General features: G+C 38.4%; 5 protein-coding genes across 9 annotated transcripts in view; 3 read left to right on the forward strand and 2 right to left on the reverse strand.

The window, feature by feature from the left end:
- Positions 1-37,393, reverse strand: part of ATL1 (atlastin GTPase 1) — a 74,831-nt gene extending 37,438 nt beyond the window's left edge. For both annotated transcript variants that reach the window (XM_040226775.1, XM_040226773.1), the window contains exons 1-5: positions 37,138-37,393; positions 9,914-10,161; positions 7,765-7,899; positions 7,226-7,330; positions 1,732-1,782 (exon numbers count right to left, since the gene is read on the reverse strand). In XM_040226775.1, coding sequence (XP_040082709.1) covers positions 1,732-1,782; positions 7,226-7,330; positions 7,765-7,899; positions 9,914-10,161; positions 37,138-37,171 — 573 coding nt within the window. In that variant the 5' untranslated portion in view covers positions 37,172-37,393. The remainder of the gene's footprint in view (positions 1-1,731; positions 1,783-7,225; positions 7,331-7,764; positions 7,900-9,913; positions 10,162-37,137) is intronic.
- An 11,814-nt stretch (positions 37,394-49,207) lies between these two features.
- MAP4K5 (mitogen-activated protein kinase kinase kinase kinase 5) lies at positions 49,208-164,028 on the forward strand. Of its 3 annotated transcripts, none has more exons than XM_040226777.1 (33): positions 49,208-49,403; positions 49,659-49,875; positions 74,540-74,597; positions 97,186-97,276; positions 97,730-97,794; positions 99,946-100,001; positions 104,464-104,511; positions 104,895-104,937; positions 105,326-105,398; positions 107,247-107,378; positions 109,308-109,370; positions 111,350-111,431; positions 112,417-112,533; positions 120,395-120,473; positions 131,031-131,089; positions 132,292-132,359; positions 133,859-133,901; positions 134,515-134,725; positions 135,580-135,677; positions 135,843-135,884; positions 136,752-136,836; positions 139,351-139,430; positions 139,729-139,789; positions 142,931-142,933; positions 143,017-143,131; positions 143,543-143,601; positions 144,659-144,762; positions 146,486-146,663; positions 149,541-149,609; positions 152,533-152,625; positions 155,216-155,286; positions 159,617-159,672; positions 162,384-164,028. In XM_040226777.1, exons 2-33 carry the CDS (start codon positions 49,768-49,770, stop codon positions 162,469-162,471), a joined length of 2,598 nt encoding a protein of 865 aa, XP_040082711.1. In that variant the 5' UTR covers positions 49,208-49,403; positions 49,659-49,767; the 3' UTR covers positions 162,472-164,028. The 3 variants fall into 3 exon arrangements, with proteins under 3 accessions (XP_040082711.1, XP_040082714.1, XP_040082712.1); XM_040226780.1 differs by having other exon boundaries at positions 49,269-49,403; positions 134,515-134,668; XM_040226778.1 differs by lacking the exon at positions 49,208-49,403 and adding an exon at positions 49,413-49,452.
- A 26,389-nt stretch (positions 164,029-190,417) lies between these two features.
- CDKL1 (cyclin dependent kinase like 1) lies at positions 190,418-244,129 on the forward strand. The gene is made up of 10 exons (XM_040226781.1): positions 190,418-190,745; positions 191,298-191,571; positions 216,662-216,783; positions 230,072-230,144; positions 232,578-232,668; positions 233,223-233,423; positions 236,058-236,140; positions 239,261-239,317; positions 240,468-240,623; positions 242,295-244,129. Exons 2-10 carry the CDS (start codon positions 191,404-191,406, stop codon positions 242,400-242,402), a joined length of 1,059 nt encoding a protein of 352 aa, XP_040082715.1. The 5' UTR covers positions 190,418-190,745; positions 191,298-191,403; the 3' UTR covers positions 242,403-244,129.
- A 316-nt stretch (positions 244,130-244,445) lies between these two features.
- On the reverse strand, positions 244,446-255,168 carry DMAC2L (distal membrane arm assembly component 2 like). Its single transcript, XM_040226782.1, has 5 exons — positions 255,076-255,168; positions 249,189-249,300; positions 248,090-248,298; positions 247,351-247,522; positions 244,446-245,583 (listed from the first exon to the last, which is right to left on the reverse strand). The coding sequence occupies exons 2-5, from the start codon at positions 249,293-249,295 to the stop codon at positions 245,469-245,471; spliced, it is 603 nt and encodes a 200-aa protein (XP_040082716.1). The 5' UTR covers positions 249,296-249,300; positions 255,076-255,168; the 3' UTR covers positions 244,446-245,468.
- A 65-nt stretch (positions 255,169-255,233) lies between these two features.
- Positions 255,234-288,358, forward strand: part of L2HGDH (L-2-hydroxyglutarate dehydrogenase) — a 50,504-nt gene continuing 17,379 nt past the window's right edge. Inside the window, exons 1-6 of one of the 2 annotated variants that reach the window (XM_040226791.1) lie at positions 255,234-255,448; positions 260,678-260,793; positions 261,792-261,943; positions 272,908-273,039; positions 282,452-282,614; positions 283,854-283,888. In XM_040226791.1, coding sequence (XP_040082725.1) covers positions 255,312-255,448; positions 260,678-260,793; positions 261,792-261,943; positions 272,908-273,039; positions 282,452-282,614; positions 283,854-283,888 — 735 coding nt within the window. In that variant the 5' untranslated portion in view covers positions 255,234-255,311. The remainder of the gene's footprint in view (positions 255,449-260,677; positions 260,794-261,791; positions 261,944-272,907; positions 273,040-282,451; positions 282,615-283,853; positions 283,889-288,358) is intronic. The other variant, XM_040226792.1, reaches the window with a different exon arrangement.

Below are 288,358 nucleotides of genomic sequence, written 5' to 3' on the forward strand. Positions count from 1 at the left end.
AGGAAATGCCACTTCATCACACAAGAGTAGCAAGCTTCAGAGGCATCTCAGAGTTGGGGAAAGGTGCTGACACAGAGGACTTCCCTCCTTTGGCCTTTTAGAATTGCCCCCAAAGAACTACATTGCCTCTCCTGTGAAAACTGTGGGAATCTAGAAAGCAAATGATAGTAACTAGGTATCTGATTATAGTAATTAAATGAAAGTCTGGAATATTATGTTTAAAAGCTGGTCTGGGGATCAGAATCATTACTCATTTTCATCAGAATCATATACTAACGTAATTTGAACTCACAATCTTTTCTGAGAAAAGATGAGGTGATGTCATTTACAGGAAAAATTTTTAAATGATCTCGAAAAGAGATTGATTACTTACTCAATATCACAGTCCAAAATCAGTCCTTTTTTAGAAATCTCAAACAGGTACTGGACAGTGCCATGTCATTAACTGGCTAGGTTATGACACACACCTAAAGAAGCAGTTGTACCCACTCAAAGAAACATCTAACAATTATTCAGCGTATCGTCTATTTTTCATAATTGATCAGTGTGATGTACCAGAAACATATTTGGGAGTAACGCTAGATGTGAACTCCAAATAATAGTTCCAGCCTCACAGATCACCCTGTGCTATTATCCTTTGTTATCTGTTAGGGCCCTTATTGCCAAGATAATACATTAAAAGCAAAATTTTCTGTAAAATAAGCAGAGGGAAACTAGCAGAGAAACAATAGGTTTTTCTATTAGTATGTAGCTATTAATAACATGAATTGAAAGAGAGTAGGGTGTGTGACAGAGAAGGCAATGGCACCCCACTCCAGTACTCTTGCCTGGAAAATCCCATGGACAGAGGAGCCTGGAAGGCTGCAGTCCATGGGGTCGCTGAGGGTTGGACACAACTGAGTGACTTCACTTTCACTTTTCACTTTCATACACTGGAGAAGGAAATGGCAACCCACTCTTGCCTGGAGAATCCCAGGGACGGGGGAGCCTCGTGGGCTGCCATCTATGGGGTCGCACAGAGTCGGACACGACTGAAGTGACTTAGCAGTAGTAGTAGTAGTAGAGAGTGTGACAGAGATGAGAACTACCTTTAGGAAATATCTCATCTTCTACTAATTTGAGATTTAAATGCTGCCTGGAGAGTGGAAGAAACACCAAGTCCAATCAGATGATGAGATTTCTATTCCCACTCTGTCACTAACTGGCCACTCATTCTTTTTCAGAAACAATTTCTCATTCATAAAATATTAAGGGTAAGTTAGGTGTCACTGAGGTTTCTTTCAGATCTGAAATAGAATTCTATGAGTTACCATCAGATGTTCACCCATAGCTATAAAGTGGTCTACAGGAAAAAAATCTGGCATATAACTGATATTATACTAACAATTATTAAATCCTTGACCATAAGACTTCAACTTCACATTTTGGGCCATTTTTAAACCAAAGGTTCTTTTTCTACTCTAACGTGCCATATATTTTCCCATATACAGGGTCGACAAGCAAGTAGCTTTACTGAAACAAAGGACTTTGAAAACTGAACTAGAAAGAACATAAGCATACAGGGTTAGAACAAGAAACCTGGAAATGTGACAACTTCCATTTGGTTATGTTTTTAAATCTTTCCGACTGTTACCTTTTCCAAATACAAGAAGGCCTGACAAAATCTTAAAGTTCTGCTATCCATGCCCAAAAGATTACCAGATATATAAAAGAGACTATAAATATTGTTACCTGAAGGTGCTGAAGATCATCCTCTTGGACATTTTGAGATAAATTATAAACCTTGATTAAGAAATAAAATCAAAATGTGAAAACAATTAGCAACAAACTAAGCACTTATTTTGCTATTCTCTATTTTTGAAATATCAATTATCATAAAATCAAACTCTCTCATGTATATTCTTCTATAATGACATTTGTAAGACCTTGAGAGAGAAGTAAAGAAAGCCTGAGAGACAGTTAACAATGCATTAATACAATGATCATAAAACTGTTCCAGAAATATAATAGCCACCTGTTTTGGAATCAGAATGTTAAAATTATTTTATGAACCTAATTTATCAATTAGTATTAAAAATAATCATTCTTATAAGCTTACCAAAATAACAGCAATCTGGATCTTAATAACCCATATATAAAATTTTGTCTTGAAAAATTATATTGGCTTCTTTACAATCAATTATTTAAGTCTATAGAAAATTTCATCACAAGGAAGTTCTGAATATGTTGCTTACATCCTCAGACACATGCTTTATTGCTTCATGAACAGATTAAAGTAAAACTCTTTTTTTTTTCCTGAGAAAGAGGATAAATATCAGTAACTTCAAAGAAAAGTTAATGATGTTTGTTTATGTACTGATACAAACAGTATACTTTGTGTACTTTTTTCAATAACAGATTACTTCTCAGATAATAATAGTCACTGTGAGTCTGAGTGAACTCCGGGAGTTGGTGATGGACAGGGAGGCCTGGCATGCTGCGATTCATGGGGTCGCAAAGAGTCGGACACGACTGAGCGACTGAACTGAACTGAAGGACTTAGATTTTTCAATGAAAATATTTAATGTCTACAGGAAAAATAAATAATAATTATTTAAAAGGCAAAAATAATCTGCTTTTAATTGACTTGTTAGAAGTTAGATATTAAGTCAGTATTTTAAAGGCTAATTAAATTAAGAAGTATATTTTTAAAAGTTAGTCAATCTTACAGCTACCTCAGTGAATAGATCATTCAGACAGAGAATCAACAAGGAAACATCAGACTTAACAACACACTAGATCACACTGACTGAACAGATACATAAAGATCATTCCGTCAAAAAGCAGCAGAATATACACACTTCACAAGTGAACATGAACCATTCTCAAGGACATGTCAGGTCACAAAACAAATCTTAATAAATTTAAAGAATGAAATCATATCAAAGCAGCTTCTCCAGCCACAAGGGTATGAGACTAGAAATCATTCACAAGAAAAAAAATGGGGGAAAAAAACAGGAAAATGTGGAGATTAAATAATGTGCTACTGAATAACCAATGGATCATGAAAGAAATAAAAGGAGAAATTTTAAAATATCTAAAGATAAATGTGAGCAGAAATACTACGTATCAAAATCCATGAGATGTAGCAAAAATGCTTCTGAGAAGGAAGTTCATAGCAATACGGCCTACCTCAAAAACAAGAAAGTTTCCAAACAATCTAATTTTATACCTGAAGAGACTAGAAAAAAAGAACAAAGCCCAAAGTGTGTAGAAGGAAGGAAATAATAAAGATGAGAGCAGAAATAAAGAAAATAGAGATTAAAAACAATAAAAATATCAATGTAACTAAAAGCTAGTTGAAAAGATAAATAAAATCAACAAGTCATTAGCTAGACTCACCAAGAGAAAAAGAAAGAGGGCTCAAATAAAATCAGAAATGAAAGAGGAGAAATTACAACTGATATCACAGAAATACAAAAGATTATAAGAGACGACGATGAACAATTATATGTCAACAAATTGGATGACCTAGAAGAAATGGATAAATTTCTAGAAACATGCAATCTCCCAAGATTGAATCATTAAAAAAGAAAAATCTGAATAAACTGATTACTAAAGAGACTGAAACAGGAACCAAAAAGCTCCAAACAAACATAAACCCAGGACCAGATGGCTTCAATGGCAAATTCTATAAAACATTCAAAGAAGATTTAATATCTATCTTTCTAAAAACATTCCAAAAAAATTTTAAAATCCATTTTATGAAGCCAGCATTATCCTGATATCAAAACCAGAGAAGGACACCACAAAAAAAAAAAAAAGAAAGAAAACTACGCCAATTCCCTGATGAATACAGATGCAAAAATCCTCAGCAAAATATCAGCAAACTGAATCCAACAATACATTAAAAGAGTAAACAAACCACAATGAGATACTACCTCCTACCTGTTAAAGTGGCTATTATTGAAAAGATAAGGAAGAATTACATGTTAGAAAGGATGTGGAGAAAAGGGAACCTTCATATACTGTTAGCAGGATTGTAAATTTGTGCAGCCACTAGGGAAAACTGTATGGAGATTCTTAAAAAAGTTAAGAACAGAACTACCATATGACCCAGCAATTCCACATTTGAGTATTTATCTGAAGAACATGGAAATACTATTCAAAAAGATATATGCACCCTTATGTTCAATATATCACTATTTACAGCAGCCAAGATACAGAAAGTCCTTATGTGTCCAACAATGGATGAATGGATAAAGAAGATGTAACACACACACACACACACACACACTGGATAAAAGAAGAAAGTCCAACCTTTGTGACAACATGGATGGACTTTGATGATATTAAGCTTAAGTGAAATGGGTCAGATGGATAAAAACAAATATCATGCTATTTTACTCACGTGGAATAAGTGAACAAATAAAAATGAACTCACAGAGATCAGATTACTGGTTACCTATGGACAAGACAGGTGAAGGCTGGGCAAAATGGATAAAAAGGGGTAACTATGTGGTGATCGATGGAAACTAGACTTCTGGTGCGATCACTGTACACAGAAGGTGGACTATAATTTATCATACACCTGAAACTTATACTTTTTAAAAAAAAAACTAGTCAATCATAGGTTATAATCATGACTTTCATTTTAAAGTTCTTTATAAAAAAATTCAGCCTTCCTTCTATTCATCTTTTCGTTGTCCTAGCTACACATTACACCCTGGTTGCCTGTTCACTAGGTCCATTCTCCCTAAAGGCTTATGATCTCAGCTTTGATTTACTCATCCTAACCACTCTGCCTTTCCTACCCTTTAAAATTATTTTACCTTTCTTTAATGGTCTGTTTCTTGGTCACTTTCTCTTCTTGTTCTTTCTAGTGAATAGAAAATATCTAAAAATTGTCTTAAAATGTTTATGCTGTGTGTTCTACGATCATAGTAAAAGCCTTAAGGGCTTTCAGGACAATTCATAAAGTGTACAATAACTTCAAAAACAATACTTAAAAAAGAGAGTGACAAAAGGAGAGAAAGACACCTACTTTCCTAAATGTACCTTGTGTGTTAGTTGCTTCATCATGTCCAACTCTTGGCGACCCCATGGACTGTAGCCTGCCAGGCTTCTCTGTCCATGGAATTCTCCAGGCAAGAATCCTGGAGCGGGTTGCCATCTCCTTCTCCAGAAAATGTACCTTAAGGTACTATAAAAGTTGTGTGTGTGTGTGTGTATATATATATATACACATACATATATATATGTATATATATATATATAATTTTTTTACATTTAGAAATGTTTCTACTAGGTATGTAAAACAAAATTTACATCTATAAATTTTGTTTCATTAAATATAACTTAGAATAGGTGGTCACAATGTAACTACATACATTAAAATTATTGAGTTTGAAGTGACGGAAGCCTCTCAGTCATGTCCAACTCTTTGTGACCCCAGGGACTGTAGCCCACCAGGCTCCTGCATCCATGGAATTTTCTAGGCAAGAGTACTGGAGTGGGTCGCCATTTCCTTCTCCAGGGGATCTTCCCAACCCAGGGATCAAACCCGGGTCTCCTGCATTTCGGGCAGACACTTTACCATTTGAGCCACCAGGGAATTGTAGACTTTAAAGTAGGCAATTTGAAAACTGATCAGAAATTAGATAACAATCTCTTTAACAAGTGGTGCTGGGAAAACTGGTCAACCACTTGTAAAAGAATGAAACTAGAACACTTTCTAACACCATACACAAAAATAAACTTAAAATGGATTAAACATCTAAATGTAAGACCAGAAACTATAAAACTCCTAGAGGAGAACATAGGCAAAACACTCTCCAACATACATAACAGCAGGATCCTCTATGACCCACCTCCCAGAATATTGGAAATAAAAGCAAAAATAAACAAATGGGACCTAATTAAACTTAAAAGCTTCTGCACAACAGAGGAAACTATAAGCAAGGTGAAAAGACAGCCTTCAGAATGGGAGAAAATAATAGTAAATGAAGCAACTGACAAACAACTAATCTCAAAAATATACAAGCAACTCCTGCAGCTCAATTCCAGAAAAATAAACAATCCAATCAAAAAATGGGTCAAAGAACTAAATAGACATTTCTCCAAAGAAGGCATACAGATGGCTAACAAACACATGAAAAGATGCACAACATTACTCATTATCAGAGAAATGCAAATCAAAACCACAATGAGGTACCATGTCACGCCAGTCAGAATGGCTGCGATCCAAAAGTCTACAAGCAATAAATGCTGGACACGGTGTGGAGAAAAGGGAACCCTCTTACACTGTTGGTGGGAACGCAAACTAGTAGAGCCACTATGGAGAACAGTGTGGAGATTCCTTAAAAAGCTGGAAATAGAACTGCCTTATGACCCAGCAATCCCACTGCTGGGCATACACACTGAGGAAACCAGAACTGAAAGAGACACATGTACCCCAATGTTCATCACAGCACTGTTTATAATAGCCAGGACATGGAAGCAACCTAGATGTCCATCAGCAGATGAATGGATAAGAAAGCTGTGGTACATATACACAATGGAGTATTACACAGCCATTAAAAAGAATACATTTGAATCAGTTCTAATGAGGTGGATGAAACTGGAGCCTATTATACAGAGTGAAGTAAGCCAGAAAGAAAAACACCAATACAGTATACTAACGCATATATTTGGAATTTAGAAAGATGGTAACGATAACCCAGCATGTGAGACAGTAAAAGAGACACAGATGTATAGAACAGTCTTTTAGACTCTGTGGGAGAGAGCGAGGGTGGGATGATTTGGGAGAATGGCATTGAAACATGTATAATATCAAATATGAAATGAATTGCCAGTCCATGTTTGATGCATGATACTGGATGCTTGGGGCTGGTGCACTGAGATGACCCAGAGGGATGGTACAGGGAGGGAGGAGGGAGGGGGGTTCAGGATGGGGAACATGTGTATACCTGTGGCGGATTCATATTGATGTATGGCAAAACCAATACAATATTATAAAGTAATTAACCTCCAATTAAAATAAATAAACTTATATTAAAAGATTACAGTAATTAAAAACAATTCTACTCTTGTAGAAATAATAACTGGTATGCTAATTGAGTCAAATAATATATATATAATTTACATTTCTGTTGTTTGTCTCACTACCACATTTACATAGAAATATATATATTCACAATTTTATTTAAAGAAATATCCATCAAAATGGATTTATTTTATTCCATACCTGAATTGAGCTGATCATCGTGCTAAGGGCAAATACTGTGGCTGAATCTCTCAAAGTTGACTGACTATCAAAGGTTCCCTGAGTATCCATCAACAGCACTGCAACCTGTAGGCAAGTAGAGTACATTATTGATATTTTATAGAACATGCAGGGCATTAGGGTTACCACAAAGTTAATACCATAAGGACTAAAGCAAACCATCAGCAATGAATATTTAATAGGTAATTTTTCACACATGCCATGAATGCCACTGAAAACAGAAATATTAATTTGCTGCTGAATACTGTAATGATTAATTTTCACTGGCAATCCAACAAAACAGAAATAGCATTGCTAATTTATCTGCTGTTCTACTGTCCCTATGATTTTGCCTACTGTGATCAACAGCAAAGAAGCTGGGAACATGCTTCCCAATTCCCTTTTAAACTTCATGTCAAATGGTCAAAATTAGTTTTTAAAAGAGCATTTTTGAGGATCCTGAAAAGTGGTAACTGCTGGTATGTGAAAACTCAATTTTCTTTAAGAAGCTCATATCATACCTTTTTACCATCAGGTTTATTGATAAGGAAGATTTCACTCCATATCTGGATTCCTGTGGTCTCTCGTTCAGACCCACCTCTCCACGAAAAACCGGTCAATGGTTCATTGTGATCTCCAACCCAATCAACTGATTCCTATAAATTAAGAAAGTCTATGATACTAAACTAGATATGTAATACAGGTTCTTCTATTCACCCGTACCAGTTAGTATTCCTCTTCAACTCTAGACATAAGGAAAACAACATATACACATCTATTATACTGATACAATTGCTTTATTTACACATTCAAAAAAATTAATATAGAAGAGCAATCATATGTCACGTTATGTTACGTCCTGTGGATACAAAGATATCATTCCAGATAAGAGGAAGCTCACAGCCTAATGGGGAGACAGACGTGCTAACAAAGCATTAAGATGTGATACATGCATGCCAAAATGGGTGTGTATTTTAGACATAACTGGAAGCATATAGAAAGAAACAACTAACTCTTAGTTAAGACATCACAGGAGAAGTGATATTAGAGCTAAGACTTGAAAGATGTTTAGGCATTTCCCAGGTGAGCAAACTCAGCGAGGGCATTTCAGAAACAAAGAAATAAAGGTATGAGAGAGAATATTATGTCCAGATATACACAATAATAATATACACAAATGCTTCTCTAGATTGGGGAAGGAGGGAACAAACTGCAGGAGGATAAGCACCTAGCAATAGGTGCAGAACAACAAAATCGAATCTGTTACACTTTAATTTGAGCAAATACTATTTAACATAAGCAACGTGAGAAGCATTATCAAATATTTCATTCTAATGTTTATTTCACAATTAAAATTATGGTTATGCCTGAACTACATAACCTGAAAGAATGGAAAGTATTCTAATTTTGTTCATTCAGTTTTCCTAGCTGTGTTAAGCAGTGTACTAATGTTGGTATGACAGAAATAGAAAATGGCAAGAATTTTGTTTGTTTTAAAAGCCTGACTGTATTTTGGTCATTCTGTTCTTGGTTTGTTTGGAGGCCAGAGATAGAAGATGTTAAAGTTAACATTACAAAGTTGTTAAAAAATATCTCACCTATATAAAAGATCAGTCCAAAATGGTTAATTATTATATAAATGCATAACACAAAGTTTCTTTGGGTAGTATGTCTATTCTGCCTCAACATCCATATTTGCATCTGAATTGCTATGGGTAGAAGGGTAGACAAAAATACTGGTATGCTCTCAACTTCTAACTTTCTGTTCCCTCACTCTAATCTCCTATTTATCCCTTCTGCTTTTGGTTGGTTGCATGCCCCTTAAAGCCTCTTTTCTATGCCACACTATTATTTGAAATGTTACCACTATGTTGGTTGCCTTTGGGGGTGGGTTAAAGGTGAGAACTGAATGGGAAAAGATAACAGAACTTTGTGAGGTTAACAGCAAGATACACTTGATAGGATTTGGGGCTACCCAGGTATTTACATTTCCTCCAAACAAGCAGATATACATTTCAGATGTAACTACATGTAAATGTTACAACAACAAAAAAAAACTATAAATACTGAAATACATAATAATGATATATATTGAAATATTTATAGGGAAGAATACTGAAGTCAACAATTTACTTTGAAATGAATCAAAAATAAGACAGAGCAATGGATTGAAACAGGGAAGAATAGCTGGATACAATAAAAGTAGTAAAGCAAGAATATTAATGTTATTGGTACAATCTAAGCAGTGCACATCCAGGTATTCACTGCAAGGGTCTTTTAGCTTTGCTGCATGTATGAAAAATGTCATAGTAAATATTGGACACAAAATTATTATAATAAAAATTATTATAATAAAAATTATGACAAAAGTTATTTGACATTTTAAATACATGTAAAGTTTATAACTGTATCACTGTACTTGTCTATTTTCAGAAGAATTTTTTAAAATGTGTTATGTTCTAAGGGAAATGTAGCAAAGCAGCTTCAGACAAAGTGGCCTATATAGCTTGGTCCCTAAAGCACCAGAGTTGGAATGGTTACATGATAGCATTTTTAAACTAGTTCATCTTTAGGGAACATAATAACGGAAACGTTGGACACTACTATTAAATAAAAACACAAAGTGATAGCAGCACAGAAATCAGAAAACTTTTTAAACTTCTTCCCTACCTGGTTATACATGTATCTCAACATGAAGTCCATCAGGAAGGATTTTCCTTTTCTAAATGCTCCAGCAACAGATACAGCGACGACTTCCTTGTCCCTGACAGCCTCTGAGAGAAGGATCCGATTTAGAGCAGTTTCATCTAATTCAAAGGAATGGTCATCTTTGACAATGAGGACTTGGACTGGTCCTGCCTTTTTCACTGGCTCCTCCTCCTCGGAGCTCCATTCATATGTCTTTTCTGAAAACCCACCTGTTGAATAAGATAAGAATTTATTCAGAAATCATCTCAGAACATAGGAAATGTGTATATACCACTTGACTCTCAAACATCTGAAAGAGGAGCATGGTGGAATTTGTTGTTCTGTCGCTAACTTGTGTCCAACTCTATAAGACCTCATGGACTGTAGCACGCCAGGCTCCTTTGTCCTCCACTATCTCCCAGAGTTTGCTCAAATTTATGTCCACTGAGTCGGTGATGCTATCTAACCATCTCATCCTCTACTGCCCTCTTCTCCTTTGGCCTTCAATCTTTCCCAGCATCAGGGTCTTTTCCAGTGGGTCGGTTCTTTGCATCAGGTGGCCAAAGTATTGGAGCTTCAGCTTCAACATCAGTCCTTCTAATGAATATTAAACGTTGATTTTCTTTAGGATAGACTGGTTTGATCTCCCTGCTGTCCAAAGGACTCTCAAGAGTCTTCTCCAGCACATTTTGAAAGTATCAGACTGTGGTGCTCAGCCTCACATCTGTACATGACTACTGGCAACACCATAGGTTTTACTATATGGACCGTTGTCGGCAAAGTGATGTTTCTGCTTTTTAATATGCTGTTGAGGTTTGTCATAGCTTTCCTTGCAAGGCATATCTTTTAATTTCATGACTGTAGTCACTGTTCACAGTGATTTTGGAGACCAAGAAAATAAAATCTGTCACTGCTTCCATTTTTCACCCTTCTATCTGCCATGAAGCGATGAGACTGGATGCCATGATCTCAGTTTTTTAAAGGCTGAATTTCAAGCCAGCTGTTTCAGTCTCCTCTTTCGCCCTCATAAGAGGCTCTTTAGTTCCTCTTCACTTTCTACAGTGGAATTAGAAATACTCCTTTTAGTGACATATATGCTGTCACTTACATTGTATCTCAGAAAGATTTACAGCTCGTCTTTCTCATCAAGTGGCCAAATTAAATAGAATTTTATTTTTAAGAAAGCTCTAAATCAGTGCAGAGATCTCTGTTTATTGAGTGAGAAAAAAAAAATCAAAGCAAAGGCCTCTATTTTTGGAGCAAAAGAATAAAATAGCTTTAGTTTACACTTCATCCCTTAGAAATAAGTTTAATTATTCATTAAGGATTCTCGTAACACTTTTTAAAGCTGAACACCTGTAGGAAGAAATACACAGAGGAACTCAGAATTACATATTCTAAAATTATACTTTGTAGCAATAGAAGTTACAGATAATTAAATTGGGTAGGGCCAGATTATAGAAGCCCTTCAAATCCATGGCAAAGTGGTCTGGATATAATTCAATCAAAAAATAAAAAGCTTTTGAAAGTTAACTTTGTGTGGAGATCTTATAAACAAGGTGGGTGACTCTGGGAAATGACTAAATCTCTTAGTTTCTTCATCTGTAAAACAGAACAGGTACTATTAATAGTATCTATTAATAGAGTTGTTGGAAAGATGAAGGGAGTTACTACATGTGAAGTGTTGAGAACAAGGCTGGGCACACAGCAAGCTCATAAAGGTCAGGTATGATCATCATCACTACCACTACCTTGGGATTGTACGTTGAACTAAATATTCCTGGAAGAAGTTTCTGCCTATTTTCTATAAATTTATGTGTGTTTGTGTATATGTGTGCATGCATGTGTGTTTTCAGAGTCTTGTATTTAATTGTCAAAAACGCTATTGCTGACAAAGGCCCTATTTTAGAAATCATCCCTAATATATAAGGATTTCTGAACCCTAGACTTTGGCATTTGTAGTATATTATAAAACAACTTCAATGTGTCAAGTGATATATTCTTAGATCCGTAGCCTTTTTAACGTAGCTTCATAATGTCCTCCCACTTTGACTCTGGGGTTAGCTAAGTGATTTGTTTTATGACACAGCAGAGGATGTGAGACATGACGCAGCAGAGGCTTGAAAGAGCACTTGTGTGTTTCCATTTTGCTCTTTCACCTCTGCTGTTCATCATGAGAATATCTTTAGACTAGTCTGCTGCAGGATGAGAGACACTTGAAGCAGAGGCATACTGCCCAGTTCCAGCCAGGGCCCCCAGCAAGTCAACCCCCAGCCACATGAGGAAGCCCAGTCAAGATGAACAGATTTGCCTAACAACAATTTCAACATGTGATCAATAAATGCCATTCTTCTATGCCCCTGAGGTTTTATCACCATTTATTATGCAACATAACAGGCAATAAATAACTGATACAACTTACAACCCCTTTCTTTAGAAAGGCAGTATAGTGTAGTGGTTAAAAACACAGGCTCTGGAACCAGATGGCCAAGATTCCAATGAAGACCTCCCCATTTCTTAGCTGAGAAACCTTAGGCAAGTTGTGTAACCTCTTTGTGTCTACCTCTTTGTGTCTACCTCATAAAGTTGTTGTGAATTAATATACACATGTAATACACTTAGAACCCTGGCTGGTATATGTATTAGTATATGAAGTATTATTACAGACTTAGGAAACTAGAGCCAAATATGTAACTGGCCTTGCCCAAGAAAAACAGGTAAAAATTCGTATATGAGGCAATCTACCACAGATGCTTTCTTGTGTTATTTATTTATTTCAATACTCCAGCAAGTTATTTATTATTATCTGTATTTTTGATACATGAGGAAATTAGGAGATGGCTTAAATAACTTTTCTAAGATCATACATACTAGCGTTCACATAATAATTGTCAATTTGGGATTAGATTCCCAGGTTGATTTTAGTGGGCACAACTTCTGATTTTAATGCAAATGTCTCCAATATCTGAGGTCACATTGGTTCTAATTGATGTGGTCTGATAGATACATTTTATGCTATCAGGTTAAGGAAGTTCTCTTCTACTTCTAGTTTACTATTGATTTTTAAAAATCATAAATGGAAAAATGAATTTTATCAAGTGTCTTCTCTGAAGCTATTGAGATGACCATATGGTTTTTCCTCTTTAATCTATTACCTACCTAAGTCACTTAGTTGTGTCTGACTCTTTGTGATCCCATGGACTGTGGCCCACCAGGCTCCTCTGTCCATGGAATTCTCTAGGCAAGAATATTGGAGCAGGTTGCCATGTAGTGAGTAATATAACTTTTCACTTTTGTATAAACCTAATATTTTCAGGGTGCAGAATATTAATTATACACTATTAGATACAGGTTGCTAAATTTGTTTCAGATTTATACAGCTATATTTATAAATGAATTTGAGCAAACTCTGGAAGTTGGTGATAGACAGGGAAGCCTGGAGTGCTGCAGTCCATGGGGTCGTAAAAAGTCAGATGTGACTGAACTGAACTGATTCATAAATGAGTTGAGTCTATGACTTTCCTTTCTCATTTTGTCTTTGATTGGTTTATTAACAAAGTTACATTGGCTTTACAAAATGAATTAGCAAATTCTTCTTTTTCTATCTTCAGAAAGAGTAATAAAGGATTAAATAGTTTTATGACATTTTGATAGGACTTGCCTATAAAACTATCTGGGTCTAGCATTTTCTTTGTGAGATTAATTTGTAACTGCTATCTCAATTTCATTAATACTTATGATGCTATAATTATATTAGTAGTAATAAAGCTTTTTATTTCTTCTTGAGAAACTTTTGGTACATTATATACTTCTAGGAATTTTTCTCCATTGTCTAAAAATTCAGACACTATATCAAAAAAGTCAAAGATGTGAACTGTATCATTAGCCAACCTGACCAAATTTGATATCTAATAATTGCAGAATCATGCATTTTTTAAAGTTCCTATGGGGCAATTACCAAATAGACCATGTACCAGTTCATAAATCAGATCTCAGCAAGCTTCAAAGTATTAAAATAATATATGTTTCCTGACAATAGAGAAATTAAAATAGAAATCAGTAACAAGAGGATATTTAGAAAATTCCTAAATGTCTGGAAATTAGCAGTAAATTTCTAAATAACCTACGAATAAAAGATGAAATCATAATAAATTAGAAAATGTTGTACACTAAATGATCTACTGAGTGTTTTAATCCGTTTATCAAATCGTCTATCTGAAAACTGATGCAGCAACCCTACAGTGTCTTAATCAAAACAGCTTTATGAAAAGTCACTATAAATAGTGGGCAAACTCCTCCTAGTTTCTAATTATTATTGGTTGTGGCTAGTTTGATCCTTTCCATATGAACATTAAAATCAATATGTTAGTGTGTAATATCTTATTTATATAGAAGTAGAGTGGAAGAAGCACAAGCTGGAATCAGGATTGCCGGGAGAAATATCAATAACCTCAGATATGCAGATGACACCACCCTTATGGCAGAAAGTGAAGAGGAACTACAGAGCCTCTTGATGAAAGTGAAAGAGGAGAGTGGAAAAGTTGGCTTAAAGCTCAACATTCAGAAAATGAAGATCATGGCATCCGGTCCTATCACTTCATGGCAAATGGATGGGGAAACAGTGGAAACAGTGTCAGACTTTATTTTGGGGGGCTCCAAAATCACTGTAGATGGTGATTGCAGCCATGAAATTAAAAGACGCTTATTCCTTGGAAGAAAAGTTATGACCAACCTAGATAGCATATTCAAAAGCAGAGACATTACTTTACCAACTAAGGTCCATCTAGCCAAGGCTATGGTTTTTCCTGTGGTCATGTATGGATGTGAGAGTTGGACTCTGAAGAAGGCTGAAGGCCGAAGAATTGATGCTTTTGAACTGTGGTGTTGGAGAAGATGCTTGAGAGTCCCTTGGACTGCAAGGAGATCCAACCAGTCCATTCTGAAGGAGATCAACCCTGGGATTTCTTTGGAAGGAATGATACTGAAGCTGAAGCTCCAGTACTTTGGCCACCTCATGCGAAGAGTTGACTCATTGGAAAAGACTCTGATGCTGGGAGGGATTGGGGGCAGGAGGAGAAGGGGACGACAGAGGATGAGATGGCTGGACGGCACTACTGACTTGATGGACGTGAGTCTGAGTGAACTCCGGGAGTTGGTGATGGACAGGGAGGCCTGGTGTGCTGTGATTCATGGGGTCGCAGAGAGTCAGACACAACTGAGCGACTGAACTGAACTGAGAGAAAATATGACGTTAGAATCTTGCTTAGAGGAAATTTATACCTGGAATGTATTTAGTAGAAAAATGTTTGAAAAATCATAATCTAATATCCATCTCAAGGTGAAAAAGAATGGCAAACTAAATGCAAAGAAAAGGTAAGAAAAAATAAAGATAGTATCAGAAATCAATAAACTAGAAAATCAAGATTAATTCAATAATCTCAGACCAGTCAAAGAAAAAAGAAAAATTCCCACAGATTATCACTATCAGATATTAAAAAAGATATCACACAGATCTTACATTATATTTAAAAATAATATGAGAATATTATGAATAATTTTTGTTAATAATTTGATAGTTTTAATGAAATAAATAAGAAATAACATCATTTATTTTAAAAACTACACAAGAATAAATACAAACTATGAATAATCTTATATCTGGAAAATTTGCTAAATTCATATTTTAAAATCTTCATGCAAAAACAAAACAAAATAAAACTCCAGGCTTAGCTGGTGAGCTTCCATGGTAAATTTTTTCCAAATATTTAGAGAAAGAAATAATAGGCATTTTACACAAACTCTTCCAGAGAACAAAAATACCATTCGCAATTTGTTTTGTGTTTTCAGCAAAACTATCATACCAAAACGTGCCAAGAATATTTTTAAAAGGAAAATTATAAGCCAGTGTCTCTTAAAGATTAAACTCAAAAAGTTCTAAAAATACATAGCAATTCAACTCCAGAGACAATAAAAAAATCTAACATATCACAACTACATGGTATTTATTTATTAAAGAAATTCAAGGTTAGCTTAACATTCAAAGGCAAGCAACTGGCTATATTAAGTAAAAAGGAAAATAATTTCAACAGATTCATAAAAACAAGTATAAAAATGTAACACTTATTTCTGATTGAAAAGAAACTCAACAAATTAGGAATAGAAGGAAAATTCTCTAATCTGATCAATGGTATCTATAGGTATAGCTAATATTATACTTAGTTTTGAAATAATGAAGATTTCTCTGAAATTAGGGATCTGTCATGGATGACTACTTCTAATTAGCATTACACTGAAAGTATCAGCCAGTACAACAGATGAGATAATTCACCAAAGATAAAAGGGCGGGAGAACAAGAAATCTAATATCATTATCTACAGATGACATGATTATGTATGCAGAGAATCCAAAAGAATATATAGATAATAAATTTAGCAAAGTTTCTGGATATGAAGTTGATTTCTTATATGTTATATACTTGCAGCAAAAAGTTACAAAATGAAATTTAGAAAAGCACTCACAAATATACTTGTTCTTGGTCAATTAACTTTTTGTAATAGTTTAACTGGAATATAATTTGCATACATATAATTTATCCATTTAAAGTAAATAATCAATTTGATGGTTTTTAATAATTGTGCAAACTATCACCATGATTAGTTTTATAACATTGTGGTCACCTCCCAAATACCCACATCCTTTAGCAGTCATCTCCATTCTTCCTTACCTACCTCCAGCCCCAGGCAACCATAAGTGTATCAAAGATTTGCCTATTTTGGACATTTCATATAAATGGAATCATACAGTAGGTGATGTGATCTTTGGTGGCTTTTCTTGATTTAGCATAATATTTTCAAGGTTTATCCAGTACATGTCAGTACTTCATTTTTTATGGTCAAATAATATTCCACTGTGTGAATATACTATACTTTGTTTATCCATTCATTAGTTGATAGTCATTTAGGTTGTTTCCACTTTTGGCTATAATGAATAATGCTGTTATAAACTTTATGTACAAGTTGGTATGTGTACATGTTTTAATTTCTCTAGGATGTTCAACTGATTTGTGACAAAGATGCTAAGGTAATTCAATGGAGAAAGAACAGTCTTCACAACAAATGGCAATGGAACAGGATATCTAAATGTAGAAAGTAAACCTAGATATATTACACTCTACACAAAATATTAACTCAAAATGGATCACTATCCTTAAGGTAAATCCAAAACTATTAAATTTTTGGAAGAAAATATAAAAGAAAAGATTTACGACCTTGTATTTGGCAATGATTTCTTAGATACGATTCCCAAAGCATGACCCATAGTTTTAGTCTCTTTAGGCTGCTACAACAAACTACCACAGATTGGCTAGCTTATATATAACAAATTTTTTTTTCATAGTTCTGCAGGCTGGAAGTCCGAGATTAGAGTGCCAGCGTGGTCAGATAAGGACCTTTTACCAAGTTACATATTTCTCATTGTATCCTCACATGATGGGAAAGACTGCAGAGTTCTGTGCGATCTCTTTTCTAAGAGCATTAAATCCATTCATAAGGCTCCACCCTCATTTCCTCATCACCTCTCAAAGGCCCTACTTTCTAATACCATTTCACTGGGCTTTAGGTTTTCGACATATGAATTTTGGGGAGATACAAATATCCAGACCATAGCATCCATAAAAGAAAAAATTATAAACCAGACTTCATTAATTAAGAATGTCTGCTTTTCAAAAGATATTATTTAGAAAATGAAAAGACAAGCCATGGACTTGGAGAAAATATTTGCATATCATATATCTGATTAAAAAAAACTCATAGAATTCATAAAGGACTTTCAAAACTCAATGATAATGAAGAAATAACCCAACTGAAAATAGGAAAAAGACTTGAACTAACACTTAACTAAGGAAAATATATGAATAAATTTTACTGTACATTATACCTTGAATTTTACTGTATATTATACTTTTTTAAACAATCAAACTCTATTTACATATCATTATTAAACCTGATACATCTAGTAATATATGTGCTGGTAAATATTTAACAATCAGCTCTTAGAGGTAGGTGGGTGTGGAAAAGTCCTGATTTGTAGCATTTGCCAATTTCTGTGCTATAAATACTACCACTATGACCCAATTCAATCTACCAGAGTGACTCACTGAGTGTGGAGCTGGGAAAAGATGCACCTGGTCAGCTCTTAAAATCTAGTATGAGCTGACTCTAATGTACCATTGAAATCTAATGAAAGATATTTAAGACTTGTACAGAAAAATATAAAACATTACTGAAAGAGGTATAGATGTGTTCTCAGATTAGAAGGGTCTCTGTAATAAATGTGTCAATGCTCTCCTGGATTCTTTGATTGGTTATAATACTGATCAAATTCTCAGCAATCTTTCTAGTTGATTAACAAGCTTATTTCTTTCTTGTACAAATCCTTTTTATGAAGATTAACTAGCTCATATGGATAGGCTAAGAGCCAAAAACACAAAGACAACCTTAAAGACAAACAAAGTTGGGGAATTTACACTAACAGACACCAACAGATACTTAAAACTTACAATAATCAAGGCAGAGTGATACTGTGACAAGGATAAACAAGTAAACAAATAGAGAAGACCAGAGATTTCAGAAACAGACCCACAAATACACAAGCAGCTGACTTAAAACAATGTGCAACTGCAATAAATGAAGAAAGTATGATCTTCAATAAATGATGCTAATTCAACTGGATATTCATATAAGGGGGGAAAAATGAACCTTCAACTCTAACTCTCACCATAAATAAAAATCAATTCCAAATAAATCTTAGATTTAAATGTGAAATTGGAAAAGCAGACAAAGGATACAAACAAGCAAATAACAAAAACCACAATATCAAATGATTCCACACATATGAAAAGATATTCAGTTCAGTTCAGTTCAGTCGCTCAGTCTTGTCCAACTCTTTGCAACCCCATGAATAGCAGCACACTGGGCTTCCCTGTCCATCACCAACTCCCGGAGTCCACCCAAACCCATGTCCATCAAGTCGGTGATGCCATCCAACCATCTCATCCTCTGTTGTCCCCTTCTCCTCCTGCCCTCCATCTTTCCCAGCATCAGGGTCTTTTCAAATGAGTCAGCTCTTCACATCAGGTGGCCAAAGTATTGGAGTTTCAGCTTCACCATCAGTCCTTCCAATGAACACCCAGGACCAATCTCCTTTAAGATGGACTGGTTGAATCTCCTTGCAGTCCAAGGGACTCTCAAGAGTTTTCTCCAACACCACAGTTCAAAAGCATCAATTCTTCGGTGCTCAGCCTTCTTTACAGTCCAACTCTCACATTCATACATGACCACTGGAAAAACCACAGCCTTGACACAGCCTTTGTTGGCAAGGTAATGTCTCTGCTTTTTAATATGCTGTCTAGGTTGGTCATAACTTTCCTTTCAAGGAACAAGTGTCTTTTAATTTCATGGCTGCAATCACCATCTGCAGTAATTTTGGAGCCCAGAAAAATAAAGTCAGCCACTCATTTGCCATAAAGTGATGGGACCAGATGCCATCATCTTAGTTTTCTGAATGTTGAGCTTTAAGCCAACTTTTTCACTCTCCTCTTTCACTTTCATCAAGAGATTCATTCTCATGCAAATGAAAAGTGAAAAACATATTGATACATTTTTATATAATAGATTTATAAAGTTCAGAGATAATTCCTTTCATTAACTGGGATGTGAATCTATATTCTCAGATACTGCAGGTGGGAATTTAAATGGATATAGCATCTTCAGGCAGCAATTTGGCACATAATTATCAAAAATGCAAATATACATTCTCCTTGACCCAGCAATGCCATTTCAAAGAGTTCATCCTGCAGACAGACTATACATATTCAAAATACCAGAAGCAATGTTAATCACCATCAACATGGGACTAATTAATAAACTATGATTCATTTGTCTATGAAGTATAAGGTAGTTATAAAGAATAAAGAAACTCATTTGAAACAGTTGCCAATGTATATTATGAAAAAACAATTCAAGGTATAAAACAGTGGGTACTGTATAGTATGGTATCATTTGGGGTAAAAAGTGTGCAGGAGAGTGTGTTTGGCATGTTTGAGGGACAGCAAAGAGTGTATAGCTATCGGCAGCAGCTTGGGAAGGTATGAAGGGCCAGATTATGCAAAATAAGACAAGTTAAGATCTGAAAGGATCTTGGACAGAGTGGATATTGGGGGTGAGAGAAAGAGAAAAGGCATCAGTGGATGTTTGTACGTGATTATCCTCTCTAACGTGTAGGTGTGGATGTGATATATAACTTTGAACTTGTAGTTTAGATGTCCAAGGTCTTTGAAGAGCTACCCGTAGGCTTACTGAAGAGGAAGGAGATTATATATTAAGTATGATGTAAGCATGCCGTAAAATAAAATAAATATCTGAGTTGTGACTTTAAAATATTGAGGCAGTTTACAGGAAAATGTCTCATTACAATGTAAGCCAATTGCCATATAAAATATTCCTTTTTGGTTAGGAAACTTTTAAAAATACAGGAATATCTTGTTATTAATAGAAATGAATTTGTGTAGTCATAAATACATAATCATTAGTTTGTATCTCATCTAAAGTTAAAGACTTCCTAGCTGAAACCTACTGTACAATCTAGATATATATATTAATGGTAATCAACATCTACATATAAAACTATTCAGATAGGCTACAACCCAGATGTCTACCAACTGATAAATGGATCCAAAAAGTGTGGATACCCATACAATGAAATATTATTCACCAATAAAAAAGGCTAAAACATGGATGAATCTTGAAAACACAATGTTAAATGAAGGAAGCCAGTCACAAAGGACTACATACTCTATGATTCCGTTTATATGAAGTGTCCAGAAGAGGCAAATCTACAGAGACAGAAAGTGGTTTACTGGTTGCCTAGGAGTGGAAGCAGATTAGGGGGTGATGTCTAAGAGGTACAAATTTTCTTTTGGGGGCTAATGAAATGTTCTAAAATTGTGGTAATGAAGGCACAGCTCTGGATACGCTAAAAAACCACTGAATTACACATCTTTAAACAAGTGAATTGTATGGCATATGAATTATGTCTCAAAATATTTTAAAAACTGTTTAGAAAAACTTAAGTTTCTGTGAAAGAAAAAAAGAGGTCAAAATTGAAAACAGATTGAAAATATCTGGAGAGCAGAGATTGTCTTACGTTTTATAAAAACTTGTAACAGAAGCTTACATAGTAGGTACTTGATAAACATTTTTATGAATTTGATAGAAAATAACCAAAGATATTAGAATATATAGTATAAGCAAGAACAACAGTTTTATGCTTGATTTATTATTCACAACTATATTTTATCTAAGCAATAAATATTATCCTTGTTCTGAAGGAATTCAAAAGTCCTCTGGAATATATGCCAAGTCTCTTTAGCACCAGATTTTAACCCTCTCAAATATGTTTTGCTAAACTAAGCTTAGTTTCCATTCAGAGCACTATGTAAATCTTTAAAAGGCAGAAAACAGGTCAGAAGCAAATCAGATGGGAATCAGCATTTACTATGAATAATACAAATGTACAGCTTACAAGGAGAGAACCAAAAAATATGTATCATTTCACCTTTTTACATATTGAATCTTATACTCAGTAAAGGGGTTTTAGGGACTTTTCTGTTCTATGTGATGTTTTAAATCAATGGAAGCTGGCCACTCAGCTACTGAATTAAGATATGTTGAAAAGGAACTTCAAAAACTTATAGAGAATAATCATTTCAATATACTGAAAATGCTGTGGTGTGTATTTCTAATTTTAATTGTAAACTCTATACTTCATCTCTCCAGCAAAAATCAAACCCCGAAAGATGACTAACTCTGAGTATATTGAAGCTTTTATAGAGAAAAGACATAGCACCTAGGAAACTGTCTCTTGGCAACTGAAATTAAAAGGAAGTATTGCTTCTTCTTAAACTATTAAATCTTTTCAAACAGTAGAAGCTGAAGAATGACAGAGAAAACATTTGAATGAGCACCTGAGACTGACTTCCAAAAACATAGCCAAAGGATATTTACTCAGAAAGGGACAAATGGAGTTGAAGAAACAAAAACAAATTAACTCATAAAATGAATTTTAAGATTGTTTCAGCAAGAGTAGAGATTTAAGTTACAATGAGATGGTTACACATAACAGACCACAAAACACTACTATGCAGATTCTCGAACTGTTCTGCTATTAACAACACATTTGAGGATGAGGTTACAAGGAATAATGCAGCTCATGCAACTTCAGAGCTTCGATGAAACAAATTATTTAGCAGGCTGTTTATTTTTACTGAACCCAAAAGCATTCCATAAACAGTAATGTCTCTAGAAGAACAATGCCATCATGATTAGGGCATTTTATGTATACATATATATAAAGTATATATACACATATATTTCATATATTCATGTATGTACATGAAAAGACTTCAATCCTAAAGGAAATCAACCCTGAATATTTATTGGAAGGACTGGTGCTGAAGCTGAAGCTTCAATACTTTGGCCACCTGATGTGAAGAATGAACTCATTGGAAAAGACCCTGCTGATGGGAAAGACTGAAGGCAAAAGGAGAAAGGGGTGACAGAGGATGAGACAGTTGGATGGCCTCACTGACTCAGTGGACATGAGTTTGAGCAAACTCCAGGAGATAGTGAAGGACAGGGAAGCCTGGCATGCTGCAGTTCATGGGGTTGCAGAGTCAGACACGACTTAGAGACTGAACGACAACAAAAAAGAAAAATGAATGGTTAATAGACATAGGGGGAAAAGTTCAGTCTTCTCAGTAACTGAAGAAACGAAAATAAAAAGAGATAAACATTCTGCCTTTATAACTTGCAATGGTTAAAAAATATATACACTCAGAATTAAGAACATTAAAAAACACTAAAAACTATACATACCCTTTAGTGAAACAATTCAATTTCTAGGAATTTATCCTAAGGAAATTAATGTCAGGATTGTGCATATGTATTTATCTACATAAAGGTTCATTACAGCATTATTTTATTTAACAAAAAATTGGAAACAATCTAAATGTCTAACTCTAGGGTATTGTAAATAAATTATGCCACAGCTATACTCTGCAGAATATGGAGCCATCTGAAAGCATGTTATAGAAAAATACCTAATCATGAGAAAATATGTTCACATATTTTAAGGAAAAAAGCAGATGGGAAGTGTTAATTCCAATGAAAGAAAACAAACAAATCCACATGCAGTTTTACTATGTGGTTTCTAAGGAACTGTCTCACCCTTTAATCATCTCTGAGTCAGCTATTTTGAAAATGGGTGGTTACTCCTTCTGCTGAACATCATCCGTGTCACGCTCAGGTCTATCTCCACCATTCTAAGCTCTTCTCTATATGGCAGACACTGGAAGTGTGGAAACTATAGTGCTACAATTCTTACAATTTGTTCTTAGTCGGATTCTGGTTTAGATTTTGCCCATGAAAGGCACTCATGACATCTGGAGGCAAGAGTGAAGAAGAAACCTTTTACTATCTTCTAACAGAGTGGACAGATATGTGAGCAGAGTGCCTGTGAGGCTTGCAGCATATGTCAAAGGAACAGAACTGCACCAATTCACACAGAGAGTTGCCAACATTTTGAAGGTACTTTGAAGAAATATATGCCTGGACCTTTGGAATGGGCATGGAGTATAAGAATATTTGGTCCCATGTGAATGCTCAAAAAAGGGCATTTACTGTTAGAGGAGGTTCTCAAAAATCAGATGGACAAAGTGACTGACTCATTTTGTGAATGTCAGCCAGCCTCCTACTCCAGCCACTCCTGCTCAGTAGGCCCATAAACTAAATCAGCAAAAGACATATGAAGATCTATATTAATATCAGACAAAATAGCCTTTGGGCAAAAAGTATTAATCAGGAGAAAGAAGTTCACTATATAAAAATAAAAGGCTCAATTCATCAGGAAGATGTAACAACTCCACATTTGTGTGCACCTAACAACTTAGCTCAAGATCCATAAACAAAGCTTAAGGGAATATTAAGAGAAAATTGACAAATCTACCGGCACGGCTTAAAACATCTTTCATAATTTTAAAGTACCTATCAGATATCAGTATCTGGTAGATCAAGCAGTCCAGAAATCAGTTAAGACTTTGGAAGATATAAGCAATACATTTAACAAGCCTGAGCTAATCAACATACATAGCACACTGCATCAACAATTTGTAAACAAAAAGTGCTATTCAAACTTACAAGGAATATTTCTAAAAATTAAACATGTAGTAGGACAAAAAACAAGTTTCAACAAAGTTCACAACCAGCTATTCTATGAATCCAAAATGCCCAATATTGCAGCCACTAATCACATATGACTGTTTAAGTTAAATTAATTAAAATTAAATAAAAACAAAGTGTGTGGTTCTTATTCTCACTGGCCATACTTTAAATGCTCAAAAGACACATATGGCTAGAAGTTACCACATTGGATAGTACAGATATATTGGGCTGGCCAAAAGATCTGTTTGTTTTTTTTCTGTAAGACAGCTCTAGTAGCACTTGTCTTTAACTTCATTCAAGACAATTTTGTTAGGCTGTATTATGATAGTAGTCATATCAGTGTGCATTTAAACAAAATCAAAATTGGTGAATTTTTGTGTAGCCATTTTAATACTGAAGATGGAAGAAAAAAGCAGTTTTTTAGCATATCTTGCTTTATTGTTATAAGAAAGGTAAAAACAAAACTGAAATGCAAAAAAAGATTTGTGCAGTATACAGAGAAGGTGCTGTGACTGATCAAATATGTTTTTGTGCTGGAGATTTCTCTTCAGATGGGCATCAACAATTTGACAACAAATGAATCAAGATATAAATTGAGAACAATCAATCATACCACTTGGGAGATAGCTGACACACTCAAAATATCCAAATCAAGTGCTGAAAATCATTTGCACCAGCTTGGTTATGTTATGTTACTCACTTTGATGTTTGGGTTCCACGAGTTAAGCAAAAATCTTCTTGACCATATTGCCTCATGTAATTCTCTACTAAAACATAATGAAAAGTTCTGTTTTTAAATTGTGACATGCAATGAAAAGTGGATACTGAACAATCATGTGGAATGGAAGAGATTGTGGGGCAAGTGAAATGAACTACCACCAACCACAGAAAAGGCCAGTCTTCATCCAAGGTCATGTTGTGTATATGGTGGAATTGGAAGGGAGTCCTCTATTACAAGCTCTTTACTGCTGTTGTTCAGTTGCCAAGTCATGTCTGACTCTCTGCGATCCCATGGACTGCAGTATGCCAAGCTTCCCTGTCCCTCACCGTCTCCTAGAGTTTGCCCAAGTTCATGTCCATTGCATCAGTGATGCCTTCCAACCATCTCACCCTCTGTCACCCTCTTCTCCTTCTGCCTTCAATCTTTCCCAGCAACCAGGTCTTTTCCAATGAGTCAACTGATCGCATCAGGTGGCCAAAGTACTGGAGCTTCAGCTCCAGACCTTCCAATGAGTATTCAGGGTTGATTTCCTTTAAGATTGACTGGTTTGATCTCATTGCTGTCCAAGGGACTCACAAGAGTCTTCTCCAGCACCACAGTTTGAAAGCATCAATGCTTTGGCACTCTGCCTTCTTTATGGTCCAGCTCTCCCAACCATACAGGACTACTGGAAAGACCATAGTCTTGACTATACGGACCTTTCGGAAAACCAAAAGATTAATTCCAACAAGGGCTGCTCCCATTTACACCTGCTGAAAGCAGCACGTGACGAAAAGTATCTGGAATTAGTCAACAGAAAACACATAATCTTCCATCAGTACAATGTAAGATCACAGATTTCTTTGATGACCAGGCAAAAACTGTTACAGCTTGGCTGGGAAGTTCTGATTCATCCACCATATTCATCAGACATTGCACCTGTGGATGTCCATTTATTTTGGTCTTTACAAAATTCTCTTTGTGGAAAAACGTTCAATTTCTCAGAAGACCATAAAAATCACCTAGATTGGTTCTTTGCTCAAAAAATGTTTTAGGAAGAGAATTATGAAACTGCCTGAAAAATGGCAGAAGGCAGTGGAACAAAACTTCAATAAAGTTCTTGGTGAAAATGAAAAATTTGTCTTTTATTTTTACTTTAAACTGAAGAAACTTTGGGGCCAACCCAACAGAATGTTACTATCACCATAGAAAGTGGTGCTACTGTACAACATATACTCTGACTAGAATAAAATTAAGTTTGAAATTAATAACAAAAATGTACTTTCTATATATTCATAGGTAAAGAAAGAAATCACTGTGAACATTTAAAATACTTCAAACTGATTGAAAATGAATCTACTGTATCTCAATATATGTAGGATACAGCAAAATTTATATTTAGCGAAAATCTATAGCCCTAAATGCATACATTAGAAAAAGAAGACAAGCTCAAAATAAATGAGCTTAGTATCCAACTTGTTAAGCTAAAGAGAGAATACAGAATGAAATCAAAGAAAGTACAAGAAGGAATTGAGAGAGATGCACAAAAACTAGGTAAATATAAAAAGAAAAAAGGAGAAATTAACAACAAAAAATACAATGAGGAAAATAACAGATTAAAATTAAGCAGGGAAAATAACAGAGAATTAAAAACAACCTCATGCAAGTTGCCAAAATGGACAGATTCCAAGAAAAATGCAAATTATTAAATCTGACTCAAGAACAAACAAAGTTTTATTTGTTCTATAACCAATATGGAAGTTGAATCAATAGTTCAAAATCTTACTATAAAGAAGACAGCAGGTCCAGATGGTTTAATAGACTAGTTTTCCTAAACTGGTTCATTCTAATCTCATACAGGCTTTCCTGGCAGCTTAGTTTGTAAAGAATCTGCCTGCAATACAGGAGACCAGGGTTCAATCGGGAAAATCCTATGGAGAAGGAAATGGCAATCAACTCCATTATTCTTGCTGGGGAAATCCCATGGACAAGAGGAACCTTGCAGGCTACAGTCCATGGGGTTGCAAGAATTGGACACAACTTAGCGACTAAACTACCACCCTAAACCACCAATCTCATATAAATGCTTCCAGAGAATCAAAAAGAAAAGGAAAAAATTTCCCCTTCTCATTTTATAAAGTTACTATAACCTTGATACCAAAGCAGACGAGGAAAGAATAAAAAAAGAAAATTAGTTGTAAACGTGTGGAAATAACATTAAAAGATTAGCAAATCCAGCAATATATTAAAAAAGGTAACACAATGTGCCTAATTTGGGTTTATTCCAGGAATGCAAGATCAGTTCAACAAAGAAGATCTTTTAATTAAACATATTAAAAAATTAAAGAATAAAAGTCATATGATTATCTCAATAATTACAGAAAAGTAGTGATTATAATTCAATATCCAGTGATGATTTCTTAAAAATATTCCTTAGGAATAAAGGAGAACATTCTTAATCTGATTAAGACAAGAAATATACATAAAAGACAAAGATTAAAAAGGAATGAATGACGCAATAACAACCGCAAATGATAGGTTTTTTCTGTACGAAATCCTAAAAAATCAAAAGGCAATTTAGTTGAACTAATATGAAAGTTTAGCAAGATTGCTAGATATAAGATGAATATGTAAAGATCGATTGTATCTTATATACTATTAATAGCCATACACACACACACACACACACACACACACACACACACACACACAATTGATACTTGAACAACACAGGTTTGAACTGTGCAGGTCTACTTCTACATGGGTTTTTTTCAATGAGTGCACAGTTGGCTCTCCATACTGGGAAGCTCTTCATCCATGGATTCAACCAACTGTGAATCATGTGCTATCTTTACAATTCAAGGTTGGCTGACTGTGTCTAAGCAGAACCCACAAATATGAAAGGCAGACTATGGGACTTGAGCATCTGTGGATTTTGGCTTCTGCAGACGCTCCTGGAACCAATCCCTCACAGATACTGAGTGATGATTATAGTAGGGGAAAATTCATAATGACAAAAAATAAAAGAATAAAACTATAATAACAAATGACAAGCAAGCCCTTCAAGTAAAGTTTTAAAACTACGGCAATACATCAAGAAACAAAAGTTAAATAAATGAAGAAATATGCCATGGATGGGAATATTTAATATAGTAAAAAATCTTGATTCTATCAAATTAATCTACAAATTGGATGCAATTTTAATGTAAAAAATTCCAATGGGGCTTTCCAAAAAACGTGAACACCAAAAGCTAAAAATAAAGAACAAAAAGTGATATCAGGCATATAGAAACCAAATAGCAATATGACAGAAGTAAATTCTTCCTTATCATTTCAGTTCAGTTCAGTCACTGAGTCGTATCCGACTCTTTGTGACCCCATGAACCTCAGCACACCAGGCCTCCCTGTCCATCACCAACTTCCAGAATTTACCCAAACTCATGTCCATCGAGTCAGTGATGCCATCTAACCATCTCATCCTCAGTCATCCCCTTCTCCTCCTGCCCTCAATCTTTCCCAACATCAGGGTCTTTTCAAATGAGTCAGCTCTTCGCATCAGGTGGCTAAAGTATTGGAGTTTCAGCTTCAACATCAGTCCTTCCAATGAACACCCAGGACTGATCTCCTTTAGGATGGACTGGTTGGATCTCCTTGCAGTCCAGGGGACTCTCAAGAGTCTTCTCCAACACCACAGTTAAAAAGCATCAATTCTTCGGTGCTCAGCTTTCTTTATAGTCCAACTCTCACATCCATACATGACCACTGGAAAAACCATAGCCTTCATTAGACGGACCTTTGTTGACAAAGTAATGTCTCTGCTTTTGAATATGCTTTCTAGGTTAGTCCTAACTTTTCTTCCAAGGAGTAAGTGTCTTTTAATTTCATGGCTGCAATCACCATCTACAGTGATTTTGGAGCCTAGAAAAATAAAGTCAGCCACTGTTTCCACTGTTTCTCCATCTATTTGCCATGAAGTGATGGGACTGGATGCCATGATCTTAGTTTTCTAAATGTTGAGCTTTAAGTCAACTTTTTCACTCTCCTCTTTCACTTTGATCAAGAGGCTCTTTAGTTCCTCTTCATTTTCTGCCATAAGGGTGGTGTCATCTGCATATCTAAGGTTATCGGTATTTCTCCCGGCAATCTTGATTACAGCTTGTGCTTCACTTTCCAGCCCAGCATTTCTCATGATGTACTCTGCATAGAAGTTAAATAAGCAGGGTGACAATATACAGCCTTGACGTACTCCTTTTCCTATTTGGAACCAGTCTGTTGTTCCATGTCCAGTTCTAACTGTCACTTCCTGACCTGCATACAGGTTTCTCAGAAGGCAGGTCAGGTGCTCTGGTATTCCCATCTCTTTGAGAATTTTCCACAGTTTATTGTGATCCACACAGTCAAAGGCCTTGGCATAGTCAATAAAGCAGAAATAGATGTTTTTCTGGAACTCTCTTGCTTTTTCCATGATCCAGCGGATGTTGGCAATTTGATCTCTGGTTCCTCTGCCTTTTCTAAAACCAGCTTGAACATCTGGAAGTTCACAGTTCACGTATTACTGACTCCAAGCCTGACTTGGAGAATTTGAGCATTACTTTACTAGCGTGTGAGATGAGTGCAACTGTGTGGTAGTTTGAGCATTCTTTGGCATTGCCTTTCTTTGAGATTGGAATGAAAACTGACCTTTTCCACTCTTGTGGTCACTGCTGATTTTTCCAAATTTGCTGACATATTAAATGCAGCACTTTCACAGCATCATCTTTCAGGATTTGAAATAGCTCAACTGGAATTCCATCACCTCCACTAGCTTTGTTCGTAGTGATGCTTCCTAAGGCCCACTTGACTTCACATTCCAGGATGTCTGGTTCTAGGTGAGTGATCACACCATTGTGATTATCTGGGTCGTAAAGATCTTTTTTGTACAGTTCTTCTGTGTATTCTTGCCACCTCTTCTTAATATCTTCTGCTTCTGTTAGGTTCATACCATTTCTGTCCTTTATTGAGCCCATCTTTGCATGAAATGTTCCCTTGGTATCTCTAATTTTCTTGAAGAGATCTCTAGTCTTTCCTTTTCTATTGTTTTCCTCTATTTCTTTGCATTGATCACCGAAGAAGGCTTTCTTATCTCTCCTTGCTAGTCTTTGGAATCTGCATTCAAATGGGTATATCTTTCCTTTTCTCCTTTGCTTTTTGCCTCTCTTCTTTTCACAGCTATTTGTAAGACCTCCTGAGACAGCCATTTTGCTCTTTTGCATTTCTCTTTCTTGGGGATGGTCTTGATCCCTGTCTCCTGTACAATGTCACAAACCTCCGTCCATAGTTCATCAAGCACTCTATCAGATTTAGTCCCTTAAACCTATTTCTCACCTCTACTGTATAATCATAAGGGATTTGAGTTAGGTCATACCTGAGTGGTCTAGTGGTTTTCCCCACCTTCTTCTTATCTGTAATGTTAAATATATATGGATTACGCTCTCTAATCAAAAGACAGTGGTATAATGGATTAAAAAACATGATCCAACTCTGCACTGTCTATAAGAGATTCACTTTAAATCCAAAGGCATAAACAGGTTGATAGTGAAAGGATGGAAAAAGATATTTAATGTTTCCAGTAAGCAAAGGAGAACAGGGGTGACTATATTAATATACAGACAAAATAGAGTTTAACTGAAAAAGTTTTAAAGAAACAAAGAAGGACAGTATACATTAATAAAACGTTCATGACAGTAAGAAGGTGTAACAATTATAAAAATGTATACATCTAATAACAGGCCATCAAAATATGTGAAGTGTTAAGCTGGAGATTTCAATACCCCACACTCATAATGGATTGAACAATCAGACAGAAGATAAGCAACGGAAAAGAGAATTTGAACACAGTAAATCAACTAGATCTAAGAGACTTATACAGAACATTCTACCTAAAAACAGAATAGACATTCTTCTCAAGTACATATAGGACATTCTCTAGGATAGATCATATGTTAGACCACAAATTAAATCTTGGCAGATTTTTAAAAGACAGATATCATATAAAATATTTTCTCCAATCCACAGTAGAATGAAGTTAGAGATAAGTAACAGAGGTAAAATTAGAAAATTCACAAATCTGTGGAAATTAAGCAGCATACTCATAAACACCCAATGAATGAAAGGAGAAATAAGGGAAATTAGGAAATGAAATGCAAATAAAAACCACAATGAGATACCACCTCACACCTATCAGGATGGCTACTATTCAAAAAAACAAGTGTTGATGAGGATGTAGAGGAAGTAAATCCTTGTGCACTGTTAATGGGAATGTGGCACAGCCACCGTGGAATACAGAACAGTAGCTCCACAAAGAAATTAAAACTGTTACTACTATATGGTTCAGCAGTTCCAGTTCTAGGTATATGTCTGAAGAACTGAAAGCAGGGTCTCAAAGAGATAAATAAACACCCATGCTCACAATTGCATTACTTATAAATGATAAAATGTGGAAGCAACACAAGTGCTTCCTAACAAATGAACGGATAATCAAAATGTGAGCCATATATAGTCAATGAAATCAAACCGGGGTCTCCTGCATTGCAGGTAGATTCGCTACCAGGGAAGCCCCAAATGAAACATTACTCAGTTTTAAAAAGGAAGAAAATTCTGACATATGCTACAACATAGATAAAACTTGAGGATACTATGCTAAGTGAAATAATCCAGTCATAAAAAGATAGATACTTGATTCCACTTAAGATACTCAGAGTAGTCAACACTCATAGAGGCAGAAAGTAGAATGGTGGTTGCCAGGAGCTGGGAAGAGAAGGAATGAGGAGTTAGTATCTAATGGATATAGATGCTTTGAAAGATAAAAAGAACTCTGGAGATGGTAGAGGTGGTATAACAACTTAGTACCACTGAACTGTACACTTGAAAATGGTTAAGATAGTAAATTTTATGTTATGTGCATTTTACCACAATTTAAAAAATGAAAAAGAGACATGCAAAAATTTAAAACCAAATATTATAAGAGAAAACTATATAATTGAGATAGAGAAAGATTTCTTAAAATGCAAAGAGCACAAACCATAAAGAGGAAAATATTAACTTGACTATTTTTAAATATGAAATTGTTTACTAAAATATACCATCGAGAGAGCAAAGTCACATCACAAGGTAGTAAAGGACAAATAAACAACAAAGGACTTACATAGAAAAAGGAAAAAAAGATAACCTAACAAAAGACTGGCAAAGGGCAAACAGGTACAGAGAAGGAAATACTAATGGTTAATAAATGTATGAAAATATACTCATACCTCATTGATAATCAGAACACAGATTCAAACCATAGTGAGATTTAATTTCACATCTATTATAATACCAAGTGTGGGGATTATAAGTAAACAAAATACTTTGTGGAAAAAAATATACTCTAAATTTCATTTCTTTTAGGTTTTTAAAAATGTAAAGCTAATATATTATTTAGTGATAGACTGTTATATATACAAATATTTACACAAAATATACATATATATATATTAATGGTATATACAAATTCCTGATATAAAATGATCAGGAAATAGGAAACACCAAATTTATGAAAGTATTTACAAGGAGATATGGCCATTAAGGAGCAGCTGACAAGTAGTGTGAAAATACTGATAAAGTTCTATTTTTTCAGCTTGGGAGTGGGGATTCACTGTTACACTTTTTAAAACTGAACATCTATGTTTCATTTTTCTTTTGTATATACAGATATTTTAATAGAATAATTTTTATGTAAAAGAGCCTCTAAATTTTAAAATATCCAACTATTTTTTTTTTTTACTAAAATTTCTCACAATCTTTTTCCTGATGATCACAGGTTATACTTACAGTCTAGTCACTGGTTTCTGAAGATAAAGGCTGCAGAGTTTGAAATGGAGCAAAGATATAACCCAAGAGCCATCAAGACAAGATAAGCAGATATAAAGTATAATATATACATTAAAAAATATATAATATACTTTTATATATAAAAAGTAAAGTATAACTCTCTCTATATAAATGGTTATGAAAAAAGACATAGGGAAGGCAAATTAAGTCAGAATAATGTGGAAGGGAGAATCTGTAGAAGAACATGTATGATCCAATAGAAATTTTATTTTGTTTCAGGAGGAACAAGTATATAGAAAATGAGGTAAGTACACAGACACAGTCTCATTTCAAGGAAAATAGAATACAGCCAATTGGAAAAGAAAGATCTGGAAATTATTATAATCAAGATATTTTTTAACCCTTCCTTAAATAACAAAAACCTAAAAATTAATTTTCAACAAATAGACATTTCCTATACTTAGAGTGTGGAGAAGGAAATGGCAACCCACTCCAGTATTCTTGCCTAGAGAATCCCATGGACAGAGGAGCCTGGGAGGCTGCAGTCCATGAGGTCACAAGAGGTGGACAGGACTTTGCAACTAAACCACCACCAACATACCTAATGTGAGGCTGAGTTTATCTAAAGAGGCAGGAAAGGCTGACACTAGCTGACACTTTATTGCAAATATTCTTCTTCTAAAGTAATATTGCACTGACAGTTTATTAAATACAAAAAACTCAAATTTCCATGTGGCATCCCAAGTTTTTAAGCAGCTGTAATTAACAAAAACAAATAAACAATGAATACACTTCTGTTTTGTTTCTGAGAGTACATAAACTCTAAACCCAACCCGAAAGACTGCTTTCTGGGCTACTGTTTCTGATATTCATCTGTCTCCTTTATCTTCCACACTGGCATATTCTTTGCCTTCTTTTCTAGTTCAGGGAGATCGGGTTTATAGAGCATTGATTTCTTATACTAGCTTAAGCCTACACAGGTTTGTTGTGGCACCTACTGGCATTCTACTTTAATTCCTTTTCTTTATCACTCGGACCAGGTAAACAAACAACCCTAAATTTAAATCCTAGATCTGTAACATAAATTATCGAACCTCTGGTAAGTTATGCTCTCTGAATCTCAGATTCCTTATAAATCAAGATAAGGATAATAATGCCAATGTTTTATGAACTGACTTTTAAATGCTTAAATTTATACAAACTTTTAGTTCAGTATAGATTCAGGTACAGGTGGTGGGATTCTCAGTTTTGGAAGCACAGACTTGCTTCCCTTATACATATGGGTATGATCCTCAACCACCACCCAACTCTGGGTGTCAGCAGAGATGCGTTTCTGTTTTCTAGCCTCCATCACCCTTATAAGGACCTAACAGGTCTTTGATCATTCAGACAAAAATAATATCTGTTACTGGTTCGACAGGGTCCTTATCTGAATTTTAGGTCCCTTGTACACATTTTCCAAGTATCGCTCTTATACTTTTCTTGGAAATCCTGTATTTTCCAATTCTGGATAGTTGACCTTTCCCCTCTGCCCCATGATTTCTAAATTGTCTGAAAAACATGTATTTAGCTAGATAATAAGATCAGTTTACTGTCTTCTTTTCTAAACTATCACCTGTGTTTTTTTCTCATCGGAGACCTCTGCCTTCTATGAGGGCCTGTCTTCTCTATTGCCTTCACACCATGCCCCATTATATATAAAAACCTTCCAAAGCATTATGATATAGAATATATAAGAACTCTAGGCTTTAATCTCAGTTTTTAAACATACTAAATATTCTATCACTTTCACAAAGTTATTTAACCTACCTAAGACTCTTTAATCTGTAAACAGGGACTATATCTTGACAACTTAAGAGGCTAAAACTCAAATACAATGATGCAGATGAATGTGTCTTGAAAACTACAATTCTATACAATATTGTATAAAAATGGCAGAAAATATTATCCATTCAGCAAAATACTGGTAATGAAATGACAAAAAGATCCGAAGTCCAACTGCCAGAGTTGGAGTCCTAGCTCTATTATTTGCCTTTTAATATGTAAATGAGGACTATAATACCTACTTCACAGACTAGCTCAATGATGTTAGTTATTATTATTATTATTATTATTAAATGCCTATTATGTTAGGCATTGTACTAGATGCGGGTGATAAAATGAAATCAAGGCAGACATGGCTAACATATTTGCCAAAAACTTACATCTCCTACTCCATAGGCTACATTTTCTAAGTCATGCCATGTACACTTGACAGCAAAGAAATATCTGAGTAGTAAAGCATTTCCACATAGCATAAAGATAAGAGTCTACAATTCCACTATCTCTTTTTATGAAATTTCCGGTGAACACATAGTCACTATGGTATTTCTTTTTTTAATTCATCACTTGACTCAAAACTCTTCAGATGACTTCTGGATAAACTGTCTGGAATACATTTCAATCAAATGTAAATAGGACAGTGTTTCTCAAAGTAACATCCAAAGATAATCTGCTTCTCAATAACCTAAAATGCTAATTAAAAGGCAGATTCCTAGACCTTATTTCAGACACAGATTCAAAAGCTCTGGCTGGAAGATGTGGGAATCTGCATTTCTAATAAGTTCCCAATGTGATTTTTATGCAAATCCCATTTGAGAACCACATTCCTAAGAAAGAAAAAAAACACTATGTGAGAAATTTGTAACCAAAGGAAACACTGAAAAATTATGATCCAAAGCTTCCTGAAGAAGAAAAATTTTAGTCATCAGAATAAATTTTCACATGCCTGTCTCTTAATAGGGTTGAGTCAAGAGTGTACAGAGATTAAGACCAAAATTGACTTGAACATACACACCTTAACTGTGAGTGTTCAAAAAAATTCCTATTTTGGAGGCCAAGGGAAAGGGAGGAGAAGGAGTATTCTGAAAAAGTTTACCCATATTTCAGAAGAAGCAAAAAGCTGCCATTGCAATAGTCATGGCTACTAAAACTGGGATTTGGTGATATCAGATATCAGAAAATGGAACTGCTTTCTCTTAAACTCAGACAACTAAAGACAGATATCCCTGCTCCAGCCCCCCACATCTACCATAAACCTCTGATAATCCCTCAAATGTAGACTTCGCTTATTTGGGAGTTAAATTGGTCCTGTGACCAATCAGAGGCAAGAGAAAATAGGATCTTTTGATGAAAGATATACAATTTTCATAAAAGGTAACCAAAATAATTAAAATGTAAATTTATACCTCTCAATCTGATGGACTGTTACAGAAGAGCTGTCAGAGACACTGAAGAAAGTCAGTGAAAGAGGTCTGAACTCCTAGTGGATGTTAACTTTCCAAATAACAATTCAAAGCTAATGAACAAACACTATTCCTCTACCCACTATGCCACAGTGGTCTGAAGTCTGCTCTGGTGCTGACAATAAAATGCCCGAAGATTGGCACTGTGACTGGAATAAGAGCCCAAAGAGGAAAAAGAAGCCCAACCTGCCCACACTACGGAGTCTGGAGCAGCAGAGCGGGCGGGGCTGCGATTTCTCCTGAATCACTGCACTCTCTCTTCTCCGCCTGCGTGAGCGCCGCCCACCCACTCGCGGCAGCGTGAACCCCCTGGGCCTAGTCTCTCCTTCCCCCTCCCCTCGGCCTGGTGCTGAATCATGAGCCCGATATCTCCAAAAGGTAAAACCTAAGAACAATGCCACCCTTAGCGCTGGCCTGAATGGGGCACCAGGTTGGGGTGGGGCAGAAGGCTGGAAACCACAACTTTGACCCCCTTTCTCCCAAATTCCCTACCCACCCCCCGGATTAAAAGGAGTGCTGCGGTACTATGGGATTCCCCAGCGGCGCCCCTTCTCCCGCCGCGGCGCTCATGTTTGCAACGCCCGGACCTGGTCCCGGCGCGCTCCGCCTCATTGTTCCAAAGCTGCCCGCCAGCCAGGAGTCCAAGCCCTGCGAGGCCAGCGAGTTCGCAGCTCGTGGGGAAGGGGTGGGGGCTCTCCACTCCACGCCCCTCACCACAGTCCCCTGCCCGGCCTCACCCCTTCCTGCCAACCTCCTTTAACTAAAGCCAAATAAACCATCGAGTCCCCTGAGGCGACCGGGTGGGTGCTGTCCAAATGCTGGGAGGAGGATGGGGGATGGGGGTGGGGGAAAGGCTGGCGTCTGCGGCCTGCGAATAGCTGCAGCCTTCGCCCCTTTGCCCCACAGCGAGAGAGATGCTGCTTCCATGGGTACCGCTTGGCCACGGTTCCTCCCGCCCAACTGGGAGCCGCTCGGCTGTGGCCATCTCCCAGCCCTAGACGCTGGCGCCGAGCAGCCCTCAGCCCTCCTCGTTTCCAGAAGCCGAAAGCGGAGGGCCAGTCCCTGTGCAGGCTGCAGAAGTCACCATATGCTACTCACCCCAACTGTTTCTGTCCCTGCGGTTCTTGGCCATGGTGGTCCGGGGACTGGAGGCGGTGAGGCGCTGTCAGTGCTTTCGCTCCTCTCCCGGCTGCAGGTCGCTGGCGGTGGGAGGCTCTGTGCCCTCGCTGGGCGCAGTTCCCTCAGACTCTGAGGATGTTGCTGTGGCGCTGGTGGGGAGGAGTGGGGAGGAAAAGGGAGGAGAAAGCGGATGAACCAAGCTCAGCATCACAAGCCGGAGTTCACACAAAAACCAGCGTCACACCCTCCCTACCTTGGCCCACCCCCAGAGCCTGAAGACAGTGACAGACGATGTACTGCAACATTTTCGATGGAAAACACATACAAATAAACAGCACCCCCTTATACACTCTCAAAGAACTTAACAGCATTCTACAGTCAGAACTACACAGACCAAGATACTGCATGATTCTGCATGTTCAAAAACCTGTTTCCTCAACCAGTTACATACCAGTAGAAATATGCTGGCAACATTTACATAGCTGAAAAATTAAAATAATCTGAATTTATCTATCAGGCATCATTTCCTCCCTAATTTAAAAGCAAGGTCATGACAGTAAATAGGGTATCATGCATTTTTGTACCTGTATACTGAACAGGCCTGTCTTTTAAAATTGGGATAGCATACTTAGATTAAGAAGATCAAGACTTGGAGAGGAAATGGCAACCCACTCCAGTATTCTTGCCTGGAAAATCCCATGGACAGAGGAGCCTGGCAGGCTACAGTCCATGGAGTCACCAGGAGTCGGATGTGACTTAGTGACTAAACCACCATGTTAAAACCTCCCAAGTTGGACTTCCCTGGCAGTCTAGTGGTTAAGACCCATGCCTCCAATGCGGGGAGTACAGGTTCAATCCTTGGTTAGGGAACAAAGATCCCATATGCTGCACAGTGCAGCCAAAAACAAACAAAAAAAAGATCAAGACAAATAAAAGCTGGAGATTTATCATAATCTGTAACTAACTCCATGTCTAATGGGCAAAATTTCCACTTGTTTTACAGAGCTATCATATGGAGTTACATTAACAAATATTCTAAGTCATACATCATGGAAGAGCCTTGGCAATAAAGTTGTAAACAATTTTGAATAGAAAGCAAAAGGCAATAAATACTTTAATAAATATTCTCAATCACTCTCTTTTCAGGAGTTCCTTCCTCTTTACCTATCAATTTAATTTTCAGCGTCCTAGAAACACTGTCCCTTCATGCTACCTGACCCTCAAGACACTGTCATCCCATTCCTCACCTCCTCACTCCTGAATCTGGCTGTTGACTATACTCTACACAGATCAGTTCTGCGAGGGAGATTACTGCTAGCTTCGTAATTACCAGATCCTAGATCTCTGTTTATTCCCTCATTATAAGCAAGTCTTCACTGTGTTCCCTCAATGTAATTTACTATATGATAGTTTCAGACAGGATCTCTATCTATGCTATTGATTCCCAAATCTATTCATCTAGTCTTAAGCCTTCTTGAGGAAAGAAAATCATCATTCCAGGGCTGAGTCTGTAATTGCCTAAGGCCATCTTCACTTTTTTTTCCCACTGACACTTCAAAATCAATATGTCAAAAACCAAATTCTCTCACTCACCACTGCCAAATCTTAGGCAATCCTATTTCAGTTGTTCTATGACCTCAGAACACTGTAAACCAAGTTTACACCATGGTTTTAAAGGGGACTGTCTTCAATAGAGTTGCATTCCGTAAACACTAATGAGCCAATATAGGACCTCACTCCATACCTACAAACCAAATTCACTGAACAAAACAAGCATGGTCTGCTTTTCTTATATTTCTTTATAATTCTCAGCTCACATTCCAGCCTGATAATCCCTTTCAGGTGAATCCCATTAGAAAGGAGTACAATAGGGACTTCCCTGGTGGTCCAGTGGCTATGACTCTGCACTCCCAGTGCAGGGGGCCTGGGTTCCATCTCTGGTCAGGGAACTAGATCCCATATGCCACAACTGAAAGATCCCAAGTGCTGCAACTGAGACTCAGCGCAGCCAAATATACAAGTATTTTTAAAAAACCAAAACAACAAAAGAGTACAGCAGAGTCTACCCACAAAAGTTATATATACAATTCAACGTCTATTCCTAATTGAAGAAGGGATTTATTTTTTAAAAAAACCTTTTTTTCCTGTTGTTAATAAGTAATCCGTGAGATAACACTTCAGACTGTGTGAATGTCTTGGCTAAGAATTTTGTATTCAATGGTTTTTAGCATCCACTGACATTCTTGTCTGAATCAACTTCAGATTTTAAAATACCTTTGCTTCTACATTTTACATTTAGTAGCTGGCATTTTCTCTCCCACCTTTGTTTGTTAAGTACCACTGTCCACTTCACGAATTCATGTAATCTAAAGAAAAACTTTATTATTTAACCATCATTATTCTTTGTAATGCTCAAATTATGGCAACCCACTCCAGTGTTCTTGCCTGGAGAGTCCCAGGGACGGGGGAGCCTGGTGGGCTGCCGTCTATGGGGTCGCACAGAGTCGGACACGACTGAAGGGACTTAGCAGCAGCAGCCCCTTCAAGTTAACATCTGTGTCCTTGTGACATGTCCTATTTGTCTTTCATCATTTCCCTTGTTTTATGGCACGAGAAAATGTTTCAAGTTTCCCTGGTATTTTTCTTGCCTCAGAACTAGTTCCGCCAAGAAACTCAGGCTGCTTTTAATGAGAAAAGGAATTTAGAAACCAAGATCTGAGTGCTAGCTGTGTTCACTGCTAGCTGGAATTTCACTGTTTCTCGACTCTTTCAGTGGACACTGTTAGAACATGTTTATTTTTCAAAACTGTTAAGTTTAATCTACTCTAAAGAAATACTTCCAACAGTATGAAAATACATACAGAGTAATTTATTGAAGCATTTTTTGTTATTGTAATATATTGGAAATAAGCGAAATGCCCGTACATAGGAAAATATGAGTGATAGTCACTCAGTCATTTCTGAGTCTTTGCGACCCCATGGACTGTAGCATGCCAGGCTCCTTTGTCCATGGAGTTCTCTACACAAGAATACTGGAGTGGCTTGCCATTTCCTTCACAAAATGGAAAACTATGCAGCTACAGGAAAGAATTTTAGAAAAGATAGAGGAACCAGAGATCAAATTGCCAACATCCGCTGGATCATTGAAAAAGCAAAGAGTTCCAGAAAAATACCTACATTTGCTTTATTGACTACACCATAGCCTTTGACTGTGTGGATCACAACAAACTGTGAGAAATTCTTAAAGAGATGGGAATACCAGACCACCTCACCTACCTCCTGGGAAATCGGTATATAGGCCAAGAAGCAACAGTAAGAACTGGACATGGAACAACAGGCTAGTTCCAAATAGGAAAAGGAGTACATCAAGGCTATATATTGTCACCCTGCTTATTTAACTTATATGCAGAGTATATCATGCGAAAAGGCAGGCTGGATGAAACACAAGCTGGAATCAAGATTGCTGGGAGAAATATCAATAACCTCAGATATGCAGATGATCCACCCTTATGGCAGAAAGTGAAGAAGAACTAAAGAGCCTCTTGATGAAAGTGAAAGAGGAGAGTGAAAAAGTTGGCTTAAAGCTCAACATTGAGAAAACTAAGATCATGGCATCTGGTCCCATCACTTCATGGCAAATAGATGGAGAAACAGTGGAAACAGTGGCTGACTTTATTTTGGGGGGCTCCAAAATCACTGCAGACGGTGATTGCAACCATGAAATTAAAAGACGCTTACTCCTTGGAAGGAAAGTTATGACCAACCTAGACAGAATATTAAAAAGAAGAGACATTATTTTGCCAACAAAGGTCCGTCTAGTCAAGGCTATGGTTTTTCCAGTGGTCGTGTATGGATGTGAGAGTTGGACTATAAAGAAAGCTGAGCACCAAAGAATTGATGCTTTTGAACTGTGGTGTTGGAGAAGATTCTTGAGAGTCCCTTGGACAGCAAGGAGATCCAACCAGTCCATCCTAAAGGAGATCAGTCCTGGGTGTTCACTGGAAGGACTGATGTTGAAGCTGAAACTCCAATACTTTGGCCACCTCACATGAAGAGTTGACTCACTGGAAAAGACCCTGATGCTGGCAGGGATTGGGGGCTGGAGGAGAAGGGGATAACAGAGGATGAGATGGTTGGATGGCATCACTGACTCGAAGGACATGTGTTTGGGTGGACTCCGGCAGTTGGTGATGGACAGGGAGGCCTGGCGTGCTGCGGTTCATGGGGTTGTAAAGAGTCAGACACGACTGAGCGACTGAACTGAACTATAGCAAAGAATACAGGGGCTTCCCTAGTGTTCCAGTGGTTAGGAATTCATCTACCAAAGCAAGGGACACAGGTTTAATCCCTGGTCTAGGGAGATCCCACAAGCCTTGGAGCAGTTAGGCCCCAGCACCATAACTCCTGAGCCCATGAGCCGCAACTACTGAAGCCTCAAGCCTAGAGCCCGTGCTCCACAAGAGAAGCCACTGAAATGAGAAGCCCGTGCATCACAGTGAGAGAGTAGCCCCTGCATGCTGCAATCAGAGAAAAGCCCTTGAACAGCCACAAAGACCCAGTACATCCAAAAATAAATAAATATTTTAAAAAATCACAGATCTTTATGAATTGATACATATTGAATTCCAGATTAATATACTATCAAATGGAAAAACAAACAAAGCAAATATTCCACCTACCATATAAGAAAGAAAAGGATATTAAAAAAAATATATCTGCTCATCTGTGCAAAAGAAATGCAGGGTAAACCAGAAACCAATGAGATCAGTTATCTACAGGAGACAGGTGGGAATAGGATGGAAGCAATGGGAGAATGGGAATAGGGTGGAAAGGATTAGAAGGGCTGATACTTCTCGAAGTATAACCTTTTTATGTAGCCCACACTGTTAGAACCATAGTAATGGTTCACATTCTCCAAAATAAATAAGTAACTAAAATCAATCAGGATATGGGCAGAGGAGTGGAAGGAACTCAAAGTGGAATTACAAATAGTTTATAAAAAAAAAGTGAACTTAACTATATTACAGGTAAATAACATAACTACACTGAAGCATTTTCTAAACCTGAGGAGCTATAGAAAATAGTATTTTGATTGTATGCTACAAGACTGAAGACAAAACTGTACACAAGTATTGTTCTTTAGTTCATAATTTATTTTTCTTCTAGGACATACGTAGGTTAGTAATTCTGAAATTATTTGTGTATGCTCTAGAATTGAGTCAATACATGGTGGATAATCAGAGCCAGATTTCTTGCTTTTGGAGATGAAGTTATAATAAGGAAAGGGGAAGGATAGAATGAACACTATGGTGTTGAATTGGAATCTGAGGCATCAGTATGATACAGCAAAAATACAAATAACAGAATTTTTTTAAAATGGGCAGAGAATCTAAATAGACATTTCTTCATAGAGGACATACAAATGGCCAAGAAACACATGAAAAGACGATTTAACATTTTTAGTCACTGGGGAAATGCAAATCAAAATTTAAACAACTACAATGAGACATCACTTCATACCGACCAGGATGACTATAATCAGAAAGAAAGACAATAAAAAGTGCTGGTGAAACAGACACTGCTGGTGGGAATATAGCCACTTTGGAAAACAGTCTGGCAGCTTCTCAAAATTTACAGTTACCATATGGCCCAGCAATTCCACTCTTAGATATATGCCCCCTCAACAAATGAAAGTATCAGTTCAGTCGCTCAGTTGTGTCCGACTCTTTGGGACCCCATGAATCGCAGCACGCCAGGCCTCCCTGTCCATCACCAACTCCCGGAGTTCACGCAAACTCATGTCCATCAAGTTGGTGATGCCTTCCACCCAACCATCTCTTCCTCTGTTGTCCCCTTCTCCTCCTGCCCCCAATCCCTCCCAGCATCATGGTCTTTTCCAAAGAGTCAACTCTTCGCATGAGGTGGCCAAAGTACTGGAGTTTCAGCTTCAACATCAGTCCTTCCAATGAATACCCAGGACTGATCTCCTTGCAGTCCAAGGGACTCTCAAGAGTCCTCTCCAACACCACAGTTCAAAAGCATCAATTCTTCAGCACCCAGCTTTCTTTATAGTCCAACTCTCACATCCATACAGGACCACTGGAAAAACCATAGCTTTGACTAGATGGACCTTTGTTGGCAAAATAATGTCTCTGCTTTTGAAAATGCTATCTAGGTTGGTCATAACTTTCCTTCCAAGGAGTAAGCGTCTTTTAATTTCATGGCTGCAATCACCATCTGCAGTGATTTTGGAGCCCCCCAAAATAAAGTCAGCCACTGTTTCCACTGTTTCCCCATCTATTTGCCATGAAGTGATGGGACCAGATGCCATGATCTTAGTTTTCTGCAGTGGCCACAGAACTGGAAAAGGTCAGTTTTCATTCCAACCCCAAAGAAATGAAAGTATATGTTCATGCAAAAACTTGCACAGGAATGTTCTAAGAGCATTGCTTTTAGTATCCAAAAGGTAGAATCAACCTAAATGCCAATAACTATCAATGGATAAACAAAATGTGGTATATCCATAGAATGGAATATTATTTAGCCAAAAAAAGCTTCCTATTTAATGCAACTGTGACTGGGTTACCTGGGGAAAGTATCTGTCCCTTGGACACTAGGGCCTTTGATCCATCACACCCAATGTTTTAGAGTCAAAATTGTATGGACAAAAATTCTTCAACTGAATTATTAGGAATAATAATAATTCCTAATAATTACTTACTTCTACCCCCTGGTTCCTCAGTTCAGTTCAGTCACTCGATTGTGTCCAACTCTGCGACCCCATGGACTATATAGCACACCAGGCTTCCTTGTCCATCATCACCTCCTGGAGCTTACTCAAACTCATGTCCATCGAGTTTCCATGTCTCTGGTTCCTAGGCCTGTGCATTCTGAATATGGGGTAGATGGCAATATGTATTGGATACTGACTTAAATCCTGTATTATATCCTCATAACGGTCATCCCTCAGCCAACTGATCCTTCAGCACGACTGTCCTTTGTGGTATCATACTAGGTGCTTCTAAGTGATGGGTTTGAGGTAAGATCAGTTCACTTCACGGGCATGACTCCATTGCCATACTTCCCATGAGTTTCCTGCTCAAATTTAATGTTGTTTGTGATACGTGGTGATGAAATAGTCCATGAATTGTGGTATAGTAGAAGTTTCCCAAGCAGGGACGGTAAGCCTGTATCTGGACTATGTACACATATGACTATAGGTACTGGGTGTTATCTTATGACTTATAAATTGAACAGGGGCAGCAGATTCCATTGTCAAAAGGAAAGGTACATACTGGGGTGGCCTGAGCTAGTCTGGAAGGCTCATATAAAGTACATAGACTAACTTTCATTCCTGCTTCTACTTCTTTGCCACCTTTTTTTTGAACCATATCTTTGAGTTCAAAACACATAACACCCAGGACCTAAAGGGTCAGTAAGCCTGTATCTGGACTATGTATGTATATACTATAGGTATGTACATACATACATAGCTACCCCATGAGGACAAATTGCTCATCCCTCCATAATCAAAAGGATTTGGTTTAATTAAACTGCCACCAGGTGACTGACTGGTCTATCCAGGGAATAGTACCTTACTAAGGGTCACTGAGGGGCTTCTCTGGTAGCTCAGCTGGTAAAGAATCCACCTGCAGTGCAGAAGACCCCAGTTGGATTCCTGGGTCAGAAAGATCCCCTGGAGAAGGGATAGGCTACCCACTCCAGTATCCTTGGGCTTTCCTCATGCCTCAGATGGTCAAGAATCCACCTACAATGTGGAAGACCTGGGTTCAATCCCTGGATTGGGAAGATACCCTGGAGGAGGGCATGGCAACCCACTCCAGGATTCTTCCCTGGAGAATCTCCATGAACTGTAGCCCACCAGGCTCCTCTGTTGATGGGGTTGCAAACAGTCAAACATGACTGAATGACTAAGCACAGCACAGCAAGGGTCACTGCAAAGGCAAGTGACTCTGCTATAAGCAAGTTAAATACTGCATAGCGGCAGTAACCTTATTACCCTTGGCAAGTGGAAGTCCATGCCACTGAATTCCCTTTAGCCTCCATTCCTATTGCCACATGGCCCCACTGAACTAGGGTGACCGGGCAGAGGCTGACTGACATTCATAGGACAGATTATCTTTTATATCTGATTATTGGGATGGATGCCCTCTTATGGGCAGTCAAATGGTTTACAGATATTTTCACACTATGAGCCAATTTTGATATTCCATTCATAACGTATCTCCCACTGACTTCCTTATTTCTGATCTCTCCAAGTTATTGCCAACTTATTAATTACTCTGCATAAATCAGAACAGAGCCATACCTCAGGCTATCTTTCATTCCTAACATAGAGGACAACCAGATGTTCTATTCAAAACTGTGCCCTCTGGAAAAATTTCTCTTCATCTCTGTTTTTCAGGACCACTTCACTGTGAAGTAGGACCATAATTCAGTGGCTCTATGCTTCTAGTTGGTGCTGATACATCATCCAGGCAATTAATAAACCAGGCCCAAGCTTTTCCTTCTTCTGCTAAACGACCATGAGCCCAAAGATAAGGTTCAAAAAACAGTGGCAAAGAAGTACGAGCAGGTACAAGTTCATGTACTTTATTCGTGCCTTCCAGACCAGCTAAGCCTTCCCTAGTATATACCTTTCCATTTGACAATGGAATTCTGCTGCCCCTATTCAATTTAAGAGTCATCAGGAAACACCCGGTATCTAAAGAGCAGTTTATAACACAATATCACTTAGAATCCTGTAGTCAGGTGTTTAGTATCTGCCAAGCCCTGGTAGCAAGCCAAGAGTTTTCTCTCAACTGAGCTGAATACAGAAACCCTGCTATCAATTCTCATATAAACTTAAAAACCACCCTGGGGATCAAGGTTACACATCAGATAATCAATTCAAACTAGATTTTTTTAAAAAAAGATGTGCTCTGGGTTCCTCAACCCTTTTTAAAACTCCCATCATAATGACCAGATACTGATACTGAAAGAGATGCATGTTCTACTGCTCTCTAGAACAAAAGAGAAAATTCTATACTTTGAAAACACAGTTTGGGCCTCAATAGACAACTGAACCTCATTAGTAACAGAAAGAATAGTTTAACTGTTTGAAAATACAAATCATGATGGTGGCCAATGTCTTCCAATATTTAATTGATTTATAGTTAACAAACCTATAAAGCTCAACTACATCAAGTTACATTTTGCAACTAGCTCATGTTGGAAGATTCATCAGATTATAATGCCTAAGTCTATATGTTCTATATTAAATTACTGTCCTTATGCTTTTTTTGGTCACACTTGAGGATTTTATTAACCATTCTTTCTTGGTTAGTACATTGTGAAACTTACCTAGGTAGAAGTTAAACAATTTTATGTCCCCTGATTTTTTTTCCTATATTTTGGCTGCACTGTGCAGCATGCAGGAACTTAGTTCCCTGACCAGTAATCTAACCTGTGCCTCCTGCAATGGAGGTGGAATGTCTTAACCACTGGACTGCCAGGGAAGTCCCTACGTGCCCCAGTTAAAAAAATCATCCTTGGCTAAAACTGAAACCAGAGGCCAAAGATTATAATTAGCATTTTACTAAAAAAACTCTGAAAGAAGGGAAAAACACTAAAAAGCATACAGCAAACCATATAAGGTAGGTAACAGTAAAACATGTCAGATATTAAGACCCAAAGAATACATGACAATCATATCAAGTTATATTTATCTTATTCAATACCCTGGCATTGTAAAAACTGGTAGTCTGTAAGAAACTCTTGCGTAAGCTACAACTTTTTATTGTTATGTAACCTTCCATTTTGAAACCATGTGCTTAATTGTTTACAATGTAAAATTAAATTTATGCACTATATGTTTATTTTATGGAAATTTAATGTGAATTTCTTTACTAACCATGTAATATTTAACACACAAGCTATGACTTCACTGACCTTGATAAAATTAACTAGTATTTAAAAATTTTTTAATTCTCTTGAAGTTAGTATAAAGCAGATGTTTTTTTCCTTGGAACGGCTGTATTATGAGTAAAGTAATGATTATGGCAGACATTTCTGAATCACCACATAGAACCTTGACTTTTTCCATACTATCCAGCTCTGGGTTGATGGTCAAAGCGTATGTCTCTGCCATTACTGGCAACATAAAGTATCTGCACTCCAGGGTCTTGATGAAGCCTATGACCTCAAACTTTTTATTGCCTAATTCATATCAAACACTATGTTTCAAGAATAACATGCCTAAAAGATTGTCAGAAAAGATATTTGTTTCAAACAGGGAATTCAGAGTTTCCACGTTAGGAAGGCCCATGAGATAAGTTTTTTTAAACTCCTAGTAACAGGAAAAGATCACCTCTCTCTCGATCAACTGGTTTATTATGATCTCAAAAACACTATAAATCTTTCTGCTTCAGCCAATTTGTTGTATTGTTCTGGTATCCCATTCTTCCTTTCTTTAACATCATACCTATTTCCTCATTTTTATCTTATGTTATAGTATGCGTTTTCTGTATTCTGCCTCAAATTCTCTGAGGAGTAATGCAAGTATTAATAAATTATAGACTAGAAAAAGGATTAATGCTTATAGGGTCAAAGGGGAAAATAAGAATCTATGACAGTGAATAAGTACTAGGATACCAACAGAACATTTGAAAAGATTTTAAGTCATTGAAGCCAAAAGTATTTGCCCACCAAAACAAGTGCCAAGAAGCTTTGAAAGAAGGAACTGTTCTTCAACAATTTTTTCAATGCAGCAAACACATAGGCTTTGTCCATAGAACATGTAAGTCTGAGCTTACTTATGTTCCCTAAATAAGTGCCCTTTGTGCAGAGAGCACAAGAAAATACATATCTTCCCTGTCCTGTTAAGGTGTGAATTTAATTTCTACATTATGCAATTGATTACAATGACCAACAACAAGGAGTACACTGCCAAGAATGGAATTGAATTGGATATTCAAAGCCACAAGACAACATCCACAACTTGCTCTTTTGTGATTTTTCAAATGCATTGGCCAAGTGTTAAACTGGCTTTTTTGTTCAAACCTTCACGGGGCTCTAGAAATAACTTTGCCAGTATACAAACTGGTAAGGTTATTTCTACCTTCAGAACAAGACTAGAACTGAAACCGCAAAACAGCCTGCGAAATATCAGCCAAATTACTTCCCTAAACTCCTGTTCCATATTTCGTACATTGTGAAATATTTTTACACCTCTTATATTTTGATAACCCTCTTTATAATCCTGTAAGATGCTTTATAAACACTCTCTTGGGTGTCAGATGCAAAACCCTATCCTCTTCAAGCTGCGGATAGGGAGACATTGCCAAATACGATGTCTTTCTTGTCCCGGGTCACATACTGAGGAAGTGGTAGAACCAGAACCAGGTTGTGGTCCCTAATTCTGTCTCAGCTTCTGCAAAGCTCCTGACTCAAATAAAGGAGCAATATCCGCATTGAGACACCGCGTGTGCCCAACTGGGATACTGGCCACTGAGACTTCCTAGGAGTTCAGACTTTCAGAAATGTCTCGGGAAAACTCATAGAAGACAGGTTGCGCAGGTGTGTAGGGAAGCCTCAAACTGGTACCACTGGGAATGATTTGCAAAACAGGACGGTGCAGTAGGGTGTGCCGCGATTTAGTTAACCTGGCACTTCCCCACCTCCTTCCCTGGCGCCCCACTGCCAGCTGACTCCTGGCCCAGTGCCCTCAACGTACCTTCTCTGAACTGGGCGGGGGCCGCGTTCCCGGCTCCCTCGCGCCCACCCTTCTCCCGCTACCCGTCACTCTCCAAGTTTACCTGACAAAGCAGGGGGCGGTTTAGCCGAGGCGCGTCCGCCCACGAATGCACCGGGGGCGTCCCTAACACCCGCGGGTGGGGAGCAGAGCCTGGGCCCGGAGGGACGCGCCAGACGAGGGGGCGCGGCGGCCCGGCCGGGAGAGTGTCGTGTCCCGAGCAGGCCTCAGGGCGGCACTCTGGCCCCGCGGCCGGCGCGCTCGGGCGGGCCTCTGGGCGCCCGACCCACGCTGGCCGGGAACGTGTCTCCCGGTGACGCAGCCCCGGGTGGGGAACGTGGTGCGGCGGCGGCGGCGGCGGCGGCGGCGACGGTACGCGCCTCAGCCGCCCGCGAGAGGACGTGCGGTGCTGCGGGAGGCGACGGCGGTGGCGGCGCGGGACCTGGAGCGGCCGGCGGGAGCCGGGAAGCAGGACGCAGGCGCGGGCGAGGAAGTAGGTCCCGGGCGCGGCGCTCAACAAAGAGCGGGGCCGCCCCCCTGAGGTATCCTGCCGACCCCGAGCGCCGGCGGGCGGGCAGACCGGGTCCGGCAGTTCGCGGGCGGCCTGGGAGGGGGAAGGGCCGCGGCCGGAACGCGGCGGCGGGGCGCCAGGGACAATTCCAGGCCGGCTGGTCCGCGGTCCCCGGACGGGCGGAAGGGAAGGGGCTGGGCCGCTCGGGATTGTAGCCTCTGCTTGTCCCTCGTGCAGGCGGAGTTGCGTGCAGAGGCTCCATGTTGGGAAACGGCGCCGCTCGTCCTCGTTAGCGGGAATCGGGGCGCCGCGGGCCGAGCCGGCGGGGGCCGGGCCCTGAGCGAAGATGGAGGCCCCTCTGCGGCCTGGGGCCGACATCCTGAGGCGGAACCCGCAGCAGGACTACGAGCTCGTTCAGAGGGTCGGCAGCGGCACCTACGGGGACGTCTATAAGGTGAGGCCGGCCGGACTCTTTTCCTGCGGTCAGCGGGCTTCCTGGAATAGGCCACTTTCTGGGGAGTATGAGGAGGGGGCAGGATGCTTTTATCGTTGCATCTTGGAGATGCCGCGGCCGTGGTTCCGTGTGCTCGGTTTCAGGGCACCTTCTATTCACTGCTTGCTCTAATCGCTCCAACAAGCAGAACTAATCACACCTTTGCAAACTACCTTTGTACATTTTTGTGGTATAAAGGCTTTTTTCATGCTTATTTGTGGTATCCAGGGGAGTTCGAATCTGCTTACGGAGTTGCACTTGAAAATGTTCTTGTCTTAGCATGGAAAAATGCTTCCTGGAAGTCGGGAGACCAGAAAGTATATTGACATTCCGACATTTGCATAAGAAAACTTTTTGATGGATAATCGTGGTTTAAAAAGTCCTGTGAAATCCCTCCTCTCAGTTTTATCTGTAAGCAGTCTAAAAAGTGGCTTGGGCACAAACATTATCATATGTAGAACAATGCTTTTCCCGGCAGAAGTTTCGTTATTTGTATCAGGTGATTCCTTTTTCTACTTTAGCAGTTCCTCTCTTTGGAATTTATAACATCCCATGACCAAGAGTGGTTAAGAGTTGCTGTCCTTTTAATTGTACTTGTTTGCTTTATTTGGAACGAAAGATGAGGATGTTACTCTCAATTTGAGATTTGAAAAAACATACAGAGACGCAAACCCGGTTCCCCAAGTTCACTGAGTTCTTGAAGGAGCAAGATGAAAGAGATTGTTTCGGATTGTCTTATGCTTTTTGTTTTGTTTCAAAAAGGGATCTCTACTGCAACTCATGTGAATATATTGAGGGAAATTTTCTTGGATTTGGAACAGCTTTGTTTATTGGATTTAATCATTTTATGTATGCCATTATTCCAAGTAACACTCCTGCTTGTATTTGAAACTGGCCTTGTGTTGTTATATGGTTAATTAATTAACCAGTAGAATCCTCTGGGGTATGTTGTTTTGCACAGGTGGTAATATGGAAGAAAATCATCCTTTCTTCCTAACTTCCGTTTTTGTTAATATCCTCCCTATTAATAGTAACAATTTGAGGTTGTGTTAAGACAGCTCTAACACTTTGATTCTATTGAGATGAAAAGTAAAGGGTAGGATTTTTATTTAAACAAGCATTTGCATCTTCTGTACTAGGTACTGTTCTGTATGGTATGTTGAATTGGGAGGAAGGTTCCAGCTTTTGCCATGTGAATAATTTTAATTCAAAGTGGATAATTATAATAGAATCCAGAATCCTCTTTATATAGAATTAGAGGTAGTTAACTCTTGTTTATTCATGAATTAGCCATTTTGTGAAATGATCTTTAAAAACTTGAAATTCCTATTTGCTTTCTCAGTCCTGCTTTTTAGTCATCTTCTTTTTATGATTCACTATGTATTACTAGTTAATGTTAATCATACAGTTGTTCATCATCAATTCAGTTCATGTTAATAATACAGTAATCTGAATACCAGTTCTTGTATATTTTCTCTCCTTCCTACTACAAGAACATTTAAAGTGTTCCCCACAGAAATCCCAAGACTTTTACCATTTTTCTTTATAAATATAACAGCTAACTAAAGCAGTTATCTGGAGCAGGGTTTTATCCTTGCCAGGGAAAGCAAAAGGTTATACTAAAGGGACAGCTAAGATTACTTTTTACCCTGGTGCCTCCCTGCCCTATCTCTCTTCTACAGTTCCTAAACAGAGGATCAAAGACTGAATATTTATCATAGAGCCCCTTCAACTCTCACCTCACACATGATCCCTTTCTCTTATATTCATGCTCCCTCACTTTATGTGTATATTCATTCCACAGCAAGCAGTTGCTGATTCCTAAACATCCTCAAAATCCTGGTTCCTTGTCTTTTGTTCTCCTTTGTTCTAATTACCTGGAATCACCTCCCTCCTAAATTTCCAACTTTCATTATCCTAACTGTCCAGGAAAGCCTTACTCCAATGCTCTTCCAGGAGGTCCTAGACAGACCTTCCGCATTGTCTCTCTGGCCTCATTTATTACTCTTCCCCCTCCTTCATTGTCTTCTAGCAACACCAGCCTGCCTGCTCTTTCTTAAACAGAATGTACATCTTCCTACCTTTGGGCCTTTGTTCTGGCTATTCATGCTGCTCACAATGGGTTTCCTCAGACAGCCACATGGCTTGCTCCCTTCCCTCCTTGCTTTTATACCCTCTCAATCTTTTTTCCTACTTCTTTTCTCTTTGCACTTATTACTCTAATGTTTTACTTATTTTTTTCTTGTTTGTTATCTATCTCAATCCAAGAACATACTCCCCGAGGGCAGGAATTTTATCTGTTTTACTCACTGCTCTGTCTCTAATAGTACCTAGAATTGTGCCTGGCATAGAATAAGTACTTTCTGAAACTGATGAATGAATGACTATCAATAATTCTGTCCCCTACTTCTTTGGGCGTATGCTTTTGACATCACAACACTAAGTTAACATTTAATACTCTATATATTCTTGTAATGCCAATTATATCCTGCATACGAATTTTTATTACAAATTTCAATTATTTGAGTCCCCTAGGAAAAATATTTCTGGAAAACTATTTCATAGCATATCCATTGTCAGTATTTTAAAACCTACAGAATTTTAAGTCTGTGTATTTACTCCTTAATATGCCTAAAAACAGGTAACATTCAAACTGTAGTATTGAAGTTTTTAACTCAGAGCACTTAATTTTATTATTTATCACTGTGTTTAGGATGAACTGAAAATCCTAGGAACTTTTAGAAGAATTTTAGTCTGTGATGTAAACTAGCAAAATAATTACAGTGAAGCACTGGAAGTACAGAGTCTTAAACCAGTGGACCTCCAGGAAAGTTCCTTATTTCTTTTTCTATCTTATGGACCTGGAACTTTGAAAGTACCACAGCTTTGAGATTTTTGGTGAATTATTTTTGTTCTTCAGAGGCACAGATCCTCTATGAAGCTCTTGTCTTTCTTGAGAATCCCCAGGAGGGCAGAACTCAAACTGGCTATTCTGGGTTGAAAGAAGACTATTACAAAGATTCTTTTAAATAAATGGGTTAAATTATTGAAGGTGAAAGCAGGAAATAGTGGAGGGGAAAGAAACACAAGGAGAAAAGAAATGTGGTGGAAGATGTATGAGAGATAAAATTTCAACTAAGCAAATTTTATTTATAATTAACATTAATTTTAAAATCTTCCAATAGAAGGAGGAAGCCTGGAGAGATAGTATCTCTGCTACCTTCTGTCCATAGTGATCTAGACAATTGTCATGATACAGTTTACAACTAACAGTACAAGTCATTTGGGTAGGTTGCCTTTATCTAAATATTTGTATGAAAGTTGTTCCCAACCTAGGTTCCAGAGAAGTGCTAGTAATCTTTTTTATGGGTTTTAAATTTAGAGTGGGTTGATCTCATGTATTCTTTTCTGATTGATTATAAAAGTGTGATATATTTAGCTCCAGGAGGACAGGAACAAATGTCTTCTACTCATTACTGTACAGTAGCAGACAGACAGATGCTCAATAAATATTTGTTGAATGATATTAGTTGTATAAATTAACCAGAGATAAGTACTGTTAATAATTTAATATTAATAGTTTATTTCAGGCATTTTTCCTGAAAGTTTTCAAACCAATATGTTTAAACATGGATTTTATAAAATTGGTATCATGATATATCTTTTTTTTATACTTGATTGGAATGGCCAGCATTTTCCCTGATCTTTAAATTGTTGTTGTTGTTGTTTAACCGCCAAGTCATGTCCCACACTTTTGCAACCCCATGGACTGTAGACCACCAGGCTCCTCTGTGCATGGGATTTCCCAGACAAGAATGCTAGAGTGGGTTGCCATTTCCTTCTCCAGGGGATCTTCCCTGGAGATTGAAATCACAGGGATTGAAATCACATCTCCTGCATTGACAGGTGGACTAAATGAGCCCTGATCTTTAAATAGTCTTCAAAAATACCATGTTTAAAAGATCCATTGAACAAATCCTCATTTAGTTAATGATTCTCAGTTTCGCATTGTTGTTTTTAATTTTTACTACTTAAAATAATGTTATAATTTGTGTAGAAATCTTTGTCACATAGTCTTATTACTTCTGTGTGTTCTCTGGGTGCTGGATGAACTGGGTCCGCTGTAATGAATCCCTCTTTTATATATACCCTCCCTCTCTCTTCCCCAAGCCAGAAGTCACAATTCTAGAGTGACTTTAGATACTTTAAAGCTTAACCCAGGAACTCATTTTATAAAAACAAAGCTTGATACATCACAACCCTTCTGTAGATATTCATTTATTTAAGAAATACTTCTTTCTATTTATTCAGGAAATACTTGTTTTTTCTGTTGAGTGCCAACTGTATGGTATGGTATGGGGATGCACACATGAAAAAGTACACTATCAACAGGAACGCATAATTTAGTCAGGAAAGCAGACATGTAAGCAGTCATAATTTTGTAAATGCCAGAATAGAAGTGAAGTGGGAGAAATGCTCAACTTTGTTTTTTTTTCCGTGGGGACTAGGGAAAGGAGAAGAGGATAGAGAGCTATGATGCGAACCAGGGAAGATTAAAAGAGTGGGGACGTTAACTGGATTTTAAAAGAATTCAGGGTGATTTCTAGGTGAACAAATGGGAAAGAAATTGTAGGCTGTGGAAATAGTGTATGCAAATACCTAGTGGCTTTAAAAACCATGATAAACCTTGAGGGATCTGCATCTGCTTTCCAAGTTTGGTTTGACCAAACCTGGCAGAGACTCCATAGATGGGGAGTACAAGCTATTTACTGGCAAAGAGGACTTCCCTGGTGGCTCAGATGGTAACATGTCTGCCTGCAATGTGGAAGACCTGGGTTCGATCGCTGGGTCGGGAAGATCCCCTGGAGAAGGAAATGGCAACCCACTCTAGTACTCTTGCCTGGAAAATTACATGGATGGAGAAGCCTGGTAGGCTACAGTCCATGGGGTCGCAAAGACTTGACTGAGCGACTTTACTCACTCACTGGCAGACAAGGACCAGATAATGGACCTTGTATGTCATAGCAAAGAATCTGGACTTCTTCCTGTAAACTGAAGAAACACTTTAGGAGGGAAACTCTCATGGTATAGAGGCTGGATTAGACAAAGTTTCTGAAAGTATACAGACCAGTTACTGAATAATCCAGATTAAAGTTTATGCAAGCTGAAATTTAGGCACTGGTATTAGAGATGAAAGGAAATGATAGATTTGCATTGTGTTTAGATGATCAAAATTACCTGGTGATCAGTGAAGGAAAAACAGGTAGCCAGTCGCATTCAGAATTTGTGCTTGGATGACTGCATTGGTATCACCAACAGAATTAAGAAATACCAGATTTGTGGGTTCTGAATTTTGTGTTTGGTTTTGGATGTATGACGGTACATAGATGATTATGTCCAACAGATGGTAGAAAATGCAGCTCTGGCCTTAAGAGAGCTGGACCAGGGATACAGGTTTGGGAGTCATTGTCACTTTATGGGATGGTACCTGTGTAGTACAAGTGAGGTTATCTAGAAGAGTACATTTGTAAGAGAGCTGAGGAAAGGCAGTAGTCTTAGAATTATGACAGAAGAAAATAATATGTTGAAGGAGTCTGAGAAGAAACAAAAAGTTATGAGGAAGTTATTTCCATAGAAATCAAGGAGTTCAAGAACTCATCTCTGTCATCCTGAGTCTGTTCTTGTTTCCTTCAGCTCTAATTGGATAAGGCAAATATTTTCATCTTCCATAAAATTTAAATGAGGTTTTGTGTCGTTTCTTTTTATTCTCCTTGTCCACAGATTAAAGTTTTAGAATAATATGGCTTTTAAGGCCTGTCTCTCCTGACACTGAGTTTCCTTCCATTCTTTATATGCACTCTACTCTGTCCATCAGATTTTTGCAGGTACTATTTCCTTTTCCTAAAACATCCTTCCTCTTGTCTTTGATCTATCTTCTACTGTTTGCGTTTCTCTTTAAACATTGCATTTCAGGGAGGCCTTTTCTGTCCCTTGGATAAAGTCATATCTGTCTGCGGTAACTTCTTAAATAATACTTATCATTTGTCACTCATCTTTGTTGCTGTCAGTGTTCCTCTTCTGCTCAAAGTGCAAGTCTAGGAATTGTGTTTACCACTGAATCAGCTAACCTGACATAGTGCCTAGCATGTTCTAAGTGCTCAATAAAAACGTTTTGAAGGCGTGAGCAACATAGTGGTCATTTAAGTAAGGACTCAGAAAGTTTCATTCAGAGCGGAAGAGCTGAGATGTGAATGGTCAGTAAGGAAGGAGGGGGATGTAGACCACTTTTTGAAGCAGCTTAGCTATGAAGGGAAAAGGAAATGAGACACAGATGTTTCTTCCACTGTTTCTTTTTTTCCTTCCATTGAGTCTGATTACAGTTTTTCAGTTTTTATTCTTTAAACTTGTCTTATCACCCAGTTGACCCAGGAGTGTTGCAAGTTTAGAGAAAGAATTTGACTAAGAAGGCAGTCAAGACAGAATTTGGGAGGAATTGAAAATTTAGAAAAATTACACGCGAAAACTTAGGTTGAAATTCTTGGGGATTAAAAGGTAGGGGATAAAAATAAAACCTCCTTCTCTACCTTTCTTTTTCCTTCCTCTTTTCTTCTCTTCTCTGAAATAGAGTCTCCATTGATTTCCAGTCCCAGTTGTTCCCTATGGGTATGGAAGGATGAAGCACATTGATGAATAGAGAGCTAGAATGGAGCCAGGAGATGACAGGGTGGAAAGGGGTAAAGATTCAACCAGTGTTTATAGAGGGCCTCTTATGTGCCAGACACTGTTCTGGGGTCTTGGAATATACCAGTGAGCAGTGCAGACAAAGATTCTTGCCCTCATGGAAGTTACATCGTAGGGGGAAGAGAGAGTGAATAAACAACAAGCATAATAAATAACTCGTATGGGATGTGAGAAGGTGACTAAAGATGTAGAAAGAAGAAAAAGCTGAACAAGTTAAGGGGTTCAGGGTTGCCAGGGTGAGATCAGGAAGGTAGGTTGAGAAATGATATTAGGATGAGCATTGTGGGCCACATTGAGAAGGTTCAGTCAGTTCAGTTCAGTTCAGTCACTCAGTCGTGTCCGACTCTTTGCGACCCCATGAATTGAAGGCCTCCCTGTCCATCACCAACTCCTGGAGTTCACTCAAACTCACATCCGTCGAGTCGGTGATGCCATCCAGCCATCTCATCCTCTGTCATCCCCTTCTCCTCCTGCCCCCAATCCCTCCCAGCATCAGGGTCTTTTCCAATGAGTCAACTCTTCACATGAGGTGGCCAAAGTACTGGAGTTTCAGCTTTAGCATCATTCCTTCCAAAGAACACCCAGGACCGATCTTTAGAATGGACTGGTTGGATCTCCTTGCAGTCCAAGGGGCTCTCAAGAGTCTTCTCAAACACCACAGTTCAAAAGCATCAATTCTTCGGCGCTCAGCCTTCTTCGCAGTCCAACTCTCACATCCATACATGACCACTGGAAAAACCATAGCCTTGACTAGACGGACCTTTGTTGGCAAAGTAATGTCTCTGCTTTTGAATATGCTATCTAGGTTGGTCATAACTTACCTTCCAAGCAGTAAGCATCTTAATTTCATGGCTGCAATCACAAGGTTAGGTTTGAGTAAAAGACTTTAGGCAAATAAGGAGTTGGCCAAGCTGATATCTGGGTAATCAGAGGAAGCCTTAAATATCTCTCTATCTTACTGAATCACCTAACCCTATCTCTACAGCTAAATTGTAAGCTTAGTGTTAGGAGTTAGAACTGAGACACTGTCACTGCCATCATTGCATCTCATTGGCTGGTGCAGAAATACAATCATTGTGATTTTAATTAAGTTCAGCAGTTGTATGTAACTTACTCATTTCTTATCTTCCTTGGTCATTTTTTAATAGCATGAGTTTGCAAACAAAAGATGTGTGTCTGCTTCTACTGTCTTTCCCCACTGGTGTTTTCTGATTTTTATTTCATAGGTTCAGTATTTTCATTTTAACCATCATTTCCAGTGTTTTTGATGAAGACAAATGTGATAGAATATAGATCAACTTATTAGTAGATTCTTAGTGCAAAGAAACGGAAAAGGCAATGGCACCCCATTCCAGTACTCTTGCCTGGAAAATCCTATGGATGGAGGAGCCTGGTTGGCTGCAGTCCATGGGGTTACTAAGAGTCGGATATGACTGAGCGACTTCACTTTCACTTTTCACTTTCATGCATTGGAGAAGGAAATGTCACCCTACTCCAGTGTTCTTGCCTGGAGAATCCCAGGGACGAGGGAGCCTGGTGGGCTGCCATCTATGGGGTCACACAGAGTCGGACATGACTGCAGTGACTTAACAGTGCAAAGAAATAGAGAAAAACAACAGAATGGGAAAGACTAGAGATCTCGTCGAGAAAATTAGAGATACCAAGGGAATATTTCATGCAAAGGGGGCCTCGATAAAGGACAGAAATGGTATGAACCTATCAGAAGCAGAAGATGTTAAGAAGAGGTGGCAAGAATACACAGAAGAACTATACAAAAAAGATCTTAATGACCCAGTTAATCACAATGGTGTGATCACTCACCTAGAGCCAGACATCCTGGAATGCAAAGTCAAGTGGGCCTTAGGAAGCATCACTATGAACAAAGCTAGTGGAAGTGACGGAATTCCAGTTGAGCTATTTCAAATCCTAAAAGATGATGCTGTCAAAGTGCTGCACTCAGTGTGCCAGCAAATCTGAAAAACTCAGCAGTGGCCACAGCACTGGAAAAGGTCAGTTTTCATTTCAGTCTCAAAGAAAGGCAATGCCGAAGAATGCTCAAACTACTACACAATTGCACTCGTCTCACACTCTAGCAAAGTAATGCTCAAAATTCTCCAAGCCAGGCCTCAACAGTACATGAACTGTGAACTTCCAGATGTTCAAGCTGGATTTAGAAAAGGCAGAGGAAACAGAGATCAAATTGCCAGCATCTGTTGGATTATAGAAAAAGCAAGAGAATTCCAAAAAAAACATGTATTTCTGCTTTATTGACTATGCCAAAGCCTTTGACTGTGTGGATCACCACAAAGTGTGGGAAATTCTGAATTAGATGGGAATACCAGACCACCTGACCTGCCTCCTGAGAAATCTGTATGCAGGTCAGGAAGCAACGGTTAGAACTGGACATGGAACAACAGACTGGTTCCAAAGAGGGAAAGGAGTATGTCAAGGCTGTATATTGTCTCCCTGCTTATTTAACTTATATGCACAGTACACTGGGCTGGATAAAGCACAAGCTGGAATCAAGATTGCCGGGAGAAATATCAAGAACTCCAGATATGTAGATGACACCACCTTTATGGAAGAAAGCAAAGAAGAACTAAAGAGCCTTTTGATGAAAGTGAAAGAGGAGAGTGAAAAAGTTGGCATAAAGCTCAGCAGTCAGAAAACTAAGATCATGGCATCTGGTCCCATCACTTCATGGCAAACAGAGGGGGGAAACAATGGAAACACTGTCAGACTTTATTTTGGGGGGCTCCAAAATCACTGCAGATGGTGACTGCAGCCATGAAATTAAAGGATGCTAATCCTTGACAGAAGAGTTACGACCAAACTAGACAGCAACTTAAAAGCAGAGACATTACTTTGCCAGCAAAGGTCCGTCTAGTCAAGGCTATGGTTTTTCCAGTGGTCATGTATGGATGTGAGAGTTGGACTGTGAAGAAAGCTGAGCGCCAAAGAATTGATGCTTTTGAACTGTGGTGTTGGAGAAGACTCTTGAGAGTCCCTTGGACTGCAAGGAGTTCCAACCAGTCCATCCTAAAGGAAATCAGTCCTGAATATTCATTGGAAGGACTGACGTTGAAGCTGAAACTCCAATACTTTGGCCACCTGATGGGAAGAACTGACTCATTTGCAAAGACTGATGCTGGGAAAGATTGAAGGTGGGAGGAGAAGGGGATGACAGAGGATGAGATGGTTGGATGGTATCACTGACTCGATGGTCATGAGTTTGAGTAAACTCCTGAGTTGGTGATGGACAGGGAGGCCTAGTGTGCTGCAGTCCATGGGGTCGCAAGGAGTCAGACACGACTGAGCGACTGAACTGAACTGATTTTACTTTTGCTTTCAGAATTTATATAAGTTTCACTCTAAGCTTTAAATTGTGGTTTCAGATCAAATATGTAGGAAGAGAAACGTGATACTTATTAACTTATTAACAAGTGATACTTTCGTTTTCAGGGCTTTGTTGTCAATTTGAGAATTTAGTTCTAGATCAGATAAATCGGAGTAGTCACTTTCACTTGGCTGCATTGGACTACTTTTGAGTATTTGACATGTTTGAATGTCATTAGGAGGCTGTTGCTTTTCAATTATGTGAAGTACTGATTATGTTTGAGAGTGTAGATAACTCTTTGAAAAAGGCAAGATGAATTTAGGTCTACTATAACTCTACTTCTGTTAAATGTCATAATCTCCCACTGAGATTTTGAAAATATGATGTGGGAAGCCGGCTGATAGCCCAGTCTATCCTTGGAGGTGTTTGGGCCCATGACTCATACTGGCCCCCACCTTCTAACATTTTTATAAAAATAAAATTGGATTAAAATGACTAAGAGTGACTAATGTTTGTTTAGCTCTTTCAAAATCAGTATATTACTTGTTTCTCACAGTAGTCCTGTTAGATAGGTGGGACAGATGTATTGTCATCTCTGATTTACCCAAGAAGAAACTTACTGTTTCCTCTAGGTCTTACAGTTAATAGGTGGCACTATGAGGACATGAATCCGGATCTTCTGACTCTGTATTTCTGTTCTTTCTACTAAAGCAAACTGCCTCAGGGCTACATCTTTAAATTCATTGCTGTATACAGAGCCCTTAACACATTGCCCAGCATGTAAAAAGGTCTAAACAAATTACTGGCAGATGGTCAGATGAGACTTGGCAGCCTTATCCCTCTGCTAAGAGGTGAGACTTTTTGGACTGATTTGAATATGCATATAAGTTTCAGGTCTCAACATCAACTTTCAGAAGTACTTTTTTCTGGTTACCTACCTGGTCATTACTCTTACCCTTAAATTTTCCAAATTGGAGCTCAGGCTTGGTTTGCCTTTACTGTGGAGATTAACTTAGCTCATAGCCATCCTACGTGTTAATAAGTAAAAGAGAAACTATTCTAGTTCTTGGTTGTTAGACATCGTTCCTTATGTGCCTTCTCTTGTGCTCATTTTGTTGGAAACTTAGACTTATTGTTACCTGGATTAACTGGGTCCCATAGACTAGATTTGGTAAGCTAAGTTAAATAAAATGCTAATTATTGCATGCAGTAGAATAGCCTGGCTTTTGTTGCATTAGCTAGTTACTCCTGCTGCTGCTGCTGTTGCTAAGTCGCTTCAGTCGTGTCCGACTCTTAGCGACCTCTTGGACTGCAGCCTACCAGGCTCCTCTGTCTATGGGGTTTTCCAGGCAAGAGTACTGGAGTGGGGTGCCATTGCCTTCTCCGAGTTACTTCTAGTTGTCTGTAATTTAAGTCATATCCCGAGAAGGATATCTTGTGAACCAATGTGTTACCATCTCACATACATGCATCCTCTTTTTTAGGTGCCTTGTGCCTTTTTGCCCCCTCCCTTCTTTTTTTAACCCTGCCCCTTATCAGTATCAGGAGGAATCCAATGTGGGCATGACAATATATTTTGATAGACATAACTTGCAATAAATTATTAACAACTTTTGCATTTTAAGCTTTTTGACTCCTAAATGTAATAGACAATGGAGATGCTTGGGTTCCCTATAATTTTTTTTCCCCCAGGAATAATTTCCTATTCATTCTGTAGATTCATGGGTAGGACTTGCCTTCCTGTTTGCCTCTTTCTTCCTTGCCTGAGAATTGATAGCCTTCTTTCCTACATTTTTCAAAAAATACATTTTAAGTAATAGGTGTTTATTTTAGAAAACTATGATATAGTAATAAATGAAAAATAACATGTACTTCTTTTACTGAAAGATGAAAATTTTTATATATCTTTCAAAACTTTTAAAAAGTCATATTAAGGACACATACATAAATCAGGGCTTCCCAGGTGGTTCAGTGGGTAAAGAATCCGCCTTCATTGCAGAGACACAGACATAACACGAATTCTATCCCCAGATTTGGTACATCCCCTGGAGGAGGGCATGGCAACTCCTTCTCCCGCCCCCAGTGTGCTTACCTGGAGATTGCATGGTCAGAGGAGCCTTGTGGGCTATAGTCTACAGAGTCACAAAGAGTCGGACATAGTGACTGAGCACACACGCATGCACATAAATCTTAATATGTGTTATATGTAAACATTATTTATAGAATATTATGTGGAATACATATTTGATAATGTACTTTTTCGTTTAACAGTGTGTCACAACTTTTCATGTGACTATACACATTTAATATTTGTATTATTTCCTTGTATCTGTACAATGTTTAATTCAATATTGCTGAACAAGTAAATCATCTCCAGTGTTTCCTTATTAAGCATACTGTGATCCATACCCTTGAACAAATTCTTTTTGCATATCCTTAGTTATTTCTTTAAGTAAATGTCTAGAAATAAGTTTTCTGAGTTATGTTAAGCTTTTAGTGAATTTGACCAGTTATTTCCCCCCAAAGTTGCACCCGCTAACAGTGATTAAATATTTATATATTCCCTACCTCTTTTTGATTATTAATGTATTTCTGCCACCTTATTTTACACTTATATTTTTATGTTTCTTTTTTGCCTACCTTTTTAAATCTTAACTCAAGCCCTTTTCTCCCTTTTCCTTTGCCACTAAGGCCTCCTTAATGACAAAGGATACTTAATTCAGTTTAAACAATCCTCTAGAAGGAATGCTCCCTTTGATAAAATCAGTCTGTATTAGGAAAGGACTTCTTTTCAGACACAAGTAAGTATCCTGACAGACTAGGCTGTAGTGTATCCTGAGATAAAAGTCATTTGGATAGATTTGGGGTCACCCTAACAGTCAGGCCTTAGACTCTGAATATGTCTGCCTGGTAGTGGGGCAAAGCCTGCAATACAACCTCCTTCAGCAGAGAGGGAGCACCTGTCTAGATTTGGAAGGCAGCTTGGAAATAACTTACTCCACAAAAATTAAGGAATTTGGGAGCTGGCAGGAACCTCTTACACAGTACGTATGTCCTCTACCCTTTCCTTTATAAGGTATCATTTAACATTTAAATAATAAAGACATGCTATGTTTCGAAGCAGTTGGTTTCTACTTAAGTACTATAAAAAACTTTCCTGTGTGGATCTGAAATCTGTCCCACTGAAAGTTGAACAAAGCAGGTAAATCTTTAATTCTTTGCTATTACCTCACCAAATACTACCCTCATACCTAAAGTATGCAATGCATAAGGGGTGCTGAGTGAATAAATGTTAAAATACTTAATGACTTATCTTTATATTAAATTTTCATCTGGTGAATATGCTGTCTAAGTGGCTCCCTTCTTTATGATATTTTGTTCACATAAATTTGATGATCTTATTAGAAGTGGTTTCCTTGAAATTTTATGTAACTTATATAGTCTACAGTATTTATTTATGACCTCCCTTTTTCCTAAAAAGATTTATAGTAGAAGTAAAATGAAGCACTTTACTTTATTCTTGCCACAGGATGAAGTACTGCGTTGTGTTTTGAATATATCACTTTCAACATTTATTTTTGAATTTTAAAAATATCATACCTTTATAGAGATTTGAAGAAAGAATCTAAGTCACCTATACCATGACTTTTGTAATGAATCTAATATTTTAACTACTGTCATTTTTGTTGGGCATCAAACTTTGTGTTCATGGTCAAAGCATATAGCAATCAGAATAGTGGTAAGGGTCTGGAATCTGTATGTGGCATGTTGGGAAAATTAGCATGTTTCATCTATAGATAGAAGAGTTTTTTTCTATTTCTATCTGAGCCATGTTAAAATTAGAACTAAGCCCCCTGAGTGCCATAGGAACTCAACACATACTTACTGAATAAATCAGTGAATCTAGATATGTGAAATTTTCCATAGGAATAGAATAAACCAGCGTTATCTCATAGACCAAAACTGGGACCACGGAGGAGAGAGCACCAAATCCTCACCACTAGACCACCAGGGAGGCTGAAGAGAAATTAATAGGAAAATCGCAATTTTGCTTATCATAAAAAGCCTTTATACAATTGAATTTATGCTAAAGACGAATGTATCAAATTGACCAAATGACTTCCATAGACTTAAGTAAAAGAAAATTGCTTTTTAGAAAAAAGATTGAATTAGATGATTTGCAAAATTTCCTCCAGACTAAGATTCTCATAGAACAGTATCTCTAGAGTAGTTTTAGTTTTCTTTTTATCTACTTACTTATTTGTTTTTGTTGAGGAGTAATTGACTTACAAGTCTTCCTGAGTGGCTCAGTGGTAAAGAATCCGCCCACCAAGCAGGAGACAGGTTTGATCCCTGGACCCTGGAGATCCCTGGAGAAGGAAATGGCAACCCACACCAGTATTCTTGCCTGGCTGGGAAATCCTGTGAACAGAAGAGCCTGTCAGGCGGCTATAGTCCATGGGGTCACAATGAGTCAGATACGATTTAGAGACTCAACAGCAACAGCAACAACAATTGATTTACAGTATTAGTTTCAGATGTACTACAGAGTGATTTGATAATTTTATACATTACAAAATGATCACAGCAGTGAGTCTAGTTATCTGTTACCATGCAAATTTATTACACACTATTATTGACTGTATTCCCTATGCTGTACTTTACATCACTGTGACTTACTTATTTTGTGACTGGAAGTTTATACCTTTTAATCTCCCTGGCTTATTTTACTCATCTCTCATCCCCCTCTCCTCTGGCAACCCACCAGTTTGATCTGCGAGTCTGTTTCTATTTTGTTTTGTGCTTTAGATTCCACATATAGGAGAAATCAAAGTGTTTGTCTGACTTACTTCACTTAGCACAGTATCTACAAGATTATTTACATTGTTGCAAATGAGAAGATTTCATTTTTTATGGCTAAGTAATATACTTGTGCGTGTGTATGTGCACGTGTGTGTGCTTTTGTGTTGTGTGTGTGTATCTCCACTTGGATTACTTTCATATCTTGGCTATTGTAAATAAATCTGCAGTGAATAGTGGCATGCAGTGTGTATCTTTTTGAGTCAGTGTTCTTGTTATCTTCGCATAGATTCCCGGAAATGATTTCCTTCATCATGTGTCAGTTCTATTCAGTATTTTTGAATTTTTGAGAAACCATCATACTGTTTTCCATAGTGGCTGCTCCAAGTTACATCCCACCAGCAGTGCACAAGGGTTCCCTTTTTCCCACACCCTTGCCAGCGCTTTTTATTTGTTATCTGTTTGATAATAGCTATTCTGACAGCTGTGACATTGTGGTTTTGATTTGCATTTCACTGATTAGTGGTGCTGAGTATTTTTTCATATGCATGTTGGCTGTCTATATTTCTTTTGAAAAGTATCTATTTGGGTCCTCTGCCCATTTTTTTAAGTGAGTTTTTTTCTTTTTTTTTGATCTTGAGTTGTATGAGCTGTTTATGTATTTTGGATGTTAACCTCTTATGGGATATTTTATTTGCAAGTATATTTTCCTAGTCAGTAGGTAGCGTTTTTGTCTTGTTGGTAGTTTCCTTTGCTGTGCAAAAGCTTCTTAGTTTGATATAGTCTGCTTTTTCTTTAATTTTTGATTTTCTCTTGCTCGAGGAGAATATTTTAAAAAAATATTGCTGAGACCAATGTCGAATAGTGTACTGCCTATGTTTTCTTCAGTGTTATGTTTTTAGGTCTTATGTTTATGTCTTTAATCCATTTTGAGTTTAAGATATTTGTAGATGGTGTGAGAAAGTAGTCTCGTGTGATTCTTTTGCATGTAGCTGTCCAGTTTTCTGAGCATTATTTCTTGAAGAGGCTGTCTTTTCCCAATTTGATATTCTTGCCTCCTTTGCAGTAATTAACAATGTAAGTGTGGGTATCTGGACTCTTTTATTCCACTGACCTATGTGCCAGTACCATACTGTTTTGATTACTGTAGTTTTATAATATAAATAAATCAGGAAGTGTGATATCCCCAGCTTTCTTCTACTTTATCAAGATTGTTTTAGTTATTTGCAGTGTTTCGTGCTTCCATATAAATTTCAGAATTATTTGTTCTGGTTCTGTGAAAAGTGCCATTGGTATTTTTATAAGGATTGCATTCAGTCTATAGGTGATATGATGATTTTATTTTGCAGCTTTACTGAATTCATTTATTAGTTTTAATAGTTTTTTGGTGGCATCTTAAAAATTTTCTCTCTATATAATATTATGTCATCTACAATTATTGATAGTTTTATGTTTCCTTTCCAATTTGGATTCCTTTTATTATTTTTGTTCTCTGATTGCTGTGGCTAGGACTTCCAAAACTGTGTTGAATATAAGTGGTGAGAATGGGCATCCTTGTCTTGTTCTTGATTTCACAGGAAATGCTTTCAGCTTTTCACTGTTAAGTATGATGTTCACTGTAGATTGGTCATATATGGCTTTTATTGTGCTGAGGTATGTTCCCTTTATACTCGCTTTGTTATAGAGTCTTTATCATAAATGGATGTTGAACTTTGTCAGAAACTTTTTCTGTATCTCTTAAGATGATTATATGATTTTTATTCTTTAGTTTGTTCATGTGATATATCACATTGATTGATTTGAAGCTATTGAACCATCCTGTATCCCTGGGATAATATCATTTGTTCATAGTGTATAATCCTTTTAATGTATTATTAAATTCAGTGTGCTCATATTTTGTTGAGGATTTTTGTATCTATGTTCATCAGTGATATTCTTTAATTTTCTTTTTTGTTGTTGTTGTGTCTTTGTCTGGTTTTGGTATGAGGATGGTGCTTGCCTCATAGAATCAGTTCCTTCTTTCATTTTTCTTTTTTTTGAATAATTTGCAAAGGGTTGGTGTTAATTCTTCTTTAAATGCTTAGTAGAATTACTTTTTAAGCTGTCTGATCCTGGAATTTTGTTGGGAAAAATTTTATTACTGATTTAATTTCATTACTGGTAATTGATCTGCTGATATTTTATGTTTCTTCCTGATTCAGTAAGAGTTTGTATGCTTCTAGGAATTTGTGCGTTTCTTCCAGGTAGTCCATTTTATTGGTGTATAATTGTTTGTAATATTCTCTTATGATCCTTGGATATATGTGGTGTCAGTTGTAACTTCTCTCTCTTTCTTTTCTGATTTTATTTGTGTCTTTTTTTTTTCTTGATGAGTCTGGCTAAAGGTGTATCCGTTTTCTTCATATTTTCAAGGAACCAGCTCTTAGTTTTATTGATCTTTCACATTTAAAATTTTTTTTCTATTTCTGCTCTCATCTTTATTATTTCTTTTCCTTTTCAAGCTTCTGGCTCATTTGTTCTCATCTTTCTGGCCTCTTCAGGTGTGTGGTTAGGTGTCTGGGATTTTCCCTGCTCGCTGAGGTAGGCTCACATCTGCATAAACTCTAGAATTGCTTCTGCTGCGTCCTGCAGACTTTGGATGGCTGTGTCTCCATTCTCATTTGTCTCCAGGCACTTTTTAAATTTCCTCTTTGGTTTCTTCAGTGGTTAGTAGCATATTGTTTCGGAGAAGGCAATGGCACCCACTCCAGTACTCTTGCCTGGAGAATCCCAGGGATGGGGGAGCCTGGTGGGCTGCTGTCTATGGGGTCGCACAGAGTCAGACACAACTGAAGTGACTTAGCAGCAGCAGCAGCATATTGTTTAGCCTCCATGTATTTGTACTTTTTGCAGCTTTTTTCCCCTTGTAGTTCATTTCTAATCTAATGTCATTGAAAAAGATGCTTGCTATGATTTCATTCTTCATGACTGAGCAACTGAACTGAAGTTTATTGAGATTTGTTTTGTGGGCTAGCATCTAATCTATCCTGGAGAGTTGTTGCACTATCCCATAAATGTCAGTAATATTTTAGGATTTCTGTTCTTGAATTTTTTTTCTTCTAACTCTATGTACTCTTCCTAGGTTATCTCATCTACTGGCCTGGATTCAGTATTGTTGATGATGCCCAGTCTGCCTCCAAACCATGTTAGTTCTTGAGCCTCAGGAGCTATTAAGTGGCTTACAGGATATTCCATTTATATGCAGTTAGTTTTCTATTGTTGTTGTTCAGTGGCTCAGTCATGTTTGACTCTGCGACCCCATGTACTGTAGCCAGGCTTGCCTGTCCTTCACTGTCTCCCAAAGTTTGCTCAAACTCATGTCCATTGAGTTGGTGATGCCATCCAACCATCTCATCCTCTGTCTCCCCTTCTCCTCTTGACCTTAATCTTTCCCAACATCAGGGTCTTTTCCAATGAATTGGCTTATCTTTAGGAACCTGAAATGTAAATACGTTCATATCTGAGCCCCTCATCTATGTTCCTTCATTGTCCTTCCCCTTCACCCATGAAATGTGTCCATCTTCTGTGTTTGTCATCTTAGTGAGTAGAATCAGTGTTTATTCACTTGTACAATCCAGAAACTAGGAGTTATCCTCAATTTGCTGTTCTTTGCATTTAACATTAAATAGTTTGCTGATTCCTCACCATGAAATTAAAAGACACTTACTCCTTGGAAGAAAAGTTATGACCAACCTAGATAGTATATTCAAAAGCAGAGACATTACTTTGCCGACTAAGGTCCGTCTAGTCAAGGCTATGGTTTTTCCTGTGGTCATGTATGGATGTGAGAGTTGGACTGTGAAGAAGGCTGAGCACTGAAAAATTGATGCTTTTGGACTGTGGTGTTGGAAAAGACTCTTGAGAGTCCCTTGGACTGCAAGGAGATCCAACTAGTCCATTCTGAAGGAGATCAGCCCTGGGATTTCTTTAGAAGGAACGATGCTAAAGCTGAAACTCCAGTACTTTGGCCACCTCATGCGAAGAGTTGACTCATTGGAAAAGACTCTGATGCTGGGAGGGATTGGAGGCAGAAGGAGAAGGGGATGACAGAGGATGAGATGGCTGGATGGCATCACGGACTCGATGGACGTGAGTCTGAGTGAACTCCGGGAGTTGGTGATGGACAGGGAGGCCTGGCATGCTGCGATTCATGGGGTCGCAAAGAATAGGACACAACTGAGCGACTGAACTGAACTGAATGGAGACAAGCTGGAGTGGAGTATAGCAGAGGAGGAGACCGAAGTTAATGAATTTGCTTTATATTTTTAAAATACCAGTGTTTTCTCAGTTATTGGATGTGAGGAATGTGAAGGAAAGAAATGAAGAATGACCTTGGGTTTTGTGCTTAAGCAACTGACTGGCTGCAGTAAATTTTATTTTGATTGGGAATTTGTGAGGATGAAAGTGTTTGTGGAGCAGGGATAATTGAATGTTATATGTTAGGCGTGTTAGGGTTGGCATGCGTGTCAGGTTTCCATGAATTTAGGAGTCTGGAGCTGGGTGAGGAGAGATTAATCCTGGAGATGGTTATTAAAGCCATAGGACTACATAGTAGAATGTTAGATAAAGAAAAGATATGACTCTGTTCGTATGGAATTAAATTCAGTAAATAGAGTATCCTAATGGATAGGTAACAGAGGAGTGAGTAACAGAGGCTTAGGTAGTGTTAAAGGCTTCAAGAGAGAAGTATAAAGTATTTTTTCATGAAGAATAGAAAATCAAACCTAGTGGAGAAGTTGTAGTTTGAGGTTTGTGTAATGGTTTGAAAGTAAGGCCCGTTAATTTGATTTTATAATTTTTTTTCCCAATAACATTTAGCTGTTCAATATCAGTATGGAGCTAGTGATAATCAAGTTTAATCAGATAAGGATTTTGCTGGACTAGCATGATAGAGGATAAGAAGAGAAGAATTTAAGGATGTTTGTAAGGGAGAGATTATAAATGGAGTGGACCATGGAACCCTAACAATTAAGATGTGAGGACTTGAAAGATGTAATTGGTAGTCATATGGGAATGCACTAGATTAGTGAGGGGGAAGAATCACTGGAATGAGAGGACTTTCATCTTCCTCACTAATGAGATAGACTATGCCTTAAATTATATCTTTGTATGCTTTGTTGATAGCTCAAAAGTTTAATTATTTTTTAGTCACGTTAAAAATCTTACAGCATATGGGAAAGTTCATGGTTTACAAAACTGATAACTGCATAATCCTGTTAAAATAGAAATGGTTTAGTTCGGAAGACAAACATCTTCTTGGTACAAGCAGAAATTTAATGTTTCACTATGCATTAAAAGTCCAAGACAGAAGAGTTTGAGTAAAAGTACTTCTTTGGTAGTAAATTGACTTGGAAATATTAAGAGATAAGGAAAGTACCCTGGCAATGAGGATAGAAAATTAATTTAAATAGGAAGGCTCTTCTATGGATTGTATAGTGACACTGATCCCATTATTATTTATCTTTTTTCATCTAATAATTTTAATTCCTGATTAATAAAGAGTTAAATAAACTATAATGAAATACTTTATTAGACTTTTGGGTGTTTAGTATACCCTTAAGTCTAAGTGTTAGTGTATAGCAATAACCTCTAAGATAAGTGGGAATCAGAAATAATTTAGATCTTCTTGTAGAGATGTTGTGGTATCTATTAGTTCCTCTTAGAAATGCAGCACAGAATCTTCAAATTCTTGCGTGTTAAAATTAAGAAACAAAAATACTTGAGAATATCTAGTTTCTTCAGGTGTATTGACACTTAATTTGTCAAAAGGAAATGTTGGGTTTCAAACACTAGTATTACGTTTGACTCCACTGGATTAAAGTGTGAAATTGTATAGTTAAATTTCTGAAAGATCTCTTTCGTAAATTGAATCTGTAAAGTCTCTGTTTAGAAGATCTTTTTTTTTTTTTTGAAAGCCTCTTTGCCTTTCATTGTAAAAGAGCCTGGCACTGCTTTCTGTTTTAAAAATCCAGCTGGAAAATTACAGAGTATGAACTTTTGCCCATCGGGTCTTCATTTGGAAAGAACAGAAATATGTCTTCAAAATGGAGACTGACACTTAAGTGTTTATCCTATCAGTGGAACCTTTAGCTTATATTCTTTACTTTTATTTCTGTAATGACAGATAATATATTTTGGCTTATACATGGTGTAGCTGAATTTTAAAATACCATCTTTATTTTATGTGATTCTGAGATTGTTCAAACTTTTCAATGATCTGTTCCTTTCTGAGTCCCTCAGAATCTCTTAAAAACGGTGTCCTTGGTTCCTGCATCTTCATTTTGGGTCTGTTAAATTGAAATACAACATAGTTGTATTGTTTCTAATCATAAATATTGGCACAATATGTCTGAAAATATCAATATACTTAATATAATTTTACATGTATTCTTTTAAAAATAATAGGCTTAATTTGAGTACAGTTTTCTATTTATAGACTTGTTGAGCAGATACGTAGTTATATGTATCCACACCTCACCCACCCACCCACGCAGTTTCCCCTTTCATTAACATCTTGCATTAAGTGTGGTATATTTATTACAATTATTCAACCAGAGGTTCGTTCTTTATGTTGTACAGTTCTGTGGATTTTGACAGATACATAATGACATGTATCCATTACAATTTCATACCGAGACTAGTTTCACCATTCTGAAAATGTTCCGCACTTCACCTATTCATCACTCTTCACCCAAACCCCTGGCAACCACTTTTCCTATTGTTTGCCTTTTCTAGAATGTTGTATAGTTGGACTCATATAGTATATAGCTTTTTCAGACTGATTTTTTTCATTTAGTATGCATTTAAGGTTCTGCCGTATCTTTTCATGGCTTGACAACTCATTTCTTGTTATTGTTTTGTTTTGGGGTTTTTTGCTTAAAAAATTTTTTTTTATATTGAGGTATAGCTGATTAACAATGTTGTGATTGTTAGGGACTCAGTGAAGAGATTCATCCATACATATGCATGTGTCCATTCTATGGCTCATTCCTTTTTTAAAATTTTTAATTGGAGGATAAGTGCTTTACAATGTTGTGTTGATTTTTGTCGTACAACAACATGAATAAGCCATGTAAGTACACATATAACTCCCTCCTACTCCCACCGTTTCTTTTTTTCACTGAATAATATTCTACTATATGGATATAAAATGCTGAAAGATCTTAGGAACTGGGAAAAGACTGAGATGATTCTTTTGTTAAGGACAGGGAAGAAGAGAGGGTAGGAATGGTTGTGAGGCTTCTGGCTGTCTCTTCCCATTTTTCTAAATGTGTTTGCAGCTGGGGGGAAGGGTAGCCATTGATAGGGGTGAGGTCAAATGTTTTCTTTTCCTGAGACTTCTTACCCTGTTTACCATGATAGATGAGGAAAATATATGAACTTATCACAAAATATTTGAGACTGCTACTGTAGAAAAAAATCCTTTTTTTCTTCTATCTTTCTGTTTGTGACTGCCTCTGCATTGCTGTCCCCATGCTTTTATTTTTCTCACCATCTATATGTTATTTCTAAAAATATCCCTTCTGATATTATCTTACCTGTAATCTTTGTCATTCTTCTATTCCCTTCCCTTTTCTTTCCCTCTCTTCTTTGGTAACATGACCTACTTAATCTAGCAAAAAAGGTGTAATCATACTGTCCTGTTTTATCAAATGGTCCTTATTTTTTATGTGTGTGAAAATTCACGTTCAAATCTAATACACTGAAGTGAAAAATGTTCTAGATTATTAAATTGCATTTCCACATATGATGGGCCACTGGGTGTAATAAAATGAACACTCATATTAGCATCATCTGGTATGTTCCTTGGTGACTCAGATGGTAAAGAATCCGCCTATAAACCCAGCGACCTGGGTTTGATCTCTGGGTAGGGAAGATCCCCTCAAGAAGGAAATAGCAACCCTCTTATTGCCTGGAGAATTCATGGACAGAGGAGCCTGGTGGGCTATAGTCCATGGGGTCACAAAGAGTCAGACATCATTGAGCGAATATACACAACAGTATGTCGGTACAATGTTTTTAGACCATTTTGGCAGTATGTGTTGATGGCCTTAAATGTTCATATTTATACCCTTGACCTAGTCATTTCATTAGAACCCATTAAAAAAATAATCTTAAATAATGAAAAAACTATGTATAATATCCTTAATATCTAGCAGTAAGAATGGTTTTATGAACCACTTAAAATTATGTATTGCACTGAGAAAATACATAATTTTTTAAAACTAATACAAATCTGTACCTATAGTAGAACTTGGCAGACATAGATTTAACATCTAAGCTAGGCATGAGTATGCTGCTGCTGCTGCTAAGTTGCTTCAGTGGTGTCCAACTCTGTGAGACTCCATAGACGGCAGCCCACTAGGCTCCTCTGTCCCTGGGATTCTCCAGGCAAGAATACTGGAGTGGGTTGCCATTTCCTTCTCCAAGGCATGAGTATAAATCCCAATAATTTTTTTTCAGAGCAATATGGCATTATGTCCATTTTAAATCCACATACCTTTTGATGTAACAATTATGCTTATAGGTTGCCTTACTAATAGACTTTGATATGTGCTAAAATATTTGTTGTGATAATCATTGAAGTATTATTTATACCAAGTCTGTCCATGATATTTTGTTAAGTGGTAAATATTTTCTCTTCTAGGAATTTATTTGAGGGAAATAATCAAGGCTATAGATAGATATAAAGCTGTAAGATATATATATATATTTCTAATTCCAAAATAATATTAAAATCCTAAGTCCTATTAAATCCTAATCCTATTAAAAGTCCATTAATAGCAAATGAGTTAAATAAGTTATATGTACCATCAATGGAAAATTAGGCAGCGTTGCACACTATAAAGAAAGCTGAGCACCCAAGAATTGATGCTTTTGAACTGTGGTGTTGGAGAAGACTCTTAAGAGTCCCTTGGACTGCAAGGAGATCCAGCCAGCCCATCCTAAAGGAAATCAGTCCTGAATATTCATTGGAAGGACTGATGCTGAAGCTTAGACTCCAATATGGCCACCTGATGCAAAGTACTGACTCAACTGGAAAAGACCCTGATGCTGGGAAAGATTGAAGGTGGGAGGAGAAGGGGCCAGCAGGATGAGATGGTTGGATGGCATCACCAACTCAATGGACATGAGTTTGAGTAAACTCCAGGAGTTGGTGATGGACAGGGAGTCCTAGGGTGCTGCAGTCCATGGGGTCGCAAAGAGTTGGACATGACTGCGACTGAACTGAACTAAACTGCAAACCATATTGTAGAAGACTGTGATGACACATTTTGTACAACACATACACATTTGAGCACACACAGGGCAAAAAGGAACACGTAGACTAAATGTTAGCTTTTTCCTCTGGATAGTAAGATACACAATTTGATATTTTTATTTTCCTTTAATAAATATATAAAAACCATGAGTATATTTTTTAATTGAGAAAAGTTAAGTGTAAGAAAAGACTTGGAAGGAAACCAGAATTTTAAACAGTAGTTGTCTTTCAGTGATGGGATTAAAGGTAGTTGTGTGTGTGTGTGTGTGTATTTTTTCTATATCTTTCCTTACTGGGAAAATTATTATTCCCGTTTCACTGGAAATAGACTTTATTTTTCAACTTTGTTAAAAGCCTGATTCATAAGTAGCTAATTAACAAAGTACCAAGTAACTTTTATATAGTTAACAGACTTTTTAAAATTTTTATTTTCATTTTTATTTTAGGCCAGAAATATACATACGGGAGAGTTGGCTGCAGTAAAAATTATCAAATTGGAGCCTGGTATGTATTAAAACTCTCAAAATAATTTTTGAACACTTTCCCCCGTATATCCTTCCTTGTTTCCTTTCTTCCAAAAGAGTCTTTTTATGTTGTCAGGGCAGTAGGGTATCTCCAGTATGGTTGTATGAAATTCCATTGGAGGTTGTTGATGAAAGACAAATTTGATGCAGTAGTTTTGTTACTAAATAAAATTTGTGATATGCACATTCAAAAATTGAAAGACACCTTGACAATCTGAAGGTAATTTGCTTTTTAAGATTATAGTGAAATTTTTAACTTCAGTTTTAACTTTTATGATAATTTGATTAATAAAGTATTCATTGATTTGGGGGAAATATTTGGTGAAATTCAGGATAATTATATTTTATATGTCAGCCATTCCCTCGCTGGTTGATATCGGTTTAATAATTCTGGCCTTAGCATAATGCTGTTTTAACACTTCTGTCAAAATGCTGTTTGTTTTTAAAAATACTGAAAATAAAACTATACTATATAAAACTTGAAGCAATTTTTAATTTTGATATCCTAAAAGTTTCTCTTTTTTAAAAATGTTATTTATTTACTGGCTATGCCTGGGTCTTTGTTGCTGTGTGCAGGCTATTTCTAGTTGCAGAGAGCATGGACTACTCTCTAGTTACGGTGTTCAGGCTCCTTATCGTGGTGACTTCTCATGTTGCTGAGCACGGGCTCTGGTGTGCATGGCTTAAGTAGTTGTGGCCAGCAGGCTCAGTTGTTGTGGTTCCTGGCCTCCAGAGCACGGGCTCCAGAGCACGGGCTCCAGAGCACGGGCTCAGTAGTTGTGGAGCACAGGCTTTGTTGGTCCAAGACATGTGGCATCTTCCCAGACCACAGATCAGACCTGTGTCCCTTGCATTGCAAGGCAGTTTCTTAACCCCTGGACCACCATGGAATCTCCTAAACATTTCTAATGAGAGCATTACTAACTTTCTTTTTTTCTCCAGTTTCTTTTTTTGTTTTTATATACTGTGGTAGTCCATTCTAAAGGAGATCAGCCCTGGGTGTTCTTTGGAGGGAATGTTGCTAAAGCTGAAACTCCAGTACTTTGGCCAACTCATGCAAAGAGTTGACTCATGGAAAAGACTCTGATGCTGGGAGGGATTGGGGACAGGAGGAAAAGGGGACGACAGAGGATGAGATGGCTGGATGGCGTCACTGACTCGATGGACGTGAGTTTGAGTGAACTCTGGGAGTTGGTGATGGACAGGGAGGCCTGGCATGCTGCAATTCATGGGGTTGCAAAGAGTCGGACGCGACTGAGTGACTGAACTGAGCTGAACTGAACTGAAGGTACACATACTGGGAGGGATTGGGGGCAGGAGGAAAAGGTGACAACAGAGGATGTGATGGCTGGATGGCATCACCGACTCGATGGACGTGAGTTTGAATGAACTCCGGGAGTTGGTGATGGACAGGGAGGCCTGGCGTGCTTCGATTCATGGGGTCACGAAGAGTAGGACATGACTGAGCGACTGAACTGAACTGAAGGTACACATAACATAAAATTTGCCATTCAAACCATTTTTAAGTGTATAAAATACATTCATAATGTTGTGTTACCAAAACAATTATTCATTCCAGAATGCTTTTCATCTGCTAAGATTGAAATTCTATACTCATTAAAAAATAACTTCCCATTCCTATCTTTTTGGCAGCCCTTGGCAGCCAACATTATACTTTTTTTTGTCTCTGTGAGTTTGATTATTCTGAGCATTCCCTGTAAGTGGAATAACAGTATTTGTATTTTTGTGCCTGGCTTACTTCACTTAACCAAGTGAACCCAGGTCTCCTACACTGCAGGCAGACTCTTTACCGACGGAGGCACCAGGGAAGACCTTAACCAAGTGAAACAGTCCTCAGAGTTCATCCGTGTTGTCTCATGTCAGAGTTTTCATCCTTCTCAAGTCTGAATATTGTATTGTGTGTATATACCACATTTTACTTATTCATTCACCTTTTGATGGGACACTTGGGTTGAATCTACATTTCAGCTGTCGTAAGTAATGATGCTATGAATGTGAGCATATAAATATTTCTTCAAGGTGCTGCTATCAGTGTTTTCAGTATATACCCAGAAGTGGTATTGCTAGATCATATGGTAATTATATTTCTATTCTTTTTGAAGGACCATCATACTGTTTTCCATAGTGGCTGTACAATTTATATTCCTATCCATAATACACAAGTATTCTAGTTTCTCCACCTGCTTTGTAATGCTTGTAATTTTTCTTCATTTTTATAGCAGCCACCCTAATGGATGTGAGGGGTATTTCACTGTAGGTTTTTTTGTTTTTTTGCATTTCCCTAAGGATTATTCATGTTGAGCATCTTTTCATGTGCATATTGACCATTTGTATATCTGCTTTAGAGAAATACCTACTCAAATCCTTTGCCCATTTTTTAATCAAGTTTTTTGTTGTTGACTTTTAGAAGTTCTCTGTACATTCTAGTTAATCCTTTATCAGGAAAATGGTTTGTAAATATTTTCTCTCATTCTGTGGGTTGCCTTTTTACTCTGTTGACGGTGTCTGTAGATGCACAAAACAGTATAAATTTTCATGAAGTTCAGTTTGTCTATTTTTTCTTTAGTTGCCTTAGCCTTTGGTGTCATACTCAAGAAATCGTTGACAAATCCAATACATGAAGCTTTTGCCCTGTGTTTTCTTTGATGAAAGAAACAGTCTTAGGTCTTTATAGTCTTAGGTCTTTGATCCATTTTGAGTTTATTTCTGTATACAGTGTTAGGTAAGGGTCCAGCTTCACTCTTTTGCCTATGAATATCCCCTTTTCCCTAGTATCATTTGTTGAAAACGCTGTCCTTCCTCATTGAATGGTCTTATTAGCACCCTTGTCAAAAGTCATTTGACTGTATATGCGGAAGTTTGTTTCTGGACTGTCTATTCTGTTTAGTTCGTCTGTGTGTCTGTAGAGTGCCTGTATTACACTGTTTTGATTTTAGTAGCTTTGTAGTAAGTTTTGAAATCAGGACGTGTGAGTCATCAGTTTTGTACTTCTTTAAATATTATTTTGGCTCTTCAAGGTCCCCTGAGATTCCATATAAATTTTGGAATGGGTTTTTCTATTTCGACAAAAAAAGGTCATTGTAATGAGGAGTAATGCTTTTTGACCAGGTGTGCATTCACTTGCTGCTTCATAAAGGTAAACATTGTAGAATAATGGTGTGACCATAATCATGCCAACCAGTTTCTTAATTTGCACAATTAAAATGGTTTTACATTTCAAATACAGCATTTTGATCATTGTGTGTATGATTCATTATGGAGAGATTACTGAGGTAATATGCGGCATCACTTTAAAAACAAGGTTTCAGATAGGGCACAGTATCCTTTTTTTCCTGGATAATAATAGTCTATAATAATACTCTTTTAGAGTCCTCTTACTAAGTTCCACCTAATAAGTGTAAAATGATCTCCAAAATGTCATTAGCACACATAGAAGAGAATATAACAAAATTATGCATGCATTTGCCTCTTCTTGGGTTATTTGAGCAAATAAATATTCAAGTTGCATTCAAGAAACAGTTACAGTCCAGATAATGAATGGGCTGAATTTGCAGAGGGAACAAAGATGTTTATCCCTTCTCTGCCTTCAACAAGTAGACTGGGCTCATCATAATGCAGTTTCACTTATTTGACTGAAGGGTATATCCTACTTTTGATTATAATTCAGATCATGAATTAATGAGTGTATTTTAAAAATCCTACAATTCTGACTTCTCAACAAACCTTAAAAAAGAAAGCATACCATTATGTGATGTAGTTATTTAACACATACGGATTAGTTGCTGGGTTCATAAATTAAGGCTGTGAAAGATTGGAATTTCTCACTTCTTGGCTTTAAAGTTGCTGCCTTTGTGTTCAAGTTCACTCATATACAGAGATTGACTAATGTTTAAATTCTTACCCCGAAAAAGAATAACATAGAAGTCCAGTAAATTCTTGATTTGATGTGATTTCAATGTTTGGCCATTTTAATATTCTTTTTAATTGCTTATTTATGCTTTGTTCAGTTCTATCAGGTTGTCTTTTTTATTTACAGTTTTTTATTTTTAATGCAATTTTTAAAGATTACATCACATTTACAATTATTGCAAAATATTGGCTATATTCCCCATGCTGTACAATATACCTTTGTGGCCTAACTTATACCCAGTGGGCTTCCCTGGTGGCTCAGTGGTAAAGTGCCTGCCTGTAATGCAGGAGACCCAGGTTCAATCTCTGAGTTGAGAAGATCCCCTGGAAAAGGACATGGCAACCCACTCCAGTATTCCTTGCCTGGAAAATTCCATGAACAGAGGAGCCTGGTGGGCTATAGTCCATGGGGTTACGAAGAGTCAGACACAACTGAGTGACTTCACTTCACTTTTATACCCAGTAGTTTATACCTCCCACTCAACCACCCCTAAATTGCCACCCGCCATTGGTAACCACTAGTTTGTCCTCTGTATCTGTGTGTCTGCTTCTTTTTTGTTATATTCAGTGGTTTGTTTTATATTTTAGATTCCATATATATGTGATGTACAGTGTTGGGCTTTCTCTATCTGACTTATTTCACTTAGCCTAATGCCCTCCAGTCCATCAGTGTTGCTGCAAAAAGCAAGATGGAGTTTATTTGTTTATTTCAGTTTTTCATAACTGAATAGTATTCTTGTGTATATGTGTTTATACACATACCCTATATCTTCTTTATCCATTCATCTGTTGGTGGACACTTAGGTTGCTTCCATATCTTGACTACTGTGAACATTGGGGTACGTATATCTCTTCAAATTAGTGTTTTAGTGTTTTGAGAAACCTGTTTTCCATAGTGGCTGCACCAGTTTACATTTCCACCAACAGTATATGGGGTTCCTTTTCTCCACATCCTTGCCAGGATTTGTTATTTGCATTCTTTTTGATGATAGCTGTTCTAAGAGGTGTGCAGTGATATCTCAAATGGTTTTGATTTGTATCTCCCTGATGATTATTGATATTGAGCATCTTTTCATGTGCTTATTGTCCATCTGTGTATCCTCTTTAGAAAAATGTTTGTTCAGTTCTTCTGCCCATCTTTTAACTGGGTTGTTTGCTTTTTTGATGTTGAGTTGTATGAGCTGTTTATATATGTTGGGTATTGATCCCTTATTGGTCATATCATTTGCATATATTTTCTCCTGTTCAGTAGGTTGTCTTTTCATTTTGTCATTGGTTTCCTTTGCTATTCAGAAGCTTTTATGTTTAGGGAAAAGAATACATGCATATAATGAAGGTTAAAAGTATTTAACAACAGAAAGTATAAAGAACAGCCAGAAATGAAGAATACAATAACTGAATGAAAAATTCGCTAGAAGTAATAAAGAGTAGAAAAGTAGAAAGAATAAACAGTAGGGTAAATGATACAGAGGAATGGATCAGTGAGCTGGAAGACAGAGTATTGGAAGTTACTACTGCTGAAAGAAAAAAGAGAAAAGAATGAAAGGAAATGAGGACCAGCTTGGTGGGTTATAGTCCATAGGGTCACAAAGACTTGGACACACTGAAGGGGCGTAGCACACACACAGGAAACCTATGGGGCAGCATCAAGTGCAGTAATATTTGCACTGTAGGAATCCCAAATTATTGGAGACATTAAAGTTAAAAGCTTCCTAACCTGGGGAAGGAAATAGTCAGCTAAGTCCAGGAAGCACAGAGAGTTCCATAGAATTTACCCAGAGAGGAACATGCCAAGACACATTGTAATTAAAATGGCAGAAATTAAAGGTAAATAGAGAAAAGAATGGGCTTCCCTGGTAGCTCAGCTGGTAAAGAATTCGCCTGCAATGCAGGAGACTTTGGTTCGATTCCTGGGTCAAGAAGATGCCCTGGAGAAGGGTTAAGCTACCCACTCCAGTATTCTTGGGCTTCCCTGATGGCTAGCTGGTAAGCCTGCAGTGCGGGGTACCTGGGTTTGATCCCTAGGTTGGAAAGATCCCCTGGAGAAGGGAACAGCTACCCACTCTGGTATTCTGGCCGGGAACATTCCATGGACTGTATGGTCTGTGGGGTTGCAAAGAGTTGGACAAAACTGAGCAACTTTCACTTTCAGAGAAGAGAATATTAAAAACAGTAAGGGAATACATACAAGGGAACTCCCATAAGGCTATCAGCTAATTTTTCAGCAGAAACTATGCAGGCCAGAAGGTAGTAACATGGTTTATTTAAGGTAATGAATAAGAAAAACGTACAACCAAGAATACTATATTTAGCAAGTCTTTCACTCACATTTGATGGAGAAGTCAAAGCTTTGCATGTGTGCTCAGTCATGTCCAACTCTTTGTGACCCATGCACTGTAACCTGCCAGACTCCTCTGTCCATGGAATATTCCAGGCAAGAATACTGGAGTGGGTTGCCATTTCCTATTCCAGGGGATCTTCCTGACCCAGGATCAAACCCACATCTCCTAAGTCTCCTGCATTGGCAGGCAGATTGTTTACCACTGTGCCACCCAGGAAGACTTACAAGCAAGCAGAAGCTAAGAGTTCAGCACCACCAAACCAGCCTTACAACGAATGGTAAAGAAACTTATATAGGTTTAAAAAGAAAAGGACACAACTAGGAACAAAAAATTATTGGGAAAGCTCACCAGTAAAGGCAAACGTATAGTAAAGGTAGGAAATCATCCATACACAAAACTAGTAGGAAAGTTAAAAGACAAAAGTAGTTAATCATCCATATCCACAATAAGCAGTTAAGGGATTCATGAAACAGATGTAAAATGTGAAATCAAAGACAGTAATCATGAGGGGAGGAGAGTCAAGTGCAGGGTTTTTAAATTGCATTTGAAACTAAGAGATGAGCAACTTAAAACAACCATGTATATGCATAGATTGCTATACAAAAGCCTCATGGTAACCTCAAACCAAAAATCTTTAATAGATATACACACACAAAAAGAAAAAGGAATTGAAACACAACATTGAAATAGTCTTTAAAGCACAAGAGAAAAGAAAAAAGAAGAAGGGGAGGCGGGAATGACCTACAAAATTAAATCTAAAACAATTAACAAAATGGCATCAAGAACACATATATCAATAATTACCTTAAATGTAAACAGACTAAAGTCTCCAACCAAAAGACATTGACTGGCTGAATGGGTATAAAACAAAACCCATATATATGCTGCCTATGAGAGACTCACTTTAGATGTAAAGATACATAAAGACTGAAAATGCGAGATGGAAAAAGTTATTCCATCCAAATCCAAAAGAAAGCCAGAGAAGCAATATTTATGTCATACAAAATAGACTTTAAAGACTGTTCCAGGAGACGAGGAAGGATACTACATAATGATCAAGGTATAAATATAAGAAGATATAATAATTGTAAATATCCATGCACCCCACCATGGAAGCACTTAAATATATAAGTTAAATATTAGCAGACATAAAAGGAAAACTCAACAGTGACACAGTAATAGTAGGAGACTTTAACCTCCCCCTCCGCCAACTTTCATCAATGCAAAGATCATCCAGATAGAAAATCATAAGAAATCACAGGCCTTCAATGACACATTAGACCAAATGGTCCTAACTGACATATAGAGAGCGTTTCATCTGAAAGCTACAGAATACACATTGTAGTGCACATGGAACATCCCCCGGGATAGAGCATGTGCATGGCTGCCAAACATGCCTTGGTAAATTTCAGAAAATTAAAATAATATCAAGCATCTTTTCCAACACTATGAGACTAGAAATCAGCTGTAAGGGGAAAAAAAACAACAACTGCAAAATCAGGGACACATAGAACTAAACAACATGCTCCTAAACAGCCGGTGGACGACTGAAGAAACCAAAGAGGAAGTTAAAAATTACCTACAGACAAAAATGAAAACAGGATGATCCAAAACCTATGGAACAGAGCAGAAGCATGTCTAAGAGGATGCTGTTTATGCTTTAAAAATGCTGACTTTTCAAATGTTTTAAAAGTTTTCTTCAGTTTGTCTACTATCTTCGTACTCTGTTTATGGTACTTTCCTGTGTGGAAGTTTTTTTTCCTTTTAGATAAATTTGGCGGTTCTCCTTTATTCCTCTCTTTCTCATATATAGGCTTTTTCTACTAGTCGGCTCTAAAGCTATTTCACACAGTTTCTTCTAGTTTTTTCCTTTCTCCTACACCCTCCAACATTTAAATGTTTGCTCCATCAGGGAGAGTTTTGTCCTAAGGTGTGAAGAAGACCTTTAAGTACACTTAGTCACTCATTCATGTCCAACTCTCTGTGACCCCATGGACTGCAGCACTCCAGGCCTCCCTGTCCATCACTAACTCCCAGAGCTTACTCAAACTCATGTCCATTGAGTCGGTGATGCCATCCAACCATCTCATCCTCTGTTGTCCCCTTTTCCTCCCACCTTCAGTCTTTCCCAAGATCAGGGTCTTTTCCAGTGAGTCAGTACTTCGCATCAGGTGGCCAAAGTATTGGAGTTTCAGCTTCAACAGCAGTCCTTCCAATGAATATTCAGGACTGATTTCCTTTAGGATCCACTGGTTGGATCTCCTTGCAGTCCAGGGGACTCTCAAGAGTATTCTCCAATACCACAGTTCAAAAGCATCAGTTCTTCGACGCTCAGCTTTCTTTATAGTTCCAACTCTCACTTCCATACATGACTACTGGAAAAGCCATAGCTTTGACTAGATGGACCTTTGTTGGCAAAATAATGTCTCTGCTTTTTAGTATGCTGTCTAGGTTGGTCATAGCTTTTCTTCTAAGGAATAAGCGTCTTTTAGCTTCATGGCTGCAGTGATTTTGGAGCCCACAAAAATAAAGTCTCTCACTGTTTCCGTTGTTTCCCCATCTATTTGCCGTGAAGTGATGGGACCGGATGCCATGATCTTAGTTTTCTGAATGTTGAGTTTTAAGCCAACGTTTTCAACTCTCCTCTTTGACTTTCATCAAGAGGCTCTTTAGTTCTTCTTCACTTTCTGCCATAAGTGTGGTGTCATCTGCATATCTGAGGTTATTGATATTTCTCCCGGCAATCTTGATTCCAGTTTATGCTTCATCTAGCCCCGCATTTCGCATGATGTACTCTGCATAGAAGCTAAATGATCAGAGTGACAATATACACCCTTGACGTACTCCTTTCCCAATTTGGAACCAGTCTGTGTTGTTCCATGTCCAGGTCTAACTGTTGCTTCCTGACCTGCATACAGATTTCTCAGGAGGCAGGTCAGGTGGTCTGGTATTCCCATCTCTTTCAGATTTTTGCACAGTTTATTGTGATCCATACAGTCAAAGGCTTTGGCATAGTCAATAAAGCAGAAGTAGATGTTTTTTCTGAAATTCTCTTGCTTTTTCAGTGATCCAGTGGATGTTGGCAATTGATCTCTGGGTCCTCTGCCTTTTCTAAATCCAGCTTGAATATCTGGAAGTTCATGGTTCACGTACTGTTGAAGCCTGGTTTGGAGAATTTTGAGCATTAGCATATGAGATGAGTAGAATTGTGGAGAAGGAAATGGCAACCCACTCCAGTGTTCTTGCCTGGAGAATCCCAGGGATGGGGGAGCCTAGTGGGCTGCCGTCTCTGGGGTCGCACAGAGTTGGACATGACTGAAGCGACTTAGCAGCAGCAGCAGCAGTGCAGTAGTTTGAGCATTCTTTGGCGTTGCCTTTCTTTGGGATCGGAATGAAAACTGACTTTTTCCAGTCCTGTGGTCACTGCTGAGTCTTCCAAATTTGCTGGCATATTGAGTGCAACACTTTCACAGCATCATCTTTTAGGATTTTAAATAGCTCAACTGGAATTCCATCACCTCCATTAGCTTTGTTTGTAGTGGTGCTTCCTAAGGCCCACTTGACTTCACATTCCAGAATGCCTGGCTTTAGGTGAGTGATCACACCATCGTGGTTATCTGGGTCATGAAGATCTTTTCTGTATAGTTCTTCAGTGTATTCTTGCCACCTCTTCTTAAGATCTTCTGCTTCTTTTAAGTCCCTATCATTTCTGTCCTTTATTGTGCCCATCTTTGCATGAAATGTTCCCTTGGTATGTCTAATTTTCTTGACAAGATCTCTAGTTTTTCCTATTCTGTTGTTTTCTTCTCTTCCTTTGCACTGATGGCTGAGGAAGGCTTTCTATCTCTCCTTGCTATTCTTTGGAACTCTGCATTCAGATGGGTATATCTTTCCTTTTCTCCTGTGCCTTTAACTTCTCTTCTTCTCTCAGCTGTTTGTAAGGCCTCCTCAGACAACCCTTTTGCCTTTTTGCATTTGTTTTTCTTGGGGATGATCTTAATCATTGCCTCCTGTACAGTGTTATAAACCTCTGTCCATAGTTCTTCAGATACTGTATCATATCTAATCCCTTGAATGTATTTGCCACTTTCACTATATAACCGTAAGGGATTTGATTTAGGTCATACCTGAATGGTCTAGTGGTTTTCCTTACTTTTCTGAATTTTTCAGTAAAGAGTTCATGATCTGAGCCATAGTCAGCTCCCGGTCTTGTTTTTGCTGATTGTATAGAGCTTCTCCATCTTCCGCTGCAAAGAATATTATGACTAGACAGTTTTTGAAAGCTGTTTACTACAAACTCTTTTATTTGCATGTTTGAAATGCCTCGCTTGTCATGAACTGAATTTCCATTTAAGCATGAGTTTTATTATCTATTTCAGTGATTCCCAACCCCCCACTCCTATTTGTAGTTCAGGATTATCCTGTTTTAGATTACTCTGACTTTTCATTATATTTTATAATCTTCATTGCTTTTATTTTTCAGTTATTTCCCTTCTGTTTTCATAATTTTTTTTCCCCAGGAAAGGTTCAAGATCATTTTTATCAAAGTGTAAAAAAGCTTGTGAGAATAATTTAGAAGACTTAACATTTGACAATGGTAAGGACTTTTCTTATTCAGCTCTTCAGGAAAATATTATAGTTCTTGCCACATAGGCCTTCATATTTGTGGTAATTCTTGCTATCATGAATAGCAGTTTTTTCTTCTCTTATACTTTCTATTTTGGTTACTGTTGATATTTATGTGAGTCATTATATTGGATCTATTTAGTCTGTGACAGTCTTACATAATTAATATTTTTCAATAGAATTGTCAATTTTAGTGCTTTTTGATGCTCTTTTTGCTTTGATTATAACTGTGTCAAACATTGTAATGCCAACCCTTTTTTCTTGTTTGTATTTATGTATCATATAACAACCAGATAATGCTGTTATATTTAGGCCTATTATTTTACTTTCTTTTTGGATCATTGGTTTTTAGGTTTTTGTCTTGTAATTATCTTTAAATTTTATTTTATAACCCAATCTGAATCTTTCTCTTTCTAGGTCAGTCATTTTAAAATTTAGTGAGATGATTGATCTTCTGTTACAGTGGGTTTTGTATTTAATGTTTTTTGAAGGTTTTAAGCAAAATATAGCTAGAGGTTTCTTTTACTTTTATTGCTGATAATTTGAAAGGTACACAGTTTGTAGTTTTATCAAAGGATGGCTTCTAAGACTTTAAATAATATACTTAAATTTGGGTTTTTAATTTATCAACTTAAGAAATGAAATAGTCATTAGCTTCGTAGGTTTAAAGATGTTGAACTTCATATTCCTTCTGCCTCTTCATATCCCAGTTTTCAGATGCTTGTTAATTTATTTGAGGATTTTAGTCTTAGAATTTTTTGATTATACTAGGGCATGCATGTGTATTAGCCTGCATATCTTTTATATCTTTTTTTAACATTATGAGATACCAATTATTTAGGCTTAGTTTTATAATTAAATAGATTCAGTTCTCACTATCCTTTCATTCCATGTCCTTGTTGCTTTTTTTCTTTTTTGGTATCAGTTGTTGCCAAGTTGAATCATATCATCACATTGATTTTCCTGTGACTATCAAGAATAACATAATTTTGATTCACAAATTAATTTTTCTTTTCTAGCTTGCTCTTCCCTCAGTCTTCCCCATTTTGCTAAGCCACTAGCCAAGCCAAAAATATAGGCATTGTCCTTGATTTCTCTTTCTTTTGTACTTCAGCGTCAGTCTGTCAGCAAGTTCCTTTAACTCAACCTTCAAAACATATACGGAATCCATCTACTTCTTATTGCCATCTTTCCCCTCTGGTCTCTCTATTTCCTCTCCCAGACCTCCCATCTATCGCCATCTAGTTTCCACAGAGCCACCAGAATGGTCCTTTTAAAATACAAATCATATCATAATGCTCTCTTCCTTAAAACCTTCTTGGAGCTTCGAAATTTGCACTTAGAATAAATAATATTCAAACTTTCAACCTTGCTTATAAAAAACCCTATGTGATTGGCCCTGTCTGCTTCTCTGAGCTCATCATGTATCTTTTTCCCTTCCCTATTCCCCTCTTATTTTTTCCTTTTTTATGTAATCAGTCCAAGATTAAACCGACTCTTCTGTTCTGCGTGAGGTACTAGTTTTCATGGTCTTTTTCCAGAAGCCCTCCTGGTCATTCAGATTTCAACTTAAATGTTGTAGCCTCATGAAGACCCAGTTCTGACTACGTTAGTTAAAGTAGTCACTCAGATCCTTGTTATTTTAGTTCTCTGTCTAGGACATGTGCCTGCATAACATTTTTCTTATTTCTCTGTATTTGTTTGTTTAATGTCTGTCTCTCCTGGAATGTTAAGAGGCATGAGACTAGTGATCTGTCTTTACTGTTATATTTCAGCACCAGAAATAGTGTAGGCACATAGAGGACATTCAATAAATATCCTTGTACAGGGGAATATTATAAATGACTTTCTGTTGTCTATTAAATGAGAATGACCAGCCAACTAGATATAGAATTCTTACATCATACATTCTTCTCCTGCCCTCAGAAAATATATAGACATTTTCTGCTTTGAATATTATTAGAATAAAGCTATAAGGCTTGCCCGATTATTTTTCCTCTTGTAGGTAACTTGCTGCTTCTTGCTGAACTTGCTGCTTGTCTGTGGCACTAGTACTACTTATCTTCTCTAATCTGTGATGTTCAGGTCTTATTATTTAGATTTCAATTCATTATTAATAGTAATTGTGATTTCAGTAAATTTATTAAATTTATTAATAGTAAATAACTATAAAATTAGTCACCTGAGAAATGTTTTTCTTACAGTTAAATATACATACTTTTCTTTTAGTAAATAGTTTCATTTATTTTCATAATCTGTGTTTTAGAATCTGAGAAATTGGTCTTCTGTTTGTGACAGTGATTTTATTCATTTGGGTTATTTCATTATTATATGTTTTATGTGTGGTTTTGTTTTCTTTTGTTTTTGCCTTTAAAAAAATAATTTCTATGTTAATCATAGATTTTTATACCTTTTTTTTTTTTTTTTTTTTTTTTTAGCATTTTCAGAAAAGCCAAAGTAGATGTGTTTTTCACATTTTGCAAACAGAGTTAGGGGAGTTTTATGTGAAAAATACGATGATATAGTATTGAATTTTCCCAACATTTGTTTCCGATGCCTCAAATAATTTCTGGAGACAGCTGTATTTCAAAAATGAATTTTTGACTGTACTTCACAACTTTTAAAAAAAAAATCACACCAAAGCCAGTATAATGCAAAAGTGCTTCCTTGTATTTATTTAACAGATGAGCTGGTTTAGAATTTTATTTAGACATGAAAGATAATTATTTGCCAATATGACTTAGAAAAAAGCCTGCATCTGGTAAAAGATAAACAGTTTTTTTTTTTAAGTAAATGAAATCTCAGCTGTAACTCAATTATACTTTTCACCCCAGTTAAAAATAGATTATTGAAATTTATAATCATTTTAAAGTCTTGAATTTTATTACAGATTTACTGACTTGTTCCTGGTAATTTAATTATATAATATTATATTTAAAATTTCACTAAAATAAATGACTTTTGAGACTCTTCTAATACTAATCCTAAAGTGAATCTTAGGGTTAAGAGCAAAAATAGATTAGCACACAGAACAATTTTTTTAATTGGCCACAGAAATAATTGATAAGATGAATGAGCATTTTCCCCTATATTTTTGTTGCCCTTTGTATACATATGTAAGCAAATGATTATTTTTAAGAGTGATTTAAGCATTTCTCTATCTCATTTTATAGTCTGTACTTTTTAAATAGAAGCACCATTTTACAAATGGTGACTTCGAAGTATTGAAAATAAACACTACCAAAAAAAAAAAAAGAAAAGAAACACTACCAATGATACCATTTTGAGTTTCATCATCTGTTTGGTGAGGCATCAGGACTGCTCTAGAAAAGCAGGCAGATATTAGGATTGTGCATGTCACCCTACTTTCCTGTTTGTGTCTTAATTTCAGCCTACCCTCTAACTCATTTTACAGATGCCCATTTTGCTCAACAAATCTGTAGTTAGTGCCAGCCAACAGCCAGAACAGACCAAGTTTGAGAAAGGTGATCATCAGAATCCTCATTTGCCTTCTCAAGTTTTCTCTGCTCACATTATCCTCTTATTATGGTGGAACTACATGATGGTACTTTAAAATTTTCCAAATTATCATTTGTTTAAAACTGTGAGCCTTGCATACAGGCATGGAATTTCATGAAATCATTACCCAGGGTGTTAGTGCAGTATACTTTGTTTACTTGTTTTATAAAATGCTAAATTGGAAATATTTATGAAATAATCCAATATTTATAAATAAAATGGTGAATTAGATGTATTTTACTAGATTAGACAGTTTTCAGACCTGTTGAAATCTTTCAGTTCAGTCGCTCGGTGGTGGCCAACTCTTCGTGACCCCATGAATTGCCGCATGCCAGGCCTCCCTGTCCATCAACAACTCCTGGAGTTTACTCAAACTCATGTCTATCGAGTCGGTGATGCCATCCAACCATCTCATCCTCTGTCGTCCCCTCAACCTTTCCCAGCATCAGGGTCTTTTCAAATGAGTCAGTTCTTCCCATCAGGTGGCCAAAGTATTGGAATTTCAGCTTCAACGTCAGTCCTTCCAATGAACACCCAGGACTGATCGCCTATAGAATGGACTGGTTGGATCTCCTTGCAGTCCAAGGGACTCTCAGGAGTCTTCTCCAACACCACAGTTCAAAAGCATCAATTCTTCAGCGCTCAGCCTTCTTCACAGTCCAAATCTCACATCCATACATGACTACCGGAAAAACCATAGCCTTGACTAGACGGACCTTTGTTGGCAAAGTAATGTCTCTGCTTTTGAATATGCTGTCTAGATTGGTCATATCTTTCCTTCCAAGAAGTAAGCGTCTTTTAATTTCATGGCTGCAATCACCATCTGCAGTGATTTTAGAGCCCCCCAAAAATAAAGTCTGACACTGTTTCCACTGTTTCCCCATCTATTTCCCATGAAGTGATGGGACCAGATGCCATGATCTTTGTTTTCTGAATGTTGATCTTTAAGCCAACTTTTTCACTCTCCACTTTCACTTTCATCAAGAGGCTTTTTAGTTCCTCTTCACTTTCTGCCATAAGGGTGGTGTCATCTGCATATCTGAGGTTATTGATATTTCTCCTGGCAATCTTGATTCCAGCTTGTGCTTCTTGCAGCCTAGCGTTTCTCATGATGTACTCTGCATATAAGTTATATAAGCAGGGTGACAATATACAGCCTTGATGTACTCCTTTTCCTATGTGGAATCAGTCTGTTGTTCCATGTCCAGTTCTAATTGTTGCTTCCTGGCCTGCATACAAGTTTCTCAAGAGGCAGGTCAGGTGGTCTGGTATTCCTGCCTCTTTCAGAATTTTCCACAGTTTATTGTGATCCACACAGTCAAAGGCCTTGGCATAGTCAATAAAGCAGAAATAGATGTTTTTCTGGACCTCTGTTGCTTTTTCAGTGATTCAGCGGATGTTGGCAATTTGATCTCTGGTTCCTCTGCCTTTTCTAAAACCAGCTTGAACATCTGGAAGTTCATGGTTCATGTACTGCTGAAGCCCAACTAGGAGAATTTTGAGCATTACTTTGCTAGCATGTGAAATGAGTGCAATTGTGCGGTAGTTTGAGCATTCTTTGGCATTGCCTTTTTTTGGGATTGGAATGAAAACTGACCTTTTCCAGTCCTGTGGCCACTGCTGAGTTTTCCAAATTTGCTGGCATAGTGAGTGCAGCACTTTCACAGCATCATCTTTCAGGATTTGAAATAGCTCAACTGGAATTCCATCACCTCCACTAGCTTTGTTCGTAGTGATGCTTTCTTAAGGCCCACTTGACTTCACATTCCAGGATGTCTGGCTCTAGGTGAGTGATCACACCATCGTGATTATCTGGGTCATGAAGATCTTTTCTGTATAGTTCTGTGTATTCCTGCCACCTCTTCTTAATATCTTCTGCTTCTGTTAGGTCCATACCATTTCTGTCCTTTATCGAGCCCATCTTTGCATGAAATATTCCCTTGGTATCTCTAATTTTCTTGAAGAGATCTCTAGTCTTTCCCATTCTGTTCTTCTCCTCTATATCTTTGCATTGATCGCTGAGGAAGGCTTTCTATCTCTCCTTGCTATTCTTTGGAACTCTGCATTCAGATGCTTATATCTTTCCTTTTCTCCTTTGCTTTTCACTTCTCTTCTTTTCACAGCTATTTGTAAGGCCTCCCCAGACAGCCATTTTGCTTTTTTGCATTTCTTTCCCATGGGGATGGTCTTGATCCCTGTCTCCTGTGCAATATCAGGAACCTCCATCCATAGTTCATCATGCACTCTATCTATCAGATCTAGTCCCTTAAGTCTATTTCTCACTTCCACTGTATAATCATAGGGATTTTATCTAGGTCATACCTGAATGGTGTAGTGGTTTTCCCCTCTTTCTTCAATTTAAGTCTGAATTTGGCAATAAGGAGTTCATGATCTGAGCCACAGTCAGCTCCCGTTCTTGTTTTTGCTGACTGTATAGAGCTTCTCCATCTTTGGCTGCAAAGAATATAATCAGTCTGATTTCAGTGTTGACCATCTGGTAATGTCCATGTGTAGAGTCTTCTCTTGTGTTGTTGGAAGAAGGTGTTTGCTATGATCAGTGCATTCTCTTGGCACGGGAGAACACACTGGAATTGGAATCTTTAAATATCTTTAAATAGATGTTTAAAACTTTTTTTAGTTTTGCTTTATGATATCTCATCTTATTTCCTGGAAATATAAATGGAAAAAGTACAGTAAATTTTTTAAAAGTCAGAAATTTTGTAAAGATTTAAACAACCATTAGTTTGCCTTGTTAATATTCTTGAAAGAAATCCCAAAGTAGGAGGGAGGTTTGGCCAAATAGGACAAATGTCAACTATTCCAATTAAGTGATATGTTTCTGCTTTTCAGTATTTACTTCTATTTTAAAAATCTTAACATTTTTATTGTTAAAAATAATCTGTAAATTTAAATATTGGTACCCTATCTTCACTATTTAAAAAGTTCAAATGTGAATTGGTGGAAGATGTTAATTTTGAGGTCACACCAAAATTTTTATTAGTTTCAAATAATACATGCAGAAAACTAATAAAGGCTAAGTAGACATTTTCTGCCATTTAATAGGTAAAAATCACATGGAATGCTAGAGTACTCTGTTTCACTTAGATTCCAGTTTCTGAACACAGGATAAAATTGGAATGAGGATACTTGTTCAGTTCAGTCACTCAGTCGTGTCTGACTCTTTGCAACACCCTGGACTGCAGCACGCCAGGATTCCCTGTCCATCACCAACTCCTGGAGCCTACTCAAATTCATGTCCATTGCATTGGTGATGCCATCCAACCATCTCATACTCTGTTGTCCCTTTTTCCTCGTGCCTTCAATCTTTCCCAGCATCAGGGTCTTTTCCAGTGAGTCAGTACTTCGCATCAGGTCACCAAAGTGTTGGAGTTTCAGCTTCAGCATCAGTCCTTCCAATGAATATTCAGGACTGATTTCCTTTAGGATCCACTGGTTGGATCTCCTTGCAGTCCAAAGGACTCTCAAGAGTCTTCTCCAACAACACAGTTCAAAAGCATCAATTCTTCGGCGCTCAGCTTTCTTTATAATTCCAACTCTCACTTCCATACATGACTACTTGAAAAGCCATAGCTTTGACTAGATGGACCTTTGTTGGCAAAATAATGTCTCTGCTTTTTAATATGTTGTCTAGGTTGGTCATAGCTTTTCTTCTAAGGAGTAAACGTCTTTAGTTTCATGGCTGCAGTCACCGTCTGCAGTGATTTTGGAGCCCAGAAAAATAAAATCTCTCACTGTTTCCATTGTTTCCCCATCTATTTGCCATGAAGTGATGGGACCAGATGCCATGATCTTAGTTTTCTGAATGTTGAGTTTTAAGCCAACTTTTTCAACTTTCCTCTTTTACTTTCATCAATAGGCTCTTTAGTTCTTCGCTTTCAGGCATAAGGGCGGTGTTATCTGCATATCTGAGGTTATTGCTATTTCTCCTGGCAATCTTGATTCCAGCTTGTGCTTCATCCAGCCCAGAGTTTTGCATGATGTACCCTGCATAGAAGTTAAATGATCAGGGTGACAATATACAGCCTTGACATACTCCTTTCCGAATTTGGAACCAGTCTGTGTTATTCCATGTCCAGTTCTAACTGTTGCTTCCTGACCTGCATACAGATTTCTCAGGAAGCAGGTCAGGTGGTCTGGTATTCCCATCTCTTTCAGATTTTTGCACAGTTTATTGTGATCCACACAGTCAAAGGTTTTGGTGTAGTGAATAAAGCAGAAATAGATGTTTTTTCTGGAATTCTCTTGCTTTTCAATGATCTTGCTTTTCCATGGATGCGACTTTGGTGATCACTGAAAAGTGGGTAGGTGTCAACTATACTTCAATTGAAAAAAAAGGAAAAGTTAATGGATAGGGAATTCCCTGGTGGTTCACTGTTAGAACTCTGTGCCTTCATTGCACAGCACACTGATTCTATCCCTGATCAGGAAACTAAGATCCCAGAAGCCAGATTTCACAGCCAAAACCCATCAGAAACACAGAGAGAGGTGGGATGGGGAAGGAGGTGGGAAGGAAGTTGAAAAGGAAGGGGACATACATATACCTATGGCTGATTCATGTTGATATATGGCAGAAACCAAAACAATATTGTAAAGCAGTTATCCTCCAATTAAAAATAAATAATTTAAAAAGAAACACATGAAAGTGAGTAGATAGATATCCAAAGCATATGGTAACAAAGGGTGATTATTTTTCTTTCCTTTGTAGTTCAGGTCTTCTTGATAAAATGAAGGATGGACTGGAATCTAGCCTACTTGTTGAAATTAGCCTGTATAAATAATAAAATTTAGTATATAATGGAAAAGTTTCAGGCAAATGGGTGAGAACTACTAATAGGAGGGCTCAGAGGGAGGAGGAAGGAGAGACAATTCTTTGTATCCATAAGTGGACAAGCAAAGCCTCCACATGGGCAGGTTTTTACTATAATCTTCAAGAATTGCTCCCTCTTGCTGCCTCTTGATAATGGGGAACGTGAGATTATTGTCTATTTTGGATTATCTTCACTGATCCGCTTCTGTTTGCAGACTATTATGTTTAGGGTATATGTAACCATTCATTCTCAAGAGGCAGGTCAGGTGGTCTGGTATTCCCATCTCTCTCAGAATTTTCCACGGTTTATTGTGATCCACACAGTCAAAGGCTTTGGCATAGTCAATAAAGCAGAAATAGATGTTTTTCTGGAACTCTCCTGCTTTTTCCATGATCCAGCGGATGTTGGCAATTTGATATCTGGTTCCTCTGCCTTTTCTAAAACCAGCTTGAACATCAGGAAGTTCACGGTTCACGTATTGCTGAAGCCTGGCTTGGAGAATTTTGAGCATTACTTTACTAGCATGTGAGATGAGTGCAGTCGTGCGCCTCTTGAGAAATCTGTATGCAAGCCAGGAAACAACAGTTAGAACTGGACATGGAACGACAGACTGGTTCCAAATAGGAAAAGGAGTACGTCAAGGCTGCATATTGTCACCCTGCTTATTTAACTTCTGTGCAGAGTACATCATGAGAAACGCTGGACTGGAAGAAACACAAGCTGGAATCAAGATTGCCAGGAGAAATAGCAATAACCTTAGATATGCAGATGACATCACCCTTGTGCCTGAAAGTGAAGAAGAACTAAAAAGCCTCTTGATGAAAGTGAAAGAGGAGAGTGAAAAAGTTGGCTTAAAGCTCAACATTCAGAAAACGAAAATCATGGCATCCGGTCCCATCACTTCATGGGAAATAGATGGGGAAACAGTGGAAACAGTGTCAGACTTTATTTTTCTGGGCTCCAGAATCACTGCAGATGGTGATTGCAACCATGAAATTAAAAGACACTTACTCCTTAGAAGAAAAGTTATGAGCAACCTAGAAAGCATATTCAAAAGCAGAGACATTACTTTGCCGACTAAGGTCCATCTAGTCAAGGCTATGGTTTTTCCTGTGGTCATGTATGGATGTGAGAGTTGGACTGTGAAGAAAGCTGAGCGCCGAAGAATTGATGCGTTTGAACTGTGGTGTTGGAGAAGACTCTTGAGAGTCCCTTGAACTGCAAGGAGATCCAACCAGTCCATTCTGAAGGAGATCAACCCTGGGATTTCTTTGGAAGGAATGATGCTAAAGCTGAAACTCCAGTACTTTGGCCACCTCATGCAAAGAGTTGACTCATTGGAAAAGACTTCGATGCTGGGAGGGATTGGGGGCAGGAGGAGAAGGGGACGACAGAGGATGAGATGGCTGGATGGCATCACTGACTCGATGGATGTGAGTCTGAGTGAACTCCAGGAGTTGGTGATGGACAGGGAGGCCTGGCGTGCTGTGATTCATGGGGTCGCAAAGAGTCGGACACGACTGAGCGACTGAACTGAACTGAACTGAACCATCCATTCTGGAGAAGGAAATGGCAACCCATTCCAGTATTCTTGCCTGGAAGATCCCATGGACCGAGAAACCTGGTTGGCTACAGGCCATGGGGTCAACAGAGCCGGACACGACTGAGCGATTTCACTTCACTTCACTTCAACCATTCATGTAGTACGTGTTTTCTCACTTTTACAAGTAAAAGCTAAATTTTCTGTAGATTTTTTGCTCAGATTTTGATTGTTTCAAGACTGTGTCCTTTTTTATTTATCTAGTTCTTTAAAATTGTTAACTGAAATATCACAATGTTTACATGAAGGGACTGTTGAAAAGAGTGCTTTCATGATTATGAATAAATTTGGTGTGTCATAGTTAAATGTGTGTATAAACCACATCAATAATGTTTGATTTTTTTTTAAGTATTTTATGACATGGCAAAAATATTATTTTGTTTTGGCTTTCAATTGAAACTTGCTGTATAAAGGGGAAAATATCTCTGATTTGTGTGTGAGAATTTTATTTATTTATCTAGACCTAATGTGTAAGTTTTTCCGTCTTGGTCCTTGTATGTTATTCTAAGATGACTAAGTTAGAGCTCGGGCTTTAGTGGTGGCTCAGTGGTAGAAGAATACACCTACAGTGCAGAAGGCTCAGGCTTAAACCAGATGTGTTGCAAAAGAACATTTCAAAACACTATCTAATAACAACATCTTACGGTGATATCCTAATGAGGAACACATTTGTTTGTATCTTTCTTGTCTCCAACATATAATATTGCTATTGCATTTATTCTGTGTCAGATATTGTACTAAATGCACTCCATCCTCTTCCTCACAACTTTCCCACCTGAGAGACTTGGAGTAACAGAAACTTGGGGACATAAGAATCTGTTACAAAAATGATGAGCAACTGGTATTACTAAAATGTAGGGAATGTTTAAGGAAGTGGTAGATAAGAAGCCAAAATGGTAGATAAGAAATGAATTTAAATAGTAGGTAACGGATTCAGGTGTGACTCAGAAGAGTTAGATTGCCCAAGGTTACATGCCAGTGAATGGCTGAGTCCAGACTTAAATCCAGGTGTGTTAATCCAGATCTTGAGATCTTGTACATTATATTGCATTTACATAATAGAAATGCACTGATGTATCAACTCCTTAACTCCTTTTACTGAAATAAAACACTATTTCTATGCAAAAATGAAGTTTGATAGTGACAGTGTCATTCTAAGGAGCCCATAATGACCATAAAATCCCCATATATGATAAATATTTTAATATAGCTTTTTCTAGTTAACCCAAATAGGTTTTTGGTAGACAAATTGGAAAATATAAATAAAAGAAGAAAACCAAATTACTTAAAATTTTACTACATTATGTATATTTCTTGAGACCTTTTTTCTGCATATGTACTTACATAATATCCCCTTTTCACTTCATGTGTCATGAGCTTGTTTTCATAGCAAAACATGTTATAACTGAGTTGTAGTATCTGTGACTGTACCATAAATTGTTTGACCATTCTTTCATCAATAAATAGTACTGTAGAGAATATTATCTGTGTATATCTCAAGAAAGTAAACATTGAAGTGAAACTATGAGTTTTAGGACTTCATGCATTTTTATAGCTTCTGACTTTGTAGAAAGAAACTGCAAGTGTAGATTCTCATTAAAGTATTAAGAATGTCTAATTCCTCATTTTTGATACTTGTTGTGAAGGTTTCCTTCCTTCTTCCTATACATAATGACACAAAATGTAACATGTTGACCAGGTTATTATCATTTTGTTTTTCAGGAGATGATTTTTCTTTGATTCAGCAAGAGATATTTATGGTTAAAGAATGTAAACACTGCAACATTGTTGCCTACTTTGGGAGCTATCTCAGGTGAAAAACACAAAGCATCTAATCTCTCTCTTTGTATTTCATACTTCTTTGCCCCACATCCCCTCCCTTTCATGTAAATACTGTTTTGTATTTAAATTTTAAAAATTGCTTGTCTAAAGTTCTAAAATTTCTCAGATCTTCTTATTGGCTCCTCTGATATATTAATAATGACAGCTTCATTTATGCATTTTTACCCTATCTGGCAACCTTAACGAAATACTGTGAATGGTTACAAGTGTTTTACCTTGTAATACCAATCACATTCTAAACTATTTAAGGTGGGAACAGAGCTAAAATTAATATGCTTTTCTGTATCCTGAAGAAAAACTGTCAGGACAATTTCCTGTTGTAGTCTATCCTAAACCTTGCTATGCTGAAGAGTTACAATCTTCAAAGTATGTCAGTGGTTGAAAATTACTAGCTAATAATAATTTTCTTTCTGTTTCATGTTAGTCGGGAAAAACTCTGGATTTGTATGGAATATTGTGGTGGAGGATCACTTCAAGATATTTACCATGGTACTGTTAATTTCTCTCTATGTTTTAAAACTTTTACTTTAATAATTGTTATTTTATGTCTCTAGTTAACAAGAGATGCTAACATGTAGATTTACTGTTTTACATTCTGTCGTGCTCTGGAGTGTTGCATGAAAGAAATCTCAATTTTATATTTTGTTGGTATTCAGTTAAATTGCTGGAGCCTGATGAAGAAATCCAAGAGTACTTGAAGAATCTAGATTTTACTTTTCAGATGTAGTCTCTAGGAAATCTTAAGTAGTATATAGGGAAGTATTTTATCTACAAACAAAACTGCCTAAACTTCCTTGTAAATTAAAATTGAAATGCAAAAGGTAACTCTCACATAAAGCAAATTATCTGTCTATCTATTAATGATAACGTGCTGACTGGGAAACAATTTAATTATTGCTATAATATTTTGTATTAAAATATATAATTTTAAGAATTTGGAATATTTTATTTGTTGTTTAGTTGCAAGTCCTGTCTGACTCTCTTGTGACCCTGTGGACTGGAGCCCTCAGGCTCTTCTGCCCATGGGATTTCCCAGACAAGAATACTGGAGTGGGTTGCCATTTTATTATGTTAATTTAGTCAACTTTCTGAATTGAATTGAATTTTCCTTTACATTATTATACTATAATGACTGTTCTCTTTTATTTTACCCCTGTTGTTGATTTTTAAAAAATTTAAAAAATTATTGGTAGGAAACTGTGTCACTCAGTTTAAAATTCTTTTCTGTGATTTTATGAAGAATTATGATCTTTTATAGGAAGACTTTTTATCTAATATTTATAATTTTTATCCACATTTTCACAAAGTGAGAACTCAGGATTATGGATTAATAAAACTATGCAGCAGACTTTTTTTTTTTTACTTCCCCTTTTAAGCTGAAATAATGGTTTTGAGACATTAATTTTATTTGTGAAATCCCTGCTTTCCATTATTAAACCTGCTATTTTTTTAATTAAGTTGAATCTTAAAAGTATTCATCCCTGTAAATAATATATTAGATAGCATAGTAATCAAGAACAACTATACCTATAGTAACTTTTAATGAAATTGTTTCCCTTTTTTTACTACTATTTTATCAAGTTACAAGAATCAAAATTTTATGTTCCTAAAAGTAGGTATAGAGAACCAGTGATTAAAATATGTTGTAAAATATTTTAAGTAAAGATTGCATAAAAGTATCCGATTTTGACCTCACTGTCAGCAAATGCCACTCCCAACTTCAAATATTTTCTCATGGTATTGGAAGGCGTTCTTTTCAAAGCACCTAGTTAGGTACTTGCAGAAAGATTTTACATTTCATTAGGGAAAGATCTGGTTGTCACAAGTGACCTGATTACTTTTTGAATTCTTACGTAAGGTATTGGATCAAGGTCCTTGTTTTGTTGGATATAGTAAAGAATAATGCTAAGGGAATAACATCGTGACTTTAAAAAAAAAAAAAGTATATTATGCCTTTTCAACAATCAATTTCTCTTTATGGTCCTATAACATGTATGAAAGTGTGAAAGTGTTAGTTGTTCAGTCGTGTCCAACTCTTAGCAACCCCATGAACTGTAACCCGCCAGGCTCCTGTATCCATGGAATTCTCTAGGCAAGAATACTAGAGTGAGTTGCCATTCCCTTCTCCAGGGGATCTTCCCACCCCAGGGATTGAACCCAGGTCTCCTGCATTGCAGGCACATTCTTTACTGTCTGAGCCACCAGGGAATCCCTTAACATGTGTATATAACTGTAATTATATATGTTTTTCTCATTTGGGGGCTTCATTTATTTATTTATCTTTAGTTGTTCAGGATTGAGATCATGTCCATTGCTTTGTATAGAACATCTTGTGATACCTGGTACTGTGCTTTGCTCATAACGGGGGCTTAATAGTTTCACTGACCAAAGTCGTTATGAAGCAAATCTTCCATTTTTAAATTGCATTGAAAAATTTTCTACTTTACTTTTTTTTTTGTTCCCTGATTCTAGGAATAATAGATGCTCATGATAAGTCACCCAGTGATATATATATAGATATATAGATACATAGACAGAGAGAGAGAGAGAAGAAGTTTTATAATTGCTTGTCATTGTTAAAGTGTTTTTAGTCTGTTGTGTTCAAATGTATAATGATGTGATCTCTTTTTTAATTTCTAGTTACTGGACCATTATCAGAACTGCAAATAGCCTATGTATGCAGAGAAACTTTACAGGTACTATATTTGCTTATGTAGATAGAAATGCAGTTCTAGTTTCACAGTTGAAAACAGTAAAATGGTGATCTGCCCCAAAGAGAAAGAGTAAACCAAATTTTTCTGTTAACCTCTCATACTGTAATTCTGTAAGCCTAGTTATTTCTTTTGTGAATGAGTCCCAGAAATTCATTTAAGTGAATAGTAGTATACACAGGGGTGTTGTTTGGTGTTCTGCTTTGTAGTGCTTGTCCCTCAATTGCTGCAAAGCTAAGGAAAGTCATAGGTATGAATTGGTTTTCATGAATGAATCATCAGACCTCTCAATTATAACACATCCAAGCTTTCCCTTTGAGTTTTACGGCCACAAAAAAGATATGAGGTCTTTTACTGTTTCTCCCAAAATGAGAATAAAGTTTCATGGCAATAACCTAGAATGTTATCTGGAAACCTTTGATCTATGTGATATTAATAGATAATATTAATATCAGAATCCCTTTTTATAAGCTCAGTAAACAGTGTATTAAGTAGAGATTTCTTTCCTTCTTTATTTCAGATCCTCTGAGTGCTTTTAGTATGTTAAAATAGGTTATGAGTCTTCAGTAGGTATAGAGAGTATACAGTTTTTCTTCCAGTTTATTTTTTTAGTTCCTTGAAAGATTACTCATTGAAAAAATTAGCAGCTAATTTTGTTCACATGCTTTAAGGCATCTAAGTTAGGAAGAAGGATGAAGTAGTAGTGGTTGTGTTATTTATTTTTTCAGTTCACAACTGATACTTATTAATTGATGCTTCTATCTCTACATTTCCTAGATTGTGTAGTTTGTTTACAAGAGAAATTGATATTCTATATGTTATTCTTCCATATTTTAGAAATTGAGAATTTAACGTAAATTAAGAGAAAGCTCTAGTCATTTCTGAAAGAGTTGGTTTCCACATGCTTTAAAATTTTATTGTTTAGATATATAAAAGTAAATTTTTATATATAAATAATTTACATATATTTCTATAACAGTCACATTAAAAATCTGCTTTTTTGTATTCACATAAAACGCTAATCATGCACTCATAGCACAGAATTGTTGACGGATTAGTGTTGTTAATATTTTAATTTTCAAAGTTCCTTGCTTCTTTAAGTAATGGACAGAGTGCTAAATGGAAGTAGAAAGCAAAACAGAAATTTGCATTTCCATTCTGGCCCTGGTGTATGACCATTATCTCGTCTGTGGTTTTAGTTCCCCAAATATAAAATGAAGCTGTGGAAGGGATGACCTCCAAGATACTAGTTTGAATTTTAAAATTGTGTTACGCTGACAAAATTCCTCATCTAGTATCTGTTAACAGGTGACTGGATAAAAAGGCATGGTTTAGGTAATCCCAACAATATATAAAAAGATAATACATCATAGACAAGTAGGGTTTATCATAGAAGGCAGTGTTGATTTAACATTCAAAATCATTTCAAGTAAGTGATTACATTAGCAAACAAAAAGAAGCAAAACCATGGGATCATCTAAATAGACACAGAAAAAGCATTAGCTAAATCCAATGCTCATTTCTGATAAAAATTCTTAGCATACTTCGAATAGAAAGGAACTAACTCAGCCTGATAAAGAGCACCTATGAAAAACCTACAACTAAATCATACTTAATGGTAAAGACTAGGTGCTTTCCCACCAAGGTCAGTCAAACAAGGCAAAGATGTCTGCTCTCACCACTTTTTAACAGATTCTAGACGTTTGGACAGGACAAAAAACAAAAGCAGTGAAATAAAAGGCACCTGGACTAAAAAGTAAGAATTCAAGCTGTCTCTGTTCACAGACTACATAACTACATCTTTGTAGAAAATAGAATAGAGTCTACAAAGAAGCTAGTAGAACTGCTGCTGCTGCTGCTGAGTCGCGTCAGTCGTGTCCGACTCTGTGCAACCCCATAGATAGAAGCCCACCAGGCTCCTCTGTCCCTGGGATTCTCCAGGCAAGAACACTGGAGTGGGTTGCCATTTCCTTCTCCAATGCATGAAAATGAAAAATGAAAGTGAAGTCGCTCAGTCGTGTCTGACTCTTAGCGACCCCATGGACTGTAGCCAGGCCCCTCCCTCCATGGGATTTCCCGGGCAAGAGTACTGGAGTGGGGTGCCAGTGCCTTCTCTGCTAGTAGAACTAGTGAGTGTGATTAGGGAGGCTGCAAGATTCAAGATCAATATACAGATTCAGTTGGATTTCCAGACTAGCAACAATACAATTTATAATAACTAAAATATGACATTCTTTGGGATATATGTAACAAAGAAGAATAAACACCTGTATACTAAAAACTGTAAAATGACTTAGAGAAGTTAAAGAAGACCTACGTAAACTGAGAACTTTGCCTTCTGTAGTATTCTTGTATTCATGGGTCAGAACATTTTATGCAACTAAGATACCATTTCTTCCCAAACTGACTGTAGATTCAATGCAATTGCAATCAAAATCAAAGGAGGCTTTTTTTTTCCCTCTAGAAATTGATGAGCTGATTCTAAAATTCCTACAGAAACACAAAGGACCTGGAATAGTCGAAACAACTGTGAAAAAAAAAAATTTGAGGACCAACAGTAGCAATTTCAAGACCTATAAAACTACACTAAATGAAACATAGTAGTAAGCACTGGCATAAGAGTAGATTATGCCAAAAGATTATAGAAATCTAGAAAGACTAGAAATAATTCCACACATATATGGCTACTGATTTTTGACAAAGGTGAAGATGCTGTTGCTGCTAAGGCGCTTGAGTCATATCCGACTCTGTGCGACCCCATAGACGGCAGTCCACCAGGCTCCCCCGTCCCTGGGACTCTTCAGGCAAGAACACTGGAGTGGGTTGCCATTTCCTTCTCCAGTGCATGAAAGTGACAAGTGAAAGTGAAGTCGCTCAGTGTGTCCGACTCTTAGTGACCCCATGGACTGCAGCCTACCAGGCTCCTCCTTCCATGGGATTTTCCAGGCAAGAGTACTGGAGTGGGGTGCCATTGCCTTCTCCGACTAAGGTGAAGAGACAGTTCAAAAGAGGAGGGATAGGTTTTTCCATAAATGGTTACGGAATAATTGAACTGTGCTTAGTCGCTCAGTCATGTCTAACTCTTTGTGACCCTACGGACTGTAGCCTACCAGGCTCTTCTGTCCATGGGGATTCTGCAGGCAAGAATACTGGAGTGGTTGCCATGCCCTCCTCCAGGGGATCTTCCCAACCCAGGGATCGAACCCGAGTCAAGCACATGAACTTTGAACCACATTTTGTGACATATGTAAAAATTAACACTTATCACTTACATCTAAATATAAAACCTCAAACTAGAACTTATAGAAGAAGACATAGAAGAAAATTTTGCAATCTTGAGTTAATAAAAGCCTTTTCAAACATAAAAATCATGATGCAAATTTGACTTTGTTAAAATTTTAAACTTCTGCTTTTCAAGACATACTATTAAGAGAATAAAAAGACAAAAAAGGTATTTGCAAAGTATAAATCTGATAAAGGGCTTGTCTCTAGAGTATATAAAGAACTCTCAAAACTAAATAAATAATAGGAAAAGCACCAATTAAACAAATGGATAAAAGATTTGAACAGATGTTTCACCAAAAGCTGTATAGATTGCAAATAAGGATATGAGAAATATGCTCGATATCATTAGTTATTAGAAAAATGTGAATTAAAACCACAATGAGATACCACTACACACCACTTAGAGTGGCTAAAATTAAAAAGACTGACCCTCATAAAGTTGGTGAGTATGTGAGTTAATTGGAACTCTCATACACTGCTAGTTTCGATGCAAAATTGTACAGCTGCTTTGGAAAACCGTTTGGCAGTTGCCTAGAAATTTAAACTTGTACCACCATATGACCCAGTCATATCTAAGTTATTTACCCAAGAGGGAAAAATCATACAAATACTTGACATAAATCTTTAGAGTGGGTTTCTATATAATAATCAAAAGCTGGAAACAACTCACAACCCAAATATCTGTCAACAGGTGAATAAATAAATTCTGTAATAACTGTATGGTAGAATGGTCAGTAATTAAAAAAATGAAATATTGATAACACACTAACAAGGAATGTCAAATTAATATTGTGAATTAAATAAGATAAAAGAATATTCTGTATGATTCTATTTACATAAAACTCTAGAAACTTAAAATTATCTATAGCGACAAAGTATATCAGTGTTTATATATGGGAGGAACTTTTGGGAGTGATGAATATGTTCATTATCTTGATTGTGGTGGTGATGTTACAGTAAAGTATTTCTTGTTTTTATCAGAAAATGGATTCAAAAATCTTAAAATTTAGTAAACATTAATTAGTAAAAAGAAACACATCTAGGTTTTTTCCCCTCAAAAAAAGGACATTCTGGTTTTTCTTATTCAATAAGAATTTAAGTAGAAATTTAGGTGTGAAGTTTGCAGTTTTGCTAATATATACTTTTTTTTTTTTAACTTCAGGGTCTTGCCTATTTGCATACTAAAGGGAAAATGCATAGAGATATCAAAGTAAGTCTGTTTAACTTAATTTAAACTCAATATGTTTAAGACTGACAGTCACAGGGAACAGATTTGTGGTTTCCAAGGGAAAGGTGGTTGGGGGGAGGAAGGAAGTTTGGGATTCGCAAGTGTAAACTCTTATATATACGGTGGATAAACAATAGGTCCTACTATATAGTACAGTGAGTTCTTGATAAACCGTAATGGAAAAGAATATTTTTTAAAATGTCTCTATGTGTATTATTCAGTCACTTTGCTGTATAGCAGAGATTGGTACAACATTATAAATCAACTCTACTTCAATAAAAAATAATAATAATAAACTGTTTAAATTGATAATTTTATTGAAAGGAATTTTATGATACTAAATAGCATTTGTGTTTTTGCTTTAGGGTGCAAATATTTTATTGACAGATCATGGTGATGTAAAATTAGGTATGTTATTTCAAATTCCTAAAAATTATTTTCCAGAAAAACAGCACTGAAATACTAACCTAGTTGTGTTAGAATAAAAGGAATCCAGGTGGATGGTTTTTTCCCAACTTAAGTTACTTGTAATGAAAAGTTTTTTAATAACTTTGTTCTTAATAAAGTATGTTTTTATTCTAATAAAGTGCCAATAAGTTATTTTCTTATAATGATTATGTTTTGAACTAAACAGGAAGGGATTTAGGTATTCAATTTATATTTATATTCAATTTATATACATTTCTCTAAGTATTCTATCTGAATTATTAATAATGATGTCTCTGAGGATGAAATTTAGAAATGTTGGTGGTTTTATTGAAAACTAAAATTTTCTGTTCTGTTTTTACCCCACCAGCTGACTTTGGTGTAGCTGCAAAAATAACAGCTACTATTGCAAAGAGAAAATCTTTCATTGGCACCCCTTATTGGTAAGATATTATTATGATTGAATTTTGTCCATTTCATCTCTTTAAGATTAGTGAACAACATTGATGCTTAGTAATACAATTTGTACTTGACTGAAGCCTGGAGACATTCAGGTTCCTTGATACTATCATAGATCTGATGGGTTACAGAACTTTGATACTCATTTTCCTTGTCCAGCGTTTCCTGTGTTAAAGTGCCAATAATTCCTGCTGTCCCTGAGATGCTGTGTTGGGAGGTCTCATAGGTGGGAGATTTTCAAAAGAAAATTGTGTTATAATCTCGTGTCATTTTATTACCCTTTCCTTTGATATTGCATCTGTTTTAATCTAGGATTTCATTTGCATGTTGTTAAAATTCATGCATCCTATCCTACCATTAGTGTTTATCAGCCCTCCTGCTTCTACTACATCCTTCCAATTACTGACAAAATAATCTTTCTAAAACACTGCTTTCATTATATCCTTAAACACACTTAAGTTGAGAGACGCTGTGTAATATAAGTTTCTGTAACCTAAGGGCACATAAAAGTGACTTCTACCTTGTGAATATTCAGCATAAATATAAATTAATTTAAAAATAATAAACACTCAAAAATCCTGAGTAATATCATCTATACTTTATAACTTTAGATGCCATTTTCATATACCACTGACTGGTGGCTCAGATGGTAAAGAATCTGCCTGCAATGCAGGAGACCTGGGTTCGATCCTTGGGTTGTGAAGATTCGCTGGAGGTAGTCATGGCAACCCACTCCAGTATTCTTGCCTGGAGGAGCCTGGCAGACTACTGTCCATGAGGTCACAAGGAGTTGTACACGACTGAGTGATTAAGTATGCACAGCAACTCCCAAACAGATAACTCCAACTCAGCTGCTCAGTTGACCCTCAGTCCTGTATATTTCCAGCACTTGTTTGGTAATAGCACTACTTCAGTATCCACAGATATTTTATATTCAGTCTCTTCAGTCAGCCCCTTGATTCTATCCTCCCTGCCACTGCCTTTGAAACGTCCTTTTTTTCCCCTCATATTTTTCAGATAGTCTTCTAATTCATCTCCCTGATTCTGATTTCACTTCCTCTCACACCATCCTTCATGTTGCCATGAGTTTTATATCATAATTAAATTTTCCATTTTCACAGTAAAATCTAATCTTTCTCATATAATCAGTAGACCGTTCATTATCTAGCCTCTGTCTCTGAGGTTTATTTTCCAAATACTTTCTAGACCTTCTCAAACTGTGATGAATGACTTTTTCTTTTTCATATTCTGTCCACCACAGACTGATACTTTTATAAAATAAATTTAAAATAAATTGCTTTTAAAAAATGACCGTTTATCTGGATAAGAATACTTACTTTCGGTTTCTGTACTTACCAGAGACTGATAGCAAACTGCCTCTGGCCCTGTGTTCGCCTATAGATTGTACATTGAGCAGCAGCGTCCTGTCACCTCTCTGTGTGTTCGTGCTGGCCTGTTTCCCTGCATTCGTACTTGTTTCCTCTGACTAAAATAGTCCAGGTGCCTCAACCCCCCTCAACTCCCTGCTCATTTATTCTGTGAGTCTCACCCCCTTTGAGGAACTTTTCTCTGACCTTCACAGAGATTTAGGTGGTCTTTTTGTTTTCCCATGCTATAAAACAGTATTCACAAGATTTTGAGAACCAAAGTTTTAGAAGCGTGTGTATATGTGGTCTTTATTAAGTTTTTTTCTGTTAATAGTAAAGTTTCTTCTTTTCTAGTAAATGCCTCTAAGCCTCTTTCCCTCCAAAAAGTCTAGTGAATATAACAAAAGAACAAATTTCATATAATTTTTTAAAAACAAAAATGTTATATTTATTGATTCCTTCTAGGATGGCCCCAGAAGTTGCAGCAGTAGAAAAGAATGGTGGCTACAACCAACTCTGTGATATCTGGGCAGTAGGAATAACAGCAATTGAACTTGGAGAACTTCAACCACCTATGTTTGATCTTCATCCCATGAGGTGTTCTCAGTATTTACAATTATGGAGTTAGTAGTAAGGTCCTCAGGGAGAGTGAAGTACTGACAACTTGGGTAGTCTGAGCTCATTTAAAGTATATTGAAATAATAAAAGTATTCTGAGAGTTGTAGGAATAATCTTGTCTAAAACTTGATCTGTTGTTCTTTCTAAGACAACACAGAGTCTGTCTGAAACTTTTCCTTAAAACAAATTTCCTTTAATAAATATACTAGGATATAGCAGTTATCATTTTTAAAGTTTTAAGTCTTTTTTTTATTCTTCCATTGATTAAAAACATTTCTTTTTTTGTCCTATGTAGAACTATAAACAGATGATAGAATGCAGATGAATTTTTTATTTCTGTTCTCATTTGCTTTTGTTTCTTTATACTTTGTCTAGGAATGATGAAGAGGTAGTTGCTTACTATAATCATTTATATTTTAGAGTATATTATCTTAGAAAAAATATTTGAGAGACTGTGAAGGGGTTTTTAATATTTTGAAGGAAAAGATAAGTTGGGCCAAAATTTAAATTTTTAATGTAAACAGTAAAGGTTAAAAAGAAAATCAGCAGAATAGGGGAAAGTATTCTCCCAACATATAATATTAATTATTGATATTTATTACATAGGTAACTCATTCAAAGACTCTAAGAGCAAAAGATAAATTGTTTATGAGCAAGTATCAGATACTAGAGAAACATGAAAAACTATTGAACCTCACAAGTACCTAAAGATATATAAGTTAGTTCAGGATGGGGAACACGTGCACCCATGGCTGATTCATGTGAGTGTATGGCAAAAACCACCACATTATTGTAATTAGCCTCCAATTAAAAAAATAATAATAACACCAAAAAAAAGATATATAAGTTAAAAGATACCTGCTTTTAGCTGGAATGCTGATAAGTACAGACCTTTAGGAAAATAATTTGGATGTTATCTGTTATGAACAGTACAAATGTTGCATTGATTCTACACTTGTGAAAATTATACTTAGGAAATAGTTCGGGAAAAGTCTAAGAATCAGCTTCAGGCTTGCAGGGGAAAAATCTAAATGTGCAGTCATAAGAGCAGCTAATACATATATGTAAACCAAAGCAGCATGGGAAATTGATTATCAGGGAAAAAAGCAGAATATAATGTTGCCTATTATAATAATTTAGTAATTGGTTAATATTTAGATAAAGACTGAAAAGAAAAGCAGAAGATTTAAAATAATGTCATAGGGTGAGAGGAATATAGACTTTTTTCTCTTCAATTTTCTTTTATATATAAATCATTTAATTTTTAAAAAGAAAACATCTTTGGTATTTAATAAAAAAGACTAAGGAGTTTGCTTGAAAACATTGGAGTTTTGTAGGAAATACTGAAATAAAACTTCCTTTTAAAATCCTTCAGTCTTCTACCCCCATAGTCCCTTAAAAAGATTGGTCAAAGGTTAATTCATGGAGAAGGAAAGTCCTCTTGCAGGTTGATTTCTGTTTCATTCAAAAGGGGAAACAAAGAAGTGGATATAATTTGCCTATTCACCCAAAATAATTGTAGAGGCTAAACATGCAACCTAATCTTAGAGTAGTATATCATCTCAGTGTGTTAACACAATGATACACAATTATATAGACTTATGCTTAAGATATAATACTAGTTATATATGTAACAGTATGGTAGTAAAAACCTTCTCAAATGTTTAGTTGCTTTGCCTTGTGAATAAGAGCTTGTTGGAAATATAAATATCTTCTCTAGAGCCAGGAGAAATTTTCCATAAGGTTTCCAAAATATAAAACATTAATTTCCATATTCCATATCAGTTAAATCTTGAGTACCCACTTATGTAATAATCTTGCATAAATTCATTGCAGAATTGATTCTGATTATTGTATGTAATAATAAAAGTGTTTTGTTTTGCTCTTTAACTGAAATTTTTATTCCAGGGCCCTCTTCTTAATGTCAAAAAGTAATTTTCAACCTCCAAAACTAAAGGACAAAACAAAATGGTGAGTTATAGATATATAGATTTATAGAATTTTATGGTTGAAAGAGACAGAGGTTTAATTCCCTTATTTTAAAGATGGTAAAGCTGAAGCTCAGAGCATTAAACAGTTTCCCTAACGTTACATATCTAATTTACTTGCAGAGCTATGGCAAGGATCTAGGTTTATTTCCTGGTCAGTATTCCATTATAATGTACTGCTTTGGCAGCTTGAATAGGAGATGTAGTGAGGAAATGATCTAAAATGAACACATTAAGATTTTGGAGACTCATTTTGCCTGTATTCCTTTACTTCCACTAATTACATGTTGACTTTCATGAGAAATAATAGGACACGGTTTCCCAAATACAGTGACACTTAAAATCAATCATCATTGGCTTTTCTCTACCTATTTTCCCTAACATTCAAACAGTTATTCCTCATTTGCATCCTAATGTTTTCTCATACAAAGTAAACAACTTGCCTATTCTTACAGTCCATAAGGATGTCTTCAATTAGGTGATAAAAATTGAAAATTATTTTTCTGGTAATGTCTTGCCATACATTTAATAAGAGAAACTTACTGTACAAATAAAAGTTTCCAAATTCTTAAATTTAGTGATTCTTTATCTTTTTGGGAGATACGTGAGCCCCTGGAATTCTTTACATGTATTCATTTTTTTCTGGAGGGACAATCCATATATTATTTCAGATTCTAAAAGGCCTTTCCCCCAAAAAGTCCTAAACTACTTTTTTAATGTTTCATTGGCCTGCCTGTGCATAGTATTATTTAGGAGCCAGGCCATGCTGAGGATAGTACCAGGAATGAAAGGCAAATCACACTGTAGAAGTTAAGGCGTTTATGTCCTACTGCTAGCGGTATTCCTTTGTATTGACACTGTTCTGTTTTGTTTTGTTTTGTTTTTTCTCTTGTTCCTGGTAAACCTAAATTCCTAAGCAACTAGAATTGGAGGACTTTATGGCAGGAATGACTGAATATTCATTCAAGGATGAATGACTGTTAGCTAAAATAGCTACATTCATAGTGAGATTCCAGAACAGTTATTACCATTGAAGTACCTTTGCCAGTCTTAGGTACTTTCTCACTCCATGATATGAGGACCACAAACTACCAATGTAATGTAGTGATTTGATTTCTCTAAAGAGAACTGCTTTGTCATTACTGTCATTGGTAATGACTAAGGTTATTCTTTTTGGTTCTTGCCCAGTCTTTCTTCCCGTGGAATCTTGGCAATGGTACAGTACCTCTCTTTGTCATTAATTCATGATCAAAATGCAGTTCCTTTAATTAAGTAATTAATTTTTTATTAGTTCATTTTTTGTCCATGCCACACAACTTGGAGGATCTTAGTTCCCCCACCAGGGACCAAACCAAGGCCCATGGCCCTGAAATTGCCAAGTCCTAGCCACTGTACTGTATTGGCAGGGAATTCCCAGATTCCTACATATCTTCTTTTCCCCATTTCATCAATACAGCTGGCAGGAAAACTCTCGGTTACTAAGATCACTCTCTCTTCTTTTCCCTTGTTCCTAAGAAATTCAGTGACTTTTTAAAGGTATAGTCTGTTTAATTACCCACCCTACCTTGATGCCACCTAACAATTTGGGTGTAGCAAAACATTTATATATTATATAAATTAAGCAGTGAGAAAAGGTCATTTTGATTCCTAAGTGGTTATAACACAAGGTTATTAACCTTATAGATGACACACCTACCCATTTCTAGCTTTTAGTGTACATTTTAGAGGTTATATATATTAGTATTCTGTTCACTAATTGTATTTTACTTAACAGATGAACCTGGTATATTTTCCAAGGAAATAGTCTGTTTTGGGTTTAGTTTTTTGGTTTACATAGAGCTAAGAGGCCTAAGGAAAAAAATCATATGTTTTAGTCTTTCTGACTGCTTGTAAGTTAATTTAGTAAAACAAAAGAACTAATATTAGTGAAATATATTTATACATGTCTCTTTTTATTTGAAGGTCATCAACATTCCATAATTTTGTCAAAATAGCACTAACCAAAAACCCCAAAAAAAGACCAACCGCCGAAAGACTTCTGACTGTAAGTCATTGAATTTATAGGAGTATTTTCTATAGTCATGCGTTAGTTAGGCATATCACTGGAACAACAGCATTTAGGTTTTTAATATAAAAGTCTTAGTGATCTCTTACAGCAGGGGTAGGCAAGCATTATGTAAAGAGCCAGACGGTGTGTATTATAGGCTTTGTGAGACATATAGTCTTGTTGTGTCTCCTCAGTTTTGCTGTGGTAGCACAAAAGCAGCCATAGCCAGTACATGAAGGGTATGGCTTTAATACCCAATAAAATTTTATTCACAGAAGCAGGTAGTGTACCAGATTTTGCCCATGGTCTGTAGTTTGCCCACCCCTGCCTTGGAGAAAACTCTTTAAAATGTTGCTTTCATCTAAAATTAATTGATTTTCTCTGTTTTGGTTTCTTATGTAAATTTATAGAATGCTCCTGTGTATGTATTTATAAAATACTTTTATATTAGGAAAAGTTGATTATAACAATCTAAGAAAACTTTGTTTAAATGTTATAAAATTTATGTCTTTCAATATGAACATAATTTTATTTTTAAATTTATATTTATTTATTTAAATTAGAGGTTAATTGAACATAATTTTGTTGAATTAAATATATGTAAGCATAGAATATACATGCTTTTTTCTTACTGTGATATGGACTGTACCACAGTATTTATTTTCATGTGCATAATGACATGTGTAATAAATGTCATTGTTTTAGCCAAGGTTGTAATTTGACAGCCTAATATAGATTAGTTAACTTTACATAGAGAAATTATTCATATTATAAACTTACCTCACAATAGTTCTTTAGCTTTATAACATTTAATTATGGATTCTCTCATTAATATTTTTATAATACACTCTAATTCTTTAGCACTGGTAGGCTTCCATATGCTTATCTCTGAGAGTTACTAAATGGAAAAGAACAAATAACAGTTTCTATAAGCCATAGATATAAATGCATACTCATGAAGCTTTGTTTTATTTTTATTTAGCATACATTTGTAGGGCAGCCAGGTCTCTCTAGGGCCCTGGCAGTTGAACTGTTGGACAAAGTGAATAATCCAGACAACCATGCCCATTACACCGAAGGAGACGATGATGACTTTGAGGTAAAGAATGTTTGCAATCTAATAATTGAAAATAAATATTTAATGTGGCCTTAGAGTTTGTTTTTTAATTCACTCTTTTAAGTTAGTTAAAATAGATTTAGTGACAGAGATTAATTAGCAATGAAGACTATACTTGTTCTGCATATAATTACCAATTGATAACTTCTCGTAATCCTAGTTCTGAGAAGGAACTAAGATTATGATTCTTCCTTGCACCATATCATTTTATTTACTTAAGGTTATTAAGTGGTAGCTACAACTAGAATCAGATCTGTGCCTTTATCTTCCCAGAAATCCACAAGTGTTTTCTCTTCTCTTTAGACCTCACCTTCTATAGTGAGAGTTTGATCTTCTCTAAAGAAAAAGGACATCTATTTCCATGGAAATACAGGTTCTAGGAGTATTGCTTTGGACTAAGAGAATGAAAATTTAGCCAGAGCACTTGTACCATGTTATTTGTCACCAAAGAGACTCCTTAGAAATCCATGTAGACATTTGTTTAGTTTCTCTGTTTACAGATGATTGGTGGTGGTTTAGTCACTCAGTCGTTTCTGACTCTTGGAACCCCATGAACTGTAGCCCACCAGCTTCCTCTGTCTATGAGATTTTTCAGGCAAGAATACTGGAGTGGGTTGCCATTTCCTTCCCCAATACAGATCATTAACAGGATACAAATAATTTTTTTTAATTAAGCTGAAGTTCCCATAGAAGATGTTTTCCAATAAGTGTTAAAAATTATTACTTCTTATATAATTACATACAGAGCTATTCATAACTATGCTTTCTTCTCTGAAAATATTTTGAATATATTATATTTAACAATACAACTTCTAAATCAGGAATTAGGGACTTCCTGCCCATTGGCAGGTTTATGCCTCTCTATATATGATACAAATGTATTTATTTACCAGTATCTTTTTCTCCTTTTATATTCTGTTTTATTTCTGTCTCTTCATTCTTTCTTATGCCTTTATTTCCCTTTATAACTCTATCTTCAATTCTGGTAAAACTATAGAACTAAACTTTATGTGTTGTTACTTACTGAAGGAAATTTTCTACTTCATGAACTTAAGTTTTAAATTATTAAGTATCATGATAACTACTAACAGTCATTGGGTAGTCTTTCTGCACCAAGTATTAGGCTAAATAATTTCCATGTTAATTCATCTAATACTCAGAGCAGTCCTTTGCAATAGGTACTATTACGATCCCCATTTTACAAATAAGAAGGAATACAAGTAATTTCATTTCCCCAAGATCATATGCCTAGCAAGTAGTGGAACCAGGATTTGGATTCAGGCAAACCAACTTTAGAACCTACTCTTAGTTAATATACCATCACTTTTATAAATGTACTCAATAGAAATAGTCATTAAAACAGTCTTTACCAACTAGTCATTTTCTAGTATATAACATAATCTTGTCATGTAATAAGGTACCCTGTAAATATTTTATTGAATGTTAAATGAACTTTAATTGAAAATATTAACCCAGTCATAAAGATATTTTAAAATTTAAACCATCATTCGCAGACTTGTAATAATTAATTAATTTAATCTCTTAAAAATCAAAATTGTTAAAATTGTTTTTGCTTAAATATAGCATATTACTTGATTCCCCCAATTAATGTTTTACTGGTTGTGAAAACAACTGAACTCCACTTTCATTCCCCACAATATTTTGCCAGGTTTCCTAAATCTACTCTTACTTTGGAATTGTGTATTTCTGTTTAATGATATCGCCATGCTTTTTAGTCCTTGAAATGCAAAAGCTTGTTCCAGGCAATTGAAAAAACAACAGTGGATAACATTGACATAATCCCTGTCTTCAGAGAGCTCACAGAATGGTCTCCCTGGAAATTTAGAAATCACCAGCAAACAGTTTATAAGTGTAATAACTGTTATGGAATGGGAAATACAGGGTGCTGTGCAGGCATATTTTTGAGACAGGAAAGGACCCACTGTGGAAGCAGTATGTAAGCTGAAAACCTGAAGGATTAAATACAGAGATGGTAATTAAGAGACTGATCAGAAGTGTTCTGAACAGAAGGAATAATAGCATGTTTGAAAGCCTAGTGATAAGAGAACATGGTATGCTTTAGGAACTAAAGAAAAGTTAGTCTGTTAGAGCAGAGAAAAAGGAAGAAATTTGGTGGGAGATGAGATTATAAACTAGATATTTCAAGTAAAAAAAAATTGAGAGCTTTAATCTAAGGACAGTGGAAGCCATTAAAGGGTAAGGGAGTGATATAATTAGATAAGCCTTTGTTGTTTTTTTTTAAGATCTCTGACTTTAGACTGATGATTTTGTTCCTCAGGTCCTCTTAAGAGACTTTTGAAGTTATCCAGGATAGAGATACTAATGTTTTATAGTAGGATGGTACGGCAAGGATGGAAAAAAGTGAAGTAATTCAAGAATTATATGAGAGAGTGGTGACCAAATGTAGACTTGAGGGTGGAGCCTGATAAAAGGATTACTCCCAAATTTTTACTTGAACAGTTGAATAGATATAAAAGTGCCCTTGTTGAGATTGAAATACTAGAGTAAGATCAAATTTGGGAAGAAAGGTGAGTTCAGTTTTATATATGGTAATTTTTATATTGTACAGATTTCCAGGTGGGAGGAAGGCCTAGGACAGCTTCCTGAAATTTCTCCCTTAAATTAAAAAATCTAGTATCCTAAGAGAAATGGCAAAGGAATAATAAAGAACATTAAGAGTCAGAAGGAAAGTTTGAGAAAGAATACTGCCTAGAAGTTACATTAAAGAAATCTTTGAAATTAGGTATGTTTGACTACTTTAAAAGGATAATTTAAAAATACTAGAGGTGAAGCCAGATTGGAGTGGTTTGAAAGATAAATTTATTTATGAAATTTAGTTGTGAAAGAGGGGAGTAAGACAGAACAGTAGATGAAAGAAAATGAGTTGATGGTGGGTTTGTCTGTCTTCTCAGTTCAGTTCAGTCACTCAGTCATGTCCGACTCTTTGCAACACCATGGACTGCAGCACGCCAGGCCTCCCTGTCCATCACCAACTCCTGGGGTTCACTCAAACTCATGTCCATTGAGTCGGTGATCCCATCCAACCATCTCATCCTCTGTCATCCCCTTCTCCTCCCACCTTCAATCTTTCCCAGCATCATGGTCTTTTCAAACGAGTCAGTTCTTCACATCAGGTGGCCAAAGTATTGGAGTTTCAGCTTCAACCTCAGTCCTTCCAGTGAATATTCAGGGCTGATTTCCTTTAGGATGGACTGGTTGGACCTCCTTGCAGTCCAAGGGACTCTTCTCCAATACCAGGTATTGGAGGTAGGTATTCTTCTCCAATACCACAGTTCAAAAGCATCAATTCTTACATGACCACTGGAAAAACTGTAGCCTTGACTAGACAGACCTTTGTTGACAAAGTAATGTCTCTGCTTTTGAATATGCTATCTAGGTTGGTCATAACTTTTCTTCCAAGGAGTGAGCATCTTTTCATTTCATCACTGTAGTCACCATCTGCAGTGATTTTGGAGCCCAAAAAATAGTCTGACACTGTTTCCACTGTTTCCCCATCTATTTGCCATGAAGTGATGGGAGCAGATGCCATGATCTTTGTTTTCTGAATGTTGAGCATTAAGCCAACTTTTTCACTGTCCTCTTTCACTTTCATCAAGAGGCTTTTTAGTTCTTCCTCACTTTTTGCCATAAGGGTGGTGTAATCTGCATATCTGAGGTTATTGATATTTCTCCTACCTGCCTTCTGCCTCTCTGTTTTTTGGCTATTGATTGATTGTTTTTTATGTGGGGCAAAAAAAGTTTAAACAGGATGTTTATGAAAAGGATCCAATGGTAAGAGATAGAATCTAGAGAAGCAAGATGAATAGACGAAGTCCCTAAACAGGAAGGAGAAAGTGAGATCTAGATTATAATGAAGGACTTAATCTAGAAGAAACACTTCTTGAAAGGCTTTCTTGGGAAGTGTTGTCTAGAGAGTGGAGTAGGAAGACCTTGAGCTTACCTCCTCCCATCCTTGAGCTCCCCTCCTCCAGTGGGCACACCAATTGCAAGTATCTAGAGAATGACCTGAAGACGAGCATAAAAGATTTTCTGCAACTGAAGATATGAAAAACGAAGCACAGTGGGATGGGTAGGAGAGGCAGAGACATAATATAGTCAAGACCCACCTCCCTGATAGGCAGCCCACAAACAGGAGGATAATTACATTTGCGGAATTCTCCTCAAGGAGTGAAGCACCAAAACCTATATTGGGCTCCCCATCTGGGGTGTCCTGCACAGGGAAGATGGGCCCCCCAAAAATCTGGCTTTGAAGGTCATCCTTCAAAGGATTTATGTACAGGAGAACTAGAGGACTATAGGAAACAGAGACTCTGCTCTTACAGGGCGTGTGTAAAATCTCACATGCACAGAGTCAGTAATTTGAAAGGAACCCACCTGCAGATCTTGGAGAAACTCTTGGAGCAGCAGGAGGCAACTAGTAGTCCCCCTGAAGAATCAGATGCTGGCTCCAGCTGAATGTAGGAGTTTTTTCTACCACTAGGACACTGATGCTGACAGGCATCATTGTGGAGCCCTCCCTCTACCCTACTAGTGCTGGAGGCTTACCCACCCACTGGCAGACTGGCGCCAACCCCCAGCTTCCCTGTCTCCATAGCTAGCCACCCTTGAACCTGGCCCTGCCATCAGTAGAGCAGCACAAGCTCTGGGACCCTGCACCAGGAAGGTCATAGCAGCTGACCGGGCCAGGGGCCAGGCCTACCTACCAGCACACCCAGTGGTCAGCCTTGCCACAATAGAAGGGCCCAGACAGGCCATATACAGGGCATGCTTAGAGGATATAGTGCTGCAGTCCAGAGGGGTGTGCTGCTGGGTTCCATAAGATATCTCTTACAGAATGCCACTGCTCCCAACTTCAAGAAGTGTAGTCAATCTACTTAATACTTAGAAATAAACACAGAGAACTAGGCAAATAGAAACAGAGGACTATGGTCCAAACAAACGAATAAGACAACCTCAGAAGAATAATTAAAGAAAAGATACACAATCTGCCTGTTAAAGAGTTTCAGGTAATAGTCATAAAGATACTCAATGAATGCAAGAGAGAGATGGAAGAACATAGTAAGAATGTTAACAAAGAATTAGAAAATATAAGGGGGAACCAAATAGAGCTGAAGAATACAATAACCTAAAAACTACACTAGAAAGAAATAATAGCAGATTTGGTTATATGGAACAGGTCAGTAAACTAGAAGACTGAATAGTAGAAATCACCTAAGCTGAAGAGGAAAAAGAGAAGAGAGGGTTTTTTTTTTTTTAATGAGGGTGGTTTAAGAGACCTTTGAATCAATATCAAGTATACTAACATTCACATTCTAGGGATCCCAGAAGAAACAAAGAGAAAGGGCCAGCATATGGAAGCAACCTCAGTGTCTACTGATGGACTAATGGATAAAAAGGATATATATATATTCAGTGGAATATTACTTTGTTGTTGCTGTTTAGTCACTAAGTTGTATCCAATTCTTTTGCAACCCCATGGACTGTATCCCATCAGGCTCTTCTGTCTAAAGGATTTCCTGTGCAAGAATACTAGATTGGGTTGTCATTTCCTTCTCCAGAGTTTCCCTGGTGGCTCAGACGGTAAGGAATCCATATGCATTATGGGAGACCTGGGTTTGATCCTTGGGTTGGGAAGAGCCCCTGGAGAGGGAAATGGCTACCCACTTCAGTATTCCGGCCTGGAGAATTCCATGGACTGTGTAGAATCTGTAAAGAGTTGGACACAACAGAGAAACTTTCACTTTGCTTCTCCAGGGGATCTTGCCAACCCAGAGATCAAATCCACATCTTCTGCATTTGCAGGTGGATTCTTTACCACTGAGCTACCAGGGAAGCCCCGGAATATTACTCACCCATTAAAAATAAAATCTTCCCATTTTTGACACCATAGATGGCTCTAGAAGCTATTATGCTAATGAAATAAGTCAGAGAAAGGCGGATACCACATGATCTCACTTATATGTGGATCTAAGAAGCAAAACAAAATGAAAACGGACTCAGATACAGAGAAGAAACAAATGTTTGCCAGAAGGGAGGCTTCAGAATGTGGACAAAATAGGTGAAGGGGATTAAAATGTACAAATATCCAGTTATAAATAAAACTTAAGAAATACTAATTTCTCTTCTCCAGGGGATCTTCCCAACCCAGGGATTGAACCCTGGTCTCCCACATTGCAGGTGGATTCTTTACCAGCTGAGGCACCAGGGAAGCCCATTGAGGAGAATGGATGGGTTAAATGACTAGAGATATGTTTTGGGGCAACACTGAAGCCTCAGAAAAGATGAATTTTCAATGTGTGATTTTTCCTCCAGCAGTCATTGCTACCCCAGATATAAACCAGTTAAGTCCCTCCAGGCTTGTCATTTTGGTATGCCAGTGTAGAAAAGGATGGCAGGGAGTGAGAATCAAATTTAGGATATATGCAAGAGATCACTTGAAATTATGGACCACTACATCTAAAGTGGATAGGAAGAAAAGTGAAGATAGAAGAAATGCATAAGGAGAATGAGAAAGTAATGGATTGATTGAAGGACTTGAGATTTGGTGTGAACATTTAAAAATTATTGGAGTAATGAGAGAGTAAGCTCAAAGGATGAGAAGTTTGGAGTATGATGTGAATTCATATATCAGACCTGATGACAGATTCCAGGATATGATCTTAATAGTATAGAGTCCATTGAAGTGTGGTAGAATGTCTTGAGAGAGAAGGTCAGTAAACTCTAATCCAGCGCAATGGGCTTTTGAGTCCTTTGGTATGATAGTGGGTCTTAAAGTAGAGAAAAAGACATATGACCATTGTCTGAATCATTAGTGAATGAGAGTGAGTCATCAGAAATTTAACAGATAGGGGTTGAACTGAACGCATTGTTTCAAAATATCAGGAGCTTATTCAAAAGGGTGGAATAATAAGCTTTCTCACTTGGTTTACTACAAATCAGTCTCTCTCCATACAGTATTTCTCCTGTCCATACCCTTTTATATACTTAATCAGGTTACTCTTAAAGCTGACTCTTGTGATAGCATTCCCTTTCTGTAAATCTCCAAAAAATTCTTTTGCCAAGAAAATAAAATTGAGAGCTCTAGCCTGACATTCAGAACCCTTCATGATCTGGCTTATCCTCCCTCAAATGTCTTTCCAGCTTGTCATCTCTTCACTTAATGTTCACCACATTCAAATAATAACCAGCTTCAATTCCCCTAAACTTGCCACAATTTCCTTTTTTTTTCTTGCATCACTTTGTTCATATTGTTTGTTCTGTCTGAAATGCTTTTTCCACCTTGCTGCACATTCAATGCCTACTTGTCCTTGAAGGCCTCACATTAGATTACAACTCTGTCATGAAGAATTTCTTTACCCCTTCCAATGGCAGTCATCTCTCCTTCCCCTGGGCATTAATAGTGATTTTAATGAATGCCACTTATTCTTTTCTAGTGTTTTAAGTATTTGTGTATGTTATCTTCCTAGACTATAAGCTTCTTTGAGGATAAGATTTGCATCTGATTTTCCTTGCATCTCTTCAGTATATATATATATATATATATACACACACACACACACACACACACACACATATATATATACCCTAGGGTTAGGGTATACAGTATAAATGTGTGTGGAATAAATGAATTAACTTTTAAGTATCTCATATTCATTTTTTTTAAAATTTATCCTTCAATTACTTTATTAGTAGGTAGTCATGTCTATCAATAAATAAGAATTTAATTAAAAAGAGAAAGTTTGACCTTCTAACTTTGTCACAGAAATTCTTTTAAGTGTATATATTATGTTTATATTCACAGCCCCATGCAGTCATTCGTCATACCATTAGATCTACAAACAGGAATGCCAGAGCTGAACGGACAGCTTCAGAAATCAATTGTATGTGTTTGGTATACATTTTCAATTGGTGGTTTTGGAGGGTTGAGCTGGGTGTTCTTGTGGGATTTTTTATAATAATAAAATCTCAGGCCATCTGTGGCTATATACACACATAAACAGGATACCTCTGAAATAAAGGTTGCTTTTCTGGTTGTAATGAAATTCCCTTGGTTTTCAATTAAATAGTTTTTACTTTCTAATTATAAATGTAATACATGTTCACTGCAGAAAATTTGCAAAAAGAAGAAAGTAGAAAATTAACATTGCTAATAATCACATCACTCAGCACCAGCCCACAGATAATATTTTGCTGAATTTCCTTCAAAGTTTTTCACATGTAGTTTTACATGGCTGAGTTTATACTATGCATGAAATTTTGCTTAATATAGTTAGAAATATTTCCCATATATTAGCCTAGGCTTTGTAACTGTTATATTTAATGGTTTTATCCTCCTCTATTGAGTCGATGTGTTGTAGTCCCTATTGTTGGATATTTGGGTTGGTTTCAGTTTTTTAAGTCAGATTAGCACCAAGGTGGATATTTTCTAAAATGCATATTTAAAAGGAGAAATTGATTTTTATTCAATAAATTAATCATTGACATAAAAATGTTATATTAACAACATTTGTCATTTTAGCCACGTTAATTTGGAAGAACAGATTTACAAAGAATTTTTAGGATGAGTATACTGACTTAAGTGCATAATTGTTTCAAAAAGATTTAAAAGTATTTTACATTAAAATAAGCTCTAAATAAAAAATATAAACCATAGTGGAGGAAGATAATAAGAATGATTGCAGATGTGTATTTTATTTTCTTGAAACCAAACATTTCTAGCTTTCTGTATGCAGCTTTGGAAATCTAGGTCAATGGAGAGTTAGAATGTCCTTCCCATATCTGTTATTTCACTCATGCATTTTCATAGTTAAACTCATAATTCAAGATTTTCTGTCTTTGTTAGTCCCAGATTGCTGATACTTTTTTATGCTATCTTATACTATCCCCAGCAAACTCTCTGGGTTTCAAATACCAAACAGAAAAGCAGCTGTTTATTTTTATATTTTAAAATAAAGCTATTATAAAGCTATTTTCTTTATTTTATGCCACTGTATAGTATTCAATTAATGTAGTATAAATGTATCTTTCCTTGTATAGCTTTTGTTTTCGGTGTCGTTATTTAGTAACGCCTTCCTGATTTTAAGGTTATAAAAGGATTTTCCTGTTGTTTGTTTTTTTGTGTTTCATTTTTTATAATATAAATACTTAAATCTTTGATATAAGGTATTATTTGCTAGAGGTATGAAATATGAATTCAACTTCAGTTTCATTCTAAATATCTACTCATTTGCCTTGATACTGTTTATTAAAAACTTAGGTTTTCACTAATAGATTTGATATGCCATCTTTATTATATACTAGGTTGCCACCAGGGCTTTTTCTGGAAATTCTATTCTCTTGCATTAATATACTTAGTCCTGTGCCAATCACATACTTCTGATTATTAGGTCTTTATAATACCTGTTAAAATGTATTAGAAATAATCCTCCTATTTTCTCTCAGCCCCTCCACACACGCGCGCGCGCGCGCACACACACACACACACACACACACACATTGTTGCAATTCCTTTTTATTATATCTGGCCATTATATTTTCCTCACATAAAACATAAGAATCAGCCTACTGAGTTGAAAAAAAAAAAAAAACACCTCTCAGCGTTTTTACTGAGATCTCATAAGTTTGTACACTAACTTTGGGAGAATTGACATCTTTATGATATTCTGTCATCTTAATCAAAATAAGCTTCCTCAGAGAGCTCAAAGCTTAGTTCTTTTATAAGTTCCAGAGTACTGATTCCTTCATGGAATTTGCCCTGTGTGCTGCAGGTACCAAATAGAAGATGGTAGAGTTGAAAGTCATTTTATTGGTCGATCTTTAAATTCTCCCAAGTCTTCTTTTGTGTCCATCAGAAGTGTTTCATAGTTTTGTTTTTGTTTAATAGGTTTTATACATACCTTGTTAGTTCTGTTGTTAGTTTTTTGTTTCAGTTTTTTAAATTAAGCTAGTAACTTACATACAGTAAAATGCTCAAGTGTACTGCACAGTGAATTTTTAAATTTGTATACACTCATGAAACCACTACCCAGATCAACATTATCAGAATCTCTGAAGGATTCTTCATGCTCCTTCACAATCAACACCCTCCTGTCTCCCTGTATCACCCTGCCTTCCCACTGCCCTGGCTAATCACTATTCCTATCTCATCACTATAGATTGGTTTTTATGTGGTCTTGATCTTCAGATATATAGGATCAACTAATACACACCTCTTTTGCCTGATGTCTTTTGCTCAGTATTATGTCTGTGAAAGTCAGTCATGTCATGTGTGCCAGTAATAGTTTATCGTTTTCACTGTAATGTAGTATTCCATTGTATGATTATAGCATAATTTATTCATTCTTCACTTGGCTGGCATTTTATTTGTTTCTAGTTTTGGGCTATTATGATTACTGTAATCATCCTTACTGTGTGTTTTTAGTGGACATAAATAATGGTTATCAGTTCAGTTCAGTCGCTCAACTCTTTGTGACCCCATGGACTGCAGCACGCCAGGCTTCCCTGTCATCACCAGCTCCTGGAGATTGCTCAAACTAATGTCCGTCGAGTCGGTGATGCCATCCAACCATCTCATCCTCTGTCGTCCCCTTTTCCTCTTGTCTTCAATCTTTCCCAGCATCAGGGTCTTTTCCATTGAGTCAGTGCTTCTCATCAAGTGGCCAAAGTATTGGAGTTTCAGCTTCAGCATCAGTCCTTCTAATGAATATTCAGGACTGATTTCCTTTAGGATGGACTGGTTTGATCTCCTTGCAGTCCAAAGGACTCTCAAGAGTCTTCTCCAATACCACAGTTCAAAAGCATCAGTTCTTCAGTGCTCAGTTTTCTGATCTTGGCCTAATCTAAGACCACCAGAGTGTAGTCCAATAAAGTCATATTTATTGACTCCTTGCAGTGAGGGAGAACACACACCAGAGGAACCATGGAACATCTTATTAAATAGGAAAAGAAGAATTAGAGAGTTTGGGGGAAAAGTGGAAATTAAGTAAAAATTAAGTGAAAACTTAAAGCAAAGTAGGGATGTATGTGAAAAGATCTATACTGTAAAAATAGATTCGGAAGCCTGTTTCTTTGTAAACTTGAAATGTTGTATTCAGAAACTCCTTTAGTTGATGGTCTGTATCTACGTTGGAAATTAAAGCTACTTCTCTCTATCAGTGACCTAAATCTTCCAGGTGAGAGTGGAATGGTTCATTTTAATAAATATGATTTAATAAAACAAAGTTTCTGACTGTCTTTGATTTTAGAGACTGGTATTTCTCAATAGGAAAGTATGGGTAGTTCAGAGAGGGGATCATCATGTGATGCTTTACTTATGTAGCATATCCTTGGGAGAAACATTGTTTCTTCTCTACTTTGCATTTGGATTTGTGTCTGTTTGATGAATGTGTCTGTTTGATGAATGTGTCTGTTTGACCAGTCTGATGAATGGTCAGGCAGATTACTGTCTCATTCTGATCCAGATATGGGTGTATGACCTGAATTTTCTGTTTAAAAAAATTTTTTTTAATCTGAAAAGCCACTTTTTGGTTGAGTCCAGTTGATAGTGAAGGCTCAGCCTCTGTGCACAGGTGCCAAATCAAATCTCAGAGACAGTATTTGGGGTGCGATAGAAAAGAATAGCTTTATTGCTTTGCCAGCCATAGCGGGACAGAGCTCCTGCCCCAACTTGTGTCTCAACCTGGGAGGAGTTTTATAGCACAGTGGTTCAAGGGTGGGTGAGGTTGCTGATAAGATTAGGGTGTGTGCAGGGCCTCCACTCCTCTAATTTAGCCTCAAGTAATCTTCTTGATTACAAAGATCATGGCATTGGGTGCCATCACTTCATGGCAAATAGATGGGGAAACAGTAGAAACAGTAGCAGACTTTATTTTGGGGGGGGGGGGGCTCCAAAGTCGCTGCAGATGGTGACTGCAGCCATGAAATAAAAAGATGCTTACTCCTTGGAAGAAAAGTTATGACCACCCTAGACAGCATATTAAAAAGCAGAGACATTACTTTGCCAGCAAAGGTCCGTCTAGTCAAGGTTATGGTTTTTCCAGTGGTCATGTATGGATGTGAGAATTGGACTACAAAGAAAGCTGAGCACCGAAGAATTGATGCTTTTGAACTGTGTTGTTGGAGAAGACTCTTGAGAGTCCCTTGGACTGCAAGAAGGTCCAACCAGTCTATCCTAAAGGAAATTAGTCCTGCGTGTTCATTGGAAGGACTGATGTTGAAGCTGATACACCAATACTTTGGCCACCTGATGCGAAGAGCTGACTCATTTGAAAAGACCCTGACGCTGGGAAAGATTGAAGGCAGGAGGAGAAGGGGACAACAGAGGATGAGATGGTTGGATGGCATCACCAACTCAATGGACATGAGTTTGAGTAAACTCCAGGAGTTGGTGATGGACAGGGAGGCCTGGCGTGCTGCAGTCCATGGGCTTGCAAAGAGTCAGACATGACTGAGTGACTGAAGTGAACAGAACTTTATTTTCTTGATGAACTAATCCAGTTCTGTTAATATACCCTTCTGTGGTGTTTCTCTGCTATGAAGAGTGCTGACTTCTTAAAAGACCTTAAAGACTTTGTTATGTGTGTCCCTTGAGCTGGAATCAGGACCCTGCCCCAAGAGCTGCACTGTTGTTTCCTGGCTATCCCCCTCCCCCACCTTTACATCCCTTCCCTTCCCAGGTTGAATCTGCCCTTTGGAACTCTGGGAAGGTGGGGGATGCTGAGTTAAAGGAGATGGGAGAGAGAAAGGCTTCTGTGCCCAGGATCCCTGTAGGGTCCTGCTTGGTTTCACAGTTACCTAGGAAACCAACTAATTACAAAAAATTGGCACCAAAGGGAATTTGAGAGGTATCAATAAAGAAAATGACTGCCCAACTATTGGTTTAAGTGTATGATTTTAGATGACTCACAAGTAAATTTTAGCCAGGTATTTGGACTCATAACAAGGGCTAAGGCTACAAAGAGCAGGATTAAGAATAAAGACTCTACAGAGGTAACAAGTAGTCTGTCCACAATCCAGAACCTTCAACTGGCAAGGAGGAAGAAGAAACTGTAGCTAAAGAGCTATAGTATGCACATTAAAGTATGAAAATCAGAGTCTTCTGTCATCTTGTTCCACTGGACTTGAACAAATGATTCTTTTCATATTGTCATCAGCTTGATTCAACAGATTTGTGTAGAAATTGCCTTCTTGCAGTCATCTACTTCTGACGATTATCATCTGCAGTTTGAGATTTCCTACTGAGACCATCTTGTGTTGATTTAAATTGGCCCATGTCTCTGTAATTAAGACAAATTAATACAAGGATCATTGCTCTGTTTTACCATTGTATTAATTATTAACATTACCTGGCAAGATTCTATTTATTGAGTTTAGAGAGAAGTTTCCCAGAAGACAGTTTCTGAGTTGTAAATCATGAAAAGATTATTTCAGAGGAAACACTGCTTGGATATGTTTGAATATAAAACTGTGTAGTGTACAAGTCTCAGCTATATTAGTCTGTGATATTGTAGAAACTGGAGTTAGGGGCAGTATTCTTCAGTGTATAAGATACTCAGTTTTGGGTTTATTGAGAGAGAGTTAATGGGCCCCTGAGGAAACTGACCTCACTTTCATTCAAGCCAAACAAATAAAACCCATTTTAGGCTAAGGAGGTCTAAGAATTTCTAAAAGTTTATCCAAGTTAAGTTTGAAAATTCCATTTGTCCTTCTTATTTTACATGAAGACTAAGAATGATAAAGGTGATAGAGATTTTGAGGAAGATTTGTTGTCTCACAAACCTCCTTAGTAATAGTTATAGACAAGTGAGTGTTTACTAGAGAAGTAGTTAGAATTTTCCCAGGTAGGAAACACAAACTCAAGCAACATTTTTTGGCCATTGTTAAGGTTGAGCCTTAAACAACCTTTGAGCCATTCTAGAAATAGATATACGATCACCAAAGCAAAAGCCTTTGTTGTCAGGAAAACTAGTTTTGAAAAATTATCTGAAGAATAGCATACCCATGTGTTCCTCAACATTGGTATTTGTTAAGCTGCAGGTTGCAACGCAGTCCATGACATCAATTCAGAGTTTTTCCTAAGGCACAAAATAGAAAGTATTCAACTGCATCGGTTGGATTAATAGATACTATACTATGAAACTTTTGTGGAATTTGTTTGTTGTTTTCTTAGCAATTTGATGGTGTCAACTACACATTGAGGGTTTGAATCCATTTGTGGTTGCCGTAACTGTTGACTTTTTAAAAAATGCACAACATGAGAGTTAAGTTTTATTTGGGGTAAAATGAGGACTGCAGCCTAGGAGACAGCACCTCAAATAACTCTGAGAAACTGCTCCAAAAGAGTTATGGGGGAAGGACAGTATATTTATGATTTTGGTAAAGGGGGCATACATGCAATCAAGCACATACTTAAGTAGAAAGTTTCTGCTGGTCTCATGAAGCTTCTGTTACTTACAAGAAACAGTCATCACCATGAAGGATTTTAGCGCTTTTCTAGGTATGAGGAGATAGAAGAATTGGGCTTTTGAAAATCAGCTTTTAAAAATACCTATCTGATGACTTGTCCTGCCAGCCAACTACCCCTACCCCGAGCACAGGGGTGTGCCAGGTCAGCAGCTGCAGCAGCACATGATTTAATCCTTGTGGAGATAGATGTGTGTGTTAGTCACTCAGTTGTGTCTGCCTCTGCAACTCCATGGACTGTATGTAGCCTACCAGAATTTCTGTCCATGAAATTCTCCAGGCAAGAATCCTGTAGTGGGCTGCCATTTCCTTCTCCAGGGCATCTTCCCCACTCAGGAATGGCAAGTGCCAATTTGTAGTTGAAAACTGTGATGTGCCTAGATGAATTTTTGTTTTTATTTATTTGGTATTAACTGAGTTTCTTAGATCTGTAAGTTGGTATATTTTATCAGCTGTATAAAATTTGGGGCCATTATTTCTTCAGTTTTTCTGCCCTAGATTCTCTCTCCTCCTTCTGGGACTCCAATTACATGTTAGACCATGATGTTGCTTCACAGGTCACTGAGGCTCTGTTCTCCCTGCCCACTATAAACATACCTAAGGTGTCTTTGTTCTCTGTACTTCAGTTTAGTTTCTGTTGCCCAGATTTTAAGTTCATTGATCTTTTTCCTGTTGTATTCTGTTATTTAAGCCTATCAGTGAATTTTATTTTGTATATTGTATTTTCTGGATCTAGACTTTCATTGATGTAGATAGATTGATAGAAAAATAGATAAATAGATGGATAGATAGATGGATGATACATACATGTATACATATATATATAGTTTTTATCTCTCTACTGAGAATTTCCATCTGTTTACTTATTGTGTCCATCTTTGCTAATTTCAACAGCTGTGTCACCTCTGAGTCTGTTTTTTAAACTGGTTATGATTTTTATTTTTTTTTCCTACTTATTCTGTAGTCATTTTTTATTATATCTTGGATGTTGTAATACAACATTAAATGTCTGGATTTTCACCTCTTTTATTTTAAAGAGTGTCTGAAGCGTAAATTAGCTGGTAGGTCATCTCAGTCCTTTCAAGGCCTGTCTTAGATTTTACTACAATATTCAGCAGTTTTTCCTCTGGGTGGAAATTCATTTCTTTCCTTTTACTGTGTGATCTTAAAACTTGCATTTAGCTCACAGCACTGTGTTAGCGGTTTTCTGACATACCTTGCAGAGTATTGCTTTGCTTGTGGGCAACTTAGTATGCAACCAAAGATTTCTCTAAGGAGACCTCTTGGTATATTTTTAGAGTTCCTTCTTTTGTTCAGTTTTCTCATTTCTGGTATTCTGCCCTTCAAATTCCCACTGTCTGAGAAGCCCCAAACTACTCCTTTTCCCTGTGCCCAGTGAAACTGTCTTTGGGTTCTGTTTTCTTAGAAAGTGAAAGTGTTAGTTGCTCAGTTGTGTCCGACTCTCTGGGACCCCACGGACTCACCAGGCTCCTCACTCCATGGAATTCTCCAGGCAAGAATACTGGAGTGGATAGCCATTCCCTTCTCCAGGGGATCTTCCTGACCTAGGGATTGAACCCGGGTCTCCTGAATTGCAGAAGGATTCTTTACTGTCTGAGCCACCAGGGAACCCCTCAACTATAGGTATAATAAGTAAAACAGGAATTAGATTTACCCTTCTGCTATAAACTACTAATTACTAACATGTAATACAAATATGTGTGTGCATACAAGGTATATGAAGCAATTATTTTGAAGCAATAGATTACCAGACATCACAGGTTTATAATCTTTGATAGATGGTAGTAAGATCGTTACTCACCCTGGCTTTATAGGGGTAAAGAATCTGCCTGCAATGTGGGAGACTACGTTCAATCCCTGGGTTGGGAAGATCCCTTGGAGAAGGGAATGGATACCCAATCCAGTATTCTTGCCTGGGGAATCCCATGGACTGAGGAGCCTGGCAGGCTGTGATAGCTCATGGGGTTGCAAAGAGTCAGACATGAACAACTAACACTTATGCCTATAGTAACATCTTTTGGAGATAAATGAGGATATATCATAGAAGTCCTCCCCATCTTTGTATTTTATAAGCCAAACACACAGCCAAAGGTACTGCTAGGATTTTTGTTAAAGTGAAACAAAACAACTTGGAGTCTATTTTTTTTAATTTATTTATTTTAATTGGAGGATAATTTCTTTACAATATTGTGGTAGTTTTTTACATCAACATGAATCACCCATGGGTGCACATGTGTCTCCCCATCCTGAACCTCCCTTCCTACCTTCCTCCCCCCTAAGTTGTCCCAGAGAACTGGCTTTGAGTGCCCTGCTTCATGCATCAAAGCAGGTCATCTATTTCACATATGGTAATATACATGTTTCAATGCTATTCACTCAAATCATCCCACCCTCCCCTTCTCCCACATAGACCAAAGGTCTGTGTTTTACATCTGTGTCTTTTTTGCTGCCTTGCATATAGGATTGTTGTTACTGTCTTTCTAAATTCCATGTATATTTGTTTATATACTGTATTGGTGTCTCTCTTTCTGACTTACTTCACTCTGTACAATAGGCTCCCCACCTCATTAGAACTGTGGAGTCTGTTCTAAGCAGAACAATGATATTGGAGATTCTAGCATTCTTTGCCATAAGTTATGGTTGTAGTAATTTTAGACTTGTCATAAGGAATTTGATTTTTTTTTTTAAGGAATACTTTTCATGTGATAAAACATCTTAAATGTTTATGTTATAAAAGAAATGAAATTGACATTTTTATTTTCAATTACTGTTACTGGTATGGATGGATACAGTTGATATTTTGCTATATGTTTAATGAGAATTTATGAACTTTCTCTAGTAATGTTTTAAGTCTTGAAATTAGCTAATTATATAATTGTTATGGAAAATGATATTTTCTTTCTTTTCTTTCCATATTTACGCATTTTATAATTCATTTCTAGACCTGCATGCCAGTATTTCTTGTGACTGAAAGAAAAATACTTTTAACTCATCTCTGTCTCAAATCAGAGAAGTGGTTCTTTGTGAATTATAGTAATGGCTCTTAAATTAAGATTTTTTTATGTTAAGTCATTATAAATAATCAACTTTTTATTTTATGTTATTTTTGAAAAGTAGAGAATACATTTTATGGAATATCTTTCTTTGAAAATTTTATGACTTAATGTTTTTGTTTAGTGTCATGAATTATGTAAGTGCTCTGTGTTGCTTTATAAATCTTGTTTTTAGGGATAAAGATAACTGGATTCTTTTTGAAAGACTTTTTTTTAGTGTATTTTGTTGACCAAGATTGTATTTAGGAAACTTGTATCTCTACAATGCAAGTGTGTATATTTTAATTTTTTGGTCTTTTAATCACATTGTATTTTAGAATTTTAAAAATCTGTGTACTTCATGAGTAGGTAATAAGTCATCCTTTTCTCTGATTTACAGAATATTTCATGTAAAAGAAGTTACTCCATTAAGAGTGATTCTAAAATTGGTCTGATTAGGCCAGATCAGACATTCATTTAGCAAAATATAATATTAGATTCCTGAATGCCATAGTAATATTTAATTTGACAAATATTGTTATTTTTAGATAATTATAAGTAATTTTGGAGGTTTCATCCTACAGTAAATTTATAGTTTAAATTAGTCTCAATATAGCCTGGATAGAAACATCCTTAAAGTGTTTGCTTTCTCATCTATATTTAATTAGTTTTTTAAAAAATCTTTTACACACAAAATTGCTGTTTAATTTCCTGATTCCAACCAAGAATTAAGTAGAATTGTTAGGAAAATACCAAATTGTTACTTTCTTTTGGGGTGTTCTGTTAGTAAAAAAAATTAAGAGTTTTTGTCTTTTCCTCTTCTCTTCTCTCCCTTCCTCCCTCCCCAATACACACGCTTCCCTTTGCATTTTCAAGATTGATCCTTTAAGTTAAAAGTTTCTGAATATCTGTTATATTTTACAGTTGACAAATTACAGTTTGAACCTCCTTTGAGAAAAGAAACAGAAGCACGGGATGAAATGGTAAGACTTATGACTTTTAAAGTATTTTACACAGTAAAATTTGAGAAAACTTATAATTAGGTATATTTTGACCAAAGAAAAAAGTAATATACTCTTCAAAGCATTAAGTTTTGATAATGTATTTCACCCATTCCTTGGTAGCTCAGACGGTGAAGAATCTGCCTGTAGTGCAGGAGACCTGGGTTCCATCCCTGGATCAGGAAGATCCCCTGGAGAAGGGAATGGCAACCCATTCCAGTATTCTTGCCTAGAGAATTCCCTGGACAGATGATGGGGTCTCAAAGAATTGGACATGACTGAGCGACTAACACACATTTCACCAATTAAAGTTTGAAAAAGCTTATAGTTAGGTGTATTTTGACTAGGGTACAGTGTGTAAATACCATTTTAACCATTCATTTTGACACTTCTAAGTCTTGAAGAATTCACATAAAGTTATTAAATACATGGTATTTGATGCCAGGCTTTAAGCTCTCAGAATCTTTTTACTTACTGATTCTGTTAGGTTTAGAGTGCAATTTTGCATTGCCTTACTGTTTTTAATATTTATTTGTTAATATAGCCCCTTTTTTAAAAAACCATTGCTTGTATTTTAGATTACTATTTGGTTAACCCTTTTTCTTATCTAAAAGGAAAGAAACGATAAATAAAGCATGATATTATTAGAGTTGGCCTAGGTGTTATTCTAACATCTATTTTTAACCATTAGTAAAAGTATAGTTTTTAGAGTAATTATCTTCTGTTAGTGGATCTCTTCATTCTTGCATTTGGAAGTGGTGCTCTTCCTACTGTATATATTGCTGGACAATAAATTATCAGTTTTCATGGTAGTCAGAAAAAAATATGGCACCAATAAATTGAAGATAATTGACTAAAATAGTACTTAGTTCTCCATGCTAATGGAGTAGTGATGCACATAATTCAAAGTTAACATTTTTCTGTTTTGCTTTGGAATGTACTAGCATATTGGTAAAGAGGGCTTGTCACATTTTAAGCTGTGTTTCTAATCTTTCTTACATTTAAGTCAACTAATAATGAGTTATTGGCATAAATATGTCAAGTGACAGCAAGTGTAGCTAGAGACTACACAGTTGAAAGCCAAGATGATGAATAATCATGACAAACAGTATTTTTTTGAATCAAATAAAGTGACTAATACCTATTATAAGGTAACATGTTTAAACTCTGTTTTACCTTCATAGGGAGTATCATCAGACCCGAATTTTCTGTTACGGTGGAATCCTTTTGTTGATGGTGCAAATACTGGCAAGTAAGTTGTTTTGCTAACATTATTTTACTTGGTTGTATAAGAACAACATTTGGTGGTGAGTGATTTATTCTAATAAATTTTAATTTTTATTCTTATAAAAGTTGTACTATGTCTCTTGTCAGTAAAAATACCCAAAGGCAACATGTGTTGATCATTAAGGTTTTAGGGTTTTATTCTCTAAATAAAAATACAGTACTTGTAGTGTTGGTATACTAAAAGATGAGCTGCATGATGATGTGGGAAAAAGTACCATAGTAGACATCAGAAAGCCCCAGTTCCATCCTGCAGTGTGATTTCTTCATATTCTAGACTTGTCTTTCCTCAGTGATTAAGTGATGGAGCTGACCTGAGTGAGTTGTTCCAAACCTGTTAGTGCATTGCAATGCCTAGAAAGCTCTTGTGGAAGTACAGATTCCAGGACCCCCACATTAGGATTTCAGGTCTGGGATTGGCAAAGTATGGCCTGTAAGCCAAATCTGACCCTATTTTTTGTGCATCCCACAAACTAAAATGATATTTACATTTTTTAATGGTTGAAAAAAATCAAAAGGCAAAGTAATTTTGTTACACATGAAAATTATATGAAATTTAAATTTCAGTGTCCATAAATGAAGGTTAGTTGGAACACAGCCATGCTCATAAGTTTATCCATGGCTGCTTTCATGCTTACAACATTAGAGCTCAGTGGTTGTGACCACTATATGATTCGTAGAGCCTAAAATATTTATTGTCTAACCCTTTATAGAAAAAGTTTGCCAACCCTTGCTATGGAATATAGTCTTTGGAAGTGGAATCTAAGAATCCTCAAAGCTTCCTAATTGATTGCAATGACTGTGGATAAACGTGTGAAACCACTGGGCTAGATCAGTGACTCTCAAATTTTGGTATGCCTGGAGGATCACCTCCAAAATTTTGGTAAAATGCAGAATCTGATTAAGTAGGTCTGGGGGTACATTTATAAAAGTTTCCTTGGGAATTCCCTAGTGGTCTAGGGATTAGGCCTCAACGCTTTTACTGCTGAGTTCAATGCCTGGTTGGGGAGCTCAGATCCTGTAAGCTGCATGATGTGGCCAGAAAAAAAGTTTCTCTGTGTTACTAATGTTGCTGATCTCTGGACCCTACTTGGAGTAATGAAGGGTTTGATGATAGAGCTATTTGAATGTATGATTCACTGTGGATTCCAGCTCTGAAATTCTGAATCTTTTTTTAATTGAGTTTAATTTAGTTTTTATTACATACTGAATGTAGCAAAGCATAACCACAAAGTAAAAAAGACTGTGTTCACATTATAAAAGCTCTATTTTATAGTCATAATAATACAGTTTGACAGAATGAGATCTTAGGTCTTCCTGTAGGTTTTAAAGTTACTCTGTGCCGTCATCTAGTTGTCTTTTATATTCCTTGAATAGAAGCAGATTTTAATGCAGATTTAATGCTCTCTCTGTTTTATGTTATGACCACTTAAAACCAACTAAATTGCATTTTTCTCTTTGTGTTAGATCAACCTCAAAACGTGCAATACCACCTCCCCTACCTCCTAAGGTAAGCAACTTAAAGATTTTCAGCAATAAACCCTTGTTTAAATAATAAATTTTAAAACTAACTTTATTGAATTTGTTCACAATTCTCTTAAATATATTTTAGATATAGTTTTCTTCAAGAGCATATTATGAAGATGTAAAAATATATTTTAAAATATTTCATGATAAATACAGTATCTTCATAGCTATTAGAAAAAGGCAAAGATAGATTATTAGTCATTTAAGAAAATGCTTGACCACGTTGAAAGAAGAGGAGTTCATCGTTTACAGTCCTCATCTATTACTACAGTTGAACATTTCACTAGAATCACACTTCATTAAGTCATTTTCCTTGCTTGTTTCTAGTTATTAAATATTTCATGGATTGTGTATATGATTTTATTGGTTATAAAAATGTCAGTTTGGGGCTGGCTATTAAAAGTCACATGGCAAGTTCATAGTTGTTTTGAGACAAGCTCTTACTTACCTTACTTACTTGGCCCAGTGAATTGAACTATATAGGAGAAAGATAAAAAGGCATATTTTCTCTCCCTAAAGTCTTTGATACATAATAACAGTGTTAATGTTTTATGTCCAGATTTATTAAAGTACTTTTATGTCTTATTATCAACTAGCCAAGGATAAACAGTTACCCTGAAGACAACCTCCCAGATGAAGAAAAGTCATCAACTGTAAAACGTTGTCCTGATTCAGAGAACAGAGCTCCCCAAGTTCTCAGAAGACAGAGTAGCCCCAGTTGTGGTCCTGTAGCCGAGACTTCCTCTATTGGTATGGCTAGCAGTATCAGCAGCCCTGGAGTGCATACAGCTAGATACTGTGATCTCGGTAAATAAATCAAAGAAAAGAAAGCCATTTTGTTCAAATTTTAAAGACTGTCTTTTTTTTTTTTTTTTTCTTTAGTCAGTCTTATTACTGTTTAAAACTTTGTGAAAGTTCTTTAAAATTCCATATGGATGGACTAGAAATAGATTCAATCCAATCCAATCCCAATTTGATCCCTTACTAAATATTATAGGATCTAGAAAGATGAATGGATGACCCTGCCCTCCAGAAGTTCATGATGTATAGCAAAAGTTATATCCATGCGCACATAAAATCAGACAAGACATTTTGTTTTAAGTGTCTCCTACAATAAGTAACTATATGTAACAGAACACCAGAGCTCTCTGAGGGAGATAGGGATAGGGTAGAGAGGAGGTAGGCCCTTGGTGAGCCTTTAATAGTTGGAACCAGTGCTTACAGACTTTCTTAGAGAACAAGAAAGAATGAACAAATGCACTGAAGCAGGAAAATCTAGCTTGTGTTGGAAGTACAGCCTCGTATATAGAAGTGTGAGCTTTTGAAGGGTGTAAACTGGGAAGTAGAACTTAAAAAGGTAGAGCGAAGTTAAACTCTGAAGGCCTTGAATATCTGCATTAGTAGGTCATGTTTCACTTTTCTCACAGTATGGCAAGGCATTTGCTGTTTTCATGTATTAAGACCACTGCTATAGTTGCAGTGCTACCGCTGCAGGATCTAAAGAAAGGCACCAAAAATACTTTAACTCATCTGAAAGTAGAGAATATTTCCTAATGAAGGATCACCCAAATGGAAAACAAGTACTGGGGGGAAAGGGAAATTATTTTTCAAGGAAAACTTATTTGTATAGTCATTCAACTTTTAACTGTGATTCTCTTTAGGAAATGGAGATGGTATTTCAAAATTGATTAGTGAAAACACAGAAGGATCAGCTCAAGCACCACAGTTACCACGAAAAAAGGACAAGCGGGATTTCCCTGTATGTATAACAGGCATTTGGTGATTAGTTGTAACTAATACTGTATCATATAAGAAGCATAGTCTGTTTAATTCAAGACTTGGAATAACTGGACTTCTAAATGTATAAAGTTTTTTTTTAAGGCTTTAAGAGGTCTTACAGTATTACAAATTATTTTTCCCACAGAAACCAGTAATCAATGGCCTTCCACCAACCCCAAAAGTACTGGTAAGGAATATTTTTATTTGAACCATTTGTCAATTTTCCTTTAGAAGCTGAAGATTGTTTATTTGCTGTCGAGTATCTTAAGGTGTTGAAAGGAAGGATTCATAAAGTACTGAGGCGTCAAATGCATTTGAATATACCGTGAATCCAATCATGTACCCTTGTTTGAGTCAGTTAGAGTTGGGTGAATTTCCATTTTTGTAAATATGGAGAGTTGAGTTCTTCAGTTAGCCTACAAAGGCCAATTTCACTTTAATGTGATGATATTAATAGTACTGTATCCTCTTCATTATGTGGGTTAAATATCTTTCAGTGTCTGAAGTCATTTTTACATTGAACTATAAACAGTGGAAAGGAACACAGAAGTTTCTGTTCTCTGGCCTTTCAGTAGATCCTCTCTGTAATGTAGTTCAGCCAGTCATAAGAATGGGTGCCTTTTAAATTGTCTCTTTTTATACAGTAAAAGTTAAGCTTAAATATTAGTCTTTTTGTCTCATCACTATTATGAAGGTAAACTGCAAATATAACTGTTATGTTACTCAATAAAGTCATTGTTTTGCATTATTAAATCTTAGTCGTAAAGATAATTTGTGACTTAGGTACCGAGAATGTATCATTGACATATGTAGATGTTTTGGTAAATCTGATATTTTTGCTCTAAAATAGAGGATTACTCAAGGAACAAGTATGAAACTCTCTTGATAGAAGGAGTTAATCAATATATCAAAACATGAATTTTGTTTTGTAATGAGACCATAAGTATATGCAAATAAGAGTCAGTTTAGCATTTCATAATAATCTTCAGCTTTTTTCTAAGAATATAAAAACTATCTAATCAAATAAGTCAACATTTCTTTCTTTTTAAATAAGATGGGAGCATGTTTTTCCAAAGTTTTTGATGGCTGCCCTTTGAAAATTAATTGTGCAACATCTTGGATACATCCTGATACAAAAGGTAACATTTCTGAAACTTTTATATACCTCTCTGACAAAGTATTTATTATTGGAAAGGATCTTTATGATCACTGAACTGAGGGCTTTTTACTTTAAAAAGTACAACCTACAGACCAAATAGTATAGGTCTTACTATTTAGTATAACAACCTAAATAGGTAAACAGTTTTGGTTTAAAAGCATTAGAATTTTAGAGCATACAAGAACAATTCCTGATTAAAAGAGACGTCACAACTGATTGCAACCATAATTTGGCATTTTTCTTTTATTTACAAAGATAGTACTGGGCCAATTGATGATCTCAGAGTCAAGATATTAGATAATATATTGCTTCAGTATGCTGAATATCCTGATTCCCAGATTTTGATATATCCTAATTTTGATCATTTTTCTGTAGTTATGTAAGACCTTTTTTTTTTTTAAGAAATGCACACAGATATTTAGGAATAAAGGGATATCAGGCTTATAACTTAATTCAGGAAAAGGGGGGAAATGTGTGTGTAGAGAGAAAAAAGGATAAAAACAAAAGTAGCAAATGTTGACATTTGTGGAATATGCATGAAGTATATTCAAGAATTTGTTGTATTATTATAATGTTTTTGAAAGTCTACAATGATAAAGTAAAATTTACTCTTAAAAATTTAGGCTATGTGATTTTAAAGTGAGGAAGCATAACACATGGGGAAAATTTGGAATCAAATATATATGGGTTGAGTTCCCTAGCTGTCATTACTGTGTGACTTGGAAAAGATACTTAAATTAAGTGTGATCATTTATAACATAAAATACTCATAATACTCACCTTGTTGCAAAGAAGAAAGGAGCCAACCTGGTTGTCTGGGAATTAGCAGAGATTAGGCAGTGGAAGTGGTTCTGGAAATGTTTGTTTCAACACAGTCATAAAGACAGGTTGTGTAACTATCTTGCTTTATGTGCCATCATTAGAAAGTATAACAGAAAATAATGTTAACAGGAAGCAAATTTTTAAAAAATATTTGTAACTTTTTATTTTTCTAGAAGTTTACACTTACAGAAAAGCTAGAGAAATAGTACAACAAACTCTGATATACCCAGAATCATCAAGAGTTTCTTTTTTTTTAACACCCTCACCAAAACCATACTATTTATTATTTTTATTTAAGTATAATTGATTTACAATATTGTGTTAGTTTCAGGTGTACAGAAAAGTGATTCATTTACACACATACATATATTCATTCCTTTTTAGGTTCTTTCCCATATAGGTATTCACAGAGTATTGAGTAGAGTTTGCCGTGCTACACAGTGGATCCTTGTTGGTTATCCATTTTATATATAGTAGTGTGTGTGTTCATTCTTTTGCCACATTTGTTTTACTGTTTTCTATCTGTATGTGCATTTTTTTTTTCTGAATCACTTGAAGGGTGAGTTGCTCCTCTTCCCCTTATCACTTCACCATGCTCCTCTTCCCCTTATACTTCACTTTGTATTTCCTAGAAGCAAGAATCATCTCTTATATAATCACAGCCCTATTACAAAGATCAGAAACTTTGTCACTGATATAATACTGTTTTTTAATCCACAGACCATATGTAAGTTTTTTTAATTATCCCAGGAGTGTCTTTCATTTTCCTCTCCCTCTTTTTCCCCCCAGTCCAACATCTAGTTCAAGTTAACGTGTTGGATTTGCCTGTCATGCCTTTAGTCTCCTTTAGTCTGAAAGTTGTTCAGCTTTTCTCTCTCACCTGATCATGCCATATTTTGAGGCTGCTTATTTTGTAGACTGTCCCTTAACTTGGGTCTGTCCGATGAGTCTTCATGTGTAGATCAAGTTATGTATTTGGGGAAGGAATATCACAGAAGTGTTTTTGTGCTCTTCTCAGTTCATCATATCAGGAGGCACTAGGTATCAACTTGTCCAAGTGCTAGCGACATTAACATTGACCAGTCGGTTAAGGTGGTGCTCACTAGCCTTCTTTTCTGTCAAGTTCCTATTTTTCCCTTTCTAAGTAATTGCTTAATTCCCAAATATTTGTTGTTTATATATTCTGTATATAATAGTTCCCAAAGTATATAATATATAATAGTTTGTTGTTTATATATTCTGTATGTAATAGTTCCCAAAGTAATTGATACGTAGCTAGCGTGGAGATACATTGAGACTTGATAAATATCCTCTTGCTCATCAAGCTTTCACTGACTAGTTTTAGTATCCATTGACAATCCATTGACATCTGTTAACAGTTTTACTTCTTTCTCATTTATTCACTGTGTTTGAATAAGATGACATGTAATGAAAATTTCATTTTAAAAAATTTTATAGTAAGATAAAGCAGAGTTAGTAACAATATATCTACTTTTTAAAAAATGAAGAATTGGGGAAAGAATTAAAGAAGGTAGCATGGGTTTTACAAAATAATTTTTCTTTGGATGGGTGGGTGGCTAATTCTTAATACCATTAAAATATAAGGCCATTATTTTAATGAATGATTTCAGAAAATGTTATAAATTCTGGTGATTTATCTCAACTATTTTAGATCAGTACATTATTTTCGGAACTGAAGATGGTATTTATACATTGAATCTCAATGAACTACATGAGGCAACGATGGAACAGGTAATTTAGGAGTTTTAACTCAAAAAATTAGCTTGGACTAATTGAATAAAGGAAATATCTTAATTTTAGGTCAATATATATGGGCCCCAGTTTTAATTTTTATGATTTAAATATTTAAAGTGGTGAAATTATACTCTTTATATGTTCATATATGAAGATATTTTTCTGTAAGGTTGTAATAATTTACTGAAAGATAGAAATAGTAATTTTCCTACTCTTTCAGGCTGTTGAAATTTGGAGGTTGAGGGGTAAGGGCATGAAATCGGGGGGTTTTAATGACCTACTTTTCTCTTAACAGTTATTTCCACGGAAATGCACTTGGCTCTATGTTATCAACAACACTTTAATGTCACTGTCAGGTACGTATATGATGAAAGTAATAGGATAAATAAACCACGGACAGCAGCGAAATGTGATTTCAACATATATTATTTTAAACTGTTGTTATTTAGGGTGATTATAATCTAGTATAGTTGACCTTGAGGCTTGTAGGTGTTTTTTGACCGGTGTAGAATAGGAAGAAACCCTGTTGTCAGTTAAAGCTGTACTTCCCACACGTGCCCAAGAACTACACAGTTGGAAAACGACAGTGATTGTTCCCTGAGGCTGTCTCTTTCACAGTCTCTGTTCCTGCCACCATCCCTGCCTTCCACTGAGAATCAGCAGTTGACGGGAAGCAATCAGAGAATCCAGCTACTTCCTTCTCTTTAATCTTGAGCCAGTCACCGTCTCTTGTCTCTCAGCCTTGGGTTTCTTTCTTTTTTTTTTTCAAAAATTATATCTGTTTAAATTTTTTTAATTGAAGGTTAGTTGACTTACGATATATTGATTTCTGCTGTACTGTAAAGTATTTCAGTTTTCCATATGTATATTCTTTTTCATGCCTTTTTCCTTTATGGTCTATCACAGGATATTGAACATAGTTCCCTGTGCTGTATACAGTAGGGCCTTGTTGTTCGTATATTCTGTGTGTAATAGTGTACATCTGCTAAGCCCAAACTCCTGGTCCATCCTTCCCCACTGACCCTCCCTGTTGACAACCAGTAAATCTGTTCTCTACTTCTCTGAGTCTGTTTCGTAGATAGGTTCTTTGGCTCACATTAAATTCCATATATAAGTGATTTATACGGTATTTGTCTTTCTCTTTATGACTTACTGCACTTAGTGTGATCATCTCTAAATACATCCATGTTGCTGCTCTCAGTTTTCTTAATTGTAATATGAGGAGGATAGTAACAATAACAACCTCACAAGATTGCTGTGAGGATTAAGTGAGATATAACGAGTACTTAGTTAACTGTGAAGACTTAAGAGATGTTCGCTGGTAGAATTCTGGACCACATATTTATTAGCCAACTTGGACCAAAACTTTATAAAGTCTTAAAAATAATCATAAGGGTTTTGGAGCAGCCTATTCTAATTTTGTTGTTCGTGCTTTTTTTGTTTTGTTGGGGATAGACGGGTGGTGTTTTAGGCTTTTTTTTTTTCCAATAGTTACCTGCCAAAAACAATTTTATTACATTTTGGATTTAAGTGGCTACCTAAAGGTTCGCTACTTGCTTTCATTCTGATAGTAGAGCATAGTTGGCTCCCTCTATCTGCATGTACAGCTTCAACCAACTGCAGACAGAAGTTTCTTTTTAAATTCTGGAAAATTCCAAAAAGAAACAAAACTTGAAATTTGCCAGGCACTGGGTCACTATTTATATAACATTTACATTGTACTAGGTATTATACATAATCTAGAGATAATTTAAAGTATATGGAAGGGTGTGCATAGGTTATATGCAAGTGCTACATGACATCATTTTATATGAGGGACTTCAGCAACCTCAGATTTCGGTATCTGCATGGGGATCCTGGAACAATACTTGTGATGGGACCACTGTACAAGATAGTTAATTATTTCTCTCTTTCCTTAATCCTAATGCTGTCATCTATTAAAATAGCACTCATTCCTTTCTCCACTTTGAATAACTAACTTATTTTAACATTCCTTAATTTTTTTTGTTTTGTTTGATACTCTAATGATTACATCCCAGCTATTATTTACTATACTGTTAGACTTTTTGTTATTAAGTATACCTTTCAGCTACTCATGCTTTAAAACATCAGTGCTGATACAGTTTTAACTCATTATGAATTGTGGCTAATTTAAGAACATTTTCATAATTTTAAGTATGTGTGTGTGAGTGTATATAACTTAAACTCTTGTACTAACCATCACCTAGTCGAGACTCTTCAGGAATTTGTGTATTTGAGCTGATGAGTTTTTACAAAGAGCGTATTATTTGATTGTCCACAAATGTCTTTTTAAAAACTAGGGTCCTCAAATGACTGTTATTCTCTTTGATTTTGAGTCCCCCAATTTTTTTTTACTTTTATCTAATAAAATATTAAAATATCATATTATATTATGAAAATAAACCTAATTCTATTAGAATTAACAATTCTGATTTGTATTCATATAGAGTCACTTTCCTCCAACTGCTTTTATATACCTGTCTGTGTGAATAAGCTTAAAAGCCACACAGAGTACATTTTATATATTTATAAAATAACTATAGAAAGGCAGGAAAAAGCTAGCCTATAAATTAGTTCTTTCCAAATTCTACTTAAAATGACCTGTGGAACTGAATGAAGATAGGTAGCATTGCTCAATAAGAGGAAACGTTCTGTTTAAGAGTCTGCATTTCTGTGCGTGAATGTACATACATGTACATGTGTTAGCTGTACTAGTTATAGGTTAAGTAACTAGTTATATATAAAGGGGGACTTGAGAAAGGAAGGGTGGTATACTGTTAGGCAGAATGCTGCATTTTGAAAAGATACAGAAAATTTTGTGAGGATAAAGTCACTCTTTTTCATGTTTTCTCATAGTAAAATGATAGATACTATTTGGGGCTGTTACAGTACCATGTCATATATAGTAAGGAGTCAGATATTTACCATATCTTCCCCTTTTAATGGGGATTAAATATGTGGTTTTGATTATATAGAAATCATAGTCCAGTTATCCTGAATAATGATAGCACATACTTGTAGCCCTGTTATATCCTATGGCATATAGTATTAGTTTGCTTTACTTTTCTTAGTACTTCAATGTTATCTAACACTTCTTTCACAATCAGTTTTAATCCAAGGCTATGTGGTAGATTATTCATAAATAGGAGTAGCTCAGAAAGATAATGTAGTGATTATATAGTTTTCCGTGTTGTACTGAAATAGTCACATGTGCATCATTGTGACTCAGCCTATTTGGCAAAAATGTTTAACAATTTCTTTTTCTATGTTCACTTCATTAAGGTTTACATATATTCTGTCCAGATCACCTATTAGTCAGAATATATCTAATTTATGTATTGGGAAACACAATTATCTGTTACTGTCCTAAAACTTATTTTACTTGTTAGCTTTCAAAGTAGTACTAACTATGTATTTTTGTTTATGTTTTTCTATTTTGCTTGGCTTTTTGAACATGTCTGGATTCATCATTTTAGAAGGTAATTATTATTTCTTTTGCTTGAAAATTGTATTTCTCTGTTTTAAATAATTCTAATAAAAATAACATGTTTCTCTTTTTTAGGAAAAACCTTTCAACTCTACTCTCATAATCTTATTGCTTTGTTTGAACAAGCCAAAAAACCAGGACTAGCTGCCCATATTCAAACTCATAGGTTTCCAGATCGCATACTACCAAGGTACTAAATATTTTGATTCTGCTGGGAGTGAGGGGAATTAGTGTCTATTTTTAAAGCAACCAGTCTTCTTGCCCACTGAAAAACTTCCTTTGTCTTAATTTTGAAAGGTAGTTTACATTAAAGTGAATGTCATTAAAAATAAATAAATAAATAAAATAAAGTGAATGTCATATAGAGTTCAAAAGATAAGTATTTTGTAACTTGACTGTCCATGACCATCATCCATAGAAGTTTTATGATATAAATTCCCAGGCCCCATCTCAGACCTATACTATCATATAGTTTGGAGTCATAGTTTAAGATGGTTTTTTTTAAAGCTCCTTGACTAATTCTGATGGAACTGATTCACAGATCACTCACTGTTTGAGAACCACTGTAGTAGAGTACATTTATATTGTCCTGTGTTTACAGAAAGTTCGCTTTAACCACAAAGATTCCTGATACAAAGGGCTGCCATAAATGTTGCATAGGTGAGTAAATACTATTTCTGAAACTGAATGGTTAGAACTTTTAACATCTTTAAAATTATATGTAAAGTTCTTAGAGTATTAAATAAAGGAAGGGAAGCTTTATATTTGTTTTAAATAAGGAGTTAAGGGACCACTGAAGCTCAGGAATGTATAGTGGGACATGGCACAAAAGCACTTGAAGATAGTAGCCCTGACCTGATGCTTTCTCAGAGCACAGTGTTCCTCAGATTTTTTTAACCACAGTCCCTAAGGCTCTATCTCTGCTAATATCCTAGCTTTCAGTTAGCACTTACCATTAACTTAACGGTTATTGAGTAGTGCTTTATGAACATTATTATTTCAGGACTCTGCCCAACTCTGAAGTTAGGGGGAGCAGCCATGCAAGACCACTCTCACTTCTGTTACCAATTATAAGTTTACCAGTTATAACCTTCATGGTCAGAATTTCACTGGTATGACTCAGAATTCGCTGAAAGTGGTTATACTCTTGGCTTTGGTTTGTTACAGGGAAAGGATATAGATTAAAATCAGCTAAAGGAAGATGTGCATAGGGCAGAGTCCAGGAAAGATACAAGATGTAGAGCTTCTGTTGTCCTCCATAGAATATGGATAGTGTTACTTTTCAGGCAGTGACCTGTGATAATACACAGCATTGCTAGCTAGGTAAGCTTACTCAACAACCTCAGTGTTCAGAGGTTTTACTAGGGCTCTATCACATAGGCATGCTCGACTGCCCATGTGGCTAACCTCAGTATCCAGCCCCTCTGGAGGTCAAGTGATGCTGCATGATCCAAAGCCCCTACCCTGAATTGCATGGTTGGTCTTTATGGCCTGATTATTCCCCATTCTGTCTATCCAATGTTGCCGGACCATGGAATTGCAAAGAATCAGTCATGACTTAGCAACTGAGCAACAACAATGTATCAGCACTGCCTTTGTAAAGAAAACTGAGTTAGCTTTGGGGTGAGTATAATTCAGTAGTTGGTTGTAGCTAAACTTTATGTTTTCATATAAAAATATTCAGTGTTCTGGATGTGTCTGTTTTGTTTCTTTCCAGTCAGAAACCCTTACACGGGACATAAATACCTCTGCGGAGCTTTACAGTCTGGAATTGTTTTACTTCAGTGGTATGAGCCAATGCAGAAATTCATGTTGATAAAGGTATATATTACTTTGTTTACATTTTCTTCTTTAGAAAACACAAATGTATGATTGAACCTAAAATTGTAGAATCCCATTGCTAACAGCCAGGATCATGTTTATAGGTATTTATTTGGTTTAAGGGCTTTTGTGTTCTTAAGACTTTAAAGATTTCATCTTTATTTTATGTTAATAAATTTCCAGAAATAACACATTCATAAAGAAGAATGTGGCCAATTCTCTAAAATATATGTTTATGGAAAACTGATCCTTATCATGATCATTTAGATGTAGTCATTTTTTTAATTGAAGTATTATATGATATTGTGTTTCAGGTATAGAGCAAAGTGTTCAGTTGTATATTTCTTTTTTCAGATTGTTTTCATGATAGATTATTAAAGGTATTAAATATAAATATAGTTTCCTATGTTATACAATAAATCCTTATTGCTTATGTATTTTATGTATAGTAGTTTGTATATGTAGATTCTGTACTTCTTATTTATCCATTCCCCACCCCCTTTCTTTGTTTTTTATGTCTGTTTCTATTTTGTATATAGATTCATTTGTATTGGTTTTTAGATTCCACATATAAGTGATATCGTGTATTATTTGTCTGACTTACTTCACTAAGCATGATATTGTCTAGGTCCATCCATGTTGCTGCAGTGGCAATGTTTCATTCTTTTTATGGCTGAATAATATTCCGTTGAATATATGCAGCACGTCTTAGGCCAGTCATCTGTTGATGTGCACTTGGATTGTTCCCATGTCTTGGCTGTTATAAATAGTGCTGCTGTGAATGCTGGGGTGCGTCTGTCTTTTCAAATTGGTTTCATCTTTCCCAGGGTATTCCCGGGAGTAGGACTGCAGGATCACATGGAAGCTCTCTTTTCTGTTTTTAAGGAACCTCCATGCTATTCTCCATAGTGACTGCACCAAATTACATTCCTACCAATAGTGTAGGAGTGTTCTCTTTCCTCCAAACCCTCCCCAGCATTTATTATTTCTAGACTTTTTAATAGTGGCCATCGCGATTGGTATGAGGTGGCACCTCATTGTAGTTTTGATATGTATTTCTCTAATAACTAGCAGTGCTGAACATCTTTTCCTGTGCCTAGTAGCCATCTGTATGTCTTCTTTGGGAAAATGTCTGTTTAGGTCTTCTACCCATTTTTTTGATTGGGTTTTTTCTTTTCTTGATATTCAAGTTATATGAACGGGATATGTAGTTTGGAAATTAAGCCCTTGTTGGTCACATTATTTACAAATATTTTCTCCCATTCTGTACATTTTCTTTTTTGTTTTATTTATGGTTTCCTTTCCTATGCAAAAGCCTTTAAGTTCGATTAGGTCCTATTTGTTATTTTTGGGTTTTTTTATTTATTTGACTTAGGAGACTGATCTAAGAAAATATTGCTACAATTTTTGTGAGTCTTTAAGCTATTTTGAGTTTATTTTTGTATATGGTAAGAGGGAGTATTCTAACCTCATTGATTTACATGAGCCTGTCCCACTTTCATAATGCTGCTTTGTCGTAGATTAGTTGACCATAGGTCTGTATACTTATTTCTAGGCTCTTTATTCTGTTCCATTGATCTGTATGTCTGTTTTTGTGCCAGTAAGAGGGAGTCATTTCTTAGAATCAGATCAATCAAGAAAATGAAAGCCTTTCTGTTGAATTTATTCAGCAACAGAGTGAATGAGGAGATTGTTTCTAAATTATGCTCCTTTTTTCTTGCAGCACTTTGATTTTCCTTTGCCAAGTCCTTTGAATGTTTTTGAAATGCTGGTAATACCAGAACAGGAATATCCTATGGTCTGTGTAGCTATTAGCAAAGGCACCGAATTAAATCAGGTAGTTCAGTTTGAGACAATCAATTTGAACTCTGCATCCTCATGGTTTACAGAAATTGGTGCTGGTAAGTGTTTTTTACTTTATGTTAAAGTATTAATGCTTTTGTCTATAGAAGCAGCAGAACAGGTTCAACCTGCATGGGCTTTCTAGTAGAGTTTCCCAAGTAAGCACAGAGGATCATGTACATATAGTTTATGATCTCTGTTTGCCAGAGGCAATTTGATACATACAAAGTATTTTACCAAGAAAAATTTTAGTGATTCCCAGCATTTAGAAGTCTTAGTTGTTGTCAGTTAATATTTGGACTTACTAAGTAAGTAAGTTTTCTAAGATAGTTTTTAGATTTTATCAACTTCCCAAGCAAAGAAATTAACTTTTTTTAAAATCAGTTTTTCCCCCTACACTTCCTAAAATCATTGAGTTCTAGTACTTTTCAGACTTAATAGAAGCTTCTCATGTGTGGCCTCCAAGCATTACCATTTAAAGTTACAGGGAATATTATATCTCTTGCATTTTCTGAGAACGGTTTGTTAGCCTAGAATTTTATCAAACATGTCTCGGTGAAAGCTCTGAAAAGATTGGGAAGTTTATTTTCAAACTTTAAAATGGGAACAAATCAGTCAAGAATTTATGTTAAAAATTAACAAAATGAAAGTCTTCATTTTGCCCGTTCACTGTTTTTATTGTACTTGTGTATTATCACCCCAGGTTTATCAAGCCATTTTTACATATGAAGTCAAGCAAGCTTTAGTTATAACTATTTCATTACTGATCCCCTTTTCTTTATCACCTTGAGAAGAAGTCTGTTATAAGTTATTATAAGTTCTTATTAAATATCTTTGGCTTTTGATCATCTTTAGGCTAAATTTTAAGAACTCTTTATACATCCCAGCTATTGAAGTTAATGTAGAACTGCACTAATGTCACTTTCAGAATAAGAATCAGTATGACCTATTGCTGTCCTAGTAAATGTTTAACAACAGATTCTTGGGCTGCAGAGAAGCCTCGTTTATAGCAGTTGCCTGTTTCTGTGGTATAAATGCTCTCACCACAGCCAATTTCAAAATACCAACTTAATGTCATCTGACTTGCAAAATTTCTGAAAATTTATCAGTCCAGTACAAGCCAGTTCCAGCATGCCTTGGACTATTATCACTGTTTATGTGCACCAGATGCTAATTTCCAGTAGAATAAAATAGGAGTATATTCTTTACCCTCCCCCTATCCTCCGCTTTTCTCCCCCTACCCTGCCCCCTGCACTCGTTTTTCTTTCTAATTTGTTAATGCTTTTGGTTGAGTTAGATGCATACCCTCATGGTATAGCTAACAGAAATGTCCAAATGGCATTGTTTTATTATCATGAAATATAAGCAAGCCAAATAGAAATGTGTTCCTATTAGATAGTTACTGCTAAAAAGAAGGGTTATAGGTCCGTTCATTTTAAAACCAAGATCATGTTTGCCAGACAGCCTCAACTTGTTTATAAGTTGTTCATATATAATAATAGTGTAGAGAAAGTTATTTCATAAGATTATCTAATGTAAGTTTGCAAACCACTTTCTTCTGTATGTTGTATTAGGAGGTTACATTGTTTAAGGCTGGGCATTCAATGAGTCCTTTTGTGAATTTGCAGGAGTGAGGTTCAAGGGTTGTTGTTTGCTTTTAAATGCCAGAGGTATACTGTTCTATCCATTTATAACACAGTCTAGGCTAAAATTACGGCAGACCCAAAATTACTTCCCGAGGAGAGCCAGAACTCTGAGGGTATACATTCAAATCACCCTAAAGCTGAGATTGTCCTTATTAGGTTTCTCCATTTTCACAAATGATTGCTAATCTATCTCCCAGCTATGTTGATTGCTGAGACCACACCTTGACTTGACAGCAGTTTTAACAATTAAAATGAACTCCTACTCCAAGACTCTCTTCGTCTTATTTTGATTAGTTGCAGTATCCTTTTCTCCAAGGATGGTGCTTAGTAGTTATCATCAGTACACAATAACTGTATGTTAATAGAAAAGCTATTTTTTTTTTGGAATATTGCCTGAGAAACAACACTTTACCAATTCTGTACATCTGGATTCTTCACTATGTATGGATTTTGGAAGGTCCACAAATACCCCAAAATAATGTGTAAGATTTTGTGTTTATGCTCAGAAGTGCAGTTTTTAAAGGAGAGTATCTATGGGTTTTCCCAAAAGATGTAGTTAAAAATGACTGCTCTAAATAATCTAAAATCTTTGCATGGTTTCACCTAGACCATTCATGCAATCTGAGTGGCTAAAATAGTTTTACCAAAAATGTTTTGCAAAAATGTCATCACTTATATTAGCAGATGTTTATCAGCCAAGTAGTGAAAGTTGCTTCCTGCAAAGATACTGTTGACAGTATTGTTCATTATGTCAACTGGTGTCCTGTTAATAAAGGAACTCCAACCTACACTCACATCCCAATAACCAGAAAAATTGCTCTCTGATCATAGTTTCATTAATACTTTTGCTTTTTCTGACTTACTGACTTGTTTTGTTTTTTTTTAATCTCAGAGACACTGTGACCCACCTGACCTTGTTTTCATCTTCTCATTGGCTACTATAAAATGCAGAGCAAAATCTAATCACTGTATAACATGCATCTTACTTCCTTCCCCATATTTACCATTTGCTTCATTTTATTTTTGTAATATACCTTTCTGGAACTAGCCGAGGTATTAATTAAATATAATATTGAGCCTTTCTCAGTTAGCCTTGCTTAAGACTTTGTTTTTTAAATTGACTTACATACATTTTTTTTGAGAAGACAATTACAAAATATAATTTTTGTGTTAAACTTCAAAGGCTAGTTTAAAATCACAGGAAAAAATCAGAATTTGTGTTTCTTTTCTAAGTTTTAATTTTTAAAGCATATTATATAACTGTAACCTTGTTTTCCTTTTCCCCCCAAGGCAACCAACAGTTAGATTCCATTCACGTAACACAGTTGGAGAGAGATACTGTTTTAGTGTGTTTGGATAGTAAGTACTATTTTAAAGTTTATTCTAAGTATACTACTTGATATAACATACCTTTTCATGAACTAGATTCTAATAGAATCAGTAGATTTTGACTTTCCACCTTAAGTAGCCATGTTTTATTGATGAAAAATATAAATTATTTACATATATAGTAATTAATTGATCTGTTTGTCAGTACTGTCCTCTGTGACCTTTTTCTTTATTTTGTTTGGCCTACTTGGAAACATTGTACAGTCAACCCTATGTATCCATGGGTTCCACATCCTTTATTCAATCAACCATGGATTGAAAATATTCAGAAAAAAAATTCCAGAAAGCTCAAAAAAACAAACCTGAATTTGCTGAGGGCCTGACAACTATTTATACAGCTTTTACATTGTGTTAAGGCAGTGGCACCCCACTCTAGTACTCTTGCCTGGAAAATCCCATAGACAGAGGAGCCTCGTAGGTTACAGTCCATGGGGTCACTAAAAGTCAGACACGACTGATCGACTTCACTTTCACTTTTCACTTTCATGCATTGGAGAAGGAAATGGCAACCCACTCCAGTGCTCTTGCCTGGAGAATCCCAGGGACAGAGGAGCCTGGTGGGCTTCTGTCTACGGGGTCGCGCAGAGTCAGACACGACTGACGCGACTTAGCAGCAGCAGCAGCAATGTATTATAAGTAATCTAGAAACATAGATTACTTAACACAGGGAACTATAACTCAATAGTATTTATAACCTGTAAGGGAAAAGAATCTGAAAAGATATATATATACCCCCACACACATACGTGGGCTTCCCCCATAGCTCAGTGGTAAAGAATCTGCCTGCAATGAAGGAGAGGAAGGAAATGCCAGTTTGATCCCTGGGTCAGGAAAATCCCCTGGAGGAGGGTGTGGCAACCCACTCCAGTACTCTTGCCTTGAAACTCCCATGGACAGAGGCACCTGGTGGACTGCAGTCCATAGGGTCACAAAGAGCTGGGCATGACCGAAGTGACTGAGCACACATACACACGTACATATAACTGAATTGGTGTGCTGTACACCTGAAACACACATAATATTGTAAATCAGCTATATTTCAATAAAAATATTCTAAAATGTTAAACTCTATGGAGGGATATGTATAGGTTATATGCAAACACTAGGCCATTTTATATAAGGGACTTGAGCATCCATGGATTTCGATCTCCTTGAGGGGTACAGGAACCAATCCCCCATGGATACCAAGGGACGATATTAGAACCATAACCTTGGGGTAAAATTCTGTATAAACTATTCTGAGAGTTCTTTCATAAATCATTGTAATTAATGAAACAATAGAAGATTATACTAATATGATCACTTATATAACATAAACTTTTAGAATCCTGTCAGTATAATATTCTAATTTACAAATAGATTTGAAATCTTTACCTGTAGTTGTAATTCTTTTAATGTAGAGAGAGATGTTATTGATAGATGTATGTTGTGCTATATATGCAGTGAAGAAGCAGAAAAACTTTAACAGGTTTTTTCAGTTTTTCAAACAAAGCACTCTAATCCCTAAAATCTGCTTTACTTGAATGCAGTGAATCCTGCAAGTGAAATTCTCCCAGACTTGGAATTATATTTGAAACTTGGCAATATTCTCTCTGATTTGATTCATTCCAGTATTTGAAAATTATTAAAGCTTCTCTTTGATGCTTAGGGTTATTTTTTAAATTGTTCCAGTACTGAATTTGCCATATTTTTTTCTTAATTTCTCTTTTCTAAAGCATTCCCTTTTGGATTTGCCTTATAGACTCATAAAGATCATCTAATATTATAGATAAGTAAACCAAATCCACAATGTTTCCTTTGCGCATTATCCCATTTGATTCTTTGAGTACTGATAAGATTGGAGTGTTTTTTGGTTACTTTTAAGTGAATTCAGTGAATTCTTTTTTACTCAAAACAAGTAGAAAGCTCAGTACTGATTAATCAGATAAAAAGATGATCAGAATTTAATTGTAATAATGTTTAACCTTTAACATTAAACCCCTAAATACCTTCTGAGCCATCCAAGGATAATAAATCATACTTAGTTTTCATTTTGCTCATTTATGTATTTTGTCAAAAAAATTTTAAACCTTTGATTAACTAAGCCTTCCATTTCCCAGCTATCTTTGCCAAAACCAATACAGAATTGTAAAGTAAAAATTAAAAAAATTAATTAATTAATTAAAAAAAAAAAACATGGTAAATGGGAAGTTGACTTTCTTCAGTTGGTTTTTTTTCTCTTAAGGGAGCAGAAAAAATTATTTGTCAACTATACAGTATAAAGCAGTTTTACCAAGCAGCAATAGAGATAGGCCTATAATCACAAATCATGATAGACAAATGACGAAGTATTGCAGAGAGGAAATATCTTTCAAGTCAGAGCTAAAATGGTTAAATTAAAAAACAAATGGATGAAAGAGAAATAGAATTATTCACATATACTGTGTATCCCACAGTTTACTGATAAAGAAATTGACTCGAGAGTACCATCTTTTTGTCCCTTGTACTTCTGTAGAATGTTAGTCACAGACTAAAGTTAAGAATACTGCTATATTACTTATATGTTACGTAATTTGTAAGGGGAAACAAATCAACTCATATTGCTGAATATTTAGGCACCAAGTTAACCACTATTAAAGAAATACTGCACTTGAAAAAAAATCAGAATGTGTTTAATAACTATGTTAAAAAAAATGGTAACAGAACTGCCATTTACAAAGGAGGCCTTACTTGTATAGAACATATCAATGACAGTTTTTCACTAAGCATGCTTGAATCAAGGGAAATAATTTAACTTTATTAAGGTAAGGTAAAGGTAAAAGCTCATGTATATCCACGTAAAATCCATATATCAAGTTACATTTGTTTTAACAAATTTGTATTTCCAGTCTTGACTTGTTTTTTCTTTTTTAAGAATTTGTAAAAATTGTAAATCTACAAGGAAAACTAAAATCAAGTAAGAAACTGGCCTCTGAGCTAAGTTTTGATTTTCGCATTGAATCTGTAGGTAAGTCTCCTTTTTAAAATAATGCATTTAGAGAGATTGGTTTTTTGTTCCTTCTGTTCTTAACGGTTACCTACACCAGCATTGTCTCATAGAAATTTCTTTGATATAGAAATGTTCTCTGTGTTCGTAAATACAATAGTCATTAATCATGCTTGTTAAGCATTTAAAAACATGGATGGTGCTACATTTTAATTTTTAAATTTTAATTAATTTAAAATTTGATGTAAATAGCCACATGTGGCTTGTTCCTATCATATTAGATAGTGCAGGTCTGGACCGTAATAATCTTTTATTGTTGTTTCTTAAATATTTAAAACATGAAAATATTGTTCCCTTTGCTGCATCAAGTGAATTATACTTCTTCTAGTACTTTCCACATCATGAAGGTATTTGTGTGATGTGATTTACAGTGTTAAAATTCTTTGCCATGTAAGATTCTGATTGATGTGTGTTGGTGGTTTTGCTTTTAGGTCTATTTAAATATAATAGCTAGTTTCCCACAGAATCTGGAAAATACTACTATGCCATTTGAATTTACTTCCTTGTCAATGAGTGTTTAACTCTGTAATATCGTTGATGTTATGATTTAAAAAATTATATTTCATTATTTTTTGCATCCTCACTGATTAATGTCAGTAAGTATTTTCCTCAGCAGTAATAGGACTTATGGAAAAATACTGTAGGTGGGAACATTTTGAATAGTCTATAATATGGTTCTACCATAAGTCAAAAACAGTTAATCAAAATTGATTTTTATTTAGGCCATAAAAAATGTGTATTTTTAAATTAAATGCATATAACTTTTAAAAACATGTTTCTCACTATTTAGAAAATTTTCTGTTTGTTTTTAATATTTTAATGGTTTCTCAAATGCAGTTTTGCCCTATCTCAAAGTGTATTTTATCCCTCTGGGTAAACATCTCACATATAAATAATTTGCTTATGATTGGAAATTTTAATCTTCTTAAGCGGAAAACCTAAACTTTCTGTAGATGCTATGACAAAAGGAATTTTGGAAATAGTTTCTTCTTTTACTCCTTTGTATTCTGGATATTGCATACTAATTCCTAAGATTTAATATTTTCAGTAGAGATTCCAACATACAGATCTTTAGATTCTCTTAATTTTAACTGAAACACACTTGTACCTCAACTTTCTCATACGTGCCAAACGTTTTGGGAAATTTTAGTTGTTATACACAAAAGTTTGTTCATCCTAGGCTATAGTCTTCTTTCCATTGAATCTTGGAATAATTCCAAGGATCCTCATGGGGGAAAAGAGAATCCTTTTAAGTCACCTTTTAAAAATAAAGCCAGTACCTGTTTTTTCATTTCATGGTTAGTGAAATTTGTATAATTTGTCACTGTAAAATTATGTTTATTGAGCTAAATTATGTCTCCAGAATATTTTTACATTAACTTTTTACAGAGTCAGTATTCAGTAAGAGGTGTAATAAATTTCAGTCACTTTCTCTCATCACCTTTACTGGTACAGGGCATATGGCTAACTCTTCAACAATTAAATTGGTTCTTCCCATCATTCTTATTCCCTCATTCACTCCAGCCTCTGGCCAGGAAAGGACCAGAGGCCCTGCTGCCCCCCACCCCCAAACTGGGATCCCTGCCACTCTGTTTGTAAACCACGAAGTGACCCCATGTGGGTGCCTCAGTAGGTCCAGACCTGTGCTTGGCACCAGGCAAGACCCAGAAATGGACAAGGCACAGGGAGAACAGGTTTCCCTTTAGCCTTCAGCCGCCTCAGGGAATCATGGGAGATGGATGAGGAGCAGGAGGGGACATGGCATGTCATGGGGTGGCCACACTTTGGGCCCTCCTAAAGTGGGTCATTCCTGAATCCAAAACCATCAAGAAGGTGAGCAAGCTTGGCTCAGATCTGTGAACACTCTTGTGGGCAGCAGGTCTCACAAGCCCAGGGCAATGTTCCAGGGGGCTCCAGAGGCCTGATGGGGCTGGGGCAAGAGTGGGGAGTATTGTAGCTGAGAGCGCCTAGCGCCTCCAATAAGAACTGGTTCACAGATCAAAAATACTCATGTGCGGTTAAATTTTGAGACAGGTTTATTTTTGAAAATTAATTTTGTATTAGGGAAAACATGAGCATAAATAAAAGATGCTTCCTTAATAGCTACTTCTAAATATATGATAGTATTTAAATAAATAGGTCTTTTATCCAAAAAAGCAATTATATATTCTTATTATTTTATTTACCCTTATAAGACAAAATTCATGGGGTCACAAAGAGTCGGACATGACTGAGCGACTGAACTGAACTGATAAGACAAAAGATAGTATATGAAAGAAAAATTAATGTGCTGATATCCACTCATCAGAAGCCCATTTTTAAATAAATGCCTCTTATAATATATCTTAAGAAAACTTCTGTGACACTGCCTCAATACATTATTTGAGCTTTGGCATGTCTTAGCCACAAAAATGTTGGGAACTAATGGTCTAGACAGTGGAATTTTGCACCAAGTAACCTTACATTATCATTGATTAAAAACAGTCGGGGAAAATGCATAATGCAGTGCTCTGTGCCTTATTTTAGTCCTGTTCTCCCTTATCCTTTTTAGTATGCCTTCAAGACAGTGTATTGGCTTTTTGGAAACATGGAATGCAGGGTAAAAGCTTCAAATCAGATGAGGTAAGATTTCTCAAATTATCTCCAGTGATTCTCACTAAAGATTTTAGTTGTTGCAATATTCATTTTATGCATTTTCTCTCTGAACCCACATTGCCATGTTTAGTGCCTTAAGTGCCGGTAGAACAAAATTGCCAGTGTTTTCCCTTCAAAAAATGTCCAGTTTTGTATTTATTGTATTCTCAGTGGCCAAAGGAATAGTCAAACATGAGTTTACACAACTTCAATCCTCTTATTTGTAATTTATAAATATGGTCGCTAAGCTTACTAAACTTTTCTAAAGTTAATAAGCCTTCTCCATAGTCTACAAATGTGGAGCTTCTTTTTTAATATTATGTTTAAAATTCTAAGTTAATATGTGTTGAATCATAGGACTAAGGAAAATCTAGGAAAATTAGCTCACTTACTAAATATTTATTGTGTACCAAATACATTTAGGTTGCTGTTATTATTATGCATTGAAGACATAATGAATATAATTATGAATAATATCAAACCCTTGTGATGTCTATGTTCCAGGCACTTTACAAATATTAGTTTATTGAAGGCAAGTAGAATAGTAGGGTTTTTAAGTACCATTCAAAGTAAGGTTGGGCTTCCCTGGTGGCTCAGACAATAAAGAATCCACCTGTAATGTGGGAGACCTGGGTTCCATCCCTGGGTTGGAAAGATGCCCTGGAGGAAGGCATGGCAGAGTAAGGTTAGATACTGTTCATATTCCCTATTTTATAGGCACAGAGAGGTTAGGTAACTTAACGAGAGTTACAGCACTAGTTCAGTGGCAGACCCTAGATGTGAAGGGTTTCCAAAGATCACTTCTACTGAGATCATCAGGATACATGTCATGTAGGAGATGGCACTTAGGCTCCCACTTTAAGAGATTAGTTCCAGCAAAGATATTTCCCATTTGTATGAGTACCTATGTAGTTCTTTTACACCAAGGTCTCACAAATGTATGGACTTATAACTATTTCCACCTCTAAATGAGTGCAGAATTAGAATGCTTCCAAGTAAAAATGACATAATAAATCAGCTGTCTTCAGTTTATCTAGTTACTGACCTATGTCACTAAATGTCACCAGACGCCTGCATTTAATAAAGCCTACAGTCCTATTTACTGCCATAAGATTAATTGTCCTTAGTGCTGTTTTCATTGTGTCAGTCCTGTGGTTAGAAATCTGTACAATATACTTCATTATCAGTTCAGGTCAGTCGCTCAGTCATGTCCAACTCTTTGCGACCCCAGGGACTGCAGCACGCCAGGCTTCCCTGTCCATCACCAACTCCCAGAGTTTATTCAAACTCATGTCCATCAAGTCGATGATGCCATCCAACCATCTCATCCTCTGTCGTCCCCTTCTCCTCCTGCCTTCAATCTTTCCCAGCATCAGGGTCTTTTCCAGTGAGTCAGTTCTTCGCATCAGGTGACTAAAATATTGCAGTTTCAGCTTCAACATCAGTCCTTTCAGTGAGCATTCAGGACTGATTTCCTGTAGGATGGACTGATTGGATCTCCTTGCAGTCCAAGGGACTCTCAAGAGTCTTCTCCAACATCACAGTTCAAAAGCATCAATTCTTCTCCACTCACCTTTCTTCATAGTCCAACTCTCACACCCATACATTACTACTGGAAAAACCGTAGCCTTGACTAGACGGACCTTTGTTGACAAAGTGATGTCTCGGCTTTTTAACATGCTGTCTAGGTTGGTCATAACTTTTCTTCCAAAGAGTAAGCGTCTTTTTATTTCATGGCTGCAGTCATCATCTGCAGTGATTTTGGAGCCCAAGAAAATAAAGTCTGACACCGTTTCCACTGTTTCTCCATCTATTTGCCATGAATGGTGGGACCGGATGCCATGATCTTCATTTTCTGAATGTTGAGCTTTAAGCCAACCTTTTCACTCTCTTTCACTTTCATCGAGAGGCTCTTTAGTTCTTCTTCATTTTCTGCCATAAGGGTGATGTCATCTGCATATCTAAGGTTATTGATATTTCTCCCGGCAGTCTTGATTCCAGCTTGTGCTTTTTCCAGCCCAGCGTTTCTCATGATGTACTGCATATAAGTGAAATAAGCACGGTGACAATATACAGCCTTGATGTACTCCTTTTCCTATTTGGAACCAGTCTGTTGTTCCATGTCCAGTTCTAACTGTTGCTTCCTGACCTGCATACAGAGATAAGAAAGCCTTCCTCAATGATCAGTGCAAAGAAATAGAGGAAAACAATAGAGTGGGAAAGACCAGAGATCTCGTCAAGAAAATTAGAGACACCAAGGGAACATTTCATGCAAAGATGGGCTCGATAAAGGACAGAAATGGTATGAACCTAACAGAAGCAGAATATATTAAGAAGAGGTGGCAAGAATACACAAAAGAACTATACAAAAAAGATCTTCATGACCCAGATAATCACGATGGTGTGATCACTCACCTAGAGCCAGACATCCTAGAATGTGAAGTCAAGTGGGCCTTAGGAAGCATCACTACAAACAAAGCTAATGGAAGTGATGGAATTCCAGTTGAGCTATTTCATATCCTAAAAGATGGTGCTGTGAAAGTGCTGCACTCAATATGCCAGCAAATTTGGAAACTCAGCAGTGGCCACAGGACTGGAAAAGGTCAGTGTTCATTCCAATCCCTAAGAAAGGCAATGCCAAAGAATGTTCAAACTAATGCACAATTGCACTCATCTCACGTGCTAATAAAGTAATGCTCAAAATTCTCCAAGCCAGGCTTCAGCAATACGTGAACCGTGAACTTCCATATGTTCAAGCTGGTTTTAGGAATGGCAGAGGAACCAGAGATCAAATTGCCAACATCTGCTGGATCAGGGAAAAAGCAAGAGAATTCCAGAAAAACATCTATTTCTGCTTTATTGACTATGCCAAAGCCTTTGACTGCGTGGATCACAATAAACTGTGGAAAATTCTGAAAGAGATGGGAATACTTCACTATATCAAGTGTGAATTCTGCTTCTTCTGCTAAGTCATCTTGCTTACCTTTTTCTTTCTGGTTTTGTTCTCATCCTTCAATTTGGGCCTAGATAGAATGATCATAATGCAATATTCAGCCACTCCAGTCCACAATGATTGGAACATTTCCGAACTTAATACTCTGAAAATCAGCTCCACTTAGTATAGCACCAGATTTATTTTATTGATTCAAGTTCATTAGTTCCAGGACTTGCCTGGTGGCTCAGTGGTAAAGAATCCACCTGCCAGTGCAGGAGACACGGGTTCAGTCTCTGATCTGGAAGATCCTACATTCCATGGAGCAACTAAGCCCACGTGCCACACCTACTGAGCCTGTGCTGTAAAGCCTGCGAGCTACAACTACTGAGCCCACGTGCCACAACTGCTGAAGCCCGCATGCCCCCAGAACCCATACTCCAAAACAGAAGAAGCCACCACAGCGAACAGTCTGTGTAACTCGAGAGAAGCCCCCCGTTCACCACAACGAGGGAAAAGCCCACACAGCAGCAAAGACCCAGCACGGCCCCCAAAAAATGCAATAGATTTATTTATTTTTAGTGCTATTTTTAATACTTATTTTATATTTACATTGTCATAGTTTGGGTTCCTCTAAAAGCTGACCCTGAAACAAGGATCCAAATGGCAAGTAGTTTATTTGGGAGTAGATCCCAGAAAACAAGTGATAAAGTGAGGACTGTATGATGGAGAAAGGCAGAAAGCCAACAAAAGCATATTTAATAAATCCCTACTGAGGGACAGTGTGAGACATACCTCAGATTTAGCTCACTGTAAGGTGGAGACACAAGTGCGTTTATACACCAGCTGCTGGCCCCTGTTTGTGAGGAGTTGCTCCCAGAAGTATAAACTACCCACACTTTAGAATAGTAGCTGTGCATGTCTGAGCACTTTGTTTAGTTTTGGAGAAGACAGAGCAGAGGAATACCACCAGTACACAGAGGTAAGACACTGGTGCATCGGAGTCTGTCGGAGCTCTCCTGAAATCAGGTGGGCCATGAGACGCTACCCCAAGCATCTGCACTGTAGGGGCTGTGCAGTCTAGCAGACTTATATTCAAATCTTGGATCTCCCAAGTTACATTAGTTCTCTGAATCTTTAATAATATGGGAATGATAATACATATCATAAAGAGTACTAAGTAAAGTGCCTGGCCCATACCCCATACATGATGATTTGTTTCTAATAATAAGCAGTCCAGAAAAACTTACTAAAATTTTTTCCATTTGAAGAATGGAATCAAAAACTATGATTCTGATCAATAATTGCTCTAGCTAAAGGATTTTTAAATTATTATTTAAATAATATGGGGAATAAGATATTACTGATGGGTATTTTCTCTCATAGGTTACCCAGGAGATTTCAGATGAAACAAGAGTTTTCCGCTTATTAGGATCAGACAGGTAATAGTTTGGTTGTTTTATTACCAAAGGAGTTCAGCAATTGTGTTTTTACTTACACTGTCACCTCTGGTTGTATTTCAAACAGAACTTTTTTTTTTCCAATATATTTATTTATTTTCCTGAAGTAGGGTTGGTTTATAATATTTATATAAGTTTCATATACGCAGCTGTATATTTCTAGTTCTGTACTTTTCGGTGTGCTCACCACCAGAACAGTTGATCCCCTTTACCCATTTTGCTCTCCCTCCACCCCTCCCTCTTCCCTCTGGTAGCCACTCTGTATTCACATGTTTGTTTTTGTTTGGTGTTTTCATTTATTTTTGTGTATGTTAAATGAAACTCTTAGCAGCCTCAGAATCTTAGAGAAATTTCCCCGTATCTTTATTGAGAGAGAAATATTTTAATTAGTCAGTTAAGGAAGCTTTTATTAGTGTGTGAGGATCATGATTCTAGAGATAGTTATACTCAGCCAAGACAGAATGTGTTAACATAGATATTTATGTCCCTAGTTGCATGATATATTTGTGGGTCTTTTATCATTTCTTCCTGGCTTGTTAACTTTTGTTAACTGTTACTACATAAATCCAACAGACTGTGTACCTGGTGACTTTACCTTTATATATCAGGTGATATATGACTCAGTCTCTTAGCTCGTTCTAAAGTAGAAGGAATTATGTGGTCTCTGTGATCAAAATGAAAGATAAGTTCTAAAACTATGCCCTCTTATGAAAAAAATTTATACTTTTTGTTCTTCAGAATCTATATTGTATACCTCTACAATGAGTAAATACCTATTTTTCCCACCAAGAGTTGTTAACTGCAGCAAAAGATCAAGAACCTCTGGTCTTCAAGTTCAGTCTAGTCACAATCATTGCTTAAATATTATACACTTAAGGAAAGAGGGGAGAATTGGAGTTATACCTCCATAAAAATTTTAAAGAGACTTTTGTAAGGAGAAAAAGGATTTTGGGGAAATGACAGCTACCTTAGTAGTAAAGGCAAGTCCACAGAGCATGGCAACCTAGTAACTAGTCCTGCAAAGAAAGAATTTGAGGACCACCTGGTAAATGAGTCTAGAATGGGAGGCTCTTTGCTCCTCCAAAAGGAAGGGCTGACAAAAGAATTGCAAATCATCCAGTGACCCCAGCACTCCGATCAAATATAGTAAGAGAAGACTCCTTTTCATAGAGGAGAGGCGTCAGAAGGCATTTCTTATTGTTACCTGTTTCCTTCCAACTCCTTCCCCTAGAATTTTCTCTTTCATCTATTCCTTTTTTGTCTATATTGTTTTTCCATTTTCTGTCACTGTTTGCCCTAAAAAACTACTTTTCTCAGACCATTGCCTTGCTCTGGTTATCTTCTTAGTTGAGAATCTCCTTAATTTTAAGATATGTATCTTAACCAAAGCTTTTGTTTTGTCTTAATTTTTATTTATTTTTTTTCCATACATCAACATGAATCTGGGATGCCCCAGAGAGATGGTATTGGGAGGGAGGTGGGAGGGGGGTTCAGGATTGGGAACTCATGTACACCCATGGCGCATTCATGTTGTCTTAATTTTTAAAGAGATTTGTTTAACTGTATTGTTTAAATATAGGTATTAGTGTCTAGGAGGAAAGAAAACTAACTGTAGAATATTAATAATGGGCAGTTGAATTATGGGTAATTTTATTTTCCCCTTCTGTTTTTTATAATGCATAATTCAAGTATGTATTACTTTTCTGTTATTTTCATTTAAAAGGTAATAATATGCTAGTTGTAGGAAATACCTGCGCTAGAAAAATGCACAGTATTATGCAACTCCTCCCTCCCATTTCCCTTTCTAGACTTTTTTCTCTGCATGGGCATATTTTTTATTTTGTTCTCAAACCTATCTTCCTGCAGTTTAGAACCTATGATACGCCACTTGATTGGTTTGGGGGTTTTCTTCCTATTGGTCCTTTCATCGAACTCTTTCCCTGCCCTTGTTCCAGGGACAAGGGAGATGGCCCCACTTCATAGTTTTTAAAACTATTCTTTTCAGATATCTTAAAGAACAGTGTGAGTAGGTATCTCTTAAAATTCTATTTTATTCTCTTAACCCTTCCTCCAGCCCCTTCTTGTTCATGTATATTCTAAAACTTTATTATACTTTTGCTTACGTGTATGAGTAAGCAAATTTGTTTTGGGTTAGAATAAGATGAGACTATCCTGAAACATTTTCAATATTTTTGATAGCTCAGTTGGTAAAGAATCCCCCTGCAATGCAGGAGATTCCAGTTTGATTTCTGGGTGGGGAAGATCCGCTGGAGAAAGGATAGGCTACCCACTCCAGTATTCTTGGGCTTCCCTTGTGGCTCAGCTTGGTAAAGAATTTGCCTGCAATGCAGGAGACCTGGATTCAATCCCTGGGCTGGGAAGAGCCCCTGGAGAAGGGAAAAGCTTCCCACTCTGGTATTCTGGCCTGGAGAATTCCATGGACTACATAGGGACCCAAAGAGTTGGACACAACTGAGCGACTTTCACTTTCACATTCATAAATCCATCAGTTCTTATTCAGTTTTGTTTTTAAGCTATAAAACATAAAGCTCAATTTGACTATGCATCTATGATCTCTGTAATCTTGTGTGAACATGAACAATGATATTCTTCTCTCCCAGTTTGATGTTAGTATTTGAAGATAAAATCTCTGTTCTTACTCTAATGAGATTTTTGTTATGATTTAATTGCAGGGTTGTTGTTTTGGAAAGTAGACCAACAGAAAATCCTACTGCACACAGCAATCTTTACATCTTGGCTGGACATGAAAATAGTTACTAAGCAACAGAAACTGGTCTCAAATGACAGGAAAATGAATATACTCCACTGAAAGGAAAAATATCCTGAGGAAATTCAGTACAAACTATACTATGATTTGCTTTAATTGTTATGAGTTATATCTCAAATGATCTGTACTTTAAGGTAGGATTCAATATTTTCTGTAGCTGGAAACAGCTATTCTATCTCTTGCCACTGTGTGGTGGTTTTTTTCAAGTTTGCTTAATAAAAGCTATGAGACAAATAGTCCTCTAGTTCCAGGAAACACAGTCTTTTAAAAAAAAAATAATGTTTGTAACAAGGGTGCCACTGATATTTTTAGATAACAACTTGTGATTATCTTCAGAGAGGTAAATTTAGTGACAGTTTTCTCATTTTATACCATGTTCTATTCCTTCTTAATGAACATAATTTGATAAAGAAATTATCAGATAAGCCTTCACTTTTACATTGGCCATTCTGTATGTTTTTGTAAAATAGAATATTTAATCCTTATTTATTAATCTCTTGCTGGAGTGGTGTAATGTATCTAACTTTTAGTAAAGGAGGGTTGCAGAGCAGCTTAAATTTTTTTATAATGTGTAAAAATTTTGTTTACCTTTTAAGACTAGTACTTTGAGGGGTTAAAGGCTGTGTTTGGAGGTTCAGTACATACATGCAATTTTATTTAACACAAGTATTTTGTAATATAATATTATCCAGAATTGCCTTAAAAGGGAGTTTTATGTTTTCAACTACATATAGTTGTAGGGGGTCATACAGAAGATAATGATGATGGTCGAAATATTGTTAGAAGGAGTGTGTCTGTTTAGATGTGCCTACCGTGTGTATGTATTCTTGACAAGCAGTATAATATACCTGTGATTTTTTTTTTTACATTAGGGATAATGCATAAGAAATTAATCTTCATATATATTACCATCCCTAATGTAGAGGGGAAAAGTATTTAACTGCCCATGATATGTATTCTACATATACTATGCCAGAGGAGAAAATGTAAAGCAACTACACATGTATTCTTTGGTTTTTTACCATACATAGATCTTCATTTTGAGTAGGTTTAAGAAAAAAATCTTTAAGTGAAATTTAATTCCTGATGGGATAGTATAAAATAAGTATTATAAAAACTAGTATTCTAAAGATAGGAAAGGATAGGGCCATTCTTGAGTTTTCTTCCTTTCTGCTATTGTTAATATTAAAAATTAAAGCATCACATTGGTACCTATTATCTTAATACGTTTAACAGTTACCTTTGAGATGATGAACAAGGGGTTAGTAGTAACAGTATGGATTCTTTTTGAGCAGGTCCTTGAGAGGAAGACGGTGTAACTATCTCATTCAGTCTGTAGTGATCCCTCATAGTAGGTATGATCATCATCTCCATTTTTCAGATGAAGAAATAAGGGGTTAGCAAAGGTTGAGACTTACCCAGTTCACACAGCAAGTTAGTGATTGAGCCAGACCATGAGTCTTGTGACTCTGTTCTTTTTGCTATGCAATATGCAAACAATAAAATGTTATGCAAATGAAATATATAAAGTTTTGTCCTTTTAAAATGTATATCTGATTTCAGTAAGTGTGTCACTGTTTATTTTGGATATGTTAAATGGGGCCTCTGGACTGAAGGACACTGGATACAATAGATGTTAGGGAGTCCTACTCAAAGCAGGAAATAGTCTTGTTGTGTTTACAAAGACCAGCATCCTCCTCCTCTCTGAATCCTGGCTGCCAGATCTTCCCATCCAACAATAGTGGAAGAGTCTTCTCTGTGCCATCTGACCAGTGCAAATGAAAACACCTAAACAGATCCTGACATCAAAGGTGTCCTGGCTAAACTGCCCAGCTGGATAAACTCTACAGTGAAAATCATAGTTAATGTGCCCACCACCTCACACGTGCATCCAGACTTGCAATTATTCTTTTAGTCCCATGCTATTAAAAATGATTAAACAACCAGAAGTTATGAAACATCCAAAGAAGCCTCTTACATGAGAGAGAGCAAACAATTAGGGGAAAAGCACCTAAAGGAAATAGACTATGAAGAAAGAAAAAAATGTCAAAAGAAAAAGTATCTTTGGAAAGATGAACTATGAATCAGGAGTTCAGTTCAGTTGCTCAGTCATGTCTGACTCTTTGCGACCCCATGAACTGCAGCACGCCAGGCCTCCCTATCCATCACCAACTCCCAGAGTCCACCCAAACCCATGCCCGTTGAGTCGGTGATGCCATCCAACCATCTCATCCTCTGTCGTCCCCTCAATCTTTCCCAGCATCAGGGTCTTTTCAAATGAGTCAGCTCTTTGCATCAGGTGGCCAAAGTATTGGAGTTTCAGTTTCAACATCAGTCCTACCAATGAACACCCAGGACTGATCTCGTTTAGGACTGGTTGGATCTCCTTGCAGTCCAAGGGACTCTCAATAGTCTTCTCCAACACCACAGTTCAAAAGCATCAATTCTTCGGTGCTCAGCTTTCTTTATGGTCCAACTCTCACACTCATACATGACTACTGGAAAAACCGTAGCTTTGACTACATGGATCTTTTTTGGGAAAGTAATGTCTCTGCTTTTAGGATTCAATCTGTGATTATATTATTTCTATGCAAAAACTTACCTAAGGTTGAAATCAAACCAAAAGCTGCCAGGTATTAACTCCAGGAAAGCAAAATGTTATATAGGAAAGAAAAGATAAACTGTGACCAGTGGCTGAATGCCCTAAAAATGTTAACAGTAAATAATAATCTAATCAAGTATGTAACATAATTATATTGAGAGAGGATATGGTGGTATGCAGGTAAACTGGAACAGTGGAAATCAACAGAAAATTAAAAATTAAGAAGCAGCTTATTTAGTGACATGGAAATAAAATAGTCTGCTAAAAAAGAAGGAAAAAGGTTTCTGAAGAGAGATGGGGAGGGGCATGATTTTTTTTTGAAGCAGTGACAAACTTATAGGTCTATTCAGTTATTTATGTGCATGCCTACAGTTTTTTTAATGTAAAAGAAAACTTTAAGTAAAAGCATGTTTCTGTTACATGACAGAAACAATATGGATAAACATACAAATTCAGCTGCTTAAACCGTTCCTTACACATGGTGTGTGTGTATCAGTCACTCAGTCGTGTCCATTGGAGTCTTTGTTACCCCATAAACGTTAGCCCCCTAGGCTTCTCTGTCCATAGGGATTCTCCAGGCAAGAATGCTGGTGGGGGTTGCCATTCCCTTCTCCAGGGGGTCTTCCCGACCCAGGGATTGAGCCCGGGTCTCCCACGTGGCAGGCATCTGAGCCACCAGGGAAGCGCTTGTGTATAGTAGGGGTTCCACAAATACGGACCACAGCCAGTGCATGCATAGTGCAGAAAGAGGCCAGCGACTGGGCACACGGTGGGAGACTGGGTAGGTGAACCTAGAAGGGCTTGTGACAGAAAGCACTTTTGTCTTTTTTTTTTTTTGGCTAAACCTCCTGTCCAGCCTTCTCACCCACTGCTCCATTAAGCACCTTGGAACACTGGCACAGAGAGGTCATGATCATTCCACCTTCATTGCTGGACTCATAATGGCTCTCCCATTTGAAATTCTGATTTTTCACCAAAAATTTAAATTCTTTATTTCACTCAAAGCACTGGGTTTACTCCACACAAGCCCTAACTTTTATATGGCACTTCTGTTTATTTTCTGTTTTCCAGAATTTCTACAGCACATATAGGTTATATACCTCAGCATAATACTCACTTGTCACATACTGGCCAAACCCATTTAGCACTAACTACTTGTCTTAGGCAAATTACTCAACCTCTCCAGGCTTCCATCTCCTTATCTGTTGATTGGAAATCATGGTCACTTCATATGGTTGTTAGGAGGGTTAAGTATAGAAATCTTTAAATTCTGCTCTTTCAAGCTCCTTACATGTTTGTTCATTAGAAAAATAATCAGTACCTTGTGTCAAAGATTCAGGACACTCTTCTATACCAAACATAACAGCAAGCATCATTTTAGGTTTTACTGACAATCTCAAACTGTTCTTAATGGATCTTACATAAGAGAAGACTAAGAAACATTTGTTTAAAATCTACTGTATTGACATTAGGGATGAATCAAATATTCGCACTCTCACCACTTATTATTCATTGCACTGGAGGGCCTACCTAGTCAGTTCAATAAAAGAAAACTAAGAAAAAAAGATTTGGAAAGGAATAAAAATGCCATTATTTGCAAGTGAACTGTTAGAACTGTCAATATAAAAACAACTATATATGCATATACCTGTAATAAGCAGAAAATGAAATTTTAAAAAGGATACCATTTACAATATAGAAAACCATCAAATGTCTAAGAAAATGAGATGGAAGATCTCTATACTTAACAGCTGTCACTGTGGACACCAGGGGCATACGTGGAGGAAAGGTCACATGAGGACACAGCAAGAAGGCAGCCATCAACAAGCCACGGAGAGAGGCCTCAAGAGAAACCAACCCTGCTAACACCTTGTTTTCAGACCTTTAGCCTCCAGAACTGTGAGACAATGAATTTCTGTCCTTTAAAAAAATAAATATCGTTGAAAAGAATTGGGACCTAAATGCAGATTTTGCCATGTTGCTGAATTAGATTTAATATTATAAAAATGTTAGATGATTGAAAGATTCTTGTCATACAAGCAGAGACTTTATGAAAGTTAACAAGTTGATTATAAATTACATAAAAGGCAAAGGGCCAGGAATACCCAAGGCAATCTTGAAAAAGAAATTTGGGGATCTTTACCAGATTTCAAGAGTTATGATAAAGTTACTGTAGTGATTAAGAAGAGTGAAATTGGCATGAAAATAAAAAATGAAATACAACTGAGAGTCTAGAAATAGACCCACACTTAGTCACCTTATGTATAATAGATACACTGCAGTGGAGTAAAAGAAAGGATAGCCTTTTCAATAAATTCTATTGAAAACAATAATGGAAAATCAAGTGAATCTTGACTGCAGCTTCAGTCAACAAAAATAAATACCAAGTAGATTTTAAATCATCTAAAATATATAAAACTATAATCCTTTAAAAATAAAACATAGTATCTTCATGAATTTGGGGTAAACAAAGATTTTCTAAACAGATCATTAAGACTTTGGCTATAAAAGAAAAAGTTGATAAAATTGACTTAATTAAAATTAAGATTCTCTAAGAACTGTGGTGTTGGAAAAGACTCTTGAGAGTCCCTTGGACTACAAGGAGATCCAACCAGTCCATCCTAAAGGAGATCAGTCTTGGGTGTTTATTGGAGGGACTGATGTTGAAGCTGAAACTCCAATACTTTGGCCACCTGATGCAGAGAGCTGACTCATTTGGAAAGACCCTGATGCTGGGAAAGATGGAGGGCCAGAGGAGAAGGGGACGACAGAGGATGAGATGCTTGGATGGCATCACCAACAAAATGGCCATGGGTTTGGGTGGACTCCGGGAGTTGGTGATGGACAGGGAGGCCTGGCATGCTGTGGTTCATGGGGTCACAAAGAGTCGGACATGACTAAGCGACTGAACTGAACTGAAGGACACCTTTACAAGAATGAAAAGACAAGCCACAAAATGGAAAAATGATTTGCGTTACATATATGCACAAAATACCTACCCAGAAGATATAAAGAAGTAAAGTAGAAATCCCAATGAAAAAATGGACAAAGGATTTTGAACAAGTGCTCCCCAAAAGGTAACATCCACGTAGTCAATAAATATGTATTCACTTCCTTGATTATCAGGGAAATGCAAACTTAAAACACAATACTTTACACATTCACTGAAATGGGAAAAAAGATAAAACCAAATACAATGAAATTGTGAAGAAACTGGGTTGTTGCACATTGCTAGTGGGAATGATGCACACTTTAGAAAACAGTTTGGCAGTTTCTTAAAAATGTTAAACAGATTCACCATACGACCCAACAGTTCCACTCCTAGTTATCTGCCCTAGAGAAAACATGTCCATACAAGAGACTTGTATGTAAATCTCCATAGAAGCAACCCAGATATCCACCAGCTGGTAAATTAGTCACATGTGTGCAATGGAATACTGTTCAGCAAAGAAAATGAACAAAGTGCTGATACATGATACAACATGCATGAACCTTAAAAACATGTTAAGAATGGAAGAAATCAGTCACAAAAGATCACATATTTTAACGATCCTATCTGTATGAACTGTCCAGAAAAGGGGATCCATAGAGACAGAAAGGAGACCATCGTGTGCGTGAGGCAGGCGTTAAGGGTGAAGAATGACTGAATAGGCATGAGGTTTCTTTTTGAGATGATAAAAATATTTTAAAATTAGATTGTGATGATGTTGCATGCCTGTAAACTTAACTAAAAACTATTTATTTACAGACCTAAAATGACTAAATTTTATGGTATATAAAATGTACCACAATAAAACCACACAGAAAGAGAACATCCAAAGGATCAATAAACCCTTCAAAAGGTATTAACTTGATTCGTTACCAGAGAAATTAAAACAGTAATGCTGCTACAAAATAAAGTCACAGTGCAGTACCATTATACAGCCCCAGAATGACTAAAATGAAATAGCACAAAATGAAGTGTTCATGAGGGTATGGAGCAACTAGAACTCTTATACACTGTTCATTGGAGCGTAGGTTGGTGTTACCAAGTTGAAAACCTAAAGATGAACAGACACACCTTATAATCCAGCACCTAAAAGACAGATTCACCAAAAGACACATAAGACTGTTCACAGCAGCATTATTCATAGTCACCAAAACTTAGGAATAACACAAATGTCCATCGATAAGAGAAAAGTAGTTGTGGTATATTCACAGCTAAAAATGTCAATGCTACAGAACCATCAAAAAGCATGAACTCCTACTGACAGCAACATGGATTTCAATACTCCAGAATTTAAGTTCTTTGTAAGAACTCAGACATTAGGAGTATACTGTATAATTTCACTTAAATGAAGTTCAAAAACAGGCAAACTATAGTATTAAAAATCAGGATGGTGGTTACCTTTGAGGAGAGTGAGGGGATAGTGATTGATATGGGACATGAGGGGATGCTTTTAAGGTGCTGGGAACATTCCCTTTTTCACTATTAAGCACACTTTACACTCATGATTGATGCATTTTTTTCTGTATGTACTTAAGCTTCAATAAAAGCATTTATTACAATCTGTGTCAAGACCTTTACTTGGGAGAAATATCTAATTTTCACATTAATCCTATGATGTTTTTCAGTTGCTAAGTCATGTCCAACTCTGTGACCCCATGGACTGTAGCACACCAGGCTCATGTGTCCTCTACTACCTCCTGGAGTTTGCTCAAATTCATGTTCATTGAGTTGGTGATGCTGACTATCTAGATCTAATCATCCCATCCTCTGCCACCCCCTCCTTTTGCATCAAGGTCTTTTTCCAGTGAGTCGGCTCTTCTCATTAGGGGACCAAAGTTTTGGAGCTTCAGCATCAGTCCTTCCAATGAATATTGAGGGTTGATTTCCTTTAGGATTGATTGGTTTGATCTCCTTGCAGTCCAAAGGACTCTCGAGTCTTCTCTAGCACCACAGTTCGAAAGCATCACTTTGGTGCTCAGCCTTCTTTATGGTCCAACTCTCACATCCGTACATGACTACTGGAAACACCATAGCCTTGACTATATGGACCTTTGTTGGCAAAGTGATACCTGTGCTTTTTAATACACTGTCTGGGTTTGCTATAGATTTCCTTCCATGGAGTAAGTGTCTTAATTTCAGGGCTGCAGCATCCACCCGCAGTGATTTTGGAGTCCCAAGAAAATAAAATCTGCCACTGTTTCCACTTTTTCCCCATCTATCTGCCATGAAGTGATGGGACTGGATGCCATGATCTTAGTTTTTTGAATGTTGAGTTTTAAGCCAGCTTTTTCACTCTCCTTTTTCACCCTCATCAATGTTTTATAAATGAGAAAACCAGAGGTCAGTCATTGTCACAAATTGGGTTCTCCAGAGGGAAACATCAAGATGGAATTAGAAGTGCAGGGGATTAATTTTGGGAAATAACGTATGTGAAGACAGAACGGAGGGTGACCAGGGTAGGCAGGAAGACTTGGTGCAGAATTGATGTGTGAAATCAGAGGGGGAGGAAGGAGGACTGGATAGAGCCTGGAACTGCAGTGCAGCTCTAAGAACATCTTGGCCTATCAGCGGGGAGCTCCAGAGCAAAGATTATCCACTTAGAGGAATCCCAACGTGAAAAGGAAACCCATACAGAAGAACCCAGTCATTAGCTGAAAGCAGCCCAGGGAAAGTTTGGCCAATGCGGAGGTGAATTATGGAACTTAACTAATTTCTTGCAACAGATTCTCTCAATGCCTCGCTCACACATAACATTAGTTGAAAAGTTAGGATGAATCTTCTTTAAATCCAGAGAGTTGCTTTATGCCTGCTTAAATGGGGACCTATCGAGTGTAGCTCAAATATCCAAGAAAACCATTTGAAAAGTATATATTTCTAAAGGAAACATAGTATTTGGAAAAATAAAGATGAGAATAAAGGGCTTCCAGGCAGAGGAAGTTGTATCCAAAATAAACATCGTTGAGAGTTAACGCTCCTGTATCAATGTTCTTTGGCTGTTTGTTGGTTGGTATGGATTGAATAAAAAGCTGAAAAATGGACTCAGAGAAGACCTAGGGGCAGTAGCCGCTGAACAGTTCCTTTGGGCCCTCAGAAAGAATCCACTTCAAAAGCCTTCTGTACTGTCCTTTCATGCAGGAGTCAGGTTCCTAGGGAAGAGAATGTTTGACCTAGGTTTGGTTATCCTTGGTCATAGGGGATGTGATGCCTTGAATAATAGTCCCACAGAGCCAGAAACCCAAAGCAGAAGAAGGAATGGATATTGGGCTTTTGACAAGAAGGAAGAATGGATGCTGGGCTGATAAAAGAACCAGATGGCCTGTATAGTTATAAATCATCAGTTCAGTTCAGTTCAATCACGCTGTTGTGTCTGACTCTTCCCAACATCATGGACTGCAGCACACCAGGCTTCCCTATCCATCACCAACTCCTGGAGCTTATTCAAACTCATGTCCATTGAGTCGGTGATGCTGTCCAACCATTTCATCCTCTGTTGTCCCCTTCTTCATCTTTCAATCTTTCCCAGCATCAGGGTCTTTTCCAATGAGTCAGTTCTTTGCATCAGGTGGCCAAAGTATTGGAGTTTTAGCTTCAGCATCAGTCCTTCCCATGAGTATTCAGGACTGATTTCCTCTAGGATGGACTGGCTGGATCTGTTTGCAGTCCAAGGGACTCTCAAGAGTCTTCTCCAACATCACAGTTCAAAAGCATCAATTCTTCAGCACTTAGCTTTCATTATAGTCCACCTCTCACATCCATACATGACTACTGGAAAAACCATAGCTATCACTACACAGACTTTTGTTGGCAAAGTAATGTCTCTGTTTCTTAATATGTTGTCTAGGTTGGTCATAGCGTTTCTTCCAAGGAACAAGCATCTTTTAATTTCATGATGCAGTCACCCTCTGCAGTGATTTTAGAGCCCAAGAAAATAAAGTCTCTCACTGTTTCCCCATCTGTTTGCCATGAAGTGATGGGACTGGATACCATGATCTTAGTTTTCTGAATGTTGAGTTTTAAGCCAACTTTTTCAACTCTCTTCTTTCACTTTCATCAAGAGGCTCTTTAGTTCTTCTTCACTTTCTGCCATAAGGGTGGTGTCATCTGCATATCTGAGGTTATTGATATTTCTCCTGGCAATCTTGATCCCAGCTTATGGTTCATCCAGCCCAGCATTTCACATGAGGTACTCTGCATATAAGTTAAATAAACAGGGTGACAATATAGAGCCTTGACATACTCCTGTCCCGATTTGGAGTCAGTCTGTTGTTCCATATCCAGTTCTAACTGTTGCTTCTTGACCTGCATACAGATTTCTCAGAAGGAAGGTCAGGTGGTCTGGTATTCCTGTCTCTTTAAGAATTTTCCACAGTTTGTGGTGATCCACCCAGTCAAAGGCTTTGGCATAGTCAATAAAGCAAAAGTAGGTGTGTTTCTGGAACTCTTGCTTTTTTGATGATCCAACAGATGTTTGCAATTTGATCTCTGGTTCCTCTGCCTTTTCTAAATCCAGCTTGAACATATGGAAGTTCACGGTTCACGTACTGTTGAAGCCTGGCTTGGAGAATTTTGAGCATTACTTTGCTAGCGTGTGAGATGAGTGCAATTGTGTGGTGGTTCGAGCGTTCTTTGGCATTGCCTTTCTTTGAGATTGGAATGAACACTGACCTTTTCCAGTGCTGTGGCCACTGCTGAGTTTTCCAGGTTTGCTAGCATATTGAGTGCAGCACTTTGACAGCATCATCTTTTAGGATTTGAAATAGCTCAACTGGAATTCCATCACCTCCACTAGCTTTGTTCGTAGTGATGCTTCCTAAGGCCTACTTGACTTCAAATTCCAGGATGTCTGACTTTACAGACCAATGATCACACCATCGCAATTATCTGGATCATGAAGATCTTTTTTGCATAGTTCTTCTGTGTATTCTTGCCACCTCTTCTTAATATCCTCTGCTTCTGTTAGGTCCATAACATTTCTGTCCTTTATCGAGCCCATCTTTGCATGAAATGTTCCCTTGGTATCTCTAATTTTCTTGAGATCTCTAGTCTTTCCCATTCTATTGTTTTCCTCTCTTTCTTTGCACTGATCACTGAGGAAGGCTTTCTTATCTCTCCTTGCTATTCTTTGGAACTCTGCATTCAGATGGGTATATCTTTCTTTTTCTCCTTTGCCTTTCACTTCTCTTCTTTCCTCAGCTATTTGTAAGGCCTCGTCAGACAACCATTTTGGCTTTTTGCATTTCTTTTTCTTGGGGACAGTCTTGATCCCTGCCTCCTGTACAATGTCACAAACCTCCATCCATAGTTCTTCAGGCACTCTTGTCTATCAGATCTAATCCCTTGAATCTATTTGTCACTTCCACTGTATAAACGTAAGGGATTTGATTTAGGTCATAGCTGAATGGTCTAGTGGTTTTCCCTACTTTCTTCAATTTAAGTCTGAATTTGGCAATAAGGAGTTCATGATCTGAGCCACAGTCAGCTCCCCATCTTGTTTTTGCGGACTGTATAGAGCTTCTCCATGTTTGGCTGCAAAGAATATAATCAGTCTGATTTTGGTGTTGACCATCTGGTAATATCCATGTGTAGAGTCATCTCTTGTGTTGTTGGAAGAGGGTGTTTGCTATAACCAGTGCATTCTCTTGGCAGAACTCTGTTAACCTCTGACCTGCTTCGTTTTGTACTCCAAAGCCAAATTTGCCTGTTACTCCAGGTATCTCTTGACTTCCTACTTTTGCATTCCAGTCCCTTATGATGAAAAGGACATCTTTTTTGGGTGTTAGTTCTAGAAGGTCTTGTAGGTCTTCATAGAACTGTTCAGCTTCTTCAGCATTACTGGTTGGGGCATGGACTTGGATTACTATGATATTGAATGGTTCACCTTGGAAACAAACATCATTCTGTTGGTTTTGCGATTGCATCCAAGCACTGCATTTCAGACTCTTGTTTACTATTATGGCTACTCCATTTCTTCTAAGGGATTCTTGTCCACAGTAGTAGATATAATGACCATCTGAGTTAAATTCACCCAGTCCGTTTTAGTTCGCTGATTCCTAAAATGTCGATGTTCACTCTTGCCATCTCCTGTTTGACCACTTCCAACTTGCCTTGATTCATGGGCCTGACATTCCAGGTTCCTATGCAATATCGCTCTGTTTTGCAGCATCGCACTTTACTTGCATCACCAGTCACATATACAACTAGGTGTTGTTTTTGCTTTGGCTCCGTCTCTTCTTTCTGGAGTTATATCTCCACTGATCTCCCGTAGCATATTGGGCACCTAACTGACCTGGGGAGTTCACCTTTCAGTGTCCTATCTTTTTGCCTTTTCATGCTGATCATTCCTTCTCAAGGCAGGAATACTGAAGTAGTTTGCCATTCCCTTCTCCAGTGGACCACGTTTTGTCAGAACTCTCCACCATGACCCACCTGTCTTGGGTGGCCCTACACAGCATGGCTCATAGTTTCATTGAGTTAGACAAGGCTGTGGTCCACGTGATCAGTTTGGTTAGTTTTCTGTGACTGTGGTTTTCACTCTGTCTGCCCTCTGATGGATAAGGATAAGAGGCTTATGGAAGCTTCCAGATGGGAGAGACTGACTGTGGGGAAAACTGGGTCTTGTTCTGATGGTGAGGCTTAAAATAAAAACCCACTCACCAACTGTGAAAATGGTTCATTAAATCATGATCTTCAACCACAAGCTCTTTTCTCAGTAATTTTGGTAAGTATAAGATTTCACTTCAGTTCAGTTCAGTCACTCAGTCATGTCCAGCTCTTTGCAACCCCATGAATTGCAGCACTCCAGGCCTCCCTGTCCATCACCAACTCCCAGAGTTCACTCAGACTCACGTCCATCGAGTCCATGATGCCATCCAGCCATCTCATCCTCTGTCATCCCCTTCTTCTCCTGCCCCCAATCCCTCCCAGCATCAGAGTCTTTTCCAATGAGTCAACTCTTCACATGAGGTGGCCAAAGTACTGGAGCTTCAGCTTTAGCATCATTCCTTCCAAAGAAATCCCAGGGCTGATCTCCTTCAGAATGGACTGGTTGGATCTCCTTGCAGTCCAAGGGACTCTCAAGAGTCTTCTCCAACACCACAGTTCAAAAGCATCAATTCTTCAGCACTCAGCCTTCTTCACAGTCCAACTCTCACATCCATACATGACCACAGGAAAAACCATAGCCTTGACTAGACAGACCTTAGTCGGCAAAGTAAGATTTAGCACATTCTAAATATGGCATTTAATTTGGAGTATTTAACTTCCTCCTTGTCATGTTTCTCAAATCTAAGTCTTACTGGATTACTAACTTCACTGTGATCATCTTGTTATGACTAGAGGACACAGACAATCCAGGTATCTGTTAGTCACTGAGCATCTGCCAGGGCATCCCAGCCATTTGACATTTAAATGCTCCATACAAAGCATCGACTCTGTATCAAGCTGCCCAATATATTTGTCAGTTTGTGCTTTCTGAAAAACCCACAGTGGGTACCAGTGTCCAATTCCATTCCTAACGCCCAGTTCCAAAGTCTCCAGGATCCTACAGCGTCTGTGCGTCCTTGATCAAAACTATTACTAAGTAATAGGTAGGTATTTCTATTCTCTTAAGGATAAGAACAATGACATGTTTGTATCCCCAGCACCTAACAGTCCCTGACTCATAGTCAGTGAGCAGTAAATGTTTGTTGAGTCAGATAATAATATGATGAACACTGTGTTGTCAGTAATGGGGTTACCTGCTCATGGTTGTAACTCATTCATGGGTATAAGAAAATTTTTCTTTAGCTCATAGCCTAGCTCCTACAAAATGCAGATACATTAGAAAAATGTGTCTGTTTTCTGAAAATGAGGGAAGTAGTGTGAATTTTAGAATATAGAGCCTAGGTATCTAGGCTCAGAGTCTAGGCAAAAAATTATTTTAAAATATTGAACCTTGATACCTAGGCTCAGAATCTGTGGTTAGTCAGGGTCTAGGCAACATAACAGGAAACCCCAGTAGGTATTTTACTAGAGGAGAATTAAAAGAATTAACATAGGGAAATGTTGAACAGATGTTGGAGGACTGCAAGGACAGAAATGGGACATTAAGACAACTCAGAACAACTGCATTGCAAGAAGCAGTTACCACCGATAGGGCTAGAGGAACGAGAGGGTAAAGTCTGGGATTACCAGAACCTGGGGAAGGGCTTCAAAGAAGACCCACTGTATTAGAATTCTGGCCCTGGGGAGGGTTTGCTACCTGGCTGCCACGGTGCGTCAAGAGCTCAGAGGAAAGTCCCATGAAGTTGGAACTCAGACCTTAAGAGGAGCTCCTGCTGGTACCTTTGACCATGTGTAATACTGACTCTGGAAGGGCTAAAAGATGCAGGAGTTAAGGAGAACTTGCACAGTTAAGGAACAGCAAGAAACAGGAAGGAGGCTTTTTCTCCTCCTGCTATCCATTCTCCTAGTGTCTCCAGGAAGTCCTCCCTAACTGGAGTGGATTCTGGAAAACACAGTTTGCAGACTTTTAGCCCCAGGATAAAAGGGTTAATTTGGAGCTGAAAACATTAAATAGGCAAATAATATAACTAGGGGCATTGTTTGACATAGATTATTATGTAGGGGCCACTTTAAATATCCCCTAAAGAAGGAATAACATGTCATATAAAACAATGCAAATGGCAAGAATGTCATTTATTATGTGTCACATTCCCATAACAATGTATTTTCTCCTATCAGTTAAGCTGGGATTTTATTTCATATTTTAAATGTATTTATTTTTGGCTTAGCTGAGTCCGTGGCTGCGAGGGCTTTTCTTTGTTTGTGGGGAGTGAGGCCTACTCTCTGGGTGTGGTGCTGTCTCATGGCATAGCCTCTCCTGCTGTGGAGCAGGAGCTCTGGGTGCTCACGCTTCAGCAGCTGGAGCACGCCGGCTCAGTAGTTATGGCTCATGGGCTGTAGAGCACAGGCTCAATAGTGGTGGCCACTGCCTTAGTTACCCCATGGCATAAGGAATCTTCCTGGACCTGGAATCTAACCTGTGTCCCCTGCATTGGCAGGAAGATTCTTAACCCACTGGACCACCAGGGAAACTCAAAGTGGGAAATTTAAAAGCACTAAATGTAAGTGTAATGCTTTACACCTATTTTACTGTGGCCCTTTAAACAGAGCTTTTTTAGGAAGACTTAAAAAAGGAAGATCTGTGTGATATTTATTGACAACTAATGTCTAAATAAATTCTCTGAAGATTACTTTTTCTTTTCATTTCCACATAATTCTCGATACTTTTATACCACTAAGTTGTAGCTGAGCAAGTTAGAAAGTTTCAGTATCTGGTAAAGCAAGAATGAGTTAACAGTCTTGCCATATATCTTACAGTTAATGAAATAGCTTCTAATCCATTCTGATTAGCCAAAATACAGTTACTCAGATAGCCTGCTTTTTTATTGTGGTTCCACAAAATCAAATGATAAGCTTAAACTACTCTGAGCCTTAGAAAATGCACATGGATTCTAATTTCTAACATACAGGATATCTTTTGAGAAAGTCTTCCAACATTCAGCTTAATTGGGCATATTTGTATCAGTCCCCTATTACGGATGTGGCAATGAATTACAGACTTGGAGAGATACAAACATGAGTAAAACAGTCAGTGAACACAGTCTAATTTGAGATGGACATTGGCAAAACAGCTCTAATCCTGGGCAGATTAGCAATGTAGAAAGATTGTTTCCAGCTGAAAGATCTATAAGAATTTTTGTACAGTGTGACATTTAGACCTGCGTCTTAAAGTTGGTTCCACTTTTACTGAGACAAGTTGAAGAATGCTTCGCCAATGTCATCTCAATAATCTTTAATATTTATGGACCATACTATGGCTCCCATTATTAAAGAAAGTGAAAGTGTTAGTTGCTTAGTCATGTCCAACTCTTGCGAAGTTGTCTTGTTTTCCCAACTTGAAACAGTGTGTGTGTGTTAGATTAACACACATATGGACTCTTTTATCGAACTGTCTCTGCTTGATCTTGACAGTAGTGATGGGAACAAGACCATAAAAAACTTGCAAAATTTTTTTTAATTGTTGGTGTTTCAATACATGACTCTCCAAAATGCAAATAACTTATAATAGCACACTTGGTGCTTGCTTCTGTGGAATTGCCACACTGTATTCTAATTATATTTCTGTCTTGCCCTCTGGAATTAATACCTGAGAACCAGGACTGTATGTCAGTGCAACTTTGTATCTACAGTATGGTACAGGAAACAGTTACTCAGTAACTGTTTCTATTTTTATTACTAATTATTTCCCAAGAGAGAATTTCAAGATACTTAAGTAATTCACAAAATCTTAACTTTTATACCACTTATTCTTTAATGCTTCTACTGAGTCTCAGCTTACAGCAGCCCTTGCAGTCCAGTACTCTCTTTCTATCACTTTGATGTCCTTTGGTATAATTTTCTTCCCCCAAGAATTATTTTACACTCTTTCAAGGAACCAGAGAATTCCTGCTTTCTCCTTTCTTCTCCATACCAAAAATCTGCCCTCAAGAGCCTCCATTTATGGCAGCGTGATACTACAGCTAGATGGTGGTTTAGCACTTCACCCTCCTTTTTGCAGAGGAGAGAGGCCAAGAGAGGGTAATCAACTGCCCAGGATTGTAAAGTCAGTTACAAGAGGACAGGATTTGAACTCAGATGTCTTAATGTCCAAATGAACGCTCTTTCTAACATATGATGTGACTTTGTATTAATATTAATATGATTAATATCCTAAAATAGCACTCACTTTTCAGATATTTGCCTTCTCTCAAGATCAGAAATTAAGCTAAAATAATAACATGGAACTTTATTTTCAATATGACGCTGAGGGTGTCATAGAGCTCTTCTGAGGTTCCTAAAATTGTAACATACAGCTGCCTCCATGTCAGCCTTATATCACACAGGAAATAACACATTTCAGTCAGTTCAGTTCAGTTCAGTTCAGTTGCTCAGTCGTGTCCGACTTTGCAACCCCATGAATTGCAGCACTCCAGGCCTCCCTGTCCATCACCAACACCCGGAGTTCACTCAAACTCACATCCATTGAGTCGGTGATGCCATCCAGCCATCTCATCCTCTGTCGTCCCCTTCTCCTCCTGCCCCCAATTCCTTCCAGCATCAGAGTCTTTTCCAATGAGTCAACTCTTCACATGAGGTGGCCAAAGTACTAGAGTTTCAGCTTTAGCATCATTCCTTCCAAAGAACACCCAGGACTGATCTCCTTCAGAATGGACTGGTTGGATCTCCTTGCAGTCCAAGGGACTCTCAAGAGTCTTCTCCAACACCACAGTTCAAAAGCATCAATTCTTCAGCACTCAGCTTTCTTTATAGTCCAACTCTCACATCCATTCATGACCACTGGAAAAACCATAGCCTTGACTAGATGGACCTTTGTTGGCAAAATAATGTCTCTGCTTTTCAATATGCTATCTAGGTTGGACATAACTTTCCTTCCAAGGAGTAAGCCTCTTTTAATTTCATGGCTGCAGTCACCATTTGCAGTGATTTTGGAGCCCCAAAAAATAAAGTCTGACACTGTTTCCCCATCTATTTGCCATGAAATGATGGGACCAGATGCCATGAGCTTCGTTTTCTGAGTGTTGACACATTTAGTTTAAGAGAAAGAAGGATACGTCATCGGCATCTGCAATGTGCCAGACACTGTGTTACACATTTTCCGTATGGAATTTCATCTTTAAGATAAGTCAATGAGGTAGCTATCATCTCTATTTATATTCATAAATGTATATGTTTATAATATTTTATATAATATGTAAATAAGGTTGGAGAAGGAAATGGCAACCCACTCCAGTGTTCTTGCCTGGAGAATCCCAGGGATGGGGGAGCCTGGTGGGCTGACGTCTATGGGGTCGCACAGAGTCGGACAGGACTGAGGTGACTTAGCAATAGCAATAAATAAGGTAGAAAAGTGAAGTATATATTTCTCATGCTTGGTGGCTGTCTTTGAAAACACTTTCTACATCAGAGTAATTTCCCACATTATGAATCCAGACTCTCTGAGGCAGAGTCCAAACTCCCTTTCCTAGCACCTTTGCAGCTAGAGTGCAGGCTCTCCCAACCAGGCTTATTCACACAGGTCTCAGACGAAAAGAGCAGCATGAAGAAGCAAGTGCTGTCCTGAATCCACTTTTCTGGCTTGGATGGTGAAGAGAAGTCTGGTCTTCAGTGGCAGAAATGATGGAGTCTTGTGTGTAATGCCATTCATCTATAGCACCATTGGCAGCAGCACTGAGCTCTGGCTGAGGCAATCCTGCTTACCGGTTTTGGTATTGTTGCTGGTTGGGTAGGCTCCAGATCGGACTGATTCTCCTAGAGAGTCTACAGACTAGTTAATATTCCTTAGTAAATTCTTAAATTTAGTAAATTCTTAAATAGTACATTCTTAGCTGAAGAAGCTAAGTGGCTTCTGTGGTTGGCAAATAAGATCCCAGTTGACAAATCAAAGCCACAGTGAGATACACCTCAGTTCCATTAGGATGAGGACTATGAAAGAGAGTGAGAGAGCAAGAGAGAGAAAGGAAGAGAGAGAGAGAAAGGAAAAGAGAGCCTGAGAGAAAGGAAGAGTGAGAGAGAAAGGAAAAGAGAGCCTGAGAGAAAGGGAGAGGAGGGAAAGGAAAAGGAAAGAGGAGGAGGGAGGGGTGGGGAAGAAAAGAAAGAGAAAAGAAGTCTTGGCAGGATGTGGAAAAATGGGAACCCAGTGCATTGTTGGTGGGACTGTAAAAAGGTAGAGTTGCTGTGAAAAATAGCATGGTGATTCCTCAAGAAATTAAAAATATAATTACCATACGTCCCAGCAAACCCACTTCTGGGTATATACCAAAAAGACTGAAAGCAGGGTCCTGAAGAGATATCTGTACACCTGTATTCATAGTAGAATTATTCACAGTAACTAAAATGTGAAAAGTACCTAGGGTAGTCAAAATCACAGAGACAGAAAGTAGAATGGTTGTTGCCAGGGGCTGGCGCGGGGATAATAGGAAATTGTTCTTTAATGGGTACAGACTGTCCATTTTGCAAGATGAAAAGGATTCCAAGATGGATGGTAGTGATGGTTGTACAACATTGTGAAAGCACTTAGTTCCACGGGACTGTCCACTTATAACTGGTTAAGATGGTGTGTTATGTACATTTTACTACAATTAAAAAAAAAAAAAAAAGGTCGACAGTACCAAGTGCTTGCATGGATCTGGAGCAACTGGAATTCTCACATATTCCTGAGAGGAATGCCAAACGATACAATCATTTTGAAAAACCATATGGTAGTATCTCAAAATGTTAAACATACGTTTACCATACAATCCAGCTGTTCCAATTCTAGATAGTATTTACCCAAGAGAAATGAACACATATGCCCTCAGGAAAAGTTATTCACAACTGGGGGTCAGGGATGGAGGAAAGGGCAACATGAGGGATGCTTGTGGTGACAGAACTGTAGCTTGATTTGATCAGTGTGAATATCCAGTTTACTGTATTATAGTTTTGCAAGGGGTTATTATTGGAGGAAACTGGGGGGAAAATTTTATGAGATCTCTATGTGTTATTTTGTACAACTACATGTGAAACTACAATTATCTGAAATTAGAAAGGTTAATTAAAAAGAAACTTAACAAAAAAAAAGCCCAGACCAATACATGAAGTAATTTTCCTGGTATCACACAACCAAAAAAGCATAGAACCGAGAGATGAGCCAGGTCTGGTTCATCACATGCTCCTTTCTTAGAGATCATCCCATGGGCAGCACAATGTGGTGGGAAGAGTGTGCTCTACCAGTGGGAGGTACTTGGCTTCCTGAGTGGAAACCCCTGGGAATGTTGCTTAGTTCTCTGAGTGAAGAAAAAAAAATGTTTTCCCTTGATTGGCAAGTGGTAAGTGAGTCTAAATTTACATATGTTGTCAGTATTGAATACAGTTGAATGTAAATAAAATTCCCACCTGAAAACAGTACACAAAGATTATTAGTATCATAACAGTAATAATTAAAGCCAGCATGGCTATAGCTTTCATTTAAAATTCACAGCTTTAAGAAGGATCTGACTTCTGTCTTGCAGATGACACAAATGAAGCCTAAGGAAGTTGAGTAACTTGCCTCACAGATGGTTCACAGTAGAGCTGGATTTGATCCCAGGCAGTCTGGCTCCAGAGTTCATGCTCTTACTGGGAGCATCAGGTCAGATGCTACTGTAGAAAAATTAACATGCTGCTGCTTAAGGGGGAAACATTTCTTATCATTTAGAGGAGATATTGGTTAATTCATCTTTTTTACAAGGACCTACGCGTGGATTCATTTTAGATGCCTCACTACATCTCACTACTAATATTTGACAATGAGCCATTCTTATGAAAGCTATTTACAAGAATAGGATTTCCCCATGTGGGTCGTAACTATGATCTTCATTCCATCCTTGGCATGCATGCAGCTTAAAGGTGACTTTATGAAACTGTTCAGATCTTTTGGATAAATAAATGCCTAAAAATTCAAGGGTTGACACGGAAAATGTATCCAAGGTGCCAGAGGTTTGTGTTTGTATAAAGAGTTATTTAGACATCAATGAATAAACATCATAAAGTTTCTATAGAGAAGGGATAGTTGAGAAGACTTAGAGTATTAACTCCATTCAAGAAACGTATGCATTTCCAAAAGAAGCTGTGTGAAAAGAGTCTCACTTTAAGAATAAATGCAAATAGTTTCTACTTCCTGCCCCCTTCCTCCACCTTGTCTCACTCTTGAATATTTGTTTTGATACTGGGTTTTCTTAAGGCAGATTTACATTTCTTTAACATGTCATTACAGCTGTCTAGTTAGAAGCCACAGTATGGTAGAAAGGATACAACTCAGAATTAAGACCCAGGTTCTAGGTCTGTTATCTAGAACAGATTTGGGTTTTGACTGTGGAAAAAGTCATTTAGAGTTTCTGTATCTGTTTCCTCAAATGCTGAATGTGCTCTCTCTCCACAGAACCTGGTGAAGTGTTCTGAGAAGCAAAAATGTACAATGCAAATTCCAGCCCTCCAAGTTCTCAGATCTCCTTTCCTCCAGGGAAGACACTCGCCAGGAGAGGCAGGCAAGCGGCTGTGAGCGTTGAGACAGTGTTTGATCTCCAGGAAGTCTCCTCTCAGCCTCCAGAGCCCAGTGTGGGGTCTGACCCAGGTCAGCCCCCAGTACAAGTCTGCTTCCCAAACCGCTATTTTTGTGTCACAGCTTTAAGCTGAGGTTCAGAAAGCAATTAATATTCTTTATTTATTGTCTCATAAATTTTTTGGAAATTTATCTTTTTCCTAGAATATAATGATTCAAAAATCATGTAAACCCAGAAATGTCCGCAGATTGCCTATAATTAAGTGTGGTTAGCAGTCATCTCGGAGAAGGCAATGGCACCCCACTCCAGTACTCTTGCCTGGAAAATCCCATGGATGGAGGAACCTGGTAGGCTGCAGTCCATGGGGTCACTAAGAGTTGGGCCCTACTGAGCAACTTCACTTTCACTTTTCACGTTCATGCATTGGAGAAGGAAATGGCACCCCACTCCAGTATTCTTGGCTGGAGAATCCCAGGGACAGGGGAGCCTAGCGGGCTGCCGTCTATGGGGTCGCACAGAGTCGGACACGACTGAAGTGACTTAGCAGCAGCAGCAGCAGCAATCATCTGTCCAAAGTGGCACAAAGATATATATCTTGCAACCTGGAGACTTAGTCCCTGAAGAAGTCTCACTTATACATTATCTTACCCACTGGTGGCCCAGAGCCAACCACATAAACCCTCCAGGGTTTCATGTGAATATTGCTGAGCTCTCACAGAATTTGAGTTCGTTGGCAAAGTACTCGTGGTTATTTTAAAATCTGAAAATGCAAAAAAGTATTGACATTGTAGACTCAGAAACAAAGAAAGTTTTCAGAAGAAGAGGTGCTTTAAAAGAATGGTTTATCATATATTAAATGCAATGAGTATTTAAAGGGAAAATACACACAAAATAACTAAGATTATGTTGATTAGGGATGAAAACATTTCATTCTATTGTTGGTTGTGCCTATATAGAAAGTCAAGAATGACAGGATTTTATTTTAATTGATTTTCCAGCATTCACACTGATTCGCCTTTGCTGTCTCCAGATAACGGGGAAAGTTATTTACTACCTGGGTTTGTAATGTTTAAGCAGTGGCACCTGGCTTATCTTTAGGTTGTTCACAAGATGCTCTTAGCTGTAACTCCATTTTCCAGTGCCAGAGAGTGAGCTTTGAAAACAGATAAGAGTTGGGTTGAAACCTGTCATCAGCCCTGGATAGCTGGGTGGCTTTGTCTATGTGGATCAACCTCTCAGAGCCTCAGCATCTTCTTTAGTAAAATGGGGTATTCATGGTTAATAATTCTGACCAATTAACAAATCCAACAGATTAGAGATAATGTGAATATTGAGCCTGAAACATCAGTAGCCCTAAAGGATAGTTTTTAACTTTTCTGTATGTGCCTTGGAAACCATTTCTGCTGCCACTTCTAAGTCGCTTCAGTCGTGTCCGACTCTGTGTGACCCCATAGACGGCAGCACACCGGGCTCCCCCGTCCCTGGGGTTCTCCAGGCAAGAACACTGGAGTGGGTTGCCATTTCCTTCTCCAATGCATGAAAGTGGAAAGTGAAAGTGAAGTCGCTCAGTCGTGTCTGACTCTTTGCGACCCCATGGACTGCGGCCCACCAGGCTCCTCCGTCCATGGCATTTTCCAGGCAAGAGTACTGGAGTGGGGTGCCATTGCCTTCTCCGGAAACCATTTCTAAATCCATGTAAAGCAGAGAAAGTAAGTTCAAAGTTCCTCAAGTGGCTGTACCATGTCATTTGAGGATCACAGTGACTAAGCTCCCTTTCCCTTACAGGAAACGTAAGTGAGGGGGGGAAAGCCTGAAGCATTGCCCTGGTTTTGGCACTCAGATGAGGCCTCAGCATTCTGTTCAACCTCACCAAGGTCTGCACGTCAGAACTGAGAGCTGCACACAGAGAAAGTTGCTGAGCCACTGTGATAAGGAAGCATAATGACAAAACTTACTTTCCTGGCAACTTTGAAAAAAGAAAGCCTTTTAACCTTGCCTAAGAACTTGTGTCAACTCCCAATGTCCTGTACATTAACTCAAGAATCCTGACAATCACTCCTATTGTGTGAGGTATATTTGCAAAAGGGTTAAGAGCAAAGGTTCTGGAGTCATACTGCCTTCATTCTAATCCTCACATCACAACTCACTAGCTTTGCGTCCTGAAACACAAGACTAATCCATTCTGAAACTCATTTTCCTCACCTGAAACCCAGGATAATATTGATGCCCATCTCCTAGGGCTGTTGGAAGGCTCATTTACAATCTTAGCACAGTGCCTTCACGAAGTAAGTACTGCTGCTACTGCTGCTGCTAAGTCACTTCAGTCGTGTCCGACTCTGTGCGACCCCAGAGACAGCAGCCCACCAGGCTCCCCCGTCCCTGGGATTCTCCAGGCAAGAACACTGGAGTGGGTTGCCATTTCCTTCTCCAGTGCATGGAGCGAAAGGTGAAAGTGAAGTCGCTCAGTTGTGTCCAACTCCTAGCGACTCCATGGACTGCAGCCTACTAGGCTCCTCCGTCCATGGGATTTTCCAGGCAAGAGTACTGGAGTAGGGTGCCATTGCCTTCTCCTGAAGTAAGTACTAGTTAAATAATTATTGCTATTGTTGTTTGGCCAATAGTAATTATCTTGCACAAAATCAAACACCAGTAAGAAGGTGGAAATCCTGGTCTTCTGACTCCAATCCCAGGCTCTTTCTCTTACCACGCATTACTCTACTGGATGTTTATTGCTTCATTAAATGATTAAAATGCCACAGTACTGTTTGTGTTATCTGTTGACATTGAAGTATTCTCTTTAATTATGCAGTGCAAATCAACGATCACTATAAATAGAAAATAATAATGTTGTTTCACTGTTCTTTGCACTTGCTTGAGAATAAGAACTCACATATCACACTAAGTCTTACCCTCCCAGAAACCCTGCTTCCTGGGAGTTACAATTCCTTGATGTGTGTGCTCAGCCGTGTCTGACTCTTTGTGACCCTATGGACTGTAGCCTGCCAGCTCCCCAGGCTCCTCTTCTGGGACTTTTCAGGCAAGTATACTGGAGTGGGTTGCCATTTCCTACTCCAGGGGATCTTCCCAACCCAGGGATTGAACTCACATCCCTTGCATAGCCAGGTGGATTCTTTACTACTGTGCCATCTGAGAAGCTATAATTCTTCAATATCAAAACCAGTTTCAGTCTTGCCAGCTGAAAGGACTGACTGCAATTTGACAGCGTAGAGGTTGATGCCAAATGGTGGCATCAAATGTTTGTCTCCCTTTCACAGTTGTTCTCTCGTATTTGCTCCAACTTCCTCCAAATACAACAGCTGGTATAGCTGCAGATCCCACCGGCTTTCTGGTTCATTGCTTAGTTAGCCTTAAATAACTGTATGCTTGCTTTCTACTTCACTTCTGGGCTTGGCAACACTCCAGGCTCCTTGGGTACTGAACCTTGTGAAGTCAGTAAATTAATTTTCCAGGCTAGCCTGGAATGAACTTCAGACAAGGTAGCTCTGAAGAAATTCACATTAACTTTTTTCACCTCATTTAAAAATAATTTTTCAAATTGTCAGATAGAAACATTCACCAACATAGACCATATTCTGGGCCTTAAAACAAACTTCAACACATTTCAAAGAATTTAAATCACACAAAAGGATTTCTATGAAAGCAACCAAATTAAACTAGAAATCAACAGCAGGAAGACATCTGGAAAATCTCTTAAAAAAAAAAAAAACGGTTGGAAATTAAACAACACAGTTCAAAATAACCCATGGCTCAAATAGGAAGTCATGAGGGGAACTATAAAATATCTTGAGCTGAATGAAAAAGAAAATACAACATATTAAGATGCCAGGGATGCATATAAAGTCTTGCTTAGAGGAAAAATTATGGCATTAAAGGCTTATATTAGAAAAGAAAGATCTAAAATTAGTGATTTAAGCTTTCATCTTAAGAAACTAGAAAAAGCAGCTAAAAGCAAAGCAAGGAGAAGGAAAAAATAATAAAAAAAATGAAATCAATGAAATTGAAAGACAGTAGAAGAAGTCAATTAAATAAAAAGCTGTTTCTTTTTAAAAATCAATAAAACTGATAAGCCTTTGTCAAACTGATCAGTAATAAAAAGGGGAAAAAAAAAACCCTCAAATTACTAATATAAAAAATGACAAGATCTTCCCTGGTGGCTCAATGGTTAGGATGCTGAGTTTCCATTGCATGTGGCAGATGTTCAATTACTCGTCAGGGAATTAAGATCCCTCATGCTTTAAGGCATGGTCAAAAAATAGAAAAAAAATTTTTTTGTAATTACAGAGAGAACACTATTATATAAAGGATAATAATGTAATGCTATGCCCATAAATTCAAATATCTAGATGAAACAGACAAATTCCTTGAAAGACATAAACTCTCAAAGCTCACTCAGGAAGAAATAGATATCCTGAATAATGCATGCTAAGTTGCTCAGTCATGTTCGACTCTTCACGGCCTTTTGAACTGTTGCCCACCAAGTTCCTCTGTCCATGGGATTCTCCAGGCAAGATTACTGAAATGAGTTGCCATGCCCTTCTCCAGGGATCTTGCTGACCCAAGGATCAAACTCTCATCTGAATAGTACTATCTTTTAATAAGGAAGTAAAATTTATAATGGAAAACATTTCAACAATGAAAATTCCAGGTGACTCTACTAGCAAATTCTACCAATCGTTTAAGAACTAAATAATACCAATTATTTCTCCATAAGACAAAGAAACACTTACCAACTCATTTTATAAGATCAGCATTACCTTGATACCCAAACAGACAAAAACATGAAAATAAAATGATAGATATCTCTCAGAAACAAGGTAAAAATTCTTAATAAAATATTATTAGTAAACTCCAGGAAGGCATCAAAGTGATAGAACACTATAACCAAACTTGTTTTATCCCAGGAACATAAGGTTGATTCAACATTTTAAAATCAAAGTAATTCAGTATATCAAGAGACTAAGCAAGAAAAATCATATTATTATTTCAATAGATGCAGAAAAGTATTTGACAGAATTCATCATACATTCATTATTAAAACAAAACAAACAAACAAAAAACACCTTTCAGCCAATTGCAATTTTTCCCAATCTAATAAATAGCTTCTCTATTAGTTCTTTACTGCTGTGTAACAGCCCCCAAACATATATACCAAACAATTATTGTCACACAGTTTCTGGAGGTTAGGAATCTGGGTATGACTTAGCCGGTGCCTCTAAACCAAAGCCTCTCACAAAAGTGAATTTACATTGTCTGCTGGGGCTACAATGTCATCTGTAGGCTCACTGGAGTGGGGATGGTGGTAGGGAGATCCACTTCCAAGCTCATTCACAAGATGGTTGGAAGCATCCCTATCCTCACAGAATGCTGGATTGAGTGCCTACTGTCTTCTTGGCTGTTGGTCTCCTCAATTCCTTGCCATAGGGCAGTTCACAGCATGGCATCTGGATTCCCTCAGAGGAAGTGAGCGAGCGAGTACAAGAGAAAACTCAAGGCAGAAGTCATCGTCTGTTTGTAACCTAATCTCAGAAATGATATGCCAGTACTTTAAACATATTTTATTCCTTAGAAGTAAGTCACCAGATCAAGCCTACATTGAATGGAAGAGCATGAATACCATGAGGCAGAGAGATCACTGAGGGCATCTTAGAGACGGCCTACAAAGAAATCTAGTACAAGATCCTTAGTGGTGCAAGATTGAATGTTTTTGTCTTAAGATCAGCAGTAGGCACATATGCTCTCACCACACCTATTTGACATCACACTGGAGGACGTACTAAGTGCAATAAGGCAAGGAAAAGAAATAAGAAGCATACCACTTAGGAAGAACAAAAATTGTCCCTATTTGGAGATGACATGGTTGTCTACAGAGAAAACCTCAACGAATTTACAAAAATCTTCTGGGACTTTTAAGTGAGAAAACAGATGAAAAATTAGCATATGAAAAACTGCTCAATGTTAGTCATTAGGGAAATGCAAATTAAAACCACAAGAGACCATTACCCATCTTTTAGAATGACTGAATCAAAAGAAGTGAATACCAAGTGTTGGCAAAGATGCAGAATAATTGGGACATTGCTGGCAGGAATGTAAAATGGTACAGTCACTTTGGAAAACATTTGGCAGTCACTTACAGTAATATATACTTAACATATGACCCAGCAGTACTCCTCCTATGCATTATTTTCTCAAGAGAAGTGAAAACATATGTTCACACAAAAGACCATACACTAATATTTATAGTGGTTTGGTTTATAACCACCAAAACTGGAAACAACTCAAATGTTCAGTTGGGAATGGATAAACAATATCCATACAATGGACTGCTACTCAGTAATAAAAAGGAAGGAACTAGTGATAAATGCAACAACATGGATGAATCTCAAATACATTAAGTGAAAGAAGCTTAGCCTCAAAAGGCTATATAATATATAATTCCATTTATATGACATGCTGGAAGAAGCATAACTATAGAGACAGAAAACACAATTTGAAAACAATTTGGGGGGAGTTCACAGACCACCTCTAGCCCATCCCTGGACCCCATCCATACGCCACTCCATTTTCAAGGCAGCCACCAAACTCTCTCCTCCTAACTGCAGCTCCTTCCTGAACCCTATCCAGATATACATTCAGTGACATTCTGCTTGGCACAGGATTGGTCCCCATTTCATAGACAATATGAAAATAGTCTCTCTTCAGCTATTGCTTCCAGGGCAACATCCATCTTGATCCTGGGCATATGGAATGGAAAAGATGATAAAGTACGGAGGCAATCTGCCCAGGGGCAAGTTACCGTAGTTTGAGATTCCCCCCAGGTCCATTCATTTTCCTTCACTGTGCTCAGACCAAAGCGAGTAGGAGCCAGTTGGGAGAAGGATGTAAATAAGGAATGTAAGGCAAGGCAGGCTCTGTGAGCCTCCGTCTCCCGTTATAAGCCCAGCTCTAGTGGAACCGTCCCCCACCTCCACCGCCCCGCCAGCTTGTGGGAAGGAAGTGTAGACGGATTCAGTCATCATACTGTCGCCATTCTTCCACTTTCGTCGACCCCTTTCTCTCACTCATTCATTCGTCACCGGCTGCTACAGCACTGACCAGGACAGACACAGAGGCTGCCCTCGAGGCGTTTACAGTCCCGCAATAGGTCACAGTTATCACCCCGTGTGGTACAGGCTGCGGGGGGAGTGGGAGTGGGGCGAGGGTGGGGGGTGCGGCTCCCAGCGCAGGCGTCTTTGCAGCAGACTGCCAGAGCTGCGTTTTCCACGACCTGCTGGAGTTTGCAGTCTTGCAGGCCTCCTCTCCCGGGGCAGAAGGCCACGCACAGCTCCTCCCGGGTCCCGAGGGCCGCCCGCCCGGGCCTCTCGCCGCACCTAGGACGGCGGTCGGGTCTAGGAGGGACGCCTATGGGCGCGGCGGCCCCGCCCTGGCCAGCCTGGGGCGGAGGCCGGTTCCCATAGGGATCGCGGGCCGGCGGGCTGCGACAGAGTCGGGCCAGAGTCGGCGAGGCTGGAGCGAGGCCGGCGGGGCAGCCGCGGCGCCGTGAGTCCCGGGCGGGGAGGGAGGCGCGGGCCAGGCCGCCACGTGGCGCCGCACGAGGCTGCGCGGCGCCGGCCAGAGCTCGGGTGGGAAGCGGGGCGACGTAGCAGGGTCTCCCCCGGGGCCTGCGCGGCGGCAGGACGGCGTTGCCCTGCTCCCCTCCGGGGCTCCGGGCACTACCTCGCGGGGCTCTCCCCTCCCGCCCCGCCCCGCCGCCGCCCCCGCGGGGAGTCGGGCGGTGTCTTCTTGCGGAAAGGAAACGAGACTCGATCTTAGAACTGGGGAAGCCCTTAACCTTCCAGGTCCTCCAGCCAGCTCATGTGTCTTAGATCGGATGAGCCTGACGTTGAAAAGATAGTCTTACAACGCGGCTTGTTTTAGGATGACAGGTTACATTTTAACTTTCAGGGTACATAACAGAGGATTAAACTTGAGTTACCAAAGGCAGCTGACTCCAGGCTGTCGTCTTTGACCCAGTGGCCACGGCTGAGGCGCGAGGGTTTAAGGGACTGGGTCGATTCCTAATTGTGTAACAACTGCAGTCCTCTGTCTTAGGTCCTTGACAAAGACCCATCGTTGAGTGGGGCTGTTAATGCCAATATTTACTAAGCGACATTTTCAAACTATGTGAAGATCCATTTAAAGAATTTATTCATCAGTGATGGAGAAGTATGAAAAAATTGGGAAAATTGGTGAAGGATCCTATGGAGTTGTTTTCAAATGCCGAAACAGGGACACAGGTCAGATTGTGGCCATCAAGAGGTTTCTGGAATCAGAAGATGACCCTGTCATAAAGAAAATCGCCCTTCGAGAAATCCGCATGCTCAAGGTAATTTTCTTAAGGTGAATTTTCAGGAACTAAAAAAAAAAAAAATTATAGTGAGTCATGTTATATGAAATAAATGCCTTGAGATGTGGTCACATCTTCCTTCAGGTCCTCAATGATACGGATGGGGTGTCTGTGCACCAGTCACCAATTGTGTAATGAATTAGAAAGTCATAGGTGTGGGGAAAGATGGTGTTCACTTTCAGACTTGCTGTGGGATATTTTATTTTTCTTCCCAGTAGCTTCTTTAGGATGTCATCTGTAGACCTGATTCCTCAAGAGTCATCAACTTTAATAGCACAGGAACTTTCTACAACTCCAGTCTGCTGATTGTGCATGATTTTTACACTTCTAGGCTAGCGTCTGCTGATAGTCTGTGAAGAGAATTAATCATTCACCTGTTTTCAAACTCCCAGGAAGCTGACAGGTTCTCATTACACCTCGCATTGATCTACTGCTGAGCTTCATAATGTCTTTGTCTTGTCTCTAGAAGAAGGATTTTTCTGTAAGTGAAATGATTGCTTTTAAAATGTTCACTAGTTAGCTCTTGGAGACCATGATACTTGGAGGGGGTGAGTGTTTATTACAAGCTGAAAGTATCTTTTTCCTGAAATGGAAATGAAGAAAGAAAGTATTTTTCCTTCATTTTTTTTATTTCTGTGAAGATGAACTCCAAATCCTGCCCTATGTAGAATGCGACCTGCAGTGAACACGGTGAAGGTTAACATTCAACAAATTAACTTTCTCTGTCAGGTCTGGTTTTAAACAGGACCTAGGTCTTCCCTGGTGGCTCAGACGGTAAAGCCTCTGTCTACAATGCGGGAGACCTGGGTTCGATCCCTGGGTTGGGAAGATCCCCTGGAGAAGGCGATGGCACCCCACTCCAGTACTCTTGCCTGGAAAATCCCATGGACAGAGGAGCCTGGTAGGCTGCAGTTCATGGGGTCACAAAGAGTGGGACATGACTGAGCAACTTCACTTTCACTTTCTGTGTTAAGTGTAACTGACTATCCAACAAGGGAAGAGCAGCCTCGTGGGGGCTGAGTGGAATATCTGGGGAGTCTCCTCTTACCTCTGCTTCTCCCTTTTCTCCAGGGCTCTCTAAATTCTTCTCTCCTGTGAATTAAGTGGATGGGGTTATCACTGGACCCCGAATAGGAAGTAGCAGTCTTCAGATAAATTAAAACAGGATAACAGGAAAACTTTCTCTCTTTAGGTCTAGGACATTTTTACCAGCAGAATGTTTTCAGTTCGAGAAGACACTTCTGAAGCCCACCGTGCAATGCTCCCTAGGGCAGCGTGAGACAGCAGTGTTTGCGCATCTCCTTGGACTCCCTACCCTCCCCCCTCTCTACACAGGGAGAGGTTTCTCTCACGGTTTCTCTGGGGCCCATGGGCGTTTTTCACTTTCTTAGGCTTTCCCTAGAGGAGAAGGTGATCATTGAATTTCAACGGGGTTCATTTACTCCAAAGAAAAGCCAGTCTGTTTCTAGTGGAGAGATACTCTTTTTCTGATTCTGAAGGTCACCTGTGGGTGCGTCTCTGAAGCCTCTCGCTATTCTTTAGCAATATGGTATTTACAAGTTTAGTCTCTGAATTAATTCACTTTCTCCAGGAATGGGGAGCTCGCCTCGGATCTCTGTGTCAACCACTTGGCATGTAATGGACCTCCAATTAATGTTATTGTTGAACTGAAAAAACGATGTTAGCAAAATAAGCTCCTAGAAACTGTAGGTTGGGACTTCCCTGGTAGTCCAGTGATTCAGGCTCTGTGCTTCCACTGCAGGATTTGGGGGTTCGATTCTTGGCCTGGGAACTAAGGTCCCATATGCCCTATGGCACAACCGAAAAAGAAAGGGTAGGTGTTGCCAATAAATTAGGAAGTCAGATGTGTTTTCTTGAATAACTGAATACTGATGTCCTCTGAAGAATAGGCGTGTACGGAGGATCCTGATTTCAAGGCACACAACACTCCATTCCCCAAAATCAAGGGCACAGCTGTAGACTCCCCTGGTCTGTATGAGGTGATAGGACTAGATTATCAGTAGAGCCTGTCCCTTCAAGCCCTAACTTGTCTGAATTCTTGATATTCTTAAGACATAATGGGTACTTAAATATTTGCTGAATAAATGAATTGAGGATTTGTTAAATCAAGTCATATTTTTCCCATATATTTATTCAGTAAATATTTATGGACTCTCATTATACCTAAAATAATGTTTGCATTAAAGTGTACATCCTGTCTTACAGATGTGTAACTGTTGGGAGATGAATTCTCCCTTAGCTCTCACTCCCAGTAGACTGAGTTCCTAGCGGGCAGGGCCTGTGTCATTCACCTTGTGTTCCCATGCTTGGCACGAGCCCTCTAAATAAAGTGTTTGGAAGCTTGTTTGAACTAGACTTTGAAATGTTTAGGGAAGCATGGAATGAGAGATAAGGTGTTCAGGGCAGACAGTTTCTGCTAGGGAGAAAAAAAAAGGTGCACAGTGGAAAGCAGTGTATGGAGGGAACACAGGTAATAACCCCAAAGTCTTAGCCAAGATTCCTGCTGGGTGCTAACAGGCCTGGGAGAAAAGAGAAGGAAAGGAAGCCAATGTCCATTAAGAAGGGGTGCAAGGAATTTCCTGGAATACAGGTCTGGCCCTGGGATAAGTGGTGGTTTGCACATCCATGCACCTGGGTCCCAGATGGCTTTGGGGTTTGGAACCTGCCTTGGGGACATGTTATCCATGAGAACAAGAAATTGGTGAGGTCTAGGTTCATGTTTAGGGCCCCGTCTGAGCTGCATTCAAGGCATGGAAGGGGAATACTAAACTGTAAACAAAGCACAGTTCTGTGAACTCAAGGGCTCACTGAGTGTGCATTCCTAGGGTTTTCCTTGCATACCCCTCACAGAGTTGAGGCTGTTAATGACCTTTGCTAAGGTCAGGAACTAGGATGACTGAGGCTAAAGATATCTTAGTGACCTTAGTGGGTGAGATTGGTCAAGGGCTGAACCCCAGACTGTGCTTATTGTGATAAGGAAAGTAAAAAAAAAGCAGATTAAGACCAGATATAGAAGGCTTCAAATGCCAGGCTGAAGAGTTTGGCTTTCACCTGCAAAGAGAGAAACTAGCCAAGATTTTTTCAGTAGAAAGTTATCATTTGCAGACTTTTAAATTTCATGAATCAATAAACTTCAAAAAAATCTTTTTTAAAGATTGGGTGGTCAACATTTGAAGAAACTAGTTTATCACCGTTACTTCGTAAACAAAAGGACATTTTTAATATTTTTTGAGAACTAGGAACGATGATATAACTTTAGGAAAAAGCAGTCTTCCTGAGAGAGTAGTTGGCAACTAAGACAACATCTCTCTTTATATAAGTTTCTCTGGTGTGTGAGAGGATACAAGTGTACCAGTATATGGTATGAGAGAGAGAGATCGTTGCCCCTATTTTTCCCATTTCACTATCCATTGATGAGAATGTAGACTTCATTTGCTTTGTGCAGCCTAAATGTCACAAAAGTTAGTACTATGTCTGAGAACAAAACTCCCTGGGTCAGATGATGTCTTACTTTTAGGATCTATCTGATACAACAGAATCCTAATACTACAAAATAAGTGAATGGTCCCTTGGATTTTATATTATAGTAGAATTTGGCATGTATCTATCTTCAGAGAATTACTTGTATGTTTTTAAAACCATTTATTTAATGACTTAAAGCAACTCCTAATAATTGCTATTGGACTCTTAAAATTATAGTTGTTTCCATTAAGCAGATAAGATCATGGGCGTGAACTGTCCAGCAGTCAATTGCTTAATTATTAAGGCAGCACATCTACAGAGTTTCCTGTTCTTGATGTGAAGCATATATGAAGATGTAACCATCCATTGGTAAATGGTTTTAAGGATGAAAATTATTATCAAGAAACCAATTTTGCTAATATTTTTAGAAAACATATTTTTCTGAACATTTGAAACACTTTTCAAATAGTATTCCTTCATGCCACTTGGGGAAAAAAATGTATAACATGTTTTTATGAGATAAATTCAATATTTGTACTCATAAAGTGCTTTCTAAATGTAATCCACTCTTCACCAAGAAATCCTATTGCAGTCAACCCTTTAATATTTTCATTTTGAATCTTATTTTTTCCAGGTTACATAATTAGGCTTTTAGAAAAATAAACAATGGCTCCAGTTAAAATTAGTCAGCCCAGGGACTTCCCTGGTGGTCCAGTGATAAAGAATCCACCTTGCAGTGCAAGGGATTGAGCATTTGATGCCTGGTCGGGGAACTAAGATCTCACATGCTGAGGAGCTTGTAAGCCACGGTGCCACAACTAGAGAATCCATGCGCCTCATGGAAAGATCCCATATGACACAATGAAGGTCCGGTGTGCTGCAACTAAGACTTGATGCAGCCAAATAAATACATAAACTAAATAAAGTAGTCAGCTCATACTCTAAAACAGCAGTGACAGAAATAAAATTATACTGCAGTACCCGAGCACAAAGCAACTATCCCACCCTTTCTCAAACTCACTTTCCACTGTGGAAAAAAGAAGTTAATATTTTCAGTCAGTGTTTTTTCGTTTATTTTTTAGGATTTATTTATTTATCTGGCTGCACTGGGTCTTAGCTGCAGCATGTGAGACCTTTTAGTTGTGGCATGTGAACTCTTAGGTGTGGCATGTGGGATCTAGTTCCCTGACCAGGGATTGAACTCAGGCCCCCTGCGTTGGGAACATGGAGTCTTAGCCACTACCCAACCATGGAAGTCCCTCAGTCAATGGTTTTGATGAGACACCTGCATGTAAGACAGTTGACATGTGTTCATTTCGCATGAACACAGGAATTTCTACAGAATGCCTGCCATATTCCAGGCACTGTTCTAGGTGTCTGTCCTCACAAATGAGAGACTAACCGTAAACAAATATGTCACGTGGTGAAAAATGAAGCAGGGTAAGGGGTTAAGGTGAGGGAAGGGCTTGCTTCTTTATACAGAGTGGTTAGGGAAAGCCTTCCTGATGAATGACATTTGAAGACATTCCAGAGGAGATGTGAAGGGGTGACTCTTGCAGCTCTTCAGGGGGAAAACATTCTAGGCAGGTGGAGGGTAAGACAGAGGCCCCAAGGGAAGATCAAGTGATGTCTTCTAGGAGTGTTCTGGTGTGTTGTAGAAGGAGCAAAGAGAAGAGTGTGCCTGAAGCAGGGTAAGCAAGGATGAGGGTCATGGAAGACGACGTTACAGGGATGAGTGGGTCAGACATGAGGGCCTTGTGGGCCATGGTAGGAACTGTGGATTTTACTTTGAGTGAGATGGGAGCCATCAGAGGGTTTTGAGCAGAGGGGTGCCCAGGCATGTCTTATATCCCAGAAGGGTTCCTCTAGCTGCTGGTTACTCCAGCTTCATGAACAGGAAGCTCTGTTAGCAGACTGCTCATGTGACCCAGGTGTAAGATGATGGGGTCTGGGCCAGATTCAAGATATATTCAGAGAGGAGAGCACATAGGAATCTGATGGTTGGATGAGGAATCAAGAATGACTCCAGAGTTCTTCACTTGAGGACCTGGAAGAACAGAGATCATTCACTGATAGGGAGACCTAGGTGCAAATTTAGGGGAAAGAAAATAAAGAATTCTGTTTTGGAAACGTAATATTTGAGATGCAGACTCACTGTAAAGTGGGTAATTAAATGCACAAGTCTGGCATTCAGGGAATAGTCTGGGGACCTTTCCACCAAGGAGAGCAGAGAGACAAATACCAAAGATTGAGCCCTGGAGCTCCAGCATCTGGAGGTCAATAAGCTGAGGAACCAGTGAAAGAGGTAAGAAGGGGTGCTCTTTGAGGCAGGAAAATTTGAGGTCAATGTCCTTATGAGCTGAGGGAAGGGATTTTCCTGGGGTTCAGTGGTTCAGACTCCATGCTTCCACTGCAGGGGGTCTGGTTTCAATCACTGATCCAGGAACTAAGATCCTACAAGCTACATGTGAAAGTGAAAGTTGCTCAGTTGTGTTTGACTCTTTGTGACCCCATGGACAGTATAATTAGTCCATAGAATTCTCCAGGCCAGAATAGTGGATTGGGTAGCCTTTCCCTTCTCCAGGCGATCTTCCCAACCCAGGGATCGAACCCAGGTCTCCTGCCTTGCAGGCAGATTCTTTACCAGCTGAGCCACAAGGGAACCCCACAAGCTACATGGTGTGGCAAAAAAAAAAAAAGGCTGAAGGAAGTGAATGTTTCAAGAATGAGGAGCATTTGTCAAAGGTCACCTTCTGTACAGACTTAGAATTTGCCATTGGCTTTGAAAATATGAGGTCATTTGAGATCTTATGAGAGCTGTTTGGGTAGAGAGGTAGGAATGAAAGCTTTATCAGGGAGGGTTCAAGAGAAGAGCAAAAGAGCAAAGTGAAGACAGTGATAGAGACAACTCTTCTGAGAAGTTTTATTATAAAAGGAAACTGAGAAATGGGGCAGTATGTGCTTAGAAGGATGTGGCATCAAGGGAGAGTTTTTGAAGTTGTTGTTTGTAATATGAAAGAAATAAGTATGCTAATGGAGGGAGAGAATTCCTGGAGCCATGACCTTGGCTCTAGTCAAGGTAACTCACCTTGAGTTACCAACCTGGACCATGACCAAAAACAGCTATTATAGCATAATAAAAGACCAATTCAGGGACCAGTTAGGAGATTAGGCCACCTTTTATTTTATTTGGAATGTTGCTAGGTTCTTTCCCTGCTGCTGCTGCTGCTAAGTCACTTCAGTCGTGTCCGACTCCGTGTGACCCTATAGACGGAAGCCCACCAGGCTCCCCCATCCCTGGGATTCTCCAGGCAAGAGTACTGGAGTAGGGTGCCATTGCCTTCTTTCCCTACACTCTACTTATTCTTTGGGTAACAGGACCCACAGCTATCTTAAAGCTGTTTGGCCTTGAACTTCTTCTACCAGGATGTACAACAGCTGATTTGTGCTATGACCCATGAACCATTCAGGAAAGAATTCAACCCCTTTTGCATAACTAGGGTTCAAACATATAAAGATGTTTTGGATAGGAGGTGTGATGGTCATGAGAGAGGCCAGGTTTCAAAGCCAGGTTACAGAGAGAGACAACATTCCTGAAAAGAAATCATCTCAAGAAGGCTGGGATTTCCCTGGTGATCCAGTGGTTAAGAATCCACCTGCCAGTGCAGGGTACAGGGGTTCAACCCCTGGTCTGGGAAGATCCCATGTGCCGTAGAGCAGCTAAGCCTGTGCACCACAACTCCTGAGCCCACACACTGTAACTAGAGCCTGTGCACCTCAACAATAGATGCCACTGCAATGAGAAGCCTGTGCATCCCAATTGGAGTGTAGTCCCTGTTTGCCACAACTAGAGAAAACCCATGTGCAGCAACAAAAACACAGTGCAGCCATAAATGAAAAAATAAAATTTTGAAATATTCAAGACTACAGATTAGTTTTTTTTTTTTTTTTAAAGTCTGGCATCACAGACCTGTGGTGGGAAGTGGTCACTGCTTCTACATAAAGCAGGTGGCTGTACTTGAACCCAACCTAGCCCCTTGGGAAATATCTGTGTGTCCAGCAAGAAAAAAGCTGTGTGGTTCGAAGCAAACATGAGCCAACTGGCCCAGAATCATTGGATTACTAAGGTCCCAAGTCTCTGTGTTGCAGAAGCTTCTCTCTGTGGAATGCAAATGGTAGAAATATTGGAAGTGGAATCAAAGAATGCCAGCTAGCAGCTATGAGGTGCCGGCAGATGGTACACGGGCCTTTAAGTAGATCAGACCAACATCAGTCAAAATTTGTGACCACCCTCCTTCCCTGGTGGTTCACATGGTAAAGAGTCCACCTGCAATGCAGGAGACCTGGGTTCTATCCCTGGGTCAAGAAGATCCCCTGGAGGAAGGCATGGCAATACACTCTAGCATTCTTGCCTGGAGAATCCCCATGGACAGAGGAGCCTGGTGGGCTATAGTCCATGGGATCACAAAGAGTCAGATGAGACTGAGTGACTAAGCACAGCACAGCACACACACCCTCCTTCCAAAAGGTGAGAAGAGCTAGAGTGAGTGACAATGTAGAGAAGGAATCGTATTCCTATTTGGTGACCCAGTGGTCTTGGGTGAAACCCCAAGGATTGTTACCTAAGATGCACAAATTACACTTACAACAACCCTAAGAGGCAGGCATTGCTATTGCATTTTACTGAAGGATGTAGGATGGCCAATGACTTGCTGTGGCCTCCTGGTTAGTGAGCTGGATTCACACCCAGTCCTGCGGTCCCCACACCTCGGAACACCAAACACTGCACTCTTTCTGAGTGACCAGTGACTGGCCCTCAGCGTTTATCCTGCTCTTGCCTCCAGCGAGCCTTAGTTTGGAGACTCATGGCTTTCATGGAAACCTGGGGTTCTTACTGGAATATCAGTTCTTTCCAGTTTTTGTTCTTTAATCCTATAGATTATTTTAATAGGTACAAAGTTATGGTTTGCAACCCACAAAGATAAGGATAAACATGGGGGTAAATGTCCATCTAAAACTTTACTATAAACACTACAGTAAAGTTCATTGATTTTTTTAATGTGTATTTTAACTAATTTATTTATTTATTGCTGCACTGTGTCTTCGTTGCTCTGTGGGCTACTCAGTAGTTGCAGTGCACGAGCTTCTCATTGCCATGGCTTCTCTTGTTGTGGAGCGCGGGCTCTAGGGCACGTGGGCTCAGTAGTTTCAGCTCCCCGGCTCTAGAGCACAGGCTCAGTAGTCGTGGTGCATGGGCTTAGCTGCCCTGTGGCATGTGGGATCCTCCTGGATCAGGGATTAAACCTGTGTCTCCTGCATTGGGAGGATTCTTTACCACTGAGCCACCAGGAAAGCCCAAGTTCATTCATTCTTTTCTTTCCCTTAATATATATATTTTAATGAAGCACAGTTGACTTACAATGGTTCAGGTGCACGTCAAAGTGATTCAGTTATACATATACATATATATTATTTTTGAGCTTATTTTTCAGTATAATTTAATATTACATTATATTATAATATTACATTATAGTATAATAAGATATTGACTATAGTTCCCTGTGCTGTACAGTAAACCTTTGTTGCTTGTTTGCCTATTTTTTTTATTAGAAATCTATCGTTCTATTCATACTAAGAAAAACAAGTAGAATCAAAATGTCATAAATTTTTAAATTAGGCAAAAATCTGTAAGTTTTCTAAAATATATATATTATACCTACTATTTTTATATATGTATACAAAAGCTTTTCTACTATGCTTGATAAAGACTTGAGGAAGAACATCAAAAAAAAAGAGGCGATGGAGAAATTGGAAAACATAAACTAAATGAAATGGGAGCACTGAATATGAACTAGAAAAAGTGAAACAAACCAGATAAAAGTAAAAGATCATCATTTAGTCCAGTTGTTTTTAAACACAGCTGCTCATTAGAAACATATCTAGAGCTTTGGAGAAATACCTGGGCATTTGTATTTTTCAAAAAATTCCAAGATAATTCTGATATGCATCTAGATTTTTAAAAGTTATTACAGGTTTTCCTATTAAATGATAGTTTTGGTGATAAAGGATTCAATTTTTTTCTGTTGACGAATCATGGTACAATGGTATTAAGTGAGTAATAGTTACATAATCACAATAGTAGAAGATGTTTATCAGTTTTCACAATCAATAACCAGACAAAAAATAAAAGTTAATTACAATTCCAACCCATAATACAAACACGATTAACCTAACAATATAAAATAGTTACAAACAGTTTGGGAGGTCAAGCAAAGTGATGTGGTGAGTGGAAGTGCAGTTCATTCATTCTTAATGAGCAGTGTCACCGGCAAGAGAGTGAAAGTTGGTTCTTAGGAATTGGGGATCCTAACTTTTTATTGTATAAAGCATGTATACATACAGTACATGTACAGATGTACGGTATATTTGTGGAGTTAAAATTTCATTTAGGGATGATTAAGAAAACCTGTGTAAAAAGACTTCTTTGAGTAACAAATAAGGAAAAAAAAAAGGTCCATGGGGTATAGGAAGGTAAGAATGCTGACTATGTTCTATGTGTCAGAAACATGCTCTCATTTGACTGTAATTAGACATGAAGAGTAACAACCTACCACATGTTCAGAGCATTCCATTTTTTCCTAGGCTCCTCACTTTCAATAACTTCCAGCGAGGCTGTGGGCTGTGAGACTGCTTGGGAATAGAAGCCGCAGTTAGGAGCTTCAGTTTCTGATCTGGATCAAAGCTGTTGGGTAACCTTGGGCAAGCTCCAGTGCCTCCTGGAACCCAGCCCCCCTTATCGCCATGATTTATGTCTCTGTTTGGCATTGCTGGGCTGACTCACTGCGAGGGGAGCAGAGTGCTTCGGGGACAAACGCCTTAGAGCGGTCAAGCACCTTAAGGATGCAAGGGCAGGAAAGCAGAGGTTCGGAAAGAGCAGCAGCCAAGGACAGAGTGGGAGAAAGGAGGAGCAGTGGAGGAAGGAGAGAGAAAGGTACAGGTTGGCAGAAAGGTGGGCGACCAAGAGGAGAAGCTGAAGGGGATAGCACTTCACATGGTCTCTCCTGTCTTGCAACATCAGACCAGAAACATTGCTGGGCAAATTACCACCCTGATGACTGTAAATTGCTCTGGGGAGCAGGACGGTCGTGGTTCCCTGGTCTCAGTATGTATTCAGAGCTTAATTCCATGTGCTCTCGTGCCAAGGCCCCACTCCACAGAATGCTGGCAGAGTACCGTGTGAATGCTCGCTAGCATTAGAATCTAATCAGAGCGTTCATAATTTCTAAAGGCGTCTGCTCCCGTAGTCACTTGTTGGATTATTATTTGAGTAATATTTCCCAACTCAGTAAAAGTCTTCTTGGGAAATCCTGTGGTATCTTTAAGAATTTAATCCTGCTGTTGCTAATCGGTGCCATTTCTAGGTCCATTTTCTTAATCTTGCTTAATTGGCTTATTGAAATAGATTAGTAACATATCTCTATAAGTTGTTTTAACCATGTTCAGCCTTCTTATGGTTTACAAACTCAGATGTCTGTGGGGACTCACACTGGTAATGTAAACCAGTGAAACAGGCTGAAGGCAAGACAAGATGGAACAGTGGAGACTAGGGCAAACTGAGACTGTCTTGTGAGAAGCAGGTGGCTGCATGCTAGTCTTTCTGAGACTTTTTCTTAAAGCCAGAGATCAAAATTTTGTGTAAAATCTCCTAGGTTCTCCCCCATAACTCTTTATTTTGAAAAAAATTTTACACACGTAAGTGGAAAGACTAATACAATGAATACTTGTGTATCTTTAACAAGATTCATTAATCTAGCTAATTCTAATTGTTAGAATTCCACTTCATTTCTATCTCTATCACACACACACACACACATGTACTTTTTTGGCTGATGCACACACATTTTTCTAACTATGCAGCATGAATCTCCTAGAACAAAGAAAATTTTCTATGTACCACAATATGATTTCCACATTCTAGAAATGTATCATTGATTCAGTACTATTATCTAATATATAGTCTGTGTTCAAATTTTTCATGTTGTCTCAATAATATAGATAATCATGTTTATGAGAATAAGCATATATACATGTATATTATATGTGTATTTTAGTACATGATTAATAACTGAGCACACATTGCATTTAATTGTCATATTTTTGTAACCTCCTTTAATCTAAAACAGTGTTCCCTTCCTTTTTTTAACATATTTGTTTATTTGGTTGCACTGAGTCTTAGTTGAGGCATGTGGGATCTAGTTCTCTGTCCAGGGATCGAACCTGGGCCCCCTGCATTGGGAGCCCAAGTTTTAGCCACTGGACTACCAGGGAAGTCCACTATTCTTTTCTTAATTGGAAGTATAGTTGATTTACAATGTTGTGTTAATTACTGCTGTACAGCAAAGTGATTCAGCTTTACATATATATGTTTTACATATTCAGCTTTATATATATATATATACACACACACATTCTTTTTTATATTCTTTTCCATTATGGTTTATCATAGGATGTTGATATAGTTCTCTGTGCTATACATTAGGACCTTGTTGTTTATCCATTCTGTATACAAAAACTTACATCTGCTAACCCCAATCCTGCCCCACTCCTCCCCCAATACCCTGCCCCTTGGTAACCACAAGTCTGTTCTCTATGTGATTCTGTTTCTGTTTCGTAGGTATGTTCCTTGTGTCATATTTTAGATTTCACATATAAGTGCTATCATATGGTATTTGTCTTTCTCTTTCTGACAATGTGATAATCTCTAGTTGCATCCGTGTTGCTGCAAATGGCGTTATTTTATTCTTTTTTATAAGTAGTATTCCATTGTATACATGTACCACATTTTCTTTATCCATTTGTCCATCAGTGGATACACATTTAGGTTGTTTCCATGTCTTGGCTAGGCGTTCCTGGTGGCTCAGAGAGTAAAGAATCCGCTTGCAATGCAAGAGACCTGGGTTTGATTCCTGGGTCAGGAAGATCCCCTGGAGAAGGAAATGGCATACCACCCCAGTATTCTTGCCTGGAGAATTCCATGGACACAGGAGCCTGGCAGGCTACAGTCCATGGGGTCACAAAGAGTAGGACACAACTGAATGACTAACACACACATACATCTTGGCTATTGTGGATAGTGTTGCTATGAACATAGGGGTGAAATATCTTTTTGAATGATAGTAATAGTTTTGTCCAGGTATATGCCCAGAAGTGGGCTTGCTAGATCATATGGTAATTCTGTTTTTAGTTTTCTGTGGAACCTCCATCCTGTCTTCCACAGTGGCTGTACCAACTTGCATCTCCACTAACAGAATAGGAGAGTTCCCTTTTCTCCACATGCTCTTCAGCATTTATTATTTGTAGACTTTTCAGTGATGGCCATTCTGACTGGTATCAGATGGTACCTAACTGTAGTTTTGATTTGCATTTCTCTATCATTAGCAATGCTAAGCATCTTTTCACATGCTTGTTGGCCATCTGTATTTCTTCTTTGGCGAGATAGGTCTTCTGCCCATTTTTCAACTGGGTTGTTTGTTTTTCGTTGTTTAGTTGTATGAACTATTCGTATATTTTGGAAATTAATCCTTTGTTGGTCACATCATTTGCAATTATTTTCTCCCATTCTGTTGGTTGTCTTTTCATTTTGTTTATGGTTTCCCTTGCTGTGCAAAAGCATGTAAGTTTGATTAGGTCCTATTTGTTTATTTTTGTTTTTATTTCTACTGCCTTGGTTGGGGGGGAAACACTGACCTAAGAAAACATTGGTACGATTTATGTCAGAGGATCTTTTCCCTATGTTCTCTTCTAAGAGTCTTATGATGTCACATCTTATGTGTAAGTCTTTAAGCAAACTTTGAGTTTTGTGTATGGTGAGAGGGTGTGTTCTAACTTCATTGCTTTGCGTGCGGCTATCCAGCAGTTCTCTAACTTTTAAATTCTTTCAGTCTTTCGTGGCACTGACATTTGGGAAGAGTCCAGGTTAGTTATTCTGCCAGATGGGCCTCCACACAAGTCTGACTGTTTCCACGTGATTTGATTCGGGGTAGATGATTTCAGCATGTTTAAGGCTGTGTCCATCACACTGTTTCTAATCAGGAAATACATGATCTCATTTTGTCCTGTAACTGGTGCTCTCAGTTTTCACCTCTTGATTAAGATGGGTCTGGCATATTCCTCAATTGTAAAGAAACACTTTTCCCCTTTCTAATTAGTAAGTAATCTGTGGGGTGATTCTTTGAAACCGTGTGACTGCCTTATTCCCCAAAAACTGTCACCAAAAGTTCCTTACCTGAATCAATTACAGTAAGAGTTATTGTAAAATGGTAGTTTTCAACAATTCTTGCTATATTCATTAGTTATAATTTTTCTTTAAAAAAATGCTTTTTTCACCCACGCTTCTACACCCCAGTACACAGTTTTTAGTATCACTGTGGATTCTGGATTTTTAAAAAATTCAACATGTTATAAACTATCACTGTCATTCTTTTTGAGTCTCAAATTGTGACACATTTGGCTGCTTGGGGATCCTTGGAGCCTGCTCCTCGGTCTTACAGATGCTCATCAATCCTTCTATGCGTCTTTACTGTGGAGCACAACGAAATGTTCCAGGCTCACCTCCCCCAGCTCTACAATCGGCTATTTCTCCAAGGATTCCTCATATCTTTCAGTGAGAGTGACATCTGACTTTAAAGCATTGACAAATAATTTAAAAAAAAAATTTTTTTTAACACCATTCAGGCCAAAGGAAACACATCTACAGACAGTATTTGGCCTATAGGTTCAGTTTGGAGCCTTCCGATTATGCAGCTTTCATTGTTTGCAGATATTCATACTGGAGACTGGCAGAGCTGACCCCGCGAGGTTCATTGCTAATGTATGTAGGTGCTGGGACTTTGTTGAGACTGGTCGTCAGTAGCATGGAGGACAAAGGGGAGCACTCCCTGGCCCACAATGATAGAAACCAAACAAAGCCCCTGATCATCCTCTCTCCCTATTTATTCAACAAGTGGAGACCTGTTTGATTTTATTTTTACAAGATAACATACTAAATGCAAATAGTAACAGACTCTTTTGTTTGTTTATTGGAAGATTTTTTTGGCTTAACTCACAGTGTGTTTGTCTAGAAAGATTGTGTTCCTGCTGTGTAGTGAACTCCTAAGCGATAAAGCTGCCATGGTTGTACTTCAAAAACAAAAGAAGCAGACATCAACAAACAGACTCCTTACCTTTTAAAAATACCCAATTTGCAAGGAGATTAAGCACATGCCACCATCTATCAGCACTCTAAATGCTTTTATACATACCTTGCCACACACCTTACTCTAGAAAATGTTATAGAGCAGGAGAAGGAGGCTGAATAAATGGTTTTATAAAGCACATTGATAAGAAATATAATTATACTATTGCTTTTTTGCCACTTGTTTTTTATTTCCAGCCAAAAAAAAAAGTTTATAGGTAGACAACTGTGTTATATATAGTTATCAAACATTCAAACCACACTAGAAAGTAGAACTTTTTGTATGGAATGAAAATTTTTTTAATGGCCAGCCTTGTGTCTTTCACATTAAATTTTTTTAATGTTTTAACTCACCTTTTTATTTAGCAGAATTGATGTTTTAGACCACAAATTTGCTTTCAACAGGCATATTTCCATGCTAATCATTAATCTTCTTTATTACTTATTAACTTTAACCACACTGTGATAAAAATGCTTTGGAGTAAAATTGCCTGATAGAAAATCTCTGAATTCCACTTCCTTTTTTGTTAGGAGAGTGAAAGGTGAATTTTTTAAAACGAATTATGCTATCAACTGTATATAAAAACCTAACAAATAATTTGTTTTATAACTATCAGTACACTGAAAGTGAAAGTTGCTCAGTCATGTCTGACTCTTTGTGACCCCGTGGGCTGTATAGTCCATGGAATTCTCCAGGCCAGAACACTGGATTGGGTAGCCTTTCCCTTCTCCAGGGGATCTTCCCAATCCAGAAGTCGAACCTAGGTCTCCTGCATTGCAGGTGGATTCTTTATCAGCTGAACCATAAGGGAAGCCCAAGAATACTGGAGTGGGTAGCCTCTCCCTTCCCCAGTGGATCTTCCCAACCCAGGAATTGAACTAGGGTCTCTTGCATTGCAGGTGGATTCTTTACCAACTGAGCTACTGCATGAATTTTTGGCTGTGTCATGGTTCATTCTCATTTTGATCACATTGGTGCTATTGCTTCTTTCCTAGTACTTTTCAAAAACTTCATTAACCAATAAAACAAACTGAGCATCTGCTGTGCACATCCTTAGCCTGCCTGTGATGGGTCTTGAGAGGAATGCAGAAGAGAGCTCAGCCCCGGTCCCTGGCCGGAGGACCCGCCTGGCGCATTCTGTCCCGTCCATGCTGTCTAGAGCAGACCTAATGTAAATTAACTTCGCCTCTCCACCTGTGATTCAGCTTTTTCAGTTCTCCCTCCTCCCCCACATGTCACACCCATTCCTTCTCTAAAAGTGTTAGTCACTCAGTTGTGTCCGCCTCTTTGTGACCCCATGGACTGTAACCCACCAAGCTTCTCAGTCCATGGAATTCTCCAGGCAAGAATACGGGAGTGGGTTGCCGTGCCCTTCTCCAGGAGATCTTCCAGACCCAGGGATCGAACCCAGGTCTCCTGCATTGAAGGCAGATTCTTTACTGCCTGAGCCACCGGGGCCCCTTCTCTAGCTGTCCCCCAAACTAAGGTGTTAGCCAGGGTATCTACCATGTGTTTCTGGGCATTTAAAGGAAATGTGGGATTAAGGCAGCTTTCCTTTACCAAAAGTGTTAAAGAACAATTCCTCAACAGCACTGTGAGGGGTGTGGAATATTTTCCTCTAGGTCAAAGATGGTGGTAATAATTAAATACCTTTTAAAATCATGAAAATAGCTCCCCCTGCCACAAAGCTGATGTATTAACTAACTAGCTCTCTGAAACTAACTTCAAAATATTTATCTTGGTTTTACAATATAGTGAAGAGACCTATGCAAATCTTTTAAAACTTTACCATATTTTCTATGGTAAAGTAAATATCATGCTTACGTAAGTAAGTATGCTTATGTAAGAAAACAAGATGGAAGGTACAGCAGAACGTGCCGAGGAAAGGAAATCTGCCTCATCCCTCACTTTCCATTCTCATCCCCCGAACAATGGCGGTCTCTCCAGAGGATGCCTGTGCTTACGCAAAGACTTGGGTTTCCCTAAAACACAAACACAAATGCCATTGTATATATATATATACTATCCAATCATTTCTTTTTTATGCTTAACACAGCTGACCCTTGAACAACATGGGTTTGAACTGCATGTTCCATGTGTAAGTTTGTATTCACTTACATGTGAATTTTTTCAATAAATATGTTAGAAAAAATTTTGGAGGTTTGCAACAATTGAAGAAACTCACAGATGACCTGTGTAACCTAGAAATAATCAAAAACAATTATGGAAAAGTTACATGTGTCATGAATGTATAAAATATACGTAAATATTAGTCTATTCTTACATAAGCATAATAAGGTGGGTGACATTTAATATAATTGTGTGTTAGTTCTCACAGCTTTATAACTTTGCTTTCAAAAGATCATGTTATGTACAGTATATCTCTCTCTCCCTCTCTTATAAAAGGAGAAACTGAGTATCAGTCTATCATCTCAGGTAAGTGATTTTCTAAAAATGTAACAATGTTTCCAATACTGTGTTATGAATATGACTATAATACTGTATGCAATAAAAATTTTATAATGGTTCGTTCATTATTATATAGGCTAGGCTACTTTGAAAAAATTCTATCAATTATACTAGGCTACTATAAAGTGGGGCTTCCCAGGTGGTAAAGAATCTATCTGCCAATGCAGGAGACGTAGTTTTGATCCAGGGATCAGGAAGATCCCCTGGAGAAGGAAATGGCAGCTGCAGTATTCTTGCCTGGGAAATCCCATGGACAGAAGATCCTGGCAGGCTAAAGTCCTTGGGGTCACACAGAGTCAGACATGGGTGACTGAGCACCACCACAATACTTGCTGGGTCTCAAGCTCTTGAGTGTATTATCATATGCTGACCTGGGAATCCTTGGGATGTACCCAGGATTAATTATTATAAAGGAGGAGGACATCACTTTTTTCCATTCTGGGTGAATATTAACTGATAAAAAATTCCTGCAACCACATCAATGTATCTGTGACTAAGAATCAAGTTCAAAAATTGCAAAGGCTTGTGGAAAACATTTTACTGAGACAGCTCTCACTTTCTAAATGTTAATCCTTGTTCTTTTGTTATTTACCACAAATTTGTGGGAAAACAAGAATGTTTTTGGAAGGAAAACAGGATATGATCATTGAAAAAATAGTCTGTTTCTTTTCTCTAAAGCACAGACAGGATAAATATCCCCCCATTCTCCCCACAAAGAACAGAGACCAGGGGATAGAAGAGACCACAGATGTAGTGGTCTGTATACTGATCAATCCAGAATGTGTGAGTGCTGAGGAGTTCATAGGGCAGAGGTTCCAAACCCAGTATCTGCAGGGGCCAGGCAGGTAGGGGAGAAATGATTTGCTTTCATAAACAAATCTTTTATTTGCCTTAAAATATGCAGTTATTTCTATCGCTTATACATTTTCCCACTTTTGATAGAAACTTGGGCATATTAAATATCTTACTTTTAAGAAAATTAATAGTGAAAGGGTAATGTTAAATGTCCTTCGTGTCAGGGAGTGGTAATGACTGTGATAAACTCAGGTATCCAGGGCTTATCTAACATGGACAGCTGCTTCTTGGCCCCAGTCCACTGATGCCAGAGACTGCAGGCTCAGCATACATCACCAGCGTTTTCAAGAGAATCTTGGTAACCAAGACTTTAAAGTAACATTTCCTAATCTGAAAGGGTGGCAACTAGGTCAAAAATCCTTCAGAAGGCTAAGGCCAAACATTTGACCTTAGAAGGTGTAGAAAAGCCTGAGCTTATGACAAGGGGCTCAGGTTAAATCCAGCGGATAAAACACAGTTCTTTTTTAAGGTCAGAGAAAAATGCTTCACTTTGCAGCATAATAGGAATATTTCAAAATGCAGAGAAAATAAAAAGAAGAAAGACCAAAATAAAATAGCAGCAGCAAAGGCAGAAATTTTATATAAGAGAAACTAAATCTGAGCGTGAGCCAACCCAGGCTTCTAGATATAGAAGAACTGAAGGATGGTGACTGATGTGGGACGAGGCACTGAGATCCTCAGGACTGGGCCAGCACGAATCAGAGTGCTGAGGAATGAGGCCAGGCCTGGGGCTTTGGCTTCACATACTCATAAACAGGAAGGAATTTTAATTAGAAGAGCCCTGAACTACATCTTCATGGTATGTATGGTAATTTAGTCTATTCTGTGAAGACTTCTTGTATAATAAACACGTTGAGTAAACCTGTGACAGTCCATCCAGATTGCTGCTTGATTCTTCTCATCTAATTCCTCCCAGTGCCCCTAAAAGAGCCCATTCAGCTTTGAGCTGGAAACATCCAGACTTTCGTCAATGCAAACATTCTCAATATTGGAGCTCTGGTCAAGACCTCTAGGAGACCAATTGCAAACTGGATTCAGGACCATCGGTTCCCCTCTGAGTTCGGCCCGTAGGGTCAGGGGAGTCAATAGAGAAATGAGAGAGATGGTTTGGGGATGCTAAATTCACGACATCTGGCTCCTGGTCTCACTGCTGCTTCCAGTGAGGTCACACAAACCCCTTCTCCCCAGCTTGACTTTTCAGCAGTAGCATCTTCGTGGAGTAAGTGTACTCTTTTCACGGTATCGCCATCGTGTTATGTTCTGCAGTTTTCTCTCTTACCTTGGGGCACCATCTTCCCTTTCCCCTTCTCTACTTCCTCCTCATCTACCACTTATCTGGGTGCTGGGCTCCTTGGGCCTCGCTGTTGTCACTCATTCTTCTGGGCATCACTTCTCGCCATGGCTTTGCTTACACTCATACTGACGCCCCAGCTTTTATCCTCAGCTCAAACTCCAGCCAACCTGACACCTCTACTTTGGTATCTCAGAGTCCTTGTCAGCCCAGTGTGCCAAAGCTGCAGGTCCTTCCCTTCAAAACCTGCTTTTTCTCTCCGTCATGGCACCACCATCCACCCCGTTACACAAACCTTTGATCATCACTCTCTCCTCCATCCCTCAGCTCCAGCCCATCACCACATCCTGACCATCCTAATAATAAAGTCTGTCTCCAAACAGTGCCTGTCTCCCCATCTCCCTTGCCTCTTCTCTGCTCCAAGCTCTCAGTGATCAACAGGCTCCTTACCAGGCTCCTCTAGTCATATTGCCTTCTCTGAGCCATTCTGTATCCTGCCACCATAGTGAGCTTTAAAACACCCAGATGGTGGGATTTCTGATGGCTCAGTGGTAAAGAATCTGCCTGTCAATGCAGGAGACATGGGTTCAAACCCTGATCTGGGAAGATTCCACATACCACAGAGGAATTAAGTTCGTGCACCACAATTATTGAGCCTGTGCCCTAGAGCCTGGGAACAGCAACCACTGATGCCCGTGCACCCTAAACCTCTTGTTTTGCAACAAGAGAAGCCTCTGTAATGAGAAGCCTGCACACAGCAACTGGAGAGTAGCCCCCGCTCAATGCAACTAGAGAAAAGTCCACAAACCAACAAAGACCCAAATGGTATCCCTATCACTTCTTGTTAAAATTCCTTCCAGTAGCTTCTCGTTGCATTTAGGGTAAAACGTAAATTTCTTAGCATGTCCTGCAATGTCCCGGAGAACCTGCCTTCTGCCTGTCTCTCTGGTATCAGGTCCATGTGTTTGACATTCAGACCACACCGTCTTACAGTTCCTTAGGTGGCGTAAGTTCCCTCCTAGCTCAGAACCAATCCTCTGTCTGGAAAGCCACCATCCGTCTACCACCACCACCCCTGCCCTCGATCTGGTCAGACCTTTCTCACCTTCCGGGACTCCGGTTCAGAGTCACTTCCTAGGAACAGTTTCTCTAAGGCAGCCTAGATTCTTGTACATGGAGGGCTCTGTGGCACTTCTCTGCTTAATGCTTGAGCCCTTTGTCCCCTTCGCCAGTGTTTCTCTAGTGCCTTGAATAGCGCCTGAGGCTCAGCAGACACTCTGGAGACCTTTTTTGAATAAATGAAGACAGCCAGGACAGGAGCTGTCTCCCAGAGATCTGCTGCTCTAGCATGTTTTCAGGTCAATCCAGAATCCTGGCAACCTACAGAGAGTTAATAATTTATTTAGAAATATTTACAAACAATATTTACAAGTTAAGATTTGTGAGTCCTAATTGGGATTTAGTTTTAGTGATTGACTTCTCTAAATGAACACTTTTCTGAAAATAGGTTGAGAAATAAGTTATTGGCTATTTACAGCTATGTAAAGGTTATCTTACGGCAGAAAATAGGAGAGACGAGTGGTTTAAATATCATGTGACACGTTCCCTTGTTGCTGGAGGCATTGTAAGCCCTCTTGAGAAGTAATTTAGCAATCTACATCACAAACCTTAAATATCTATTAATGCCTCAATGGTATGGTAAAATGTATTCTCACACTCTCAGCAGAGGGGTAAGTATGTTTGATCCTTTTGGAAAGCAGTGTGGCCATGTCTATTTATGTTGTATTCCTGGGGCTCTCCAACCGACTTCTTAAATGGCCACCTTCCTCAGGAACCACTGTACCACTCCCCGGACCACTCAACACCCTCAAGCCGGCTACCTGTTCCCCGGCTTTTTGTAACACTTACCACGTCTGTAATTACTTATTCAACATCTGTCTCCCCTTCTGGTTTCTAAGCTTCATGAGAGTAGGTTTGGTACTTGCTGTATTATCGCTGTATCATTAGGACTATCAGAGTGCCTTATGCACATTAAGATAGATAAATACTTGTTGAATAAAATGAATTGAGAAAGTCAGCCTAAATAGAAATAGATTGAACCCCCAATAGCAATATTACCAGGACTTCCTTGGTGGCACATTGGATAAGAATCCACCTGCCAATGCAGGGGACACAGTTTCGATCCCTGGTCCGGGAAGATCCCATATCCCCGTGGAGCAACTAAGCCCACGTGTCACAACTGCTGAGCCTGTGTGTGCTGCATCTGCTAAAGCCCGTGAGCCTAGAGCCTGTGCTGTGCAACGAGAGACTGAGCGCTCCAGTGAAGAGCAGCCCCCCTCTCTGCAACTAGAGAAAGCCTGTGTGCGACAACGAAGATCCAGCACAACCAAAAATAAAATTTAAAAATAATAAAATTAAAAATTATTTAAGAATATTATCCGTTAAACTTTCTGGAGAGGATGATGTGGCCTGACACTGCTGCATATGCTTTGTCACAGCAGCCCTTGAGCTTCCTTCTCTCACAAATGGTAAACCTAGACATTAACTAGCATGTCCAAGTGAAAGTCACCCAATCGTGTCTGACTCTTTGCGACCCCATGGACTAAATAGTCCATGGAATTCTCTAGGCCAGAATACCGGAGTGGATTACCATTCCCTTCTCCAGGGGATCTTCCCAACCCAGGGATCGAACCCAGGTCTCCCTCACTGCAGGTGGATTCTTTACCAGCTGAGGCACCAGGGAAGCCCAAGTTAAGGTCAATCAGCTAGTAGGTTGTTTATCAAAACATTATTTATAATGCTCAAAAATTGGAAAGAATCTATATGTTATTAGAATAGCTTACAGTGTAGTTATTAAAATCTAACTTTTCAAAAGGTGTGCAGTAACAGGACGATGGGTGTAATGTAGTATTTAGTCCATGCAGTTCAGTGGGTCCTGCTGTGACAGTGCTTTCACACTGTCACATGGGTGCTACATGGCACCCATGGTTCCAGAGTTATACTCTTTTAGTTCATACAGGTGTGTTGAGCAGGGCCGAGGGGGCCGGACAGAAAAAAATTCATCTGGAAGATGGGAAACAACTGGGTGAGCAGGTCCTGAAGCAAGACTGAGGAAGTGAGGAAGTTCAGTGAGTCTGGGGGTAGTTAGAAGAGATGAGGCTGCAGAGGTAAGCAAAGGTCAAGTGGAGAGGATCTTTGGGTTTTATCCTGGGACAACACTGCCCCTGGCAATTTCTGCATGTATGAATGTGACAAGTTGCAGGTGCCAGTCTTGGCATCTGAGAAGCTCCAGGTATTTGTTTCAGTAGAACTGAGGACTATATATGGAACATGGAAAATTAAAAGAATCTAAGATTTGAGGTCTGGGCCTATAGACAATTATTTTTCAGAGCTTATAAGAAAATTTCTGCTTTCCTCTAATTGCCTGCTATCTAAACTGCCTCCCCCCCACTTTAAACTTGGTTGGTTGCTTTCTGTTTGAGACATTTGAGCCAATGCACTTCTTTGGTTGAAACAGTAGTCAGTTCTGTCCTCTTAGTGCAGAACTAACTGTTCTGTTAGTCCAGGCTAAATGTTTCCAGATGTGTGTGTGTTAGTCGCTCAGTCATGTCCAACTCTTTGCAATCCCATGGACTGTAGCCTACCAGGCTCTTCTATCCGTGGAATTCTCCAGGAAAGATTACTTGAGTGAGTAGCCATTCCCTTCTCCAGGGGATCTTCCTGACCCAGGGATCAAACCCGGGTCTCGCACATTGCAGGCAGATTCTTTACCATCTGAGCCACCAGGGAAGTCCCTGGTGTCCCATATTCCAGATATGGGAATATAAGTGTGGGGCTTTATAGCTTGGAATGCCTTCTGTTCAAAGGCCAAATGTGGCTAATGGGCTTTAAGAGTGTCTTGGCTGTTGTATTTTGCTTCATCAAGTATAATATCTGGAGCAGGAAGTTCACATCTTGAAGATAGACGTGTTAGACAAGGAAAATGAGAAAATAATTGTCTTTTTTGGTATTTTCCTTGCTGGGTTCTTTTCTCATTGTCCATACAAATATACTATAATGTGCAGTTCAAGAACTTCAGTTTTTCTCTTTCTGCCTTTTATCATGTCTGAAATATCTGTTTGCCTATGGTTAATACTTCTGTCTATGTATTAAATCACCTGGACAATTTTGGGGAAAAAAATAGATGTCTGGCCCTTGCCTAAGACCAATTCAGAATCTCTGGGAGTGGGGCTCGGGCATCCCTGGTTTTCAAAAGTTCCCCATCCGAGTTATCTAGTGCTGTATTAACAGAGCTCCCCAAAACTCAGTAGCTTAAAGAAGAATGATTTCTTATTTCTCACAACTGTGGCTTGGCTGACTGTTCCTTCGGCTGGTCTTGCTGGAGCTTGCTCATATAGCTGAATTAAGTGGGGGTGGTCAGCAGGAGCTGAGCTCGGCCAGGACACCTGGACCCTGCTCTCCTCATGGTACTGGGTTGGCCAAAAAGATCATTTGGGTTTTTATAATGTCTTATGGGAAATCTGAACAAAGTTTTTGCCAGTTCTATATTTTATTGTGGGTTGAATCTGGGTGAGTCTCATGATTTGCTGTGACCAGTAGAATGAGGCAGAAGTTATATCACCTGATTTCTGAGACTGGAGCCTTAAGAAGCTTTTCAGCCTCCTCTTTTGTTCTCTTAGATCACTGCCTAGAGGCCTTCAAGCCCTGAAGAACATTAACCATTTTTGCTCTCTTCACAGTAGTTAGTTTGCTTAGTTATAGGTATTTCCAGTCAGATTATAGACAGAAGGGGCCAGAAAGCTAAGTACAAAATTTATCTCTGCAACACCAACGTTCATCCCTGCCTGTTTTTTCTAGATGCAGCCCTTCAGGCATGTCAGATTGGAGAGTCTTCTGATTTTTCTGTTTTAAAATGTTTCATCAGCCTAGGAAACCTGATTTACTCATTCATTCACAAATAATGATCAGATGCCTATTATGTGGAAGGCTCTGTGCTGGGGGTACGACATCATTTTGAGGAAACAAGAGAACACAGACCCTGATGTCTATCATGAATCTTACATTCTGTGTATCTGTTATATCTATCGACAACAGAGGACATTAAACAAATCAATTGAACAATTAGTAATTTTGAAGGATTCCAAAGGATTCATACTTCAGGGAGCTACAGGGGACACTGAACCAGTCTGGGGAAATCAGGGAGACACATTTAGGAAAGGACACTTGATCTGAGCCTTAAGGATGAGTTCATGTTAACTAACCACTGCCCCCTTCTTTTTCATTCCCCTTTCCCAGCCTTCTCTTATCTCTTTGCCTTCACCAGCCACCAGGGTTATGATCATTTCTTACGTGTGTGCGTGTTCAGTTGCTCTGTCTTGTCCGACTTTTTGCAGCCCCATGGACTATATAACCCACCAGGCTCCATTGTCCATGGGACTTCCCAGGCAAGAAGGCTGGAGTGGGTTGCCGTTTCCTTCTCCAGGGGAATCTTCCCGACCAGGGGTCAAGCCTGCATCTTCTCTGCATCTCCTGCAATCGCAGGTGGATTCTTCGCCACTGAGCCACCTGGGAAGCCCAAACAGCTCCAGAGAGAAGTGAAGACTGCACTCTCTACAGCCTCCTTCAATCCAAGACAAGAACTTTCCTAAAGGACAAACATCTTTCTTCTGTTGGACCAACATTAAAGAAAACTGTCGTTCACAACTCCAGTTTAGCACCTTGCTTTTTGTGTTTTCAGCAACTCAAGCATCCCAACCTCGTCAACCTCATCGAAGTCTTCAGGAGGAAGCGGAGGCTTCACCTGGTGTTTGAATACTGTGACCACACGGTGCTCCATGAGCTGGACAGACACCAAAGAGGGTGAGTGACCCATCCTTTATAAACACAACCCAACAAAACACACCAGGGTTGGCGAGGGAAGATGAGCTACGACCCTTTTTCACGGTAGGCAGAGACAAAGGAGCCTGGTAGGCTGCAGTCCATGGGGTCGCTAAGACTGAGCAACTTCACTTTCACTTTTCACTTTCATGCATTGGAGAAGGAAATGGCGACCCACCCCAGTGTTCTTGCCTGGAGAATCCCAGGGATGGCAGAGCCTGGTGGGCTGCCCATCTATGGGGTTGCACAGAGTCGGACACGACTGAAGCGACTTAGCAGCAGCAGCACCAGCAGCAGAGACAGCCAGTGTTTGGTCAGCACACTCTGCTGCTGAGGGGTTGCCAGAAATGTTGGGAAAGAGATCATAACAGTCATTTTTTGTGAAGAAAGAAGAAAACACGTTATTAGGTTGAACTTGATTTCTTTGGTATGTTATCTCTACATAGATGCTATATCAGTCTGTAGGAAAGAAAAGGAAGGATATCAATTATTCCACGCCAGCCTAAGGAAGCATAAGGACTTGGAGGTTGAAAGGAAGACTTCAAAGACAATGGCTCATAGGAAATTTAAGGCTAAAACAAACATGGTGTTTTTATACATATTTTTAAAAACTTATTTATTCTTAATTGGAGGATAATTGCTTGACAATGTTATGTTAGTTTCTGCCATACATCAATGTGAATCAACCACAAGTATGTACGTAGTGAAGGACAGGGAAGCCTGGCAAGCTGCAGTCCATGGGGTGGCAAAGAGTCAGACAGGACTGAGCGACTGAACAACAGTGTATGTGTTCTCTCCCTCTTGAAGCTCCCTCCCGCTTCCTCCTGCATCCCACACTTCTCGGTTGTCACAGAGAGCCAGGTTGAGCTCCCTAGTTAACTTCCAACTAGCTATCTATTTTACATATGGTAATATTTATCTTTCAGTGCTACTCTCTTAAATCGTCCCACTGTCTCTTTCCCCCACTGTTTCCACAAGTCTGCTCTCTATCTCTGCGTCAAAATGGTACTGATGGACCTGTTGGCAGGGCAGCAGTGTTTTATCTGAAGCAGTCCAGATATCCGCTCTGCAGTACTGGTCAGAGTTTTTTTGGTTACAAATGACAAAAACCTAACTGATGCTGGTGTCGGTGAAAAAGGAAGTGGTGGTGGCTGTCATTGGGAAGGTGACTCTGGAGGCTCCGCTGATCTTAACACGTTTCTAGCACAGGCAGCCGTCTGTGGGGTCGCACAGAGTCGGAAATGACTGACGCGACTTAGCAGCAGGAGCAGCACAGGCAGCTCCTTTGTGTGCAGCAGCAGAAAGACCTGGTGAGCCGACAGAGCCTTTGTTTGAAAAAACAGCGCAGTGTGGGGGAATCCGTTCCTCTGAAGGTAGCTCCTTGTGAGGGTGAGCAGAATGCAAGCTGGATTTTGGCTTCTCTCAGCTGGGTGTCTTTAAAGCAGAGTACCTTAGGAGGGGCTTTCTCTTGTCTTTTCTCTCCCCCTCCTTCCCAACTCTTCCTTATTGGCTTCGTTCTGCCTTTCAGGTGAGTGTCCCCTACAGGGTTGATTTTGGAGGGCATATGAAGGGAAAAGTGTGTAGTGGAAAGCATTGCTGTAGGCTTTTATCAACCTGTGTAGCCATTCTAGAAGAAAGGAAATTCTAGGAGAAAGTAGCGTCTGCACAGAAGGTCCAGTGGAAGACTGATTGGCTCAGCTTCAGTAATGCAGTTATCCCTGGAAGCAATCACTGTGCTGGAGGAAGAAGGTAGAATGATTACCAGGCCCAGGGAGACAGGATTCAAAATGGGTCAGTCAAAGAATACTTCACAGAGCAGGTGGTCTCTGGCTTGAAAGGTAAGGAGACTCCCGAGAAGTCGAACAGAAAAGGATATCCCATCTTCTTTTGCTGTATTCCTGGGAGCTCAGCTTTGGCTGGGGATAATCTGCAGAGTGCACCAGAGATCAGAGGGATGGAAGGGTGCTGTATCCTGACTCACGTTCGCACTCCAGTGGCTGGAGGCTGAGGCTCTTTCAACAGGCTTTCAAGCCTTGGCCAAGAGCTTGCTCTGCCACGTGGTGGTGGTTATACATGATCTAGCGTGACCTCTGGGCAGACGGGATTAAAGTGGCTCTTGATTTGTTAGTGACCATGGCACAGGCGGCTTTTCTTGTTAGTTTACACAGAGAGAGCCAAGAGGACAGACTTCCCGTCTTCAGAAAGTCACTGATACAGAGAAATTATGTGTTCGAGGAAGAAAACATTTAGTGTGCTGGTATTTGCTCTTTTGACAGCTTGCAAGTGACACTTTGATTAAGCCTACCAGTATAAGTTACTTGTGCCATGGGTAACTAGGGAGTTGTTGCAGGGAATTTGATTAATCATGTCCGATTGAGTCATTTGCCAACTCTGATTAGTCGGAGGTTGAAAGCAATTGGGAGTCAGTTCTTTTTTTAGCATGTAGTTTAAGCAGAAGAATAAAAAGATAGGACAAGGAGGGATGAGAGTTCTGGGGGCAGATTTTTTTTCTTTTTAACTGCTGGCTAAAATCTCCAATATGTGTTCCAGAAAATGCTTTAATATAGAGGTGGGTTAGAGAAGGGAATGTCTGGTAGACATGTGTGTGGTTAAGTACAAGCAACTTCATTTCTAAATGATACTGTGCCATGGTTTGTCAAATATAAGACTGACTTAAGGAACACCAATAAATGAGCAAGTTTGAAAACTAAGATTTATTCTAAATCAGATCATTATCTATTTACTTTGAAGTTTAAGGATTTTTGTTTGTGTGTGTTTTAAAAATAAAAGTAACTTTTCATTATACTAGGTAGGAGTGGCATCCCTGGTGGCTGTAAAGATTCTGTAAAGATTCTGCCTGCAATATGGGAGACCTGGGTTTGATCCCTGGGTCGGGAATTGTCCCTGGAGAAGGAAATGGCAACCCACTCCAGTATACTTGCCCGAAGAATTCCAAGGACAGAGGAGCCTGGTGGTCTACAGTCCATGGGGTCACAAAGAGTCAGACTTTCATACTATTTAGGGAAGTGGCATGTTCCACTTTATATTTTAGAAATTTGTACCTGGGAATATAGTGATCACAGGGCATTCTAGGGGTAAAGAGGCAAACCCAAGGAGGATCAACCTGCCAGATTTCTAAAATAAAAAGTGGACGATGCCACTCCCCAGCATAAGTCATTTGATAGCTCCTCAGATCCATGATATTAATGTACTTTACGATTAGATTGAGTTTTTGTTGCTGTCTCCTTAGTTGTATTTGAAGTAGCATCAGATACGACTGAGCGACTTCACTTTCACTTTTCACTTTCATGCACTGGAGAAGGAAATGGCAACCCACTCCGGTGCTCTTGTCTGGAGAATCCCAGGGACAGGTGAGCCTGTTGGGCTGCCGTCTATGGGGTCACAGAGAGTCGGACATGACTGAAGCAACTTAGCAGCAGCAGCAGCAAAGCTTACTGGTGTGGTGAAAACCCCTAGCATGCAATACAAGGTCTCACTCTGTAAGTCCATCCCACTTCCCACCAGTTTTCAACCCCATGAAATTGTTTGCATTCCAGGCTTTAGGATACCTGGTTTGCCTTATCGTCTCTACTCTGCCTGGCAAACTCCTGCTTGCCCTTGGATACAGCCCAAATATGACCTCCTAATGATATCCCCTTTAGGAGAGGTGAGAGTTCCTTCCTCTGGTATTCATTATATCTTCCAGGATTATTTATATTTGCCCAGTAAACTATAAAATATTCAAGGGCAAGAGTTGTATCTTCCTCACCTGTGTATCCTCAGTAATTTCTAGGTTAATTTTGGCACTTGGTACATTCCCAGTACTGTTGTGTTGTGATTGAGTCAGTAAATTGATCCTTACAAGATGATTTTAAAGAGTAATCAAAACAATTTTTTTATTTAAAAATAATTACTTTGATTAAAATTTTCTAAACTAATACTGTCAAAGGAAATGATCAGTACACTGTTGGACTGAGGGCAATTTGACAATCAATGGGTCTGCTTCTGATAGGGCTTCCCAGGTAGCTCAGTGGTAAAGAATCCACCTGCCAATGCAGGGGACTCGAGTACGATCCCTGGTCGGGAAGGTCCCCTGGAGCAGGGAATGGCAACCCACTCTAGTGTTCTTGCCTGGAGAATCCCATGGACAGAGGAGCCTGGTGGGCTACATATAGGCCATGGGTTTGCAAAGAATTGGACGTGACTGAGCGACTGGGCACATATGCTGCTTCTGATAATTTACCACAGAAAATAAATATATGTGTAAAAGTTTTAGTTATAAAAGTGTCTGTTTTTAAGTATTGTTTCTAATGAAAACAATTGGAAACAACTGAAATATTCAGTGATAAAGGATTGGTTAAGTATAGTATGTCTTTATAGTGGAACACAGTGGAGCTGCTAAGAAACATGCTTATAAGATAAAACAAACATTTACATATAAAAATGTTCATGAGTGGTTACAAGATAAAAAAAGCTATGTTATAATAAAAGTATATATTTCCTTTTTATACAATTTATATGTAGGTAGAAAATTTTAAAAATTAATATATACATTTTAATAGAGATTATCTGAGTGATATTTGTATAGATATTTTTCTTTTCTAAAATATTTTCTCCATGTTCCATTTATTACTCTGGCAATGTTTTAATTATTAAAAATAATTCTTGCTAAATCAGAACCAAAGAACTCTGTACTGTGAATCTGAAATGGATGCTAATTCATCTTCTTGTAACATGTTGGTAATTTTGAACTCATTTGGAAAGCTTTTGGAGAAGATTCACATTCATGCTATACTAAATATAATGTATATAATGAATATAACTTCAATGTTTAACTTGCTGTAACAGGCAAGTTTATGCCAGAATATATCCTGTATACATATATAAATATATAAATCTTTATCCATTATTATTTCCTGTGTTGTGTTCATATTGCTTAGATTTGCTCTCAAACAAGCATATTTCTTATCTTCCATAGGACTTACTATGCTTTTTACTTATTCTGTAAACCATTGGTCTGTCCTCTGTCAAAGGTTTGTAAACAATTGGTTTCTGTGTTCTCTCCTCATTTTTCTGCCCCTGTTTAAGTGCAGCCAGACACAGTACTTCACCCATTTTTTTCTTGTGCAGATTCCATTTCAACCAGATCCTCTTCTGACTCTCACATAGTTTATTCAAAGAACATCTGGTGAGTAAAGGGCATTACTACAAGTTTTTGGTTTCTGACAATGCAATTCCAGAGCTAACCCTAAAAGATCTCTTTTTTTTTAAAGTGATATATTGTTTGTTGTGAAAATGTTTCAAGCAACACAGAAACATGTAGAAATAAAGTTTGAGAAATAGTTTTCTAATTATTTTTTATGCATTTCTATATAAATACTTAAAGAGATTGTACTCTATACTATTCTTCATTTTTTAAGTGTATTTGGGAGCTGTCTCCCTATTCTTAGATATCTGCTTTTATATTTTTAAAATGGTATAAAATTCCATGGTGCAGACATACCATGGTTTCTTTATTCAACCCCCCACTGATAAATATGTAGATTGTTTCTAGTTTTTCTCTAATAATAAGGTTACAGTAAATAATCACTTGCAAAAATATTTCTATAGAATACATTTCAAAGAACATGTTATTTCTATAGGAGCTTTGCCAGCCCTTTCATCCTTGTCTGTGTTGTAGCCTTGTGTAGAAATGAACCTTGAATGGACGTTGATGGTTTGACCTCTTATTATGTGGCAAATATTAGAGAAGCAGTGGTGGAAAGGACAGTTACTGTATTGGCAACCTGGCAACAGATCCATATTCTTTCATTGTCATCTCTCTTGTCTCTCTTAGGTCTGAAGAAATATTTAGAATGCACTTTGACCTTTTCACTTTCCCACAGCAGTTGTTTAGGTTTCTCTCTGTTCATTTCAATTTTGTTGTCAGGACATTAGGGTCATAGGCTGTCTTTCCCAAAACTTGGAAGGAGAGGCAGAAGCTTGCTTTCTGGGAGTTATTTTGTGAAACCAACACAGAATGCATCAGGGCAGAGATATGCAAATCATCCTTAAAGGTGTAGGATGGATGCTGGGCTGATCACGTACGTTTTATCTGAGGACAAGACCCTTCTAATTTGGAGATGGGTACAATTAAACCATCTCAGCCTAAAGGCAATAACCAAACTGTGTACTTTCTTTCATTCCAACTCCTTCCTCACCAAACACCATTCTTATTAGAACTTGTGTGTCTCCATGGAATTGCCTACAAAGAGAACAAGAACTGGCACTCAATTTGAAGATGGATGAATAAATTTGCTTTATATATCAGGCTACTAAATTTGTTTAATGTTCACCTGCCCCTTTGTAATGGATACTCTCTTAGTACACTGACAAAATTTAGTGGCCATATCTGAAAGCCTGAAGACCATTATAAAAAGGAGCCAGGCTACTGGCTGCCCTTCCAAACTAAGTGCTACATTCTCCACGTTGCTATGATGAAACGACTGTTTCTCTCCCCCAACCCCAGTCTGTTCTTCACTTAATATTCTCTCATATGCATTTCTATATATGTTGCAGTATAATTTTTAGATCTATTACTAACTGTAAGGTATTACATCTCGTATTACCATCTACCATTCCTCCATTGTTGAGTAGAGGCCATTTTCAGTGTTTTGTCTGCTAAATGATTCTGCTATCAAAATCTTCCTACAAATAGATTTTTCTTCTTTTCTATTTTTCTTTAGAAGTTCTCAAAATGATATTATTGGCTCATAGGGTTTGTCAAACTGAACCAGTTCATCTTATCTCCAAGTCATACTCCTTTGGTTTCTATTATTATAATATTTGATGAATGATTTTCTTCAAACATAAAAGGAAGAAATATTAACAATCCTACACAAACTCTTTCATGAAATATAGAAGGAAGAAACAATTTCCAAATCACGTTATGAGGCCACGATAGCCTGATACCAGAACTAGACAAGGGCATTTCAAGGAAAGAAAATGACAGATGGATATCCTTCATAAACTAGATGCAAAAATCCCTAGTGAATTAAATCTAGCAATATAATGATGCCATAAAAAGAGTGATATACTGTTATTCATATATTAATTTTTAGACATTATCTACAGACTATTCTGATAGATGAGGATTTAGTTTTCCTATACCATTATTTCTTCTGCTTCCCCTTTCTTCTTCCCCCAAATAGTTATATTAAAATTTCATTAATTCAGAATTCACTGTTCCTATTATTATGCCTATGGAAATATTACTTATAGTTTAGCATTTTACCATACTGGAGTTTCTTTTTATACTTTTTTCTGCAAATTAATATTTGCCTTATTTTAAAAATTTGCTTAGTATTCTTTTTTTTTTTTTTTTGCTTTTTTTTTTTTTGCTTAGTATTCTTTAACCCTACTGCTAACTTCCCCCACTCTTTTTAATAGTCTCTTAGTATACTTTTCCACAGGATAATCATATCAGGTAATCTATTCCTTTCTCCCTCCTGATAATGTCCTGCATTTAGATCTCCATTCTCCATCTGTCTGGCTTGTTCTCCATGCCTGCTGACCAGCTGTCCTCCTGGGACTTCCCTTTGCTGTCATCCTTGGAATCCCCTTTTGGAATTTCTCTAGGGTTGGATTCACCGCTTCCTGGATGTCTTGTCTTCCTTAATCTGGCTTTGCTTGCTTGTTGTGACCAAGCATCTCTATCTTCAGTAAAAACGGTACAGTCACACAGAAATCTAGACCATAGACATTTTTAATGACACCCCCACACTCCTCCTTGGAGCCAAACTCTTGGGAAGCTTTTATGTTCCTGGGGGCAAAACAGAGTCCCCAAAGCAGGCAGGAGGAAAGCTGTGTGGAGGACCCACAGGTGCACTCCCCCTTCCCCTGTTCCCACTAGTGGAAGATGGATTCACTCCACCCTCTCTGGAAGGAGTGCCTCTGCTGAGCTGGACCGCAGCCCAGCGGGCTCCAGAGGAACAGATGTCGCTCTCATCTGGTCTCAACATGTCTTGTCTTGCACTTTTATCTTCCCAAAGATACTGTAAGCTGCCTGAGGGTGAGAGGATGGCTTATATTTTGACTGATCTTTAGTGTAGTTCTAGTTAAGATTTAGAAGAGAGTGAAAATAGATGGGTGTGTTCTATCCACCATCTTAACCCAGAAGTCCTTTGAAACACTTTTTTCAGTTGGCTTCAGGGACACTTCTCCTGAGTGTCATCTTACTTCACTTGAGGACCAACCCCAGTCTTGCTGGGTCCCCCTCCTTTTTCTGATCTCTGCATGTTGAGGGCCTCCGGGCTTGACCTCTTCTTTTTTCTGGATTCACCTCTTAAGTGGCTTCATCCAGTCCTAGAGCTCGAAATTCCATCACTATGCTTATGCTTCCCAAATTTACATCTCCCTTCTGAGTTCAGAACTCCCTTCCCGAGTCTTCCCGTGTATGGCTAAGAAGCATCTCATCCAACTTCTCTTCCCTCCCTAGCGTTCTCCACAGTAAGTGTGTTAGTCACTCAGTCATGTCTGACTCTTTGTAATCCCATGGACTGTACCCTACCAGGCTCCTTGGTCCATGGGATTTCCCAGGCAAGAATACTGGAGTGGGTTGCCCTTCCCTTCTCCAGGAGATCTTCCTGAACGAGGGATTGAACCCTGGTCTACTGCATTGCAGGTGGATTCTGTATCATCTGAGCTACCAGGGAAGGGCCCCACTATAAACCAGCGACTCAAGCTGACACCTTGGTGTCATTCCTTGACTCCTCTCTGAATCTTATATCCAATCTCTCAGAGAATCCTGAAGACTCTATTTTTAAAATATGGATTTTTTTTCTATAAAAATCTGGCCACTTCTCCTCACCTTAACCACTACCTCAGATATTGTCCTATGTCAAGAAGCTTTCTAGAGCACCTGTGTCAGATACCAGCACCCTTTCCAGGGCAGCACCCTTTCCAGGGCAGCACCCTCTCTACATGCATGTGTAGCCAATCCTAATCGAATGCCACAGAAGAGATTCTATTCTTCTTGCTTTCCATATCTGTCACTCCCTTATCCGAGAGTGAAAAACTTGACTCCTATCATCGTCATAAAAATGGTCTTAAAGATCAGATAAAATGCGTGGAAAAATCAGAAAGTGAAGAGAGTAGCTGACCCAGGATGGTACTAGGTAGCTTGCACAGAGTTTTTAAGTTTGAAAATTGTGTAATAAGGTGCTTAGTGTTAGAGGAGCACTAATGATACACTGTATATGGTTTGAAGAGAAATCTGACTGTGGCTCAGATCATGAACTCCTTATTACCAAATTCAGACTCAAATTGAAGACAGTAGGGAAAACCGCTAGACCATTCAGGTATGACCTAAATCAAATCCCTTATGATTATACAGTGGAAGTGAGAAATAGATTTAAGGGCCTAGATCTGATAGACAGAGTGCCTGATGAACTATGGACTGAGGTTCGTGACATTGTACAGGAGACAGGGATCAAGATTATCCCCATGGAAAAGAAATGCAAAAAAGCAAATGGCTGTCTGGGGAGGCCTTACAAATAGCTGTGAAAAGAAGAGAAGTGAAAAGTAAAGGAGAAAAGGAAAGATATAAGCATCTGAATGCAGAGTTCCAGAGAATAGCAAGAAGAGATAAGAAAGCCTTCTTCAGTGATCAGTGCAAAGAAATAGAGGAAAAGAACAGAATGGGTAAGACTAGAGATCTCTTCAAGAAAATTAGAGATACCGAGGGAACATTTTATGCAAAGATGGGCTCGATAAAGGACAGAAATGGTATGGACCTAACAGAAGCAGAAGATATTAAGAAAAGGTGGCAAGAATACACAGAAGAACTGTACAAAAAAGATCCTCACAACCCAGATAATCACGATGGTGTGATCACTCATCTAGAGACAGACATCCTGGAATGTGAAGTCAAGTGGGCCTTAGAAAGCATTACTACGAACAAAGCTTGTGGAGGTGATGGCATTCCAGTGGAGCTATTTCAAATCCTGAAAGATGATGCTGTGAAAGTGCTGCACTCAATATGCCAGCAAGTTTGGAAAACTCAGCAGTGGTCACAGGACTGGAAAAGGTCAGTTTTCATTCCAGTTCCAAAGAAAGGCAATGCCAAAGAATGCTCAAACTACTGCACAATTGCACTCATCTCACATGCTAGTAAAGTAATGCTCAAAATTCTCCAAGCCAGGCTTCAGCAGTATGTGAACCGTGAACTTCCTGATGTTCAAGCTGGTTTTAGAAAAGGCAGAGGAACCAGAGATCAAATTGCCAACATCTGCTGGATCATGGACAAAGCAAGAGAGTTCCAGAAAAACATCTATTTCTGCTTTATTGACTATGCCAAAGCCTTTGACTGTGTGGATCACAATAAACTGTGGAAAATTCTGAAAGAGAGGAGAATACCAGAGCACCTGACCTGCCTCTTGAGAAATCTGTATGCAGGTCAGGAAGCAACAGTTAGAACTGCACATGGAACAACAGACTGGTTCCAAATAGGAAAAGGAATACGTCAAGGCTGTATACTGTCACCCTGCTTATTTAACTTCTATGCAGAGTACATGATGAGAAATGCTGGACTGGAAGAAACATAAGCTGGAATCAAGATTGCCGGGAGAAATATCAATAACCTCAGATATGCATGACACCACCCTCATGGCAGAAAGTGAAGAGGAACTAAAAAGCCTCTTGATGAAAGTGAAAGGGGAGAGTGAAAAAGTTGGCTTAAAGCTCAACATTCAGAAAATGAAGATCACGGCATCTGGTCCCATCACTTCATGGGAAATAGATGGGGAAACAGTGGAAACAGTGTCAGACTTTATTTGGGGGGGCTCCAAAATCACTGCAGATGGTGATTTCAGCCATGAAGTTAAAAGACGCTTACTCCTTGGAAGAAAAGTTATGACCAACCTACATAGCATATTCAAAAGCAGAGACATTACTTTGCCGACTAAGGTCCGTCTAGTCAAGGCTATGGTTTTTCTTGTGGTCATGTATGGATGTGAGAGTTGGATTCAAGAAGGCTGAGCGCCGAAGAATTGATGCTTTTGAACTGTGGTGTTGGAGAAGACTCTTGAGAGTCCCTTGGACTGCAAGGAGATCCAACCAGTCCATTCTGAAGGAGATCAGCCCTGGGATTTCTTTGGAAGGAATGATGCTGAAGCTGAAACTCCAATACTTTGGCCACCTGATGTGAAGAGTTGACTCACTGGAAAAGACTCTGATGCTGGGAGGGATTGGGGGCAGGAGGAGAAGGGGATGACAGAGGATGAGATGGCTGGATGGCATCACTGACTCGATGGACGTGAGTTTGAGTGAACTCCGGGAGTTGGTGATGGACAGGGAAGCCTGGCGTGCTGTGATTCATGGGGTCGCAAAGAGTCGGACACGACTGAGCAACTGAACTGAACTGAACTGAATGATACACTATTATAATTTACTTTTACATGCTCTTTTTTGCATAATTTCTTTTGGGAAATATTCTTAGAGACTAGATGCCTGGTTCTGAATAACCGTATATGAATAATTTATTACATAATCAAAATATATTGTTTGTTTTTTTTTTTTTTTTTCTGGACAAAAAGTGGAGGCTTGGGGAAAGCACATCACCTGAAATGTCCTTGTCTTAGTTGTGTTTTTCTAGGCCTTTCTTTCTAGACAGGTGAGATTTTTCTGACATCTCTACCTTTGTGTCATTAGAATAAGGAAGAGAAATTGGAGAAAAGCTACTTCAGCCCAGGAGTGTCCCAGATCTTCTTCCTGGAAGTGGCTTCTTCGTTTCCTCCACATTGTCCCACTGTTACAGTATCCCCTTATCTGCCTGAAAGGATTTCCTGAACATCTGGCCTGTGACAACAGCGGCCTCATACCCCCTCCCAGAGGCTGGAAGTGACTTTTTTGGGTCACCTTGACACGAGTACTCAAGAGTTTCCTCCCTAGTATACATATTAGTTCTGGCTGAGGATCAGAACAACATTGTTTAATGTTTGATTTGTAAAAACAGTAATTCTAACTGGTAGGCCAGGGTCTCTGAAAAATAAATGTATTGTTTCTGTGGTTCATTTTGCATGCATGCTAAGTCGCTTCAGTCATGTCGGACTCTTTGTGACCCCATGGACTGTAGCCCACTAGGTTCCTCTATCCATGAGATTCTCCAGGCAGGAATACTGGAGTGGGTTGCCATGCTCTCCTCCAGGGGGATTTTCCCCACCCAGGGATTGAACCCATGTCTCTTATGTCTCCTGCATTGGCAGGCAAGTTCTTTACCACTAGCATTCATTTTACTCATTGCCTAATACTTTAAAAAAAATACTCTCAGGGGATTTCCCTAGCAGTCCAGCGGCTAAGACTCCATGCTTCCAGTGCATGGGGTCCAGGTTTGATCCCTGGTCAGGGAAATAGATCCCACATGCTACAGCTAAAGATCCTGTATGCTGCAACTAATACCCAGGGCAGCCAGTAAAATTAAATAAATAAATATTTTTAAGAAGTGCGCTGAAAGGCGGTGCTGTTTCCTGATTTGCACAAAGGACCTGGTAGGCTATTGGTTGCCCTGGTTATGTAAACCTAGAGTCAGGGAGGAAGTGCTAAGAACATTGGAATAAAGTTTAGATGCTGTGATAGAGGACAGGGCAGGAAGATGTAAGCAGGATGCAACCGGCTACCAGAGAAGAGCCGTGTGAGGAAAGAACCAAGCTGCCTACGTGGGCAAACACACACAGGTCGGTTATTCTGGCCTTCTGTTGTGTGGTATGCAATGTAAACCTCTTCTTTACCTTCAATAAAACCTTCATTACCTTAAAAAAAAAAAAGTGCTTCCTCGGGAATCTGAATAAACCCCAGGCCCATCTGTGGAAGATGAGTTCTACTTCAAGGCCATCGGTTGAGGCAACTTGAAAAAATAGGCAGCATCTTTTATGCTTGATATTCACTAACTTGCCATCAACAAAAAGTTCCTTCTAGCAATGGAACTCCAGTTACCAGGCAGGTTCCCAGTCACAGATGTTCGAGGTAGGTGGCCCTCAGTACTTGCTGAAATCCCACTGGGGCTTCATGGTCCTTTTCTGGAGGCATAGATGTTGCACCTTGCCATCCCTGGACTTCAGCAGTGTTCTCATCACAGGTTTTCAACACTCTGGACCCTCTCCCATGAGTTAGATGACTGTATGTGTCACCTAGGATTTTCCACTACTTGAGCGTGTCTTGGTTTATTTCCTTTTTTGAGCTGAATTCCATCGAAACACTAAAGAGTGTATCTGTGTTGCTTCTTTTTTTCTTTTAGGGTACCAGAACATCTCGTGAAGAGCATAACTTGGCAGACACTGCAAGCTGTAAATTTTTGCCATAAACACAGTGTAAGTCTAATGATCCTCCTCTAAAAATCAGAAGGCTGCCCTTCACCTGAGGTGGAATCTTTGTACAGAGTTTATATCATACTTTTGTGGATAGGCCTTTTTCACCCAAGTCTTTATAAGCCTGTTTGGGGGGTACATAGAAGCTAAAAATGCCAACCTAAGCTATTCCTTCTTGTTCAGATTTTAAAGATGTAGGTTTATGATTTTAAGAAAGTAGTTTTGTTTATGTTGCTTAGAAACTACCCAGATATAAGGTAGACTCCTTCCCACTTGGAGTCCATGTTGCTCTGGTACCCTCAAAATACTGTCAAATTGGGGAGGGGAACCCCAGGCGATTGTTGCATGCATTACGTGGAGTCCCAAGTGTGATGCACACTTGCTCGTGTCTGCAGAGGTGAGTTAGAAGTGCCACGGCTGCAACGAAGCAGCCAGTGGAAACCTCGTTAGCACTCTCAGCCACAGCAAGGCTGGCAGGAGGTACAGTGGACTGCTGCCCACGTGGTGGGACTTCACAGATACTGGGTAGCCTGCTGCTCCCTTGGCTTCAACACAGCCCACTCCCTGCATGCAGGAAGCCAGACTCCAATATCAGAGCTTCATTTTGGCCCCAAGGGCAGTTTACTGCATTTTGTCATCCTGACAATGTCCAGGGTCAATTTCACTGGTAGGGCTGAAATGCCTTCCTCGAGCTGTTCTAATTTTTTTTTTTCCCCTGAAGCTGCCTTCCCAGAAGGAAATATAAGAGTAGGCAGCACTTCTCCCAGCTGAGCCTCCACCTAGCTGAAGGCTACAATCTGTGTCCAAATGCGTGCACACCAGGGAGTATGGATGCCTTATATGTACTGCTCTTCACTGCAAGTGAGGGCCAGCAGTTTCCTGATAGCAGGTTTTAGGAGCGGGGTGGGGGAGTGGGGGGAGCGAGAGAGACGGCAGAAAGGCCCTGGTGGGGAAAAGCAGAGACACGAAGAACAAATATAATGCATACCATAGCTCCCTGGAGAGCCCTTGAAACTGTTTGGCCACATGTGCTTGGGGGGAGGGCTGTAGAAACTTGTAAAGAATTCCCAGAACAGAATAGGAGCACATTCTTGCTTACAAGTACTTCTGACCATCTGTCATCACAATATTCCAGGGTGTACCCATTATAGTAATATTTGAAGCCAGGGGTAAAAAAGTGGAGATCTCAGGGCCATTAATTGCTGAGAACCAGATCTGTTGTAACAAAATAATTCAGAAATTGTCCCTCCCCCAATTTTTCCAGAATAATAAATACCCGTGGGGAAACACTGACACCCAGATCTCACCCTGAAGATCCTTTGGAGTGAGAACTAGGCCAGGCATAAGAGGAACCTCTGTCCTAGCTCCAAATTTTAGAAAGTCAAGAACACCCCAGGGTATCAGCCCTAAGCCAGAGAGGGTCTCTCAGATTGCAGAAGCCGCCAACATTCTCCTCCAGAGAGGAAAACACAAAGAAGAGAAGGTTATTAGGAGCCTGAACAGTATTTTGACCCCACTGTTGTTTTTATGTAATTGCTAATTGGTTGTTTTTATTGTTGTTGAAGATTTGTTCCTTACCAAAAAAAGTACCATTTAATAGGAAAACCATGTGAAGGTTCTTAAGCATTCTTCTACCATCACCCTGGTAAACAATGTCAGCTGTGGTCTGGAAACCACAGGTGATTTGTGTCCAATCCCTGGTGGTGGCGCGGGGGCTACATCCGGTGGGGTGGAGGGGCAGTAGGAGACTGGATGTGTGTGGGATGGAGCTGACATCTAGTGACTCCCCAGAGGGTGTGTGCTGCCTGCGTTTGTTTATCTTGTGGGGACAAATGTCAGAGCTGGAAGGGAGGTCTCTTGGCAAGCTGCTGCTTCCCGCCCATCTCTTCCTCAGCTTATCTCAGCAGGCCCAGGGCTTGTCCTGTTTACCAGGCGGAATGTGTTCTGTTCTCAGTTAAACAACTGGATTATGAATTCTGCTTAGGCACCAACTTGCAGCTCCTGCAACCATGCTGCAGTTCTTACCCAGAGCCTTTTAACATTTTCTCTGTCACCTAAGGTAGCCAGATTAAATACACCCGGTTAAATTTGAATTTCAAGTAAACAGTCATAAACACTTCAGTATAAATATGTCCCAAACACTACATGGGATGTACTTCTACTAAAAAAAAATTATTGTTTATCTTGCTACTCTACTTTTATTTTTTTTTCACATTTATTGGTCCTTTAGGGCCCTTCACGAATTGGGGTTGATTCAGGCTATGGTGGTTATGGTGCTAGATTTATTTTAGGCTACTGTTTTGTAGTCTGTTATCTAAAAGGTCAGTGAGAGGTTCAAACAGCCTCAGATATTTGCTGGATATTCATGCATTTTATTTAGTCCATATATTAGGGTTGCTCCTGTTTAATCTGCTCGGGTTTGATGTTTGTGACTAGTGCATACACAGGGATGTGAAGCCGGAAAACATCCTCGTCACGAAACAGTCTGTGATTAAGCTTTGTGACTTTGGATTCGCTCGACTTTTGAGTGAGTATCAAAGTTTTCTTAAGTGTCAAAGCTAGGGAGAGTGTTAATATGATAAAGGATCTAAGTGCTATAGGAAGCTAGTTCTTGTATATTTAGGGCATAAGCTTGCAAGTCTACAATTACTGAAAACACACCTACAGTGGTTTAAAAATGTATATGCTATATGTGAATTTATCACAGTAAAGGGCTTACTAATACGTATATTACCCTTCATTTTTTGCTAAAATAGTTCTTTAAAAAACTACTATTTTAGAAGAGTGGCTTTCAATGTTAGCTGTAGATTAGAATCATCTGGGAAGCAATAAACTCTCAAAACCATATTGATACCCCTCTAGGGATTCTGATTTAATTGGACTGGTGTGGGGCTCAAACATCAGTAATTTTTAAAAAGGACTATATTCCAGGTGGTTTTCATGTGTAACCAGTACTGCGAAGCACTGATTTAGAAAAACCACAGGTGGGGCTCAAGCTTGATTTCTCAGGTCTTCGCCCTCCCAGTTCTGACTCCCTGCTTGCACTGCTTCTTCTATTTTCCATGTCCCATCACTGGCCAGCTGGACCAAGCGACTACTACACAGACTACGTGGCTACCAGGTGGTACCGCTCCCCAGAGCTGCTGGTGGGGGACACGCAGTACGGACCCCCAGTAGATGTTTGGGCGATTGGCTGTGTCTTTGCTGAGCTGCTGTCAGGGGTTCCTCTGTGGCCAGGAAAATCAGATGTGGATCAGCTCTATCTGATTAGGAAAACCTTGGGTAAGTGCTGGTTTTTGTCCCATCTTCTGGAAACCAGATACTTTTACCCATGTCAGGGCAGAGCCAAGTTCCTAGTCTGATCCAGTGCCCTTTACAGTCATGAAACAGGGACACTCTCAGAGCCTCATTGTAATGGCTCCATAAACAGTGTCCTTTGTAGGTATGCTCAGTTCAGTTCAGTCGCTCAGTCGTGTCCGACTCTTTGCGACCCCATGAATCACAGCACACCAGGCCTCCCTGTCCATCACCAACTCCCGGAGTTCACTCAAACTCACGTCCATCGAGTCAGTGATGCCATCCAGCCATCTCATCCTCTGTCTTCCCCTTCTCCTCCTGCCCCCAATCCCTCCCAGCATCAGAGTCTTTTCCAATGAGTCAACTGTTCACATCAGGTGGCCAAAGTACTGGAGTTTCAGCTTTAGCATCATTTCTTCCAAAGAAATCCCAGGGCTGATCTCCTTCAGAATGGACTGGTTGGATCTCCTTGCAGTCCAAGGGACTCTCAAGATTCTTCTCCAACACCACAGCTCAAAAGTATCAGTTCTTCGGCGCTCAGCCTTTTTCACAGTCCAACTCTCACATCCATACATGACCACAAGAAAAACCATAGCCTTGACTAGACGGACCTTAGTCGACAAAGTAATGTCTCTGCTTTTGAATATGCTATCTAGGTTGGTCACAACTTTTCTTCCAAGGAGTAAGTGTCTTTTAATTTCATGGCTGAAATCACCATCTGCAGTGATTTTGGAGCCCCCCCAAAATAAAGTCTGACACTGTTTCCACTGTTTCCCCGTCTATTTCCCATGAAGTGATGGGACCAGATGCCATGATCTTCGTTTTCTGAATGTTGATCTTTAAGCCAACTTTTTCACTCTCCTCTCTCACTTTCATAAGAGGCTTTTTAGTTCCTCCTCACTTTCTGCCATGAGGGTGGTGTCATCTGCATATCTGACTTTATTGATATTTCTCCCAGCAATCTTGATTCCAGCTTATGTTTCTTCCAGTCCAGCATTTCTCATCATGTACTCTGCATAGAAGTTAAATAAGCAGGGTGACAGTATACAGCCTTGACGTACTCCTTTTCCTATTTGGAACCAGTCCGTTGTTCCATGTGCAGTTCTAACTGTTGCTTCCTGACCTGCATACAGATTTCTCAAGAGGCAGGTCAGGTGCTCTGGTATTCCCATCTCTCTCAGAGTTTTCCACAGTTTATTGTGATCCACACAGTCAAAGGCTTTGGCATAGTCAATAAAGCAGAAATAGATGTTTTTCTGGAACTCTCTTGCTTTGTCCATGATCCAGCTGATGTTGGCAATTTGATCTCTGGTTCCTCTGCCTTTTCTAAAATCAGCTTGAACATCAGGAAGTTCACGGTTCACGTATTGCTGAAGCCTGGCTTGGAGAATTTTGAGCATTACTTTACTAGCATGTGAGATGAGTGCAATTGTGCAGTAGTTTGAGCATTCTTTGGCATTGCCTTTCTTTGGAACTGGAATGAAAACTGACCTTTTCCAGTCCTGTAGCCACTGCTGAGTTTTCCAAACTTGCTGGCATATTGAGTGCAGCACTTTCACAGCACCATCTTTCAGGATTTGAAACAGCTCCACTGGAATGCCATCACCTCCACAAGCTTTGTTCGTAGTGATGCTTCCACTTGACTTCACATTCCAGGATGTCTGGCTCTAGATGAGTGATCACACCATCGTGATTATCTGGGTCGTGAAGATCTTTTTTGTACAGTTCTTCTGTGTATTCTTGCCACCTTTTCTTAATATCTTCTGCTTCTGTTAGGTCCATACCATTTCTGTCCTTTATCGAGCCCATCTTTGCATGAAATGTTCCCTTGGTATCTCTAATTTTCTTGAAGAGATCTCTAGTCTTACCCATTCTGTTCTTTTCCTCTATTTCTTTGCACTGATAGCTGAAGAAGGCTTTCTTATCTCTTCTTGCTATTCTCTGGAACTCTGCATTCAGATGCTTGTATCTTTCCTTTTCTCCTTTACTTTTCGCTTCTCTTCTTTTCACAGCTATTTGTAAGGCCTCCCCAGACAGCCATTTTGCTTTTTGCATTTCTTTTTTCTTGGGGATGGTCTTGATCCCTGTCTCCTGTACAATGTCACGAACCTCATTCCATAGTTCATCAGGCACTCTGTCTATCAGATCTAGGCCCTTAAATCTATTTCTCACTTCCACTGTATAATCATAAGGGATTTGATTTAGGTTATACCTGAATGGTCTAGCGGTTTTCCCTGTTTTCTTCAATTTGAGTCTGAATTTGGTAATAAGGAGTTCATGATCTGAGCCACAGTCAGCTCCTGGTCTTGTTTTTCTTGGCTGTATAGAGCTTCTTCATCTTTGGCTGCAAAGAATATAATCAATCTGATTTCGGTGTTGACCATCTGGTGATGTCCAATACAGCACCAATGAAAGGAAGCCATAGAGCAGTGCTTGCTAACTGATCTAATGTTTTGAGAGGATGAAAAACATTGTTTTTCTCTTTTTTTTTTTTAATTTTTATTGAAGTATAATTGACTTACAATATTATGTTAGTTTCAGAAAACTATACCCAGTATTTTGTAAGATATATATATATAACTGATCTGATTTTACCTTTCTCTTTCTTCTTGTCCAAAGGAGACCTCATTCCTAGGCACCAACATGTATTTAGCACAAATCAGTACTTCAGTGGGGTAAAAATTCCAGACCCTGAAGATATGGTGAGTGACCTATTTTGGTAAGAGTTCTGCAGGTCAGAGCTACGTTTACCAGGGTATTTAAGTGGTGATCATTCTCTCTCAATGAATATACATGGGGAGTTGCAGTCTGACTAGGTTTTGATAGTTAGGCACCTGCCTGAGCTCCACGGTCGATTTGGCACCAGAGGATCAGTCTAAGAGTGGAAAAAAAAACTGGAGCAAATTCGCTACAAGACCCTGGCCTTCAGTGCTAATTTACAGACAGCTGATAGCAGAGCATAGCCATCATGTTGGACAGGATTGCAGAGCTCTTTGCCCCAAACTCGCCTGTCCATCATTTTCAGCAGTTGAAGCTACAAAGCTCAGAGCTGATCAACTTGTAGACGATGACTCCTCCAGGAAAATCCAGCATGGTCCAAACCCCTACTCTGCTGTGCTCTCAGTCCCAAACCATGGGGGAAAATGGTGATGAACTTGCTTGGCCAGCCTCACTCTGATACCTGTTCTTTTGGCCAATGTGGAGAAAGCACGTATTTTTCAGAAACTGAAAAAATTTAAAATGTGCATAGTCTAAACCACTTTCAAGAATTTAGTCCAGTGAAACTATTAGACAAGAGTATAAAGATACTCTTGCCTGGAAAATCCCATGGACGGAGGAGCCTGGTAGGCTGCAGTCCATGGGGTCGCTGAGGGTTGGACATGACTGAGTGGCTTCACTTTCACTTTTCACTTTCATGCATTGGAGAAGGAAATGGCAACCCACTCCAGTGTTCTTGCCTGGAGAATCCCAGGGACGGGGGAGCCTGGTGGGCTGCCATCTCTGGGGTCACACAGAGTTGGACATGACTGAAGTGATTTAGCAGCATAAAGATACAGTAAACATTTTTTGATGGAAACATGACATTCTTTAACAGAAATCATTTCCTTTAGAGAATTAATTAAATAGGTCATGGTACGTCCTTACAATAGAAATACCACATAGCCAATAAAAATAATTAGATTCGTATGTAATCACCTGATAAAAAAGGTCCGTAACATATTACTAAATGAAAAAAGTTATAAAATAGTATCCATAATTTGACATAATTTTAATGAATTTTAAATAAATATACATGTTTACATGTATAAATATAAAATAATATGACAACCTCAAGAAAATCAGGCTATAAAGATTTTTATATTTATGAAATAAATTGCTGTAAGGTATAGTATACCAAAATATTAACAGCGAATGTCTCTTTGTGGTGGGACAATTTGTTTCTTTCTTTATGGTTTTTTAGTGTCTTCTAATGAGCCTGTATTATAATCAGAAACATTTCAGAGCACAGTTAAGGTCTATGAAGTCCTGAGTTCCTACTGTCTAAGGAAGGTAGTTTCACACTGAAGTGAACCCTCCTCCATCGCTCAGTTTCCAGATGGAGGCTCCAGCCAGTTCCATCAGAGCTGTCTGTCCCTGCAAACTCTGGGCCAGTCCTGCAGTGAGGTCTCCCACCTCCCACTTCCCTGCCGCCACCCTCCGGCAGCACTGGGAATAGGAGAAGTGGGGCAGCGGGGAGCCTTCAAGGCCACAGAAGCAGGAATGACACCTGACATATGGCAGGCGACCCAGCTGCTCCCCGATGACCTGGACATTCCCAGTGTCACACTAAATATCCCTTAGTGAACTTCCTGTTTGCTCTTCTACCAGTGAAACCTCAGAAACAGCCCAGGTTTCATCAGTGTAAAAGGCTTCCCATGGTTTCCCAGAGGTTGTCCTGCAGGGGGATTTCCTGTTGACAGAAACACAGGAAGATGCAGCGTGGAGGCTGCGCAGGTTGAATATCTGTGCCCGAGTCCCTCTGCCCGTCAGCAGCCCTGCCCGAAGGAGGCCTGCATGCTTCTGGGGCAGGGAAACCGGCTAAGCAGGCAGGATGGGCCCCTGCCTATCACAGCCAACCTCGGCCTCGTCCCAGGCGTCCTTGCTGAAACAGCAGACCTCAGTGTCAGCAATGTCAAGGCAGTCTCCAGTGGTGCTCGGATTCAACACACAAAAATAGCAAGAGAAATAGTTTAGCTTTGGGAGTGGAGTGGGCTGCTCTCAAAGGCTCATACAGATCTGCTTTAGGATTTTATTTTTCCCTGTTGATCTTAGGCAACTCCAAAACTGAGGCTCTTATTTCTTATCAGTGGTGAATAACTCCACACTTGGGAATTGGTTGCTGTTGGCTGGTTCCCTGAACTAAGTAACACTGTGCTCTTAAGCTTGATAGCAGCACCAGGGAACCGCTGTCTTTATACACACAATTCATCTGGGTCATTTATTTGACTCAGCGTGGTTAGCTCCTAGTTTCTCAGTTTTCCTCCTTCTTAGCCTCTTTATCAGTGGTGTGGGCTTCCCTGGTGGCCCAGATGGTAAAGAACCCGCCTGCAGTGTGGGAGACTTGAACTGGCCCGTCTGCCTGACATATGGCATTCCTTCTATTTTATAGCGTTTATTACTCCTGATTGTCGCCTGCCTGTGATCAGAGCAAAATAGCCTTACATGGCCAAAGGGAGATTGATGGATGTCTGCTCAGGAGACTCTTTAAACAGTGGGATAATCAGGGGGACAGCAGGCTCCTGTGGGAGGAGAGAACAGTGTTTATTCCAGAAAACCAAGAACATCTGTTCACCTGGGTAGGGAAAAATAATCTTTGTTACATAGCTCCCTTTAGGTAAATGTCAATAAATGCTGTAATCAGGACCCCTTTCTAGAAATGCCAAACATTATTCTGAAACAAGGCAAGTTATATAAATTGGAGCAGAAAACAGGGAAATAACAATTGCTTGACAAGTGTTTTCTTTTTTTTTTTCTAATTAGTATTCCCTCACAGTTTGCTACCTGAATCTGTTCTTTAGGAAGTAAAGGGGGGTAAATGGTTAGGAAGAAAATTTGGAAAAGCAGTTTAGAGGATGGGGGAGAGTGTAAGCTTATACAACATTTTGGAAGTGGGGAAAGAAGGAACTTATGAAATAGACATAGGTGGGAGGTGGGGTGGGCAGAGGGTGGAGGAGGCAAAGAAGGTTCCAGGAAGATGCTTCTCTCACTCAAAAATTCAATCTGAAATAACTTTATATTTGAATATATGCTGTAAATAAAATCCATGTTTTCTTTTTCAACAGGAACCACTTGAATTAAAATTTCCAAATATCTCTTATCCTGCCCTGGGCCTCTTAAAGGTAAAATCATGGCTTCCAACAGATCTGGGAGCACAGGGCGGCTGAATCATTGGGGAATCTGAATGAGTATGTCAATCCATGGATTGAAAAGTGTTCCTTTCAGAATTCTTCTTCTCACTTGAAAAGTATATGTGCTTTTCATTTTTAAAATGAGTCACATAACAGTGAAAACAACTGTAAATATTTTTCACTTTAAATTACCCTAATATTGTACTTGAAATGTAAATTTTTAAGAGGAAGAATGTTTGTTTTACAAAAAGGATCCTTTTCTTAAAAAAAAAACCAATAAACTATTTAGCCATAGGATTCTTTTAAATAACCAACACTCTAATATACTGAAAGTAGGTTTCAACTTTAAAACTTGATTTCCATACACATTTTCAAAAGTATATAGCCCTTGTGTAAAATGAAGTACCAGTTAAAATATTTGCAAGCTAAGGTCAATGTCCCACCCATTATAAAAAGTATTTAAAACATTTACTGATGCATTTATAATTTTAGAAATGAGACAGTTCCTTGAGGTATGTAATTGTGCGATTTAATCTATCTAAGTATGAGCCCTCTAGCCTATTTTCTGGCATAGCAAATAGTTAAGAATGATGTAACGTAAAGAGAGGTATGTCCCTTCTCCCTTAGATACATGTAATACATGGGCTATTTCTGGAAAAATATACAAAAAATGACTGATTTTAGAAGACAGAATGGGAGAACTAGAGTGATGAAGAGACTTTGCTACATACTATATGAAGTTTATTTTTATCATGTGTAGATATTTTTTAAATAAAAAAACTAGTTTTTACAAAGTACAGTCAAGTGCCCAAAATGGGTTAGGAGGATTATTCTAGTAGGACACTGAAGTGAACTCAAAAATCATGTCCTACTCCCTCAAGGCAGAGCACCTAATGCTTCAAGAACAGAACAAGGTGAAGAAAATGATTTGTTACTATTCCTAGAAACTATTTATTCATTCATTATGTGGTTACCCACCAGGAATGATTGTGGAAGGAATGAAAGTCATGATTGGTGTGTTTTTCTTACTTTTTCCTCCTTTTGGTCCCAACTGAAGAGTTTAATATTTCAAAGAAGAAAAAATGATATTAATAAGTGTATGCAGTTTTAGAGAGTAAGAGGGGATTTTCTGTTCCTTTAGGGCTGTCTCCACATGAATCCTGCCGAGAGACTGACGTGTGAGCAGCTGTTGCAGCATTCGTATTTTGACAGTATCAGAGAAATAGGGGATTCGGCAAAAGAGCATGAGAAACCAACAAAGAAGACCCTACGACAGAGCCGAAAGCACTTGCCGGGGGTAAAAATGGGGCACTGCTTTACAGAAGCATGCGGGGTTGCAATATCAGATGAGTTCATCTGGTACAGAGAGCCTGAATCTATACTTGAGGTGTCTGTTGTGGCTTGCAGTTCCAGCATCCTGTTATTCTTGTGTGAGGACACACAGCTCACAAGATCTACCGGCCAGGGTCCCAGAGACACTTACCTGTTAAGGGCCCTTCTTCCTGAATCCTAAAGATGACTTTGCCTAGTGGCTCCCTGCTGCCACCCAGGGGCCAGGGCTTTTGCTGTGCAGGAGCACATGTCCCAGCCAGAGACAAGGGTGTGAATTCCGCTGAGCATGCTTCTTGTGCTTTGGAAAATGAAATTAAATTTACCCCAGGCAGCTCTCTGTCATCATGTTTACCTTCAGTACTGACTGACATTCCAGCTTTATCTGAAAAAGGAACTGTTTTCCTCCTTGACCCGTTAATCATTAGAGTTGGCTATGGTAAACGTGGTGATGATTGCTTTCAATGAGAACAGCAGAACAGTATGTTTAACCAGAGCACAGCATCCAGGCTGCACACTGGGAGCCTGTGAAGATTTGTGATTGCTGTAAAGTGGGAAGAGTAGCCTGGCATTAAGTGTCTTGTCATAAACCAAGAGCTGTACTGATTTAGAATGGATTGTACTTGGAACCACAGTTAGGATGAGCTGGCTGCTCCTGATTGCTTCTTTCATCTGCTCAGGTGCCCCTTAAGCTTTAAATTGCCTTGCCTTAGTCTTTCCCTTTGCAGCTTCCACTGCTGAGTGGCATCTGGGTGGTGGTTGTGAGGTTTGGAGGAGAGAAGAGGGGGGATGGTCCATTAGGAACAGGTACAACGTGAAACCCAGTGCCCTAAAATAGACCAGAGTTAGGAAGTTAAGAATGCTTTTCATACAAAGCAGATAGACTTTCCCCTCAGTTACCCCTTACCTTACTGTTTCTTTGTGTTCAGGAGTAAAGGGTCTTGATAGAAATATTTTTACTTGAAAGAATAGGGGAACCTCACTAATTTGTATATCGCTTGTAGGTTTGATTTAAAAGTCCTGAAAAGTATTCGTTTTTCAGATACCTAAGTCCATATAGTACCATAAAAAATGTGTTCCCTTGCTTTCGTTTGACATTGAGGATGGATTCAAACATTTTCTGGCAGCATTAAAGGAGCAGTTTTGCCTTTTTAAGTAAGGTAGTAGGTGGCCAAATCATCTGAGTGTTTCAGACATCAGTTTTCTTTGCTGTAAGACAAGGTATTGGCTTAAATGATCCCTAAGGTCCCAGCAAGCTCTTAACTCCTGTGAACCTATGCTTTTTTTCCAATACTGTTAACATGTAGATTTCCCCTTCCTTTTCATATCCTCTAAATTTCCTTTAATGTACATGTTTTGTACATTATACAAAGTACATGTTTTGCTTTATTATAAACAATAAATCTTGAAAAGGAAAAGCAGAGACCAGATTTATAGGAGGCAGTGAGCTCCATGTCCATCAATTCCTCCATCTTGATTGGAGCCCCTGAGCTCCAGATGTAAACATTCTGTTCTCTCTCAGATCCCGGATTCTATGCAGAAAGAGTATTTCTGTGCTGAAAAAATTATTTACCTTTTTTTTGAATGTGTTATGGATAATGAAAAAAGCATTGAACGTAATTCTGTTTTGTATTTTCAGTTGCAGTGCCTACCTCAGCTGACCAGCAGCAGCATCCTTCCAGCTCTAGATAACAAGAAATATTGCTATAACACCAAGAAACTTAACTACCATTTTCCAAACATTTAAAGAGCTTGGAGATTGATGATAAAAAAAGAGTTGATCAGCAATTTGAATAAAACACACATTTGGTTGAAAACAATCACAACGTTGGAAAAAGCCTCAGGAGAAAACTTAAGTAACTAAGTGGGGGAGGCCACATGGCAAGATGTGAAGGAAAATTCCAGAGGCAGCCTTCTATGCATGACGATGCTGTCCAGAACAGAAAGGAACAACTTCTTTGGATTTTCACTTGCATTTTTATTGTATCTAAGTAGCTGAGCTGATGGACAGAATATAAACTGTATCTACTGTACTCACTCATACCTCTGGCAAAATAGAGATGTAAAAGAAAAAAGATTTATGCTATAATCGTACCAGACAGAACAGGTGAAAATGGATTACAGAAGGCCCATCTATTTTTTTTTGGATCTCTGTTGCTTTGAGTCCTGTCTCCTGCTTCTTCAGATTTTCTCATCATATTTAAGGAGGGTTTTAGTTCTTAAAAGCAAAATGTTTAAAATTCCATTTCCCGCTTGTTCTAGTTCTTGATTTTTATATATGGAAACTTCTTGAATATTTGAGTCATTCAAAATATTTAAAATCATATGGATTATCATAAAAGGACTGTAATTTATCTGCTTATATATTTAATGATGTGTTTATAGACACTTCTTACATATACTTCGGCCTTTACCTTTAGTAAAGGATGCATCTTGGTCATTTTTGCAGGCAAGATGGGTTGACTATAATCTGTCTACATTTGTTCACCCAGTTACCCTTGCAAACAATGGCATGAAGCTTGGCAGTTGACCAAGGGGTAGAACAAGATCTACAGGCTTTGCAGGAACTGAGCCTGCCAGCCTGAAAGTAATTAGTACTCCATTCTCTCCAGTTCTGCCTCAGACCTGGAGACAGAGCAACAGGCAGGACTATACACAGTGATCTGGGTTTTGGAAGAAACTGCTTATAAACTTTCACTTGGGTCATAAGAGACATTATGTTTTAAGTTGATGTCTTCCCTGAAATATCTTTTTACACTCTATGTATATATGTGTTGTATATATATGTATACTGCACACACATATATGTGTGTATATATACCAACCTAACAGTTAAACACTAATAATAATAGGCCAAAGTGGTATTATTGACAATTGCTAGCTTTGTACAGTGGTACTTAAAATGAAGACATATAATTAGCTTTGATTTGGCCTATTGCTTCTATTCAAAAAGCTTTTTCATCTTTGTCCCCTGGACATTAGGGCAATATGAAGCTGATGTCTGTTTCTTATTGCTCAACCCCATTTTTGATTGATGTGCTACTGTTTCCTAGCAGTTCTCGCCATGGTTTTTGAAGATGTATTTTACTGTTTACTGTATCTTCAAAACATTTCTCTTGCACTTCAATTTACTGCTATATTAATTTTCTTCATGATAGCATTTGACTGTTTTTACATACTGCACAGTGATCTACCAAATTCTGGCATCTGTTCAATAATTTTGACTACCCCAGCCAGTTTAATGATAGCCTGAGGCTTCCCTGATGTATGTAGCTTCTTGCATAAAGTTGACGGTGGGCTAAATAACCAGTCACAATGTAATCTAATTCTTGTTACATAGACTTTGATTCAAATGACAAAGAAAACATCCAACTTCTGCAATAGTGTAAATTTTGTATTTTCTTTTTCCCTTACCCCTAACAATGCACTTGACGAGGCAGATGACTGTAACTGCCTAATTTACCCAGTATTTTTAAAGAATCCCATTCAGAATAGAAAATTATCTCCAGACTAACTTGTGGGCAGTCAGTTGCTTCATCACACAGTAATCAAATAAACCTGAGACAGAAGTGGTCATTTTTTTCTGACTTCTATAAAATGTATGCTTATACTTAACCATATCCGTGATCCTTTCTTCATCACGGAATCACCACTGTTTCACATGAGACAAACATTTCCTGATTTTTAAAATGACAGTGGCAATTAGTAAATAGTATATCATTTATGGCATGTGCTATTTACATAATCCAGTTTCTAAACACAACTAAAATTCATTTTTCTACTATAAGAGTGCATCACATAAAGTGTTTATTTTAAAACTATCTCCAGTCAAGGTTATATCCAACAGAATAATGTTCAAACCAAACATACAGACATCCTCAAACAAGTTGGCATATAACTAACAATAATAGAATCAGGGCCATTTCAAAGAGGTAAAAATAAAGATCTGATTTTATCTATGATATTCATTATTACTGTGTTCTAGACATAAAGTGAATTTTGTGCTCATACTCATAGGAAATACTATCCAACATATATGAGGGAATACAAAATAGTTTCTAATTGACATGTTAAATTTTTCCTCTTTAAGCAGTTTTTAAATTTAAGCAAAAATAGGTAAAGCTGTGCTGGTCTTCATTATTGTTTCCTCTGGTTTATTGGAATAAGCAAAGTTATTTAAATCCAGCCAAGTATTCATGTCTAGTTTTAATAAAACACCAGATTAAGCCTACAAACTAGACAAATTAGCCAGAAACTGTTTATTCAGAGAAAGGATGTATGTTACAAAGAGCACAGATATGCAGGATCATGAGAAATGCATGCAAATCCTGGGAAGCAATGGGAATGCTCCAGCAACCTCTGATCACTTTGCATAATTGACTCCATCAATGAATCTGAAATTTAGCTTTCAGTTTTTCATAACTGTACATTTATAGTAGCATGCTTCAATAACTTTAAAATGAAACAAATTACTGTTAAAAAATAAATATCTGTACTGTACATTTAAATCATTTTAAAGAACTTAAGTATATCGAGATATTTATATAGATACCATTATAAAATAAAGAATATATTAAAATTAAAAGGGTATCTGATTTGCACTTAATATGATTTAGCGTACATAAATTCTTCCAACTTAGTAACTTTAGTGAATCACATCTGAATGTTTATTTTCTACATGATGGACTCTGCTAAAATGTCACGATATAACATCCTTATAGTTCTGCTGATAACTATATAATATTTGTTGCTGTTAAGAATCAATTTAAAATGACACTCTACACTGAATTAAGATACTTATTGAAATATTATTTTACTTCAAGTCTAATTTTAGCTCCAGAGAAGGCAGTGATGTCTTAAAGGCTTGAACAAGTTTTTCTTTTTCTTTTATTCCAGGAAGATCACTTAGAAACAAATACTTGAGGTTACTGTAAAAAAAGAAATTTTTTAAAGTTAATGTAATTTGACCTTTACTCTTATAGCATTAAAAATAAACTTGTTTTATTGGCTTTTTAAGAAATTACACACAGGGTGTGTTCATATCATCCTACACATTCAAAATGACTTTTAGAACAGTAATCTTAGAGTACTACTTTAAATGAAATTCATGCTAGGAACTAATCTAGACTTTGGAAAGGTAGGTTGTTCTGGTTATGTCAATAATTCTGCTGAGTTTTTCCAAATATGTATATTATGGCATAGAACTCCTCTGTATGTTAAATATAAAATATGACATCAGTTGTAGTTATGATTTTTTGAATCTGACACTAAAAGTAAAGCAAAAATAAACAAGTGGAACTACATCAAGTTGAAAGGCTTCTGCACAGCAAAGAAAACCATTAACAAAATGAAAAGGCAACCTACTGAACAGGAGAAAATACCTGAAAGTCATATATCTAATAAGGGGCTAATATCCAAAATGTATAAGCTCATACAACTCAACAGCAAAAAACCTGAACAATTCAATTTTTAAAATGGGCAAAATATCTGAATAGACATTTTTCCAAAGAGGGCATACAGATGGAGAACAGGTACATGAAGAGATACTCTACATCATTATCAGGGAAATGCAAATCAAAACCACAATGAGATAGCACCCTACACTTGTTAGAATGGCTATTATCAAAAAGACTAGAAATAAGTGTTGGCGAGGACGCAGAGGAAAGGGAATCGTTGATGGGACTGTAAATTGGGGCAGTCATATGAAAAACAGCATAAAGATTCCTCAAAAAATTAAAAAAGAACTACCATATGATTCAACAATTCTATGTCTCAGTATCTATCTGAAGAAAACACAAACACTAACTCAACAAGACATCTGCATACCCGTGCTCAGTGCACCATTGTTTACAATAGTCACTCTACAGAAACAGCCTAAAAGTCCACTGATGGGTCAGTGGATAGAGAAAATACAGTATATGCATGTATGTAGTATTGAGCCATAAAAAAATAAAATTCTGCATTGGCAACAAACCGGATGGACCTCGAGGGTATTATGCTAAGTGAAGTAAGTCAGACAGAGAAAGACAAATACTGTATGATCTCCTATATGTGGAAGCTAAAAATAAATAAGCAAGCTCACAGATACACAAAACAGATTGGTGGTTATTGCCAAGCTGGGGTGAGAAGCAGGAAAAACGGGTGAACTATGCTATGTTTCTGCTTTTATTTTAAATGAGATTGAATTTTAAAAATATGAATCTTAACCTAGAAAGGAAAAGAAACTGGGGAAGTTCTTAAAACAACTCAAGTTTCTATTACGAGATGAAGCCACAAAGCCTGAACTAACGTAAGAGACAAACAATCTTGTACTTTTGGTTCTAATGTTTAAGATTTCTTAAACTTCCTGTGATGCTGAGGTTATTGGCAGAACATGGGGGGAAAATACTTTAAAAGATGAGGAGGAAGTATAATAGCTGATGTTTACTGAGAGCACCAACAACTGTAATAGGCATCATGCTAGGTGCTTTATGTAATTGATTTTTTTTAAAAAGATGCTTCCTAAAAAATGCAATATAACTATAAGATATTAAAGTGATAACTTCAACTGTTTTAAAGGATTGTGGCTGAAAGTTAAACCATTTTTTAAAATTCTGTTTTTCAGAATTAAAAAAAGATACCATCTCTCAACTGTTTTAAATTCTGATTATTCACCTTAACATGATCAAGTTTCCATTTTGACACTGACCACCTACCTGAAATGGTGCAAAGCAATGATACCTTTATCTGTGACATTCCCACATGAAATTATTTCCATTTCCAACATGCTTTTTTGTAAATTTTCAAGTTGGCTAAGTCTCTCCAAACAACCATCCTCAATATAGTGACACTTGCATAGTCTTATTTTTTCAACATACTGTAGGCCTTCTGGAAGGGAAAAAAGTACGGTTTAAGAACCTGCTTTACCATTAAGATGATCAACTGTCCTAGCTTGCCCAGGACTGTTCTGGTGTCAGGACTGAAAGTCCTAAGTCCTAGGAAACCTCTTAATCCCAGGAAAACTGGAACAATTAGTCACCCTATTAACTACACAAAGTATTCACTACATGGATTGTGCTGACAGACAGGGCCATTCTACAGTCAGATGCCCATGCACTGAGGAATGAAATGCCCACACAAGCAGAGGCTGTGTGGATATAATTATTTCTATATTAGTCAGGGTTACTCAATGTCAGAAGTTTGACAAAGATAGTTTAACAAACAAGACCTTAAATATTAAGTTGATAAACCACAGCTTAGTGTGGAGAGAAAGGAGAGGAGGGTACTTGTAACCTCTATGTAACTTAAGATAAATATCATACACAAGAAGATACAAGCTGGATTGGACTGAAAAGGGCGAGAAGGACACCTGTATGACTGTAAGAGTGAGTCAACTGCAACCAAAAGTCATTGCAAACCACCTGCATTTCCCATAACAAACGATAGAGGACTTACCCATGTGATCAAACCCGATGCTCATGATGCAGGAATCGGTGGCGTCAATTGCCTGAATCTTGTATTTGTGCAGAGGGCCTGTCGGGAGATGGTTGTAGTCCTTCTGCCACCTCTCCTGGCCGTGGTAGCGCACCATGGCCCCACAGCGCAGCAGCCACTCTGACGCTGCCCTGTCAGGACCCACGTCCCTGATACGGTCATGATCCACTCTGGGGGGACGAGAAGAAAAGCAGGTAGTTTTTCCTATCGTCACTAGCTTCTTAGCCATGTTCACCAACATAAACACAGAATAGCAACTACTTTCCACTTCATGTGATGAGGAGGGAGATAAATCCATGAAAAGAAAACATTCAATGGTAGCTCTACTTGCTACCATTTTTGCTTCTGTTTTCAAGTGAACACTGTCAAATCATTTTTTTAAAAAAAAATCTGAGTTTATCAGGCAGACATGGGTCTTCATTGACTCGTATGCAGCGTAGTAGCTTGAGTCCAGGAGATACTCAGTAACTACGTATTGAATGAATGACAACACTTGGTTATAATTTTTATTAATGATAAAAGATTTAAAAAGGGAATAATTTTGAACATTTGTTCAAATGAATGTCCGTAAGTGATCTTTATTAATTTTTACACATGCCTTTTTCTCTAGTTAGTGGTATTAATGCTGTATTAAGCAATGAGGAGGTTAGTTTTGCCAGTTTCAAAATAAGCATGCCACCAAATAACATTTTTAAAACTTGAATTCACTTGATAGTATTCAAAAGGTTAACTACATTGCTTAAGTCACAGAATAAAATATTCTAACATTACTGAGCTTTTCTGATTATAAAAATAATAAAAGATCATTTTAAAAAGCTTGAAAGGCACTGAAAGAATGAATAAAAAGAATCACTGAAGTCCTGCAACCCAGTTAGTCACAGTTAATATTCTATAACCTATCATTTTTTGGTCTTTTTTTTTTTTTTTTAAAGAAAATTAGGATCATACTGCATACACAACACAAATAACATCTGAAATATAAGAAAACCAGATTAGCCACTGGGAACTCATCGAGCGGAAACAATCCCCATGTTTCTTCACTTTAGTAAGGGCAACTTACTTATTAAACACTGCATTCAACCAGCCCCAGAAGTATCGGGAGTCACGTGACCATGGGAGTTTCTTTAAGCCACAGAGCTGCTGGGAAATTTTTCCAAACAGCATCATTTGCTCTAGACACATAAAATAGCATTCATATTAGATCATCAGTTGGCAATCAGAACCCATACATACAGTAATTTACTTCACAACTTCAGACTCAGTGCTCTTGTGATGATAAAGCTGACTCATTTACCCCTCAGTAGTTATTGAGCAAGTTACTGCTGTTTGTTTTTTTGGTTTCTTTTGCTGCAAAGGAGAGGCAGAATTGGATGGTCTCTATGGTTCCTCCCAGCCTTGACATTAAGTTATACTTGTTCGATCTTCAATTGGAGTCCGCCCACAGTGGCGCCACCTGGTGTCCATTCAGGTAGTGCATGTACAGATTTACCGAAACCAGTTCCAGTCCCAATCCACATTTCCAATATCAAAATGACAAACTAAAATCATCCAAGAAGCAATGTATCAAGGTTAAGTCACTTACATCCAGAAAAGGAGAGGAATCATGGAAATAGATCTTCCTATGAAGACTGTAAGTAGCGTCCCCAGAACAGTGCAAACCAAGAACTATGCCAGGGCAGCTGGGAAAGACTAGACAAGCAACTTAACCTCTCTGACCCTTGGTTTTCTCATTTATAAAATGAGATGACTGGCTCGGATGATTTCCAGCTGTAAAAATCCATAACCATGAGTTGAGAAAGTGATTTCAAAACTGGGTCTCAACCTGACTTAAAGTGCCAGGTGGGGGGGAAAACACAGACAAATGACACATTGTCTTTGAGGAGCTGACAACTTAATGCAGGGTAGAGTGAGCTAAGACAAGCCACCAGGGAGTTAAAATAAATGATGGAGCCTGAAAAATACCTCAAAAGAGTAAAGACAAGGATTTCAACAAAGATGCCAAGAAAAGGTAGGTCAGGTGACTAGCTGCGGTGGGAACGTTTAAGGCTTATTGTAGTTCAGTTGGCTTAGAACATGGGGGTCATGAGGAGACTGACAGTATACAGTCCCAATGGGAAGGGTCTCCTGTGTGGCTTCTGCAGGTAGCTAGGAGTCACTGAGTTTTCAGCACAGAGCGCTGGCATGGGCAGAACTGTGATTCAGGAAGATTCCTCAGACAGCAGCAGCAAGAATGAGGGCCATTCAAAGATGAGGAGACTGAAGCCCCGATATTAAGTAACTCACTGACACCCTAAAATCCTGGAAGAAGGCGGGGTATTAATAAATGCCTGTTTAAAGGGACTTGCCCAGTGTTTCATGGCTAATTGTTAGCAGTGCAGTGCTGAAACCTGAACCTAGATTTCACTCTTATTAGTCAAGGGCTCTTTCCTCAGTCCTTGAATGGTTCCAGAACTCAAGAAAAAGAAGAGGACTAGAAAGAGTCCTGAGAGGGAACCACCTTAGAGCTGAGGAAACGCCCGATGGGTGTTGAGGCTGTAAACAATGAGAGCTGAGGTCTGAGGACAGTACCCTGGGGTCACCTATTACCTTCTTCCCTCCTTTTCCGCCATTACTCTGCCTTCATTACTACAAATGTGTCCCCACGCTATAAATACTTCCTCCCACATTCTCAGATCTTCACTGCTTTTGATTAAATCTCTCACCACCCACGCCCACTTCAGCAACTTCTTTGGCTGCCAACGATATTACAAATTGGGTCTTTCCGGATTCATCTCAGGCTGTTCCCTCCTAGTTCCCTCCTAGAGTCCTCCCTGCCCCACCTAGAATCCTATGGAAATCTTTCCCAACCTCAAGACTTTATTCAAATACCATCTCCATCCATCTATTCATTCATGCAATAAAGATTTAAAGTATGCAGAGCAAAAGGAAGAGCAAAAATCACACATTCAATTATTCCTAACACCAGGCACAGCACCATCCCCTAATGCAAGTTCAATAAATATTTGGAATTAACAATCTTCAATGGCTGATAAATTTTCATGCAGAAACAAAGAAACTGTCATTAAGCAGAAAAATTAGAGAAGTATGAAAACTGAAGTCACTTGATTCATTTTGGTCAACTGTATATTTCAGCTTAAGAGAAAGACCTTCAGCTTATGATCTCTAGAAATACTGGATATTATATTCAAAATAATTTAAACATGAAAATTAAGTTTTTATTTTTCAGTAAACCTAAAAAAAATAACTGGTAGTTTTTTGCATTCTCAACTGTAATTTTGTTAATTAATTGATACTGGGAATTTCAAATGAATTCAAGCAGCTACCTCTAAGAATGCTTTCTAGAGGGAAAAAGGAGACCTCTGGTGGTGAGTTGGTGAATTTAACTTTAATAAATTAAAAGAAGGGCTTCCGGGAAGGCTCAGCAGATAAGGAATCTAACTGCAATACAGGAGGCACAGGAAACGGGTTTGATTCCTAGATTGGGAAAATCCCCTGGAGAAGGAAATGGCAACCCACTTTAGCACTCTTGCCTGGAAAATTCAATGGACAGAAGAACTTGGCAGGCCACAGTCCATGGGGTTCCAGTCAGACACAACTGAGTGACTAGGAACACAAATTAAAAGAAACCACTCAAATTCAAGTTAAAAAATAAACATTACTAAGCTACTGCTGTGATAAATGACTCAGGAATTCAAATTATTTTAAAAATTCTTCTTACTATCATAACATGACTTGGAGCTGTAAGTTTTTAACAGATGTTTCCAAAAGTTGATATGAAGTTTGTGACTTAGAGAAGGCCAGAGCTCTAATGTGTGCCTCAAAATAGGAGATGGAGAGTTCTCCAATTTGCATAAAAACAAGTTTCTTTTAAAAAGTGCAGGTTCTCTTTTTATATATTAACCATAATTACTTAGGTGGTCTATTCAAAATGATGGGCTAATTTAGGGGTCAAAAAGACTAACCTAGCCAACCTGTTCTTGAGGGCAGTGAAAGTGTGGAAAGAAGGGTGAGGTGGTATCAGAATTGGGGAGTTTCCCCCCCAGATTATAACCCCACTTCACTGGAATCGTCCATTACTGATGCCAGTTCTTATTCCTGATGTGTCCTAGAGTCTAGTGAAATAGAGTGACAGAGCACTTCCTTAGGAATTAGAAGCAAAGGTCCCCAGTCACCCTAGGCCAGTATCACCTGACACTCACTGAACTAATTTCTTATGGGTTCTGACCTAGACAGAAGGTGAACATGAATTCTCAGCTTCAGGTGGGTGTGGTGGCCAGAAAACAAATGTCTCTAGCCAAAGACATTACAGGGTCAATGAATGTAAGGTGAGCTCTTGATTTGAGATAATCGAGATGAAACAAATTAATGTACAGTCAAGACTAGGCGAGAAGCTAAGCAGAGAAAATTTTATAAAAAGTACATGTGTATTTTGAGTTCTTTCACTTTGCTAAACTAGGAAGTACAAGCTCAAAATCACAGAAGAGTAAACAGTTACTACTATGAACTGACTCATGAAAGCCTGACCACAGACCCTAGATTGTATAATTCTATACTCAACCTAGTAACAAATCAACTACAATCCTGTGCAATGGCTAAAATAAAAAACAGTGATAGTACCAAAAACTGGAGACACTGAAGAGGAACTTGATCACTCAACATTGCTGGTGGGAATGTAAAATGGTACAGCCACTTTGGAAAGGAGTTTGGCACTTACAAAACTAAACACGTGCTTATCAGATGACCCAGCAATTGGACTCTTGGGCATTTATCCTAGAGAAACAAAAACAGGCTCACACAAAAAGCTGTACACTAAGTTTCATAGCAGCTTTATTCGAAATAGTCAAAAAACTAGAAGTAACTCAGATATCCTCCAAAGGGTGAATGGTTAAGCATGTTGTGGTACATTCATACCATGAAATACTTCTCGGCAATAAGACAGAATGAACTATCAATACATGCAGCAATTTGGATGGCTCTCATGGGATAATGCTAAATGAAAAAGTCAATTCCAAAAAGTTACATACTATATAATTTTGTTTATGTAACATTCTTGACATGTCAAAATTTTAGAAAGTGAGAACAGAATGGGGAAGAGGGTGCCTTGCTGGAGGGATCTTGGTGGTGATGGATCTGTGCTGTAGCTTGCCTGTGATGGATACAACATTCTACACATGGGGAGGTCCCTGGCGGTCCAGTGGTTGGGTCACTCTCACTGCCAGGGGTCAGGGTTCCATCCATAGTCAGAGAACTAAGATTCCACAAGCCCCATTGCATGACCAATAATAATAATAAGAATAAGAATCTATACAGGTGTGATAAAATCTGTACAGGACTAAACATGAACACAAATGCAAAACAGGCTATCTGAATAAGACCCATGGGCTGTTCCTGGTTATGCTGTTATAACAAACTTTTACAAGATGTTACTATTTGAGAAGACTGTGTAAAGGGTACACAGGATCTCTACTGTTTCTTACAACTGCATGGAAATCTGCAATTAACTCAAAATTCAAATTAAGAAATTTTATAATAAAAAATTAAAAACTAAAAAATGAATATCTTATTTTTCATTTGTGATGAACAAGCAGGCAACATTCCACATTATTTTCACAAATAAAGAAAATATGCATAACTATCCAGTGATAAAAACCATATAAACATAATAAAACCCATCATTTTATTGAGCACCTTACTGTGCTAAACATCTGGTGAGCCTTAAATTGCTCATAGGACAAAAATCCTATGAGGGGGACCCTACATCACTCACGGTTCACAGAGGAGGGGCTGAGGGAAAGTGGTGACTCCACTTTCCCGAGCTATGTGACTAATAACTGGAGCCAAACTCAGACAGGCAAGTAAGTTCTTCCAGCAGTAAAGTCAGTGCCCACGGGGTGATCAGTCGTGTCTGGCTCTTTGCCACCCCCATGGACTGCAGGCCTCCAGGCTCCTCTGTCCACAGAGTTTTCCAGGCAAAAATCCTGGAGTGGGTTGCCATTTCCTACTCCAGGGGATCTTCCGGACCCAGGGACTGAACCTGTGCCTCCTGCATTTGGCACTGGAAGCATATTCTTTACCACTGTTCCATCTGCTAAATCCAAATAAAGAAATAAAGTTACATCGTTCTATTTTTGTTTTGCTCAGCTGTCCTGACCCTAAAAATTAAAATAAAGAAACAAAACCTTCCATCAAACACTGACAACAGGTGTTAGTTAGGCACAGAACTAGAGGATCACGTAATCTGACACAGGTCTTTCAGAGATTACACAGCCTGCCTCCCTCATTTTATAGCTAAACAGGGGTGAAGTGACATGCACAGGTGAATTGTTTCCAGGCCCGCAAAGCATATTTAAAACCACATGTCAGGCCAGTATATTTAAAAAAAAGGGGGGTGGGCGGGAAACATCGCTAAATGACGGCAGAGACCGAGCCGTCTGTTTCATTTATGCGCTCAATATTTACAAGACGAATAATGAATGACATGTCAGGAGCCACATATATGGATGGCCAGAAAACAGCAGACTATCAGGCGTCGCCATGACAGAGCCTCAGTCTGGAGGTTAGGGCTGGACCGTGCCCTTTAGTGAGCACTCCGCTCTGTAGGAGACGCATTGGAGACAGAGGTTCTCCGTAGGAGCCGCTAGGGACGTGGGGCGGGGCTAGGAAGAGGCGAGGTTGAGAGGGCGGAGCCACGAGGGACGCGGGGACGGGTCGAGGGGGCGGGGCCTAGCTGGAGGAAAGGAGGGCCTCTGGGCCTGCCCAAACGAAAATTTTCACCATCATCATCCCCAGACTTTGTCCTGCGGCGCCAAGTCCGCTGGGCTGTGCAGGTCGAGGACGCCTGACTCGGCGGGCCAGATTTTCAGTTAGCCCAGCGATGGGAGAAGGGAAAGGGGAGAGGGTGACCACCACTAGTCCCGCCCCTCTCGGGGCCTAGCTCCTCTACTCACAGCGTCAAAAGGAAGGAGCAAGCTGGCGTCCCCAGCGTCTACGGCGGCGCAAGCCTGCCCTTCGCCCTCCGCCGCGCGCGTCCATTGGCCACTGGCGGCTGCGCCCACGTGGGGCGAAGGCGCTCCCTTCATTGGCCTCTGCTTGGGGGGGCGGGGCTAGAGGGCGCTGGGACGCGGGCGTTGCAGGTCGCAAGGGCTGGCTTCTAGAGCTTGAGGCAGGGAAAGGGGCGCAGGCGATGGTACCCGCGCTGCGTTACCTGGGCGGTGTCTGCGGACGGGCCCGCGGGATTTTCCCCGGGGGCTTCGCGGCGCGCACACCCGCGTCGGGGAAATCCCGGCTGTTGTGCCAGGGTGGCCGCAGAGCCAGCACCAGGTGAGTACCCGCTGGCCCGCCCCCCGCGGTCTGCGCTGCCTCTCTTGGAGGTAGGTGCCTAGTGCTGGACCTCTGCCTCTGCTCTTCTTCGGCGAGAGAGAAGGTCGGGATCCTGTGAAGCCCGGGCTCCAGCCTCAGATCCCAGGAGCTACCTGCCTGGATCACTCGTAGGCTTGTGGGCGAGAGGAGAAGAATAAGAAAGGCAGTATCGAGTAGAGGTCAAGAACAGTCCTGGCTTTGAATACAACTCCACCGCTTCCCATTCAACCCTGGGCGGGTTACTTAAGCTCCTTTAAGGCTCAGTTGTGAATCGCAACCTAGTCTCTCGCGCAAGTGGTCGTTTTGAGGATTAAAAGGACCTCACACACTGTAAGCAATTAAACGTGCTGTTTGTTCGCTGGCCTTCCTGATGTTACTTGGAACATCTGAAACCGGTCTTAAATCAGTCCGTTCCCTGGCACACACACGGCTGCATAGAGTTGCCCGTATGAGAAGCAGCTCAGCTGCTAATCAAACCCTGCAGAATTCAGCGTCCTGTGATTTGAAATGTGGAGATCACGTATGAAATTACTGTTTTTTACCTGCTCTCTGTATGGGGAGCGGTTTATGCGAAGGTTTCAAAGCTGGAAAGCTCTTGGCTTTTTTTCGGGAACTAGCATGTGGGCAACATGAGTGTGAGTGGAGCTTGGCGGAACAGAGGATGGTGTGGAAAGACACCGGAGAGGGGTTACATCACAGCAGAGGTTTTGCTTTAACTGCACGTGGAATTTTATTCTAAGGGCGCTGGGAGACTTTTAAAGACGTGATTAAATGTTGATGTTTCAAAAGTTGATTCTGGCTGCTGTGTATTAGTGGGTTGGAGGGGAATTAGTGTGGAATAGAATTTGTGATTCATCGTGTTCTTTTGGGAACCTTTTCTTAAGGGAAGAAAAGTAAGGTTAGTGAAGGTTTTGTTTATACTTTTTAAATTTTGAAATGATTAAAGATCCATAGGAAGTCCCCCTTCCCAAAGAAAACCCACAAAAACCCAGACCAGAGAGCTCTCATGTACCCTTCTTCACCCAATTTGCTCCAACATCTTACCTAACTATAATAACAGTGTCAAAACAAGGAAAAGGATATTAGCACAATCCATAGACCTTGTTCAGATTTTCATCAGTTTTACATGCACTCGTTTTTTTTAAATTGCTTCACTTCTTACAGACTTTATTCTATATAACATTTAGTATCTTAAAAGATTATTTTGAAAATTGAAATTACATTAGGTAGATAGATTTGGAAGAGAATTGCTTCTTTATAATTTTGAGTTTTCCCATCCATGAACTTGGCATATCTTTTCATTTATGCATACTCATTTGTTATTTAGGAGCTTCCCAGGTAGCTCAGTAAAAGAATCCACTTGTCAGTGCAGCAGTGGGAGGAAACACAGGTTTGATCCCTGGGTCCAGAAGATCCCCTGGAGGAGGAAATGGCAACCCACTCCAGTATTCTTGCCAGGATAATACCATGGACAGAGGAGTATACTCCATGGGATGGCAAAGAGTTGGACACGACTGAGCATGCATACACACATGCCTTTGTTATTTAATAGAGTTTAAAATTTTTCTCTGTGAAGTTCGTTTTTTCTTAGGTTAATTCTTAGATTCCCTTATTGTTTTGTTGCTATGATAAATAGTATCTTATATTCTTTCAGCTGGATTTTACTTGTATAGAATATGCTTTTTTTTTTTAATGCTGTTTTGTATTTCTTATCCAGTATTAGGGATTTCCCTGGTGGCTCAGATGGTAAAGCCTCTGCCTACAATGCAGGAGACCTGGGTTCAGTCCCTGGGTTGGGAAGATCCCCTGGAGAAGGAAATGGCAACCTTCTCCAATATTATTGCCTGGGAAATTCCACGGACAGAGGAGCCTGGTGGGCTACAGTCCAAGGTGTCACTAGGAGTCGGACATGATTTGGAAACTAACACTATCACTTTAGGGCCTTCCCAAGTGGCTCAGTGGTAAAGTAGGAGTGGTAAAGTAGGAGACACGAGTTCAATCCCTGAATTGGAAAGATCCCTTGGAGAAGGAAATGGCAACCCACTCCAGCATCCTCGCCTAGAAAATGCCATGGACAGAGGATCCAGTCCATGGGGTCACAAAAGAGACAGAGTTAGCAAATAAACAACACCAACATCCAGTTTTGGAACCTGAGTCATAGGTACTTCATAAAATGAGTTAGGGAGTTTTCAGCTTTTTAAATTTTTCTGGAACATCTTCGATGATAGAGATTACCCATTCCTTGAAATTTTGGTAAAATTTACACACGTGTGTGTGTGTGTGTTTAGGTGGAAAACTTTTGATGACTAATTTATAGCAATTGATTCCAAACTTCTATTTCTTCTTGTCTCAGTAATTTTGCTTGAGTCCCTCACCCCATTTCATCTACATTATCAAACTTATTAGCACATAGATCTTCATAATGTTCTTTGATTATGTTTAAGATCATTGTCATGTCTTTACATGTTTTTCCTTATTTTGTTTATTTGTGTCTTCTCACTTTTTTCCTCCTTACTATTGCCAGAGATTTGTCTACTTTATAAATCTTTTCAAATAAAGGATTTTTCTTCTTTGTTATATTTTGTTATATATATGTTTGTTTTATATATTATATATCTGTATATATTATTTTTCCTTATTGTATTTAACTTCTTGAGTTGATAACTCATTAAATTTTGGTACAGTAGTGTTTTTAGGAGTGTCTCTTGATGTTAAAGTTCCTGTAGCCTTTTTTATCTAAGAATATCTTTATTGAATCCTCATATTTAAATGATACAGTTTAACTCTAGGTTAGAAATCCTTTTTTCCTTCTTGAAACTACTACTTCATTGACTTTTTGTTTTTTTGGTTGTTGTTTTTGTTTTGTTTTCTGTTTGGTTTTTTTTTTTGGCTTCTTTTGTTTGTTTGTTTGCTTTTTGTCTTTTGCCTACAACGTGCAGCATGTGGGACTTTATTTCCTGGACCTGGGGTGGAACCCTCCCCCTCTGTATTGGCAGTGCAGTCTTAACTACTGGACCACCAAGAAAGTGGCTCTATTGACTTATGGATGGCATTGTCACAATTTAGAAATCTGATGTCAAGTGAATTCATATTCATATTTTTTCTTATATTGGAGCATAGTGGATGAACAGTGTTGTGTTAGTTTCAGGTATACAGCAAAGTGATGCGGTCACAGACATACATGTATCTGTTCTTTTTCTAATTCTTTTTCCATTATCTTATTACAGAATATTGAGCAGAGTTCCCTGTAGGTCCTTGCTGGTTATCTATTTTAAATATTGCAGTGTGTACCTGTCAATCCCAAACTGCCAACCTATCTATCCCTCCCCCCACCCATCTTACCCCCTTGGTACCATTAGTTCATTCTCTAAGTCTGTCTTTCTGTTTTGTAAATAAGTTCATTTGTATCATTTTTTTAGATTGCCCAATTAAGCAATGTATGATATTTGTCTTTATCTGACTTATTTCTCTTAGTTTGATAATCTTCAGATTCATCCATGTTGCTGAAAATGGCATTATTTCTTTTTAATGACTGAGTAATATTCCATTGTATATATGCACCGCATCTTTGTCCATTCATTTGTTGATGGACATTTCAGTTGCTTCATAACTTGCTATTGTAAACAGATCTGCAGCGAACTGGGGTGCATGTATTCTTTTGAACAATGTTTTTCTCCAGATATATGCCAAAGAGTGCAGTTGCTAAGACATGTAGTAAGCACATGTTTAGTTTTTTAAGAAAGGGCCATACTCTTTTTCCAGAGTGGTTGTACTGTTTTACATTCCTGCCAATAATGTGTGAGTTGATCCAGTTCTTCTCATCTCCATCAGCATTTGGTGTTATCACTTTTTAAAAAAAAGTCATTCTCATAGGGGTGTAGTGATATCTCATTGTAGTCTTAGTTTGCATTTCCTTAATGACTAAAGGTATATTTTCATGTACTTATTTGCCATGTTTATATCTATCTTCTTCGATGAAATGTTTGTTCATATTTTTTGCCCATTCTCTAAATGACTTGTTTATTTCAAGAATTGAGTCCTTTGTCATGTATATGGTTTGCAAGTGTTTTCTCCCAATTTGTTCATCATCTTATCCCCTTAACAGAGTCTTTTGCAGAGCAAAAACTTTTAATTTTGATGAAGTCCAGTTTATCAGTTTTTTCCTTTATGGGTCATGCTTTTGATGTGAACTCTTCAAGTAGCCCTAGATACCAAAGATTTTCTCCTGTGTTTTCTTCTTAAAGTTTAATTGTGAATATTTGCAGATATTTAAAAACTGAATTTTTTGGTTAGAATAATAGCATTGTGTGTGTGTTTTAAAGACCTCTTTTAGAAATAACATATTGGATATTTACAGATGATGTTTAGAATTTAGATCGAAATAATATAATGCAAGAGGGAGTGAAAAAAAATAAGTGGGGTGAAAAAGTGAAATTGGCCATGTTCCTATAAAACCTAGATTTGTTGACCATGAGATCAATGCTAATGGTAATTTTTTAAGCTTCTCACTGTTGAGTTAGACTATACATACCCTTTCTAATTTTTTAAATGATTGTGTAATCAGAGTTATCGTGACTAAAATTGGTTCTGAGCCCATTTCTGGATGACTTATTTCCTTAAGGTTTGATTTTCTCACTGTTTCCTTCTAAGCAAAATAAAATAATTATGACTTTTTGCACACTAAGGTGTTAAAGACTTAATGCTAACTTGTCCTCAAAAATACTGCCCTTGAGGGACTTCCTGGTGGTGCAGTGGTTAAGACTCCATGCTTCCAATGCAGGGTATGTGGGTTAGGTCCCTAGTTGGGGAACTAAGATCCCACATGCCATGCAATGTGGCCAACCCCCCACCTGCAAAACCCAGAAACAAACAAACAAAAAGCACAAAAGAATACTGCACTTGAATTTTTGACAGTTAGTAGGGGAGAGTGTGATACTTAATGGAGTAAACCACTGATGGAGCCAGCTTATGCAGAGTATAATGGAGACTTAGAGCAGCTTGAGCAACTAGCCATTCTGCCTGCTGGCTGTAGCTGATTAACTTTAAAAGCCAAATATCAGAAAGCCCAGTAAACATTTGATTTTAATGATTACTAATTAATAGTTTAATTGTTCATTGGTGATGAAAATGAGAAGTTTGATAAAATCTATTGTAAACATGTGTTACTTTAAAGATGGCTTTCTTTTAAAGCTCATTTGATATAGTCATTATTGGTGGCGGAATTGTGGGGCTTGCCTCTGCCAGAGCACTCATCCTGCGACATCCAGCACTTTCCATTGGTGTTCTGGAGAAGGAGAAAGATTTAGGTATGTATATTATGTTGCTTAATCCGAACACCTTTGAGCAAACTCTGGGAGATGGTGAAGGACAGGGAAGCCTGATGTACTGCAGTCCATGGGGTTGCAAAGGATAGGACATGACTGGGCAACTGATCAACAACAATAAACCTGAACACCTGCTCATGTTGTCAGTTCTGCATCTTTCAATCTACGTGTCAATGCTAGTGTCCCAGTCTGGATTCTTCAAAAAGCAGAGCCTGGGACTAGAGCTTGGATACTGGATATTGGATATGGGCTTCCCTTGTGACTCAGCTGGTAAAGAATCTGCCGGCAATGCGGGAGACCTGGGTTCAGTCCCTGGGTTGGAGAAGGGAAAGGATACCTACTCCAGTATTCTGGCCTGGAGAATTCCAGGGACTGTATTAATCCATGGGGTTGCAGAGTCAGACATGACTGAGTGACTTAAAAAAAAAAAAAACGTGATTTACTTGTGAGGTTATCCAAGGAAGCAGGAGACAGTGGGTGGGGAGAGTTAACAGGGAAGGAGGGAAAATCTTGTGAAGGTGTGTTATCCAGGTTGAAGCTGTGAGCTTGATTCCACTGAGACCTCTGAGGAACTGCCTAATGTTTCCCAGGATTGTGCTCATGTGCCCTTCAACTTCTGTCCCTTTGTTTGAGGATTGTCCCTAGGGATGTTGAGTCCCTCTGCGCCCAAAGATTAGAGAACACCCTGGGGCAAAAGGCAGAGAGCCATATTGGGCCCTTGAAGTGGATTGCTGGTGGTGAGGGTGGGTTTGTACCCCAAAGTCATAGCTGACGTCAGAGATGGGCCGGAGGGACCTGGTACAGATACTGTGGTTGGCTGCTGGGGAAGCTACCAGTGCTCCAGCTGGAAGAACAAGCCCAGGCAGAGTTTTAAATAGTGGTCTCTAATAGCTTTAACTCTGACTGTATTCCCCTACTTCCTAGGTTTTGAATGAGTCCTGTATGTGCTTTCTCTTACATGTATTTCTCTTGTTCCATAGCTGTTCATCAGACCGGGCATAACAGTGGTGTCATACATAGTGGGATTTATTATAAACCTGAATCTCTGAAAGCTAAATTATGTGTGCAAGGTGCAGCCCTCATCTACGAGTACTGTAACCAAAAGGGAATTTCCTACAAGCAATGTGGCAAGGTATGGCATTTTACTAGGGCCTTGACTTATTTATAAATAGTATTTTCTTAGTAATCTTAAATGTTGATTTAAAAAATACCTGGCTTTTCTTTCTTTGTATCTTTCTTTGCAAAATCTAGATGTTTCATATAAATGGGATCATGCAAAATGTTGTCTTTTGTGATTGGCTTCTTTCACTTAGTGTAGTGTTTTCAGAGTTCATTCATCTTGCCGCATGAATCAGTACCTCATCCCTCTTTGTATTCCATTGGATCGATACACCACATTTTGTTTACCCATTTATCAGTTGATAGACATTTGGGTTGTTTCCACTTTTGGGCTACTGTGAATAATGCTGCTATGGACATTCATGTACAAGTTTTTGTGTGGACCTATGTTTTCCTTTCTGTCAGGTATATACCTAGGAGTAGAGTTGCTGGATCATATAGAAACTATATGTTTAACATTTTGAAGAAGTGCCAAACTGTTTTCCAAAGTGCTGTACTATTTTATATCCCCATCAGCAATTGGTGAGGATTCCAGTATCTTTATATCCTCATGAACACCAGTTATTGTCTGCTTTATTTTAGCCATCCTAGAGGATGTGAAGGGCTATATCACTGTGGGTTTTTTATAATTAAGCTTAGTAATTAATAATGCTAAGTCGCTTCAGTCGTGTCCGACTCTGTGCGACCCCATAGATGGCAGCCCACCAGGCTCCCCAGTCCCTGGGATTCTCCAGTCAAGAACACTGGAGTGGATTGCCATTTCCTTCTCCAATGCATGAAAGTGAAAAGTGAAAGTGAAGTCACTCAGTCGTGTCTGACGTTTAGCGACCTCATGGACTGCAGCCCACCAGGCTCCTCCGTCCATGGGATTTTCCAGGCAAGAGTACTGGAGTGGGGTGCCATTGCCTTCTCTGAGTTAATAATGTTAAGCATCTTTCATGCATTTACTGGCCATTCATTTATTTTCTTTGGAGAGATACCTATTCAGATCTTTTGCCCATTTTAAAATAGAGTTATTTGTCTTTTTATTGTTGAGTTGTTATTTATATATTCTGAATATAGCCCCTTATCAGTTATATGTTATTTACTAAAATACTACTAAAATATTAAAATATTTTTATTTTTAAAATAAAATAATAGTAATGATGATATTTAAAATATTGCTAAATATTTTCTCCCATTCTGTATATTTTCTTTTTACTTTCTTGATGGTATCCTTTGAAGCAGAGAAACTTGATTTTGATGAAGTGTAGTTTATCTTTTTTTTTCTTTTGTTGCTTGTACCTTCAGTGTCATATCTAAGAAGTCATTGCCAAATCTTAGATCATGAAAATTTGCTCCTGATCTTCTTCTAATATCAAAGCCTTAATTCTGATGGTTAGATCTTTAGTCCCTTTTCCTCCCCCAGATGAGTTGATTTAATTCTGAGTGGTACAGAATTGGAGCTAGAACAAAGACTGAGGAATAGACTTCGGCAGGATTCTAGGCTGGGCTTACTCTGACCTCACAGCTAAGGTAGAAATGGCTGAATGAGAAGAACTAAAGAGAAGATGAGCCACTGTATGATTTCATTTTTTTAAACCTTAACAAAAGTTTGTTTTTAAATGTGTAACAGGCTTCAAGACAGTACTTCATTCTAGCTATAGGTGGCAATAGACATTATGGCAGGGAATCGGGAATGAAATTAAGCATTACCATTGCCTCCAGCACAAAGAACAGCTTCCTTTTTTTTAAATATGTATTTTTATTTTTTGACTGCACCAAGTCTTAGTTGCAACATGTGGAATCTAGTTCCCCCACCAGGGATCGAACCCAGGCCCCCTGCATTGGAAGAGCAGAGTATTAGCCACTAGACCACCAGGGAAGTCCCTAAAAGTGGTGTTTTGGTTTTTTTTCCCTTGGCTGCACTGGGTCTTCCTCAGCTCACAGGCTTAGTTGCTCTGTAGCATGTGGGATCTTAGTTCCCCTTTCCTGATCAGGGATCAAACCCACATCCCGTGCATTGGAAGGTAGATTCTTAACCACTAGACCACCAGAGAAGTCCCCCAGCTTACTTTTTGACAAGTTTCTTAATTCCACCTTTCTCCAGGAGGGCCTTCCTTGCAGCCTTTGCTTTCAGCTTCTCAAGTTTCTTTTGCTTCTGTCTCGCTTTTTGGCCATGCTGTGTCTTTGTTGCGGTGCTCTGGCTTTCGTGGCAGGGCAGACGCTTCTGTAGTTGCCGTACATGGACTTAGTTGCCCCGCGGCATGCAGGATGGACTTAGTTGCTCCGTGGCATGCGGGATCCTGGTTCCCCCACCAGGAAGTGAACCCCTCTCCCCTGCTTTGCCAGGCAGATTCTTAACCACTGGACCACCAGGGAACTCCCCTTCTGCTGCTTTTTTTGTTTCTGCTTGAATGCCCCATCATCTTCATCCAGCTCCTTGGTCTGCTTCAGGTGCTTCTTACCACCTTTGCAGCTGGCCTCCTGCCCCTTCCCAGACCCTGCCACCAGAAGTAAAGCTCCCACCCCACGCCCTGCATGTGTTCTAACAGTGTAGGTTCATTTTTAAATTAATTGTGGTGTATTATGTAAGGAGGGGGTCCAGCTTCCTTCTTTTGCATGTGGATATCCAGTTGTCTCAGTGCCATTTGTTGAAAAAAGTTGTTCTTTCTACAATACATTGTTTTGGCACCTGCATCAAAAATCAGTTGAGCATAAATGTAAGAAGGCATATTTAGGATTCTCAGTTCTATTCCACTGATGTGTGTGTGTCCTTATGCCAATACTGTTTGTCAGTATCTCCAAAAGGGCAGCTGGTATGTTTGATAGAGATTATACTGAATCTATAGATCAATTTGGGGAGTGCTGCCATCTTAGCAGTATTAAATTTTGCAAAACATGAAATTTAGATGTCTTCCCATTTATGTTAATTTTCTTTAATTTCTTTCAACAATATTTTTTATTTTTCATTGTACAGTTCTTGCATTTCTTTTGTTAATGTTATTCGTTGATATTTTATTCTTTCTGATGCTTTTGTGAGGAAAATTATTTTCTTAATTTCAGTTGCATTTATTCACTGCTAATGTATAAAATAGGATTGATTTTTACATATTGATCTTTATCCTTCAACTTTGTTGAACTCATTTCTTAGTCTAGTAGTTTGTGTGTGTGTGTGTGTGTGTGTGTGCGCGGTGTGTGTATTCCTTAGGACTTTCAACATGCAGGATCATGTCATCTACAAATAAGATAGTTTTACTTTTTTTAAACTGGGCATTTTTTTTCTTGCCTAATTTACCTGGGTTTAGTTCAGTTCAGTTCAGTTCAGTTCAGTCACTCAGTTGTGTCCAACTCTTTGCCATGGACTGCAGCACACCAGGCTTCCCTATCTATCACCAACTCCCAAAGCTTACTCAAACTCATGTCCATCGAGTCGGTGATGCCATCCAACCATCTCATCCTCTCTCATCTCATTCTCCTCCGGCCTTCAATCTTTCCCAGCATCAAGGTCTTTTCCAGTGAGTCAGTTCTTTGCATCATTTGGCCAAAATATTGGAGTTTCAGCTTCAGCATCAGTCCTTCCAATGAATATTTAGGACTGATTTCCTTTAGGATGGACTGGTTGAATCTCCTTACACTCCAAGAGACTCTCAAGGGTTTTCTCCAACATCACATTTCAAAAGCATCATTTCTTTGATGCTCAGCTTTCTTTATAGTCCAACTTTCACATCCATACATGACTACTGGAAAAACCATAGCCTTGACTAGACAGACCTTTGTTGGCAGAGTAACGTCTCTGCTTTTTAATATGCTGTCTAGGTTGGTCATAGGTTTTCTTCCAAGGAGCAACCATCTTTTAATTTCATGGCTGTAGTCACCATCTGCAGTGATTTTGGAGACCCCCAAAATAAAGTCTGTCACTGTTTCCACAGTTTCTCCATCTATTTCCCATGAAGTGATGAGATCAGATACCATGATCTTAGTTTTCTGAATGTTGACTTTTAAGCCAACATATTCACTCTCCTCTTTCACTTTCATCAAGAGGCTCTTTAGTTCCTCTTCACTTTCTGCCATAAGGGTGGTGTCATCTGCATATCTGAGGTTATTGAGATTTCTCCCGGCCATCTTGATTCCAGCTTGTGCTTCATCCAGTCTGGCATTTCACATGATGTACTCTGCATATAAGTTTAATAAGCAGAGTGACAATATACAGCCTTGACGTACTCTTTTCCCGATTTGGAACCAGTCTGTTGTTCCATGTCCAGTTCTAACTATTGCTTCTTGATCTGTGTATAGATTTCTCAGGAGGCATGTCAGTGGTCTGGTATTCCTATCTCTTTAAGAATTTTCCACAGTTTGTTGTGATCCACACAGTCAAAGGCTTTGGAGTAGTCAATAAAGCAGAAGTAGATCTTTCTCTGGAAGTCTCTTGTTTTTTCAATGATCCAATGGATGTTTGCAATTTGATCTCTAGTTTCTCTGCCTTTTCCATCTTGAGCATTTGGAAGTTCACAGTTCAAGTACTGTTGAAGCCTGGCTTGAAGAATTTTGAGCATTACTTTACTAGCGTGTGAGATGAGTGCAATTGCACGGTAGTTTGAACATTCTTTAGCACTGCCTTTCTTTGGGATTGGAATGAAAATTGACCTTTTTCAGTCCTGTGGCCATGGCTGAGTTTTCCAAATTTGCTGGCATATTGAGTGTAGCACTTTCACAGCATTGTCTTTTACAATTTGGAATAACTCAACTGGAATTCCATCACCTCTACTAGCTTTGTTCATAGTGATGCTTCCTAAGGCCCACTTGACTTCGAATTCTAGGATGTCTGGCTATAGGTGAGTGATCACACTATCGTGGTTATCTGGGTCATGAAGATCTTTTTTGTATAGTTCTTCTGTGTATTCTTGCTACTTCTTAATATCTTTTGCTTCTGTTAGGTCCATACCATTTCTGTCCTTTATCGAGCCCATCTTTGCATGAAATGTTCCCTTTGTATCTCTTATTTTCTTGAGATCTCTAGTCCTTCCCATTTTATTGTTTTCCTCTATTTCTTTGTGTTGATTGCTGAAGAAGGCTTTTTTTTTTTATCTCTCCTTGCTATTCTTTGAACTCTGCATTCAAATGGGTATATCTTTCCTTTTCTCCTTTGCCTTTACTTTCTCTTCTTCTCTAAGCTATTTGTAAGGCCTCCTCAGACAACCATTTTCCCTTTTTGCGTTTCTTTTTCTTGGGGATTGTCTTGATCACTGCCTCCTGTTCAATGTCATGAACCTCCGTCCATACTTCTTCAGCACTTTGTCTAGCAGATCTAATTCCTTGAATCTATTTGTCACTTCCACTGTATAATTGTAAGGGATTTGATTTAGGTCATACCTGAATGGTCTAGTGATTTTCCCTATTTTTTAAAAATTTAAGTCTGAATTTGGCAATAAGGAGTTCATGATCTGAGCCACAGTCAGCTCCTGGTCTTGTTTTTGCTGACTGTATAGATTCTCCATCTTTGGATGTGAAGAATATAATCAAGCTGATTTTGGTATTGACTGTCTGGTGATGTCCATGTGTAGAATCTTCTCTTGTGTTGTTGGAAGAGGGTGTTTGCTATGACCAGTGCATTCTCTTGACAAAAGTCTGTTAGCCTTTGCCCTGCTTCGTTTTGTACTCTAAGGCCATGTTTGCCTGTTACTCCAGGTATCTCTTGACTTCCTACTTTTGCATTCCAGTCCCCTGTAATGAAAAGGACATCTTTTTTAGGTGTTCGTTTTAGAAGGTCTTGTAGGTCTTCATAAAACCGTTCAACTTCAGCTTCTTCAGCATTACTGGTCAGGGCATAGACTAGGATTGCTCTGATATTGAATGGTTTGCCTTGGAAATGAACAGAGATCATTCTGTTGTTTTTGAGAGTGCATCCAAGTCCTGCATTTCACACTCTTTTGTTTATTACTATGGCTACTCCATTTCTTCTAAGGGATTCAATAGTAGATAGAATGTCATCTGAGTTAAATTCACCCATTCCAGTCCATTATAGTTCACTGATTCCTAAAATGTCGATGTTCACTCTTGCCATCTCCTGTTTGACCACTTCCAATTTGCCTTGATTCATGGACCTAACATTCCAGGTTCCTATGCAATATTGCTCTTTACAACATCGGACTTTACTTCCATCACCAGTCACATCCACAACTGGGTGTTGTTTTTACTTTGGCTCCATCCCTTCATTCTTTCTGGAGTTACTTCTCCACTGATCTCCAATAGCATATTGGGTACCTACCGACCTGGGGAGATCATCTTTCAGTGTCCTATCTTTTTGCCTTTTCATACTGTTCATGGAGTTCTCAAGGCAAGAATACTGAAGTGGTTTGCCATTCCTTTTTCCAGTGGACTGTGTTTTGTCAGAACTCTCCACCATTATCCATCTGTCTTGGGTGGCCCTACATGGCATGGCTCATAGTTTCATTGATTTAAGCAGTTTGTGGTCCATGTGATCAAGACTGGGGAAACAGACTCTTGGAGGGCACAAACAAAACCTTGTGTACACCAGGACCAGTCCATCTTGGGTGGCCCTACACGGTACCCTCTTCATTCTTTCTGGAGTTATTTCTCCGCTGATCTCCAGTAGCATATTGGGCAATATGCTACTGTGGTACAATACAACAATAGAGTGTTGAATTGTTCAGTCGCTAAGTCATGGCTGATTCTTTGTGACCCCAAAGACAGCAGTACACCAGACTTTCCTATCCTTCACTATCTCCCAGAGTTTGCTCAGTTTCATGCCCACTGAGTCAGTGATGCTATCCAACCATCTCATCCTCTGTTGCCCACTTCTCTTCCTACCTTCCATCTTTTCCAGCATCAGGGTCTTTTCCAATGCGTTGACTCTTTGCATCAGGTGGCCAAAGTATTGCAGTTTCAGCATCAGTCCTTCCAATGAATATTCAGGGTTGATTTCCTTTAAGATTGACTAGTTTGATTTCCTTGTAATCCAGGGGACTCTCCAGAGTCTTCTCCAGCACCACAGTTCAAAAGCATCAGTTCTTTGGTGCTCAGCCTTCTTTATGGCCACCTCTCACATCCGTACATATCTACTGGAAAAACCACAGCTTTAACTATATGGACCTTTGTCGGCAAAGTAATGTCTCCGCTTTTTAATACGTTGTCTAGGTTTGTCATAGTTTTCCTTCCAAGGAGCAAGTGTCTTTTAATTTCATGACTTCAGTCACCATCTGCAGTGATTTTGGAGCCCAAGAAAGTAAAATCTGTCAATGTTTCCACTGTTTCTGTTTCTATTTGCTATGAAGTGATTGGACTGGATGCCATGATCTTACTTTTTAAATATTGAATTTTAAGCCCTCTTTTCCACTCTCCTCTATGACCTTCATCAAGAGACTCTTTCTTTCCTCTTCAATTTCTGCCATTTATCATCTGTATATCTGAGGTTCTGAGGTTATAGATATTTCTCTCGGCAATCTGTTTTTTTAGTCGTGGCAATCTTGATTCCAACTTGTGATTCACCCAATCTGATATTTTGCATGATGTACTCTGCATAGAAGTTAAATTAGCAGAGTGACAGTATACAGCCTTGACGTACTCTTTTCCCAGCTTGGAACTAGTCTGTTGCTCCATGTCCGGTTCTAACTGTTTCTTCTTGACCTGCATACAGGTTTCTTAGGAGACAGGAAAGGTGGTCTGGTTTTCCCATCTCTTTAAGATTTTCCACAGTTTATTGTGATCCCAACAGTCAAAGGCTTTAGTGTAGTGAGTGAAGCAGAAATAGATGTTTTTCTGGAATTCCTTTGCTTTCTCTGTGACCCAATGAATGCTGGCAGTTTGGTCTCTGGTTCCTTTGCCTTTTCTAAATCCAGCTTGTACATCTGGAAGTTCACGGTTCACGTACTGCTAAAGGTGGTGTGCAAATGCAAGAGACCCAGCAGATATGGGTTTGATCTCTGGGTCAGGAAGATCCCCTATAGGAGGGCATGGGAATCCACTCCAGTATTTTTGCCTGGAGAATCCTGTGGACAGAGGAGCCTGGCAGTCTAAAGTCCATGGGGTCACAGAGTTAGACATGACGGAAGTGACTTCACATGCATGCAAAGCCTAGCTTTACCTGTGTATAATCTCTAATGTAGTGTTGAATAGAAGTAGTCAAAGTAGATATCCTTGTGTTCCTGATTTTAGAGAGAAAGCATTCAATCTTTCACTATTAAGTATAATGACAGCTGTGGGTTTTTTTTTTTTTTAAGATGTCCTTTACCAGACTGAGGAAATTCCTTTCTACCTGTATTGTGTGAGTGTTTTTAATCATGAAATGGAGAAGGGAATGGCAGTCCACTGCAGTGTTCTTGCCTGGAGAATCCCATGGATGGAGAGGCCTGGTGGGCTGCAGTCCATGGGGTCACACAGAGTCCGACACAAGTGAAGCGACTTAGCACAACACAATCACAAAAACGTGTTGGATTTTCTCAAATGCGTTTTCCACTTTTGTTGAGGCAGTCATGTGGTTTTTGTCCTTTATTCTATTAACATGAATTTATTACATTCACTGACTTTTGGATGTTTAGTAGGCCTTGCATTCATGCAGTGAATCTCACTTGATCTTGATATATAATTCTTTTTATATGTTGCCACATTCAGTTTACTAATATTTTGTTCAGAATTTTTGTATCAATATTCATAAGGGATGTTGATATGCAGTTTTTGTTTTCTTTTGATATCTTTGTCTTGTTTGACTGTTAACTGATCTTGTTGAATTAGGAAATGTTCCTGTTTCTGTTTTTTGGGAGATTTTGTGAAGAATTGGTACTAATTCTTCTTTAAATACTTGGTAGCATTCATGAGGTCTGAGCTGTTAAAAGTTATTAATTCTGTTTCTTTAGTTGTTATAGGTCTTTTCACATATTCTTTTTCTTCTTGAGTCAGTTTCACAAGTTGTGTCTTTCTATGAGTTTTCCCATTTCATATGAATTATCTAATTTGTTGGCTTATAGTTGTTCATAGTATTTCCTTATAACTCCTCTCCATGTAATTTTTAAGAATAAAAATTCATTGTTGCCCTTAAAAATGCTATGAAGAATTTTTTAATGATGTGGGAAAATGGTCTTGACATACTATTAAGCAAAAAAAAAAGCAAAATGTAGAAGCATATTTACAGTTTTTATGGTTGCATTATGAGGGTTTGTTTGTTACAAAATACTAGTAAACTGAATGTGGCAACATATAAAAAGAATTATATATCAAGGTCAAGTGAGATTCACTGCATGAATGCAAGGCCTACTAAACATCCAATGCTTTAAGCCAAAGGAACCGACCATCATCCACTGAACACCTTTGAGAAACATAGCAGGCCCCATTCCTGCCCATACGATGATTTTGAGCTCTGTAACACCTGCTTCTTTCTGGAGCCTTGAATACTACTTCATATTCCCTCTTCACATCAAATCATGTCGTTGCTTTTAACCTACTCAGCTCAGCTCTAGGGATTACTTTACAGATTGCTGCTTCCAGCAGCAATGTCAGTGTGACTTAATAACCTGATTTCATAGTTTTCCTGGTTCAGTCACTTATTTGAGCCTTTGCCCATCTCCAACTTCTTTGTTTTAAATCAAGTTTGATGTCCTTTTATTTCTTTAAATTGAAGTATGATTAACATGTAAGAATTTTTTTCCTTGTGATGATGGACTTTAAAAAGATATAATATGATCCTTTAAAAAATATTGTATTTATTTATTTTTAGCTGGTTCTTTGTTGCTTCACGCAGGCTTTCTCTAGTTGCAAAGAGCGGGCTCCTCTCTAGTTGTGGTGCACATGCCTTGTGTGGTGGTTTTTCCTGATGCAAGGCACGGGCTCTCGAGTGCACTGGCTTCAGTAGTTGTGTATGGGCTTAGTTGCCCCTCGCATGTGGAATTTTTCCAGAGCAGAGGTTGAACCCATGTCCTCTGCATTGGCAGGTAGATTTTTAGCCACTGGATCACCAGGGAAGTCCATAATGAGGACTTTTAAGATCTACTTTCTGAGCAACTTTCAAATATGCAATTACTAACTATACTCAATTGCTACCTATAAAGACACAATTACTAACTATAGTCACCATGCTGTATATTACATCCCTGTAACTTACTTACTTTGTATATGGAAGTCTGTACAGAGTTTGTAAAGGGTTCTTGATATATTCGGCATATTAGATCCTTATCAGTGGCATGATTTACAAATATTTTCTCTCGTTCAGTGCATTATCTTTTTACTTTCTTGATAGTGCCGTCTGATTCCACATCTGTTTTTAAGGTTAAGTATTTGTTGATTTAGATAACCTTTACACTTTAATTAAAAGTATTACTTCATGGGCTGTGATTGACTCCTTGCTATGAAATAGTGATTTTTGAATTCAAATGTACTTGTGAATATCATCTGTGTTTTCCTTTGCTGGTAACTGTTAAGTAAGAAAGAAACTACCTCAAACAGATACTTTGCCCAGAAATAAATATTAATAGAAAAGGAATCTTGAGTAAAGTTGTTGAATTTTGTTTTCCTCCACTATGACAGAATGCATTAGTAAATACTTTGAAATGTACTTTATTCCAGAAAATAGTTTTCTGTTAGTGATATCCCATTATACTGAATACTTCCTATCACTCTGATATTCTGTTTTTTTTTTTTTTTTTTTTAATTTAAAGACAAAACAAGCTGTGCTTCGTTCCCCTCTGGGATTGAAACAGTGATGAGGATACGTATGGCCAAGACGCACATAGCAACTGTGATGGCAGATGTGAAAATTGAGGCTACGCCTCACCTTTGTTTTAATGCAGTCTAAAGACAAATATTTTTGGTGGAGGAGGAGTGAAGTCATGGAGAAAGGGAGAAGTAGATACATGAAGCAAAAAGCAGTTTTAGAAACTCAACCCAGTTTGAATCATACAAAAATTTATGATTTTCTATTGACTTTATCTTTCATAGCTGATGATATGTTTAACTTCATTCATATTCTTTATGTTTTTTCTTTTTAAGCTTATAGTGGCTGTTGAACAAGAAGAAATTCCCAGACTTCAGGCCCTGTATGAGAGAGGCCTGCAGAATGGTGTCCAGGGCCTGAGGCTGATCCAGCAGGAGGACATAAAAAAGAAGGAGCCATATTGTAGGGTAAGTGATTCCCTAACCCCACACACATGCTCACAGGGATATTTTCAGTTGGGGCTCAGTCCCTGTGACATGGAGGCTGGGGGTGAGCCTATAGGAAGCAGGAATCCTAGAAACAGATAATCTTGTCACAGGAGCGTTGAGGTGACAGACACAGGAGGGCGTTGCCACAAACTCTGGATGCTCATTTCTTCTTCCCTATGAGAAATTACCAGGTCCAAAGAACACATGCAAAGGCAAGAGAGGTCTGAGGCCCTATGACGTGTTGGGAAAGCACTGAGCGGTGAGGTGTAGTTGGGTCGTAGGGTGTGTAGTGGGAGATAACAGATGGGATTGGAAAGGCAGAAGTAGCCCACACAAAGGGCCTGATATTCATGCTGATACTTTGAAGTGTATCCAGTAGACATGGGTAGCCACTGAAATTTTTGAGGATGGTGGCTGCAGAATCTGGTCTGCTTCAGGAGGGTGTGAAGGGTAGGTTATAGAGTATCTGACTTAAAATATGCTATGGGGAAAACCAGATCTTTGTGATGGAGACTTGACTATATATATATAATAATTACTCTGCTTATCAACTTTCCTTGATAGCCTTTTAGAGGCTACTGTCCAATTCCCCTTGGAGAAGGAAATGGCAACCCACTCCAGTACTCTTGCCTGGAAAATTCCATGGATGGAGGAGCCTGGTAGGCTGCAGTCCATGGGGTCACAAAGAGACAGACACGACTGAGCAACTTCAATGTCAATGTCAATGTCCAATTCCCACTCCACCAACTGTTACAGTGAATTGCTATATCTCCTGTTTTCCATTCCTCACGGTTTTTTTTTTTTTAAGTTTTATTGGAATATAGTTGATTTACAGTGTTGTGTTAGTTTCAGGTGTACATCAAAGTGAATTAGTTATAATATACACATATCCACTCTTTTTTAGATTCTTTTCCCCTATAGGCCATTACAGAGTATTGAGTGGAGTTCCCTGTGCTATACAGTAGGTCCTTATTGTTGTTGTTGTTTAATCACTAAGTCATGTCTGACTCTTTTGCAGCCCCATGGACTGTAACCCGCCAGGCTCCTCTGTCCATGGAATTTTCCCAGCAAGTATATTGGAGTGGGTGGCCATTTCCTTCTGCAGGGGATCTTCCCAAAATATGTGTGTGTATATATATATACACAATAAAATAGATAAAAGTACATATATGTATATAGCCCAAATTGTGCATGCATATATGTATAATATATACACAATAATAGTATATGTGTATATATATATATATATATATATATATATGCAATATGTAAAAGTAGGTAACTAATAAAGACCTATGGGCTTTCCCAGTGGCTCAGCGGGAAAGAATCCTCCTGTAGTGCAGGAGACGTGGATTCCATCCCTGGGTCAGGAAGATCCCCTGGAGGAGGGCATGGCAACACACCCCATTACTCTGGTTGGGAAAATCCTGTGGAGAGAGGAGACTGGTGGGGCACTGTTCATGGGGTTGCAAAAGAGTTGAACATGACTGAAGCAACTAACCACCACCATGTATCTATTTTGTCTATTTTATTTGTTTATATATTTTATATGTATATATATTTTAATATATACAGTAGTGTGTATATATCAATCCCGATTTATCCACCCCCGCTTACCCCCTGGTAACCATAGGTTTGCTTTCTGCATCTGTCCCCAGTGTTTTAATGACATTATACAATATTTGGATTCTGGGTACCTATCTTAGTGAGTATGACCTTGAACTCACTGTCAGGCGATGCTTATCAAAAGCTCGCTTTAGAGAAACACTTTTAAAGAAGAGAGCCTAGATGATCATTCATTCTTCTACGTCTCTCCAGACCACCAGCTTGCGGTACAGCTATACTGTAGTGTTTTTTCCTCCCCACCTACTCCTTGACCCCAGATAACTCTCCTTGAGTTGTGTTTTGGTGTTTTGGCATCAGCCTATGGAGAAAATCTCTAAGGCCTCTACTGTGAGAAGATAGGTTCACTGTTGAATAGCATCTTTTTGAGAACAGTCAGGAGAAATTTCTCTCAGACCCCAGTTTTAAGTCTAATTTTTTCTTCCTGAGCAGTTTCTGTCTATGGACTCTATAGCTGATTGCATTCTCCTGTTTGCCTTGATCCCAAACAGGACACATTTGTGCCCCATGCTTGCCAAGTAGCTAAAGCCTTAAGCATACATTTTCATTTTTATGCACTAATTTCACTCTTTGTTTCATCTTGTCTTTTCATCTCTGTATTCTGTATGCTCTTATTTTTTGGAACTTGTTATTGAATCCTAGCATATCAGTACATTCAAAATCGTCAACTTGTGATCAGCATCCAGATCAACAAACAGAACATTATCTGCTTCATTTTGGTTGCTTAATTCACTTATTGATTCTAACAGTTTATCTATGAATTCTTTTTTTTTTTTTTTTTGGCCATTTTGCATGGCACATAGGATCTTAGTTCCTCAACCAGGGATAGAACCTGTACCCCCTGTGGTGAAAGCATGGATTCTTAACCACTGGACTGCTATGGAAGTCCTAATTCTTCTGTATTTTCTATATACAATTATATTATCTGCAAATAATAACTTCCAATCCATATACTTGTCTGGTTTAAAATTTCATGCTAGTATATATTGTTTTGTATGTATTTTTGTTTGTTTTTTACAAGCTGCTTTAAATCCTTTTACACAAAGACAATATAGAATTAATTTTTCTTAAGTTATCTTTAGTTGTGCAGTTAAGGTTGGTTCAAAATATCTGATTTTCTTAAGTAGTATAAAATTCCCAAGAGATTGGTAGTACCTAGAAATCCAGATAGTGTTGAATGAGTTCTTCTTGCAGAGAAGGTCATAGCATCTTCGACTCTCACATACTTCACCTCTCTCTCTGTTTGGACTCAGGATAGTAAGAGTGTTTTCCTTGTGGGAGCAGATCTTCTCCATTTTCCTCTCCCCATATAGTTCTTATTTCTCTGAGATGATGAATGAATGAATGATTTTTTTAATAAAAAGACGCATTCATTGAATATCTGATTTTGTCTATTTTCTTCCGGCTTTGAGCAAATGCTACATGGGTCTTAAGCCAGGATCAGCAAACTGTGGCTCATGTGGGCCAAGCCCACAACCTGTTGTTAATGACCTACTAAGCTGTTTTAAATGGTTGAGAAAAATTAAAAGAATAATATTTTGTGACAGTGAAAATTATATGAAACGAAATTTCTGTGTCACACAAATAAATTTTTAGTGGCATACAACCATACTTAATCATTTATGTGTTGTCTTTGGCTGCTTTTGTGCCAAACAGCCAACTTGAGTAGTTGGAACCTTAAGCTTGACGTGGACAAAAATATTTACTATCAGGCCCTTTACAGAAAAAATTACCAGCTCCTGATCTAAACAGTAGGGAGCCGCTGAAGGATTTTGGCAGGAAAATGATATGCAAACTGTGTTAATTAAGGAAAAGTTAATCAAACTCTGGTACATAGGATGAAACTGGTTTTGGGAGAGAGGGGAGCCTTGAAGTGGGAGGTCAGAACCATTTATATATTTATTTTTGGAAGTACCTTTACTCACTATGACACCACCAACACTACCTATTATAGTTATTTTTAGAATCAGTTCAGTTCAGTCGCTCAGTTGTGTCCAACTCTGTGACCCATGAACTGCAGCATGTGAGGCTTCCCTGTCCATCACCAACTCCCAGAGCTTCCTCAAACTCATGTTCATTGAGTTGGTGATGCCAGTCAACCATCTCATCCTCTGTTGTCCCCTATTTTTAGAAAACCTGATTCCTTTCTGCTGGGCTTCCCTGGTGGCTCAGATGGTGAAGAATCTGCATGCGATACAGGAGACCCGGGTTTGATCCCTGGGTCAGGAAGATCCCCTAGAGAAGGAAATGGAAACCCACTCCAGTACTTTGCCTGGAGAATTTTATGGACAGAGGAGCCTGGCAGGCTAAAATCCATGGGGTCTGAATGAGTGGGACACAACTGAGCAACTAGCATTACTACTACTGTATGTCATAGGTCAGTAATTTCTAGACTTAAGGCAGTTTTGACATACTATTCTTTATCTCACTGTATTTTCTCTTTTTTTTTTTTTCCCATAAAATGGGATCTGATATAAGATGAGCAGCAGTTTGTGGTGGCTGAGAAGTCAGACAGACATAAATTTAAATCGCATGTCTGCCTATTTAACAGCTGTTTACCTTAAGTTAAAATTTTTCTAAACCTCAGACTCCTTGTTTGTAAAATGGAGGTTGTTCTGAGAATTAAATACAATAATACATGTAAAGCATCCGGGATATATTAATCCTCAAGAAGTGATGGTTGTTATTTTGTGCTTTATATGAGCAGTAATTCTGGTGAATTAAAACTGATTTTTTTGAGATACTTGGGTACTTTTGGAGAAAGCAATGGCACCCCACTCCAGTAGTCTTGCCTGGAAAATCCCATGGAGGGAGGAGCCTGGTAGGCTGCAGTCAGTGGGGTCACTAAGAGTCGGACATGACTGAGCAACTTCACTTTGACTTTTCACTTTCATGCATTGGAGAAGGAAATGGCAACCCACTCCAGTATTCTTGCCTGGAAAATCCCAGGGACAGGGGAGCCTGGTGGGCTGCCATCTATGGGGTCACACAGAGTCGGACACAATTGAAGCGACTTAGCAGCAAGTACTTTTCGTGACCTCTGATAACTTTTTTATGTTCTTTTTCTCCTGGTTTACATTTTCCCTTTTTCCTAATACTTTGCTTGCAACTCATTATTTTATTCTGTTTATTTCCTTTAAGCCATGTCAATCCCTCTGTAGAATAAAATAGGCTATTTCAAAACATCGTTGAGAGATCCTAGGATATCTTCAAACTAGGGTTGTGAGTAACTCATATAAAAGCTCATTTTAGTCAGTTGGGGCTGCTGCAACAAAGTGTGTGCTCAGTCGTGTCTGACTGTTTGCAACCCTATAGACTGTAGCCCACCAGCCTCCTCTGTTCATGGAGTTTTCCAGGCAAGAACTCTGGAGTGGGTTGCCACTTCCTACTCCAGGGGATTTCCCGACCCAGGGATTCAGCCCTCTTCTCTGTGTCTCTTATGTTGGCAGGCAGATTCTTTACCACTAGTGCCATCTAGAAAGTGGACCAGTTAGCTTGTAAGTGTCAGGTATTTATTTCTCATAGTTCTAGAGGTTAGAAGTCTGAGATCAAGGCTCTGAAAGATTTGATCTGGTGAGGACCCACTTCCTGGTTCATAGAGCATCTTCTAGCTGTGTTCTCACAATATTAAGGGGTGACGGAGCTCTCTGGAGTCTCTTTTATAAAGCCACTAATCCCATTCATGAAGGCTCCATCCTTATTACCTAATCACTTCCCAAATTCCCATCTCCACGTACTGTCCCATTGGTCATTAGGTTTCAGTCTGTGAATTTTGGAGGCCCACAGACATTCAGTCTGTAGCAGAACTGGTGGTGTATACTAATGCCATACTTAAAAAAATATTAGTATGAAAGGGATTAGGGAGCTATACACATATGGGGGCAGGAAGTATTCAGTTCAGTTCAGTTCATTCGCTCAGTTGTGTCCAGTTCAGTTCATTCACTCAATTGTGTCCAACTCTTTACGATCCCCATGAATTGCAGCACGCCAGGCCTCCCTGTCCATCACCAACTCCTGGAGCTCACTCAGACTCATGTCCATCGAGTCAGTGATGCCATCCTATACGGGAAATCTCTGTTCCTTCTGCTCAGTTTTCCTGTGAACCTAAAACTGCTCTAAAAAATCAAATCTACTAAAAAAATGAAATTAAACTTGCTTCCCATCTCTTATCTATACAGTGCTTTACAAGAATTATTGAGTGCTTCCTGACTATAAAACAGCTAAACTTGTTTCTGTTTTATTGTTTTGTGTGATTTTGATAATGTTTGGTTGTGAAACTAAGATGTCAGAATCTCACTGATGTGTATCAAGTATTACCTGGCATTTGAGAATAAAACAATTTATAACCTCCCCCAGAGAGGCATGCTAATTTTTAACGTGTGTTTCTGTTTTTATGTTCTATCAAGAAACTGCTTCAGACTTTAAGATTAGTGTAAAAAATAAATAAAAAGATATATGAGCCCCTGACCCCACTGTGGATTTGGTCATGATGTAGAAACAATATTAACTCTGGAGTTTGGGAAACAAAGTTTTTGATTTCATGATGGTACTGAAATCTTGGGAATTTGGAAGATTCCAGCTAGTCAGCTGAAACAACAGTCATCTGTTGTGTGTCTGATAACTTTAGAAATTGGAGAAAAAATAGAAAAAGAAGGACCCATGGTTCTTTATATCATGCCTTACTGTTCAGAACAAAACAAAACAGCATTTTGTACATCATAAAGATTAGGGATGAGTCTGGATATTGTTCTGTGCCCCTGACCATGTGATCCTCACATTTCTCAGAATGAGGTAGATGAAGTATGTATATATAGATAATCAAGTTAATTTGATCAACATTTTCTTCTTTACTGTGTGCCCAGCACTACAGTGGGTACTGCAGATGTGAAGGCAAGACATTGCCATGATCCTGAAAGAAGTTAGAGTGTAGCAGAAGATAATTTTAATAGAGTGAGAAGTATTATCACTATACTACTGATACTCTGTCTTGTACCAAGATAAGGGAGAGCTTTTAGTTTAATCCGAGAGTCTAGAAAAGTCTTCTCAGAGGTGAGCCCTCCGCTTGAAAGATGAATAAGTAGTGTAACTTCTAAGAGAGGTGTATGTTACCCTTCCCTGAGGCCTCTGCAGTAGTGATCTACTTTACAGAAGGCCACATTATGGTTATCAATGTCTAGACATTTTTAGGGGTGGCAATATATAGTGGAAAGTATACTTCAGTTTTTCATAAAGGTGTCTTGAGTAAATGTCTCCCTTTTCCCCCAAATTCACGACCACTACCAGGAATGGGTGGCAGAATTTCCATGGTATAGAGTCTCTTTCTTCCAGGCCCTCCAGAATGAAATAGTTTGTCAGGGGAACTCTGAAAGGGTTTCTTGTATGAGATCTCTTTAAGAAGAAAATGAAGTGCCCCTAGTGGGCGTATCTGAGAAAGTTTGAAACTGCATCTGTAAACTTTGAAGGATGGCTCTTGACAGTGCTCTCTATGCCTCTCTATCCTGACTGCTTTCTCTGACCTTAGCTGTGCTGATCCAACTGCCTTACTTTAACGCTATTGGTCAATCACATATTCCTCTAGCCTCCTGACTGACTTCCAACTCTTAGCTTTCCCTGACCCACTTGCCTGGTTCTTTTCCAACCACCTGACCTACCACGATATCAGATTTCAAGCTCTGACCTGGTGACCTGGTCAGCGCACGTGCAGTCTGCTGGTTGGCAGACAGCCAGCCTGTCTCCTAACCCCTCCCTAGGCCAGAGTGTCAGCAGCTTGGCAGCAGTGATTTGTTCCACCTTCCCTCTCATCCACATTCAGGCAAGGCACACCAACATCTCAGGAGGAGGATCAGAGCCAAGACCAGAAAGGGAAGGAAGAAGGAAACCTGTTAGGAAGGGTAAAATTTGGTATATGTTTAAAGATAGCCCTCAAAAGTTCATTCAGTCAGTAAATATTTGAGTGCCTTCTGTGTGTGTCAGGCATGTGCTGGATTAGAGGAGCAGAAGATGAATAAGGAGGATATTTGGGATGATAAAAAAAGATTGATACGAAGCACTTGTACACATATTATTTTATCCCTCTGTTATCATACTTATCACATAGTTTTATGCTATATAAGAAAGTTTTTGTGACTAAACTCTTAGTATTATCTTAAATTAGCTTCCAAGGTTATTGTATCCCAAATACTATTTGTAGGTTGAAGTTGAATTCTACTTATTGGACCTGTGAATTTAGGAATTTCAGGCAATAGAAGTTCTAGTGTAAAATCTTACATGTGTCTACTGTGTTGAAATAGAAGGAATGATTTCCTGTTCTTGGCAAATGCTCTCAAATTCTGGAAGCAAGACTGTCAGGAGAATGATGAATTTTGCCACATGTTAGGTTCAGCTTGTGAAAGAGCCTGAGATTGTGAGCCTTCGCTTTTAGTGCCATCTGACCATTTGGAAACATGGGTCAGGGTTCCCTGACCAATGTGGCAAAATCAAAAGCTTTTAAAGGCCAGACAGGTAAATGCGCTGGGCTGGGGTGGAGCAGAGAGTACAGATGAGATATTTAATATTATCAGATGTCATTTTAAAACTGTAACAGCAGTGCAGTGCTGCCCAGGAGGATGGCAGCACTTAAGTCACACTCAACTTCTGGGCTTTAGTTATCCTGGGAACCAGTCTGCCCTCTTAGGGGAAATTGATTGAGAGAACTGATGTACTCTTATATACAAAAAGGCAACAGAAAATGGTGCCATTTCCAAGCACTTACCAAAATGTAGTCAATATTTAGTGTGTGAAATTCTACTCATATCTTTTTCTTCACAATTAGAAAAGGCCTATGCACATTGAATACTTATTCTGAAAAATTAGATATGTATGGTTGTAGATCATTCATTTATAAACATGTTTTGAGTGGCAACTGACACACACAAACACACACACACACTCCAACATAGCAATTAAATACCCAGGCTATTAGTTTCTCCATATTACCTGAAAAGAAAGTTTGAATGAACCACTAAAATCTCCATTCAGTGGTTGCAGTCTTGAAGATAGATTCTGCAGCAGATCAGATCAATACTCTGAAAACATTGTGAACAACTCTGGGCTCTCACTGAGTGTGCATGACAGATAATATACCACTGGGAAAATCTTGGTGCAGTTTATATAAAGAAATTGGTGATACAGAATTTGACTCAGAATCAGATATGGTTAAGGATAAATAAAACTGAAAGACTCATTGTAGCAGCTGGAAGAGCCTGGAAAAATTAATTCCTCTAAGGAGGAGAATTATTTCCAGATTATAGAGGTTTTCTTATTTAGTATTATTTCTATTATCTGTTAGACAATTTGTATACGTATTCAGTATCAAATTTAGGCACTGAATTGAGAAAGGTTTTATTTTATTTTTCTTTAAGACTATTAGATGTTTGCCAGGAAAGGCTAATTGTGAGTTATCCATCAATATAAACAGTAAAAAAAATTCAGCCAAAGATCAAATTTATTGGACAATCTGTTGTTTAGTTGCTAAGTCACGTTCAACTCTTAGACCCTATGGACTATAGCCTGCCAGCTTCTCTGTCCATGGGATTTCCCAGGCAAGAATACTGAAGTGGGTTGCCGTGCCCTCCTCCAGGGGATCTTCCCGACCCAGGGATCAAGCCTGAGTCTTCTGCATTGGCAGGTGGATTCTTTACCACTGAACCACCAGGGAAGCCTCATTGGAGAGCCTGTCCTCAGCAGTTTTTAAGTATATTGTCTTGATTTTTTTACAATTCTGTCCCAGGGTCTAATGGCTATTGATTGTCCTTATACTGGCATCGTGGACTATCGGCAGGTGGCTTTGTCATTTGCCAAGGATTTTCAAGAAGCAGGTGGCTCTATTTTGACCAGTTTTGAAGTAGAAGATATTGAAATGGCTAGAGAAAGTCCTTCAAGAAGTAAAGATGGTAAGCTGTCTTTATCTTTTCTGTTGAATACTTGAATTGACTTTAAAGAAATTTGGGACTGTTTCTGTCTAGGGTAGCATGATAAGAGGGTCACCAGTAGGGCACAGAGCTGGAGGCAGGTGCAGAAGTGAAATTAGCTCCCAAAGACTTTCCTATCCAATAGGTTAGACTCAGAATCCCCTGGGGATGCTTGTTAAAAATGCAGATTTTAGCATCCTCCCAGGGACAGGGGAGCCTGGTGGCCTGCCGTCTATGGGGTCACATAGAGTCAGACACTACTGAAGCGACTTAGCAGCAGCAGCAGTCTTACTGAATCAGACTGTCTGGGGATAGGACATGACTCAGCCATTCTGAACCCCCCACCCCCAGTTCCCCCACTGTAGCCTGTACTTAGAGTTTATTTTGTTTTGCTTTGGGGGCACAGATTTTTTTTTTTTAACCAAATTAATTAGTTGTTAAGCCTTAAATCTGTTGTTTGGAAATTTGAAGGGAAAAAGAAGTAGTGCTCAGTTCATTCTTTCTTGACAAGCCTTTAAGGAGATCTGGGCTATCTGAAGCAATCATTTTCCCAGTGTTCTTCTAAATTCTAAGATGATGAGCAAAATTGTTAAATAGTTGAGATTGTTAGGTAGATAGCATAATCAATCAAATTTATGATGTAAGTAAGTAAATCATATTCTTTACCTGCTATCCATATGCATTATAGGTCTTTAAGATCACATGTATCTGATTGGGAACAAATTTTAGAAATAGTTTATCATTGGAAATTTTGTGTTGTAACAACTCTTGCTTCTCTATACAACCTAGAATCTGCAAAAGGATTCAGATAACGAACACTTGAATGACAAATGTCATAGCATTCTTCCATAGCATTCTGTCATAGCATTCTGGAAAAATATATGCTGATTTGTGATGGGCCATTTTGTAGCATGTTTTCTAGGATTGTGGGTCACAGAAAAGCTGCGCCTTCTAATGTTGGAGCTGAGGTGGGGAATGGTTTACAGATTAAATGAATTACAATAAAATATGCTAAAAAAAACATGCCAGAGTTTTATATATTGTCAGATATTAACTAGTTTAATCTCGTTACTTGGTAAAAAGAAAACTTTAGAATGAAAAGTAGGAGCCAGTCATGGTTAGGATGGAGATAATCCTTGAAATTTATGACTAGAATAATATTGCATTTAATGTAGGCCTTCTTTTGCTAAAAATAAATTTTTCACTGTTTTTTTTTTTCAGGGATGAAATATCCAATTGTTATAAGGAACACAAAGGTAAAGATTCTTTTTTTAAAAAAATCTTTATTTATGTATTTGGCTGTGCCAGGTCTTAGTTGTGTCATGCAGGATCTTGTAGTTGCAGCTTGCAGGCTCTTGGGATTGTTAGTTGTGGTATGTGGGATCTAGTTCTACCACCAAGGATCAAACCTGAGCCCCTTGCATTGGAAGCACAGAGTCTTAACCACTGGTTCACCAGGGTAGTCCCAAGATTCTTAAGTAAACTACTTTCATCTACTTTATTTACTGTCATCTTCTTCCTTAAAAAGTTGAATTAAACCGTAGTGCTGTATTTTATGTCATTGAATGAAATTTGCCTACTGTAAAAGTTATTCTGAGAAAAATCCTTTGGGAACAATGTAACAACTTTCATTCTAAGAAGGGTTTCAACTTGGAAATGTCTTCATCAAGTGATTGTGCCAGCAAAGGATAGGATTATAAGCATTTGGAGTAGTGAAAAATGATAGATGTTTTATTGTTTCTGCCTACTTATCTACATGAACTTATTATTAAGTCTCTACTAATTATAAGACTTTGGGGACAGGGAGCAGGCCATGCAGGGAGAGATAGGCTGCTTTTCTTCATCTTCTCATGGTCTAAAACAAGAATTATTGAATAGCATAGAAGTATTGCGTTAGCTGTTTGTTCACTGAACGATCAGAGTTCAGTCAGTCAGGAGAGTAGAGTCATCGATGGTATATTGTAGGAATTAGGCCTTACACGGTTTTGAAAGTATTTAGGGAGGTGAAAATTCAGAAGGGGAGTTGGTAGATCAGGAGGCATCTCCAGCCGGTTTCTGAGAAGCCAAGTGTGTCCAGCTGGTAAAGTTGGAATGCAAGCAGGAAGCTTTGTCTAGACCCAAGTGGTGGCTGGGGCAGTGCTTGGCCAGTAGGATAGGTGGTCAGGAGGTAAGCTGAAGGTGGAGCTGTAATTTATCAATACTTGGCAGTGGGTGTTTGGGCCAGAGGTGACCTTCAGAGAATAGTGTGGTTCTGCTGTACCTCTGCCTCCCAGATCATATGCAGTTCCTGTTTTGTCAGCTTTAAGTTAGAAGCATGTAAGGAAGCATCAATCCCAGCATCACCAAAGTGACACCGTAAATCCCCTGCAGTCCCTCCCTTTTCAACTTGGCATGCACTCACACCCCTTATAACTACATTTATGAAACAGAGTAGAACACTTATGCTTCCATCCACAAGGTGCAACTGTCTTTCATACACCTGAAGACAAGCTTTCTCTCCAAAAAGGATATGAAGTCTACTTTTATTGATCGTGAATGTTCATTTCTTTTCTGTCTGAGTCACTCTCCCACTTTGATACCCTGCAATATAAATCCTGAGATAAAAGGTTAACCACTATTTAAGCATCTTAAGTCTCAACTGGAGGTAATTTTTCTTCCTAGGAGACGTGTGGCATCGTCTGGAATCCTTTTCCTCATCACACCTAGTAGAAGCGGAAGAGGAGGGGCACTGCTACTGGCATTTAGTGGGTAGAGGCCAGGAAATCTGCTAAGCATTCTACAATATGAGAGACAGGTCCCCACGGCAAAGGGGCATCTGGTCCCACATGTCAATAATGCTGAAGTTGAGAAACCCCGTGTTAGATGATGGGGAAGTGGCAGAAATGGGTGTGCTAGTTGTCTAGGGCTTCCATAACATAGTACTACACACTGGGTGGCTTAAGCAGCAGAAATTTATTTTTCCACATCTCTAGAGGCTAGAAATGTAGGTCTGGGTGCCATCAGAGTTGGCTTCTGGTGTGATCTCTCTTCTCGGCCTGTGGCTGGCTGCCTTTGTCCTTAAGTAGCCTTTTCTGTATGCCTGCACACATGCAGAGAGAGAGTGGGAGAGAGCAGTCTCTTTTCCCTATAAGAACACCAGTCCTATGAGATTAGGGTTCCACTTTACAGACCTTATTTAATCTTAATTATCTCCTTAAAGGTCCTATCTCCAAATAGAGTCTCATTGGGCATTAGGACTTCAGCCTATAAATCTGAGGAAGACACAGTTCACGCTAGTAACAGTGGGCATAAAGAAAGAGTTGGGTAATTTATAAGCAATTATATTTTATTTTAGAATAAGAAAGAAATACCCCTTGCTGCTACTACACTCCTCATTTCTGTCACCAGTCATGTGGTCATAGCTGGTATTTATGATTTCCTTCTTCCACTACTCATTCCATAGGCCCTTTGCCCTTGGCAAGCATCTCAGCTGGTAATGGTTCCTAGTTTGTTGGGGTAACTCAAACTTCCATTCCTAAAGTGTCTGTGCGCTTAGCAGCCCTGCTTGTTTGGGTTGTGGGTTCCATTTTTGGGTTCCGTTAACTTTTATAATAACACATGGGGAAACTAAAACATATCCCAGGAGAGCTACATCCCAGACATACTTCTCTTTATCGTCTCTGAGCCCTCTATGTGGTAGCAACTCAGCGTTTCCTTGAGAGAATCAGTTATCCTGCCCAGAACAGTTAATTCCTTCTGCCTATTGATTCACTGCCAGGAGGAGCCCAAAGTGACCAGGTATGACAGTATCAATTTCTGACTTAATGGAACCATTGCTTATTTTCTAATGGAAGCATTTTTTCCCTTGGAAACCAAGACCCCTAGACCATCAGAGTCAAAAATTGTAGGGCTAGGAAGCAAACATTTCGTAAGCAGTTTATTATAATAGTAAGGAGCTACTCCCATTTTCTACCTCTTGATTTCCAGACCTGTGAATCCTGGCTGTGGAAGAAACAACACCTTGTATTAGTCACTGGTTTAGAGCATGTAGAGAATCCCGGAAGACATTGCCCCAAGCCTATAGGTGTTGCCAGCCAGCTAGTGCTGTTGCTGTATCTTCAAAAGCTCATTCTACTTTTTGTCACCCAGTAGCTTCAGGATTGTGAGGTAAATGGTAAAATTAGTGCATTCCACAAGCATGAACCTATTGTTATGCTTCATTTCCTGGAAAATAAGCTCGCTGATCAGAAGTAATACTTTTGAGTAAAATGCCATTAATAGTGAATAAAGCATCCTGTAAGTTCACAGATGGTGGTTTCCATAGAAGCATTGCAGGTGAGGAAGATGAATTTCTATCCAGAGCAAGTGTCTACTCCAGTGAGGACTAAGTGCTGCCTTTGGTTTTTGATTGAAGTGGTCCAGGGACCATGTCGGTGGCTATGTTGATCTCTGCTGTTGGCCGATTGAGCATTCACCTGTGGCTGTAAATAGATCAGCCTTGGTGAATAAGTCCATGTTGTTAAACCCATGCATTACCTCCTTGCTGCCATAACCATTTAGTTCATGAAGCCACTAGGTGTGGACGGGGTGCCTGGGGACAAAGGCTAGCTAACATCCACAGGGCAGGTCATCTTGTCTACTGATTATTAAAATTTTCCTCTTCCATGATCACTCTTCAGTGAGCATTCATAGAGAACCCAAATATCTTTTTTATCTGAACCTGTTTTAAGAGATCCATTCACATACCTTTTCTCCAGAGCTCCTTTTTCTGACCATCCAGCAAATAGTCATTGCACATGAAACAGTATAGATCCATACTTCTAGCCATCTCTCCTTCTAGATAAGATAAATAACCAGGTATGACATTCTGTGTTCTGTTCCCTTGGGAAGATTGCCCTTTACTACAGACCTTCAGGGCCACTCCCAAGTGGGGCGCTGGTGCTGTAGCTCTTCTTTTCAAGTGATGTCAGAATGTTGTGCAGAACCATTTGTCAAGCTGGCCTGTATTTTTTTCTTCCTTGGTCAGCTGATCACTTTCCATGGGGCCGAGGGAGCAGGTCCAGAGGGAGGAGATGATTTAGCAGTGGAGGTCATGGGCATTTGAGCCCACTTGCCTCCACAACTTATGTGTGCCTGCAGGACCTATACATCTCTGATCTTGTATATTCCACTTCCTCTTGATGACAGAGTGCTGTGTACACACCCAGTTTTGTGGCCTGGTGAGTAAGACAATACCCAGTTCATAATGGGTAGTTCAAATGGTAACTCGGTGACCTGTGGTCAAGTGTTGAATCAAAGGCAGAAGCCCTCTCTCAAAAGCAGGCTAATTACCTTCAGAGGATGGTGTAACTTTCCTCCAAAATCCTAAAGTTCTGTGCTGTGATTCCTCCTATAGGGGCCTTCCTTAAAACATGATCAGCCACAAACTTGAATTACTGTCAGAGCTGCTGGATCATGTGGCCCAAATGGCAGAACAGCCAGGGTGTTCATTCAAAAAAGGATTAAGAAGCAGAATGGTCAGCAGTGGTGGGAAGTGCAGGCCTGGTGGGGAGTGAATGCTGTAAAACTGAGGTCTCCAGTGATTTTAGAAAAGAGATATTAAAAAGAAAATAAGTATATAAAATCATTATAGTTATTCTCTGCCTGGAGATTTCTATCACTTCTGGAATTTCTATGAAGGACTTGATCCTGAGAAGTCAACCAGTTCCCTTTTCTGCAAACGTTGGGCTTTGATCAGTGGGTCTTTA

This window comes from Oryx dammah, unplaced genomic scaffold (genome assembly GCF_014754425.2).
Source record: "Oryx dammah isolate SB20612 unplaced genomic scaffold, SCBI_Odam_1.1 HiC_scaffold_26, whole genome shotgun sequence".
Classification (NCBI taxonomy): domain Eukaryota; kingdom Metazoa; phylum Chordata; class Mammalia; order Artiodactyla; family Bovidae; genus Oryx; species Oryx dammah.

Coding starts and splice junctions, on each gene's coding strand:
- CDKL1 (XM_040226781.1), top strand. CDS start 191,404: ATGGAGAAGTATGAAAAAATTGGGAAAATTGGTGAAGGATCCTATGGA. Junction 191,572..216,661: donor GAGAAATCCGCATGCTCAAG/GTAATTTTCTTA, acceptor TTGTGTTTTCAG/CAACTCAAGCATCCCAACCT. Junction 236,141..239,260: donor TTCCAGACCCTGAAGATATG/GTGAGTGACCTA, acceptor CTTTTTCAACAG/GAACCACTTGAATTAAAATT.
- DMAC2L (XM_040226782.1), bottom strand. CDS start 249,295: ATGATGCTGTTTGGAAAAATTTCCCAGCAGCTCTGTGGCTTAAAGAAA. Junction 247,523..248,089: donor CATCGGGTTTGATCACATGG/GTAAGTCCTCTA, acceptor TTTCCCTTCCAG/AAGGCCTACAGTATGTTGAA. Junction 245,584..247,350: donor ATTGCTTTGCACCATTTCAG/GTAGGTGGTCAG, acceptor CTTTTTTTACAG/TAACCTCAAGTATTTGTTTC.
- MAP4K5 (XM_040226777.1), top strand. CDS start 49,768: ATGGAGGCCCCTCTGCGGCCTGGGGCCGACATCCTGAGGCGGAACCCG. Junction 49,876..74,539: donor CCTACGGGGACGTCTATAAG/GTGAGGCCGGCC, acceptor TTTTTATTTTAG/GCCAGAAATATACATACGGG. Junction 159,673..162,383: donor CGCTTATTAGGATCAGACAG/GTAATAGTTTGG, acceptor ATTTAATTGCAG/GGTTGTTGTTTTGGAAAGTA.